Source organism: Camarhynchus parvulus, chromosome 21 (assembly GCF_901933205.1).
Source record: "Camarhynchus parvulus chromosome 21, STF_HiC, whole genome shotgun sequence".
NCBI classification, from domain to species: Eukaryota; Metazoa; Chordata; class Aves; order Passeriformes; family Thraupidae; genus Camarhynchus; species Camarhynchus parvulus.
The window spans coordinates 3152267-3389930 of NC_044591.1; the positions used below are offsets into that span (position 1 = coordinate 3152267).

The window sequence follows — 237664 nt, forward strand, 5'->3', positions numbered from 1 at the left end:
TTGTTTCCAGATTCTCATTCTCCTCTCATTTTGACACATTTTTATTAACCAGCTTCTGAACGCCCTGAGAAGGAGCAGAGCTTGCAGGTTGGGAAGCTTACTAATGGATTTGGGAATAAGGATCAGCTAGAAGCTGACAAATACTCCAGAACATGTATGTGCTGTTTTCTATTTAATCTTTTCAATTTTCCTCTTTTTTTCCCCTGCTCTCTGGTTTCAAGTGCCCATTCCCATTTGTCTTGTCAACAAAGACTTGTTTGGGCCTTTTAGCTTCTCTGTCCTTCATCTCGAGAGGAAAATGCTGTGATGGCTCAGAGGTGTTCCCTTTGTCTTTCCCTGGCTGTGGCTGTGTGTGCCTGCAGTGCCAGCTCTCCAGGGGCCTTTCCTTTTCCCTTTTTTCCCTTTCCCTTTCCCTTTTCCTCTTCCTTTCCCTTTCCCATTCCCATTCCGTTTCCCTTTCCCCTTTCCCCTTTCCCTTATTTCCCTTTCTGCTTCCCTTTCCCTTTCCCTTATTTCCCTTTCCCATTCCCATTCCCTTTTCCTTTCTCCTTCCCTTTCCCCTTCCCTTTCCCTCTCCTTTTCACTCTCCCTTTTCCCCTTTCACTTATTTCCCTTTCCCTTTCTCCTATTTCCCTTTCCCTTATTTCCCTTATTTGCCATTCCCTTTCCCTTTTTCTTACTCTCTTCCTTTCCCTTTCCCTTTCCCATTCCTTTTCCCATTCCGTTTCCCATTCCCTTATTTCCCTTTCCCATTCCATTTCCCTTTCCCTTCCCCTTATTTCCCGTTCCCTTATTTCCCTTTCCCTTTCCCATTCCCTTTCATTTCCCCTTTCCCTTATTTCCCTTTCCCATTCCCTTATTTCCCTTTCCCTTTCCTTTTCATTTCCCTTTCCCTTTCCCATTCCCTTCCCATTCCCTTATTTCCCTTTCCCTTTCCCTTTCCCATTCCCTTTCATTTCCCATTCCCTTATTTCCCTTTCCCTTTCCCTTATTTCCCTTTCCCTTTAGTCCCTTTCTTCCCATTTCCCGTGTCCTTTCCCTTTAGTCCCTTTCCCCGCCGTGTCTGGGCCCGCCGCCACCTGGCGGCCGTTCTGTGAAGCGCCGTTTGCTGCCCCGGGCGGATCCAGCTGTGGCGTTCCCACATCTGGCCAGAGGAGCCGGGCAGTTCCTTTCCCAGGCTCTGCATCTCGTGTGCCTCAGCAGTATGACTAAAATATCCCGTCTGGGCTTTATGGAAATGAAGCTTTTGAGAAGCTGTCTTTGTTTGTCAGACTTTATTCCTGCGGGATTTCTCTGTGCCTTTGGCTAGGCTGAAATCCCCCATAATAAACTTGAGACTCTGAGTTAGCCCGGTGCAGAGCAAGGCTTTCAGTCCAGAATATGTTTCGAGTCACTCTCAGAGTTAAGCCAGACAACCTGGTACAGCCTTAACCTTCACCTTGTTATATGTTAGACATAAACAGCACAAAAATCTTTGGGAGCAAGGCACCACATCAAAGCATCAGCCACATGCACAGCAAGGAGCACATCACTTCCTTCTTGCCTGAGAGAGGCAAAGGGACTGCTCAGAGATGAACAAAAGCATGTTTTGTTAATAAGCACTAATTGCTGTCTATCAAGCACACACATTTTTTCCAGTTTAAAAATCCACACTGAAGCCTCTGAAGAGGTGAAGATCAGAACAGGCTCAATTTTCCATGCAAATAATTTGCTTCTGATCTTGACCCAGGATTTTCATAACAATTGGAGGCAGCATGGGGCTGCTGTGCCTCTGAGTCACGGTGCCCAGCTGTCCCTCTCCCCATGGGGTTCCTTTCATGCCTGCCTCTGAAGGGAGAGCTGCACCTGAGACATTTTCCTTCACTGAGCTGGAAGTCATGTCTCTTCAAACACATTTATTTCTATCTCTCCTTTTCCTGTTTTTTGCGGGATTTTTTTCTCACATTTGATCCCATTTCCTGAGTGGTGACAGGAGCCAGATGAAAAGATTCCAGCCTTTCAGTCAATGCTGGACATCAACCCAGATTTATATATGTTTGAGTACATGGGATTGTGTGTCTAAATCTACGTGAGCACACCTGTGCAGGTTCCATACATCTCCAGTAATATCATCATCAGGCATCTTAAAAACACACCACACCCTCATCTCCCTGCATTCAAGAGATTAACTTTAAAAAGAAGGATTTTGGGGTTTTTTTTGTATTTTTGTTTGTTTTGGAAGTGGATTTCCAGGATGCAGCATGCTCTAATGTGATTTATTACCTTTGTTTTCTTTAGTGTGAAAGTATTGGAGCAACTTCCAAGGTACCTTAATGGAAAAATCTGAACCACATGCTTGCAGATACCTTTTAACAGAAATTAAATTGTATTTGCATGGATGTAAATATTCCATGTAGACAGGTTCTGAGATTTGGGGATGTGGGAAGGAAAGTTGTGCTTGAGATTAGTGAAGTTTTTAATTAGGTTGTTTTATTGAGCTGCAAGCCTGGAGTGACCATTGAGGCCATTGATGCAAAGTCCTGCATGAATTGAAGCACTGAATTTGCCTGAAATATTTTTTTGCTTGAACTGGCAAATATATTTTTAGAACAACACCTGACCTTGATCCATAAAACACCAATGCTGGAGTTCGTTCTGCGTTTCATTCTCTCTCATGTGGAAATATGCACGTTACACTTATCACGAGGACTTCAGCCTCCAGTTTTATTTACTTTTGTACAAAAGCAAACAGTTCTCCAGGTAACCTTCAGAGATCCTGCTTCAGGCTCAGCTTGGAGCCACACACTCATTCCTGCAGTGACTTTCTCTGACCTGACTTAAAGAAACAGCTCTTGGCTCTGACTCTGCAAGGACTCACTTATATGAGCTGTACTCCAACCAACTTCCTTTGAAACTCATAAAGCTGCTTTATTTTAGGAAAAAAAGAAATTATTGAAAACAAAGACCAAGAGATTATTAAAACCAAGATGAATTGCAGCTTTCCAAGCTTGACTTCCTCTTAAATTCACACCTTCATTTGTGTTGCCTTTTGCAACCATTAAGCACGGCCTCGCCTCCTTTAGAAAGAACTTTCATCTGCTAAATCTCTTGTGCTCTACATGAACCAGCTGGGAGACAGGCCAAACCCTATCCCCACACTTGTGCTGCTCTTCCCTCTTCCTGGAATTGCTAAAAGAAGGCAGCAGGCAGGATGGGGTTAATTAGATGTGCAGCTCTCGTGCAAATTAATTGAACTCTGCACAGAGTTACTAATTACCAGCATGGGGAAGTAATTCTGTTTGGTTTCTCTGAGTCATACATAGAAGAGGAATTTACTGCTCTTCACTACAGAGGCTCTTCCTCCAGCAAGGAAAGAATGGCAAATTTCACTTTAATGGGAGAAGTAGCTTCTCTCTCATATCTTCCACTGGACTGCATCTTTGCCTCACCACCAAGCCCCCAGGAGACTGATAATGGAAAAAATACATGTATGGAGAGGAGATTCCTGCAGGGGAGAGAAACTGGAAAGACAAAGTGCTACAGAAACTTACTGGAAGAAATTCAGTGTTGTCCTCACTTCATTGGTACCTCTGAAACATAAATAATAATAAAATATAATTTAATAATAATCAAAAAAAGCTATTACCTTCTCCATCAGGATTTTGCTACTCCCTGTCCTGCTATCTAAAGTTACACATTTTTCAAGCTGTGGTTGTCTGGGGAGTGGTAAAGGCCATTTTGAAACAAGCAGCTTGCTGAGATGTGTCAGGGGCTCAGAGCCTGGACTTTGGTGGCTGCATTCTGTGTTACCCACAGGCATAAACCTGGAATGGCTTTAGTGAAGTGAAAGAGCTTAAAAGGACATGTTTTACCTCCCAGTCATGCTCCTGGTGGAACCCCACCTGCACTTTAGCAGCTTCTCCTTGTTTTGAGACACCTTCCTAAATTTCTACTGGGCCTTTAGGTTCCCACTAGATAAAAATACCAATTGTGGCTAGGAGCAAAAAGAGAATGCTGTTTAAAGGAGCTGTGTGTGCCTGAGACAGTCCAGTCACTTCTCCTGCTGTCACATCTCATCTACAAAACCTGGAAGAAGCTCATTTTCCCGTGGTGCTTTAGTACCATGGGACCTGTGTTCTAAATTGGCACCTTTGCCACCTTCCCACAAGAGCAGGTGAGCCCAGAGAAAGGGGTTTCTGGGGGCTGTGCTGGGAGCTCTGGTGAAAGCCATTCCTCTGCTTTTGGTTCACTCCAAAGGTGGCAATCCCAGGGCTCCGGTCTGGTCTGGAACTGCTTCGGGTGTGGGTGCCTGGGCTCGGCTCATCCCAGGGCAAGGCAGGGCTCTGTGCAGCTGGAACCGCTCCCACAGCAGCCTGCTGGCAGACAGAAACACACATTAGAGCTGTTTTATACACATCACAGCTGTTTTACACACATTACAGCTCTTTTACACACAGCAGAGCAGTTTTGCACACATTGGAGCAGTTTTACACACACTAGAGCTGTTTTACACATATTACAGCTATTTTACACACAGCAGAGCTGTTTTACACACAGCAGAGCAGGTTTACACGCATTAGAGGTGGTTTACACATAATAGAGCAGTTTTGCACACAGCAGAGCTGTTTTACACACACTGGAGCTGTTTTACACACAATAGAGCAGTTTTACCCACAATAGAGCAGTTTTACACACAACAGAGCTGTTTTACACACAGCAGAACAGTTTTACACACATTACAGCTATTTTACACACAATAGAGCTGTTTTACACACATTAGAGCTATTTTACAACCTTACAGATGTTTTACACACATTAGGGCTGTTTTACACACATTGCAGCTGTTTCACACACATTACAGCTGTTTTACACACGTTACAGCTGTTTTACACACGTTACAGATGTTTCACACACATTACAGCTGTTTTACACACATTACAGCTGTTTTACACACGTTACAGATGTTTTACACACCTTACAGCTGTTTTACACACATTACAGCTGTTTTACACACAATACAGATGTTTTACACACATTACAGCTGTTTCACACACATTACAGCTGTTTTACACACATTACAGCTGTTTTACACACGTTACAGATGTTTCACACACATTACAGCTGTTCTATACACAATACACTGTTTTACACACAATACAGCTGTTTTACACACATTACAGATGTTTTACACACGTTACAGCTGTTTTACACACAATACAGATGTTTTACACACATTACAGCTGTTTTACACACAATACAGCTGTTTTACACACATTACAGATGTTTTACACACAGCAGAGCCCCCTCCTTCCAGGCAAACATGCAATTTCCACATGCCCCAGCCTGTAGTGAGTGCTTTGTTATCTAGGAGGGCTCCCCCAGCCAGATGTTCACCTCCTTACCTGTTGGACAGATCCCTGGCTACTTTCCATCTTTTTTTTCTTGGAGGTTGCTGGGTTCCAGTGGCACACCAGGCTGTCATTTTGAACACTGTAGTTCTTGTTTCCAAGAAGCCAGTAGGTTTTCATTTTCCCTTTGCCCTGGACAAGAAAAGGAGAGGGGAGAAAAAGCTGTTTTCATGAGATATGAAGCAGAGCAGGGATCACTATGGCCAGAGCTACTCCCTGTCCTGCATTTGTTATCTGTCCTTCTCTCATAAGTGGCTGCTGATCAGGGAAATAATTATAATTTTAATATATTTTAATATATTTTAAATTTTGTATATTTTTATCATTTTTATTTATTATAATATTATAATTTACGTGCAGTTTGAGTGCTAATAATCTCTTCTGCTCAGAGATCACTGCCTTGCTGGTCACTGGCAGTGTTGCTAAGGGTTTAAAATAAGATTTAACCCACGTGTCTTTAACTGAATCCTTACACTTTGGGCTGTACTCCTGTGGTTCCATGCAGGTGCAGACACAGCAGCCACGTCTCAAAGCACACAGAACACTTTTTCTTCAACTTTGAGGAGTAATGTGTAGCCACTTCCAATTGAATTAGCAAAAGAACCTTGGGGACACAGTTAAAAGTTGATGTGCTCTTCACAGAAGAGCAATGGCCAAACCTATCATGTCCCTATCCCATTAAATGCCTTTATTGTCATAGAATTACAGAAAAAACTGTTACCTTGACCTCAATTTCTCCTCTCAGTTCAATTTCATAGGCATCATCTGTGAGAAGGGCTTTGTATGTAGCAGAACTGATGTGGATCTTCTGTGCTAGGATTCGGAGCAGAGCAGGAATGAATGATTCCCTGGATCCCAGAGAAAACACACCAGCCCTCCTGCATTCATCAGCCCAGAATTTCCACCTCCTTGTGAAAAACGCCAATCACTCGTTTTATAAAATTTTAAAATTTTAATGATAATAAAATGGTTATAAACATAGCAATATAATTAGAGTAATAATAATTTGGAGAATGTGGATGAGGACAATATGAGACAATAAAAACAAAGAATTATGGACAGTCTGGGTACCTCTTTCTGGGCAAAATAAGCCCGAGAAAGGACCCCATTAACAGAGGATTAACCCTTAAAAGCAACAGCCTGTTGTATATTCATACACCTCATACATGATGCATAAATTCCATTCAAACACAGGATTCTGTCTGGGCAGTGCCATCTTCTTCCTCTGAATCCTAATGGGCGTATTCATGACTGAGCAAGGTGGGAAGAAGTTAATTTCTTCTGATAAGGGAGCAATAAATTCTCTTTCTCTGAAAGATTCAGGTGTCCTGTGGCTGCTGTCTCAGCAGTAGTACCTCATTCCTTTCTTAAAAAAAGATCCCACATATAGAGGTCCTATTTTAACTACAAAAGCTACCCTTTAACTACAAAACTACATTTGCCATACTATTAAAATGTGAATACAGCATTACTAACCCATACAACATAATACATATAGGAAATATCAGCGTAGAGCCATAGAACGTGCACTTTTCACATCCTCTTTTGGCATTAAGGGATGGGACTCTACACGGCCATGCCAATCCACAAGAGTTTCCCTGGTCCATTTGGTGACTGGTGCACCTGCAGGAGCAGTGGGGATGGCAGGTCAAGGAAGTGCTTCTCCCTTAGATGGACGATAATTAATTCTGTGAGCTGGGCTGGTCCCAGAGAGTGCTCCTGTGTGGATGCCATGGGACAGAGAGAGAGAAATGACAAACATTCCTCACAGCGGCTTGTGAGAATTTTCAGGGAGTTGTAGGGATGTGATACCTTGTTAACTATAAATCATCTGCAGGTGGTGTAGTTTTTTTACTTTGTCTCTCTGTTCTTCTCAAGGACAGTTGTGAAGAAGGTGTTTTTGTCAGTTAGCCAATCAAATAGAATGTATGGTATCACTCTATAAAAACCGTGTGGTTCTCTTGAACAAAGCCTTCTCTGCTCTTTCTACAATCCTGCCTCTCACCTGTCCCTGTGTCACTATAAAAACCACGTGGTTCTCTTGAATAAAACCTTTTGTGCTCTTTCTACAATCCTGCCTCTCACCCGTTCCTGTGTCACTATAAAAACTGTGTGGTTCTCTTGAACAAAGCCTTCTCTGCTCTTTCTACAATCCTGCCTCCTGCCTGTTCCAGTGCCATTCTCAGCACAAGACTGACACACCTTCTCCTCCACAGACCTTATTTCCCACTTGGCTGTGCCTGATGTGAGGGTGTTTGGGGATTTCCTTGCCCTGCAGTGCCCCAGAGGTGCAGAGTGCAGGTGTGGTCTGGCTGGAGGGGGGATCCTGCCAGGCACTTACGCAGGCTGGTGGATTCCATGCGGGAGGCCGTGTTCACAGTGTCCCCAAAGAGGCAGTAACGAGGCATCTTGTACCCCACCACTCCAGCTACACAGGCTCCTGAGAAAACATAAGGCACAGACACCCCAAAAAGAAGCAAGTGGTAAGAAGCAGCGAGAGGTAAGTGCAGGGCAGTGTCAAATGCCAGGGCCTCTGCCAGTCACTCTGCATCTCAGAGACATGTGGTGTTTGGGAGTGCTCTGTGCACCTGGGGCCTGGCTGCACAGCATTCACTTAGAGAGAAGTCACAGTTTGATTAATGTCCTGGATTGCCAAGCAAATTGTATTCTATTTGCCATCTGTGTGGCAGTTGTTTTCTGTTCATTGGGCAGTTTTCCTTATCTCTTCCACAACCAATCCTTCCTCCAGGGAGACATCTGCTGATAAGAGGCCATTGAATGTCACTGCATGGCTGATAAGAACTACAGCATCCCATTGGGAGATGTGAGCCCAGAGGGAGGAGCCAAGCATTCCTACCTGGATATAATCTGGAGATTCTGGAACACCAGGTCTGGGAAGCAATTTAGTATTGGTGATATCACCACCAATTGTCTTGGTTTGGAAAAACAGGAGTCTGCTAAGGAAGGCAGGAGCCTCCCCTGAAATGGAAAATGGAAACCCCCTCCCTCTGAATTGCTATAAATTTTAAATTAAGGAGCTCTCCGGCAAAAAATATGGGAGCAGGCAATAACAGTTCTTAATAGGGAAGAAAATAAAAAGATAAAATAAACAATGCAGTACACTAGGACAACACTAACAGGGTCAGAACTCAACCTGACACCCTGTGGGTCAGGGTGTTGGCAGCAGTCCCATTGGAATTGTGGCTCAGCCCTCCTGCAGTGTCAGGGGTGGTTCTGCTGGAGCAGGGATCCTGGAGAAGGTGCAGTCTTCCTCTGGAGATCCAGGGGAAGAGGCAGCTGCTGTTCCTCTGGGAAATCCAGTGCAGAAGCCGTGCTGGTGTTCCAGAATCTCCAGATTATATCCAGGTAGGAATGCTTGGCTCCTCCCTCTGGGCTCACATCTCCCAATGGGATGCTGTCATTCTTATCAGCCATGCAGTGACATTCCATAGCTGTTATCAGCAGATGTTTTCTCTGTTGTGGAAGAGATAAAGAAAACTGCCCACTTGACAAAAGACAACTGCCATCCAGATGACAATCAGAATACAATTTACTTGTCAAGCCGGGACATTCTCACATACCTGACTGTGCTCTGTTGTGTTTTCCTGCTGCCCTCAGCCCTGTGTTACCTGTGTGAATCCCAGCCCTGAGCTCCAGCCTGCCCGCTGGCATGTGAGGGATCACCACCTGCCGCACGGCTGCCACCAGGTCCAGGGACATCTTGGCAATCTCGTCGGCGTGTCTGCTGCCATTCCTCTCCGGCAGGCCACTCACCACCATGTAGGCATCCCCAATGGTTTCCACCTGGTAGGAAAGGGCAGTGGCATTAAGTGGCAGGAACTGAACTTGATAGGATAGGGATAAAATGTTTTTAAAATCATGGAATATTCAGAGGAGTTGGAAAGGAAGGATAGGCCTGGTAGGCCCTGGGAAAATGTTAAGGTAGGCCCTAGGAAAATCTTAGGCTGCACCTGTATAATCATTTCATGACTGTGATAAATGATATGATTGTTATATGATAAATTATATGATTGTTAGATGCGACGATTGTTTGGTAATTGGATATAATTATTGTTTAATCATAGCAAGAATCATGTTTGGGGGGGCTTGATGGAAATTACAAAAATCCATGCTTGTATGAAATCAATGTATACAATAGAACAATATAAGTTGAATAATTAATATGTAGTTATACAATGGTATATAAAGTAGTAGTTATATAAAGTTTTATATAAGGGTATAAAAATGTGTTCATCCTAAACCCATGTTGCAGTCAGATTTGGGTCTGTACCCCTGACACCCAGAGCTCTTCAATAAAAGCACCTGCATATAATCATTCCAGATTATGTGTTCCTGAATGCTAACAAGCTTTCCTTTGGAAAGAAAATCAGAGTAAAATCTATTTTAGCTGTCCAGCACTCGCCTGTTGCTATAGGACACGAAATAACTCGATGTGGACACGCTGCTCTTCTCGAGGTAAAAAAGGCACTTTTAATTTCTGACTCCAACATTTATAGATTTCCAAAAGTGACAGTGGATTGGAGGGTGACAGTGCCACCTCTCCAATGACACTGGACAAACCAACAGTTCATCAAATTTCTCCTCCTCCATAAAATAATGCAAAACAATAAGTTATTTACGTAAAGTGCGTGAGAAAATTTGTCACAAAAATATAAACGTAAAAAACTTAGAAAAACTTGAAAAAATCAAAGCAACACTCGCCAAAATGTGGTGTAGAGTCCCTGTAGGATGGTGGGTCTTGCATTTCATGGATTTGAACTCCTGGACAGGGGTATTTGATACTCAACAGAAAACAGAGTAAGAAATATTTCAGCAGCTTGCAGATCCCTTTCCTGTGGGTTTGTACTCACCTTGTACACATCATAAGACTCAATCCTGGTGTCAAAGCAGACGTAGAGATTGTTGAGCATCTCCACCACTTGCAGGGGAGTACAGGAGGCAGCAATGCTTGTGAAGCCCACGATGTCAGAGAAAAAGATGGTCACCTGTCACAGGAGAAGGAGAGCATGAGGCCAAGACCTCCAGGCAACACTGGTGAAGCCTTTGGGGAGTCTGGGGATTTGTGAAATCTTGAGCACAGCAGCCTAAGCCACAGTCTGCACCAGTCTTGCACAGCTCAATAGAAACAACCCTAAATTAACAAGTTCTGACTCTGAATTGTTTTCTACTACTTTGAAAGATAAAATTATTCTTATCTCCAAAGTTTAGCACCTGCGCTTCTGGTAATACCTCATGCTAATGGGAGACTGAAAGTCAAATGCTTTGAATCTTGTGAGCAGTGATCAAGAGACTTCTTATGGAAGTAGGGTCTCATTTTCCTTTAAAAGTGGTTTAAACTGTGATAGCGATAAAACTAGATACCAAAAACCCCTGTGAAATAAAATCTCAGCTGGCTCTGCTCTTGCTGAATTAGAAAATATTAACTGGGTTTTGCTTCATTTTCAAATGATGCTTATCATGATCAAGTAATTTACAGAAAAAATCACTTTAAAAAAATCAAACATAAAAGAAAGAATAGAATTGAGGAAGAGAAATGTGTGCTGCAGCTGTTGACAAAGAATTTTCTTCTCTGTGCTGTCTGAATTGTGTCAGGGTTTAAACTCAAATCATCCTTGCTAATACCAATTAATCTGGAGGGGCCACCTTTTCACTCTGCCTTGGTTCAGCACTTTTGATGTCATGACTATTGTGGATTATGATTAATTGTGCAATTACAGGTTGTTGTTTTGATAATGATGCTTACAGATTAAATGCAGACATTTCATACTGCGTTTCACAGCTGAAAGTAAAGGGGTGTCCAGGGAAAAAGAGAGAATAGAATTGCAATTCTTGTAGCATGAGGATTTGGGCTGAGGGCTTTGCAGCACAGCTGCTGAATTCAACACTGGCAGCAGCAATTCTTTTATTCTTCATATTCTACAAGGAGGAGATTAATTTATTTCTCTTATGAACTGATGATCCAGTGGTGCTGGCTGTTGTGGGAGGCTCCTAAACACCAAGACAATTTGCCAGCATAGGATATTTGATGTCCAAAGCTATGAATTTGGAAATCTCAGCTCTTCTTCCTTCCCCACCAGCCTGGGTGCTCCATGGCATACTGCACAGCTCTTTCCAAAAGCCATTGGGAATATTTGGATTTCCATCAATGCCCGACTCCGGCTGCAAACCCAGGATGCTCAGAACTGTGACAAGCTAGGTGCTGTTTTAGGGGAATAAATACTTTTATACCCTTGGTGGCAACATCCTTTCCATTTGCTCACCTGGTCATAGTTTTCTGCCTCAACTTTTTGGCATTTCCTGAGCTGCTTGGCCACAGACTTTGGCAGCATCTGGTGCAGGAGGTCCTCAGCCAGGCGCCTCTCCCTTTTCAAATCCTCTGTCTTTTCCTTGAGGTTCCTGGCATAATTGTGGATCCAATCAGTCATTTGCTTGAAGGACATCAGTACGACGGGGTAAATGAGACAGGCAACCACCAACAGACTGATCTTGAGGCTTATTGTGGACAGGATTTCCCTGGATTTCCTGCGCAGCTTTTCCTGCCCCTCCTGCAGCAGGCAGCTCTGTGCACGATGCAATCCCCTCACCGCGGCTTCCAGGGACACAAAGTCACCCAGGAATGGGGTAAAGAAAGTGATTCCTTCAAAATGGGTGAAATGCAGGGACAGATTCACATTATCTGTCCAGCACTTATGTGCAGTCTCTGAGGAGAAGAGAGCATAGCTCAGAGTGGCAAAATGCTGATGCAGTGTGGTTTGAAGGCTCACAGGGGCTGGCACTGGCTGAGCTTTGAGCACAGCTTCTCTGATCTGGAGGAAGAGTTTGAAAGCCACCGTGTCTGCCCAGTCAGGATTGTGTCTCATGGCCTGGAGGTCCTCACGGGGACTCCTGAAACGCTCCAGCAGTTCAGAGATGGCTCTGGACAGCACCTGCCTGGCTTCAGCAACCCCTGAGATGTTCAGTTTGTGTCTCAGGTCAGTCGTGTAAAACCTACAAATGGAGATTTTCTCCTGCTTGCACTGGCAATTCTCACAGTACAGCTGTGCTTCGCTTGCGGTACAGAGGGAGTTTAAATTCCCCAAGAGCTGAGAATGGAATGATCTGTTCCTTGTGGCTGGGAGCAGCCAGCTGTGCCTCTCCTCCTGCAGGACAGAGATGAGGTGAGCAGCCCAAAGCTTTTCACAGGAGGCAAGTTCCTGAAGGGCTTTGCCTGTGTTTTTCCACATTTCCAAGCTGTTGCTCAAATCAAAAGAAATGGCCCCGAGGAGGCTGCAGAGGGACACCATGCAGGCTGCCAAAATCCTTTGAACTGTTTTTCTACCACCAGCACTGGAGGAGGGAAAACACCTAAAAAAAAAAAAAAAAAAAAGAATTAAAAAAATAATTTAAAAAACAGTGGCATTGTCTGATCCTGAGTGTTTCTTCCAGCTCCTGAAACCACAGCTGGATCTTGCAGTGATATTTAAAAATTCCCATGCATTCTGAAACAAAGCAATAGGAGCATGCATTATCTGGATGTTTTTTAAAGATATATTTTATTTTGTTCCTCCCGTTATTAATTTTAAAAGAAAAGCTGTATTTAAGAGACTGCTTCCTTAGCACACTCTGGTCTGAAAAGCCAGATGAATGATACAGCTTTTCTGTGAGAAAAAAAAAAAGCTAATAAAACCATTTTCTGTGGTTTTATTCTCCGTGATACTTCTCTCCAAATCTTAAGGAAGGTGATGAAAAGTGCAAATTACCAAACACCCAATGCAAACAACTAAATAACTACTTAGTGCAATACAAATACAACGCCTTGCCCTTGCCAGCTCAGAGATGCCAGGTGTAAAATCTCTCTGCAAAAGCATCACACTCACCTGCAGGGACCTGCGGGCTCCTCTGCTGCCTTCCCTCCGGGCATGCCCAGCTCCCAGGAGTGCCACCCACAGCCTCAGGCTCCTGCTGCTGCCTCCAGCCCTGCAGCTCCTCTCTGCACCTCCTCCCGAGCCCCTGCAGGTGTTTGGCGATGCTCTGACTCTTCCCAGTGCCCACCCTCTGCAGAGGGGTGTCAGAACCCAGGACATCCCTCTGGCTGCCCTGTGTGATCCCAGACCCTGGCAGGGGTCACAAACACCTGTGCCTTTGATTTTAGCCCATGGAAACAATTCCCAGCTTTGTGTAAAGAGTTACAAGCCACAAGAGTTTGAGTAGAGTGATGGTTAATATGTCACAGGGTGAAAAAGCAGAATTTTGGGGATTTAGAATGGGGGTTCAAGAGGCAAGATGGAGGAATCTGGGCATGTCCTGTCCTTCTCCTTCTCCTTCTTGTCCTCCATCTTCTGCTGTGATGGTGACACTTCTGGATTGGTTTAGAGTAGAGACAGACTGTCTAACATAAGTGATAGGTGTCAGGAAAATTAATCCACAAACACCAGAGGTTTATGTCCAAAAAGGAGACAGAGGAGTCCTTTTGGCTTTATTCCAATAAAGGGAGAGGCCATGGGGCATTCCCCTGGGATCTCTCCCATTTTTGGAGGGTGCAAACTCCCTTTTATCCCACCTTCCCCCAGGTGAGGCTGCAAGCTCCAGCACGAGGCTGGGGACAGGGAAAACACCCAGTGTTATCCGCAAATACAGGCTCTGGGCTTGCCAACAGTCAGGAAAAAATGACAGAGACATTTTGTTTTCATCTTGCAAAAAATACAGTTTATTTCACTAGCATTTGGTTTAATAATTGTGTTGTTAAAAGTGTAATTTCACAGATTTTTTTGATCGAAGGTCATTTGGTATCTCTCATCCAGTTCTCAGTGGATTAGTTGCTTGCCATAACCTACAAAAATATAAAACAAGTGAAAAATCAGATCATGAGCTGCAGGAATTTGTGAACAGTATGTGCTGTGTCCAAGTCACAGGATTTAAATAAGTGAAATAAGATTTTTGCTTCTCAGTCAAAGTTTATATTAAATTAAAAGATGTTTGATATTCCAGACTTGTGCTACCTTTTAGGATGCAATTGCAACAATCAGTGCATTGATGAATGCAAATTTGAGTAATCACTTCTGAAATATATGGTAAATCTTTATGACCACCACAAAGCTCTAGGATAAAGGGAGAATGCATTCCTACTATCAAAACTTATTTGAATAAGTGAAAAAAAAATTTGATATCTGTTTCAGAGGAGGATACTTTGAGTTGGTCACGGTTGAATCAGGAGTGACACAGCTCCCTTAGCAGGGGGCAGAAATCCCAGTGAGAGAGCCCCAGCACAGCCAAGTGTCTGGATGTCACCCTGGTTTTTTAGGTTTTCCTGCAGCAGCTGCTCACCTGCTTGATCCAGCTGTTGTAGGCAGAGACCCTGGTGAACACAGAGGGTTTGTGGTAGTAGTTGCAGCTGAGAGAGGAGCCGAAGCTGACGATGCCGTGCACTTCCCACGTGCCATCAGCCGCTTGGCAGTTCAGTGGGCCCCCAGAGTCACCCTGGCAGGAAGGGGAACAGAATCAGAGTGTGAGCAGCTCCTCTGTGGGGTTTTTACACCTTTCCTTCCCTGTTTGTCCTGTGTAGCCACATTTCTCTTCACAGACAAAAGCAAGGCACAGCTCTTCCCAAGGATATTTCTGGGTTTCACATTCTCTGAACCTCAGAGAAAGGAAAAATAATTCTTATCATTTGCTGTGCCTGTGTTTGTGCAAACGTAGAATGCAATATGGAGATTGTTTACCCACAGTGATGGGGTTTTGTTTCCTTGGCCTGTCAGGGCCAGATGTGTGTGTGTGTGTCAGGACTGTCACTGACAGTCATGAGATTCTGTGCAGTGTGTGCAGAGTTAAGAGCTTAGCAAATTCAGTTTAGATGTAATGTAACATAATATAGAATAATATAGTATAATAAAGTAATTAATTAGCCTTCTGATAAGATGGAGTCAGATGCATCATTCTCTCCCCCTGTTAGGGATCCCACATTCAATAATCTAAACCCAAGCCCTGAGAGTGGACTTACATTGCAGCTGGAGATGATTCCATCCCCACCAGCACAAACCATGGTGCGTTTCACAGTCGTTCCCCACCAGGAAGGTTTGGAGCAGGTGGCATAATCCACCACCAGCAGAAGGCCTTGCTGCAGGTCATCAGGAAGGGGTCCATTAGCTGGGAGAGAACAGAAACACAGAGTCATGGTGGCAGCTGGCGCTGAAGGGAGAATAAAACTGCTCTGCTAAATGGTGCCTGGGTACCATCACTGCAGGTAAAGCACTCCATAGGGGCTACATTAAAGGAGAAGCTGTTATAGGTATGAATGTCCCTTGGTTCCATTCTTTCATATACACCCTCACTCACTAAAAATTTGCATTCCATTAAAAAACGTCTCATTGTTAGAGAAACAAAGAGCTACTCTATTTTCAGGAGTTTGCAATTTACTTATCCCTCAAGGAATTGCCTCCTGAGCCAAGATGACACCTCTGCTCAACTCTGGGATTTCCTTCACATCTATTCCCTTGTGTGCCTTCAGATATTCATCAGGTGTGTTGGGATTAGCAAATGCACTATTAACATTTGCATTACAATAGCTCCTAAAAGCTCAATAAAGGCCCCTCAGGTGCATTACCAGCTCTGTTACAAGGAAAATAAATCTCAAAATGAAAAATCATAATGTGTGAGTGAAGTGGGGCCTAATATAATAAACTACCTCACTACACTGAGTTTTGAGGGGATCTTGAGCACCATTAATAATCTTTGCCATCAATCTCAGAGGAGAAGGAACTTCTGAAAGGTGATTTTTTTTTTTTTAATTTCATGGTTTTGCAAATAGCCAAGTACTCACTCTGCAGTCTGCCCCAGCCAGTGACATAGCAGGCAGTGTTGGAGGCCAGGACGCTCTGGGCAGGGGGCAGGCAGGCCAGCTGGATGTGGTCACTCAGGGTGACGTGCTGAGAGAGCTTGATCAGAGCAATGTCGTACCTGTGGTCACGTGCACACGTCGGGGGAGAGAAAGGGAGGGTGAAAAGGTTTGCAAAATGGGTTAAGGAACAACAGCCTGAGTGCTCAGCAGTTACACAGGACCTGGCCTATGTCACCGTGGTATTTTCTGAAAAATCCCTTTGCCAGGATTTCTTCTCCTGGCAAGCTGAGAAACCTCAGAGAAAAATGTAATATTAATTATCTGATTGTTTCTCCTGTGTTTGCTGCTTTGGAATGTGGTCTGGAGATTGTTTGCCAACAGGTGAATGTTTGATTGGTTCCACGTGAATTGTTTTTAATTAATGACCAATCCCCATCAGCTGTGTCAGACTCTGAGGAGTCAGTCACCAGTTTTTATTATCATTCTTGTTAAGCCTTCTGATGTATCCTTCCCTTTCATTAGTATAATTTTAGTATACCATTATAATATAATATAATATAATATAATATAATATAATATAATATAATATAATATAATATAATATAATATAATATAATATAATATAATATAATATAATATAATATAATATAATATAATATAATATAATATAATATAATATAATATAATATAATATAATATAATATAATATAATATAATATAATATAATATATCAGCCTTCTGAGAACACAGAGTCAGATTCTCATCTCGTCCTGGGGACCTCACAAACACCACAGGCCTATTCCAAAGAGAAGCAAGGGAGCAAAGGGAGCAGTGCACAAACAGCAAAGATTCTGCACCCCAAAGCGATTCATGGGAAATTCATGGACTGGGAGGTTGTTCCCTGCAGAACTGCCTGTACTCCTGATGGAAGAGAGCTGTCTTTTATATTTTATTTTTCACCAAGTTAGGACTCAGTCCAAGGACTGGAACTGAGGGGATTTCTTTGTTACTGCCCTTAGCCTGCAGCAGGACACAGGAATCCTTCAGCCACATGGATATTAATCATCCATAATTCTGGGTCTCTGCTGCTGGTAGGAGGGCTTCAAAGACTGCTGTATAAAATGCTTCATTCCCTTTCATTGTACAAGAGATATCATTGCATGTAACGGCCTCTGACCCAAGCACGAACATGGAAATGGCTTCTGGAAACACTATTAATTAGTAAGAAATCAATATTGTTAATTGCTTTGTATTCTCTGAGAGGGAAGGTAGAAACTGGACACTGTAGCAGGAGGCTCTAAACATGAATTTAATTACCAAAACTCCAGATGGGTGGGATTCAGGCAGTTCGATTTTTACCCTCCACCTAAAAACTGAAAAAATACCTTCCACCCGCTTACCCATTGGCAACGTTGTTTGGATTCCAGTAGGGATGAACAATAATCTTTGCTGGAGAAGCTGCAACTGATCCTGCTTCCTGAGCTGCCAGGTTGTATTTTCCAAGAAGCACTTTATAGGTCAGAGTAGAACTGGGCAAGAAAAGGATGAACACTCAGTTATGCAGCTGCACCTTTGACTCCTGAGAGATTCAATAAGAACACCCTTGACTGTAATCTCTCCTCACAGGCAGGGTTTGTCTGGAGCTGAGCCAGTGACTTGCTAAGGGCAAAGATTGTGTTCTAGACTTGATAATCATTTCATCTCCGAGCTGTCCTCTCAACTCCTGCTCAAGGCTTCTTTAGCAAACTCAAGGTGCCTCCAATCTCTGCAGGATTCAGCTCACATTCTTCAATGCAGCAACAATTTGGACTTTTTTTTGATAGCTTCAATAATAAATAACTCTGTGGCAGATATAATATGCAGGATTTATAATAATAACATGCAGCCAATCCTTCATGTTTCATATGATGACATTTGCTACAAATTAATTTACAATAACGATATGCTACCAGAGCAAAATGGGGTTGTATTTGTGGAAGCAGCTTGGATGATGCAATGACATTGTTGTACCTGATTATTTATTTGTTACACTGCCACACATTATGAAGAGTTTATGAAAATGATTGGTATATTCAAAATATTTGTGATTATTTCTTCAGGGAGTGGATTGATTAGTTAGCTTGTGGATCTCACTGACATATATTACAGAAACAGGCAACACAGCTGAATTTTAATAGCAACTTGAAAACAGAAAGATGTTTGTAGTTTGTTTATGGAAATGAAGAATATATAATTCAAGTAACTGGGTTTTTTTCCCCTTTTACATTAAGAAATAAAGAGATATCATTCTCCTGACTTTTAATCAAAAGATATGATGCAAAACTCAGAGCTATCAACTGGGAAAGGGAGAACTGGCATTGATATGGTTTTCACTCATCTCTTCCTGCTCATGTGCTGCTTCCTGGGTCAGATTTACCTTCATTACTCACCTGATGCAGTGGGCAGCTGTCATCACCCAGTTGGTGGCAATCAGGGTTCCCCCACAGGTGTGACTCCACTTGCCATTGGCATTGTATTGAAGGGAGACCTGGGATCAAGGAACCAAGTAAGGCTCAGGCTTTTACTTACTCCTTTTTCATCACTGTGCTTTGTTCCTGCACCCAGAACACAACTTGCTGATGGTGGAAGCCTTTGAAGTTCCCAGCTGCTGGCCACAGAAAGGTTTTCCCTCCTTCCCTATCATCCAAAGCTTGATTTTTAAAATACATCTTGCTTAAATAGCCCGAGTCTACTTGACTTAAAATGAGAGCCTGCATGACTGTCACAGCACATGCTGCAGTCAGTAGGGCCACAACACAGAATTTCAGAAGATTTAAGCTTTCTCCCATGTCAGTAGGGCCACAATACACAATTTCAAAAGATTTAAGCTTTCTCCCACACACAGTAGCATCATTCCACATCAGAGGACTTCAAGCATCTGCCCATACAGAGTAACACCATAGAGAGCTTCAAGCCTCTTGATCTTTAGCCCAACATTTTATCCCCCTCATGTCCATGCATTGCACCCCTCTGTTCCCTTTGGTGGTTTGTCAGTCCCTGGGCACTCCATGGCTCACTGCCTTCACTGCTGTTCACCTGCTTTTCACAGCTGTGCCCAAGGGGGATGAGGCTCTGCAGCAGCCCCACTCCCAATGACCACAAACTGTGCACCTACACATTACCAGCAAAATGCAGCACATTCAGAGCTTTTTTTAAGAAGACTGGAAAGTTTAGGATAGATCAGAGCAGAAGAGTCAAAAGGTGTCAGGCAAGATGCATCAAATGGAATTCAAGAGGTGGTTTTGGTCAGCCTCAGCTGTTCCAGGGAAAGCACAGAATCACCAACCTGCCAGGGCCAGCTGTATGGCCTTGCATTTTCCCCTCCAACAACTCTGGACACAAGAGGTGGGTAGGCAGGAACCCCGCAGCCAAAGGCTAGAAGACATACAAATAGGATGTGTGTTTTGAAAGTAGGTTTAAAAAAATATCCGTAAGGTATAAAATAGCACAGCACTCAGTTACTCTTTCAAGAGACCCTTGCAATGAACATCCTCTGCTGTATTTTTTCCTTTGGTGCAGAATGTTCAGTTTGTCTAAAAAAGGAAAATAGAGTTTACATTTTAATTATCTTGATCATTTAAAATTAAAGCAGAAGTTGGACACGTACCTGCAGAGGCCAGAGCTAACACAGCAAAGAGGACTCCAAGCATGGTGCCAGTTCCTGGGTGCTGTAGGCTGCAGGCTCAACTCCATGCCATTTTATATGGTGTCCTTGATTTCTGGAACACATTACTTTAAATGCAGAGCTGTTCCAATACTAATGGAAAACTTGTATCACTGTGGAATAATTCTTTATGTACACAAAATCCTCATTTAGGTGGACCTTGGATACAGGCTATATAAACAACTTAGTTAAAAATAATTCTCAATTAGACGCTTATTATCTGTAGCAGCTGTGTGCATTTCCATTGCCTTGAAATTTCATCACAAGGTGTTCACAGAAGGACAATGTTAAATTAATTATTCTAACACTTGATGATGTGCCAGCAGTAAGTTCTGATCTATTGGGACAGTGATAGATTTGGATGTGTTGGTGGGGTTGCATTAGCTGATCTCTACAGGCTCTCTTCCTACCTTAGCTATTGTACAATTATACAGCTCCTTGGGATTTTATTTTGGTTTGGGGTCTTGGTTTGCTTTTGTTTTGTTTTGGTTTGTTTTGTGTGTAACTGAATGGTATCTACCACATTGTACTGACTGGAAACCTGTATTTTCTTTCCCAGATCAAGTTGCAATCTGCTTTAGCATGCCAGACTTCTTCAGCAAACCAGACTCCAACCACTTTGAAGTGGAACTTCAAGCTTTGAAGCAATACTTCAAGCCATACAAAGAAACAGCTGTCCATGATGAAGCTGAATTCCTGGTATGCTGTGGTGGGTCAGACTCCATTCCTTTCCTATTTCCCTTTGTTAGATCAGTAGCCCTGAAGAGAACAGGGTTCCCTGCAGCATTGCAAATGAGCCTGTGCACCCCCAGAGCAGAACTATAAAACACTGTGAGCGTGTTAAGGAGAAGAGCAAAGCACTTCTATCCACAGGACAAAGCAGGCAAGAGCAGGAATTTACACCACTCCAGAGATGCTGCCACAAAAAGAACTGTCCTAATTCATTACTGACATTTGAGATCAGTGACTAGATATCAATGCTTTCCCTTGTCCCTTTTTTTTTTTCTTTTTCTTTTTCTATTTCTTTTTATCTTCTACTACAGGAATTTTCCATCCTCTGTCACCTTTCCATCCACCAACCACTGAGAAACTGTTGTTGCTTATTTGAAAAACAAACATCTCCATCCCATAAACCAGGACACTCATAGAGAACAAACTTACTAGAATGGAAACAAATATCATAATGTCAGTTTTACAACCAGAGTTGTGTTGAACACAGACACCAAACCAGGGGTTCAAAAATGCTGAAATAAATCTAATGTTTAATATCAGGATTAATAAGCAGCAAAAAACTTGATTTCCAGAGCTCCCATTCAGCAGTAGCTGGATGAAAGATGCCTGGAGCACACATGTGGAAGGCAGAAATATAGAATGCTTTGCTGTTTTATCTGCTTCTCAAGAATGTATTTTCCTACCCAGACAATAGCACTTGAGGAAGCTGCATTTTGAACTGCAAATTGGATCAACCAAACTCTGTTCTGGCATCTTGTATTTATTATCTGACAAAAGCAGAAACCAGGATTAACAGTGCAGAATTGAGATGCTAAATTTTTTTCCATTAATTTGTTGGTTCATTTCTTAGTGTCTGAATTTATCAGCTAAACAACATTATGCTGCTCAGTTTAACTTCCAAGTCACCATCATTTTCATGAATTCCAACTAAAAGTATAAATTTCAGATGGTCAGTTACTATTTTAACTTGTTTTGTTTGTTGTGTGCTTGTAAATGCGGAATTTTGTTTAGTTCTTTAAGCATTTCTGCATGTCACAAATATAACCTTCTGCTCTTTTACATACTGTAAATAGAGAAATGCTGCTTCTTTTTCCCTTCTTCATGGAGGAAATCTGAAACAGTTCTTTTGTTATGGAGGAAATTCTCACAGGAATCCTAATATATTTAATGTAAACAAATATAACCTGCTCTCTTGCATACTGTAAATAGAGAAACACTTTCCCCTTCTTCATGGAGGAATTCTGAAACAGTTATTTTGTTATGGAGGAAATTCTCATAGGAATCCTAATGTATTTAATATAAAACATTCTCAAAGCTGTTTTGTTTTTTGTTCTGTTCATGCTTTATGCAATGGTAGCTTATCCATCTTTTCCAGGCCTGAACAGTTTTCCTTGGACTCCATGGGTGTCAGGCTGCTGGCAATTGTGCCAGGAAATATCAAATGGCTCAGCCTCCAGCTGATACCATGTTGGCTTGGAAAGAGCCCCCTGCAAGCTCTTATCATCTTCATGCCAGATATTTCACAGAAACTAAGCAGCTCATGGAACTTTGGTGAGAAAGAGAAGGAGTTTCTGGTATGTTCTGTTAAAGCAAATAGTAAATATCTCCCTCAGCACACAATGTACCTGTGTACAACTGAAAATGGACTCTGTTGCTTCCCTGTCTTTATTCCCTTGAAGGGCAGTAACTCTGCTGTACTAATTAGTAAATGGAATTGTCTGCAGAAAAGTTAGACATTGAAATCTGCTCTCCTGAGGGATGCTTTTCATCTGCAACCAGACGGTAACCCCTCTGAAAATTTGAAGTTAAATCCTGACCCAGTTTTATCTTGGGACCACCAACTGTGCCAAATTTATTACTTGCTGGGCGGCTGTTAAATCTGCCGCTTGATGATTCCCTGGGTTCTTCAAAGTAAAGCTTGGCCTTCATTCCTCAGGATAGAACAAGGTTATACTGAGCAAGGAAATGGAGATGAGCTTTACCCTGTGTGTTTTTGTCACTTGTTGTGCCTTCCAAATTGTCTTATATCCATTTATATATTTTCCACACTGAGTTTGCAGTCAATACTGGCCACAGATGTAACATAAAGCCCTGCTTATCTCAACTGGGTGGGGAGCAACAGCAGGAGAGAAGAGACACAAAACCAACAAAAATCCCAACCACACTTCAGCAATCAGATTAGACTGAAAGATCTTTATTTAGAAACAACAGCTTTGGTATTTTAAAACCAAACAACCTGTAAGTCACTAGAAAGTGGGGTGTCTTCCCCCATAGCCAAAACAAATCAATGCACAAAGTCTCAATAGGCTTGGAATAGGAAACGTGTAGATCAGCATTTCCAAGTGCATATCCAGAAAACACTTCCATTAAATTGATTTTGCACTCTACAGTCATAAAGGCTGAAAAACTTGTTACCAGAACTTATTGGCAGTTAAGACTGTTAGATATTGACAGTTCAATTGACTGTTACTGAAGTGGAGGAAAAATTAACATACTCCCCCTCCCCCCAAGCAATAAATTACAAACTGTATACCAGAAAGGAAGTTACACTAAAGTTTTCTAGTTAACTCTCAGAAGGGAATCATTATCCTTTATTTTTCTGTAGAATAAAAAAAACCCAACAGATCAAAATATCCAAGGTCTTAGTTTATCTTCAAGTATTTTCACCAAATAGATTACTCCTAGGGAACTGAACAGCTTACAGGGAAAGGACACATCTGTTACACAAGCTTCTGGGATAAACAATTGAATCACCACACCTTCCAAGTCTCAGATTCCTGTAATAGCAAGGCACAGAAGGATTGTTGCTTTCAAATGCTCCTTGTTCTCAGCTGCAATATTGCCAGGTGTCTTGTGCAAATGGAGGCTGAAAGCAGGACTAAGTTCACTTGGACAAGGGGATGTTCCCATTCAAGGAATGGAACAGGGTGCTATTTCAAGACCATCTATCTTGCTTACTGCTACAGATTCTGAGCTTCAGCTGCCTTCCACTTCTTCCCTGTTTCTGGAAACAAGTTCTGCATCACCTTCATTTGAAGTAGGTCCAGCTGAGAGGAGGCAGCAGAGCTGTGTGCTCTGCAGTGCCCAGGAGGATGAGGAGCCAGGTCAGCCCTCGCTGGGGCTGTGCAGCCTCTGGGCACTTCAGCGGGCAGAGTCAGGGACAGCCACCTGCAGCAAGGGTTAACAAGTCACTGGTAAAGGCAGAAGGCAAGTCTTGGAGATGACAAAGGCAACTGGATAGACAACAGTGAAAGGACACCATTACATAATTCCAAGGACACATTTCAGGGCTGTTACACAATAACTGACATCACCTTCTAACCCTTCCTCCCTTTGCACTGAGGTTCTGATCATGATCAGAGGCTTGTAACTGCAGCTGTCTGATTTACATTTCTATCCTACCTCTTCCTAGGTTAGTCTGTCTGGCTACAAGCAGCTCCCACTCAATCTTTTACTGGATCACAGGTATTCAGATGTGCTTGGGATCAGGCTTGATCTCCAGTGCTCAAAATTACAAAACCAGTGAGCTCACAGGGAAACTTCCAGCTCACTTTAAAGACCCCTTACATACCAGCTGTCAAGTTTAGTTCAATACCTTCTGTTCAGCCTTAGCTATGCAAAATCAAATTTGATTTTGTAATTTGGAATAACAGTACAATCTATAGCTAGAACTTTTCCTCTGACAGCTGTTTAAGTATCATCTCCTTTTTTTCTAAATGAAAGCTACATTTAACTCAGTTCAGCCCTCGGGAGGGAGGCCTCTGAACAGCACAACTAGCTCACACAGCAAATCCAGCTTGGTCTTGCTTTTCCCCTTCATATCAACACACAATCAGAAAGTCCCAGTACTAAGCACCTACTGTCTATTCTCTGCTAAGTTTTTACAGCAAATAAGTTTTCCAAGGCAACTCAGAACAACTTGAAATTCTTTACACCCAGGTAAGATGAGCTTGGAGCTCTGGCTCCAGAGCTTGGTGCCAGAACCTTCAACTCACAGTAAAAAGCACTCAGTACTTTCCTTAACACAGCTTTGTATTTTGTCTGACTGGGAGAAACACCAATTCAGCATCCTCCCAAAATGTTGGTGTAAGTGTGGTTTGATGGAGGGCTGCACAGTGTCTATAATATCAACACCTACATCAAGTCCCACCAAGTCAGCAGCTTCACCTTCAACACCAGCCTGCCTTTGGGTGCTGCTGTGGACACCTGACACATTCAGAGCAGGCAGGCAGGTGTGCAGGTCCCCACACAGCAGTACAGACAAGTACAGCAGCTCTCTCACATGCTTCCTGGTACTGGATAACAAGAATCATCTCATGGCAACTGCAAGTGCTGGCCTAGAAACAAGCAATGTCCTACACTGATGTGTGGGAAAAGGACAGAAAGCTGAGTCTGCCTCCACCTGCAGCCTCACAAATGTCTAAGAACAGATGATGAGTTTATCTTTTCTGACAATTGTGAGCCCCACTGCTCCAATCCCTGCCCTAATCCTGTTGCAAGAAGAGGTCACAGATTGCTTGTTTCAAGGGAGGCTGAAAATCCTCACAGTCCAAGAGAGAGCCTGCCCAGGCACAGCTGACACAACATCAGGCTGACAACACTCAGTGGACAGCAGCCAAAAGCAGCAGTTTTATACCTTACTCCTGAAGAGGGGCTTGGCTCCGGGCCCACAATACTCGTTGTAGATGAGTTTGAACAGAAACAAATGAAACAAAGTAATTAAGGAGGCCACACTGAACCAGAACAGGAAGGGTAAGCCTGGGTATTGCTTGGCCATGTGTTCCTCGTGAGCTAGAATAGCTTTTAGGTGGAGTGTGTGTCTTAGGTCCTGCAAGTGGACCAAATCTGTTGATATATAAAGCAGTGGTGTGATGGGTTGGGTCACCATGACGGGGAAGGTGTGGCCTCGTGCCTCTGAGGTGAGCTCCACGGGCTCGTTCATACAGCCTGCCTCACAGGCATACAGTCTGACAGGCTTCTCCTGGAACTTCACAGACACATGCAAGAAGGGCTTTCCTTCAGCATCCAGCAGAACAGCTAAACTGATCAAGTCCTTGTTGTAATGGATCCCACGTAAGGAGTAGCTGTTATGGAGCACGTCAGGGTCAGCCTGAAACTGAAGGTGGTTTTCTGTGAACTGCAGACCCCCAAAACTAAGCACCATTCCCTGCATCAGCCCGTGCACTCCAGCTGTCACAAGGCCCTTGCAGCCCCGTTTTTGGAGAGTCAGCTTCCACAGGTCTGAGAGCTGCAGGATCTGGCTGACACTGGTCAGCCTGGGTGGCCACAGGTTCTGGGCGTGCATGGTGGCGTGGCCGCTGAAGCAGTGGTCAGCATAGTTCAGGCTGGCCTCAATCTTCTCCCTGTCCTCACCAGCAAGGACAGGGTCCAGCAGGGGGGCTGGCACAGTTGAGAGCACGTAGTAGAGGGTCATGTTGACAGTCTCACTGGATGGGGTATGTGCATCTGTGATCTTCCTCATTTCAATCCCTGCAGCGAAAGAAAACAACCAATAGTCAGGAATTAACTAGGAGGAAATGAAGATCAAACATGCACACTGATGTTCAATATGGTGTTCTTTATCCATAAAACACCAGTGTGTTGCCCTGATTTTTAAAGATTTTCTAAGCTTTCTGATGTTTACATTCTTGTAACAAACTTTCTCACACACTTTCTGTAAATAACTTATTGTTTTGCATTCTTTTCTAGAGGAAGAGAAATTTGATGGACTGTTGGTTTGTCCAGTGTCATTGGAGAGGTGGCACTGTCACCCTCCAATCCACTGTCACTTTTAGAAAACTATAAACGTTGGAGTCAGAAAATAAACTTCCCTTTTTCTTCACCTTGAGAGCAGCAGTGTGAGTGCTCCTGTTGTTTCTGTGTCCTATAGTAACAAAAGTGAAATGTTTCCTTGTGTTTATCTAAGAAGATACTCTCTCTGCTACTTGGCAGTTTGAAAGCCAAGCTCCCACTAAAGACAAAGCTAATTTAATATACAGATACCTTACAGGCCTGTCATCATGACTCTGCAAGAATGATCTGTCAAAAGAACATAATCTTTTTATAGACTAACAAGTTCTACATTATTTGGTCAGCTACTCTTTTATGTAAGACATTAAAATCTTAAGAAAATTTGTAGAATGGCCCTTAATCTCCATGCAGAATCTGTCTTTTATGCTATCACTACAGGTCAACTTTATTTCCAACTGACATGCAGGGCAAATCAGTGAAGTTCCTGAAGCCACAAAAAGCAGCACACACAAAAATGATTATAAATGTTCTTCTATCACTTTCTATACATAGTCAGGTGTACTCTAGTGTAAGATAAGCTGGGTTCCAAACCAGAAACACTGTTTTACTATCCCACAACTCATCAGGAAGACCAGAGCCTCTGGAGACCTTACAGCACCCAGGACACTGAGCTTTCAGACACCCTCTGAAGCAACCCCATGGAAGTCGAGCATCACTTCCCTTACCTGAAATGAACAAGTCAGACCAGGTCTGCTGGTGCTCCTGGAAAAGATCTTCCACCCCCATCTGCATCACCTCCAGCATCTCTTTCTTGGCTGCCTCCCTCAGCTTGCTGAAGGTCTCCTCCAGCCTGGACACCTCGATGGGCTCCGAGGTGTACACCACGGACAGCACAGTCTCGTCAAAGTGCGACTCGGGCGCGACCTGCACCCGGCTCACAAGTTTCTTGGCAGCCACCACCACCAGCACCACCTTGGGGCTGCCGGCCAGCAGCAGGCGGCCCGAGGAGAGCAGGAACTGCCGCTCCTCCACCTTCTCCAGGCTGGTGGTGAAGCGCCCGCCCAGCGCGGACGCGGCGGCGGGAGCCGAGGCCTCGAAGGCGGCCACCCGCCCGGTGGGGTTCGCGATGCGGATGCGCTGCAGGTAGAGGTGCGGCCGGCTCCGGTGGGCCACCACCTCCTCCCGCACCGTCACGCAGTCCCCGGCGCCGGGCCCCGTCTGGACGCAGCGCAACCTCCGCACGGCCCCGTCCCGCAGCGCCGCCAGCGCCGCCCGCGCCTCGCCGCGCCCGCCCAGCGCCCTCAGCCGCACCAGCGCCGGGTACTCGGTGGCGAGCGGCGGGCCCGCAGCGGGCCCCGCGGGCCGCACCCAGAGCCGCCCGGCCGACACGTCCAGCAGCAGGAACCCGTTGCCCGCCACCGCCAACCCCGGGGGCTCTCCGGCCCCGGCCGCCTCCTCAGGCAGCGGCAGCGCATCGCCGCGCTGGGTCTGCTCCCGCCAGGCACCCGAGGCCGCCTGCACGCAGAGCGCGGCGGGGCCCCAGGGCTCGGCCCCGCGCCCCGCGCCCCGCGCCCGCGCCGCGCCCAGGTACCAGTAGGCGACGAGCAACAGCACCAGCAGCAGCAGCAGGCGCCGCGCCCAGCTGCTGGACAGCAGCCCCGGCAGCCCCTTCAGCCGCTGCTGCAGCCACATGGGCGGCGGCGGCGGGGGGAGCCCCGGCCCAGCCCTTCCCGGCCCCGGCCCCGCCGCACCGGCCCTAGGCCGCCATGGCCGCCGCGCCACAGGCAGCTCCGCCGCGATTGGCGGCGCTTGGCGGCGCTTTGCGACAGCCGCGCCCTCCGGCCCTCAGGGGGCGCTTGGCCGGGAGACGCGGCCCGGCCCCGGAACCGCCCCGGAACCGCCGGGAACCCGGCTGAGAACGGCCCCGGAACCGCCGGCAACCTCCGGGAACCCCGGGTGGCACAGCCCCGGAACCGCCGGGATTCCCGGCTTCCAAACCCCCGGGTTCCAACGCCCCGGCTTCCAAGCTCCCGGTTTCCAACCCCTCCCCCGGCTCCAGGTCCCCCCTCTCTTGGGGCCCCGCCGGCTCCCGGCCCCTCCCGTTACCGGGACCCCTCTCGGCTCCGAGCCTCTTCAGCTCCGGAACCCCCGGCACCGGGATCCCCCCGGCTCCAAGCCCGTCCCGCCCTGCCCTGCTCCCTCTGCGGTGTCCGTGGGTGCCCTCGGGCAGCTGCAGCCCAGGGCTGAGGTTCTGTGGCTTCTCCCCGGGTCACTGCACCGATCGAAAAGACTAATTCCCTAATTCCCGTGGCAGTTTAGTGGTTTACCACACAGAGACCATGCAGGAAAGGAAGTTCTTTCTGTCAATCTGTGTCCCACTGTGTCATAAATCGAGGAACAAACTTTCTCAGGTGTCTTAGATGTGCACAGGAAAGCTTTGTATCCAGAGCGGTGCTCCAAAGGCAAAACGCGTTTCAAGCAAGTCGGGCAGAAACACTATGAGTTAAAGTGAAATGTGAAATTCTCGACCCGGCTGAGGCAATGAACCAGCTCAAAAAATGGAAACAGAGGAGACACGTTCTTAATTTCTTCCTGCAAATGGGTTGTTTGACTGGGGGGTGGGTGGGGACAGCACTGGGATCCCAAACAGTGATGGGTGAGACCTCATTCACTGCAGGTTTCAATGGGCTGGTGTCACTTTAGGACACGAAATAAAATGACACAGACACTGGAATCTCCAAAGTAAAAAGAAGGGCGTTTAATTTCTGACTCCAACATTTATAGATTTGCAAAAGTGACAGTGGGTTGGCAGGTGACAGTGCCACCTCTCCACTGACACTGGACAAACCCAACAGTTCATCACATTTCCCCTCTTCCACAAAAGAATGCAAAACAAGAAGTATTTACAGAAATATATAAAATATAAATATTAAATTATATAAATATAATAAAAATAAATATATTATAAAATATAAATATATAATATATAAAATATAAACATCAGAAGGCTTAGAAGAACTTAAAAAAACAAAACAACAGGCTGGTGGTGTGAGCTTTGAGGCTGCTGTAAGAGCAGAGCTCTGGCCCTTCCAGTTTTCAGGAAGCTGCTGCTCCTCCTAGAGCACGTGTTGCACGTACTCACTGCAACATCTGCACTGGCAGCTGGCTCTGCTTAAAAAGACAGGCAGCAGGCTGCAGCCAGCACACAGATGTGGAAAATGCATATTTTATGATTGTCTTTTTGCAAATATTAAAATGAATGTTATAGGTGTTATGTTAGAAAGTAATGCTGTATTAATTCTCTTAAGTAGTGTGTGAAATATAGTTTTAGGTTATAACAAAATGTTAAGATAGAAGCTGTGCTATGTAGGATACTTTTTTTCTAAAGAAAGGACTTGTAGCGAGATAGCAGCCACAGGACACCTGAATCTTTCAGAGAAAGAGAATTGATTGCTCCCTTATCAGAAGAAACAAACTTCTTCCTGCCTCACTCAGCCCTAAAGATGCCATCAGGATTCAGAGGAAGAAGCTGACACTGCCCAGACAGAATCCTGTGTTTGAATGGAATTTATGCATCATGCGTGAGGTGTATGAATATGCAACAGGCTGTTGCTTTTAAGGGTTAATCTTCTGTTAACGGGTGTCCTTTTTTGGGCTTATTTTGCCCAGAAAGAGGTACCCAGACTGTCTGTAACTCTTTGTTTTTATTGTCTCATATTGTTCTAATTCAAATTGTCCAAATTATTATTACTCTAATTGTATTACTATTTTTATAACCTTTTTATTACTATTAAACTTTTAAAATTTTAAAAACAATTGATTGGCGTTTTTCACACAGATCAGCACAAACACACAAAGAGGGGGAAATGTGCTTGCTGGGTTGGCATAGCTGCAGAATACAAAGCTGTCAAACAGAGACAGCCTGGCTACAGCAGCATAAACAATGAGGCATTCATGATTTGGAGTGTGCAAAACTGCTTTCGTTTTAGACTGGAGAGATTTAACTTCATTAAAATGAGAAACTTGCAATTTTAAAAATCCATGTTGAGTTGCAGATCTCAGTCTGAGGTCTGAAGGTGAAGGATGTAACATCTATGCCGTGGCTCCTGCCTTAAACTGTTGAAGCTGCTACAGATTTATCACAGGCTTTGTCTGAGCCTGCAAAGTTCTGAAGAAATCTAAAGTGAAAGTATGTTCTTTTTAGTTTTTTGATTTAGGGAAACTGGCAGCTTTGCAAAAGGAAGTTTTCTGAAATCATCATCTTAGAGAGAACTAGGCTTGTTGCCTGGAATGCTCATGGCTTCAGCATGACAACTGTTCTGTTTGCCTGTTAATTATGAGGGAAGTGCTTTAAACATACTCAAGAATATTCTCAGTGAACAAACAAACAGTAATGGGAATTCTTTGGGATAATGCTGTTATGGATCACGGAGAATATCTGTTAGCTACAGTGTAACCCTTCTAATGTGCTTGATATTATTTTTCTCCTCATGCCTTCTTGTTTTGTATTTTGTGTTTGTTTGTTTTTAACCTGAACCCTGTTATATCTGTGATTTCTGTTAATTTAAAGAGATGATTTACTGACAGGCCTCACTGTGTCAGTGGTAACTCATCTGGTGTCCTGCAGGATCAAAAAGGTTTCCCTACATCTAAACCGTACATTCACTGCAGTGTAGAAGTGACCATAAAGCAAATGTTAATTTTAAGATGTGGAACTTTCTAAGACAGGATTATTTTGCTTATTCTCAAGGGCAGAATGAAATAGAAAAAGATGCCTACATAAGTGATCAGGGCTACAGCAAGAAAAGCCAGCACAAGGCCACAGAGATTCATGTGACTTAAAGATGTGTGTAAGACCAGAGAAAACCAGCTACTACAGGAAACAAAACCACTGCAGACTTTGTGTTCACCAAGGAGATATGGGACGTGACAGGTATGCAGAAGGTATTTAACAAGGCTTCCAGTTTCTAGAGCTGTGCATAGCTGTGCATATTCAGAATTAGAACCAGAAATTCTAATCAATTTATGGTTTGCTTTTTATACATAAATATCCCATAAGTGTCAGGCAGCTGCAGCCCAGCAGTAGCTGAAATTGGCCAGAGGGTGACTCCTCTGCTCCTATACTGGCATTTGCTCAATGTGGTGGTCCCAGGTGTGGGTGTCTCTGGGTCTGGATTGAAGGCACTGAGACAGTAGTTCATGTTCACACTCAGGTGTTTATTATTTCTTATCAGTAAAACAGTCTCACTACTGTGAGTTCTGCAGCTTTTCATTAGAAGGTACAAAATGGCCAACAATCTCTTGGTACAAGGGCTTTTCAGACTAAATTATCCAATTAAGAGCTGACACCTAGATTATTTTCCCTTTTAACCCCATAGCTGATCCCAAAGAGCTGCAATGTGGACTTTTCTGTCCAATTACAAAATGAAGAAGAAACCCAGGACAACACCCTGTGCCCTCCATCTTGCTTCCATCCACAACACACTAAAAATCCCAAAACCTCAATTTCTCAGCAAGTGATGCACCTACATTACTCTCTATAATCTATTTCACACTTTTGTGGATTCTGGTCTATCTCGAAGTCTGGGAAACATTTTCCATGAATGAGGGTCAGAGTCAGTGCTGCCCTGGGAGTCAGGGCACCCCAGAGCAGACACAAAAATATTCCCAGTGCCCTGGGTTTCCACATCTCAATGCCTGTTTGCCCCTCTGCTCATCCACTGCCCGCTGCCTTGCCCCCACAGGATCCTGCACCCCGGGTGTGAAAAACGCCAATCACTCGTTTTTAAAATGTTAAAAGTTTAATAGTAATAAAATGGTTGTAAAAATAGTAATATAATTTGAGTGATAATAACTTGGACAAATTGCATTAGGATAATATGAGACAGTAGAGTCAAAGAGTTACAGACAGTCTGGGTACCTCTTTCTGGGCAAAATAAGCTTGAAAAAGGATCCACGTTAACAGAGGATTAACCCTTAAAAGCAACAGCCTGTTGCATATTCATACACCTCACACATGATGCATAAATTCCATTCAAACACAGGATTCTGTCTGGGCAGTGTCAGCTTCTTCCTCTGAATCCTGATGGCATCTTTAGGGCTGAGTGAGGCAGGAAGAAGTTTGTTTCTTCTGATAAGGGAGCAATCAATTCTCTTTCTCTGAAAGATTCAGGTGTCCTGTGGCTGCTATCTCGCTACAAGTCCTTTCTTTAGGAAAAAAGTATCCTACATAGCACAGCTTCTATCTTAACATTTTGTTATAACCTAAAACTATATTTCACACACTACTTAAGAGAATTAATACAGCATTACTTTCTAACACAACACATATAATATTCACTTTAATACTTGCAAAAAGCCAATCATAAAATACGCATTTTTCACACCGGGATGTGAAAAATGCGTATTTTATGATTAAAAATAATAAAATTATTATTTTTAACCCGCTGCAGCTCCGGGATCGAAACCCACGAGCTCATCCCGCTATTCCCTCGCTTTCCAGGATCTCCCAGCCCTGCCCCGGCTCCCTCCCGCCTCTTGCGGGGGCTGCCCGGGAGGAGGAGCCGGCGCCTCCCCGCTTCCTCCCGGGCGGGTCTGGTGCGTGGCACAGCTCCGGCAGCCCCGCTCCGTGCCGCGGGCACCGCTCCCGGTCTGCGTGCGGAGGAGAAGCCGCCTCGCCTCCATGGTGCCTCCGGCCGTGCTGCTGCTGCTGCTCTGGGCGGTGCTGGCGCTGCTCGGGGCGGGGGGCGGCCGTGCCTCGCTGCAGGAAGGTCAGGGGGGTGCTCGGGGGACCGGCAGCACCGGGGGGCTGCTCGGGGCACGGGGGGGACTGGCAGCACCGGGGAGGAGGAATGGTAGTACGGGGGGGATTGGTAGCACGGAGGGGGTACCGGCCGCACTGGGGGGGCACCGGCAGCACTGGGGGCGATTTCAGCGCTGGAGGGCACCGGCAGCACTGAGGGGTGGCACCGGCAGTACTGGGGGGGATTGGCGGCACTGGGGGCGATTTTAGCACTGAGGGGCACCGGCAGCACTGAGGGGTGGCACCGGCAGCACTGGGGGATTGGGCACCGGCAGCACTGTTGGTACCGGCAGCACGGGCAGCGCGGTGCGGCTGATGGGCGGGCACAGCCGCCCCCGGTGCCGCCGTGGCCTCCGCCTCCTGCTCCGGCTCCCGGCGCTGCCCGAGCCGAGCCTGAGGCACTGTGAGCCCCTGCGAGGCACCTGGAGCCTCGGGCAGCTCGGGGTTTGGTGAGACAGCATCATTCCAGCCCCGTGAAGGATTCTCGGTCCTTCATCCCACCTGGATCAGCCCTCTCTGGTTTTAAGCTTAGGCAGTTCAAGAATTCAAGAATTTTGAACTTACATGGTTCAAGAATTCAAGAATTTTGAACTGAGGCGGTTCAAGAATTGGGTTGCCGTAGAGCGTTTGATTCCAGACTGGCCATACTGTGACTCAAGATCAGGGATGCTCCTAAAATAGCATCAGTTTGTGTCTCCCTCCTGTAAACAGTCGGTGGAAGCTCTAGAGGGGCTGGTAGAACAGCAGAGGATTAGGGCAGTTTCAGAATATCAGCTGCACTGACAAAGTGGCTCATACGCTGTCACTCTGCCAAGAAGTTTGGATAATTATCTCTGTCTTCATTAGAGAAGTGGCAATTAGGAGGAGATTTCATCTTGTTGCGTGTAGTATTTCCCTTCACAGTGAGATTCTGGTATAACTATATTCATTACTTAATACAGTTAGTGCGCATTCATGGGGGTGTTGGGAGTTCCTTGGCTATAGTGACATAAACAAAAAATCTCTGTGCTATCCTGCCTTCCTTGCACATCCCAAATCTTCCATGGTTTTGGTATGCACTAGAGATATAAAACTGAGGGCTGGGAAAGAGAATGAGGTAAATTGGTTAGGAAGAGGAAGTTGGAATTAGCTGTTTTCTGAGCCATCACTTTTGCCATGGCTCAAAGAGAAAATGCTTCATCTTTCCTATGCTTCAGCTTCCCCAGAGTAATGTGAGAGTAATGATACCTGTCTTCTCTCTTGGATGTTCTTTTGTATCTGTGCAAAACCTCTCAACATAGTTATTTGTAGTTGATAGAATTTTTTAAAATTATTCTGTAAATGTAATACAGAGATTATATTATCCACTGTTAAATTGTGCACTGGTATTTTTTTTTTCTATTTGATCCCCATATTAATGGTATTTTTTTAACAGGAAGTGACACAGTAAGATTTCCCAAATCACAGCCTGAGGATAAATTCATTCCTTGTTCCTGAAATGCAGCTGCAGCTGTGCTTTCCCTGTAGACTTAGGCCAGAAGCAAATAACTTTAATTTTTTTTTTGTTTCTGAACTCATCTAGTCTCTGATTTTTATTCTTTATAAAAACTCAGATGTTTACTGAATCATTTCATTGTGATCTTGGTATCAAGGTTCCTGATCCAGTGCTTTGTTCTTACAGAATCCTTTTCATCTGTAGAGCTCTAAAACCTCCACAAAAGAGGTAAATGTCCTCTTCTATCATTCTACAGATGGAAAAACAGGGATAGCTGGATTAGCTCCTTGTTGCATAGCAGAACCAGCAACACAGTCCAGCTCCCCTGGTTCTGAGTCCAGTGCTTGCTTTGTTTTTTGCAGCCATGCCATTATTAAATGTATTTCTACAATTCCTAGTTGTTAGTGTGGCCCAGGGAGCCTCTGGGCCCAGGAGGCCTGGCTCAGCAGAACAAAATGCATTTCTACATGTGGAAATTGACTGTGATACGGGAAACAGGGATGCATCAATCTGTTTAGGGAGTTTTGAAAAGTTTGCGTGTGATACTGAAAGTAAGAGGGGTTACTGCTCTGTCCTTGAAAGTATCCATCAGCTGCATGAGTGTTCAGCAAAATCTTTGGGAAAGAGAGGAAAGAGTTAAAGCAGGAGTGGAGGCAACATAGCTCAGCACAAACTTCAGTGCTGGGCTGAAGGAATGTCTCTTGGGATGGAAAGCTCTCACTACTGCAGAGAGTTCTTAGAACAGAAACTGAGCTTCGTGTCTCTGTGTCCTACCCCACAGGAATCTGTAACTTGGAATTCTGCTGGGGATGAGAGTGCTCTTTGTGCTGGTTTTTCGTGCTCCTCTGAGTTCACAAACTGCATGGGGAGAACTTTTCTGTCATAGAAATGGGACGCCACTTCCTGTTCTGTGTGAGCCTTCAGCACTCATCCTGTCCAGGAAACTTTTGGCAGTCAAGTCATAAACAGCGTGTGGCTTTCTTGGGATGGCAGCACGAAAATGAATTAGTGATTTATTTAATGTGAGATGCCTGAGATTTTGGGCTGAAATAATTGCATAGCAGTCAGGATCCTTTTCCTTTCCTCTCCTTTCTCCTCTCCTTTCTCCTGTCCTTTCTCCTCTCCTTTCTCCTTCCTTTCCTTTCCTCATATGCTTTCTCCCCTCACATACCAGAATTTGAGGGTTGTCTACATTCCTCTCTGACAAACCCACACTTGTCCCCCTCTTCCTTGGCAGTATGATCCTCACCTTCTCAGGATCCATGAGCTCAGAGATCTCTCAGAAAGCTACCCTGGCTTTCTGTGTGCCATCATATGGCTAGAAACTTTAATGGCTTTAATATATTCCCTGAGGATATATGTATTTTACTCATTTGTTTGTTCCCTCTGACTGGGCTGGACACACTGGAGTGTGCTGGAGGTGCTAGATTAGGAATGCACTTCTTATGTCTAAAAATCTGCCCTTAAAAACTGCACCCATGTGGGATTCATATTCTTTTATCTATCACTTTGTGCATATGTCTAATAAATACAATTAGACCTGACTTATTGATTATTCTCAATCTCTCTTCTCTTTTTTATTCTGATGCAGGTAAAGGATTTGAGGAATTTCTTTGGTAATATCTTCTTTCTTCCTGACTTGGAATCTTACACTTATTTTTCACTTTTGCTGCCTTTGTGAGGTCCATCTAAACTTCTAGATCCTTCCTCTCTAAGACTAGACAGAATATCAGTTTGGGTACCTGAGGGAGATACATCTGGTACATCCATTAAAAAAAATCATTGTTCCAAAAAATGCCTGCTGAGGCCAAGAAAATGTGCTTTCAGTTTTTCCTGGTATTTTCTGATGTTTAAAACGGATGGCCAGAATTTGCATTTAAGCACTGTTGCCAGAGCCTATACAAATTCCTACTTCAGCAATACTGTGAAGGTGAAGTATAACATTTCATCATTGCAATGAGGAAAGCAGAACTTCCACGTAAAAATCATATTCTAGGGTACCACAGAGAAAATTCTGAAAGAAAACTTCAGGATTAACTTTTATCCTTTTTAAGGGACTGGAAATGAAAAGCAAGTTTGGGGAGGAGAATGTAAATTAAAATTATTGCACAATTAAATTCACATTGAATATGTATGAAAAACTGGAAAATGCCTCAGGAATGGAGTAGAAAATTGAAGCAGCCATTGAGAGAGAAAATTAACATTTAGTCTAATTTTGGTTTTCCCTACATCCAGTCAATGCTGAATGACAAAAAAGCAGCTCTGTGGGGAGCAGAAAGTCATAACTGCATTAAATTGATGACTTTCAGATGGGCATTTTGTAGTAGTTCTATTTTTTATCTTCAAGTTTAATTTCTTCTGTACTCTGTGTGAGAGAAGAGAATTGCAGCTTTCACTAGCAGCGCAAAAAACCTACTAAATTAATTATATTTTCTTTTTTTAAGCTCAGAGCTCAGGCAATGAAATTGTATCTTTACATAATCTCTCATTTTATACCCACAATCAAGTTAGGTGTGGAACGGCAGGTTGTGGAAACCACACAAGCTGAGTATCTCTTGTGCTTTCCCCTGTGTGCAGAAAACCTGCTGGTTCTGACTGTTGCCACCAAGCAGACTGAGGGATTCCAACGCTTCAGAAGATCAGCCCAATTCTTCAACTACAAAGTCCAGGTGATTTCTAGCACCTTCCATGGGGGCTGGTTATTGAATTTGCAGGGAAATCCCCGACAAAGGAAGGAATGATGCATCTGACTCCATCTTATCAGAAGGCTAATTAATCACTTTATTATACTATATTATTCTATACTATATTACATTATATTACATTAGATCTAAACTGAATCTGCCAAGCACTCAGCTCTGCACAACTGCACAGAATCTTGTGTCTGTCAGCCAACAGTCCCAACACACACACACACACACACCTGGCCCTGAAGGGCCAAGGAAACAAAACACCATCACTGTGGGTAAACAATCTCCATATTGCATTCTACTTTGGCACAAACACAGGCACAGCAAATGGGAAGAATTGTTTTTCCTTTCTCTGAGGTTCAGAGAATGTGAAACCCAGAAATATCCTTGGGAGGAATTGTGCTTTGCTTTTCTCTGTGAAGAGAAATGTGGCGACAGTTGGTCGAAGGGAATTTCAAATTGTAGAATGGATCAGACTTGGCCTGACAGTGATTAAATAAAAGCTCAAGAGGGGACACACATCGTCTCAACTGGCTGAAAAGTGCTGTGGCTGGGTCATTTCTGCAGTGTCCTGCGTTGGCTTGGGGTGAGATCCGTAACTCCTGCTCAAGGGAGCCTCGTGGCACTTTTGCATTGCGCTGCCAGGACACACAGTACAGAGTGTGCTCCTGTCCCTGTGGCCAGGAGTGCTTTGTGTTACCTTGTGACACTGATTGTCCAGCCCAGACACTGGATCAAAGGCTGCCTAGTCCATTTGTCCTGGGGCTGTTATTTTTGCTGTGATTTGCACTGGGGGTTATCAGGACCACTAAGTTTGTGGGTTCTGGTTCTTTCCTGTGAGCCTTGCTGGGAAAGTGCCCTGTTGAGGTGACCCTATGTGGCATTCACATTTTCTGGAAAAATCCCTTCTCCCAGAATTTTTCTCCTGGGAAGCTGAGAAACCTCAGAGAAAAAGAAAACAATTGTCTCATTTGATTCTCCTGTATTTTGCTGCTTTGGAATGTGTTTGGAGATTGTTTACCAACAGGTGATTGTTTCATTGGGTTTCTGGTATGAATTATTTTGACTTAATGGCCAATCAGGGCCAAGCTGTGTCAGGGCTCTGGAAAGAGTCACAAGTTTTCATTATTATCTTTTTAGCCTTCTGTAAGTATCCTTTCTGTATTCTTTAGTATAGTTTAGTTTAGTATTCTTTAATATAATATAGTACCATAAAAATAATAAATTAGCCTTCTGAGAACATGGAGTCAGACTCATCATTCCTCCCTTCATCTGGGGGGAATGCAAATCCCATAACCCTGTGCCTGTTGCTGTGCAGGTGCTGGGGCTGGAGGAGGAGTGGCAGGGTGGAGATGACCAGCAGCCAGCTGGAGGGGGGCAGAAGGTTCGTCTCCTCAAGTCAGCTCTGAAGCAGTATGGGGATAAGGAGGACTTGATCATCCTTTTCGTGGAAAGGTAATGATTTGCAAAGAATTTGCCATGAACTGAATCTTACAGTGGTTTGGACAGGTTCTCACTGAGAAGAAATGAGCTGTGAAATCAATTGCTTTTGAAAGGTGTGTCCAGATATCTGGGTTTTTTTCTTGGGATCATATTCCAATATTTCTTCCCTGAATGCTCTGTGGTTTCCTAGGAATTGCTCAGAGCTGCATCCGTGGCACTTGGGAAGGGCTGATCTGAACAGGCTGATGCCAATTCCTGCATGAAGTTGATGGTGTTGTACCTGATTCTGCCACAGTGGAATTTGGCTGCCTCTATCTGCAAAGAATGAGCAGACAATTCCTTTGGGACTAGACAGGCCTTTCTTACCAGAGTTATTTGTTTTATAAGGTGAAGTAGGCTGCAGCACATCCTGAGAGCCAAGAATTAGCCTTCAGAGAGGTGAAGAGAGAAAAGGAAGGGTTGGAGTCTCAGTGTCTTTTCATATGCCCAGCATACAGATGAGACTACACTTTAATTAGTTGCATTACCAAAAATATAATACTGTTAAACAGAACTAAAAGAAAGATTCCCAAAGAATTAGCTGTTTCTAGAAACTTTTCTCAGTGACATGTTTTTCTGACTCCTTTTCTTTTGTCCTTTTTTTGTCTGTCTCTCTCTCTAGCTATGATGTGCTCTTTGCTTCAGGCCCTGCAGAACTGCTGAAGAAGTTCAAACAAGCCAAAAGCAAGGTGGTTTTCTCAGCAGAGAGCTACATCTATCCTGACAGAAAGCTGGAAGCCAAGTACCCTCAGGTGCGAGACGGAAAGCGCTTCCTGGGTTCTGGAGGTGAGACACAGAGCTTGCTTTCAGCTTTCTCCTCCTATTTAACCTTTGTGGGAGAAGTGGCAAAGCAAACTGAAAGTTGATGAGTCTCTGCAGCAACAGGGTGTAGTGAGATTTCATGTGAGAGAAGTGAAAGTACATGTATACAGGAGTACTTCTATTTTCTGGTCATCTGGGTTGAAACACCTCCTCATCCTTATTCCCACAGGCTTCATAGGTTATGCTCCAAACCTGAAGAAGCTTGTGGAGGAGTGGAAAGGAGAGGATGATGACAGTGACCAGCTCTTCTATACAAGAATCTTCTTGGATCCAGAAAAAAGAGTAGGTGTATCTGGATTCTGGGTTTGTGAAAATTTGCATTCTAGCCAGTGCTCCTATTTTCTGTTATCAGCATTTTTTATATTTAAGCATAAAATGTGAATAGGAAGAGAGATGTCTGAAAACAAGTCTTACTGGAGGTTCATACCACTGTCTGTAGGTGCTGTGCTGGTGTTTAAAGCCATTGAGTGTGGAGGAACTAAGCAGCCTCCTCCCAGGGGATGTGAAACTGCAGAGTGCAGTGCTGACTTAGCCAGCCTAGCACTGAAGTACATTTTAGGAAAATGCCATATAATATTATCCTACAGAAGCCTGGAATGGACCCTGGAAGCAGCACTGTGTAGTGCACTGGCCAGACCATGCAGCCCACAGGTCATTCTGGTCCTGGTGTCCCTGCCCAGCTGTGCATTTCAGAGGCCAGTCTGTCCCTGGAGAACTCAAACTGTACCAGCAATTGAATCAAGAGGGAACATTTGAAATAGGGAACTGCTATCAGACTAGAGACACACTTGAAATTTTTTACCAGCAAGGCTGGTAGAAAATTTAGAACAGCTGGGCTTTTTTAGTTCCCCAAATCTGAGTATGGCCTGTGACACTTGCACATGAGCAGTCCCTTTAATGTTCTCATCTGCTGTTCTGGCCCTATGCCATGCAAGGGCTGAATAATTCCCCTGACTTGGCACTCAGACAGCGGATGTTAGCGCCCTGCTGTCCTTTCCAGTAATCAGTCTTACAGATGCCTGCAGGGACACAGAATTCTGTTAAGTCAGAGCTGCATTTTAGTCCCACTCAGTCATAGTGTGGCTTGCAGCAGGGGATAGAAACAAAGATTGCACAAGCTGATCTTGCACCTTCCTGTCCTCTGGTTTGACACTGGTACCTGGGGCAATGCTCAGGGTCACACTTGCCCTGTGGATGATAGAAGGCAAGAAACTTTTCACAGCAGATGGTTTTTCTCTCTGGCATTCCTGTCTATTTTATGTATTGTGGGGTTTATATGACTGTGTGTAAGTCTGCTTCATTCATATGATGCAGATTTATTGACACATAGCAGCTTTAAAAGAGGGGGAGAGGGGATTTGCATAGTTTTGCCTAATATAATGTATTTAACTTGTTCTTGAAAATAGATTAATTGTCCCAGATTTGAATGAAAATTGTGATTATCTGGGAATGTTTAAGGTTGCAGAGTTTGGAGAGTTTACAAATGACTATAGGAATGGGATATATCTTCACTGAGCATAGGATCAGTTGTATGTAAAGAATGGATGCCTTTTGTGTTCTAATTAAGGTTGTTTATCTAATTCTTTTAAAGGAAAGTATCAACATCAGTCTAGACCACAGAAGCCGGATCTTCCAAAACCTAAATGGAGCATTAGGTGAGATGGAGGAAAGGAACTCATTTCTCCTTGGAATGCAACTTGCATGTTGACACCAGAAATAAAGTTATGGCTGAAGGGATTGTATTTCAGAAATGGCTGTCCCCACAGAAAAAGCTTTAGTAAAAGTCTGTGCCAGAGTTCTGGGATTTGTATGCAATTCCATTGAGACCAACTATGTTCTCATTGCAATTCCTTCTCCGCTTCAGGGAGTGCAGGTCAGGTTTTTCATCTCACACCTCCCTGCCCCTTTGATCTCCAGGGTGTCGGATTGCATTAGCCTTGGGGATTGAAACTGGGAGGGACTTCCAGTGCAAGTAATAACACAGAGCCCTGCCAGGGCTCGCCTGCCTTTCTGCTTCAGAGCCACGCTGGAATGCCATGGGAGGTGAGAAGCAGCCAAATATGCCTGTGAGCCCTCACTGATTGTACCAGGCTTCTGACCTGACCTGCTCATTGATTTTGCTACTCCTGGCAAGAGGGATTCACTTACTTCCCTATCAGTGCTGCCTAATGTTTTCAGTCTTGCACCATTCCATCTTTATTCTGGTCAAGTAAAAAGTGGTAATGGCAGTGCAGTTTTTGGCTCCCATGCTAATTATATCAATGACAGAGTGCAGCTTGTATCTGTGCTAGTCTTTTTTCCAAAGGATTTTGTATGGTTGTGTTGAGGCAACGTCCTCCATCATCTCTGCCGAGAGGATGGACTCTTGTGAGGGGTGACAAAGAGAGACATCAGGTGCATAGAACACTTAGGTGAGAAGGGCCTGAGTCCTCCCATCAATAGTGTCCCTGTCATCAGTAGCTGCTCCTCACTGCCAGTTTTGAAAGAGCCTTTCAGTATGGCTTCTGGCAATTCCCAGTCATTGTCCAGCTTCCCAGGCATCCTCCTGTTACTTCACAGGATCATTCTGAATATTTTTTTCACCTTTAAAGATTTCGTCTGTAGCCCTTAAACTACTTGTACACGGTTATCCCATTGTCCACACTTTAATTTTTCTGTATAAATGAGGCATTGTTCTTCTAATTATCAATAAAAGCCTTAACATGATGGTAATGTCATTTCCAGATGAGATAGTTCTGAAGTTTGAAAATGCACGAGTGAGAGCAAGAAACTTGTTATATGACACTCTGCCTGTGGTGATCCATGGAAATGGACCCACCAAGGTAAGTGGACTGTCCTGAGAGAAAGATTTGGTCGGTGTTTGTTGCAAAGTGACCTTTTAGGCTCTATGGATCAGGTTGCTGCCTCCACATAGACTGACTTTCCCTGTGTACATTTACACTTGAGAAACAATAAGCAGTCCAGGCCCATAGCAGCAAGATGGATCTGGTTCAAAGACCCACATGTAGTTGGATTTTCAGATATCTTAGTTCATGGAGAAGGTAAACAAAGTTCAAATGTGATCCCATGGTGGGGATGCACACAAAAAAACTCCCCTGCCCTGTAATGCATAATCTGGCAAACTTCCTTTTGCAGCTGCAGCTGAACTACCTGGGAAACTACATTCCTCAGATATGGACGTTTGAGACTGGCTGCACGGTGTGTGATGAAGGTCTGCGAAGCCTCTCGGGGTTTAAGGTAAGGCTGCTGTGTTTATTCAGAGCTCTCAAAACAAGTCTTACAGTTATGTGTCTGATGTTAAACATGACTCACCACTGCTCTCCTCTTGTCCCTGAATGCAGGATGAGGCATTGCCAATGATTCTGATTGGCATTTTCATCGAGCAGCCCACCCCATTCCTCTCCCAGTTCTTCTTGCGGCTTCGTAACCTCCATTACCCAAAGCAGCGACTCCAGCTCTTCATTCACAACCATGTAAGTGAAGTGATGGTCTTAGCAAATGTGGGGAAAATGTACGCCTCATCCTGTACTCTAGGCACTTCTGCAGCCTTGGGCTAGACTTCCAGGCTGTGTAATCACAGTACTTCTGTGCAATGGCACCCACAAGATTGCATAATTGTCTGCAGTGACACCCACCCAGCTGTAAACGTGTGGAAGTGGGCTTAAGAGCTACTCATTTTCAACAGCAGGAGGCTGAGTGGCCTGGATGGATCCATCCTAAGTGTTTTTCCTTACTTTTGGAACAGGAGGAGCATCACTTGATGGAGGTGGACTCTTTTGTAGAGGAGCATGGCAAAGAATATCTCTCTGTCAAAGTGATTGGACCGGATGATGAGGTGGAGAATGCTGAGGCACGTAACTTGGGCATGTAAGTGAAGAGCCATACATGATAGGTGGCAGAGACAGCCTGTGTCTAAACTAAAGCATCTGTTTGTTCTGAGGATCATCCCTATCAAGTGATTGCTCTTCTTTTCTCAGTCACCCTTTCAGTTTTTCTAGCATTAACGCTGATGCCCTTATATATTGGGAAAAAATCAGCTTCCATACCAGCTCACTTTGTCCAATTTCAGGAACTAAGTTCTCACTGGTGCTTTGCTCTGACAGAAGGATAGCCCTGTATCTCCTGCCCTCATCTATATACCCAGTCACAGAGCACAAAGATATGTATGCACCCATATCTCTGAAGAGGAGGAGTGCTGTAGCAAAACTAAGAACTAGTGGGAGAGTATCTTCCTGTCTGTGATCAGGAGGTTTGAGCTCAGGTTTTGGGATTTGGGCCAGCTGTAAATAGGAACCTCTTCAGTTTGAGCTGAAGAAACAGTTTGCTAAATGTGATTTTGGCTGTGTCTCAGTATCAGTTATTGGATACTGAATCTGATATGCTTGTACTGTGCTGGCCCTCTGGGTTGTTGCATTAAACCAAACTTCTCTGAGCACCCAGAAGACCTTTAGACTACAAGATGAAGGAATTCTTGGTGCTCTGTCCTTGGTCTTCCTCTGGTTTAGGATGTGACTTTCCTTTTCTCTGCCTGTAGGGATTTGTGCAGGAAGGATCCTGACTGTGACTATTACTTTAGCCTGGATGCTGAGGTAGTTCTGAAGAACAAAGAGACTCTGAGGATCCTGATTGAACAGAACAAGTGAGTTCTTTGGTCTGAGCAATGCTTACTGCTCATCTCACGTGAGGAATTCAGTGCACATCCCTGAGATATTTAGGGAACCTGAAGAGCTGTGCCAGAGATGAGATGTTAGCCAAACACCTCTTATGTGGTTTTTTTTTTCACTGTAATTGTAATCCCTGGAATTTAGGCAGGGGATGTAAATCATCCTTAGCTCTGTTTTTATATAGTCACTAGAAAAAAATGGATTCTAACAGACCTGGTGCAGGGTGTAGTTAGAGAGGAGATTGGGACCATATTTACCCTTTCTTATGTGGCATTTCATTCCAACAGAGTTAACAAAACAGCAACTCTGTAAGTGAGGGAGGAAACAGCTCCTACAGTACTGTGGTTTGTAAATATTTTCCTTTTCTTCCTGTGGTAACATCCTGTCCTGCAATTCCTTTTTCTTTCATGCCTCCAGGCTGGTGATTGCCCCCCTGGTAAGCCGTCATGAGAAGCTGTGGTCCAATTTCTGGGGAGCGCTGAGCCCCGATGGATACTACGCCCGCTCGGAAGATTACGTGGATATTGTTCAAAGGAGGAGGGTGTGAGTGTGCAAAGAGAGCTTTTCCCTGATAAAATCCCTCAAATGTAAAGCTTGCTGCAGCACATTGTCATCAAACTAATGTCCAAGAACCAGAGAGTGCAAATGTCTTTGTGTATAGGAAAGGAAGTCTCTGCTCCCATTTGGAAGTTTTATATTCACCCCTGAGCAGAGACAATGACATATTTGGGGCAGACTTTCTTTTGATCAGAGTAAGGGTTTGAGAGTGCTGACTCCTGAAATCTCATTTTACTCAAGTCATTTTTTCCCACCTAGGGATTATAGTTAGTGTGATCCTTAAAATCCTGGAAAGTGCTGTTTAATCTCTGTCAGATCAATTTTCAGGTGATCTTTGAATGGAAGATTCACAAAATTGAGTTGTTGATTCATTCATATTCTTGAGGGACCCTCTTTTTTATAGGCCAGTAACTGCTGGAAATCAGCTTATGCACTTTTGGCTGGTTCAGTTTCTTTAAATCACTGGAAAAAATATGTTGATCTCTCTGGGAAGAGATTCAAGCCACTAATTACGTCCCTAGCAAAAACACACAGCAACAATTAATTGCTTTCCTGGTGGACTAGCATTTGTGCAGCTTAAAAGCTGCACTATAAGTGATTTTTTTCTGGAATGCCAATCTCTATTGATACGGTTTTCTTCCTACTGTTCTGAGCTGGCTCATTTAGGCAAGCCTGGCTGATGCTGCAGTGCTGCCTGTCATCCTTAGTGGTATCTCACTTTTCTTCTGCTGTGTTTCAGTGGGCTCTGGAACGTTCCCTACATCAGCAGTGTTTACATGGTTAAAGGCAAGGCTCTGCGCTCGGAGCTGGAGCAGGGGGATCTGTTCCACAGTGGCAAGCTGGATGCTGACATGGCTCTGTGCCACAACATTCGCAGCCAGGTCAGTCCAGGAGAGAGCCTGCCAGGGGAGAGCTGCCTGCCAGCCTGAAGGGGACAGGATTAAGCAGTTTCAAGGCATTCAGCTCTGCCAGGGCAGGGGTAGGGTGAACTCGTACCAGTCAGTACAGTGCAGACTTTAGAACAGCTTGGGATTTCTGTGAAATGATGTGTAGCCATGGACCACTAAATGTAAATAACTCTTACCAGTCAGTACAGTGCAGACTTTGGAACAGCTTGGGATTTCTGTCTTGCTGTGAAATGATGTGTAGCCGTGGACCACTAAATGTGGATAACATTTTTGTTCTTAGGCCTTTTCAGGACTGCTCTAAATGGGATTGACAGGGTATGAAGGAAGATTCTAATCTCACAGCTGCTGCTTTCCTCTGCTTCCAGCCCTGGCTGACAGGACACACAATTACTGTCTCTGTCTGTGACCTTTCAGAGTTTCTCAAATCCAGGATAGAAATAAAACTGAAATCCCACAGGAGAAAGAATGAGTAAATGAACAGTGCTTGGTTTCACAGGTGGCTCTCAGAAATATGAGGCTTTTATTATTTCTCTCTGTCCTGCAGGGAGTCTTTATGTACCTGACAAACCAGCATCAGTTTGGACACATACTGTCCCTGGAGAATTACCAGACAAGTCACCTCCACAATGACCTCTGGCAAATATTCAGCAATCCTGAGGTGAGATAACCTGCACACTCAGAAGGCACAGCAATGTGGGAAGATCTGATATTAGCTTCATCACTATGGGAAGCCCAGGCTTTGTAATAATGGTGACTCTCAAGTGGGATGAGGAGCACAGGCACAAAATTTGAAGAGAACATGTTTTGGGATTCATAACACATGGATCTTAAAAACCTGTGAAATACTGCTTGCATGAGTACCTGGCCTTTTATTACCTCTTTAAGCAAGGGCCCCACAAAAATTACTGGTTTGCTTATGTTCTAATTGCAGGATTGGAGAGAAAAGTACATCCATGAAAACTACACAGCAGCTCTGAAAGGGAAATTGGTAGAAATGGTAAGAAAGCATCACTCTTATCCATCAGAATGGGAAATGAGCTTTGGGACAATGCTTTATCATCATTATTGTCATTCTCAGGAATAAGCAGTTGAACATGAGAAACATGACCTTGAAAGTACTTTTAGAGCCAAATCATTCCAGCTCTCCTAAGTGGGAGTGGGGCACATAAATCAGAAGACAAATTTCCGTCCTCTATATTTTAGTTTCCTTCCACTTCCTCAGTCTACATTTATTTTAGCCCTACTTGCTTTGCCTCAAGCACCTGTTCTTGTTTCTGCTGTTCTCACCTGTCTGCTATCTGCAGCCCTGCCCAGATGTTTACTGGTTCCCCATCTTCACTGACACTGCCTGTGATGAGCTGGTGGAAGAAATGGAACATTATGGCCAGTGGTCCACAGGTGACAACACGGTAAGGAAAGGCAGGAGATCCTTTGAGTTCTGGGCTACACCATTTTCTCTGCATTTCTGGTGATAGCAGTGCCTGCTGTGGGAAGGCATTAGATCCTGAATTAAACCAGAAAAGTAGAGACAATACTTTATTTTGCTCCTGATTAACTCTGATTTTTCCCTGAGTCCTCTTTAGTGTCCTCTGAAGTTCCAGTGTTCAGCCTCTCTGATGGTAATATTGCTTCCCTTAGGGTTTAATTATGGTTTGAAATGAGCTTTCCATCCTGCAAATTCTGATAAAACAAACATAATATTTATTTGTAGTTACCAGGAACAAATACTTTTCATTCCTGAATTCCAAGGTTCCCATCTTTACAGGTATTTGTGCTGATTCTATTTCAGGACAGCAGAATACAAGGAGGATATGAGAATGTCCCGACTATTGACATACACATGAACCAAATAGGCTTTGAAAGAGAATGGTATAAGTTTCTTCTGGACTATATTGCACCCATCACAGAGAAGCTGTACCCAGGATACTACACCAAGGTATGTCTGCTGTTTGCAGGGCAACCCCAACATCTGGGAATGATTGGCATCTGACTCCATTGATTCAGAATGCTGAACAATTGCTTTATTAAAACTATATTATATTACATTATACTATATTAAATGTATACATACTAAATATATATATTTATATATACATATACTAAGTATATATAGTGTATATATATACTATATATATTACTTAATATATATAAGTATATACTATACTTATATATATATTAAATATATATACTTAATGGTATATATACATATACTATTAAGTATATATATATATAAAATATATACTATACTATATTAAAGAGATACAATACTAAAGAGAAATTAAAAGGATACTAAAGAAAAATCTATGACTGTCTCCAGACAGTCAGGACACAGCTTGGACCTAATAGGCCAATTAATATAAACAATCATCACCAGAATCCAATTACCAAATTCCTTCAGGTAAACAATCTTCATGACACATTCCCCATGTGCAAAAACAACAGCAGCAGTGAATAGGGTTTTCTCCTCTCTGTGCTTCTCACTGCCTTCCCAGGAAAAATCCTTGGGAGGGCTTGTGCCTGCTGCTCTCTATAAAGAGAGCTGAGGCCACAGTATGTCCACCTTAACAGCAAAACTCAGGGTCAGCTCCTCCAGCTGCAGCTTTGTGAGGAGAATCCTCCAGCACTACACACATTATTTCCCAGCACAGAGGAAGTGACCCTGCAGTGTGACCCAAGTATGTGCATTAGGAGATAGGCAACAATCAGGCAGAAGAATGGCATTGAGAAATTGCCTTTCTCCTTTAGCAGTGGGATGCAATTTCAGTGTCACACCCTGCTCTGCAGCTCAGAAACCCCAAACCACCGTAGCCCTCTAACAGAATGCTCTTTGTGCTTCTCTCTCAGACCCAGTTTGAGCTGGCCTTTGTGGTTCGCTACAAACCTGACGAGCAGCCATCCCTGGTGCCCCACCACGACGCCTCCACCTTTACCATCAACATTGCCTTGAACAGAGTGGGCATAGACTATGAGGTGAGTGCCTGCCAGGGCTTCAGGAGTGCAGCACAGCACCTGGAGCAGCTGAAAACCCTGCCCTGATCCACATCAGGCTTCTTTACACTAAGGATTACAATTAATGGCTGTAAGAATTCATGGGGGGCTATTTGGGTCCAATCCAGCTTGCTATGGACCCCAGCCCACACGATCTTACACAGGACAAAAGGTAAAAGACAAGAAGTGCTCTTCTCCACGTGGGGACAAAGTCCTATTTTATTTCCTTCATAGGAGACACCAGATCATCCAGGTGACCCCCCCAGGTGGAAAAAAGAGGGCGATGCCTCATGGCAGGAGACTTTTAAGCACCTTCCCTGAGGTGCTTTTTCCAAGCTGATGTATCTCTGGTGTCCCACCAGGGAGGAGGCTGATGTGTCAGTTGTGTTCCCCCAGGGAGGAGGCTGATGTGTCAGTTGTTCTCTCACCAGGGAGGAGGCTGATGTGTCAGTTGTTCTCTCACCAGGGAGGAGGCTGATGTGTCAGTTGTTCTCTCACCAGGGAGGAGGCTGATGTGTCTCCTGTGAAGGTTCATGTGTCCCTTGTGTCCCCCCAGGGAGGATGCTGATGTGACAGTTGTGTTCCACCAGAGAGGAGGCTGATGTGTCCCTTGTGGAGGTTCATGTGTCTTTCTTTTTTTCTTTCTCTTTTTTTTTTCTCCAGGCTGATGTGTGTTCCCTCAGGGGGGTTGTGGAGGCTGCCGCCGCTTCCTGCGCTACAACTGCTCCATCCGAGCCCCGAGGAAGGGCTGGACCCTGATGCACCCCGGCCGCCTGACCCACTACCACGAGGGGCTGCCCACCACCAGAGGAACCCGCTACATCGCCGTGTCCTTCATCGACCCCTAGAGCTCTGCTCCCCTTTCCCTGGCCCTGCTCACGGCTGACTTTGAGTAGAAACAGGGAGTGTCGCTGAAAGTTTCTGAGGTGTTGTTCAGAGCTATTTGGATTCGATTTTATATGATTTTTAATGTGATTTTTAATGATATTCTGAGACTCCACTGCTGGAGGACTTCCCTCTCTGATACTGCAGGTAATATCTAGGAATATTGCTGTGGAAGTCCAAAGGAGATTTCGTGCCTTCATTTTTGATTCTGCTCCTCATCCACTGTTTCATGAAAGTGCTGTTTACTTGAACTTTCATCAGTGATTCATTGGCTTTAAAAATGGGTTTTTTTGAACGGAAATCCAGCTTTTTGGAAGCAAGTTACAAGCTGGAAGCCTTTTTTCATCCACAGCATACACGGGACTGGATGTTACACAATAATTCCTGGACATTATTCCAAATATAAACCAATCAGGGAGCTGACTCCAGGAGTCATAACAGTTAAGTGTCACACCAAATGAAGCTGAGTTGGAAGAGCCTGAAGATCATCTGATTCTTTACCTCTTTGCTGTGCTTGCAAGCAAATCACAAGGTTCAAAGCAGCAGCAGTGGCAACATAGGTGCTTCTGGTTAGCTAAGGGTAGGTCCTCTGATGGTGCTTTACCTCTGGGATTGGACTGAAGAGATAAAAAACCTCCCTTACCTTCTGTAAGGGAGGTTTCTGCAGCTAAGAGCAGCAGGCATACCCACACAAATTCGTGCCATGTCAATGTGTAGATTAAATCTAAGAAAGGGAAGGCTGGGAACAGCTCCATCAGTCAGGGGGGCTTCTCTCAGAATTGTCTGTTCTATACCATGTCACAATAGCCAAAAGCTCTGATCAATCTCTGCATAACAGCCCACAGGTCCCAGTGGTCTTTGGTGGCCTCATTCCATTTGTCAGAGATTGTTTTAATAATTTTCTTTGATGGCCCACTCAAATTAGATGGGAAGAGCTGTTCTCTGGTTCTTAGAGGAAATAATTATTCAGTGTTTCTATTATTTGAGATTGAAAACCAAAACACTCCATTGCAGAAACTTCTCCAATGGGGTCAAGGCTGATAGAAAGGAGTGGTTGGGAAGTGCTGAGAGATTGGGGTGAGCCAGTAGCTGCAAAAATAAATCTAGACTAGACCTGTGGTTAGAGAGTGAAGGAGCAGAAACCTTTTCTGCCTGTGCCTGTGGGATACCTGCTCTGCTTATCAGACACCATTCTGCCAGAATAGTTTGTTTCACAAGCAATAAATCCATAGAGTGATTGTCTTTAGGGGAAAAAAAATAATTATGTGCCTTTTAGTTGTGTGTCTCCAGCTTCTGCTGCCTGATTGTCAGAGTAGAACCTTTCTTCTGGGATGGGTCACTCTAATGGGGCAGAGCAGCCTCAGACATGGAAGGGGACAGACAGCTTTCCCAACTGCTTTCCTTGAGCTTTTTAGGTCTGTTTTGAGGCCATACACTCACCCGTGCCCAGGAGAGAAAAATCCAGGCAGGGGCAAGCATTTGAAAAGTAAAATTGTACTTAAAGTCGTGTTACGTGAAATGCAGAACTGCCTGTTACCAAACGATTGATCAGCCAGTCAGAGATGTCCAAAATGTGTATTATGTATTTATTCAGCAGTGGGTTTTTTTGTTTGGTTTGGGTTGGTTTTTTTTTTTTGGTTTTTTTTTTTTTTTTTTTTTTTTTTTTTTTTTTTTTTTATTATTGGTTTTGGTTTTCTGGTTTTTTTGGGGTGGTGGTTTTTTGGGTTTTTTTTTTGTTTGGTTGGTTGGGTTGGTTTTTTTTTGTTGTTTTGGGGTGGGTTTTCTGTTTGGTTGGTTTTTGGGGGTTTTTTGTTTTGGTTTTTGGGGGTTTTGGGTTTTTTTGTTTGTTTGTTTGTTTTTTGGGGGTTTTTTATTTTTTTTGGTTCAGTGTTTTGGGGTTTTTTTGTGTGTGTTTCCTCGGGCCGGTTCGGTGGTGGCGTTAACGAGCTGTACGGTTTGAGCACGGGGAACTCGCATTAAACCTTTCCCGTGACCCTTTCCCGGTCTGTGGGCTCTGTTCCTCAGCTGGGCCCCGGCCGCCGCCCGCCGTCAGGCCCGGGACTACAACTCCCAGCGTGCCCCGCGCGCGGCGCGCGGCGACGACGCACACATCCCGCACCTCCCGGGCGACGGCGCCGCGGGGTGACATGGCGGCCGTGCGGGAGCGGCGGTGAAGGTGAGCCACGGGCGGGGCCGGGCCGAGGGGACCTGGCAGCTGCTCCAGGCCGGCCCAGTCTCTCTGAGGGTCGCCTCCCGAGAAGCAGGGACAGGGACAAGGGCAGGGACGGGTGAGTGTCGGACCCGCTGGGGCAGGGTCCTGAGGGGGCGCGAGGCGGGCGCTTCCCGCCCTTTCCTCCCGCCCCTGAGGGCTGAGGGGAGGCGGCGTCCGGCCGGGGCGTCAACCCAAGGCATTCTGCGGGCACCGGGATGGCGTGGGAGCAGGGCCCAGAGCATCCCTGAGGCACAGCGAGATGGTGAGGGAACAGCCGGGGGCGTTCCTGAGGCACACGGGGATGGTGGGGGAGCAGGGCCCAGAGCATCGCTGAGGCACACAGGGATGGTGAGGGGATGGAGCCGGGGGCATTCTCCGGGCACACAGAGCTGGCGGGGGGGCAGAAGCAGGGACATTGTCCAGGCACACCGGGATGGCGGGGGAGCAGAGCCGGAGACATTGTCCAGGCACACCGGGATGGCGGGGGAGCAGAGCCGGGGACTCTCTCCGGGCACACCGAGGCAGAGCCCGAGACGGCGGAGCTCGGTGGCCTCTGTCCGTCATCCGCGGTCACTCTGCCATAGGAGCGGAGACCGGCTGGACTCGGCGTCGCTGAAGGAGCTGCGGGACCGAGTGCGGCCGGGGCGAGGGAGAAGGCAGGGAGAACCGCTGCCATTTGTCTTCGAGAGGGCCTCAAGCTGGCCATGCGTGACTTGTGAAAACGTAACTCATCCTGAAAGTAAGCAGAGGATGGGGAGGAGTGATCGCTGCGAGCCTGTTTATTGGAAGGGAGAAAAAGACTTTTGGGGTTTTTTTCCTGATAAAGTGGACCAATTCCTTTATGAAAGACAGAAGATAGTCCTTAAAGTGCGTATTTATTTAGTTGTTGTAAAGATGCTCGGTTGGATCACAGAGTCATGGAATGGTTTGGGTTGGAAGGGACCTTAAAGATTATCCAGTTCCACCCCCTGCTATGAGCAAGGGTACGTTCTGCCAGACAGGGTGGATCAAGTCCTGTCCAACCTGGCCTTGAGCACTTCCAGGGATGGGGCAGCCACAGCCTCTCTGTGAAACCTCTGCCAGGGCCTCACCATCCTCACAGGGAAGAATTTTTTCCCAGTATCCCATCTAACCCTGCCCTCTGTACGTGGAAAGCCTTCCCCCCTTGTCCTGTCACTACACCCCTTGGTTGTTGACACTTGGTGACACTGCTCTTTGCTGGATTTTCCCTGTAGCGCAATGTCCCTGCTGTTTACTCGTTCCAACTCAATAGTTGCAGTGAAGAAGGATAAAAGACACATGGCTGAGGTAAATGCTTCTCCACTTAAACATTTTGTCACTGCAAAGAAGAAAATCAATGGTATCTTTGAACAGTTGGCTGCGTACATCAACGAGAGCTCCTCGTTCCTAGAAGGTAATTTGAGTTCTTGGACTATGAGTGAGTAACAGTGCTCTGCCTACATATGATTCCCCCAAAACACACACCAACCCTCTCAATCAGTTAAACAGAACTGCTAAATCTGTGTTTATTTATACATGCATGTCTGTTTATGCATTCATGTTTGTAAGAAAAATGGAAAATTGTTGAATTTGGGTGGAGTTCATGTTCGTATTTGAAGATGTGAAGTTCATGCATGTTAAGAAACTGAGCTAGTTAGGGAGCTATGCTTGGTTTTTTATGTTTGGGAGATTTTTAATTAATTACACAACCCCAGTAGGTATTTTTTGCCTATAATCCTTTCACTGTTCTTGCCTGGACACATCATTGCCACTGACATGTAACATACACCAGTAATTGGCTTTAACAGCTTAAGGCACAGACAGATTTTATCTCTAAGGGTGCTGGCCTGTTTGCAGCTTAAGGCACAGACAGATTTTATCTCTAAGGGTGCTGGCCTGTTTGCAGTGTTGGCTGTTGACTGTTCAAGGCAGTCCCAAGAATGAACAGTTATGAGATACACAAAAGAGTCAATTTGATAAATCCTATTGTAAAATTGTCATTGCCTATGTCAAGAACACCCATGCAAGCTGTGGGACACAGATAAATGTTACGTGGTGCCATCACAGAGAGGGGTTTCACCAGTCTGACCCAGATGGCTTCTGGCATTCAGAGACATGATGTATTTTGATTTTAGAAACACACAAGAATGCAGAGCTTGATCCTGTCACCACAGAAGAGCAGGTACTGGAAGTCAAAGGCTACCTGTCAAAAGTCAGTGGTATTAGTGAAGTGTTGGCAAGACGACACATGAAAGTTGCTTTTTTTGGGAGGTGAGTCACATGCTTGTGTTGCCTATGCTCCTCATTCAGTAAAGCATTTGAGTATTGTAGCCAGTAAAAAATTTTTATATAAACACTAGTGCTTTAGCTTTTGCTTGTAATGTCCCTGATACAGGTGCTCTTGTAAATTGGAAACAAGTATTGTATCACATAATTCTTCAATTTGAAGAATTCTTTAAATAGGGAAGTAGAAAAGTCTTTTTGCAGGTTGCCTCTGGCACCTAAATTGTTAATGGCTCTGATACAGCTTGGCTGTAGAGAACTTGCTTTTGTAACATCAAAATGAGCACACCTGGCTCTTGGAAGCCTGAAACACTGTCCTTAATCTGACTGCAGGACAAGCAATGGGAAGAGCACTGTGATAAATGCCATGCTGTGGGACAAGGTTCTCCCTTCAGGAATTGGACACACCACTAATTGCTTCTTGCGTGTAGAAGGGACAGATGGACATGAGGCTTTCCTGCTGACCGAAGGTTCAGAGGAGAAGAAGAGTGTAAAGGTACAATTTCCTTAAACATTAAGAGCTCTTCAGAAATGTCAGAAAAGGAAAGGGGAAAAAAATTTACAGTTAAGGATTTTAATCATTAAAGGAGTAGAGATGAAGAATGAGTTCTTTATTAGATGTAGGAAGCAAGTTGCAGAATGGAGACTTGCTCATTTTATGGAAGAGATGATATGTTGTATTTGTTAGTGATAGCAGGGAACAATGACTCAGGAAGTTCTGAGCTTTGTATAACTGACAGAATCACAGACTTCCTGGTAATTCCTCAGTATCCTTTCCTGACAGGAAAAATCTCTCATAAACTCTCACTAGCAGTTGGCTTTTTTCTAGGACACTCAGGAAGGTTTTATGTGGAAAACATTCCAGAGAGAAAATAATTTGAACTTGGGCTTTATCTCAAATTGTCTGTGAACAGGTCTGAAGGGAGGATAAATGTGTTAGTGGGTCTTGGAAACAGGAAATGTTATTTCCATCTCTTCCTAGACCGTGAACCAGCTGGCTCATGCCCTTCATCAGGATGAACATCTGAATGCTGGCAGCCTAGTCAGTGTAATGTGGCCCAATTCCAAATGTTCCCTCTTGAAGGACGACCTGGTGCTGATGGACAGGTGAGAAATAGCTTTCTTTCCTTTCCTGCTTATCACAGACTAATTATGGAAATGTTTTCAAATATATATTTAACAAACCTCAAGGGTTCTAATCTAAGACAGTGACCAAAGTCCCTTGCTGTAATTAATAGTGCCATTTTCTTGGTCATTACTTCCTTTTAGCCTGTTCTCTCTCACCTCAGGGCAGTGTAGCTCAGACATGGGAAATTAATGCTCTGAAAAGCCTCCTATTAACTTTTTAAATTCTGTTTTTGCTGTATTCACAGCACAGTAATATCTCATTTCTCTTTATTTCTAGCCCTGGCATTGATGTAACCACAGAGCTGGACAGCTGGATTGACAAATTCTGTCTTGATGCTGATGTATTTGTCCTGGTGGCAAATTCTGAATCAACATTGATGCAAACTGTATGTGCAAGTCCACTTGTTCAATGAATTTGGCTATAGGTTAAAAATATTTGACATGTTAATTTAAAGAGGTTTTGTTTCATTCTCTTTAGGAGAAGCAGTTCTTTCATAAGGTGAATGAACGTCTATCTCGACCCAATATATTTATTTTAAACAACCGTTGGGATGCATCTGCCTCTGAACCAGAATACATGGAAGAGGTTTGTGATGTGTTTAAACTACTTTTCTTTGCATGGATGTTATGGAGTCTGTTTTGACTCTGGTCCTTGGGGATACAGTCATTATCACCTTAGTGTGGAGACTCGAGGGAACATAGACTAGTGATCAGGACATGACCCTAGAAATTTCTGAGCAGGAAATCAAGAGTCTCACAAAAATTAGATCACTTTAGAAAACCTCTGGAAAATTCCATAAAATTGCAAATTTTTTTTTCCTGTTTCTTTGGTAGCTTAGACCAGCAGAGGGCATTGGGGTGCCTGATCTAACCTTTAAGAGGTGGATAATGTGGATTTAACTGCATGTGTGGTTTCTGATGGCCGTCCCTCAGGTGCGCCGGCAGCACATGGAGCGGTGCACCAGTTTCCTGGTGGATGAGCTGGGTGTGGTGGACCGAGCCCAGGCAGGGGATCGAATTTTCTTTGTGTCTGCAAAAGAGGTGCTGAATGCCAGGATTCAGAGGGCTCAAGGGATGCCAGAAGGAGGTGAGGAAAGCTAGCAGAAACTTTCCATTTCATAGAGATGAAAATAGAAAGTATCTTATTTCAAAAAATGTATAAAATTGGGGTAATTAAATTAATTGGTAGTAAATTGGGTAGTAAATTAATCGGTATTAATTGCCAAATTATTAATAAGGCAATCACAACAGAAGAGGTGACTTAGTAGCACTTTTACATTGGCTTCAGTGTAAAGCAAGAGCATTTCTTGATGTCCAACATCTGATTGCTTTCTCAAAATTTGATTGGTTGTTTTGTGCATTCCTTTTCTCAGGTGGAGCATTGGCAGATGGATTTCAAGTAAGAATGCTTGAATTTCAAAGCTTCGAGAGAAGGTTTGAGGTGAGCATTATGTGTGCTGACCTTTTCGTTACATTTTACTCCCAAAAGGCTAGCACTTGTGGGGACTTACTTTGGAAATAGATTGTACAGGAAGCAGAATTGTGTTAGTATGGTTCTGCCTGCTGCTAACTTGGGCTGCCTTTTTTATATAGGAATGTATCTCACAGTCAGCAGTAAAAACAAAATTCGAGCAGCATACGGTGAGAGCGAAGCAGATTGCGGAAGATGTTCGTCTCATCATGGACTCCGTGCACGTTGCTGCCCAGGAACAGCGGTGAGAGCTGTGCTGGTGCTTGCATAACTGCAGTTTGTATTCTGGGAGAAATGTAAGGGAACATGAGTATTGGAAATGCAAACCAGAATCCAGCGTGTTTGAGAGAAGGAAGGACATGTATTGGTGGTCTTGCTTCTAGTGAATGATGGAAGTATTGGGACAATGACCTTATTTTTGTTCTGTGCCATGACTGTGTAATGCATTGCAGATATTGACATGTTTTGTTACTGGGCAGGAAAATCTGTCTTATTTCTGGAATTCAAATATATTTATAGATCAAAAAGGCATTTATTTGGCATTTTGATGGACAGGGGTTTTTTCCACCAGAGTTTACTGTCTGGAAATGCGAGAGGAACGTCAGGATCGTCTAGGTTTCATTGACAAACAGCTGGAGCTCCTTACTCAAGACTACAAGCGGAAAATCAAACAAATCACTGAAGAGGTGGAGAGGCAGGTAAGGAGGAGTGTCTGCAGAAAACTGATTGTCTGAAACAGCTACCAGCGTGGTGAGGAAAATGCACAGTGCTGACAAAGCTTTGAAGTACTAAAAATGGGGGAGTTACATATGGGAAGAGGAGAAAAGCTTTCAGAAGCTCTATTTTCTCTCCTGTGCTGTTTCTCTAGGTGTCAAATGCAATGGCAGAAGAAATCAGACGGCTCTCGGTGTTGGTAGATGAATACCAAGCAGACTTCCACCCATCTCAAGTAGTTCTCAAAGTGTACAAGACTGTAAGTGATGTTTGCTTAAGCAATTTAAGAGACCTTTTTTAGCTCTCAGTAATTATGCCAGCTCATTGTTAGACATTTCAACCTTCCAGCTAGGATATGAGCTAAAGCTTTAGTTTTTTAATAATCTCTGTAATAAATTGATACATGTTATATATGATATTATATAGATTGAACAGAACTTTTCCTGAACTAAAGAGTCTATGTGAGATTTTTTTAAATTTGCCTTTTCATCTCCTTCACTGAAAAATGGGGGAGGTATGATATTAATGTTAGAACACTGGGCAGACAGATTGTGTGCTTTTGTTTTGGGAGGGTCTTTTTAACTAGCAAGCTCTAGCACCTTCAGCTTGCATCTTAGCTACGTTTATTCTAATCTTAATAACCTTTCTTTGTTTGTCAGGAGCTGCATAAACACATCGAGGAAGGCCTGGGCCGTAACATGTCAGATCGTTGCTCCAGTGCTATCACAACTTCCCTGCAGACAGTGCAGCAAGAAATGATAGGTCAGCTCCACAGGCAATACTGCCCTTTCTCTTCCCTTGAATTGCATTTTGAAATAACTAGTAGGTGTTCTGGGTTTCTCATTAATCTAAGGGCTGACGTGCAGCTGACACCATCTTAGTTTCCATTTTGATGAGTAATGCTGTTGTGCAGAGAACTAGTTCTGTGTCTGAGCTTATGCAGTGATTTCCTAATGAATATGTACAGTCACAGTGTAATCCTCATGACAGAGTGGGACTGTGGTGAAATTTGGAAGATTCTCACACCAAATCCTAATGAAATACAAATTACTTGGAACTAGATGCCTGTCTGAATATGGTGCCTAAAGAACTGGGTTTCAGATTTGTTTTCCAAGATCTTGCTAATCTGTAAACTTCAGCAGCTACCTATAAGGATTTTGGAGGGTCTGTGAAAAGATTTCCTTCTGGGTTGGTCTGAAAAACCAAGAATTGAATAATAATTGATAATGCATCTCTTACTTTGCAACATGCTTAGTGTACAAAATTTAACATACTAAGAAAACTGACTGTAGAGGATGAAACAAGCCATAAGCACCTTGATTGTAGAATACATGACCAGTTAATTCTTGTGAACTCACCAGCTGTTTTTGCACGTTTTTGTTTTCTCTCTGTGTAGATGGTTTAAAACCCCTCCTCCCAGTCTCTGTGCGGGGCCAGATAGACATGTTAATTCCCCGGCAGTGCTTCAGGCTCAGCTACGACCTGAACTGTGACAAGCTCTGTGCCGACTTCCAGGAGGACATAGAATTCCATTTCTCTCTTGGATGGACAATGCTGGTGAACAGATTTTTGGGACCAAAGAATGGTCGTCGGGCCTTGATGGGCTATAATGACCAGGTAGAGTGCCTCAGTGAGTGACTGGGGTAGATATTCCTTATTTCAATGGCTGCTGAAGTTCCTTTGGTGGGAAGAACCTCCTTTTATTCTCTTCTTTGATTTTGTTTTTACTCTGCTTTTCTAATTAGGTTCAGCGCCCTTTAACACCAGCAAATCCCAGTCTGCCTCCTTTGCCTCAGGGCTCTATGACCCAGGAAGAACTCATGGTGTCCATGGTGACTGGACTGGCCTCTTTAACTTCTCGAACTTCCATGGGGATCATCGTGGTTGGTGGTGTGGTATGTGTGCATTCTAGGTGATATTTTTATAACTTAAGTTGGAGCACTGATGTAAAAAGCACTTGCCCTGCTGAATCCTGTAGATATTTGCTATTGACAGATAGGGTTCTCTATTTCCTATTACCTATTTTCTCCTTTGATCTTCCACTTGAGTACAGTGAACTGATTTTGCAATGCTCTGTGCACCATTGTTGGGAGTGAATATCAGTAATATTGTGTAATTTGTTTATCCTTGTGCTTCCTTAGGTCTGGAAGGCTGTGGGTTGGAGACTGATTGCTCTCTCTTTTGGCCTTTATGGGTTGCTCTATGTGTACGAGCGCCTCACCTGGACCACCAAAGCCAAGGAGAGAGCTTTCAAGAGGCAGTTTGTGGAGTATGCTGGGGAGAAACTGCAGCTCATTGTCAGCTACACGGGCTCCAACTGCAGCCACCAAGTCCAGCAGTGAGTTCCCTGTATTCAGCTAACCCCTTATGGAAATTCTGCTGTTTGGGGTTTTTTAGTGCTATTCCTTCTATTCATGCTGAATTCCAGATTTTCAAAAATGTAATGACACATGTTTTAAAATAATAGTACTTTTATTTTGAATATGTAGTGTTTGGGCGCTGTTGGGCAATAGTCTTAATATACTTCCATGTCTTAAATTAAAATGCTCTGACATATTCTTGTGCAGAAGTGTGAGTGTCTGAGTCACAATGTCATCATCCCTATACATCAAAGGGATTTATTCCTTGAATGTGCTGCTTGATCTTACTTTCCATTATACTCAACTCTTGTTTCATAGAGAGCTTGCTGGAACGTTTGCTCATTTGTGTCAGCAAGTGGATGTCACACGGGACAATCTTGAGCAAGAAATTTCTGCCATGAATAAAAAAATAGAAGTTTTGGATTCACTGCAGAGCAAAGCAAAACTGCTCAGGTGAGATTTGATTATTCTATATAATTGTTTTTCATGTGATTGCCCCAGGATGTTCTTATGAGCTGTGGCTTAGAGTTCATTCTGTCTTAGTCATAGCACTTGATGTGCAGGTGTCAGCATTTTTCCCTACCAGGTGATGTTCCCTTTCACTAGGTACTTTCCTATGGACTGTCATTTAAAACTTCTGTCTCACAATGCAGCTTTTTCTTCCTGTTTTTTTATTTTTTTTGGAATTACAGTTCCTTCCCATTTATGAAAACATACAGTCTTCCACTCCTACAAAGTCCTTCAGGCCCTTATAAAATTATGCAAAAAGTCTTGCCTTCACCTTTGTACTCAGTTTTCTGCTGCTTTCTTTACCCTGCGGAGGCTGTTGGGAAGACTTTTTCAAACATTCCTTACCTACACAGTAAGACCAATGTGAAGTTGTGTCCAAAATCTCTGTTTAAACCTCAATACTTAGGGACTGACAGCAAGCAAGCATTCTTGACCTGCAAAGGAATGGCAGCAGCCTTTTGGAATGAACCTCTGGCACTTCATGCCTTGCTGTGTACTCATTTTTGTTGCACTTCTTTCTGACTGGCTTAAAAAGTCAGAAAGAATTCCTTCACTGTTTCATTCACCTAACAAAACTTTCTGTCCTTGCAGGAACAAAGCAGGTTGGCTTGACAGCGAGCTCAACATGTTCACACATCAGTATCTGCAGCAAAGCAGATAGTGTGAGAAAAAGAGAAAAACAACAGTTTCCCTTCAGTGCTCTCTTTAATTACTGCAGAGAACATGGTGGGTGATGGAATTCCTTAAAGGGAATGAGCAAGAGCAAATTGCTGTGTTTCCAGTTGCTGTGTGAACAGTAGGATTCTGCTTCCCTGTTCTGTGTCCCACCTCTAAACACTACCTGTTAATAACTCTTCTTTTTCCTTGTGAGACCAGGCTACTTCAGGAGGAGTGTGTGCTTTATACATTTACAGGGGGCTTTTACTGTACTTTACTTTGCTTTAAACAAATTTAAAGCAATCAAGCAAATGTTTATCAGGTTAAAAGTTATTCTGACACATCTTTATGGAGTCATTTGTTTTACTTCATAAAGACAGAACTTTTGACTCCCAAGCCCCAGACTGATGTATGTGTGACAAGCAGCTGTTTGACTAAACACAGATCCCACGCACACAGACATGGTGGTGGTTTCACAAAGCATTTATAGCCCACACAGGCTTGTCTGAGGTTAACATTCCGTTATTCTAGAACATAACAGAAAATCACAATGTCACTGCATAGAAAGGTTTATTGCTCTCAGGATGCTTAAACCTGTGAACAAAACCCAGTTCTCTGGAGCAGGAGGGATTAAGATTTTGCTTTGGTAAGCTTAGTGAATTTGGAGTTAGTTTCTTCCTCTTAAGAGCTCTTTAATAACACAGTCTGGCCCATTTCCCATCACGGACAAATAGTTTGCAAAGACAGAACTAGTTCCTGTGAAGGAGATAGTGCTGATAATTTGGCAGCTTGTTGGAGAAGAAAACTAGGAAAGAGAAGCCAGTTGACACAATGTAAAGCACTGCATTATGAGCTCAGTTGATGAATGTGGGGTTTTTTTTGGAAAAGCACAGCTGTCTTTCTGGAAGCAGGCCTGTGGAATTCCATTACCACTATTTGGCCACAAGAACAGCATGTGGATGACACGCTGTAAGAGATGTTGCTTCATGTAGAGTTCCCACAGGATGTACAGTCTGGGCAGCAATAGGATTTGATAAGTTTCTCTTCTGTTAAAAGTATTAGAACATGCTGGCAAGTACAGCTCCTCTGGGATGGGGGGAGTTATAGCTCTTGTAGTTCATTACAGGGCAAGAATGGCTTAAAGCAACTTAGTTTTTTAAATACATTCTCTATTTGCAAATACATGAAATTAATTGCTGAGGTTTGCTCTGATGCATTTGGACTATAATAATTGGGAATTGTAAGGACTTGAGTCTCTTCCAGTTGGAATTGGCAGAGAAGAAATTCTGGCTGATTTTAGGAGCTTGAGTAGGATTAAGTTCCTCTACTTCAAGCTTCTTTCTCTCCTTGTAGGCCAGTATTTTGCTATGTGTTGGTTATAATCTTTCTGTTGCCTACAAAATATCTGAGGAATCCAGAATCAGATCCTGTAGTTCTGAGGTTAGTGACAACCTATATCTCTTCAGCATCACACACATAGAATATGGGCTGTCCTTGAGCAGGTCCCAGCTGAATTCTGAACTACTGAGCAGTGGGGTGTTTTTCATGTTTGACAAAGAGACTTTTCCCTTGAAAATGGCTTTAGGATTTCTCATTCATGCTCAGGTGTGAATATATGTGCCTGTGGTAAGTCACGTTTTTCTTATCATGGAACTTCCAGAAAGAAGCTGCCTGATACTTGAGGGAGTAAAAATATCAGTAAGTACTTCTTAGGTAAGGCTGTTCTGAGATTTGTAGAAAGACTTGAGGTATCTTGGTTGTGTAGGAGCTGGCGGTGAGACATCCCTAGAATGCAGAAAGGAAACAAACCTTTCCCTTCCAGTAGAAAGCTTTGACTCCAACTCAAACTGAAAAGCTCTTTCTATCAGAAGGTTTTTTTACCTTGACTGAGTTCCTCAGGCATCCACCAGGATGGGAACATAGATTTAATCAAATCTGAGAACGAGCAAGAAAGAAATTCGAGTCCTTGCTTTTGGAAGTGGGTACTCTGAGCTTGTGGTGAAGTATATTGGAGTAAGTGGGATCATCTAGTTTTACTCTGCTGCAGGTCTTGGTTGAATAAATTTGAATCTTCAGTCTCTCAAACTGTCACATACACAGCTATGTTCTGTTCTATTGAGTCCCGAATACACAAGGACATTGTCAATTCCAGGTCAAGGCAGAGGATGATGTTCTGCTGCTTAGCAGCTCATGACTACTTGCTTTTGATGAGGTAGTGTTATCTCTTCAGGCCTTCAGGGGAAATCTGATAAATGAGCTGATCTTTAAGCCAGTGTCTTATCTGTGAAGGGAAAAGAGGCTGATGGGTTCTTAGAACCCAGTGTTTTGCTGCTGTGTGTGTGATGCTGCTCAGGCCCGGGTGCTGTTGCCATTCTCAGTGCAGAGCTGAAGCCTAACCTACAGAATGGGGGAAAGAACCACTTGAACTTTTTCAGAAGCAAAACTGCTAACATGTGTGAGTGTAACCCTTGTCCTGGAAGGAAGCCCAAGTGATCGAGAATCAAACTTTTAACAGACAGGCCTATAAGCTGAATTCCTCTGAAACAAATTACAGCTGTACTTCTTTAATTGAGAGTGGTGGAGGAATGAACACTATCATGAGTTTGTTCTTCTGATTTTCGTAAAGAATGCTAAACTATTCCTTAAAACAGGTAATTCCAGAACAGTCTTCCCCAAACTCCCATTTAAAGAAGGTCAGCTAAATGCACTTTTATCTTATTGCTGCTACTTACTTTTCCTGTTGTATTATGTTGATGGAGCTCTTCGAAATACTCTTAGCAGTGAGTTTTCTCTGCTGTATTTAAGGTGATAAATTTGCATGAGTTAGTCCTGTAACAGTGCTGTAAACAATGGAAACCAAAATAAAAATGAATTGGAAAAAGATTTCTCCTGATGTGTCCTGCATGTTGTGATACAGTCTCCCAGTGTAAGCATATCAGCTTACATCAGTACGTTTAGCTTTGTTGCTTTGTGTTACTGAATTGCATGTTTGACACTAGTGACCTTTTTCTGTGTTCTTACTTTGAAAATTAACAAGGACCAATGATACTGAATTGCCTGATAGAAAGTTTTAGTTGCACTAAAATTGTCATATTGAATCAATGCTTTCTTGAGAATATTGTAGGAAATAATAGTGAGCAAATACTGAGTTGGTGGCCTGAAACTGGTGGATCAGTATCCTCAGCTGGTAAGTTACATCAGGCGAGTTAGAGAAGGCCAGATTTCCTGTGACAAGGTTTCAAAATGTTAGGGAAATTAATCCACCAACACCAGAGGTTTACGTCCAAAAAGGAGACAGAGGAGTCCTTTGACTTTATTCCAATAAAGGGAGAGGCCATGGGGCATTCCCCTGGGATCTCTCCCGTTTTTGGAGGATGCAGCCTCCCTTTTTATCCCAATTTCCCAGCTACATTTCCCTTCTCTCTTTCCCCATTGGCTGAGGTACTTGAGAGGTTCAGACTTCCCAGAATGCCTGATCCCAAAGATTTCCCTCTAATGTACAACCCTCCCTTTTATTTTTTAATTCTTAGGGAATTTAGGGTTTTTCTTCCCCATTGTTTCTTTCATCTCTCAATGTCTAATTTCATTTATCAGCAAATTTAAAGTTTATTTGTAAAAGCAAATCTCTTTTCCCATTCATCAATCAGTGGAATCCTTCCCATTATTTCTTTTATAGAGCTAGTTTTATCTACCAGCAGCCCCACAGCTTGTTTGTAAAGACAAATCCGCTATTCCTCTCAAAAACAACTCCTTTGGCCTGTGGGGGGGTACGAGACCCTTCCGAAATGGAGCGTGGGGAGCAGGATCGTTATCAGGGCTCTGTCCCGAGCCGGGCAGGCCCCGCAGGGTCCACCAGGGCTCTGTCCCGAGCTCTACCCTGCGGCCGGGCCGGGCCAAGCCCCCAGGATCGTGCCAGGGCTCTGTCCCGGGCCAGGCAGGCCCCTCAGGGTCACACCAAGACTCTGTCCCGAGCCCTAACCCGCCTACTGCGGCCGGGCTGGGCCAGGCCCCTCAGGGTCACACCAAGGCTCTGTCCCCGAGCTCTACCCGCGGCCGTGCCGGGCCGGGGATCTGTCCCGAGCCGGGCAGGCCCCTCAGGGTCGCACCAAGGCTCTGTCCATAGCCCTACCCCGCCTCCTGCGGCCCGCGGCCGGGCCGGGCAGGCCCCGCGCATGCCGGGAGCCGTGGGGCGGGCCCGCCCGCTCGAACGGCCGCGCCGGGGCCGCCCGGGGGGAATCCCGGCGGCGGCTGGAGCTGGCCGGGCATCCCCCGGCTCCCCGAGCGGGCGGGCAGCCCCCGGAGCGGCGGGGGCGGCGCAGGTGGGCCGGGGAACGCGGGGCCGGCGCGGGGACTTTGAACGCCTCAGCCCCGGGGCCGCAGGGCCGGGCGGGACTCGCGGGCTCCCCGCACTGCCAGGGAGGGAGGGAGGGAAGAGTTCACCGATCTCTGCCGCTGCCCGACCGGCCTCTCGGATAGAAAAGGGGGATTTTACAATTTTACAATGCTCGGTCTCTCGCTCGTGAGCTGGGAGGTCCGAGCCAGCGCATCTGAGCAGAAGCAGCGCGGAGTTTAAACAACCTCCTCGCAGGGTTCTCAGCTCCCCACACAACCGTTGTTTATTAACTGCGGGAGGCGAAGCTCCTTTTCAGAAAGATTTCAAATTACAGCAGTTTCATAAACCTGAGCCCCCGGAGCTGGACATGAAGGATTTGTAGATTATGTCAAGAGCGGATCTCATCTGGTAAAACCCTTCCAGAAAGTCCCTTGACTGATGTTATTTCCCGAGTATTTGCTTTCTGATAAGCAATGATGAGTGGACGCTCATCAAATCTATTAGCTTTGTCCTGTGAAGGCTGTGAGAACTACTGGTTTTTCCAAATTGTCTCAATTTTAGTGCCTCAACACTGATATTTCTATTTTTATGTTTTGTAGTGCGCCTCTCCCTTATTTTTTGTAACAGAGATGTTGTAGTTTGTTAATAGTTAGCAGTGCTCTTGATTCCTCCCACTGCTGTTGTATCACATGTGCATTTGATTCCTCATGTCCAGTTGCCAAGGTAGCAGATGCAAAAACAAATGAGATGAGCTTTGCAGAAGGTTTTGGGGATCCTTTAGAACAAAAGGTCCCAGAAAAACACAAAGTCTTCTTGAGAACATAATTTATCAGTCTAGCCAAAAGCAGTGTGGGAGTTTGGGTTTAGAGTTTGCAGCTGTTTTATTTGAAAATCCACTTTCTGCAAATTTAGAGGAGCTTGTGATATTGTGAAGATGTTAAACAGTGTGACAGCCTTTCAGTCAAACAAGGTTTTATTTTTTTGTCTGCTTATTAACTCCTTTTCACCTCCCTCTTCTAATAAAAGGGCATCCCTTTGCAGGATTTAATTTAATTAATTTGTGGGATTGGAATTGCCTGAACTGTAGTCCTGAGTCATAGTTGATCCTTTTGGAGCCTTTTTGCCCAGGGAACATGGAAGACAGCTTTGACTCTGTATTTCATTTGCATGTAGCAGATATTCACATTAATTAGTTATATTTTGAACTTATAAGCATCCTGGTGTTATCACAATATAAATTTCAATGCTTCAAAAGAACATTACTGCAGAAATGCATAAGTATATCCTAAATAACAGCCTCTAAACCAAATATCTTTTATTTAGGTTTTTGATGTGAGTTTTTCATGTTTGCTGTTTCCTCTGTCAGAGTTTCTTCGTTTAGTCAGCTCCTAGTTTCTGAGTGCAAAATATTTGGCAGTTTATCCAAGGGGAGAGAAGCATCTCATGGTGCTGGTTCTGAGCATAAGGAATTTTGAGACTGGCTGATTTCTCAGGGGCAAAATCAACATTTCAACAGCTGTAAGTATTTTTTAGGAAAATTCCCCTGGAAGTGTGTCTGCTTCTTCACTTAATGTAGTGAATTTATGTAGTTCACTCTCCTTCTGGCTTTACATTAAAAGGTTTTTGTAGGATGGACGTAGAGCTCCTGAAGAGGCTGCGCCAGGCCAGCCAGGACCTTCTGCAGAGGCTGAGAATGAAGCAGGAGGAGATGAGAAGAGGACTTCCCAGAAAGGAGCTCCTTCCAGCATCTCATCATGGCATTGCATCTGCTGAGAGATTGATCCTCTTGTCCAGGAGAGTGGTATGTGCTAGAAATTCAGGGAGCAAATGGGCCTCTATGACAGACAGCAGCTCTGCCTGTGCTTTGGTGTGCTCAAGGAGACATATGGACATGGAAGAGCTCTTAGAAAGTGGTATGTGGAATATGGAGTCTGTTAGAAAAGTAGCTGTCCTTTGGTTATTGTTTACTCTGTGGTCTCAATCTGTTCTCCTGGGTTTGGAGATCAGTTCCTGCCTAAGGCAAGTTTCTTCTTCTAAGATAGGAATGAGCATTGTGGAAAAAAATCCTTTAGTGTCTTCTGAGCACGAGGGCTGAAAGTTCAATGGTTACTCAAACTGGGAAAAGCTGCATATAGGGAAAAGCAGGGAAAAGCTTCCATTGGAAGTGGATCTCTTTCTTACACTCTCCAGAGCATAAGGATTTTTCTTTTTCCCCTGCAGGAATTTAAAGGAGTGAACAGACTAGAATGAGAGGTTGATTTAGTGAGTGAAATGTTCTTACAAAAGGTATTTGTAGTCTGACTGATAATGTATTAAGAGAGTCTGTCCTTACAGAAGGAAAATCAGGTCGATGTAGTAAAATCTGACCCTGGAATAAAGGTGTCTGTGGAACCCAGAGCTGGCCCAGCCCTCAGTTCATCTCCTAAATACATTAGCAGTGCCAGAGGGGTACAGCAACAACAAGCAAAGACACAGGAAGGAGCAGGTTTTGATTCCAACTTTCCTGGGAAAGAGAAGAATGTTATGCCAGTGTCTGCAGGCATTATGTGTGGCAGAGACATCTCCAGAGTGGATGGGGATGGTGGTGCTCAAGGAAGTCCAGAGAAAGAATCCTTCTTCCTGGGACATGGAGAGAACAGAAAACAGTCTGCTCTGCTGCATGGTTTCCATGAGAAAAGTCATCCAGGGCCATCACTGAGCAGAGTGCAAAATAAAGAGACTGGTGAGCAGCATGTGGTCATCAGAGAGCCCCACAGCCCTAAATCAGTCTTGCTGATGCCTCAGTCCAAAGAGTTGAAGGTAAATATTAAACCAATGCTTTTCTTATTTTCCTAAGTCAACAGAATGATGAGGAGGAAGGGCTGGGTGACTCTTACCTCCCCTGTTCCCACTGTGTGAATTGGAAATTTGGGGCCAGAGCTGTTCCCAGCTGTAGCAGGCAGGGGCTGTTGGCAGTTTGTTCAGGCCCTGCTTTCCTGAGCCAGTGATCTGAAAGACCAGAAATCTGTAACACTTCACTGTGAAGTGTTGTCTGGCTTTTGCACATGTCATCCACGTGCTGAGGGAGAGCAGGCAGCTGCAGTGCTGCTGTTCCACAGTTTGTCTCCTTAGGCATGAAGGGCAGGCCCTGGCTGTGATCATCCTCCATGGCAGCACAGGTTGCCTTATCTTTGGTGATGTGTGATGTAGCTCAGCATTTTGTTTAAAGCTCTGAAAAATCCTGCCTTATTTGGGCAAGTCCCTGTCTCCTCTTTCTGTTTTATTTATTGACGAGGCAGAGAGCTGGTGAGCAAATTACTGGTAGAGGCATAGATGGAATCCAGTCTCAAACTAAGCCACAGCTGTCCCATCTGTTGGTTGTCTGCTCAGCTGTGCCTTTGAATGTCCTGTCAGGTGATTAGGAAGTTGTTATGAATTGTTTTCTTTCAGAAGGAAACTCGCCATGTGACTTTTCAGCCTGACCCTAAAGAAGATGCCATGCCTGTCAGCAGCTGGTCTGCCCGTCCTTTCCTGGGCTATGACTGGATTGCAGGTGAATCCTAACTCTGAAGGAAAGCTCTCAGTGTGATGTGGTGATATTTAGAGTTAAAACACAGTCTGTGACCCCTTTGGAGTGTGATGGAACTGCTGTCCTAGGGCCAATGGAGCAGGTCCCAAGAAGGGAGCTGTAGCTTTGTCTGAGGCCCCTCTCCAGACTAGAGGCGACCTGTGCTTACCTGGAGTGGTGAGGTGGCAGTGATATGGGAATTCAGGCAACAAATGGCAAAGCCTGGTGAGGTCAGAAGGGATAGCAAATACCTGGAATGAATGAGTGCAGCAAGGGACCCAAACCACACAGTAAATCTCTGGCTTGACATCATGTTCTGCCCTTCTCATTATCATTATTTTGTTTGGACTGTATCTTGTGAGGCTTGCTTTGGTACTTTCCCAAATTTTGTAAATCATTGAAAATCATTAATCATTCTCTTTCCTTGGTATTCTCAGGGCTTCTTGATACAAAATCTCCAGTAACAGAAAAATCTGAGCAATACTTTGCTGAGCTGCAGGAGTTCCGACAGTCCAACAGAGAAACCTGCATTCATCAGCAGCACCTGGAGTAAGTTGGAGTGGGGAAGGGCTGAAGCAGCAATGTTCAATCCCTTAGTAATCCCTGTAGTAATGATAAGCATAGTCTGATTGGAGCAGGACATTGTGAGGGTCTTTATTTACCTCTCAGTCATGTGTACAGTGCTGTGCAGAGGGCCAGCCCTTCTGTCACTAACTGATTTTCTTGTGTGTTTCTGTAGGCCCGAGGATTTCACAGGTCCTGAACAAGAACTGGATTTGATAATTGGTTCTCATAAGTGTAAGATCATATTTCTTCCTAATGCAATTTCTGTGAATAAAGAACTAAGCAGTCTTTTCCCGCCTTTACCTCTTTACCTGAGAGAGCACCATGTCATGCAAGACCAGCAAGAATGTGTTATTTTCAGCTCCAGCTTTTCAACCAGTTCAACATCCTACTCCAAAGATACTTGAGTCTTCTAGGGATCCACTTTCAGTGTCGTTTCAATTTGTTAGGGTTTCTTGTAATTGGCTAATATTCTGTTTCTAAATTAAAGAGGCTGAAGTTTTGGTTTTGCTTTTTAGGAACTTACTTGGGGACAGGAAATGTATAAGATATTTCAGGAAAAGCAGCTCTTTTTATAGAATGCAGATGTGGTGCTGTGATAGAACACAGCTTTTTTGGCTGGCTTCAGGGACCTTGTGACAAACAAGAACCCTGATGAAAGTTTGTTGCTCTGTGCAGGTGTTTACTGCTATGGATTGAACGAGCGCCTCTTTACCATCCCTGTGGATTCAGAAGTTGCCTGCCCTGTGTGTAAGATCCCACGTAGCCACCAACGCCCAGGGACACTGGAGGAGCCAACCCATGTCAGGTAAATTAGCATTACTGCTTTGTAGTGTCCACAACAAAAGGAAACAATAGAGAAGAAAATCTGATCAGGTGAAGGAGAAAAGAGCATCCCAACAGTTGTGTAGAAGGCTGCTGTTAAAAAACTCCTTACTGATTTTTTCTATAAGCATGAACAGTTCTGAAATCAATGAGAAATGCATCTTTTGTCTGAATTTGGTCCAGAATCTGAATGTACATGTAAAGTGTCTACTGCCCTAATCCAAAATGGTTCACTTGGTTCACTTTGAGGTTAGACCCTTGGATTCTGAGTGGGAAGGCATGCAGATTCCCTGTGCCTTGGCAGAGGTGTGGGCAGTTATTTCCTACAACTTCCTACTTCCTTGGAACACAAGCCCTATGAGGAACATTTGAAGGAGCTGGGGTTGTTTAGCCTGGAGAAGAGGAGGCTCAGAGGTGACCTTATTGCTCTCTACAATTCCTGAAGGGAGATTGTAGACAGGTGGGGTTGGGCTCTTCCACCAGGCAGCACTGACAGAACCAGAGGACACAGTCTCAAGCTATGTCAGGGAAGGTACAGGTTGGATATGAGGAAAAGATTTTTCACCCAAAGAATAATAAAGTACTGGAATGCTCTTCCCAGGGAGGGATAGCATCACCATCTCTGGGTGTGTTTAAAAAATGACTGGACATGGCACTTGGTGCTATAGTCTAGGTGAGGTGTTAGGGCATAGGTTGGACTCAGTGATCTTTGAGGTCTCTTCCAACCTCATTATTCTGTGATTCTGTGATTCCCTTGTGTGGTTCCAGGGTCAGCATTCCCAAAGGGGCCCTTTTGCCAGCCCACAAGTACAGAGCCCATCGCAGGAGGAGCTTTCAGCCAGCAGATGATCTCGCACTGTCCTCGGTAAGTCGCTGCCTTCCTGCTGAAGGCACAACCCCAGCTGGTCCTTGCTTTATAGCAAAAGGAAAGAGAATCTGGGACTTACTCCCTTGGCAGAGTTTCCACTAAAATTTTTGATATGCATCAGTGAGATAGCCAGAACATCCTTTGGTGTGTTCTGAGTTCATGCCTTGGTGTATGACGTATTTCCAGTGCTTTACACTGCACAAAAGGAAATGCCATGTGGAGATTTGGCTGACTTGTTTCAGGCACTGACCTCTCAACAGGATGAACCATAGCTAAGAGTACCTGTGTTTGTTTCCACAGATGTTAAGCGGTCTGAAAGGCAAGTGTCTATAAAGTATTCACAAAATCAGTAGTGGCAAGGGTGGATTTAAAACTGCTGTTGTATTGCTGGTCCTGTATTCCATTCCAGTCAATGCTGCAGGCAGTATTGTTAATTTAACCTAGCCCAGGCCTGGAGATTTCCAGGGAAGAGGTGGGAGGAAGCTTAGTTTTGTAGTTTAGGGAACTGGATGAGTCAGTTGAGACAGGTTCAGAGGGGTCAGGTGCTTGAGTTCTCAAAGTGAGAGATCAGTTTAGAAAAGTGGAAGAGAACTGTTTAGTTCTCTTTTATTTGAGATTTCATTTATTTCCTGTTAGTCATATAAAAAACTCCTCAGAAAACAATAATTACTCAGTTATGCAGAAGTTACTTCTAAATAATAACAGGCCACAATAGATAAAGGAAAAGCATTCCCATCTTTTTTCACAGCATTGCCTGGCTGGCTGGGAAAACATGGTTCCTTCCAGCAGCACCCTGCTCAGCAGTTTGGATCTGAGAGCCTCACTGGAAGAGAAACCTTCTCCCTACCCTCACCTGGTAAGCACAGAGTCCCAGGAGATGCTGGGTGTCACCATCATATTTTCTGAAAAATCCCCTTGCCCAGGATTCTTCTCCTAGGAAGCTGAGAAGCCTCAGAGAAAAATGAAAACAATAATTATCTGATTGCTTCTCCTTTGTTTTGCTGCTTTGCAATGTGGTTTGGAGATTGTTTATCCAACATGTGAATTGTTTTTACGTAATGACCAATCACAACCCAGCTGTGTTGGGACTCTGGAGAATCACAAGTTTTTAATTAGTATCTTGTTAAGCATTCTGTAAGTATCTTTTCTCTATTCTTTAGTATTGTTTAGTATAGCATTCTTTAATATAATATAATATCATAAATTAATAAATTAGCCTTCTAAGAACATGGAGTCAGATTCATAATTTCATTCCTGCCACGGGGGACCCTGAAAATACCACAAATGGTGATGCCAGATGTTGGCTGTAGCCTGAGCTGAAGAACAGACCCTGAAGATGGGCAGAATTCACAGCCAAGGCTGAACACAGAAGAATCTCCTGAGTTTTTCTAGACAGCCCAACACAGTTTCTTTTTATTTTAATTATACAAAAAGGGATTTTTCAGAAAATAAGATGGTTACAGTTGGGAATTGCACAAATGGAAATAGCACCCCCATCTCTAAAGGGTGTGATTTTTGAGGGCTGGGCAAACAAAAATGCCTGGAAGAGTATCTCCTTATCACTACTGGGAAATGTTTTCCTTCTGCTGACTGGTATGCACAGAGACAAAAAAGCAAATGGAGCTGAGTAACTGGCAAAAGCCTGTTCAGCTCACCAGTCTTCATCAAAATGGGAACAGTCACTTTGGCATTCTTTGATCAATATCCTCTTTATTTGGATTCCAGGACCCAATGTCCAGATTGTCAGGAGAAGCCAGAACTGACAAGTTCCTACACGGCCTCACTTGGCACACGTGAGGTTTAGCAGAGCAAACCAGGACACCAGGCAGCAGCCCTCAGCTCAGACCCCCTCAACACTCTGGATCATGACTACCCTGGGGAAGGGATGGGCACAGCACGTGGAAACAACTCAGAAACAAAGTGGTTTGGATAAAAATAAATCTTTGGACAGATTTTCCCCAGTTTTCATAGTCATGTGCTTATGTGAGCAGCCAATAGACAGATCTGAGTTTGCACAGTCACTGTTCACTTTGCATTTTTTGCCTTTTACAGCTACTGAGAGCTGCATGAAGTGTCCCAGCTGGGGCTGGATAAAGTCATGTGTGCAGGATCTTTGGTGCATCTGCCACGTCAACTGAGTGACCAGCAGTGTAGCACTAACTCTGAATGCCAGGGTGAGGAATTGGCCTGGGGAGGGCCTGGCTCAGGGGAGTGACACAAATATGTTTATTTCCATATATTTGAAACATGACACACAGTTTTTCTAGCATGTTAAACTTGAATTCCTCAATGATTTGTAAAAATTCTAAAAATTCAGTCTATTCTCAGTGCAATGTATGTAGCTACAGAATGTAGTACATCAGAGTAACTTTGTGAAAAAATGTTAAAGTAAAATGAGATTTTATTCATCAGTGAGCTAGATAATGCCTTAAAATGGTTTCATATTTTGCTTACGTCTACTTTTCCAAGTTTTCTGGAGATAAACCAAAAAAGCATTTTAGAATTTTTAAATTGTACCAAACCAAACTACTTCACATAGTGTGACTTGTTTGAACTTCATAGACTGATCTTGCTTTCCATGTCTGAAAACAATAAAACTGATGTTTTATTTTGCTTTGAATTTTCTGAAACAGAAGTTCCTGCCTCAAATGTATTTTAGGGAGCTAACTTGAGAGAATGAATTTGGTTTGTGCAGCTTCTTGGCATTCACTTAGTTTTATATGAAATACATTATTTATTAAATTAAATACATTAATAGACTTTTTTAAACAAGGAGAGGAATATTGCAAGCATGACATAGTATGACTTTAGCTTTGGTGTATGTATCTATAGGGTCAACTGAATGGAATTGGTCACATAATTTCCATTATTAGAAATACTAATTTAAAAATAAATTAATCCAGTGACTATAGAACACTAGGTGCCAAATTTTATACCAAATAGGGCAAATTCAACATTTTTACTACCTTGCCTTCAAACTCAAGACATCATAAACATTCCATTATTTATCCTGAAATAAATTACAGCAAGCCTGTTCCACACTATAAACAGAGAAAAGGTAATGCTGTAGATGGAGTAACCTATGTTAGATCTCTCTGGTGGATGCAGGTTGGTACCAATGTTGAATTCAAAATGTCTCTTGATAGATGGGAATACATTCAGTCTTTCACACTTGTGAAAGTGTTGGAGGTGTGATTTTGACCCTCCATTAGAAACAGATGAAAGAAGTTGGTGATGCTGCCCCTGCTCACTCATGTTTGTCTCTGTGTGTTGGTTCAGGCCTGTGGGACCCTGCCTTCATTTGCAAGCTCAACAGCCTGAAAATGCTCCTGTTTGTGAAGCTTCTCTTAAATTCATGTCCTCTCCCCTCATCTCCACTGCATGGCAGCTGGAGTGGTGTAAGCCAGATGGGCACAGGTGGCCTTGCTGTGAGGAGCAGTTTGAGTGTTGTCTTGGTTTGGAAAAACAGGTGTGTGCTAAGGAAGGCAGGAGCCTCCCCTGAAATGGAAAATGGAAACCCCCTCCCTCTGAATTGCTGTAAATTTTAAATTAAGGGGCTCTCACGCAAAAAATATGGGAGCAGGAATAACAGTTCTTTAATAGGGAAGAAAATAAAAGGTAAAATAAACAATGCAGTAAAACAAAACAACACTGACAGAGTCAGAACCCAACTCCATTGGAATTGTGGCTCAGCCCTCCTGCAGTGTCAGGGGTGGTTCTGCTGGAGCAGGGATCCTGGAGAAGGGTGGAGTCTTCCTCTGGAGATCCAGGGGAAGAGGCAGCTGCTGTTCCTCTGGGAAATCCAGTGCAGAAGCCGTGCTGGTGTTCCAGAATCCCCAGATTATATCCAGGTAGCAATGCTTGGCTCCTCCCTCTGGGCTCACATCTCCCAATGGGATGCTGGAGTTCTTATCAGCCATGCAGGGACATTCAATAGCTGTTATCAGCAGATGTCTCCCCTGAGGGAGGAGTGATTGTGGAAGAGATAAAGAAAACTGCCCACTTGACAGAAGACAACTGCCATCCAGATGGTAATAGAATACATCTTGCCTTGCAATCTGGAACAAGTGTGGGTACAGGAACGTTTTGTTCTGCAATAATGAGGTTTGCACGGTGCCTTTGTCCTGCAGCATGTTACACAATCCTGGAGAACAGAACCTTCCATGCAGGGGAGGGGACTGAGATGTCACCTGGGGGTACATTGTAGAGGAAAACATCTACTTACTGCTTGGAAACTTGCATTTCAGCCAGTGTTGAAGCAGCTTCTGCACTTGGACAGTGACTCTGTGCTGGAGCCAGTGCTGGATCTGCATTTCCAGGGAGAACAGAGAGTGGGGCTGTGTGGGGTGCATTGGGATTGTAGGGTTCAGGAATACTGAAATGTTTTGAGGCCAAGAGTTTTCTAAGCCTCAAAATAACACAAACACTGGACTTGATTGTGTAGGCACAGACATATGGGATAGCTTGTCTGCTCTTCCTGGAGGTAGGCTTGACCTGGATTTATATTTTTTCCCATATTTAGCACTTAGGAACGTGCTGGTTTAGTCTGGGCAGCTGTGTACCCTGTTAATGGCTGGCTCTGTGTGTGCTCATTTGCGTCACTTCTCTTCTGCCTGATGTTTTGGTAGTAAAGCTGGTGGTTTAGTTCCCCTTTCTGACAGTATTGCATGTATATAACACTGATTCATGAGATGGGAAATCCAGCTTTGCATAATTAGACAAATTAGATGCAGTAAATGATGTATTTGTGATTGCTTTGAACAGAGCAATGTAGTTCAGCTGTTAAAATACAGCTCCCACCTCCTTCTCAGTACCAGTGTTAGATGGTCTTTAGTGTTTGTTTTTCTTCACCTATTAAGATAATTTTCGTGGTGTCTCAGGATCAGGTGTTTCTTGCTGCCAGTAAGAATTAATATCAAGAGTTTTCTGATTTATTTGTTCTGTTTTGTTATCAGCACATCAAGCAGTGACTCTCCCCAGAACTCCTAGGTAAAACAGCTGCATGTGGCTTGAACTTGCTTTTTGAATCATTTACAAACTTTAATTTTTGGGGGCTTTCATCTCTTTGGAACTTGTGTTTTCAAAGCCCATAGGATTTGTTTTCAGAGTGTCTCAAATTTGAAAACACAAGAGAAGTTCTGCCTTTTCTCTTTGGAGTCAAACCCCTCAATTTCACCAGCTCCCTGCATAATGGCTGACCAAAACTGAGGACTTGGTTTCCTCCCTTCCAGAGCAAAACTGCCAGGAAGAGGAAAACAACACCTTAAATTTTTAGGGCTGAGATGCTCAATAAGTCAGAGAAAAGAAGTTTTACATTCTTTGGAAAAACTACATCCTGAAAATCTTCCCATTTGATTCTTTCACAAGAATTATTTAATAATTCCCAAATTTCTTTTGCTTGTGTCCACAAAGGAAAGTTCATCTGGTTTCTGTTATTAGTTAAGCTTTAAAACTCAGCTTTTAGATGAGGAGAACCAGAGTACCAAGAAAGGATATGAGCTACCCAAAAATGTCTATGGCACTGTGGGGAACTAATGAGTCCCACTTCTGTGTTTTAACCCCCTGGCCAGTCTTCCCCAAACTTTTTTATTTTCTATTTGGGATTAAAATGCACAGAACTGGAGCTCTTGGTGCTTTTCCAAATTGCTTTTCCAAGAGTTTTTTCTATGGAGAGTGACCATGTGTAACTATAGCACTGTTCCAGCAGCTGTAGTCAGAATTACTGAAAGTACAGACATGGTGTGATCTCTCATCTAAGGTCATTTCTCTCTCCCTCTCTCTCCCTCTCTGTCTCTCTCAGCCTGTGGACAGTAATTCTGTGATATGATTTTGGTTTCTTTCATGGAAGCCCCTGCTTTCTTAAGAGAACCGAATTCTCTGTCAGCTCTTCTCATTTTTCAGTCTGACTCAAAATGTACTTTAGTTTTGAAGCTACTATGGGGCAGTAAAAGATATTTTATACAGATTTTTTGTTGTTACATTAGTTATTTTGTCCCTTTATGTAAGGCAGTAGTATTAGTTAAGATAATGAAAACAAAGGTATAAGATTTTTTTGTCCACATAAAATTTATCTAAATGACATGTAAAGGAGTGTAAGTGGAAATTAAGACCTGTTATCTTTATTATTAATGTGGTAACCTTTTTTTTTTTCCTGATGGTACCCTGTTTTAAGCCATTGCTACATTTTAACAAGTGTACAACAAGAGCTTTAAACCATCTTCATTGTTGATCACAATGGAGAAATACACTAAGGTAAATTGCTGAATCAAGACAGCTCTCAGATCATGTTCTCAACAGTACCTGCAGCGTATTTAATCTATTAAAGTCACATAATTAAATGGATTGACAAATATTTCATACTAAGAATGAGAATTGCATGGGTCACCAAATAAATATCAGTACCAGAGTGACACAGAAGGACAGAATTTTGTCAATCTGTGGCATAAATGAGGTTCTATTTCTTCCATATATGATTTCAAATACTGTGTCAGCTACAGCCAGTTCAAACCCCAGTGAGTGGCTGTGTGATGGATCTCAGTGAGATCCCATTGCACCAGTGCTGCTCTCCCTCCTGTCTGTCCTCCGTGCCTGTGGAAAGATTTGCTGAGAAGTTCAGTGTATATATATATATATATATATATATATATATATATATATATATAAATTATATATATATATATATAAAAATTATATATATATTATAAATTAAAATATTTTTATATTATATAGATGTTATATATATTATAGTATATATTATATATATTTTTATATATTTACTGAGAAGTTCAATATATATAAAAAATATATAAAAATAAATATGTAAAATATATTATATATTTATATATTCTAATATATATTTTTATATATTATATAGATATTTTTAGTTTGGGGTTTTTTTTACTGAGAAGTTCAGTATTTCTAAAATCATTGAGACCCTGTGTGTTGTTACCACAGTGTCACTATCCAGGCACAGAGCTCTCTGATGGCTAAAATGCCTAAATAGATCAAGAAAGGCAGCAAGAAAGTAATCCTTGTCTTTCTTCCCTTCATTTCTTGCTTTGCTTCTTTTAAAGATGAGCTTTTCTGCTCATTGCAGGAAATGCCTTCGTTTCTTCATTTCTCTTCTCTTTTTTAATTTGTGCCCCAAGGTGAGTAGTGTGAAGCTCTGGCATTGTTTCATCTGCTAATGGGCAAGAATTTGGTGATTTTTTTTTGTCAGCACACTGCTGATAAAATGCTCTTGATGCTGTTTCAGTGGTCCTAAAAGTACAAGAGAGACAGAGTTAGGTGATAGGGGTTCCTTATAAGGGATTCTTTATATTACCCTTTATAAGGTTATCCTTATAGATAGATTAGATAGATATATCCTTATAGATAGATAGATAGATAGATAGATAGATAGATCCTTATAGGTAAAGATTATCCTTTATAAGGATCCTTATAGCACACAAAACACTCGATGGAAATTGCCAAAGATGCACATGTAGCATAAAGCAGATACAATTTTTATTTGTTTATCAAATTACCATAACTGACAAGAATCCCCAATTAGAGGCATAGGTGATGAAGTAACTCCTCCCTGCTTCCACCCTTTTCTGAAACCTTCCACCCTCTTACATAGGAGGTAAATTTTCTTTATGAAAATGTGTCTCAGGGAGCTGGTTTCAACCTTGGCTCCCAGAAAGCCAAACCTTGGACCCCCAGGGCTTGGAGCCCCTAGGGAATTTATTTTGTCTTTCTGTCTAATAGAGTGGATAAAATGCTATCTTTGAATACAGTAATAGGCTACAGAGCTACAAATATATATGTAAAGAATATAGAGAATATATAAAGGCAAAAATCAATTTGGCATCACTCTGAAAGCAACACAGACACTGAAATACAGATTTTAGACAAGGTATTTTAATATATATCCTTTTAAATTTCATGGTCTCTTTTATCTGTCAGAATTTTAGAGATAACATTTCTCTTGGTCGTTTTTTCCCCTCTTATGTACACCTAGATATATATTAACTGAACATACATATTCAAAAGCAGAAGAAACCATGGTAAAAGTACAACATGAGCTATTTCAAAATTAGAAAATGTCATGAGTACTTTTGCTTGAGCACATGTGTGTACCAGTGATCCTTCTGGAGTATTCCATTGCTGAAAGGCTCTCACTGTTAGAGCAGAGAACAGACGTTGCTGAAGGGATGTTTTGGGCATGTGGTGGAGATTTTCCCTTGTGACTTAGTTGGGTCTCTGCATTTTCGTGCTCCAGGTACCAAATAGCATTTGAACAACCCCTGACTTCCAGGGTTTTCTGAATTAAAATGGAAAATGCCAAGAAAGATTGTCTGAGGGCATCACTACCTTCAACACCTAAAGCAAAAAGTGATCCAGGCATCAGAGACAGATATGTGTAATAAATAAACATCATAAATAATAACAGCATGCTCACAGGGGCTTCCCCTTTTTTCCTGACAGACATTGTCCTTTGATGGAAGGCCAGAGAATGAGGGGTTGGTTATTTGCTTCTATTTGTTCTGTGGGGTTTTTTCATATTAACAGAGGAGGTTATTTTCTAGGAAATGGAGCCACCATGTAGAGAACAGTAGCGTGGGTTTGTTATAAAATGGAGATGCTTCTTCCAGTTACTGATAGGGCTTCTTTTGGAAAGCCCCTTTTGTTGTATTTGAAATCAAAATACACCAAGTCTGAAAAAATGCATTCACTTGGAAATGCACACAGGCTGTGATGTTCCTGTGGCACAACCTCTTCACCCTCTTTATTTGTGTTGCTTTTATGACACACTTGTAATAACATTTTGTCATGTAACAGCCTTTCTGAAAAGCCAGCAGCAACAATAAGAACTTTTCATTTCCTATCCTTTTAAATATCTAGTTCAATCAAGAAAGAACTGAATGATTAAGAAGTCCAAGGAAGAATGGCAGCTGGGAAGTCCAGTTTCACTTTGGAGGTGTAAGTGGAGTTTTTCTTCCCAGGAGCATTAAAGAGCCTTTCCCTCAATGAGTGCCACAAGCCACTTGTCCCTTTATCTAAGATCATCTTCTTCCATGAACCTTTGTAAAACTTCATGGCAATGCCCTCTCAGACAAATTTGAATGAAGTTATCCAATGGGTTAAAAAATGATTGATGCCATTCATTAAAAAGGAATGAATAGACATATATGTAAAATATCCTTGGTATGCTCGTTTCAGTTTTCCTATGGAAAATAGGCCAGAACACTCTCCCTGGTGCCAGTTCTGGGAAAGTCTTTTACACACAGATTTTTGTACTCACATCAGTAATTGTTGCATCAGATACTTTGACTTCAGCAGCGTAACTTAAACCTTCCAAGCTCTCTGTGATGGTGGTGCCTGTCCTTTAGCTAGAAAAGTTTGGATAGGGCTTGATAAGAGGAAAAAAACCACAGAGGGGAGGGAAAAATACAAACAGATCTCATCAATTGTCCTGACTACTATGTTATTTAAAACTGCATTAATAAATTGGGATAATTGCCTAATGGCACATTACTACAGAAAATTAAGGTCTGTTCTAGCCCATTACTTAATTAGGAAAATCCAGAATGTAATAATTTGGCATTGAAATTCTTAGTTGTCTCTAGACCTATAAGGCGTATCGACCCCAAGAGTTTCTGTAGCTAAGAGAGCTTAGAAACTGAGCAGTGTCCTGGCAGAGCAAAGAGATGCATTTTGTGTCACACACACCAGGCTGAAAATGCCTGGGGTTTGTCTGATGGAATTCTGGAGACAAAAAATCGAGGTAGTTAAAATTGCTGCAGGTGTGAGTTGAAAATATTTACCCAGGGCCCCTGTGGAATGCTCATCTTTGGTGCTCGGTTGTGATGGCAGTGAGGTGGCTGTGGGTCTTTAGTAAAATAATAATTTATCTGACTTTCAGTATTTTCTTATTTCTTTTGTTGTTGTTGATAAGGGTGCGAAGCAAAATAAAAACAACCCAGAGGTGTGAGAATTCAAACTGTCATTATTTTCCTGTGTACCTCAGAGGGTTTTCAAGGCGCTTTGCCTTTTTGAAGTGGCCAACCTTCACTTTTGACTATACTAGGGCAGATAAGGAGGCTTCATGACATCCTCAACCAACTGAAACATTTCCAGGCATCAGAACAAAAACCATCCAGAGTAACAAATGAAAGTGAGTGAAATGATGAGTGCAGTCTTAAGGATGATTGTCATCACCAGGAATTAGTTTCTCCTGGGATTGGAGGAAAGGGAAGATTTCTCAAGGGGAAAGTCTGTAATATTTTGGTATTTCAAGTGGCAATGTATAAAGCCTGAATCTTAGAGGAGTCGCCATGGTTGGTTGTGACTCTGCACCCACTCATCCAAACAGGAGTAGAATGACTGTACTGAAAGAATTAGAGTTTCTAACTGGGAACTTCCTTGAGGCTTGGTTGCAGCTCTTGAAGAAGTGGCTGCTGGCTGGGGCAGGGCTTGGACCTGTGCCTGGCCAAGGCTTTGGGGTGCTGAGGAGCTCTCAGGGCAGCACAGATGACTCAGGAGCCTGTGCACAGCCAGCCCTGTGCCTTGGGTGATAACCTGGACTCACAACCGACTGGCAGAAACTGACAGCACCAGGACTGGGCACTGAGGCAGTTTTGTTTTGTTCTATTTTTACTTTTTCTCTTTTGGGGCAGCCCCCCTCCCCCTTCCTTCTAAATTGTTTCCTCAACTCAATTTGAGTCTCAAAGCCTGCTTGCCTTGAGCAGCTGGGATGCCTCTGGACTGAAGGAACAGGCAAGGAGCATGACTTGGTGGGGCTGTGGAAGGGTCTCAGCCTCCAGAAGGGACAACCCCTCTGTGCCACCTGCAGTGCTGGCAGCCAGGGACATTTAACACCCCCTCAGATGGCTGCCTGCAGCCTGCCTCTGGGACTGTGGCTGCTGCTGCTGCTCCAGGACATCCAGACAACCCCACAGGTAAGGCAGGGGGACACCAGGAGCCTGCCTGGTGAGGGCTGGGGCACCTGGGGCTGCAGAGCCCTTCAGCTGGGTGTGGGGTGGCTACAGAAACAGGGTTTGTGCAACACCGTGGGTTAAAGGTGCTAAGCAGAGCTCTCAGGAGATAAAAGCATAAAGCAGAGCAGCCACCAGGGGAATTTGCCCTCTCTGGGATCTTTGCAGGCAGGAGTGTGGGATATGAGCTGGGATCTGCATCTTGTTGGCTCTCCTGGGTTGGCTAATGCTGTTACATTATCAACAAGTGAACATAAAAAGGAACAAAACAGCTTGGGAGTGAGGAAAGGTTTCATAGGGCTGGGGGGTTTATTTTTGCCTGAGTGCTCGGTGACAGGGACATCCTTGCAGAGCTTGGGTCAGAGGGCTGCTGCCCACTCTGCTGATGCGAGTCAGGAGAGGCCAACTGAAAGGTGTAGAGGCTAAACAATAACAGACCTTTCCCTCTACACCCCCCTCACCCTACTGACACTGACTTCCTCATGAATCCACTACTATTTCTGAATCAAAAATCACTTCAAATAGACACAACCCACTAGCTGTACTCAGCTGATGCTGGAGATGCACAGCAGCTCCCTGCTCTGATGGTATCAGCTCTTGTGGGTTTGCTTCCACCCACACACTGCCACTGAGCCCCTCCTCCCGTGGCTCACATGGCAATGAGCCCTCAGCACCTGGCATAAATCCAGGTGATTTCCCTGACTGACACTGAAAAATTCACATTTAAAAAGCAGAAAGGTCAGGCACAGAGAGGCTGCCCAGGTGAGGTCAAGCAGGTGAGTTTTGCATGGAGTGTTGGATGAGAAATGAGCCATATTCCCTTAGAGTGGAAATACAGGTGTGTATTAGCCTAAAACACCTGTCAGTGCATGGGAACTAAAAAATCCAGCACATCACTTAGGCTGCCAGATTTTTTACAAGGCACCGACTCCAGTGAAATCTCTGAAAATAACCAATTTCTGTACCCTCTTCATAGATATTTGAAAAAGATCCCCCTGGTTCTTTTGGTAGGAGTGGGAGTTTGCTCTTGTGTCTTCTGTTGTAAATTCCCCTCCCACATTGTAAATTTGGTTTACTTTCCCCACATTATCTGTCCTGCCACTGTCTCCTCCCTGAGGTACAGAGGGATAAGTGTTCTGTGGGGTTGGAGTCTGTAATCCTTGCTCACCAGAGGAGCAGAGGAATGCTTGGGAAGGCATTCAGGTCAGCTTGTCCAGTGTGCTGAATGCAGACTGCTTTAGGAGGAAAGGCAATGGAAACAAAAAGATGATAGTTTTTTCTCTTTGACATCACTTTTGGTGGTTTGTTCACAAAATGAATGGGGCAGGGAGAAAATTTGGTTTTCTGATACTCATTGTCAATATTGAGAGTCACTGTAAAATGATCACAGACATTTCTGGGATGAGGAACTGGCTGTGCCCTGTCCTGCACTGCATCTCCTGCAGCAATATTTGCTCTTACTGCTAATGGGGCACAAGTGATACTTTCTAATGCGAGCAAGTCACTCTTTAGTGGTCATATTTCTAAACCATGTTCCATCTTACTTCAGTCCACAGTTTGGGTTTTGTTTCTTTTTATATTCAGAGAACTCTCACTTGTTATAATGTCTTTACTATTAAGCAAATGAAGCTTGACTGCTTGAAGCTGTAGATGATCAGCTTTTTCTGTGCTGTCAGAATTTGGATAGAGGCTTGACAGACAGTTAACTGTTTTGCTGCAGTATTAGTCAGTTCTAGAATAGCCACTGCTGGTGGATTTTTTTCCTTTTTACCGTAATATGCTTTCTTCCTGACTTACAGCTCATTTGTAGCAAGCCCCATTTCTTACTCTGCCTCACAGTCACTTTTTCTCTATGAGTTCAAAAAACCATAAATAAATGAGTCAAACCTTGTCCTGACTGAATTGCAGAGTAGCCACTGAATTCAGCACCACCTTTAGAACTCCATTATTTAAATTGGAATAGCAAACATTTCTGTAGAAAGTCAGAAGTGCTGTAAAAAGCCTATTTTCTAAAACAAATTCTCTCAAGCAAGTGCTGAAAAACCCAAATACTTTTGATCTATATGTTTGCTTTATTTAATTGGTCCTTGATCTGCAATGCATTCAGAAAAGAAAAAAAAAAAATGTTGACTTGCTGAGTGACTGAAAGCTCTAAACCAGTGCATGCTGTCCCAGAGCAGCCCAAGCAGGGTAGGAATTGTCATTTTCCTTTCACATGATGTGTTCCACCTCCTGCTAAATCCAAAGCCTTTATTTAAAGAGAAAGACAGAAGGATAAAGATCTACTGTCCACCACAGCCACATGCCTTACTCCAGTATGTGTGGGATCTTGGAATGTTAAAGGGATTTTTAAAATTCACATTTACAAACAGAAGTCTAAGTTCTAATGACAATTGCAGATGTTATTGCAATAAAACTGGTATTTCTTCATTGGCCCCTTAGGGAGTGCTGGGGACCAACCTTCCTGCTGAGTTAAGAGCAGAACTTTGCATCATTTTGTTGCTGTTACAGGTCACATTAGGAGTCAAACAGCTTTAGAATTTGGAGGGAAAAAGATGACAAGGATGGGGGACATGGTGACTGATGCTGAGCGCTGACATGAATTTTATCACTGAAAGGATCTATACTAATTTTTATACTCATGAAACACCTCTGCTGAACAGGTGCTGATTTACAGGCATTTTGCTTATGGATTAGATGTGATGGGGTCTTCAGAAGTTGGTTTACCAGTCACATCCTGCTCTGATTTGTTAAAATGAATTTCTGCTGGATTAAGTATTTTTTTGATTTAGAGCTGGGGTAATTGTGAAAAATGCCAATCACTTGGTTTTAAAATTTTAAAAGTTTAATAGTAATAAAATAGTTATGAAAATAATAATAAAATTAGAGTAATAATAATTTGGACAATTTGGATTAGGACAATACGAGACAATAAAAACAAAGAATTACAGACAATCTGGGTGCCTCTTTTGGGGCAAAATAAGCCCGAAAAAGGACCCACGTTAACAGAGGATTAACCCTTAAAAGCAACAGCCTGTTGCATATTCATACACCTCATCCATGATGCATAAATTCCATTCAAACACAGGATTTTGTCTGGGCAGTGTCAACTTCTTTGTCTGAATCCTGATGGCAAGGCAGGAAGAAGTTTGTTTCTTATGATAATGGAGCAATAAATTCTCTTTCTCTGAAAGATTTAGGTGTCCTGTGGCCGCTATGTCAGTGGGAGTACCTCATTCCTCTCTTTTAAAAAAAGTATCTTACATAGCATAGTTTCTATTTATAACATTATGTTATAACCTAAAACCATATTTAACACACTACTTAAGAAAATTAATACAGCATAACTTTTTAACATAACACATATAATATTCATTTTAATATTTGCAAAAAGCCAATCCTAGAATACTCATTTTTCACAGTAATTGAGAGGCGTCCTTTCACAGCAGAGCACCTTTGGGTTTGGCTCAGTAGTAGCACAGGTGGCTACAAAGCTGTGCTTGCAGCTGGGCATTTGTCAGCAGCATTTGTGGAGGAGCCAGGGATGAGCTGTGTACTGTGGGTGGCTGTAGAGCAGAGCTGCCCTCCCGTGGAAAGGGGGAAAATAATCTTGGGTACTCTCTCATATGTAAATCTGCAGAATCTGTTTAGTTTGTAGGTCTGTTTGTGCAGTGATTTATCACTGCACTACCACCTGGTCAAATTCATAATCAGAATGTGCACTGTTGGAACCAGGAGCAGAATCTAATACTAAACTCCTGATTTTCATATTCTTGGCAAAGTAACTTTTAAAAAAAGCTCTCACACATTAAAAAAGTTCTCTCAGATTTTTACGCAGACACTATTCTTTTATTTAAACCCCAAACCAGACAATTAAATGAGCTGTAAGCTTATGTGCTGCATTAGTAATTCAATAATTCAAGGGTTTGTACTCTTGTTTAAAATTCAGCTTCATTTGCAGCCAGAGTTGGTTGCCCAGGAGAACCAGGAAGAAAAAATTAGGTATTTCTGGTGACTTCCCACAGCTCTTGCAGAAAAACTAATCCAGGCTGACTTAGCCACAGCCTGGGTGGTATTGTTTCTTGAATTTTCTTTATAGAAACAGTTAATTCACTAAGTAACTCGGGAGTGACTGGTCATTTCTGGGAGTGTCTGTGTGGCAATGGCACTCCTGCACACAGAGGTGAGTATTGTATTTGTAGGGTGCCTTGACAAAGGAGAGAATGATGCATCTGACTCCATGTTCTTAGAAGGCTAATTTATTACTTTATTATACTATATTATATATATTATATTTATATATTTATAAAATTTATATTATATCTATAATGTTTTATATTTTTATGTATATTATTTTATAGTTTATAATTTGTATATTTTGTATATAAATTATATATAGACATGATATATAATACATGTAATATATATTATATATATAGTATATAAAATACATAAATTAGATATATACTATATATATTATATATATATATATAGTATTTATATATATAAAGACAGAACCCTGTATTTATATTATATATAAAGAATACTAAACTATACTAAAGAATACAGAAAAGATGCAGAAGGCTAAATAGAAAATAATGAATATTCGTGACTCTTTCCAGGGTCCTGACACAACAATATCGGTTATGTAGTGATGAAATGTTATTTCTGAAATTGGCCAATGAGTCAAAACAACTCACACTGGAGCCTAATCAGGCAATCACCTGTGAGAAAACCATTTTTCAAACACATTCCACATGAGCACAACACAGGAGAAGCAAATGAGATAAAAATTGTTTTCCTTTTCTCCGAGGCTTCTCAGCTTCCCAGGAGAAAAACCCTGGGCAAAGGAATTTTTCCAGGGAATGTGAATGCCACACATGATGAGGAGACATCACTTCCCTCTCCTCCAGTTTGGGGCTTCCTCCTCAGAGCAGGAAAACACCAGGTGCACCTTTTAAAGGTGGTTTGAGTCAGGCTGAGCAGGCAGAAATTCCTGCTCTGGCCTCTACAAAATGTGCTTGTAGGGCAGCCCAGGGGTCACAGTGCAGGGATGTGTCACAGTTCTTACTTCTGTTACTGGACTTGCATGAAATTTAATGGTTTTAATGTGTTTCTATTTCTTGTTCTTCTGTTAGTTTCCTCCTCGACTGAAAGCTCCTGTTTTCTGACGGAAGTGAAATAATTTTTATATTTTGTGTATATTAAATAGGAGAACAGGCTGTGGAATGAGTCAGGCAGTGAGATTCTGCACAGTGCACAAAGGTGACAGCAAGTATTGTTTCAAAGACCACTGGGAAATTCATTGGCAGAAAGTGAGATGTGGAGTTTCTGAAATATTTAACTGCTCTACCAGTATCGTGTGGGAAAATCTCCAGGGGATTTATCAATTCTCAACAGAAAAACCCCCAACCCCCCCAAAAAAATCACTATTCATACCTTCTAGTAAATACTGAAAATTAATTTCAGATAACAACATTTTTAGGGGATTCTTAAGGGAGATGCCAAGTTCAAAATCAGATTTTCTCATCAGAACACTTGTAGCACTGTAATTTCCAGAGCATGTAGTGGCCCAGCCACACAAAAACTGAATCTTATTATGTGCTTCTTGTTACAAGTTGTAGCTGGGTCTCATTTTGTAAGCTAATATCAAAACTATTTAATAGGGTTTTTTAAAGAACTAAATAAATATTGGTTATGTAGTGATGAAAGGTTATTTCTGAAAACCTTCACTCACAACAGAAGTGAGATTAGATATTTGAATAAGGGCTTCATCATGGGAATATCTGCATTCTTTTCAAGGCAAAATCTTCTTGCAGGATTTGTCCCTAAATGATAAATAAAATATTTTATTGGTTTATAATAGAAACTTAGATTGCTAAATTCAAACAGTGTGACTGCATAAGTAACAGAAAACTTGGATACTGCAAACAGGAATGACCTCTGTGGATTACACCAAATCTTTAGCTCCAATTAACTTGAAATAATTTTAGGACAGTAATTTTTTTTAAAAAATTTTTTTTAAATTTTAGGACTTTTTTTTTTTTTGCTAATTGCAATTAGCATTGCAATTTTGCAATGTTTCTAAAGGAAATGCAGACAATAATTTAATTGCTTTGGGAATACTTGAATTTTCAAAAAACTGTGGGCTTTTCCTTATCATCTGCAACCACCATTGCTTGAGACAGGCATTGGGATCTGCTCTAGTACAGAATTGTTTTCTAATTGTGTCTTTTGTCTCTTTCAATTTCTAGACATCATTAACCCCACCTCATTCCTGTGACACACGAGAGAATTGGTTCTATGATGAAACTTCACAAAACTGCTGTTACCAGTGTCCCTCAGGTATGTTTATAATTCAGTTTATAATTATATAATTTATATGGAGCGCTTCTTGTGGAGACAGTAGGAACCCTGTGTATCTGCAGAGTTGTATTTTGTCCCTGAAGAAAGGGGCAGTTTCATGAATCACTCTCTAATGTGGCTCCAGATGTGAATCTCCTCTCCACTGTCCTGCTCCTGTGCAGTCTGCATGCAAACCAGATAAAGTGACAGAATTTTTATCACTTCACTTGACACTGAAGTAGCCAGGTCAAAGAATTCATTTCAAACTTTGCTGTAAGAGCCTGAATGAGAGATGTGGGACTCCAGGGAGCTCCTCAAAATGCAGTTTATTGTATCCAGAGCCTCTACCTACAGCTCTCAGCCCCAGCTGCAGGCAGGCCTGGAGATCCTTTGGTTTTGGTTACAATGCATGATATACTTCTCTTTGCTGAGCATCTTAATACAGTAGAACCAATCTATACCTTAACTTTTATCTATAGCCTATCATAACTACTGTAATTACCATATTCATGTTGCTATTCTCCAATCACTAAAAGTCAGTACATTACCGTTTAAGCTAGAAGTTGTTTTTCAGTTTTCTTGCAGTGGAAAATTCTGAGACCTTTTTTCTACTTGCCACATCAGCAGGCTTGTTTGCCTGTGCTATCTTTCTGCTTGGTAAAAACATCTTCTTGTTTGGAGTGGGTTTATCCTTTGCTCTAAGCCATAAAAACCCCTTCTAACTAACACACCCTTTGCCTTCTTGGTTATCCAGTGAGACTGGCTCAGCAATTCTTTTCTTCTATATCAAAACTTGCTTCCATCTCTATTCCTTCATCAGACTCTACACTTAAAAATCTTTCTGCTAAGCACATATATCTGTGAGACTTTCTTGTCAAACTTTCATCCTTCCCAACACTTGCCCCTGGGTGTAAATTAGCACAGTGAAATTAGGCTAAATGAGTTCCTTCTCAGAGCTAAAAAAATATAAATTGAAGGTACGGAAAATCTGACATTATTCTCACAATCACAACAGTTTGGAAAGTGTCTCACAGGAGGGAGGAAACAGGCCCTTGTCAGGGGGCACATTCTGCTGGGCTGGCTGTGACTCAGAGGCACATAAGGTCAGCAACAGGAAGCACCTTGGTGAGACAAGAGCTCTGGAAATGTCTGAAACTGCCCCACTGGCCAAAACCCCCTCAGTGGGTGGGTATTTTATTCACCACCATCTGTATCTTCTTGCAGGAGTCTTTTGTTTTTCTTAAAGGAAATTTCTGACCTGCATTTGTGTTCTGATGATACAGAGGGTTTTAGTCTTTGATTGCATCCAGTATTTGTATTTGCATCCAGTTCCATCAGGATTCCCACTGGGACATCCTGTGCTGCTGGGCACACCCCTGGAGTCCTTCAAAAGTTGGATATGTAAATCAGAGCAAGGGATGGAGAAAATGGCCCAATAAAAGAAAAAAAAGGTCCAATAAAAGAAAAAAATGGGTGGGGATGTGACTTAGTCCCAAAAAAAGCTCTTTTCTTCTTCAAAACCAAAGCTCCTGTCATCAGGGATGTCATGGTAAGGTTGGGTGAGAAGCAGAGATCTGATTTACACCAGGCTGTAATGAGTTATTTACACCAGGCTGTAATGAGTTATTTACACCAGGCTGTAATGAGTTCGCCTTTGCTGGTTCTTTATTGCTACATCCCCATGTCAGTCCTGGACTCCACAATAAAAGTCATAAGAATCCTTTTCCACCTTAATTATCCACTACTCCTTCAAGCAATAACCTGCTCATATCTGCTACTAACTCAGCTGCTCACTGCAAAGAAAGAGGAGCTTTTCTGAAAGTCCTTTTAATCAAATGAAGAAAAGAAAGAAACATGAAACTCAGTTCCCTGGGAACTTGGTAGTGGCAGGACAGTGGCCCTCAGGGAGCCTTGGTTGTCTTTCTGTCAGCAAATCACTTGTCACCTGCCCATTCCACAGCAGTCAGTTCTAGCTGGGACTATATCCTGGCCCTGTTCCTTAACACTTGAATGGGAAAGGCAAAAATGTCCCAGAGAAACCAAATAAAAATGTCCTAGAGAAACCAAATAACTAAGAGAAGACAGTGGTAATGTGTCTAACAGGTAAACAAGCAGACAAGAACATTTCAGGATGGTTTTCTGCCCATTTTGGATAGGTATCTTGTATATTTTGCTTTTTTTCCCTCCAGGCTATGTTAAAAAGAAAGCATGTCCTCAGGATCCAGCTGCAGACTGCATGACATGTGGACCTGAACAGTATCTGAGCAATAAATCCAAAAAGCCACAATGTGATGCCTGTGTGTCATGCTCAAAAGGTTTGCTTTTCTCCACACATACCTCACAGTTACATTCTCTCTCTGTATATTTTATTGACACTTAATTTGTATTTTATTCATTTAGGATTTCCACAGCAAAATTATCCATCCTTGGTGACTAAGTTAGACAGAAGAATGTTACCTTGCATGTAACCCATGTTATTGCCTGTGTGACCTGGGACTACTGAAAAATTCTCCCCTCCAATGCTATCCCAGTCTGGTTTCTGCTTTCTGTCTTATTTTAGAAGCTATTATCTACAGCCTTCTCTAATTATTCATTGTGGTCTTTGTGAGGTTTCTAGGATGAGGGAAGAGATGAATCTGACTCCATGTTCTCAGAAGGCTGATATATTATATTATATTATATTACATTACATTACATTATATTCTAAAACTATACTAAAGAAATAGAGAAAGGATACTTACAGAAGGCTTAACAAGAATGAATAATAGAAACTATGTGACTCCTCAGAGCCTCGACACAGCTGGCTGGTGATTGGTTATCAAGTTAAACAATTTACATGAAACTAATCAAACATTCACCTGTTGGTAAACAATCTCCAGATTACATTCCAAAGCAACAAAACACAGGAGAAGCAATCAGATAATTATTGTTTTCATTCTTCTCTGAAGCCTCTCAGCTTCCCAGAAGAAGAAATCCTGGCGAAGGGATTTTTCAGAAAATATGACAGTGATAAGAGAGAGCACCTTCTCCTGCTTCCTGAGCCTTAGAGCTGGTGTTGTTCAGCTTTGGCCTCAGTTTACATTTCCCTTGCAAGGTGCTCTATTGGAATAATTACCAATATTGCAGATGGTACATGCCTGAGCTTGTCTGGCCCTTGGTGCTGAACCAAATAGTGGCAACTGTGGTATTTCACCCCACAGACACTTTGGGCTGGCTGGGTTGGTGAAAAAAAAAAAAAATTTTGGCGGGGGGGGGGAAAAAAGGGTGTGGTGTTTCACCCCACAGACACTTTTGGTGGCTGGTGTGTGGTGTTTCACCCCACAGACACTATGGGTGTGTGGTGTTTCACCCCACAGACACTTTGGGCTGGCTGGGTGTGTGGTGTTTCACCCCACAGACACTTTTGGCTGGCTGGGTGTGTGGTGTACAAAAGCTGATGTAGGTGTTTCACCCCACAGACACTTTGGCTGGCTGGGTGTGTGGTGTTTCACCCCACAGACACTTTTGGCTGGCTGGTGTGTGGTGTTTCACCCCACAGACACTTTTGGCTCGCTGGTGTGTGGTGTTTCACCCCACAGACACTTTTGGCCGGCTGGTGTGTGGTGTTTCATCCCACAGACACTTTTGGCCGGCTGGGTGCTGCAGTTGGCACATGGAGACAAGTCCAGGCCTGCAGGAGCTCTGGTGGTGCTGGGATGGAGCTTTCCCCCATAACAGGGGCTGCTGCTCAGGTTCCCCTCTGTGGAGAAGTTTTGAGGCGATGGTGAAGGAAAGGAGTCGGTTCTGATGGAGGGTTTGGATCCAGAGCTTTATTCTGGCCCACAGGCCTCTGAATGCAGCACCAGCTCCAACAGAACTCCCTGAGCCCGTGGTTGCTGCTCCTTTGAACCCCGGGGAAGAGGGGAGGGAAGGGGTCGGGAGCCACCAACCAGGGACAGGATGGGAGGGACAAAGGACACCTGGATGGCCCAATGCCCCCCAGGGGTAGAGGGCATCCTTTGAATCTGCCAATCCCTTCTGGAATGCCAGGACTGACAGACAGTGCTGGGAGGGGAAAGGAGAGGTGACTGACACACCCGGCAGGGAATTATCAGGGGAGGGACCTGGGGTTCTGAGGTAAACCCTGAAATCTCACCACAGCATGGCTCCTTTGCCCCTGTGTGTGTCTCTTGTCCCCAGACCTGGTGGAGAAGCAGCCGTGCTCCCTCAGCTCCAGCCGTGTGTGCGAGTGCCGGCCCGGCCTGTTCTGCCAGCTGACCGTGGAGAACAGCTGCTCCCGCTGCCAGCAGCACTCTGTCTGCAAGCCCGGCTTTGGGGTCAAAACCAGGGGTAGGAATCCCACCTGTGCACTTTACCTGCCCTGCTCCTGGCCATAGGCCTGGCCTGATGCGTTTTATTTGGTCCTCAGTCGTGGTTTTTATTCAGGCACCTCAACAAATGATGTGACTTGTGAAGAGTGCCCTCCTGGGACCTTCTCTGATCAAAGCTCCAGCACAGACATCTGCAAACCCCACACCAGGTAAGTCTGTGCTTCCTTAATGGGACTGGCTAATTGAGTGAAATTAATAAAGGATGAAACGGGGTATGTCACTTCTGGTGCAAAGAACACAAATTCATCTTAGAAGCAAGGGAATCGCTGTGGGCTCATGTGCAGAGGTTAGAAGGCCTCTCCTAAGGGGGAAATTTCAAGGAAAGGAAATTTCAAGGAAATTTCAAGGAAAGGAAAGGAGAGGAGAAAGGGAAGGAGAAAAGAAAGGAAAGGGGAAAGGAAAAAGGAAAGGAAAAAGAAAAGGAAAGGAAAAAGGAATCCTGCTTGCCTCATTTTTAGTTTACTAAGTAGAGTGGAATTACACGCCTGTGTGAGTAGCAGCTTTGCACAGGCCAAGAATTAATGCCACAGGGATGAGAAGAATGATGACTTTTATACAGAAAACAATAATTGTGGTTGGTACAAAAATGACCAAGGGGAACATGTGCCTTGTACCTGTTCTTTTTCACACCCAGCTGTGCCAAGTTGAACAAGGTCACCCTAAGGAAAGGAAATGCCACCCATGATCAAGTTTGCCTGGAGCAGCTGCCCACTTACCTCACCCCAAGCACTTTGTCCATGAGATTCAGCAATGAAACAAATAACTTTGACCTGAGGATGTTGAAGGAGAACCTGGTGACCTCTGCTAGTGGTGACCTTCTAAGTGTCACAGCAACTGAAAATCCCAGCTCAACTCCTGAGGAGAAAGCTCAGGCTCCCACCTCAGCCAAAGGGGACGTGACAACAGGAGGTAACACAGACACAGCATTTACTCTCTTTTAACTCATTTAACTCTTTTAACTCATCTAACTTTACTCATTTAACATTTACTCTCTCTAGCACTTCTTATTTGGAAGTAGCTTTGGTAAACACAATTTTTATGTGGGAACTGCCTGCAAATCCCCTCTGACTTGTGAAATGATGCCTATGGTCCTATGTTCAAACCCATGGATGTACTCAGGGTTTTCCCTCTGCCTTTTCTCAGCCTGTCCTGTGCTCCCTCTCTGTGCTGCAGGTGTGGTGCTTTGGGCAGTGGTTCTCTCCCTGGCAGTGCTTCTTGGGGCCATGCTGGTGTTTTGGAAATGGAAGATTTGCAAGAAGAGGATCCTCGTCCTCAGGAGAAAGCGTGAGTTTTTCAAGCTGTAACACTGGATCTGCCAAACAGCAGATGGGAAACTCAGATATGGGGATATTTGTGGAGGTCCTTGGGGAAGAGAATGTTCTCTACAGGCCAGATCGGGGTTTAGGGCAAGCTGCTCACACATGATGTTGGAAACATGAAAGATGGAAGCAGCTGTGAATTTAGGGAGGGACCCACAAGAGGGGAAGAGGCAACTAGCTGTTTCTTCTCTCAGACATTAATATTAAATTAGTATTGGTATTGTCAGATGACAATGACTGTATTAGTAGTAGTATAAATTAGTATTATTATCTCAGACATTAGTATTAAATGATACCTGAAGTGTTGTGTGAGTAGTTTTTGGTTGTGGGAACAGAACTGGGCTTTGGGCATGAGAGTAAGGGTGATTTTTACTGACACTGACTCCCCATAGCTTTGCCTGCAGTTACATGTGGGGTGTGTCTGCAGAACCACATTCCCTCTTTTATAGAAAGCAGGGTGTGCACCTTGTAGGTTGGTTGTAGATCTGTGGGTGTGGTGAAGCTGTTGGAGCCTTCAGGCTCCATGGTGAGTTGGACTAAATGAAAGTTTCTTTTATCAGCACACCTGCATTCGGTCATCGCACACAAATACGTGCTCAAGTCTCCAGGTGAGTGACTGAGGGGCCAGAGAGAAAAGCACAGGCACAATTTCTTTTCTTCACAGAGAAAAGCAAGGCACAATTCTTCCCAAGAATATTTCTGGGTTTCACATTCTCTGAACCTCAGAGAAAGAAAAAACCAATTCTTATCATTTGCTGTGTCTGTGTTTGTTCACAAGTGGAATGCATTGTGGAAGATTGTTTACCTGAAGGGAATTGATCAATTACCTGAAGGGATTTGATAATTGGATTCTGTGTGAGTGTTTTGATTCACTGACCAATTGGATCCAAGTGTGTGTGTGTGTCAGGACTGTCACTGACAGTCACAAGATTCTGTGCAGTGTGTGCAGAGTTGAGTGCTTGGCAGATTCAGTTTAGATATAATATAATATAATATAATATAATATAATATAATATAATATAATATAATATAATATAATATAATATAATATAATATAATATAATATAATATAATATAATATAATATAATATAATATAATATAATATAAGCCTTCTGATAAGATGGAGTCCTCCTCATCATCGCTCTCCTTCGCTGGGGGCAAAAATATCTACTATAAATAGCTTAACGTGGGATTTTATTTTATACAATTTTTATAAAAGTGGAAGCTTCTCATGTGACATGTCTGTCCCTGCTGCTGTCCCATGCAGGAGGCCAGCGCTGTTCCTCCTGAGCTGGGTGTGAGCAGGTGCCAGCAGATGGCACTTTGTCCCCACTGCTGCTGAGGGGTGGGTGATGTGTCAGTGCTGGAAAATGCCAGATTGATTTCAATCAGTCAAATATGGGAGATTGTTCAGAAAAAAACCCTGCCCAGATCCCATAAAGTGCAAACATTTTACCCATTTAGCTGATCCCCTCTCAGCAATTCCACTGCCACTGCCAGAGCTATTCTCTGTTGTGTCAGATTCTAATCACCACACAGCAGAGCTTTTTATATTCATTCTTTCAGGAATACAATTTAAATGTGTGAAGCTTAATTTTCTTAAAATGGAATTTTTTCTCCCTCACTTGCCTTGCACAATAGAAACTGTTACTGTGCAGCATTACAGAGCTGATGCTCTGAAAATAAAGGTGATTGCACATCAGGGTGTAATTAGTAAGTCTGAGCCCTTCATGGTGCTGCAGAGTGTTTTACACTCCCTCCTTCTCACCTCTCTTCTTTGCCCAGTGTTCCCTTTTAATGGAACTGTGCATAAAATCCCACCCCCTTAATAATCCTCTGACAATATGATGAACTGACCTAACTTGTTAATCCAGTAGAAAGTTATTAATTTTTTTTTCCTTTTTAATAAGCTTGTGTCGTTCTTATCTAGACCGTTTCATCAGTTCATTTTTTCATAAGATGGGTACCAGTTGTGTGGGGACAGTGATGCAAGAGGCTTTGGGGACAGCAGGATATCACAGTCTTGGCAGGAACCTGCTGCTGGCTCACCTCAGGAGTGTGAGGTGAACCTGAGTTTTCATTTCAGCGTGCCCTGAGTTTTAAGAAAACCATCATGCACATGGGGTGGTTCAGGAAGTACATTGCTAGGTGATCTTTCAGAGCATATATTAACATTCTTAATAATAATAATAATTCTTAATAACCTCAGAAAATATTTGTGAGGTTTCTTCTGATAATGTTCTTCCTTTCCATTGCAGGTTCAGATCTCGTGAACAAATGTGCAGTAAGTGTGAACAATATTCCACAACAGATCACTTTCCATGCCAAAGAAAATCATGTTATTTTCAAATGTCCTGTCTAAAAAGTGCCAGCCTTTTAGTTTGGACTTCCCTCTACAATATATAATAATTTAGGTGGGATGAGATGTATCAGGACTTGATATTTTCATGTCTTGAGCTGAGGTTAATGTGGTGTTAAATAATGCCATAGTTGAGATGGTCACAGTACAAAGCAACTCTCCATTTTCAGAAGGCTTCAAACTCTTTTTATTATAGCATGCATGCTTTTTATACATTCTTACAAAACTCCTAAGTTTACACTTTACTCATTGGTCAGGAAAGACAAGCAAAGTGCTCATTGGAATAGGTAGTTGCAGGTTTCTCATATTTATCCTTTCTTTCTAGAACCTAGAATAGACATTTGCAGGTTTCTCTAATTTATTCTTCTTTCTTTCTTGGTTTCTATGTCAACAACCTCGGTAGAAAATTATTTCAGGGGTGAACATGGATCCTCTTCTCAAACTTCTCTCTGGCTGACAGAAGCTGCTGTAAAACCTCTTCCACAGCTGCCAGTCTTGCTTGTGAGGGGATTTCTTTTGGTGTTCAGCCATTCGTGGTGCATTCCATAGGACAAGATCTGAAATCACAGCATGAAGATGCCTTTTCTTCCTTCTGGGAGGTGTCAGTCCCATTTTATCTTCCTGCTCCAGTCCCACACATGGGATTTGTGCTTTTCTTCTCTGTCCCTCCGCATCCCCTTCCCTCTTTAGGGTTTGGCATGGTGCACAGTGGCTTTGGTTTGTCATTCCTTCAGGACAAGGGTGTTCCAGTTCAGTTTGCAGATGAACAGGACAAACATCAGTCAATATGGCAACAGAAAGCAGCTGAAATCATCACTGCTTAGTTTGATTTCCCCTCTGTCAGTGAAATTAGAGCCACTTTATTTCTCTGTGTCTTCTCAGTTTATTAGGCTTTTTATCTTTACATGTCCAGATCTGCTAAATCACTCCTTAGACTGTTAATTTTTTTTTTTTGTTTTTAAATGAGCTTGCTTTTAAATGCTGTGTGTCTGCACACACACAAAATACTGTCTGTGACTTTTTCCAGTCACTCTGGTTGCAATCAGCTGCCATAATTTCAGTATGTAATTGTTAATTCCTGAATAGTGAGGAGCTTCAATTCTTGCCTCTATAGAGAGTCAGACGTGAACAAGGCTTATAAAGTGCACATTTCAAAATTTTTTTTCCCTTTCCCTACCTTGTGGAAACAGAAGAACATCAGAACCAGCAGAAAATTGTGATGCAGGACCTTTACCATCTCACAGATTTTGGTTCCTCTTTTAAAGAACTGCTTGTAATTAATTCTTGTATGTAATTAATTCTTGCTTGTAATTAATCCTTCATGTGTTAGGTAGTCTGAGCTTGTTTCTTCTATCTGACATTACATTTTGAAGTTAAATCAGTTTGGCCTCTGGCTTGTTCTGTTCTTCCATAGGAACGTGATAGGTCTTTGCAAAGTCCAAGAGGTAGCTAAAACATATTTTCTTCAGTGGAAATGAGGTACATTCCTGAAAATGCCATGAGAAATCTGAATTCAGCTTAGAAACACTATTTTGAAATATGGTCTTGAGTGATGCAGGGAGTTTGAAGTTCCCACACCTGTTGGGTGCTTTGGAACATTTCACTCCCTGTGACAGTGCTGGGAAGGACATTCTGTTATCCTGACTGCCACAGGAGGATTCTGTGGACCTGTTGCAATGTCCAAGGTGTTTTTACACTCACCCCACTTCTGCTCTCCTGTTTCTATTGGCAGAAGATCATACTGACCACTGAGAGTGGGCTGGAAGAGGAGGAGTTAATTGACAGAACCCTTCCTTTGGAAACCAACAATAACTTGGTGTCCAGCCCAGAAAAAGCCCAGAGTCCTCCCTGGAGTGTGACTGAGGTGACACCAAGCAGTGGCAATGCCCCAGAGTGCCCTGTGGATTCTCGAGTCAGAGACCACACAAATAACAGAATTGGTGAGTCTTGCTTTTTTATTTTCCTTTTGTCATCTTCTTTTTTCAAATTTTCAAACATGGCACTTACTGTCACTCCAAGATTATTAGTAAACTTCAGTGTCCAGATCTTTGACACAAAAATGCTTATTCATATGAATATAATGCTTTCTTTTTTTCATCTTTGTCTTACGAATTTGACAGAAAATTCCCTTCTTCCTCCTTTTCATTCTGGAATATGTAGATTTTACAGAAGAAATTTGAATATGTCAGCTGGAAGATGAAGCTGTCATACTGAATGAGAATTGTACTCAGCTATAATTTTCTTCTCTGGTTTCATAATAATGGCTGGAAATGCATCTCCCATGTGTTCCCATAAAGTCTTTGACCATGGCACAGCGTGGGAGATAAATTCAGGCAAGGAGCTCATTCACAGGGGGTGAATTCTTACCTGAGACACCACCTGCATGAGACACTGTGGCAGTGCTTCCAAACCCAATTTGAAGTTGTTTGAAGGTGTTATTTTTCATATTACAAAAACTGACCTTTCCTTACTGAACACCCTTCCTGTTTTTTACTGTGAGTGATGGATTGGGATGAATGTGATGTTTTGATTGACCATATCCAAATATCTCCAAGCAATTAACCTGCAGTGTCTGATGTGCAGCATCCTTCTGAATTAAGCCATTGAAAAGGCTTTATTTGCCTTTCTGTGAAGGAGTACAACAACAAGCTGGACCCAAGATTCAGAAAATTTTGTAGTTTACTCTCATTTAGAAAGAAACTAATTTCTTTGCAGGTCCTAAGAACCCAGAACTTCTGTGCAGTGCTGATCTTTACCCAAAGGTTTCTTTTACATGGTGCTGTTTATTGAAACAGCAGGAGCATAAACCTTGGATTCTTTAGATCCCAATTAGTTGCTTCTTCTAACAGATCCTTGTGAATATCTTCTGCCTTTTCCACTTTGTTTTTCTTGTGTAGCTCTACCCCTAGCTCAGTGGCTTAAGCACAATCTAATTGATGTGAAATGTCCAGAGTGCTAATAAAAATATTGCACGAAAAAGCAGCCATTTCTGGGGCAGCAGTGACTGTTCATCATGCTCAGCACTACTTTTTTCCTTCCTCAGAAAAACTCTACATCATGAAGGCCGACACTGTCATCGTGGGGTCTGTCTCAGAAGTGCCCAGTGGCAAGAACTGTGCTGTTAAAGGATGTGAAAGTACCCTTGATGCCCAGGAAAGCACAGAAGAGGAACTGGAAATGCACTACCCAGAGCAGGAAACAGAGTCTTTTCCAGGGAATGATGTAATGGTGCCTGTGGAAGAGGAGGGAAAGGAGTTTCACCACCCTACCACTGCCACTGAGAAGTGACAACCCACAGAGAGGGTATGGGAAGACACAGAATCACCCAGTGTGACACTAAGGCTGAATTTATGATGAGGGAGGTACACACACTGTGCCTTAGATTGTTGGGAAACTCCTGGAAAACACTGAAACACATTCAAACAAGGAGTTAGAACCTATTTCATCTAACAAAGGAGAGGATCATCCAAACTGCTGGCCTTCATAGCTGACATCAAATACTTCCATTTCCCCATCTCCCAGTATCATACTGACAACAAATTTGAATCAAAGCTGCCTAATTTAGAGGACATCTGGATGTCAGCTGAAGTTTCACAGCTTGCTTTCCCAGTGTGAAGGAATGGATTGGAATCTATGTCTGGTTACTTCAATTAGCTGTGAAAATTCTGGCCAGGATTCTGAGTCAAGCTTGAGACTCAGCCCTGTTGTTTCTACTCCAATACATTCAATTTTGTAATATATTTTGCAATATCTGGCATTTACTCAAGGCTTCAGCTTTTGATTGCAAATGATAATGATCTCAGTTTTCCTTAGCATAAACATAACTTTCAAATTTGTGGATTTCATGTTTCCTGAGGAATTAGGATCAAAAGGTGCCACACAGGCTCTGAAAATAGGAGGCAAATAAAAAAAACAAATTGATATCCACTGTACTTTAGGCCATTCTTTCTAGGTTTTGAAGTCCAATTCATATTTTTTTGACAACCTCAAATCATTAGTAAGTGTACAAAACAGCCTCTTCTGATGGAAGCCAAACTGGCTGAGCATCTGGCTGTTGGATGAACTAAGGGTTAAGCCCAATGTGGAGCCTGTAAAAAGAGAAATGAAGAAAAGAAACTATTTCTCTACTGAAAAAGAGGCACAGCAGTTATTTCCTATAACATTATTAAAATCTACTTGTTTTAGAATTGTTCATAATCATCAGGGTGACACTGATTTGCATATCCTTTAAAAACAAACCTCTTTGGTGGCCAGCTGGCCTGTGTTATGCTATTTTTAAACCTTTTGTGCTGCTTGTTCGGTAACTGTAAATGTAATAGTGCTGACTATACTTTTGCACAGGACAATGGAAAATGAGCAATATGACAAAGTGTGTCTTAATAATCAAAAAAGGGAACCACAAAACCCATTACTTGCTTTGTAGTTTTGTCCTGATCAGAGCAGCTGCAGTGACTTCTGTCTCAGAGTGAACACAAGGGCACAAAAACACCTTCTTGGGCCAGACTGGAGCTTGAGCCCAACACTTCAGCTCTGACAGTTGCAGGAAGGGATTGGGTTGGTTAGGAACACCATAACTGCTGTTTGCATTCATCATGGTTCTGCAGGTGCAGCTGGCATTGGATTAAGGATGTCAAAGAGTTTGATTCAGCCTTTATTATTCTCTTGTATCACCATTAGTTTTTCTTCTCTCTTTTGAATTTCCAACAACCTGCCTCCATAAGCACCTGTGGCAAAAGCTTACAGCTATCCTGCACTGTGTAAAGGACTTCTAGCACTTTGGAACTGGCCTCTTTATTTCAGTGAATGTCACTAGCTGTTGCCTTACAGAAGTCAGTGAGTTGCTTTTTAGTTTTTCTTTTTCAACCAAGTTGCTTTTGTGACTGATTGTATCTTAGCTTTGATTGAACTAAGCCTCCAGTTTGAGTTCCCATCTTTTCATATTACTCATGCAAGTTTAATGCTCCACTGCCTTGGTCACTTTAGTTGACCTTTTCCACATCTACTTTAACTTCACTACATACTTCATTTTAGAGAACACCAATTTGTGAATCCACAAACTGAACAACCACATTTACCTGGCTGTGGTTGTTTGGGGCTGTTCTGCAATGACTGTAATTGTGATTTCCACTCTGTATATTAATTAATCTTTTTCACTAGAACAGCTTTCAAAAAGAACCATATGCCTTGCAACCTGCTGGATGTGTTTAATAATGCTGGTAATCTCTGAATTAAAAATTACATAGATTTTAAGCCATGGCCACGCTTTTCCAGTTTGATATGTAAATGTTAAATTGTTGATAATTTCAGTCTCAGAAGAAATATTTTTGCAAGAAAGCCATTTGAAGCTCATGGAGCTCTTAGTGGATTACAGTTTTTCTCAGGAGCAGGGCTGAATTTATTGTAAAGTCTGTCTGTACCATCCTGGCTGCATGTGACACACAAGTGACTGGTATTAATGAGTATTAATGAATATTGGAACGCTGCAAAGGTAACTTTGTACTGTGGGGTGAAGGAGTTGGATCAGCACTTTGCTGATCCAATTCAATATTCTATGAATGAGGCTGAAGAGACCCTCCACACACACCGTGAGACAGAGTGGAAATTTTCCAGAGTAGAAATCCATTTTGATTTAGGTGAAATGTACATCTTTGAATTAAGTCTGTAGCTTGCAAACATAGCTGTTTGGTCTGACTGTCTGTTCTCCCAAAAAACCTATGCTTGAAGAAACTGCTTCAGCCAAAGGACAGAGATAAAGGAGAAGCCCCTTGAACTCTGACACACAGAGGCTGCTGCAGAAAGCAAGGTCAAAATGACCCAGGAACTCCTTCTGATAAAGAAAAAATTAGCAGCAAAATCAGTAAAATGAATATGTGTGAACCTATTGTGAAATTGCATGCATATGTATTTGAGAGGGAGATAAAAAAGCATCTGGAGTTCCCAGAGATACGCATGTCATTTTAGAGGCATGATTCCCACACGCGTCCAGCGCTGTAATAAACACACCGGCTTTACAACTTTCACAGAAGTTGTGGGGTTTGTTTGTTCCGCAATCAGCCGCGAGCCCGGCGGGAGCAGCGCCGCTGTCGGGGCGGGGGAGCCGCATCCTGGGGCGGTGCCGGCCCCCTCTCGGCGGCGATGGGGCCGCGACGGCCGCTGCTCCCGGGGCTAATCCCGGCACTGATCCCGGCACTGATCCCGGCACTGATCCCGGCACTGATCGGCGCCGCGGCCGGGCGGGTGAGCGGGGCCGGGCGGGGCAGGGGCGCTGCTCCCGGGATGCTGCTCCGGGGATGCGGGAGCGCCGCAGGGCGGGAGCGCCGCGGGGGAAACGCCCGCGGGCATCGCCTGGTGATGCCGCCCTGGAGGCAGCGGCTCACTGCTGTGTGTGCGCTCCATTTGTCACCTGTCTGCCCCTTGTCGCCTGTCTGTTCCTTGTCACCTGTCCCTTGTCTCCTATCCCTTGCCTCTTGTCTGTCCCTTGTCACCTGTCCCATGTCTCCTGCCCCTTGTCCCTTGTCTCCTGCCCCTTGTCACCTGTCTCTCCCTTGTCACTTGTCTGTCCCTTGTCACCTGTCGCTTGTCACCTGTCCCTTCTCTCCTGCCCCTTGTCACCTGTCTCTCCCTTGTCACTTGTCTGTCCCTTGTCACCTGTCCCTTGTCACCTGTCCCTTCTCTCCTGCCCCTTGTCACCTGTCTGTTCCTTGTCCCCTCTGTGCCCCTGGGCTTGGGCTGCATTCACTGTGATCTCTAGAGCAATCTCAAGTCCTGCTCTTAAAACTTCAAAGCTCAGCCTTTGTCTGTGTTGTTGTTACTTCTTGGCTTCCCCAAGGAATGACTAATAATTTTTCCTGGATTTTCAGCGGAAATAGGTTGATTTTGCAGGCTTATTTGAATGTTTGTAAAAACCGTGGCAAGCATCCTGGCAAGTGCAGAGTGTAGACCCATATCTATATGACATTGTTTACACAGGAAGAATTGTTCTGCTCTGTTGGTTCCCTAGAACTCTTCTCTATTTAAATATAAAAGTCTTTTAATTTGCATGAAGATCTGATGAACTGCAGCTGTTACTGTTCTATTCCATATCCAGCTGCTGCATATTGTGTTTGGCAGTGAGGGTTTGTAACTGTGCCATCCAAAGAGCTCCATGGGATCTGTTTGCCTTCTGATAGCACTTTTCTGTCTGGTTTTAAAATGTTCAGGGTTATGAAGATAGTTATAAAAATGTTGCTGAGACGTCCAGGTCTCTGTGTTCTTATGGGATATTTCTGTTATTTACATGGTTATTTAATCATAGGAATTGAGGCTGGATAAGCAAAGGTTCAGTGAAATCAGGTGAGGATGTCAGAATGTGCATTGAACCTGGAATTACACAGTGGTCTTTTAAGGAGTATGGGGTGCTACAGTAAGCTGATAATATATTAAAATAATTATTTTAACTGTTTCTCACTATTTTTTAATTCAGATCTGGTTTTAATGTGAGAGTGTTTTGAACCTGATTTACTGGACACCTTGCAGTGGATAGGATAAAGCAGACAGAGAAGGGACAGTCTCAGAATTGTAGCAGAACTTACCACCAGAATTTAAGTTTATCATGTTTCATGCTGAGCAAGGGGCTTTGGTTCAAAAGGAATTAGCTCTCCTCTCACTCTAAATATGACTGAAACATAATGATGGAAATAATGACAGAAACATTCTGCATCACTTTTTGCACTGTGACAAAATAAGGAAAAGCTTATATGTAAAGTTAGAAAAACAAACACAGTAGTTTCAGTAATACCACACCTGCCACAGAGCTGGAAAAAAACCCATGCCTGTTATATAAATTTTTAACAGTGATTTGTTACACAAAACTTTATTTTTGAGGGAGACAAACTGGCACAGCAATAGTTCTTGAGTGACACTACTTCTCGGGTTTTTTCTCATTTATCTGGAAGTCTCTGAAAGTTCCCAGCCTCAGTCCCTGTGTTAGGCACGGGAACTGAACATTATTTTTGCCATTTTGAACAATTGAATCACCAAGGTTATCAGTAACAGCCTGAAGTTTTCAAAGAGAAGAACTGGTGAAATACGTATGTTTTCCCAAATACATATATAATAAATTATACCTTGTCTTCCTACAAAGTTGGACTTCTATAATTTTTGTCTGTTGTGAACAGCTTCCATATTCTGTGCATCCCCCAGCTTTGTCATTCTGGGAAGATGTTTTGATATTCTGATAGTGAGTGGCAATGAAGCAGAGTTCCTGGCAGAAAGCAGACACTGTTTCCTCATGGAGGGGGGATGCTGAACTGTAAATCTGTTGGTGTGTGGCTGTGCAAGGACTCCTGCTTCACAGAAGTAAAGTGTGATTATAGGATGGGAAAATAATTCACATAATGGACCATAATCTTTGAGAGATGTGCAGCACAGCAGCTTTGAAAGAAACTTTATAGTTTGAGTAAAGTTGGTACAGCCTGATACAACTGCAGCTGATTTGGGCAATGCTGTTATCTGGTAACTGAACGTCAACAGAATTTTTTTTTAAATGAGAAGTTTAAATATTTTAGACAGAATTCTGTTTTTTTCCTGTCTCCAGTAGGTCTGCTAGCTCAGCAAATAGTGCCTCTGTGTCTCAAGTCCTTTCCATAGAAACAGATTTTACACCAGAGACCTCAGTGACTTCATTGTGGTTTCACGTGCGTGAAGAACATTGCACACAAATGTAGTTCCTCTTCACACTCCTCTGACTGACAGCTTAAGTTTGAAGGCAAATGTTTGAAAAGGAGATCAATAGAAATGTAGATATGTGAATTAGGATTAAAATACATGCTTACATATCTTTGTTTAGATGGCTTTGAGTGAAAATGAAATGAAAATGAAAATGAGTGTTATATGAATGGATTTTTATAGATTCATCCATTATATTAACATGTTTTATTTTTATTATTTAAGATACTTAAATTCAATTACACATAAAGCACTTTCAGTTGGTGTGGAGATTACTGTTAGCCCACTGCTCTCCAGGGACAAATTAGGTCACCTGTATGGTAATATCTGCAGTGCAAACAGGAAAATGATCCAAACAATGCAGGAACTCCAGAGAGTCTGGAGTCACTGACTTTGTGTATGTAATTTCTTAGTTATTGCTTAATGCAGAGGCATTGCAAGAATCTCCCTAGTGAGTTATGAAGTCAAAGGCAAACATAGCTTACCCATTTCTATGCCAAAATGTATTGCTTAATTTGATGTGCATAGAGCTAGACTAAATTTCATATTTAAGAATGTTTGTGCCTCTACTGATACACAGATGAGGCATTTTATTTCTTCTTGTACCTGTTAAATTAAATGAAGTCTTCCAAAGTCTTAATTTTGTCCTTACAAATTTCTTTTAAATCAGCTGCCATTAGGCACTGCTATTTAGACTGAGAAGTTCTGAGCCTGTAATGCAAAATGTGCAGCATCAGGATAGTTTCCCTTCACACAATCTGCTTGTAAGACACTGAATCACAGTAAAAACAGGATAAAATAAAGTCTTGTGAGAGCTACAAGCACTAAAAAAATGCAAAGATTGTGACATAGAATCAGGCCTCTACTCATCAGTCTTTCAGTCCAAAGTAGCCAATGCATCTGGAGGCCAGACAGAAATCTTGTATGGCCCAACTCAGACTTTAGGATTGGTGAAATTGCTAGAAAACTGGGGTCTACTAAATGAATCCTTTCAGGGCAAACCAAGCTGAGCACGTGTGTGTAAATTGTGCCTAAGCCAGTCACAACCCCCTTTTAGTTTCCCATAATGTTCTTTGAGGACATTTGGGAAGAAATTGTCAATTATAAGTCACTGAGAGCCACAGCTCATCAGATAAAATTTCAGGGAGATTGTATCAGACAGCAGAGAGATCCTTCCAAGCACAACTTCAGAGAAACAGGTGTGAACCCAGCAACTGACAGGTTTTCCTGTGTCTGCAGCTCACAGGGCAGGATTTACAACAGACAGGGAAGAGCAAGAGATAAGAACTTTTTATTTTTTTTGGCCAGGAAACCTCACCAGCAGGGTCATTTGTGATGTGGTTTATTGTATTTCTCCTTTTTTTTTCCCCATGTCTGCTCTTGCAGTGAAGCCTTATGTTTTGAAAAGGCTCTCAACTGCTATTTTTAATGAAGTTGATCATAGTGACTACAAAAATGGGATGACAACACTTGATCTTTCCTCTTCTAATAAAAAAGTAACTTAATGAAAAATATTTTTGGTATGAGCAGAGCCCTTTTCTCCTTCATCAAATTTTAGTGGTAGCTCAAGTTTGGAAACAGGATGATTTATCATTGTCCATCCTATGATATATAGACTTTTCTCTGCCTTCACATTCTCAGACAAGGGTTTTTTTGAGTAGGTTGACAAAATCCTGTTTCTGATCACAGCTAAATAAGAGGTAGAATATTTCAATGAGCTGCATAAGAAAATGCTGAATTCCCTTTAAGCAATTGCTGAGGGTGGGAATCATTAATTTCCTTTGTCAGTAATGTGAAGCCACAATAGGTGTTCAACATGTTTTTCAGTAAGGCGGAAGGATATTTTCATTACCGGCCTCCCAAGATCTTGTTCCTGTTTTGATTTCTCATTTCAGTAATGATTCCTCTAAATGTGTGTAGATTATTCATGGAGCAATCTCTTCAGACTGCAATGATGCCTTAAAGCTGAGCAGTGTCACATCCTTTTTTAACAGTGCCTTTTTGGTCTAGCAGGAAACTCCTACACTTGTCCTACCTAACAGGAGCCTTTTTAAAGTGAGTGTATTTTTCCCTTTGAAAATAGTCTGTAAGTCATCAAATAATCTGACACTTGTTCATTGAGCTGTGCTGATCAGTGTGAGCTGAAATTAGGCACCCTGTATTTATTTCATGATTGTCTCTAATGCATTTAACCTGCATATTTGTCTGCACCTTCTGAAAAGGTGCTGCTTCTCAGAAGCAGCCGTGCAGTTTTTGGAGCCATCATTTTCAAAACATCAAGGCCTTTCTTGCTCAGGAAGGAATCACAGAGTATCTGGAAAGATAAAAGCCTTTTTCCCTTTTCTTTGGAAAGACTGACTGAAGTTTTTAAGCCACTTTACAGTAAATGTTTCTCCCACAAACCCACAGGTAGGAATTTTGGTTTTCTCTGATGTTTTGTCAGATGTTGTTTGAGCCATGGCAGCTGAGGAGAAGGCACTCAGCTCTTTATTTTGGGGGATTCAGTAGTGACTGGGTGTGATGCTAATCCCAAAGTTCCACTGCACTCTTTTGAACCTAAAACCTGGAGAAATCACTTTGTGGTGGTGTGGAAAACAAAGGAACCTCAGAAGAGTCACATGCAGCTCGTTAGCTGCTCATGGCCCTGCAGCCTCCTGGCATCTGCTCTGTGCTGTTTCATGGAGCTTCACTGGTGCCTTGGAAAGGAACGTGCTTGTAACTGCACTGCTCTTTAGGTATTTGTCTCTTTTGAGTCTCTAATTCAGGATCAGAATGGACTTGTTACTCATGACTTCCCCTTGATTTCTCCTAGGAATATTCATTGCCTTACACACCACAGCTTGCACAATGCAACGATCCCAGCACTGAATTCTATGATGAAGAACTTAATAAATGCTGCAGCCAGTGCCCTCCAGGTAGGTTATCATTCAAACTATTACTTTACAGAGCCAAATTCACTCAGTTTTCAGATGATCATAGTGTATTTTGATTACTTATACATCCAAAGTGTATCAGATTTTTGTTGTTGTAATGCATTCTTCCTCAACAAAGACAACAAAACACTATGATTGCAAAACACCTGCCAAAGAGACACATTGTCCATCAGAACTGGAATTCTCCTTCAAGGTTAACTGGGCTGGGACTTACCAGGAGGTAGTTTCTGAGCTTGTGTAAGCACAGCTCTGCATGAGGTTTTCACTAAATTAATTCAGGTAATTTTAGTCAACATTGGAGGGGAAGCAACACTCACAAAGGGAATTAGAAAAAGTAGGCAACACAGACCCTAGCCCACCAATAAAAATATATATTATAAAACAGGGCATGAAATAAAGCTTTGTTTCTGTGCTATGATAATATCACTTATCTAAGGGGCTTTCCATTGGACAGGTCAATCTGTCATTGCTCATTAAGGGAGTTGCTGTCTTTTACTGTAAATCAGACACTGCAGAGCACTGTCACACTGGGGACAGGACTGCAGACACTGTCTGCTCTGAGCTGTCACATCTTACACTCCAGGGGTGATTATAAGTGACATGCAGTTAGCCAAAGTCATTGTCTGTGGGTTTTGGGATTGGTTTTTTGGCGGGGATAGTAATGTTCTTTGGATATTTTGGTCATAGATTTTATGCAATAAGTTGCAACTATATTATTATATTAGATACAGAAAAAAAACTGCCTTTTTTTTTTCTCATTACATGCTGAGCAAAGAAAATTTGTCTCCATAAATGCTGAGTGTCTGTCGGATCCGGAAGTTTAAACAGGAAATCAGTATTTGCTGAAACAGCTGCAGTTTCTTGAATTAACTGAAATTATCTAGATAGATCTGTCAAACTTCCTTTGTTCATGACAGATGAAAGATGAGAATTCATAAGTAAAACTTTTCAGTTGTGTTATGTAGTGTTCAGTGAATCAGCCTAGATCATTAGCAAGATGTAGGATGCAGAATGCAAAACTTTAATTAAGTACAGGGAGAAACAAAGTCTTTGAAATAATTAATTTGGTTCACCTCCAGGGCCTCTTCTTTGAAAAACAGATTCTCCAAGATATTTTCTCTGATTTGGTTTGAGTTATTTTTCTTTTAATAGGTCAGTATAGGACAGGGAGCTGCAGTCACACTGTGGACACCAAGTGCAGCCCCTGCAGACCTAAAACGTACACAGCCATCTGGAATCATTCTCCACAGTGCTTTGCCTGCTCAGCACCCTGCAGGAAAGGTAGGCTTGGATTAGTAAAGGGGCTTGCTCCAAGACTGGGCTTGGTAGAAACTTGTCTTTTCTCCTAAGAAACCCAGGAGATTTGGTCAATCACTTGTATAGTCCTCATGCTTTTGGAATGTGCAAGATTTAGGGATAGGAATCAAGGAAAAATCTTGCAGGGAGCCCTGGCCCTTTTTCTTTTCAAGTCCTAAAAATGAGCCACCAATCTTATATTATTAAAAGCTAAGGCACTACATCACTAAAATATTCCAAATGCCATCAGTAGAATAAGCTCCTGCTTGTAACATCCCATTGAGAGACCTTAATACCTGAGTTGGACATGGGTAAATGGATAATTACATTTCCAGCAACCTGTCATTTCTCATTTTGTCTGCTGAAGTGACAACAGTAAACATGGCTTTATTTTGCAAAATAAACGTTGGGTTATTTTATTATTTTAAGCAGTCAGTGAGAGCGCACTGGTTCTGTCACTGAAGCAGCTGAACAGTACCTAAGGTAGAACATTGTACCAACACCTGTACTTTGGGCTGCATGAATGAACTCAGTCATGCTGTTCTCCATCATTTCTAATGGAAATTGGTGTAGAACATTATATACTTGATTCACTGAGAAATAAGTTTTAAGGATACAGTCTAAGTTGAAAGGACCTTTGGTCTTGCCTAAATAGATAATATTACAAAGCTGCTTAATTCCAATATGAAAGTATCTGTAGTAAAATCTCCAAACACATTAAATACAGTGACATGATCTGCACAGACTGAAAATCTCAGTGTGGCCACCAGGTATGGCAGTGGTGAACACAAATGGCCATGTTTGGGGTTATGACAACTGCAGGCACAGAGTTCTAAGTGTGCACTCTGCAGGTGCAAATTTCTCCTTGCCTAGAGAGAGAAAACTCTTCTGAAAATGTAGACATTGGGGCATATAACACATTTGGTTTATGGTGCTACACAAGCCCAAAACTTGTATGTGAACATCACCTCATGTTCACTCGAAACACCGCGGGCTGTGATTTTAAATGCTGTCAATGACATCTTGCTTTATTTTTGTTTGAAAACCAGGGCTTGTACAGAATCAAACGTGCACAAGGTCCCAGGACAGGATCTGTAGCTGCCCACCCCACAAGTACTGTGTTTTCAAGCTGGATGAGTACTGTGAAGTGTGTAGAACACACAAAAAATGCGGCAAAGGTTACCGGGTTTCCAGAAGAGGTAATTTGATTTTGAACACTCTGCTTACTGCACATTTATTCTGGCCAATTCCCTATGGTTGTGCATTCCTTTTAGGGTTTATTTTTACATTCTAAGCAAGCGGGCACTAACCAGAGTAACAGTGTTCTCCAGAGATGTATCCAAAGTGACAACACGTTGCAATTTCTTACTGTCATATATCATAAAGTTCCCAATCCAACTTAATCTTCATTTTGCTCTACTGTGTGATTTATTCTGTAAAAGTGACTGAAATCCAAGACCACTTAATCACTCCTAAAATCCTTGAAAAAGGGCTTCAGGTGGAATTTTGGGTACAGTAAATAATGATGACTCTATGCTGTCCTACAGAATTGATCTGGTTTTATTAGTTGATGGAATCTACCACCCTGATAATACATTTGTCTCAAAATGAGAAATAACTTTAAAATATTTGAAACACTAAACATTAAAAAAAATTAGGAATCATTTTGAGAAGATGCAGAATTCAACAGTATGGTAGTCAGTCCAGTGAAAAGCTCAGCTTTGTCTGCAGCACCACATTTGAACCTTTAATGGCACCAAACTCACTGCTGGTTAATCTTCTCTTTGCTTTGGGTGCATCAAGTGAATGTCTCCTGTGACAGTTATAAACTGCATTTTTGCACTGCTTCAGTATCACTGCTAGGATCTCTTGCAGACCCTGATTATTCATTCTTGTTTCTCACCAGATAAGTAATTGGAGTTTTCCTCTTTGTTTAAAGGGACAGACAGCACAGACACACAATGTGAACCTTGTCCTCCTGGCACGTTTTCCCCTGAGGAATCCTACAACACCAGCTGCATGCCCCATACCGTGTGAGCCAGTGTTCTGTCCAACAGCAGCCTTAGCTGTGCAGGGCTTTCTGGTGTTCCTAACGCCTCTTTTTGTCTCTTGCAGTTGTAAATCAGTGGCTGTCCCTGGGAACAGCAGGAATGACACTGTTTGCAGTGACTCAGGAACAGCCACAGTTCTGCCTCACACCATTTTGAACCTGCTTGTCACCCAAAGCCCAGCTTCCCACAAAGCTGAAATAATAACTCAACCTGTCATGTTAAACTCTGTACCTGACCTGTCCCACATCACTGGTGAGCTTTAACTCATTTAAAGTCACTTTTGTCTGCTCAGGAACCAAGCTTCTATTCAGGTCTCAGTGTCTTTCCAAAACCAGCCACCTGTACCCAAACACAACCTCAGAAGGGTTCAATTAATTCAATGTGACACTGCTTCTAGTGAACTGCATTTTTATCTGTGCATCTGCATTCTATGGTGCTTGTAAACCTGGAATTATTTCTAAAAAAACCTCAAACTAGATTATACAAGGCATTTCCTGATAATTGCTGCTATAGCTGGTAGAAAGGTTGCATCTTGTATTTTGGACTGAGGCAAACCTGACCTGGTGAGAGGTCTGTGAGTCTTCTGTCAGACAGAAGGTCCTGGCAGCATTCCTAGGTGTGGATGTGCTCTCTCCTGTTCACAGCCCATGCAGAAGGCAGAGATGTTTAGGAGCATTTTGAGCTACTCGGCCTTGTATGTGACAAACTCTTGCTTGCCCAGAGAAATACCGTTTGTGACCAAGGCCAAAAGTCTGTCCTCACTTTTCAGGAGAGGAGAATTCAGTTTTATGAAGTGGTGGTGACTGAAATGAGACCTTTGTGTCTGACAATTAAGGCATCAAATGTGAATGTCAGACATACACATTTAGCTTTTGTAGTGATGCACAGAAACTACAAAACTACCTTTTCCTAATTTGATCCTTTGTTAGATCAAGTTGCTAAATAATTTCTTCTTTTTATTTATTTTCAGGAGCAGTAGCAGGGCCATTGTTATTGATCCTGATAATTGCTATTTTGGGGTATTGCTTAGTCTCAAAAAAAAAAGGTAAGATTCTTGAAGTGAAAACAAGCAAACCTGTAAAAACTGTGAAGTGTTGCCTTATTTCCCATTAACCTGAGCCTGGTGGTTGACTGAAATTAGTGTCTTAGAAGATGCCAGTTTTCTTCAAATCTGTCTTATTCCTCAGATTTTAGGTAATTGTCTAAATACACAACAGCCTTGGAACTGTGCAACAGTTGTGCTTCTGCTGAAGCTTTTTAAATATTTGGTACCTCATCATTTAAATATCAGACAATTTCAAGGTTATAATTAAACAGACATGAATCTGGTTTATTGTCATCAATACCTTTTCTCACTGACGCTATACAAGAAAAATTATGAATTAATGCCGAGGCTTCTCTTTGCTTCCTGGCTAAATTTAAGTGACAAAATTAATGCAATACAGGTTTCAAATGTTTCCAAACTGTGTGTAATAAATGTGTATTTGAAGTTTATTCCAGGAGCAGGGGATCACTCAGCCTAGTTTAGGGTGCAGCTGTTGCAAATGGGACAGGTTTGGGTGCTAATAAACTGTCTTTGCTCACTGGCAGCCCCTGTGCACTCTGCAGCAGCTACAGAAGCAGATTTGGTGAGTGTCCTCTCTTTCTATCTCTTCCATTTCTTTAAAAGTTACACAGAAATCATAAACTCTCACCTAATTACCAGTAGAAAAAACTGCACAGCAGCAAGAAAACTGCAGTGAGAACACAGTGGTTTGGTCCCCAAGCTAGGGTGTAAGATGTACATTATATATCCCACATAATGTCCCACCCTCCCTTTATGTGAGGCTGAAAACAGCACTAAAACCCAGGTGGGGTTTTGAAAAGTAAATCTGACAGCCTTTGGTCCCTAAGTAATCAGAGCAGTGCTGTGGGTGCCTTCAGGAGATGGGTTATTTTGTTGAACCCCTAATGAGCTGTTATGGACTTTACTTGCACCCATCACTATGCAAATGAAAATAATTACAGAATGGCTTGGATTGGAAGGGACATTAAAGCTCCTCTAGTTCCAATCATCACTGGTTTCTTTAGCTGCCAAAATACTGACCAGTTCTTTGCTAGTGGGTTGCTTGGTTTTTGTTTTTTAATATTAACATTTTGCATTTCTCTGCAAATGTTCCAGCCTTTTTCTCCTCCAGAAAAACAGTGTGACAAAAAAGTCAGAGATCCAGAATTGCAGAACTCCAGGAGTTCTGAACAGGAACAACAGCATCTCTTGGAAACTTCTGGGTCCAGCAGTAGTATCCCGAATCCAACTGGATCTGCAACCATCAGTGTAATAAGTAAAGAGAATTATGAAAATAAAAACTCAGGAGGATTTCAGCAGCAACATTCACCTCCTGAAGGTTCTAAATTCCTGAGTGAAGACAGACACAGCTCTGAGAGTTCAGGTAGTAATGATTCTGAATGATCCAGAACCTCCTGATATTTATCAGTTATGAGTCTTTTTAGCAGAAGTTTAAATGGCAGGATAAAACATCTGAGTCCTGTTCAGCAGAGAGAAAATTTAGTAACTTTTGAAAAGAAAAAAATGGTTGTTTTAAGTTGCCATCCTGAGACAGTAAAGAGAATTTTCTCAGTGGACAAACAGGGATTTAGGGGCTGGGGGATCAGGTGGTTGGCACTTACCTGTGAGTGGGAGTAGAAGCCAAAGAGAGCAGTTACAAAAGAACATTGTCAAAAGCATTTGAAATGACAACAGATGGGCAGGGAATTGTTTGCAATCCAGGTCTCTGCATTAATTTTGGCAGCCTTTTTATTTCTGGAGAGATACGTGGATTTTATGGTACCAAAATGTTACAGAACCAACTCAACCAGCTTGACTAAATTAAGTGAAGCAAAAAGATATTTAGTGTCTATTTTAACTGTAAGTCAAAGAGCTGGATAAAGAATCCAGCTGCCATGTTCTGGTTTCATTCTTCTGTGTTTTGTGTTGTTTGACAGAACATTCTGGTAACGGAGGAACGCAGGTGAATGTGACGTGCATTGTTAAATTTTGTAGACCAGACTGCAGCTCCCAGTGCCCTGAGCAGATTAGTTCAATTGGCAGGGATAATGGGCACACTCCCTGGTGTTCCCCAACAGGGGAAGAAACCCTCCTTTCAAAAGAAGAAAATGCCTTGAACAAAGAAACTGAAATTCACGTCACTGTGGACAAGGAGGACAATTTACTTCAAGACTTACTTCCAGAAAAAAAGAAGATTCCTCTGGGGATTCAAGATGCTGGGATGAAAACCAGTTAAAGGAAATTACAGATCATATGCTGATTGACTGAAAAAATTAATCAATCAATCTTGTCTTATGAAACAAACATTATGGTAAATGTAGCTTTCTTACAGAGTTTTGAAATTGCAGATGAATATAGACACTGATGCTTTCGAGATTTTTAGTGTCTTCTGTCGCTTTGCAGTTTAAAAGAAAAAGCATTGAAACTTTTTAAAATTGAATGGCTAACGCCCCCCTTTCTTCTGTGATACCCTAAGAGGACCTTTATCAGACTTGAAAAGGAATATTTTTCAAACTTTATGCCGTTAAGTTTTTTCCTGAGACTTCTTGCGATGATGATTTTTATTTAAGGTCTGCCACGTGTGAAGAACATGGATGTGACCAGCACTTCTAAGGGACTGGAGTTAAATTAACTTTCTTTCAATGCTCAGGAATCTTCCATTTGATTTAAATTTTAAAGCTATCAGCTCCTATCCCATACTTTAGTTGTCATACTTTCCCTCACCCTCCTCGATATTTCTTTTATTATTACAGTTTGTTTTTTCTCATTATCAGACCAAATTTCTTAAGTACATATAGGATATCAGGAAGTGAAATCTTTTACACAAGCTTTTTTTACAACTAAAATTACAACTGTTATGTCTAACAACAGCATTTCATTGCCTGTACATAGTTCATTTTGTTTTAGAAGGGAAAAGCTAGACTGAACTGTTGTTATCTTGGAGTAGGAAGTAAGTTCCTCTTGTTGACAACCCTAGAGTTCATCACCTTTGTGTCCTGGCTGAGGTAACATGTTTCCCCAATTGATCCTGACCTCATTTTTGAGGTAAACCATAAATCCAAAATATTTTCCCGGTGTTCAGTGACTATTAGAGCAAATCCCTGTGATTATCTTTGCCAGAGATCTCATTGCCCTCAGGTAGCAGAGCATCATCTGTAATAAATGCGATTTACTCAAACCTCAGAACCTGAAAATCCTGTTCTCCCTCACTGCTTGATGATGCTGGAGCTCCAACCACCTCTTACAGAACATTAGTGGAGGTTCTACTTGAATGAAGTGGTTTGGAAGCCAGTATTTAGGAACCCACTTCCCATAATTATATTTTACATCTGTGACTTAACTGTCAATTGTGGTGGCTGTGTTCAACCAGAATCTGCAATCCAGAGTCTGAATCCCATGGGACTGAAGTCATACAGTGACACATAACCCTTGTGTTATGCCATAAAAACACTGCTGGACTACGTGATCCCTCCACTCCCACTGAACTGTCCTAATCTATCTCAAGACAGACACAGTGGTTATTTCTGAGGCCTGAGATGTAAAAGGATCTTTTGGAATAACATTGCTACAAAGGAGTATTCAGATTCTAAAAATACAAATTTTAAACATCCACAAAAGCTATGGTATCACATAAGCTGTATTATTTCTGGGACTGACAAACAGGTCTCTAGTTCTACTATGAAGAAGCCTTTTACAAATTTGCGTTAAACTTGCATTTGAAGGTATTTTTCAGGAAAGACTTGGAAAATGGACACATTGAAACTACTCCAGAACTGAAGGATTTAGGCAAGAACCTAATTTTTCACAGCTCTTTGAACCTCTTTGAGCCCATTTTAGTGAGGGCGGCGCGGAGGCCACGGGCACGTTCGGACTCCAAACCCGCCCTGTTCGAGCCCATTTCCGTGAGGGCGGCGCAGAAACCCCGCGCCGTTCCGACCCCAAAACCGCCCTGTTTGAGTTCATTTCCATGAGGGCGTGTTCGACCCCAAACCCGCCCCGTTTGAGCCCATTTCCGACCCCAAACCCGCCCTGTATTTGAGCCCATTTCCGTGAGGCCATTTCCGACCCCAAACCCGCCCTGTTTGAGCCCATTTCCGTGAGGGCGGCACAGAGACCTCGGGCGTGTTCCGACCCCAAAGCTGCCCCGTTTGAGCCCATTTGTGCGAGGGCGGCGCGGAGGCCTCGGGCGTCTTCGGACTCCAAACCCGCCCTGTTTGATCCCATTCCATGTGGGCGTGTTCCGACCCCAAACCCGCCCTGTTCGAGCCCATTTGTGTGAGGGCGGCGCGGAGGCCACGGGCACGCTCGGACTCCACACCCGCCCTGTTTGAGCCCATTTCCGTGAGGGCGTGTTCCGACCCCAAACCCGCCCCGTTTGAGCCCATTTCCGACCCCAAACCCGCCCCGTTTGAGCCCATTTCCGTGAGGGCGGTGCGGCGGCCCCGGCTCTGGCCCAGCCCAGGGGCGTTACCCGGCCCCGCCTGCAGGGGGCGGTGCCGCCGCCCCATCGATCGCTCGGCGCTCCCGCACTCGGGCGCACCCCCGCGACCGCCCGGCGCGCGCCCGCCGCCCCCGCCCGCCCTCAGCGCAGCGCAGGTGAGCCCGGGGCTCCGGGGGGCTCCTCAGGTGGTCCCGAGGGGGTACGGGGGGGCACACTTGGGGCACCCCCGGCCCCGCTGCCTTTTCCCTTCTGCGTCAGCCGCCGCTCCCGCTCCTCGGGTCCGGCCTGAGGGGCCCTCCCCCTGCCGCACGCCCCTCGCGGCGCCCCGCCCCGGGGCGGGTGGGCGAGGGGCGTCCGCGGTGCGTCCCGGTGTGTCCCGGTTCGTCCCGGTGCCCGCGCCCGCCGCGGGGCGCAGGGGGCTCAGCCCGGCGGCGGGGCCTGGGGGTCCCTCAGGGCCTCCCCGCCCGGCGCGGGCCGTTCGCCGCCTCACGCTCCCCGGGGCTCCCCGGGGTCCCTCCCGCTCCGCCGGGCAAGGTGACCTTTCGCTTCCTCCCCGGCACGCGGGGCGAGCCCGCAGATCTCTGCTGCCCATACCCCGTGTTCCCGGCTGGCCCGGAGGCTCCTTCCCTCCTGGTTTTGGGTAGAGGGGCGCTGGAAGAGCCCCCCGCCCCTCCGAGCGCTGCCCGGGCACCTGCCCTGGCCCCGGCGCTCCTGGGCCTGCTCTGTCTCCCCCTGCGGAAAATTGCATCCTAATTTCGCTTTGAGCCAGGGCCTGGTTTGGGCTTTGGTTCTCACCCTGACAGTTCTTGTCCTGTGTGCATTAAGGAAAGTAAAACATTGTCATAGAAAAGAAATGCCGTGTTTCTCTTTCCAGGGCACAGCAGTGCAGTGGAGAGTTAAAAATATAAAAGCCTTAAAGGATTTGAAAGGTTTGTATGTGGTTAGTTATGTCCCATGAGTTGGGGTTAAGGTTGTGATGTACTTCATTTACAGTTCTTAGGGTGAGTTCAGGCATGGTTCATGCACCAGAGGGTTTCAGTCATTAGGATGCTGAACTCTGCTGTGCTCAAATGTTTCTTCAAGGTCTTCTCTTTGCTTTGGTTCCAAACACCTGTAGATTCCTTCTTTTATTTACCTTTTTTTTAATGCCCGTGTAACAAAGATGAGTGTATATACTTTTCTTTGATCTTGAGTTTCTTGTCACTTTAATTAGAATAAAAACCTATAATGTAAGCTGGTGGCCCAAGAGCACAAATGCTTAGTCTTTATTATGTGGAACAACAGTATTGTTTTTGAAAATTGTTGAGAAATTTTACAAAAGCAAAACTGTTAAAACACATTTTATAAGAAGTCATGTGACTGAGTTGAATCGAATTTGCCTGTGCTCTTTTCTGTTTCATTCTTCAGGACAGCACAGTTTCACTTTCAGCCTTTAGAAAAAGCCTTTCGTTGCTTGCTTAATTCTGGTTATTTAATTTAACTATTAGTTAAATATTTTCACTGTCTATTTAAGAAAAATAAAAGTTTAAATGGGGCTGCCTAAAATCAAGCAAATGTCATAATGAGAAAACTCTAAATCTTAATGTAAAGTTTAAAATGTGACTTTTGAAGCTGTTGTTTCCTTCTATTGTTAGCTCTGAATAAAGGATGTATCTTGCTTTTTCTGCTGTGTAGAATTCAATGGTTTACGCAGGTATGTGGCATTGGGAGAGTTTTTCAAACATAAAATCAAGATATTTATTCCATTCTAATCTCAAGGAATGGCCTGCATGCTTTTTTCCTTACTGTACCAGGCTTCACCCTGCCCTTGCAAGAGCTATGAGTGGTTTTGTAATTCAGTGGTTAAAAACTTGAACAGGGACTTTGGGATTTTAATACCCTGATTGCCACAGAGGTGAAACAGAAGTGACTGGAGAAGAGTGAAGGGAAATGTTGTGGACTGTGACCAGTGGTGCTTCTCTGATGTAGCTTTTTCCCTCATCAGTGCAGGAATCTCTGCTGCCACTTTGAAAACCTGTTGCAGTAACTGTTGATGAGCTATTTTTGGGGCTTGGATCTGATTACTTCCCACACACACACTCTCCCAAAAAGGGGTTTGAGTAGGGTGAGTTGCTTCATAGGTGTCGTGTAAGAATTCTACAAAAATACAGAAGGCTTCAGGCTGTTACTTCAGAGCAGCTGCCAAAGCCAGCATGGTGAGAATGTTGGCAGCAGAGGTCAAGGAGGCCGGTGCAAACTTCAGATCAATGTGGAGTTTTGTCCTTTCCTTTTCTGGAGGAGGATTGTAGATTCCCTGTGTTGATTATTGCACCAAAAATTTATGTTTTGGTTAGAAAATGATGGAAAGATGAACTTGAAGTGCAAATCTACCTGTGAAGCTGATTTGACACTTAAAGGGCATGGGATAAAGTTTTTTAAGGTAGAAATCAACCTTGGTGCTTTTACTTCTCTTTAGATAGATCACAGTAAGAATTGAAGTGACAGCAATGTCAGCTCTGCTGAGTGGGTATTTTTCAGACAATAATTTTTTTTTTTTTTCTTTCAGACTGAGACTAATTATGGAAGAGAAATCCAAAAAATGACAGAAAAGCATTAGTTTTCTTCTTCTAGGACAGTCATGTTGGAAGGATTGGTAGCCTGGGTCCTCAACACCTACCTGGGCAAATATGTCAATAACCTGAACACAGACCAACTTTCAGTGGCACTTCTAAAGGGTGAGGGACCCTTTGTGCTATCTTCTGTACTGTTTTCATATTGTGATTTAGAAAAGTGTTGGTTTTTTGTGATAACTGGGAGGTGGAATAGAAATAATCACTTAATATTGTGTTTGATATCTATATAAACCCTTTTAATAGAGTTTGGTACTAGAACTTTATAATGAACAGTAAATGATCTTATGCTCTTTGCTCTTTATCGACACTCTTGAATTTATATAAAATTTATGTACAAGCAATTTACATAAAATTTTCAAAAGTATGCTTAGCTACCTTAGCATGTTGAATTTATGTCATTTTTTCTTGATACTGTTCAGTACCTTTCCTGTCTAGGGACCATGGCAGGAAGTGTCCTGCAGCCTCTTACCTTTTAGTGCTCACAGGTGCTCCCCTGTACTCTGGTTTGTGTCATGCTGCATCCACGAGTTTTGTACTTTGTACAGAGTCCTCAAATCAATGCTTTCTGTTCACCCTTTGCTGCTGTTATCTGCTGCTGCTGCTGAGAATGTTTTGTAATACTCCAAGGCTTTTCTGGATGTGCTTTCACAATACTAAGAAAATAAGTACCTCTTTTGAAAAGTCTATGGGGAGAGGTTTTGTCTGTGGCTACAACCAAGTTCAGTTCTAAAACCCCACAGATGATTGCTTCTGGATGACATCATGAAATGGTTTGAGCATCTGACATTGGAAAATTAACAAGTGTATTAAGTAACCATTGTGATGTTAACACAACCTGAAGTGATAGGTTGGTTGTTCTTATTAAATCCCATTTAATTTTTTAAAAAAACAGTTCCAGTTGGTTTAGGCTTACAGTGTTCAAATTGGCTTTCTTTAACATAGTTTTGTTTAGCAGACTTGTCTTTTTCTTCTGCTTTGTATAGGGGCTGTTGAATTGGAAAACTTGCCACTAAAAAAAGATGCCTTAAAGGAGCTGGAATTACCATTTGAAGTAAAGGCAGGTTTGTATTTTGCTTGTGTGTGCAGGACTGATATTTTCTAAACAGGAAGTACTGCATGTTTTAGAGGACCTGTGAGTCAGACGCTTGAACAAATGAGGTAGATTGATTTTTAGGTTATTTCTGTTTTAGCTTGTTTGTTTCTTATACCACTTTTTCTTTGGGGATTTTCAAGGTTGATAAAGTAATCTTTCACAGGAATCTGACAGTGTTTCTGTTTTGTTTATCCAGGTTTCATTGGCAAAATAACACTACAGATCCCTTTTTATCGTCCACATGTGGATCCATGGGTGATATCTGTATCAAAACTGCACTTAATTGGTGCACCAGAAAAAAGAGAAGAGTTCGATGAGGAAAGGGAAAAGTTGCAAGAAAGAGAACACAAGAAAGCCCTTCTGCTGGCACTTGAAGAAAAATGGAAGGTGAGTCACACCTGTGTTTCATATTGAAGAAACCTCTGTGGTGGATGGGTTGTGTTTAAGTCTCCTAACAAGAGACAGAACAAATGTATGGGAAATGGAGGTAGAATTTGATTTCCACATGCTGACATAGTGCAGTTTCTGTCCTACCACCCCTCACCATTATGTCCTATGTCCCACATATGTCAGAGATATGTAAATATCTTAAGTTAACTTGTTTAGTTTTTCTTTCTCCCTGTTAACAGTGATTTCAGTGTAACAAAGTATATTGTCTCCTTACCAGGTGTTATAGTGGTTAGTAATGCTTATCCCTGTTTTCTCTTTCAGAAAGAACAGCAAGCAGAAAGGGGAGTCTTACTGGTATTCAGTTACTGCATCTGTAGTCACGAGAATTGTAGAAAACATTGAAGTAAGTCTTTGCTTTTGAGTGCTTGGCACTTACACATTTGCCTTTAAAATGCAGAATAATTGTAGGACAGCAAAAAAAAGTACAGTGTGTTGTGAAAGTGACTCATTTGTGGGGAAAAGGGCAGGGACTGCTGGTATCTGAGGAGAAGGTAGAACCAGGGAGTACAAGTCAGAAATGAGCAATAGGGTTTCTGTTAGGGTAAATATCTTGTAGAAATTTATTGGAAAATTGCAGAAATTAAATATTAAATTGTTCCAGCATTAGTGAAAACACTACTGTTTGCTGTAATGATGTAAGTAGTGTATATCTAGTAATGTTTTTTTTCTGTCCAGTTAAAAATCCAGGATGTGCATTTGAGGTTTGAGGATGGTGTCACAAATCCCTCGCAGCCGTTTGCATTTGGCGTCTGCATCAAAAATGTCTCAATGCAAAATGCAGTGTTTGAACCAGTAAGTGCAACTTGTGTGTACAAGAACAGCTCAGATGGGATGCTGCATTTTATGGGTGCTAGCAGATATTCAAAAAAACATACAGCATTTAAAAAAATCTTTTGGTTGATGAAAATAACTTGACTCTGTGCATTTCATGTTTTTTATTGGGTATGTAGAACTAAAAACTAAATGGCACGTGGTGTGTGATCTTGACTTTACTCCACTTCTTCTACATCAGGTGGAGAAGCTGATGAGGAAAAAGCAGATGGATGTTGCTGATTTCAGTGTTTATTGGGATACCAGCTGCACTTTACTGGGTGACTTGCCTCCTGGTCAGCTACAGGTACATGAAAGAGGTTTTGCATATGAAAGAGAGGTTGTTGTTAGTCTCCTTTCTGCACTACAGAACTGATTGATGTGGAATTTATTGGATTTGTCTTTTAAGAGCTAAAGAAGTCTATGGTTGCATGCTTTACTGATAGGATACATTTGCAACCCACAAAGGCTGTGTGTGCTGTGAAATAGCTTGTTTTACTTTTGGAGGGAGAACATGTTCAGGAAGTTTTTTCCAATGGACTGGCCTGCTAATAAAGTACATTCTAGTACATGAAACCAGTGCATCCTAATGACTATTGTACACTCACTTCTTAGAGAGTAATTTGCTTGTAACCCCCAGGAAGCAATGGATAGGAGTATGGAAAGTCGTGATCACAATTACATCATGGAGCCTGTCTGCACTTCTGCTCTTCTCAAGAGAAATTGTTCTAAGGAGCCTTTAAGATCCCGCCATACTCCACGGCTAGAATGTGACATTAAGCTGGAGACAATACCCCTGAAGCTTTCCCAGGTAAATACCAACCTTTTGCCTGCCAGTAACTGGAACAGGTATCGTAAAATTGTGGCAGTGTTTGTGACAATTTAAATGCTGTTATTGTAGCATAAAATTAATATTCTCGGAAAGATTTTGAGAGGCAGCTCAAAGAGATACATTGAATAAGTTGTTCTAAAGTCAAGCATTCAAAATTACATATTTATTTTACTGAAACTGATTACTGCAAAAAAATTAAATTGTTGTTTGTTTATTGTAGTAATAGGAAGGGGGCATGTTGGGGAGGTTTGGTTTGTACAATGTACAAAAGCAGCTGGTGTTGATAACCTGACATGGAAGATTTCATTTTGTGTATTTGTAAATAAAGCCATAAATGGAATGTCATGCATGAACTACCAGTGGCTGGGAGTAGATATGTCACACTGGGGAACAAAATTGTGAGTTAACAATAATCTTAATTCTGCACTGTGTACAGGCCATTGCCTCCAGTAAACCAAACCGAACTGTGGTTGGGTTTTTGGCTGGGCTTTTTCCTCTCCTCTTTTCTTGGGAAAGCACTCCAGTACCACCTCACTGATCTGTGTGTTGTTTCATTAAAAGATGCAGTATCAGCAGATCATAGGATTTTTAAAGGAGCTGGATAGAAAGGAACGACAGCTTAAATACAGGAAGTGGAAACCAAAGGTCTCAGTAACAGAAAAGTAAGTACATCTCCATATGTGGTGTTGTCAACTATATTAGAAAAACTAGAATGAGAGAAATACAAAAACATACGTAATAATCATGTTAGAGTTTTGGTTTTCATGTTTTGTTCCCTACCACACAAATCAGTTAGAAATACTCGGATGTAATTCAAATGTAAAATTATCCTTACCCGAGCCTTTCAACCCAGTCTGTGTAACTCTGAATTTTGTTGTCTGTGCTTGCTGTGTGGCAGCTGGAGTCAATCCCAGTGGAGTGGCAGGGCCTTGGGAAGCCCTGTCCTGTACATCTGTAGGGCCAGCCCTGTGCTGGCTGCAGGGCTGCTGCTTTTCCTGGCTGCTGGCCCACTGCTTTTCACTGAGTCTCCTGGACCTTTCACCACTTGGACGTGCACTTGCCTTAGGCTTTTTTAATGAAATACTGGTACTACAGTAATTAAAAATTGTTTCAGCTGCCGGGAATGGTGGATCTTTGCCCTGAATGCAAATCTTTGGGAGATCAGGGAGCAGAGGCAGCGTTCCACCTGGGCATTTGCACTGCATCGGGCCCGGGATGCTGTGTCCTACACAGACATGTACTACAGCAAGCTGAAGGGGGAACCACTGTCTGCTGCAGACCAGGTATTTACACTTGGGTTTCTTCTACAGTGATGGTTAATGATATTACACTTGGTTTGTTTCATCTTTCCACGTTTAAAACCTGGATGAGTAAGAAACATCTTCATTTGTACTGCAGGCCGTTTTCACTGAACTGACTGTCTGCTGACTGCAGCTGAGATTTTAATGATGAGATGTGTGAGCTGCAGGGTTCATGTGTTTTTGTTTTGCACTGCAAAAAGCTGTCTGGTTTTTGATCTGTAACCAGTGTTCACCAAAAATAGCATTAACTGCTGTAGAATGCCTGTGACAGTTGGTAAAATGTTTTCTTAACTCATGTTCTCTGTAGATCCGAAAGGTGTTTAAGTACCAGAAATGTGTCTGCCCATATGCTTGGGTAGATGATTGGGGAAAATTGTGGCTATTTGACAGTTGGGGTTGTTTATTGGTTTTGTTTTTCCAAGTTTATTTGAGGATAAAAAATTTAGTGCCCCTAATAATGAATCTGTGACCTACTTCAGAAAGAAAAAACCCATGAACTATAATTAGCTGCTTTTTATCTTTAGGCATATTGGCACTTTTTCTTCAAATCAGTTCAGGGCACCATGTACCACACCTGTATTAAAGGATTAAAGGAATTCTATTGATACTTTTAAGTTATATGTAATCCTTACTTTTGTTATTTGAGTATGAACTGTAGGAGTATCTTAATGTACAGAAAATTTTTATGGTACTTGGCAAAGCCAGGTCTTCTAGAGCACATATTGTGTTCAGCAGAGCTGTGAAATGTAACAAGGGTAATGGCAGTGGACTAGAAAAATGTCTTTTGCTTTGTTGTTTCATGATAGATTTTTTAGACTTGGGTGAATCATGAGTTTCCTCACACAACTTGTTAATCAGTACAAAGAAGACAACATGTCTGAGTAACTGACTATGAATACTACATTGTCCTAATTTACCCAGTTCATTTCCTCCACCTTCTTTACTCAAGACAGAAGCTTTTTTTGCTCCTGGCTAAGCAAGGCATTCTCTTAAATCAGTTTATTTTCCCTGGTTTAATTTTTGTGCTGCAAATCTTGCTTCTTATTTGTAATAGGAGGATACAGTTGTGAATTTTTTTACAGTGCTAAAATAGTGTATTTTGCAATGTAAATAAGCTTTATTTATAATTTAGGAGAATGTCAATGTTTCAATTACCTACATGACTTTAATTAATTTTCATGTGCTGAGGCACTTGGATATGATCATTAATGCCATCTTAGTTTTTTCTGCAAGTTCCTAGATCAGTGCAGAGATACTTGGCATGTTTGTGAACAAGATTCTGTACTCCTTTAATGCAGGTACTTTACCTTTTTTGTCTTTCCAGGCAGAAATGCATCGTATTGAGGATGAGCTGACTTATGAGGAGTTGAAGGTTCTGTATGAGATAGTTCATAATAAATTTCATGACTTAGCTGAGGTGAGAACATTCTCTGTACAGAGTAATATTTGGAATCTTTAAGTGATTATCTGAGGTATTGTTCTGCTGGAGAGCCTGAGCATATATTTCTGTTGATTTAAAAGTGTGGCATTAATGCTTAAATTGCAGAAATGCTCAGTTCCTGCAGTTTTTGCTGTTGTGTCACTTGCACAGTGCAATCTTGTCTTGCCATATGATGATGTTCCCCAGCAGGATCCTTGCCAGAATTCCTAGGTCAGGAAAACCCAAATTGGTTTTCCTCTATGCTGCCAATTAGCCTCTTTCCACCTCTCCAGCCATCCCCACAGAGCACTGGCTGCCATCCATGAATCAGTGTAGAGGTAGAGCTTTGGCCACTTCTCTTTCAGGTATTTCCCCACCTCAGCTGGGTCTGAATTTGTTCATGTGGAAAATCACAGTCTACAGGCTCAGAAAATCAATTCCACTCTCCATCTTAAAAACAGAGAGTGGAAATGAAGGCCTGTAATGAATATTTTCCCAAAATAAACATGTGACAGAAGTGAGCCTCATGGAAATAGCTTGGGGAACGCACCTCATTAAATATGGACTAATTTCCCTAACAACACAACATAATCTCTTGCAAATACAAATGCTAAAATATAGAGCTGTGCTTTATGGTGTCAAATGACTTCTTTGTTTAGTGTTTCTAGACTAAGATTTAAATGGTGACATCCTGATTCATATGTGCATAATCACACGCATATTTTTATATGAATATGAGTATGCAGTTAAGTGATGATATGTTTGTTACCTCTTTGCTGCTGCTCTCCTCTAGTCTGAGTACTGATTGAGAATATCACTGAGTAAACAGGAGATGAAATTGTGTTTTTATTGTGGTGGTTTTGTACACTGGTGACACTGTTTCAGCAGCAGTAACATGTATGTCCTGAATTTTCAAACAGAGTGTTAAAGAGCCCTTGCCTGATTCCATTGGAGCTTCCCCTCCAGCAGAACCCACCCGTGACAGCAGCTCTGGGATGCTGCAGTACCTGCAGTCCTGGTTTCCTGGCTGGGGAGGCTGGTATGGATATGCTCAGCAGACATATGAAGGGGAACCTTTTGAAGGGCTGCTGCCAGACCCCAAAGAACAGTGGAATCCAGAAGACATACTGGGTATGGAAACATGGGGTTTGCTCCCATGGTTTGGTACCTGGTCCAGGTGGGCAGAAAGAGCTCTGGCCTTGTTCTGTTAAAGGATTCTGTGCCAGCTGATGTACCCAGGCAGCAGAGCCTGCCTGAAGCTGAACAACCTGGGCACTGTGTCACTGCCTGGGTACCTGCTTATTGCCAGAGCAATACAGGGAATGGATTTGCTTTCGCTGTTACTTAATTCTGCAAATTCATTTATGGCAAAAGGCTTTGGGACTTCTGTTCAAGTGTATATGTGAGTCATGTGCTGGGTGTAATGGGAATAGTACTGTGGTTTTGGGTCTTTGTACATTCAGGCTTTCATTACCTTGATTGAAATAGAAGAATTTCATGGGATATTCTTTTTTTTTAAAGGAAAAAGGTCTATATGCTCTAAATTTTGTTTCTATTTTCCCCCCCAAGCACTAGAGAAATCTTTATTATCATATTCATAGGAACTTTCTTGTTCTTCAGTAGCCCTCCAGAAAGTTAAAGTATTTAACGTGTTGGTTTTGTTTTTTATTAGGCACGGATGAATTTTTTGATCCTGCTGCAGATGCTTCCAGCATGAATACCTTTACCAAGAGAGATCATGTTTTTGCTAAATTAAATCTACAGCTGCAGGGTGGCTCTTTCACTCTGTTGCATAGGAAGAAAAAGGTACTGCATGCTGAAGAGACTGCTTTTATGCAGCTGGAGTTTTCAGGTATTAAGCCTATTTCTGTTCTTTCTTAAAAAAGATGAGAGCTGTCTCACAATCATTGTACTATATAACGAATTTCCATGTTAAATTTTTTTAGTGGAAATAAATATATATAAAGACTTAAAAAATGCTTGTTTGTTGGACAGTATTTTTTATTTGTAAAATTTAAATAAAATGTATGCTGTACTAAAGGAAACAAAATAATATTATGTATTTATATTCCAGGTGTAAAGGTCTTGGCAGAATCCCTTCCTCGCAGAAAGTCTTCCCTTCTCAAAGTTCAGCTTGGTGGTCTTTTCCTGAGGGATTTGGCAACAGAAGGGACCATATTTCCTGTTCTTGTTTTTCCAAATCCTGTAGGTGACAAAACCCCTATAAGTTACTATGTGGGATGCATAATTGTGTATGAAAATAGTCATACTCCAAACTCAAAACATTTCTTATCCCAGAAAGGGAAAACAAAAGTCTTGAGGAAAAGTTTCCACCTGTTGAATTTACTTTTCCCTCTCTTTCCAAATATCATTTGTAGAACTCTTCATTTTTTATTCTGCTTTACTGTATGTTTGTGTCTTCAGTTTTATATGTTGCCTTTCAGTTTTATATGTTGAGAATTTGATTTTTGGAACAATCAGCATTGCTGCTTAATCAGTGATTGTTCTTTTCCATAAAGCTCTGTGGCCCAAGTAATGGTTCTGTACCTGTATGCTGGTAAACTAAATCCACAGATAAATTCTAGAAAAGATTTCAAAGTTCTCTTCTGAGTGAACAAAATTTGAATCTAAAGCCATGAAGATTTCCCATGTATTTTATACTTTGTACTGACTTCAATTTGCACTTCAGAGTTCATCCTTTCTGCTGCAGGAGTGGGGAGTGTTTGCTACTTAGTCATATTGCCTTCTTTTGCTTGACCATGTCAGGGGAAAAAATGCATATAATAATCTCAGGCTGTACATACAGTTGAACAGAAAAGACTTTTATGTTTATCAGGTGGCTTGGTTGATTTTATCTAAACAGTCTTTTTCTTTTAAATTCTTCTTAGCAAAAAGAGGTTGGCTGCATGTCTTCCTTTGGACTCCAGAGTTTGTCCTCAGAAATGAATAATCACAACACTGGTAAAGATTTCATTTTATGGTTGATGAGATAATTCCCACAAATCAGAAATTTTGAAAATAAGTATCTAGAGTTTGAATTAATGCAAATGCTTTTTGCACATGGTAAAGATAAAATCATAGAAGCTTTGTTCAAGATGTAAGGTGCATGCAGGTTGTCTTTAAAGAAAGGAAGAAATGATGTATTTCAAGACAGTAGGAGTTGCACTTACTGTTTGTTTTGGTTTAAAAAGAAGTAGGAATTCAACATTAGAACCCCAATTATACAAAGGTTTTTGTATATATAAACTTCTTGAATTCTGCTGATTGTAGAAGTTGATCATATTATTTCCCTTTCTATTACTGAAGAATCCTTAGACACTTGTACTTTCCCAGTAGTGCCAGTAAAAATCAGATATTAAATTCTTTGGAAGTTGTTTTTTGCTTTTGTCTTATTTGTTTGTTTTGGGGTTTTTTACAGCTGCTTTTTGTAAGTAATTTTTTATTCTGTTGCAGATCCTGATGCCCCAGTATTTGAGATGCTTTATGAAAGAAATCCAATTCACAGCACTTTTGAGAGGCGCCTGGAAGTCAGTACCAGACCACTAAATATTATTTACAATCCACAAGCCATTAAGAAAGTAGCAGACTTCTTCTACAAGGGAAGGGTTCATACCTCAGGTTAACCTTTAATGTGTTTTTTTGGTGGGGTTGGGGTTTTGTTGGTAGAATTACATCTTTTCTTGTCTTTGATTTTTATTTATTTCCATTCTTAGACATACAAAGCAAAGAATCTTCACTTTAAGTTCAGATTTAACAATACTCCAAGTCTTGTCTGGAGGCTTTTGTTCCTTTGTTTTATTCTTTAATTGAATCAGGGATTTTACTTTGGTAGACTCATGCAACTTCTGCTTTAAAATTGCAAGTTGGTGTTATGCCCATGGTGGATGTTCATGTCCCCTAAATTAAAATGCATAAATAAGGAGAGAGAACTTGTTCCTGTAATCTGTTCTGGCAATTGATGGAGTTTTTTTTGAGAGGGCAGTCAAATGAGTATTTCTACAGTAATGATACAGAGGAAATAGTATTCTGATTCCTGTTGTATTTTTTTTAATTGATGAGATTAAGGCTGCCCTTTGTTACAGCAATCTTGATTTTTAGATTTGAACATACTTGTTCCTTAAATTTCTAAGCAGAAGATTTAGGGTTCTAGTACCTAAGCCTGTAACACTATAAAGTGGCCACCTTTGCAGTTTCTGAGGAGATGAGAAGTGACAGTAAGTAACATTAGGAACATGAAAATGTTCTTGAAATACCAGTTGTTTTTCTGCTGTTTATGGTAAATACCAAAAGATTCAAGTTACCTGGTATAAAGGTATGTGTGGCATCTTTTCTCACAAGGTGAGACTATTCCATAAATATTCAAGTTTAAAACAAACAAACCAACAAAGCAAACCAAAAAACACAGCCTACACGTACACATCTTAATGTTTAGTCAGAATTTCCTCTGTGGCTGTGCTTATCACCCTTTCTGCATTATTCAAATTTAATTATTTGGGCCGGAGGTCTGTGAGAGAATAGACCTCCAGAGAAAGACCAGAAGATGGATTGGGAAGTATTTTTTTAAGGTGATTATTTGTTTTGTGGTTAAATACTTCCTTTTTTCTGTGCAACAGCCTGGTGATTAGGCACAGACAGTGACTTTCACCTGCTTTGTTTTCCTGTTCTGTATTTTACTGCTAAAATTTAAAATAAATATTTTCTCTTTTTTTTCTGTTTTTTGTTCTGATTCAATGAAGGGTGAACAAAGTTATACCTAGTGAGTTTTCCCTCTCTTGTGCAGGTTTTGGTTATCAGTCTGAGTTAGAGGCAAGAGTGGCTGAAGCTGCCAGAAGACAGTACAACAAGCTGAAAATGCAGACAAAGGCTGAAATCAGACAAACCATCGATCGTTTATTAGTTGGAGACTTCATTGTAAGTTTTTACCCCCAGAATGTTTATGTAGATTTTGACCCTTTTGTTTTAGGACTTGGAGCTCTAAAGAGTGAGGTTTGTTGTTTGTGTGATGTTCTTTGTGAGCAGGAGGGGAGTTTTCCAGGATTGAGGTGCAGGGCATGTTTTCACCTGCTGAAAATGGTTTTTTTTTTAATTGACTACAGTGGGAGTCTGTGGTTTAACAAGGTACCAAACCTGACTGTGGCTGGAGTTCATGACAGTCAGCTCAATAGGAGAAAAAGTGACAGATTAGATGTTTCACCTGGCTTTTTTTGGTTTGTTTTCTTGTGGGTTATTATGTCTTTCTTCTTAACTTTCAGGAAAACAGCAAAAGCTGGTCCGTGTGCCTTGATATCTCTGCCCCTCAGGTGATCTTTCCTGATGATTTCAAGTTTGTGGATCCTGTGTTAGTTGTTGTAGATCTGGGAAGAATATTACTCACAAATTCTCAAGGTATGATCTAGAAATATTGCAGCTTTCCTTTTCTATCTTCTTTCAGAAAGTCAGAGTTTAAAAAAAAGGTAAAAAAAGTACAGGAAAGTTTTGGAGGATGTTCCTGCTTTGTAAAGTAGAAAAAATTCCTTTTCTTAAGATAATAAAATGAAAGTTAATATTAGGCAATAAAGTCAGTTGGACAAAACCTGATGAAGATAAAAATACTGTAGTTAAATAGCTCTTAACCTTTCATTTGGTTTTGAGGATCAGAAGAATTGTGTGGGCAGAGTAATGGGTTCTTTTTTTGACAGCTTGGTCAAAAGTAAATCTTGCAGTAAGTGGGTTAAAAATGAGACAACAGTGTATTTTAGTAGCTTCTGTACTATGTTGTGACTGACACCTTTATGAATGTAGAAGTATAGTAGGTTTCTTGTTGAGGAAAAAGGAAGTGACAGTGGAAGGAGGCAAGGGCAGTACCAGATATGCTTTGTGTTAAAAAAAAATAAAACTTCAGAGAGGATGATCAGATAATGATAGGAAACATCTGAGAAGGGAGAAGAATACATTCATTTATTTGTTTGTTTACTGTTTTTTTTAATCCACAGAAGATTCTAAGAGGAGTGCAGGTGCCATTTCTTCAGAAGTCAATGAATTGAGTGATGAAGAATATAAAACACCTCTTGCAACTCCTCCCAATACTCCACCTCCAGAGTCCAACACCAATAGTGGCATCAAAATGTCTGAATTTACTGGAGTAGAAATAAGTGAAGAGCAGCTACAGGCACACTTAATGAGTAAAAAAATGTATGAGAGATACACACTTTCTTTTATGGACCTTCAGATCATGGTGGGCCGAGTGAAAGACAACTGGAAACACGTTCAGGATAGTGATGTGGGTCCAACTCATGTGGTAGAAAAATTCAATGTTCACCTGCAGCTGGAGCACAGACTGATATACACATCTGACCCAAAATACCCGGGAGCTGTCTTGTCTGGCAACCTGCCAGACTTGAAAATTCACATCAATGAAGACAAAGTGCTGGCTTTGAGGAACTGTCTAACACAGCTGAGTACATCTGAAACTAAGTCTTCAGACGCCCTACATTTAGGGAAAGACAAGATTTTTGCAGAGGTTGACCAGTTTGGCAGTTTGCACGATTCTGTAATGAATCTAACACAGAGTGTTGTCATGCTGGAGCAGCACACCCGGGAAGTTCTTGTTGAATCCCAGCTGCTTTTGGCTGAGTTCAAAGTCAACTGTATGCAGCTGGGTGTTGAGAGTAATGGGAGATACATCTCTGTGCTCAAGGTTTTTGGCACCAATGCCCATTTTGTGAAAAGGCCTTATGATGCAGAGGTGTCCCTGACTGTCCATGGCCTGTTACTGGTTGATACTATGCAAACATATGGAACAGATTTTGATCTTTTGATGGCTTCTCATAAGAACTTGAGCTTTTGTGTACCGACAGGAAGCCTTCGAGACAGCAGGGCTCAGTCCCCAGTCTCTGGACCACAAGATACACATCCCATTGATGTTGCTGGTTTGGCAGAGAGATGCAGTACATCCTCCAACACCTCACCCAGTAACGATGGAAAAGATCAAGAGTCCTTGATAAAATTGGAATATCAGTTTGTGAGTGCAGAATGCCCATCGATGAACTTGGATAGCAGTCTGCAGGTGATCTCTTTACAGGTGAACAACCTGGATATCATCCTGAACCCAGAGACTATTGTTGAACTGATTGGGTTTCTCCAGAAATCTTTCCCCAAGGAGAAAGAAGATTCTAGTCCTCAGCCTTTAATAGCTGACTTGGAGAGAGATTGGAGGGAACAGGAAACATTCCAGTCTACTTATGCACAGAACACAGAGGTAGCAGTCGATATCCACTGGTTAAATGTTCTCCTCCTCAGGACAGTTGCCATGACAAATGGAGAAAAATATGGCAGAAAAATTGCAACAGCCAGTATTGGTGGCACCAAAGTCAATGTCTCCATGTGCAGTAAACTGGATGTGAATGGCTCTCTTGGATGCCTTCACCTTATGGATCTGATTGAGGACAATGGGAAGAACCAGTATGTGGTGAGCATAGGGAACACAGGGAGGTGTGAAAGTCTCATTGGCGATGTGAATTTCTTTGAATCTTTGCTCTTTAGGCTTGATGATGGAAATAGCCTTCCAGATGCTTTAAGTTTCACTTTCACAGAAAAGTCAAAAGAGGAGTGTTCTCTCAACCTCAAAATGGCCTCCTTACACTACAACCACTCAGCCAAATTTTTGAAAGAGCTGACTTTGACCATGGATGAGCTGGAAGAGAATTTCCGCAGCATGTTGAAAAGTGCAGCTTCAAAAGTTACAACAGTCTTGGCTACTAAAACTGCTGAATACAGTGAAATGGTTTCTTTGTTTGATACCACACCACGATCAAGAGATGTTGGCAGTGCAGAAGACAATGAAGGTGGCACATTTGGGTCACAGTCCCTCAAAGCCGATACTATCAAACTTATATTAAATGTAAACATTGAATCCCCAATTGTCTCCATACCTCGAAAGCCTGGTAGCTCTGAACTGCTTGTAGGTCATCTAGGACAAATATCTATTCAGAATTTTGTACCAGGAGAAGATGAGTCTACAAGTGATAGGCTGCAAGTTGAAATTAAAGATATTAAGATGTATTCATTAAATAGTAGTCAATCTACAAACAAGAAGGAGCCTGGAGGTGGGATACCCCGTGGGCCACATTCTTCATCAGGTCCTGCCAGCATTAACAGCCAGGAAGAATCTCATTTTACTCGTCATGACTTCTTTGAATCATTGCATAAAGGTCATGGTATGTTAATCAGAGGAGTCTTAATTATTATAATATGAGTAGTATATGTGTTAAAAATGTGTATTGACTGTATATTCTGCTTCATCAATCCTACTAAAACACATTGGTCAGTTTTAATGACAATGGGCTAGTTATTGGATTTATATCCATTTTTAATCTCCTAAGCAAAAAGGGAATGGTGCCTTTTAAGCAGAAATTGAGCAAAACATAATCATAGAACCTTAGTCCAGCATTGCTCAGATTCTGAGCAAGTTGAATAGCTCCTAAGTTATCCCTTCCACACAGTATATATGGGCTAATCAGTTCACTTACTCTAATGTTGTTTTAATTTCACTTTCTCTTACAGCTTTCCACATTTTGAATAACACCACGATCCAGTTTAAATTGGAAAAGATACCACTAGAGAAAGATTTGGATTTAACTTTTCCTCTGTGTAATGAAGACTTTGGAATATCAAGCATTATGAAAATTGAAGGGAAATTTGTGAACCCTCTTCAGGTACAAAAATGTAGCATTTCCACTATCAATATAAAAATATTTCCCTGCATAGAAGAGAAGTATTTTTCAGGCCAGTGTCTTCAGGTTTAACATGTTGGTAGTTTAGAAATCAGATCCTTATAGACATGGTTAGAAGAGACAGTCTGAAGTTATAATAATAATAATGAGCAATATTTAACCTTGTTTGGGGACATTTTAGACATCTTTATGAATTAGTATAACTTTTGCTTATCTTGAACACAGAAGGAAAAGTAAATGTGTCGCTATCCAAATGACACTGTCCAAACAAGTTTATTTGCTGTTGTAGTTGAAACTAAGAATTAATATGCCATTACCTTGAAAAAAATCTGTGCAAGAGCAGAGGTTTTAAATAGAGAAAACTGGAACTTCTCACACTTAGGAGACAAACCATGATGGCTATGCAGAATGTTTGTTTCATTAATTACTGTGTAAGCTCAGGTGGTGAATTATTTTTTGTTAACTCTGGATGCTTTTTGCCCAGGAATACAAGGTATCCCATTCTAGGATCCCATCCCATGTGTTTCTGGGTGGTGTCATCTTGCAGAGCTCATACAGAAGAACTGTTCTGCTTCAGTTTTGCATTGTACATTGTTTTGAGTTGTTGTTACTATTTTTGTTATTATTATTATTATTGGTTTTGTTATTATTATCATCATCATCATCATGGATGAACTTAAAATTTGTGTAGTTTGGAATTCCACTTAAAAGTTTTAGAATATATGTATTGATTCCATTAATACAGAAAGCTCCAATGTGATGATTGTTTCTTTTCTCTGCATTGTAGGTGGTGTTAGCAAAACATGTATATGAACAAGTCCTTCAGACTCTGGATAATTTAATTTACAGTGAAGACTTGAACAAATTTTCAACCACTTCTGTATCTCCAACTAGTCTTAGTTCTCCTTCAGCATCACTTCATAGTACAGGCACAGAATTCTTGAGTGAACGGAAGGAAAATGGCTTATTCAGCCACTCTAGTTTTAATTCTGTTCCAAACAAGCCCTTAGCTGTCAGGGAAACAAAATCCTTTACTCAAATTCAAGCAAACTTTCACATCTCAGAGCTCCAGGTTCAGTTAAGTGGTGATCTCACACTTGGGGCACAAGGTCTTGTCAGCCTTAAGTTTCAGGATTTTGATGTTGAGTTTGCCAAAGATCACCCTCAAACCCTGTCCATTCAGATTGCCTTGCGCTCCCTGCTGATGGAAGATCTCTTGGAAAAGAAACCAGACTCTAAGTATAAGAACCTCATGGTGTCCCATGGAGCACCCAAACCATCCAGTTTAGCACATAAGGAATATCTTTCACAGTCCTGTCCCTCAGTGTCCAATGCAGAATATCCAGACATGCCACGTTCCCTCCCTTCCCATATGGAAGAAGCACCTAATGTCTTTCAGCTGTACCAAAGACCAGTTTGTGCCTCCCGTAAGAAGCAAAAAGAAGATGCTGATTCTGAGTATCCTCTGACTCCACCTCCTTCTCCATCAGCAGACAGATCCAAGTTGCCCTGTGGAAAAAGTAACTTTGATGATTCATTAGTTCATATCAATATATTTCTAGTGGATAGGAAACATCCCGAATTTTCTTCTCGCTATAACAAAATTAACCGTAGTGTAGATGTTGATTTTAATTGTCTAGATGTGTTAATTACTTTGCAAACTTGGGTAGTAATATTGGATTTCTTTGGGATTGGATCCACTGCTGATAACCATGCTATGAAGCCGCAGCCTGAAGATACTCAGCAGACAATCAAAGCAGAAATAAATTCCTTGTCAGCTTCTCAAGTCCAAGAGCCTGTAAACACTAAGCTGGATCTAAAGGTATACTTGACATGGAAAACAGTAATTGGATTGTCTGTCATAAAGCATCTGGTTTATAGGAACTTAAGGTGACATTTACATAATGTGTTTTATTTTCTGGTGGGGAGTGTACAAAAATGCAGAAACAGAATTAAAATGTATGTAGAAGTAGTTCAAAAAAAGAGTTATAGAAAAGCAGAACATTTTCAAAATGCTTGGCTCCCTTGCTCTCTGACCCTCTCTTGAATGAAAAGGTTACTTCAGTATTAGAGAGCTAACATGCTGCAATTGGCACTGTGCTGTTCTAGATACTGTGGAGTTTATTTATGCAGAAAAAGTCTATATTTTGTAAATATAAATCCGTATATATTTATACATCTATATGTATAAACATTTTTTAAAAAACACATGTTGTACATGTATATAATATAGTCTTTGCCCAGAGGCCCTGCAGTGTAACTTACATGTGACAAAAGAGAAGATGAAGGTAACAGTGCTGGGATTTGTTCTTGGTCTGATCATTCTGAATTGCTTGGGAGACCCATTAATGTGCAAACAAGGCAGTAAAAATGTTGCTCTCATTCAGTGTCTCCCAATCAGATAATTATTGTTTGGCATTCATGTATTACAGTGCAGTTGTCTTGGAAAAAAGCTAAACAAGATGTTCAAGCTCTGAAATAATGTTTTCCATACCAATTTGTTCCTGTTTTATTTGACCAGGTCCATTCTTTATCCTTAGTCCTGAATAAGACAACCAGTGAGCTTGCTAAAGCCAGTGTGGCAAAGCTTGCAGCTCACTTGGAAGTGATTGGTGAGTAGATTGAAGGGCTCAGGTTGTTCACAGCTTAAAATAAAATGAGTGCACATGAGTAAAATGTGCACTGGAATTATGATTTTAAGTGTTTTTCTTTTGGTGCTCATTGGGATTTGTGTGTTTTTTCTGGGCAAAATGTACATTCTCCTCCCACTGCTTCTTCCTTTGCTTTTTTGGGGTTTATTTTAAATCATGGCATCCCTTCCAGTTGCCAAACCTTTCATCATTTTAGCTGTGATTTGCTGTAATTTTAATACTTCACTTTCACAGAGTAGAACAGTAGTTTTTATTACTGTTATAGAGGATAAAAAGTAATTGTATCTAAGTTTCACAAATCAAAGTGATGTGATCACATAGTGTTGTAAAGCCTAGAGTAATGTGTGGGTTAATGGAATCTTTGTAGCAGAAACACATTATTTTCTTTGAACGTGAGGTTCAATGTTTAATTGAACTGTGTTATTTAATTATTTGTAGTGAGGCTATCCCACTAATAGAAACTTTTGGGGATCTGTGTTTGAGGATCCTGATTGATATTCCTTTGTTTTCCAGAGGGAGATTTAACCTTGCAGGGAAGTATTGGAAGTCTGTCCTTAAGTGATCTTACATCTCATGGAGAATTTTACAGAGAACGTTTCACTACAAGTGGTGAAGAGGCACTCATTTTTCAAATCTTTAAGTATGAATTTAAAATTTCTCTTACTCAGTATTAGCTTGTTACTCCATTAACCTCCAAACCCCCCCCAAAAAAAAACCCCAAAAGTTGAACAAACCCAGAAAACCCAAGCCCACAACTGTCAGAGCTCTATGATTCTGCTTTGACCTCTTGGGACTTAAGTGGGACTTAGAATATTTTCAGTTATAAACTTAAGATTTTTAACTTATCTTTGTCTTGCAATGTATGAAGAAATGGAAAAGGAAAGGTAGTTTTTTATTTGCCTCTAAAGATGTTTTTGAAAGTATTTACATGATAGTTTGTTCCTAGCTAAAATGGTTCTTTTTTTAAAGCTGGAAGAGGTTTTCAGCTGATGAAATAGATTTTGCATTGCTTCTTGATTTTGGAATAAGGGGTTTGCTTTTATCATTATGTAAGTTTGAATTTCTTGGTTATGTTTTAAGGAATAGGTCTTATCTTGTGATGTTTCCTGTTTTTCCAATTAATCAGATTAGAAATTATCCAAGTAATGTTACGGAATTAATTTCAAGTATGACAGCGCACTGATTCGGGATTGAATGTACACATTATCCTGCAGTGGAGTAGTTACCTTAAAAGCCACTTTTCTGATATAAAATCGCCAAAGGTCTAACTGCTATGCAGAGATTCCAAATGTAGAATATTTCTATTTGCTTAATTAAAACTCGGCATCACTTAAATGTACAAAATTTAGAAGTAATTAATACTAAACAAATTGTTCATGTCTGCAACTGAAATAGTGTTAATTACATGCTGTGAGTGTTCGTTAAATCTGTCCTGGGGCCAGATCAGTATCATAATCTGAAGGTTGTGAGTTTGATCCTCTCAATGGGCACTTGCTGTGGGGGTCCCAGCTGTGGGTTTCTCTGGGTCTGGATTGAAGGCACTGAGACAGTAGTTCATGTTCACACTCAGGTGTTTATTATTTCTTATCAGTGAAACAGTCTCACTACTGTGAGTTCTGCAGCTTTTCATTAGAAGGCACAAAATGGCCAACAATCTCTTGGTACAAGGGCTTTTCAGACTAAACTGTCCAATTAAGAGCTGACACCTGGATTATTTCCCTTTTAACCCAATAACTGATCCCAAAAAGACCCCAATGCGGACTTTTCTGCCCAATTACAAAATGCCACCCAAACCCATGGAGAAGGAGGAAGAAGCAGCATGGAGAAGAAACCCAGGACAACACCCTGTGCCCTCCATCTTGCTGCCATCCACAACATACTAAAAACCCCAAAACCTCAATTTCTCACCAAGTCTGGGAAACTTTCTCCATGGATGAGGGTCAGAGTCAGTGCTCCCCTGGGGGTCAGGGCATCCCAGAGCAGACACAGAAATATTCCCGGTGCCCTGGGTTTCCACAAAATCCTCTATATTACTATTTTGAATGCAGCAGAATATCTAGTGCTGCTTCTAAAATGTAGCTAAGACTGGTAAATTTTACTTTCACCTCTTCTCACAGGTATGGGAGGCCAGACCCACTTCTGCAGAGGGAGTGTGACATCCGTGTCACCCTGAGGATGGCCTCTGTCCAGTACGTGCACACCCAGCGCTTCCAGGCCGAGGTGGTTTCTTTCATCCAGCATTTTACTCAGCTTCAAGATGTCTTGGGCAGGCAGAGAGCAGCAATTGAAGGACAAACAGTATGTCTGGGCATTTTTTCTATCCTTTCCCAGCAAGAGTTTGAGGGGTTTTTGTTGGCTGTTTTTGTTTGGTATAAACTCTTACTATACCTTAATTTTATAAATCAATGGGTGATGATCCTGAGTTCAGTACTAATCAGTGGAAAATAATCACCCGCTTCCTGCAATTTCTGTAATTATTTTTGAAATGTATTTTTGCTCTTTCCAGGTGAGAGATAAAGCCCAGAGAGCTTCCAGAGTTCTTCTTGATATTGAGGCTGGGGCTCCTGTTCTGCTTATACCTGAGAGCTCCAAGTCCAACAGCCTTATTGTAGCTAATCTGGGGAAGCTAAAAGTGAAGAACAGATTCCTGTTTGCAGGAATGCCTGGGACCTTTTCATTAAAAAACAAGGTAGGAGCATTGCTTCTTCATTTAGCAGCTTGCAGTTTTGCTAATTCTTGTGTGTTTTATTTCTAAATCAAAATTTTAAATTATTCTTAAATTTTATTTTATATATTGACTTTATAGTTCTACTAATGAGAGTCTGTGCTAGTGTGCTAGCAAATCTTATAGATTTTCATGCTGTGCTGCCCTTCTTGAGCTCACTGTCTGAGGCACTGGGGCAGAGGGGAGACTGAACTGAGTGTTTGGAGAGAACAGAGGGAATAAAAGAGGCTGAACTCACTCCAGCTACTCTGGTGAAAAATCAGGACCCAACCAGGTGCACACCTGAATGTGGGACCAGGATGGGCTTTCAGCTCACCCTTTTTGGTTACTCAGCTGTTCACCACTCAAAATTTCCACAGTGTGAACAGCAGAAAACAGGAGTGTGCGTTGGCTGAGACTTGCTCTCACACACTGGAGAACAAAATTGGAGTTTTTTCCTGCTCTCAGTGAAAACTGAATGTGTGTATTTGCTTTGGTGAGGTGAAACCATGGGAAAGGTTTCCAGTGGCTGTACAGGTGGCAAAGAACAGGACAGGAGCAGCTGGTGCTGCTCTTGAGAGATGCAGCCACAAAATTTGGGAGAAGGAAGATCCATCTTGGATGACTTTCTGTATCTAACCCATTCAACAAAACAGGGGGGTGTCTGGGAACCCTCTTAATTCCATTTTGAAGGGATTAGAAGTTAGATGGACTAAAGTGCTGCAGTGGGTTTGTGGTGTGTCTGTTGCCTTCATCTGGTTGGTATCTCCCTGTGTCTGCTGTAAGGAAATAGTGCACTCTGATGTTGAGTTGTTTTCTGTACTGTAGGGTGTTGATACAAGTACAGGTTTGTAAGCAGTAGACCCCTAAATTAACATTTTAAGTTAAAGTAAGTGTGCACAATAATTTTATTTCAGCCTAAAAATACTGTGTTATGTTGCACTGTAGAAATGTAGGTGTTTGAAATGGAATTAGGTGGGGTTTGGCTTTTTTTTGTTGGTTTTGTTTCATTTTTCCTCTGTCCTATGTTTGTTTTTGAGGATCGGATTTTACAAGGCAATGCATACAAGGATCCTGTTTTATTTGAGGTATTTCCCATCCTTATGGCAGTGTTCAGGTGCTCCTCATTCATTCTATAAAAAAGAAAGTATTCTTCTGGAATTTAGCACTTAAAAAAGCTACTTCATTTATTAAAAATGATGTTTCTGTTCTAAAGGTTTTGCTGAATTCTATAAGAATTGGATGTAAACTTTTTGTGGTGTGCTCTTTATGCATGTCTGAGGAGCTGGTAATTTGGATTTAATTGCATAAATTCATAGATTTATAGATGATGTGATGATTTTCCTTTGCATGTACTTTTCAGTCTTTTCTTTACAGTATGAAGTTGAATGTTAATATCCTCAAATTTTTTTTCTTAAAATCCTTGGTTGTGTTTATAATTAATTTTTCAATTTTTTCTGAATATTTAAAAACCATGTAAGGCAATAAAATATTAATAATTAAAACCAGAAAAGGAAGTTTATGGTAGGGGTTGATGTGACATCAGAAACTGGATCCAGAAGGAAGATGGGAAATTATAGTAACAATACAGGAGTCGGGGCAAAGTGAGCAATCTTAGAGTAAAAGCTGAGTAAACACTAAAGATAATTACTACCTGTATGTAAAACATGATGTTAATTAATTGAACTGATTGACAGATGAATCCCAAAACTGGCTTTGGGCTATAAAGGTGGTGTGCAAACCTCTTCCACCAGACAAATCCCAGAGTGGTTGGGGCTGTTCCATCACAGAAGGCTGTCAGGTTGATCAAGCAGGATTTTTGGGAAAAGAAATTTCTAATGTTGATGTGACTCTTTTTTCTAGTGAAATTTGCAGGTTTTTGATGCAAGACAGCTCATGAATTTCCAGTGGATATGTGGTGGTGGGGAGATGTCTAAAATGGTTTACATCAATATAAATGATTTTTTCTTTTTTCACCTGTGAGGAATTTAACACTAAATGTAGGGATTTATCCAACCTTAAACTGCAGGAGAATTTTGGGGCACATTTTGAGGTGACAACTGAAGTATTTAAAGTGCATAAAATGTTTATTTGCAGAAGTGTTAGTTCACATATTGTAATAAAATATGAAGTTGCTGACATGATCTTGCAGAAATAATGGTATATGTTTTTTTCATAACCTAAAAAACAGCTTTAAATATTTAACAGTCTTTATTCTGCAGAAATGTTTAATACTGTCACAATCTTTCTGCTCCACTTTGGTATTGATTTCATTTACGTGAGAGTTTTTTGGTTTTATGCAAAACCCTCTGCTTTTGAATTAGTTTCTCATTGAAAAGATTCTACAGCTTTTTGAGGAAGGTTGCTGAAATAAACTTTTTTTACAAAGAAAATGTTCTCATCTGCTGTTAAGGCTATAAGAGAAAAGTTTGGCCATTTTTCTACAGCAGAGGATACTGGCATTCTAGTAATTTGTTGCACCTTGAACATTGATGCATTGGTTCCTTAGAATTTAAGTCAAAAATCGAATGTTAATTACAAAATTTCTTTCATTAGCAGGATTCAGTTCAATTTTCCTCTCCTATGGGAACCCCAAAACATAGTGTGAAGAAAACAAGTGCTGATGAGTCCAAATCAGCAATAGAAGGATTGGTCATGAAAAAATCATCAGGAGCAAACATTTCTAGGCTGAAGAATGAGCCTGCAGTGAGCACATCGAGTAAGCAGCAGGGGCAGCCATCAAAGCTGCCTGTTGTCCCAAACCCTGAGAGCCCAGGTATGTGAGAGCTCTAGGAACCCCATGGAGCTTCTTTTGCCTTGTGAAATAGTGCAGTGACATATTGCTTTCATCTTATGTGACACTGAAAATGTGTGAGGCTCTGGGTCTGAAGATTGTAGATTGGAGAAAAAATGACTTCTGAGCTTTCAGGCTGATTTTTTGCAGCTTAAAGGATTAGGGAGTTGTAGTTCAGTTCCTGGAAGAACAGTCCTGCAAATTGGGTGTGTTTTGAGATACATACTGCACACATACAAGGAGTGTACTTGGACTCCTACTTAGGAATTTAGATTGACCTGTGAATGAGCTTGGTATTGGCTAGTTACAGATATTGAACATGAATTTAAAAAGAAAGTGGAATAAAATCAAAGTTAAATTAAATTTCTTTCTAAAAGTAGGTTGCATTAGTTTTGCACAATCTGTTTTTCTTCCTTAATGTGTTATCTCCTGTGTACTTGCAGAGGATCACATCTGCCTCTTAGACTGCATTGTAGTTGATCTGCAGGACATGGACATCTTTGCTGCTGAAAGATACCAGAGAGAGTATTCCAAGGCTGTGGAAGATACCAGTGCAGATTTGAGCTTTCCATCCTACTTGGTGAGGCAGACAGGAGGGAGCCTGCTGACAGAACCCTTCCGACTGAAGTTAAAAGTAGAGAGAAATTTGGACAAGTGAGTTTAAACAGAGTCACTTTATGCTGTCACCTAGAGCAGTGTTTTTGTATCCTAAAGGTCTTGCCTGCTGTTGGAGCTCCTGGAAGCCCTGAAGTTTTCTCTTTTTGTTGCAGAGAGCTGAGTCATGCTGTTGCAGACATTTCAATCCATGGCAACCTGTCCTCAGTGCACTGCTCTCTGGATCTGAACAAGTACAAACTGATCCGTGGGCTGCTGGAGAACAACCTCGGCGAGCCCATCGAGGAGTTCATGCGCCCCTATGACTTGCAGGATCCAAGAATTCTTGTAAGGATCTGTGTGCACCTGAAGTTCTCCTGAAATGTCTGGGGGTGTGTCTTGGTTTGGAAAGACAGGAGTCTTCTAAGGAAGGCAGGAACCTCCCCTGAAATGGAGAATTTAAACCCTCCCCACCCTTCTGAATTACTATATATTTTAAATTAAGGGGCTCTCAGGCAAAAAATATGGGAGCAGGAATGACAGTTATTTAATAGGGAAGAAAATAAAAGGATAAAATAAACAATGCAGTACACTAGAACAACACTGACAGAGTCAGAACTCAACCTGACACCCTGTGGGTCAGGGTGCTGGCAGCAGTCCCATTGGAATTGTGGCTGCAGTCCTCCTGCAGTGTCAGGGGTGGTTCTGCTGGAGCAGGGATCCTGGAGAAAGGTGCAGTCTTCCTCTGAAGATCCAGTGACAGAGGCAGCTGCTGTTCCTCTGGGAAATCCAGTGGAGAAGCCGTGCTGGTGTTCCAGAATCCCCAGATTATATCCAGGTAGCAATGCTTGGCTCCTCCCTCTGGGCTCGCATCTCCCGATGGGCTGCTGTAGTTCTTATCAGCCATGCAGTGACATTCAATAGCCTGTTATCAGCAGATGTCTTATCAGTCATGCAGTGGCATTCAAGAGCTTGTTACCAACAGGTGGTCCCCTATGGAGGGAGGAGTGATTGTGATCACTCAGAGAGATATAAGGCAAACTGCCCACTTGACAAAAGACAACAGCCATACAGATCGCAATAGAATACATCTTGCCTTGCAATCTGCAACAGGGTGGTTGCTGATTTTGCTGATAGCAGCAATATTTTAAGGACAAAGAAGCTCTAGACCAGTACTGTGAAAATGGATTAATGGTCATTTTCAAGTTAAAGGCCACAGTGTTGTGAAATGTAACATTTTCCCAGTAATGGTTAATGAAACCACTGATGAAGAAGAAATGGTTAATGAAACCATTTGGAGAAGAAGGACACCACACAAAAGCTGTTTACATTTTTCTGAAATACAGGTTAATTCAGAGATCAAAGTTAAGCAGGTGCTCTGAAAAAGAATGTTGGTGTTTTCCACTTTCAGACAGTTTTGAGTGGAGAAGTGTATACTTCCATGTCATTCCTCATTGACATGGTTAATGTGAGCCTGGAACTGATGGATCCAAAGGGAAAAGACGGAAGCAGCTCTTTAGCCAGGTATGAATGTTCTTCTCTTACTGAATACCTTGTCCTAAATACTATGCTCATGTGAAGGATACAGGAGAATTAAAATAATATGTGGAATTACAATTTGGTAATGCAGTGAAATGGAATTTCTTAATTAGAGTCCAAACTGAGAGTTTGAGCTGCTCTGAGAGATGAAAGGGAATGACACTGTTCAAAAGCTACAGTTTGTCTTTCCACTTGTCCTTGAAATGACACTCCAGCAATCAGTACTTGCCCAAAAGAAATCGCATTTTAATTAAGAAAGCAAAACAAGGGAAGGTTAAAAAAGCAGATTTCTGCTATGTTGGCTTGTTGGGTTTTTTAAAATCCAGAAGGCTTTTTATCAGTGGAAAATTACATTTAGTACAGATCCGTTTTCTATTTCCATGACATGGGACATGTTTGTAGTTGTTTTAGAAAATACCTAAATGAAAGATTTCAGCAGTGGGCCATACTTGTAAAATAAGTGACTCCAAGAAATAAACAAACTGTAAGTCTCTTTGGTGTGATGTTTTGCTCTTTATTCTCCCAGATTTGATTTTAAGAAATCCAAGTTGCTTTTTGAAAGCTCTTCAGATGGAACAAAGTCTGTAAATCTGGTCTCTCATTCCATGATGGCCTTTGACACTCGTTATGCTGGACAGAAATATGCTACAGGCCCCCCAAATGTCTTCAATTGCATCTTCCAGTCATCCAAGAACACCAGTAGCCCAGGAGCAATCCAGATTGAATTGCATTTCAGGTTGGTAATTCTGGGATTAGTTTGTTTTTAATAATGACATAATCAGTATTGTCCTCATTTTAATACATCTGTTATTATTGTAGATAAACTTGGGGACATTGTATTTCAATCTGATGAGATTTTTGGGGTGATCAGTGGTACTTGATAGATTGAAATCTTCAGTTGTTAATTCTCTGGAAGTTGTTGGATTTTTTTTCCTTTTTCACTTACTGCAATAAAATTCAGGTTTGAATGTGTAATGGATCAGATGAAGGTTTGACCTATTAAAATCAATAGTGCTTAAAGTTTGATAAGTCTGGCCTGTCACTTGTATGTGTGCATAAAACCAGTTTGTAGAATTTTTAATATGAGATGCACAAAAGCTGTTTCCCAGCAGGTGTCACACGTGGTTTTCTGAGAGCATCAAATACAAACAGAAATGGCCCCTCTTTCAAAAACGATCTCTGTGTTCTCTTCTATGTCCTATCCTGTTTGTTTTTTCTTACCTGTTTTGATCTAATTTAGTATTGAAATTGGCATTATAAAGTATAATGTCAGTATGTGCCTCTCTCAGCATGGTGGTTTTTTGAGGAATGTTAACTGTCAAAAAAGAGGGTGAAGTGAGATGTCTGGAGATGTTGCTTTCACTTCTGATCCAATTTGCTGACCAAGCTCAGCTTTCTCACTCTCATATAAGTATGATGCCTTCTGGAACAGTTGCAGGAGTAATGTAGAAAAAAAAAATTGAGGATTTTATTAGTCCAGTAGAAAATTTTAGAGACAATTTTTCATAAAAAACAGCTAAAAAATCTTGGCAATGGAGAGAATTTTTTTTTTAAGATTTTGATGCTGCGTTACGGTTTTAGGTACCTAAAAAATGTGTTCAGAAAGCAGCCAACATTTCAATTTGATTAAAACTAAAATGCGATTTACTAAAAAATACACCCTAAAAAAACCCCAGATGGTTTTCACAGAACTGTTGAGTCAGTAGGCAGCTAGATTAGACACAGTTAGTGAGTTTGCACAGTACAGCCTAATCTGCTTTATGAGTGAGAGTTTCAGGAATCTTCTTCCCAACTGTTGTGATTTTAAATTTCAGCTGCAGCAGCATGTGGTCTGTTTTTAGTGGTGAGAGCATCCTTGGCAGAAGATGCAAGGGCTGGCAGAACTCAGTGATAGTGTTGTACTGGCTGGTGCCTCTTGAAATATCCTGGAGAGCCAGGCAGGGTTATAGGCTTTGCTGTTGGAAGCTCCCCACTAAGGCATCACAGTTCTTTGGAGATTTTATAGTTCACAGTGTGCTGGATTGAAAATTGTTTCATGCTATTTAAGCACTTAGATGACTTTCCAGTTAGCATGATCAAATGTAAGTGGTATTCCAGATCACAAAGCCAAACACTTTATCCTTCCTAGCCAGACCTTCAGAATGGGATGCTGGAAGCTCAGGCACACTGACATTTTTTCTGAATGACAAAGCAGCTTCCTGTGGTGCAAAATGGTGTCAGGGTAGGAGAGGAAATTCATGTTGTACCTCTTATCTCAGAGCCAGGTCCGAATTTCACACACAGAATGTTAGACATAAAATGATAATAAAAACATAAGACATAAAATGATAATAAAACAAAGATATAAAATGATAATTAAAAAAGGTTTTAAAATTTGAGATTTTGAAAATTAATCTTGATAATATAAGTGTGTTAAAGGAGCTTTTATAAATTTCCTGTCATGTAGTTTTTCAATTCATCTCTTTGTATCATTATAGCTTAGGATTTGTGCAGTTAGAGGTTTATTGGGGTTCTGTGGGTATAGCAAATTGTTGAATTTCAGTCTGTTTAAATATATATATATATATAAAAATGTGTATATATATATAAATGTTTATATATATATAAATAAATGTGTATATATATGTATATAGGAGATCAAAATCCTATATATGAGTTTATATATATATAAATATATATATTAAAGATTATATAAATGTATATATAAAAATGTGTATATATATATTAAAATAGAAATATTTGAATGTATGTATGTATTTTAAAGGCCAGACACTGTAAACCAAGTGTATGCCTATAAATGCAGTATGAGTTCTACTAGATACTGATAGTTGTCAGCATGATTTTAAATATTTACAGGTTGTAAAGTTCACCTGTGTGATTGTCTCTTCTTAAAAGGTCTACTAAGGATTCCTCCAGTTTCACAGTTGTTCTGAACAATCTTCGTGTGTTCCTGATATTTGACTGGCTGTTACTGGTTCATGACTTTTTATGCACTCCTGGAGACACCAAAAAGAGGGAAAATCCCCATTCCCGGCAGCGATCCTGCATCAGTGACACCAGTGTGGTTCCCAAAACTGTGAAAAGAGGAGTGGTTACCAAACGGTCCTCGCTCCCTGTGACAGCAGAAAAGCAGCTGGAAGTCAAGGTTAATGTGACAGGTAAATGTGCTCTTCTCTGATGGTTTTGTTTTTCTCATTAAGGAAGTTTGTTTTTCTCATTGAGGAGTTTTTCTCATTTAAAGCTGTGTGCTGGTGTAAAGCCAGCTCCATTAAAGGAAATCAAAAACCTGTTACAAATGCCTGAAGTACCTTAATGATATTGCCAACTACCCTGTTAGTTATTTGTCTTTTTTTTTGGTTAAGGAACTGAATTTGTGGTTGTTGAAGACATGTCCTGCTTTGATACCAATGCAATTATTCTGAAGGGAACAACTGTTCTCACTTACAAGCCCAAGTTGATAGATCGTCCTTTCTCTGGCAGTTTGTTTGGCATTGAGGTAAGGAAAATAAATTTTCTTCTGTATAACATCCAAAATTAGAGGAGTTTGTGAAGATACTTTACTATAAATATATATACAAAAGGTATAGTCCACAGATGCTTTCTGAAGTTTGTTGATTTCTCATCAAATGCTCTCATTTTACAGCAGTTTTGAGAATAGTTTTGTATTGTTTCTGTTAAAACATTGTAAGACTTGAATGTAGCCTCAAAATATTACTAGTTCTTTCCAGACCTGTCATCTCAGTTCATAATTTTTTAAAAATAATTTGGAATTTTTAGGTGTTTTCATGCCGGTTAGGAAATGAGCAAGAGACTGCACTGTCAATTATTGATCCAGTACAGATTCATATGGAACTTATTGGGAATTCTTCCTATCCAATTGGTTCAGGACTGCTGGATGCTTTCAATAGTGAAGATTTTCCTCCTATTCTAGAGGTAATATTAAGGCCTGAATAAAACTGTGCAGTAGAGAATACTAGCAGAGATATTTTTGTGCCCAAGGATTCAATAGAAGACTTTCAAATGCATAAGAAGAGAGTTAGGTAACTTTTTCCTGAAATGGAAAAGGAAAAGAAAGAAGCATGTAGAAAATGCTCTTGGTGGTAATGAAAAAGTGATTTGTGGGATATGTTACAGAGATTAATAGTGAGGGAAAGAAATGGGCTGATTATGTAGGCTGATGGTGTTAGATAGTTACTAATAGCTGAAAGGAAATTATATTTTTCTATATTTTCTCTTTCTAATTGTTAGGACATATTAGAAGGGAATTATATTTAAAGACTTTTTTACCATTGTAGCAAAGTAAAACTTCTTTTCCCTGAGTTGTAATGCTTTTGGTTGTTGGTAAATAATAACAAGTTTGATAAATCTATTATTGGATCTTTAAAACAGCATGATGATCAGATTTTAACAGTAAATTTTGTCTTCTTTTGGGAAAAGCTTTATTAATAGCTGAAATATTTAAGAAAAACGTGTAGAAAAAAGCAAGTGAATCTTATATTCTAATTTTTCATTTAGATTCAGTTGCAAGCACTGGATATCAGGCTGTCCTACAATGATGTTCAACTCTTCTTGGCAATTGCAAAGTCAATTCCCCAGCAGACAAGTGCAGCTCTGCCTGACTCAGCTGCCTCAGCTGCTGGGAGTGCTGCTGATCCCTCCAGTTCAGCACTGGGGCATGAGAACTCCTTGGCTCATGAAACCAGAGATGGCTCCAAACGTGTGCTGGATCCTGTTCTTGGTATGTTTTTCACTGCTGGAGTGAAGCCATTCCTCGTATCTAAGGGAGGTTGCTACAAAGTGAAGCTAATCTATGTGCTTAACACAAAAGATGTTGGTGTCTTCATGGGGTAAGACCCTTTGTTGGTTGGAACTGCCTAATAATGGCATTGTCCTGATGATGTAAAAACTGTAAAAAACAACTGTAAACTGCAACTGTAAAAAACATAAAAGCAGAGCTGAATCATGTGCTCTTGCTGTAGTTGCAGTCTTAAATAAACAACCCCCCATTTTCATAGAGATGTAACTTGATTTTAGAAATGAAATAAGTAGATAACTGTCAAGGATTTATGCCTGTAACTGTTCATTCCAGAAGCCCAGCTGGCTCGCCTCCAGGAGCTGGGGTTCAGCATGGAAGATTGTCGTAAAGCTCTTCTCATCTGCCAAGGTAACATCAGATATTCTTAGCAGGGGTTTGCACCTTGTTCATATTACCTTAATTGCAATTAAGTAAAGCCTTTAGACTGTCAGGTGGCTATGCACAGGCACTGTTTCCTTCTTTAGAGCATCTTTGGCTCTGTGCTGGCCTGTAGTCTTAAACATTCTTCTTCCTGTTCTGCTCCTGTGTAAAATCCACCCCCCAAGGATTCTTTCTGCCCTTTGGGATGTCCTGTGTGGGGTGCTTGAGTGTATTATTGTTTGGGAGTTTCAGTTGTGTTCAGGTTGGTAATTTTTATGGTGCACCAATTTCTTGCTATTCCACATCTCTTCCTCTTGAGAGCATGTGTTTTCATCTCTCCCTTTTAAAATCATATTTCTCTAGTTCTGCATGCAGGGCCTGAAAAGAAAACAAAGCTTTACCACAAGTGATTCTTTTTTCCTTTAGCACCATCATACTTCCCACATTATATATAGGCATGCATAATGTTACAGATTTTTATTACATTTGTGAACTTCAAAACACATTTCTTACTCTTAGGATATACCAATGTCTTTATAGTCTTCTCATATTTACAAAATAAGCATATTCAAATACTGCTGAGAATATTTTCTTAAGAGAGAGGGAGTTAGTTTTCTTCTGTATGATTTTTACTAAGTACATGTCTTTGAAAAAATAGGTGATGATTGATTGGTTGTTTGCTTCTATCTAAGGTGACTTGAAAAAAGCAGCAAGTTGGTTGTTTAAGAATGCTGAACCTCTGAAATCAGTTTCCCAGACTTCTGGTCGAGATAGCCAGGGGATTTTGCCTTTCCAGTTCATCTCTGGTGTGGAAATAAAGGCAGAAAGTGTTTGCATCTGCTTTATAGATGACTGCATGGACTGTGATGTTCCCCTGGCTGAATTAACCTTTTCATGTGAGTATCTGGTTCTGCCTTGGCATAAAATGATTGTCAGTTCTGGCTGTGTTCAGCATCCTGCTCTTGTTTGTCAGGACCTGTCAAATTTCAACTGGCAGTGTCTTGGTGGTGGTTGTGTGGGATATTGGGGGTTCCTTCTTTATTTCTGTTTGGTTTAAGTTTTGGTTTTAAAAAGATTACAGGCTTTGTACGGTTAAGATTCTGTTTTCCCCTTTTTACATCACTTAAGAAATGAAATCTGTCCTGAGCAGAATTCTAGCTCTGTATTGTAAGGTGTGGCTGTCTGCAAGTGTTATTGGAAGAGTATTATGAAAAGCTTTTTGTACCATTTCAGTTTAAGAGACAAGACAAAACCTTCCATTGCTTATTTGACAGTTCACAAAATCAGGATGCTTGATTGTTTTGTATTAGTTTAAATGTCACTTTTTTTTTTTTTTCCTCTCAGGTTTGAATTTTCTCCAGCATTTGAGGACCAGCCCTGAAGGCTACGCTCATTTTACCCTCTCTGGAGATTATTACAACCGTGAGCTTTCAGGTGAAATACCTGGGGGTTGTTTTCTTATTTTAGTTTAGGAAACAGCCTCTCCTACCACAGGGGCCTGAAGTTTACACACTATGAAATGCCTCTAAGGGAGTAGAGAAAGATTGACTTTTGGGACTGTGTGTGAGAGAGACAATGTGATCCTAGACAAGATATCCTGATTTGAGATCATTGGAGGGATGTGGAAAGTGGAGATTTGTCTGATCTGAAAGTGGCGCTCAGGTTTTCAAATGGAATTGCATAAAACAGTTATCCAGCAAAATGAGTTTTATAACAAGCTGTCTTTTCATTCTCTTCTCTCTTCTCTTTGTTTGGTGGATTCAATTTACTGTGTATTTCAGGAAGGAAAATCGTGTGCAGGCAGGTGATTAGGCTGAAGGCAAAGGATTGGCATAAGAAGACCGTCACAATTTATGTTTTGGATACAAAAAAGCAAGTTAGGCCTCAATACAGGCCAGATACTAACAAAAGAAGTAATTTAGTTGTGTGGTTTTTTTAACTTAGAAACTAAAGTTTCTGTTACATCACTGGTGACAAGCACTCAGGAATTATCTGTCAATAACAGGGTTTTTTTTTTGCTGCTTAAAAAATACTTTGTTTTTAAATGTATGTAGGGTTGTCACTATAGGCACGAAACAACACGAGCACACACACTGCTGCTCTCAAGGTGAAGAAAAAGGAAGTTTAATTTCTAACTCCAACACTTACACTTTTCCAAAAGAAAGAGTGGATTGGAGGGTGAAAGTGCCACCTCTCCAATGACACTGGACAAACCAACAAAGTCCTTCAAATTTCTCCTCCTCCATAAAAGAATGCAAAACAATAAATTATTTACAGAAAGTATGTGAGAAAGTTTGCTACAAGAATGTAAACATCAGAAGGCTTAGAAAATCTTAAAACATCAGGACGCCATAGGGTGTTTATTTTAATAGCTTCTAGACTTTTGTCTTTTGAGATGCATTAAATTGGTGATTATTCAGTATAATTGTGTGAAAATAATTTTCAAAGCTATTTGAGTGCTTAATTCCAGCTAGCTTAAATACAGAGCAGTAATTGCCTTCTAGCGCGTTAATTGGAACTAAGATATTTCTGCAAGACCCTACATACAGAATACATGGACTAAATGGAGGAGCTGGACCAGATTTATATTAGGTAATAAATTAAATCCATAGGCTTGTGACATCATTGTGAAGATTAAAAGTAAGGGACAGATTAAAAGTAAAGGACCGAATGATGAAAATTTCTTTATTAAATATGTAAAGAGCATTCCAGAGTGGCCTCCAAAGATGTTGGTTTGTGTTTCTCTCAGGGTGGGAGCCATTTATTGAGCCGTGGCCATGTTCAGTGTCTTGGCAACAAGAAGCTTCCAGCCGCCTCCAGCCTTCCCGCCTGAAGCTGGAGGTGAAGGCCAAGCCACGCCTGGATATCAACATCACCTCTGTGCTCATAGGTATGTGGGAATATTCCCTGAGAGCAGCACTCTGGTTTTCACTGCTGAAAAGGACAGACATCTCTAATTAAAGCGCTGCTGGCATCCCGTGGAGGAAGTGGGATTGGCCCAAGTCCCTCCATGCTTTGCAGGATTCTGTACCAGGTGTGTGTTTAGGCAGCCTATGTTCTATCAGATGATGTGAAAATGTAAAGACATGAGCTGCATATGTTAGAGGTTAGTAGGAATTCTTTCTCTAGTCATATGAATTCTATCAAGTTCGTATGGTATTTGAAATTTATTTTTAATCAGTAACAGGCTTTCATCTAAAGCTTTCATAGGACTTAAAAATATTTTGATAAGCTCATCATTTTTCAGTACATTGACAGATGTAGTGGGAAGCTACTCATTTCAGTTCTTCAGTCTCTGAGCACCTGAGCTGTCAGTGATCCACCTTTGGAAATCAAAATATTTTGTTCGTCAGTAACTCCAATTTCATGTGAGCTTCTGCATTGTGGAGCTCCAGTTGTGTGCCTTTCCCAGGAATATTGTTGCTCATTCAGAATTGTTTGGTGGGCACAACAAAAAAAAATGCCAGCAGCACAGCATGTAGATGTAACAGAAAAGCCTTTGTTGGTCTTTCTCTCCCAAAGAGAACCTGGGGAGTTGGCAGAAAAAGGGGGAGCCAAGGTGGCAGGAGGAGCAGCAAATCAATAATTCCTAAGATAGTGCTTTTTAAAAGCAGTGATAATAATTTGTGAGACTGGTTTGTGATTAATACTGTGCCAGAGCACTCAATTGGTGTCTTGATGTTTATGCAGGAATGTGTATGTGCTCTTAAAATGAAGCAAACCCCAAAACCCCTAGGAAGTTAACAGTTTCTAACATGAAAATATTTAAGGTTAATTGCCTCAGCAGGGAGGGCTCTTAGATTCACATAGGAGTATCTTAAGAACATGAAATTCCACTGACAGTTTTTTTTAAAAATAAAATCTGAGGGATATATATTTTTTTAAGACACTGCTGTGATTTTATGAGCTGTTGTTTGTCTTTAACTTATGTGACTCAGAGAAAAAGCAGCGAAATGAAACTTCTGCTGTTAAAGTGGAGTAACTTGAGTGTGATGAATTTAACACACTTTTCAATGACTTTGTTTACTGCCACCTTGAAGACATTGGCTGTCTGTGCTTACATTCCTCTAGAGCAATACACATGTACCAAGCAGTCCTGGATGGAAGATTACTGTAAACAGGACAAAGAAGTGAATGTAATCAGCTCAGAAGACTGGATGGGTTCTTCAGTGGATCCCCCATGTTTTGGGCAGAGTATGTTGGTCATTAATCACACTTTATTTGAAACAGACCTGACACACAGGGTCATCTGTCTAATGTATTACAAACATAAGTATTTTGACTTCACAGAATACAATGATTTGTCAGATATGTTTGGCAAAAAAAAGACAAAAAAGCTGCTTTCTGTTCAGTTATGTTCAATTATTTTAAAACAAAAAGCTTTCTGAGTGCTTAGCTTTGAGTAATAGCTTTGTACTGCTAGTTCTGCTTCCTTTCTGTCTACCACTCTCAGTTCATGAGTGACTCTCATGTCAAGAATTAAGTCAGTGTTGATTTTTGGCTGTGTGCAGTTCAGAGAGAACCTTTTCTTTCTGTACCCCAAAGACCTAAATAAATGAATTTCTGGAAGAAATTACTGTATTCTTTGTGAAATAATCACCCAAGCTATAGCTCTTTCCAGTGTATTTTCTCCCAGAGTTCCTTCTGGAAGGAACTTTGTCAATTCAAATGCCAGCTTAGTGTAAGCAAACAAGTAGAGACTCATAACTGCATGATGTCTTATCTTCCCTTTTTGCATGCAGGGGAAGATTTACCTGTGTTTGTGTGGATTTTCTTACCTGCTGACTTTGTCTTTCCTGTCTGCCAGGCCTTCCTCTTGTCTACCTTAGAACTAGGAGTACAGCCAGTTTGACTAACCTAGAGCATCAGATCTATGCTAGAGGTACTGTACAGCACACAGACAACAAAAAGTGGTTTTCTTCTTTGGAAGGCTCTTGCACAATAAATACTGTGCTGTAGGTAGGACTTGCTAGTAGATTGGCCTCTATATTTAAAAATAATCAAAACCAAAAAAACCTCAAGCCAAATAATACAACAGCTATTTTTGTTTTAGTCTGCTAAATTTAGTATTTTATCCTGTCGTTCTCTGGGTTCTTCAGGAAAGAATGGAGAAATAAACCCAATGAAGGAAAACTGTCTTTGCGAAGAAGGTTATTTGAATTGTTGACCATTCAATGTCCCTCTTCAAAAGGGACAGTACAGTGGGATTAAAAATAGTGTAATAATATCACAATATTTAATTTATATTCTAAAAATATCCCCCATTATGTTCAATATACATATTTATGCTTAATTTAGCATGTTTAGGTACTTAAAACTTACTTAAAGCTGTAACTTTCAGATGCTCCAGAAGCACAGGCTGTTTTCAGTAAGCCTTAGGAAGTAAAGCATTGTCCTAATAAATAATTTGTGAATTTGTTTGGGTTCTATTTGACAGGACAGGTTTTTGGGCAAAACCATGCAGGATAAAGTAAGATTTTTCATTTTTGACATTATCAAAGACAAAGAGCATACTTCATAAATACATAGCCCTATAGAAAAGTTAATGGATGGGAGGACAGAAAATTTTCTAGAAATCTACATCTGTTTCCTGTTCGAGTGCCATTAGAAATATTTTCTCTGAGCTTAAAGAAAAAACAAAATGGAAAATTTTGGATTGATTTTTATGAAATATTTTCTGGGATTTTTTTCCCCAAAAATCAACCAAGCAGCAAAACATCTAATATTCGTTGTTTGGCTTTTAGTAGGGGTTGCAGCTAAATTACTAAACTAATTATTAAAAAATCCTCCTGGTAATGATAGTCTTCTTTTTTTTTAGGCAGTAGTCTCAAAATGCAGCTTTTACATTTCTTTTGAAAATCAGGCCATAGTCCCAAAAATCCTTTTTTTGAAGTCTGCAAAGATAAGCTGGCAATAGATTAAACAGCAGAGTAAAAGTTCATTTGGCTTCTGGTCTGATTTTGTAGAACTTGGGGTAGCCAAAACATTATATAAACTGAAACTCAATACTAATAACATGTATTTGCTTTTGGCAAAAATCAGAGTTTTGATTTTCAAGGATTTCATCTTCTTGCTATTTAATTGGAGATAACTTTCTCTGTAAGCTTTAGATCAGATTTAAGTCTCCATGGACAATGTGAGGGTACATAGGGATTTGTTGATCTGACAGAAAGTCATCTGTCATGATCCATAACTCCTTCAAAAACTTTCCTGCCCTCCCCACATCACCCCTACTTGCCTCTGGAAACCTTTTGGAGTGACTTCAAATCAGGCCTGGGGAAGAGATTTCTGTCTTGCCTTTTGTTTAAGCAGCTGATTTATTGTGTGTGCCTTCTTTCCACTTCCCTCATGCTGTAGATGTTGTGTATTGAGGTAACAGCCATTTATCTTCCTTTTTAAGTAAATTACTGGACTTTGACAGGGGTTTTTCTCTGTCCAAACTCAGTAAGTATTTTCACAGATTTCATGCACTGCAGTGTGGAAAATGAGAGTAGCACTTGTGTGCCTGTTAGAAATTTGTGCTTAAAAAAAGTTGAACATGGGAGAAGTATCTTCTTCTGGTGTTCTGCTGTCCCAGCAGTTTAACAAAACCAGATTTCCTTTGTTTGCTTTCAGATTATTTTCCATATTTCAGTAGGCTTTATCCTGTATAGGAAATTTTTTTTTTGTTCAGGCTTTGAGAATAAGAGACCCTTTAAAGGGGATACTGGCTAACCCTGTATTTGTCACATTAAATACAGCATAAATCCTAATTAGAAGTGAATGTGTGTTTAGTATTGCATGAGCATTTGGATGTACATAAAAGGTTTCTGATTATGCTTGGGTTTTTAGTTGGATTAGTTTTTAGTTAGATTTTCTACACGTTAGGTGTAACTGAAGGCATAGTAGTTTATAAAACTTGATGTAAAGAAACAGAAGAATGTGTAGATTAAGCTTAGTTCCAAGGGGGATTGATGTAGGGGAAGAATGTCTGTTAGCTTTGTACTGTTTCTGTAGTAGTTACTAATTGTAAAAGCTTTGCAGATAATCTGATGTCCTGTTTGTTTGTTTGTAGTTAGTGCAGGTTGTGGTTCTCCAGCCACTGTATCTCATCCCACATAAACATCTGATGAATGTTTCTCATGGGCATTCAGACAGCCTGTGTTGTGTTTTGTAGCCGAAATGAAGACCCCAAAGCGCAGGCAGCCGTTTGTCCCCTTTGCTCTGAGGAATCACACTGGGTGCACTCTCTGGTTTGCCACCCTGACCACAACCCCAACCCGGTAAGGAGCTCTTTGGGGATCACTTCAAACAGATTTCTCTGGCTCCTCTTCCATGGCAGCCAATCTCTGTTGTTTTCAGTGCTTTTGTTTTGCAGACACATGTAGGCAACTCCCAGTTTTACTCAGTTAAGAGCCTCTTCTTTGACACTGAGATAGTTTTCTTATTAAACCAAAAAGATTATTTTTTTCAAGAGACCTAGCAGAATGTGGAAACCAGTCAAGTACATTCATGGTGTGAATGTGTTCACATGTGTTCATGATGTGAATGAGGACTGAGGCAGACTTAAAAAGCACTTGCAGCTTTAAGTACTTATTGTATTTGTGGGGAGTGCCTCGTCAAAGGCAGGAATGATGAATCTGACTCCATGTTCTCAGAAGGTTAATTTATTACTTTATAATACTACATTATATTAAAGAATACAGAATAGATACTTGCTGAATGCTAAAAAGACAATAATGAAAACTCGTGACTCTTTCCAGAGTCCTGACACAGCTTGGCCCCAGTTGGCCAAAGAGCCAAAACAACTCACAGCAGAATCCATTGAAACAATCACCTGTGGGTAAACAATCTCCAAACACATTCCACGTGAGCACAACACAGGGGAAGCAAATGAGTTAAGAGTTGTTTTCCTTTTCTCTGAGGCTTCTCAGCTTCCCAGGAGAAAAATCCTGGGCGAAAGGGATTTTTTCAGAGAATGTGAATGCTACAGGAGATCATTTTGTAAAATGCTGTGATTCTCTTCCCAGGGCTGCGCTGTCTCATAGTGGGAGTCCAGGTGTTGTTCCTGAGGAAAACGGGACGTTGCTGGGTGATGCCCATAATGTCAGTGAATGGCAAGAGGTTATCACTGGGGAAGAGGTTCCGTTTGAGTTTGAAACCAGAGGGAAACTCAGACACAGGTGAAGGGACCAGGCCATGAGATGTTCTGACACTCTCGTATATGGAACACACAGGTTCACAGTTGTGAGGGCACTGGCAGGTGTCACATTGAAAGTGGATTTCTGTAAAATTTCCTGTCAATGTTTAGTTTCTGTTTTTAATACTCTTGTATGGAGTGAATTTATAATTTCTCTGGTAAAGCAGCAACTATTGCTGTTGTGGCAGCTATTCCTATATGTGAATTGGATCATTATAAGCTCTTAGAAGGACTTGGGGGCCTCTGTTACAAATCAATGTCCTTTATTTTAAAGGACTACTGGGGCACTATTGGTTGTTATCAGAGGTAAGAACTAGAACTTGTTAACAAATATGTAGCATGCTTTTATTTTTTTAATGTGTCTGTATGTTCCTTAGGAAAGGTAGAGTAATTAAACATGAAATCAGGTCCATCTATCCATGAAATGGGAAAACTCTTGGGATTTTTTTAATGCTTCAGTAAGATTCTTTAAATAGAATCCAGAGGATGTTTGTGGTTTTAACTGTTTGCTATTTAGTCTGTATAATAATGCTTCATAGTAATTTAACTTGATCTAACCTGGCAGGCACACACATGACCTAAGGATTCATCAGCTGCAAGTGAGAGTAAATGGCTGGGAAGAAGTGAGTCCAGTGTCTGTGGACAAAGTTGGAACATTTTTCCGATATGCTGCACCAGATAAGAATTCCTCTTCTTCTACTGTAAGTTCTGATTTTGAGTGTTTTAAAAGAATATGTAAATTAGGAGTAATGATGTCTGCAACATTTTGATCTAAAAGCATCTGCTGGATAAGATTTTCCTCTTTCCAGTTAGCCTGGACTGGGAGAGCTTGGAGAAGCTGGGTTTTTAACTGTGTACCCAGAGCACAGCCAGAGCAGTCAGCAGTTAATCTGAGCTTGGCAGGCAGAGCTTCCAGGGACAGGATGAATGTATTAGTGACAGGCCATGCACTCATGGAGACTGAGCTTTAAATCAGCCCAGCATTTCAGCAGCTACTTTCATTTCTTTTATTGCAGGAATGCTTTTTATGTATTTAATTTGCTTAAAATAAACAACACTGGCAATTTCCTGTAAGCCTAGAGATTGGTTTTTAAGTATGTGGCTCTGTAGACAAAATATACTTGTCATGAAGGGAAAATGCAGTTGTAATAATGAGCAGGCTGGCATTTGGGGGAGGCTCAGTGATAAAAATGGTTTTGTGGATTTCAAGACTATGTTTTGAGCCTAGCTACTGGAAGTTGTTGAGCACTGGGCAAATAGGAGATTGAGATCTTTTTGATATAAATCAGAATTAAATTTGATTTAAAACTGCTGACAAGAGCCAGTGATCTCTTACTTGAATTTTCTGATGTTTTTATATTGAAGCATAAAAAGGATCATCTCTCTGTAATTTGAATATTGAAGGAAAAGGATGCAAATGATGAGATTATGATAAATTAATGAGAATTCCTGTTCAGCAACATCTCCTGTAGACTTTTTCTTTACAACAAACCCTCCTTAAGCTTCATTTTTTTGAAAAGCAGTATTACAAACGGGCTTTGCTAATCTAGTTCTGACACGATTCCAAGTTTTACTGAAGATCAGAAACACAAAGTGATGAAAGTTTATTCTCCTGTAGTAAAGTTCTATGTTAAAGCTGAAAGCAGTATCTTAAAAGTTGAACTACTTTAACCTTCTTGTTTACTTTTCTCTCAGCTTGGAAGCCCAATAAGTAGAACAAATATAATACATCCACAAGTCTACGTGAGTATATATTTTCATTTTTTTGAGAGCTACTTAAATAAGAGTAGGGAAACTCTACAAGTGAACTGGCTTTCCCACCCTTCTAGAACCTTTTCAATAGAAAGGAAAGAAAATTTAAGCAAACAAAATGAGAACAAATATTTATGATTTACCATTCTTCACCAGTATAAATGTTTGAAGAATGGGCTTTGATTCCAGTATATGAATTCTAGCACATAAACACATAGTAAATGTTGTTTTCAGGATCAAAGTGGCAATGACTTTGTGTGATGTAGAAGGTAAAACACCACAGCAGAAGGGCACCTATGAGTGAACAAAGTATGAATATGTTAAGAAAGCTCCAATTTATTTTTCAGTTTTGACAGATAGGAATGATGAGTGACTGGTAATTTTATGAGGCTTAGACTTCATGGATTTATTAAATAACGTAATAGTGAGAAGATGTATAAAGTTCTTCTCTTAGGATCTATATTGCTCTTATTTGAACTTGGATTATTTTGAGAAAGATAATGGAGTTAGTGGTAGGTGGAATTGCTTTTTCATAATTTTACTGTGCTTTGAGGAGGAGGTACAGGATCATAAACCACCATTATGAGACTATACACCTGATAGTCACACATGGTTGCACTCAGTTGGCAAGTTTTTCTCAGCCGTTAGTGCTTCATAATGGAGGTGTCCCTCTTCTAGATATATTCATTACCTGAGCTTTTTAATGCTTTTAAATATCTTCCAGTTTTCTTCATTGCCTCCAGTTCGTGTGGTGTTTGAAGTGACCATGGAGGGGAGCGCCCGGAAGGTGATAACAGTGCGCTCAGCCTTGATGCTGAAGAACAAGCTGGAAATTCCAATGGAGCTGAGACTGGACAGTCCCTCTGCCCCTGACAGTAAGTGCTGGACACTCCTGGGATGTTTTCTGAAAAATCCCTTCACCAGGATTTCCTCTCCTGGGAAGCTGGGAAGCTTCAGCTTCTCCATGTTTTGCTCGTTCGGAATGTGATTTGGAGAATTGTTTATTCAGCGTGTGAATTGTTTTTAGTTAATGTCCAATCACAGCCAGCTGTGTCAGACTCTCTGAGTCTGTCACGAGTTTTTATTTTTCATTCTTTGCTAGCCTTCTGATGTCTCCTTTCTCTTTCTTTAGTATAGTTTTAGTATAGCATTTTCATATAATATAATACAATATTAATACAGCAATACAATACAATATAATATTGATACAATTCAATATAATATTGGTATAATACAATATAATATTGATATAATATAATATAATAATCAGCCTTCTGAGAACTTGGAGTCAATTCTCATCTCTCACCTCATCCTGGGACCCACAACACCACAACAAATTAATAACCACACTGTGACTCATATTGCTATAGCATTCCTTATGTACTGTGAGGAGTCCAGCTTTCTTCCCAAGAAGATTCACCACTGTCTGTGATGCTTCACACCAGCATAGACCTCCCTGGACAGGATATGGGTCATGTTAAGAAGAAGGCAGTCAGCAAGAGGCTAGAGAATCCAGTAGGATTTTCAGTTGTTGTTCAGATAAACAGGGAAAGCTGAGACTCTGTAAAGACTTAATCTTATTTATGTATGTAACAAAGTTATCTCTTTAGCAGCACTTGGTTCAGGAAAATATTTCCTTGCAGAAAAGTAGGAAAAAAGTGTTTATTTAAGTGGTAAAGCATTTACCTTTGGTGTTACCATGCAAAGGTTTAGTGTAGAAATCTAATGATGCATTGGTAATGTACCCAAAAGGTTTGAAGAATGAGGTTTTTTAAACAAGCATTTTCACTGAAGAATTTGAGTACTAGCAAGTTTTTACAGGCTGTTTCAGATTTACACACTGAAATTAGTCTGCTGCCAGATTGTTAATAGAGCTGACAATAACAGGTTGGTTTTTGAAACATGCATAAAGCAGGAAGTGATTAAAATTAAATGTATTGCCTTAAAAATTTTGAGACTTACTACTTCAAAATTTTATGGTTTTCAGTAAAGGAGCCTCTTTTGATATGTGTGTTTTCTTCTCTGGTTGCAGAGCCTGTAGTCCTTCCAGCAGTGATGCCAGGAGATTCCTTTGCTATTCCATTACATCTCACATCCTGGCGTTTGCAAGCCAGGCCCAAAGGAATGGGATTCTTCTTCTCCAAGGCTCCTATTCACTGGACTAATGTCCAGAAGGCAGCAGAGGTGTGCAGCAGCAAGAGGGAGTGTCATTCCATGGAGTCTGAAAACAGCAGATTTTTCCGGTATTTAAAGCTGTGTTCTTCTTCTGTAAGCTCTGATAAATCCTGTGAAAGTAAATAACAGGAAAGGAAATGCTTAGAGAGGAAAGCTGCTGCAGTTTAGTGGGATGTTTTATTGGGTCTGTTGAGTAGTGAGAAGGCAGTGAAGTGTAGCTGCTCTGTTTCTGCAGGGCTCCTTGAAGCTCCTCTGGCAGTGCCTGTTAAACTCTGACAATACAAAGCACACTATGAATATTTACTGTAAAAAAGAAAATTCAGAAAATACAATGTGAACTTGCATTAAACTGACTGCTCAGTCTCACTTAGGATAATGAGTGGTTTTCCAAAAGAGTGTTCACAAATATTCATTCTTTGTCCTCAATGTCCCCTGCTCAGTTCTGAGGCCAAAAATGTCTCTGCATAGTGAGGACTTAATGGAATTTTGTGGTTTTCTGATACCATTGATTTAGGTCTGCTCTGAATTTAGGAAATACTAGGATAGGGATTATGGAAATTGTGTCAGGAAATGACCTTTACCCACTATATAGTTATTGCCGTGTGTCAGTTTCATAGTTCATTTCCTAATATGCTGGTATCACAGGGAGCAAAATAAATTATTTAAAATCAAGGTTTACCAACTAAATTTTTCACCTTAACTAATGAAAAACTGAGATGTCAAGTGGTTAGAGCAAAGATATATCTACTGGGAAGAAGGAGACATTTAGCATTTATGTTTAAGAATATGATTGTAATTTACTTTAATGGTTAAAAATCTCTTTTTAGTAGCAGTTAAGAGCATGCTTCTGCAGTTTATGAAAGTTGGTTTTAAAGGTGGTAATCTCTAATAGCCATTTTCTGTTAGGTCTCTGAACAGATCAGTTTTTGGGGAACTAACTTTAGTCTTTGATTAAAATCAGAAAACTCATGTTGTCTTAATGTCAGACATAAATCCAAAATACCTTATAATAATCTACAAAGTGATTATGTGGAGAACAACTCTAAATGCTGTTTTTCTTATTCATCCTGAAATTAGAGCATCTTTGAGGACTTAGTGCAATACAGAAAGATGGAGTTTAATTGTTCTGTCAAATTCATTGACTTCTCACACCTGTCTGCATTCCCAGGTTTTGTGTGGCTATAAAGAAAGAAAATTACCCAGACTACATGCCTTCCAGCATATTCTCTGACAGTGCTAAGCAGATTTTCAGGCAGCCTGGGCATACCATTTATCTCCTGCCAACGGTGGTGATCTGCAATCTGCTGCCTTGTGAGCTGGAGTTCTACGTGAAGGGTTTGCCCATCAGTGGGACACTGAAGCCTGGCAAAGAGGCTGCCTTGCACACAGCTGACACAGCCCAGAACATCGAGCTGGGTAAGGCTCCTGCTCAGGGACCATTGCTGCTCCTCTCTGTACCACCAGGAGACTTGTTCTGCAAGGAAATATGGCACAGAATGGAAAAATAGAAAGCATTTAAATGATGATTTTATTGGGTTGCATTACACAGCCCAGAACATCGAGCTGGGTAAGGCTCCTGCTCAGGGACCATTGCTGCTCCTCTCTGTACCACCAGGAGACTTGTTCTGCAAGGAACTGTGGCACAGAATGGAAAAATAGAAAGCATTTAAATGATTATTTCACTGGGTTGCAGAGCATCTTATTTTTAATGAAGTGAACACATTGGAAAAAAAACCAACCCAGTATTGCCGTCATTCCACCTGGTTGGTCACTCCTGGTTTGTCACTCCTGGTTTGTCCTCCTCTAAGCTGTCACTTCAAATGTTCCTTGTTCAGTTCTTGTTTTCCTGAGAGTGGAAACTGGAGAAAACAGTGGTAAAGAGGGGAATAAATCAAATAAGCTCCTAATATTGTGGGTGGTTTTCTTTTTTCTTTTTAACAGAAATAATTGTTGAGAGTGTATGTGGGGTTACTCAACACAGGCTAGACCTGTAATGCCTAAAGCAATAATTAGCCCTAAGCAGGGTCCCTTACAGAACTAGTTTTACTGTTTGTGACTTAAATTGAGGAATATCTTAATAGGATCAGAGTTTACTATACTGGGCAGATATAAAAATTGATCAGGGTGAGCTCTCTTTAATATTTAGGGAGATCAAGTTATGTGAAACACCAACTTAAGTTCTTATCAAAACTCCTGTTTGTGTGGGTGATGTTTTATTTTGCTGTGCTTTGTTTTGTTTCACAGGGGTATTGCTGGAGAATTTCCCAATTTGCAAAGAGCTGCTGATTCCTCCAGGGACCCAGAACTACATGGTGAGGATGCGGCTGTACGATGCCAACAAGCGCCTGCTCAACCTGACCATCCGCATCGTGTGCCGTGCCGAGGGCTCCCTGAAAATCCTCATTTCAGCTCCTTACTGGCTAATCAACAAAACAGGCACGTTCTCTTGGAATCATCACGTGGGAAATAAGGATTTCCTGCAGGATTTTGATTTGCTTTCTAGCCAGATAAAGTGTTTTAAATGTTACTTAAGAGGAATAAAGCTCGTAAGAATTTATATTTTCAATATAAATATAAATAGAGATTTCTCATGTATTTATCATTATACTATCATTATCATTATTTCTATGTTATATATTATTTATTAATTTATATCTATTTATTTATTATTTATATCACTATCATTATTTATCATTATATTCTCATATAATTTATCAGTAAGAGATTTATCATGGCTTCAAATACTAATTTCAGCTCCATATTGGTTAATCAACAAAACAGGCAAGTTCCTTTGTAATCATCAAGTGGGAAATAAGGGTGGATATATATATATATATATATAGTTACAAATTCTATATATTCCATATTTCTATTATATATATAGAATATATATTCTATTTTATATATTGTATATTTTCTGTAGTACTTTGATTTGCTTTCGAGCCAAATAAAACTTTTAAATGCTACTTAAGAGAAATAAAGATTGTAAGAATTTATATTTTCAATATAAATATAAATAGAGATTTATAATGTATTTATCAGTATATTATCATTATTTATTTATATATTATTTATTTCTATTTATTTCTTATTTATATTTATATATAATTTATATCACTATCATTATTTATCATTATATTATCATTATATCATTTATCAGAAAGAGATTTATCATGGCTTCAAATACTAATTTCAGCTCCTTATTGGTTAATCAACAAAACAGGAATGTTCTCTTGTAATCATCAAGTGGGAAATAACTATTTCCTGAAGTATTTTGATTTGCTTTCTGGTCAAATAAATGCTACCTAAGAGGAATAAAGGTTGCAAGAATTTATATTTTTATTAGTGCCAGCAGCTACTGTTTGATGCATGTTACAGCAGATAACTTAGACATTTAGTTGCTGTATTACAGATTTTCAAACATGAGCTGTTGTGCCTCTCAATAAATCAATATAGATAGATCCCTGTTAAAATTTGTGATTTTCAAAGACTGAAATGCCTTGAGAAGGCCAAGGTGTGAATTGCAGTGAGTCTGTTTGAACTTCCACTGGCACTTTCAGGTCTGCACAGACCAATCTCATGACCTGCAGCTGTGAACAGCTGTTTTAAGAAGATTTAGAAGAACTTGAAGGAGAATTCATGGACAGTAATGGCCAAAATACTACAACAAAAATATCTTAATTTGAAATTTTTGCAGTTCTCATTTTAATTTGTGCAAAGGTGATGTGTAGTTTAACACTCTTTTCTTCTGTGTTCACTTAAAGGATTGCCACTTATCTTCAGACAAGATAATGCAAAAACAGATGCAGCTGGTCAGTTTGAGGAGCATGAGCTTGCTAGAAGCCTCAGCCCACTGCTGTTCTGTTATGCTGATAAAGAACAGCCAAACTTGTAAGTAAGAAGGGCAATCAGGAGGAAGTTTACAATGATGAAAGTATTAAGATGACCTGTGAAATGATTACGTTTTTTAATACTGTGTTGAGCATACTGAGCATACTTAGACATTTCCTACTGAAAGTTCTTTCATTGTCCGATTCTGTTGTGTCTCAATTCATTCCAAATTTTAATATTTTTTTTTTATTTCAAAGATAAAAGACACACAGATGCTATTGTGATTATTCAGTCTGGAAATTGCCAAGCTTTTTACGGGACATGGCCATTGACTCCTTACCAATGTGTTGAAAGGGCTAATGGCAGAAATGCAGAATGAGTCACTCAGTAAGAGATTTATCATGGCTTCAAATGCTTCTACATCCAGACACAGATGTTCTTTTTCCATCTGGGCATGTGTTTGATCACCAACATTGTGTTGCTTACCTGATCCTTCATTTAAATGGCTAAACCTTTGTGTTTTCTTCTTACCCTCAGTTGTACAATGCGGGTTGGAAAAGGAATCCATCCTGATGGCATGCCTGGCTGGTGCCAGGGTTTCTCCCTGGATGGTGGCAGTGGTGTCAGAGCCCTCAAGGTGATCCAGCATGGAAACAGGCCAGGCCTCATCTATAACATTGGTAGGTGGTGATGGGAACACTGGAAAACCCTGTGGAGCTCTTGGTGAGATACAATGGCAGTGACACAAGAAACAGAACAATTGCAGCAGGGAAATGTATCTTCTTAAAGGCTTTTGAGGGTCCAGAGAAAACCATTAAACAAAAGATAGTGTTCTAAGTATTTTTATATCTTATCAGCTTTCAGTTATTTTTAATTTTACATTTCATCACTGAGTGTTAATAACTACATTGGCAAACTGTTCTGTCTGCTTCTGTGTTTTTATTCCCTTTGCATGTTAATTCTAAATCCCATGACATTACTTTGATTATTTTGTGTGTCTGTGCATTGTAACTGTTCATCCATGTGCTGCTTCTCTGAGTTTTGCTTGGTGGTGCCTGCATAGGCTGATGTGCAGGAGTGCAGCTTCTGGATTCCTTGTGCTCCTGGTGTACATAAAGTACAAGCAGGTTTTAGTTTTGAATTAAATGAGAGTCTGGAAGTTACTCCACAGTGATTTTCAAGGAATTTTTCATATGTTTAAAAGTGAAATAATTACTTGCATTGGTAAATTTGTGATTGGGAATTGTTTTTGGGTTTTTTATCTTCAGTTGTCTTCAGTATCTAAGTTGTACTTGAGAAATAGAGGGTAACAGATGGCATAAGGTTCCATTAACTGTTTAAAATAAAATAATGTTCCAGTGAAGGCAGTTGTATGGCACAAAGGCTTCATCTCAGGAACACAAGAAAGAACTTACGTTCTCTGAAATATACTGTGGGACTGTCTTTTCCTTTGGTAAATAAGAGCTATATTTCCACCTTGTTTTTATGACTAGGTATTGATGTTAAAAAAGGCAGAGGCCGTTACATTGACACCTGCATGGTCACCTTTGCTCCCCGGTACCTGTTGGACAATAAATCAAGTTACAAACTGGCCTTTGTTCAGCGGGAATTTGCCAGAGGTCAGGTAAGGAGCTTCCTGGTTGTGACTTTTTAGTACAGTACTCTCCTGGTTCAGGGCAGATTTGGGTGAGAACCTCCAAAGGGGTTCCTCTAGAAAGCAGATTCGGGTGGCTCATCCCTCACCTGGTTTGGGGAAAATACTTCCTTGGAGAAAAGTGGAAAAAAACCATTTTATTTAATAGGCAAAGCATTCACCAGCACAAAAAATTAACAATACTAAGCAATTAAACCTCTTGCTGCTCCAAAAGAGATGATAAACTCAGAAAGCCCCTCCATGGGCTGTGGCTTGGCTCACTCAGTCTCTTATCAGTCTCCTATCAGTCCCTCTGGCACTGGAAAAAATGTCTCAGCCCAGGCCCAGCCTGGTGGGCTGTAGGTGAGAGCTGCCAGTGCTCTTCTGCGTGTTCAGTCCAGAGCAGGTTTAAACAGCTCCAAAGAAAAAGAAAAACCACAATCCAGGGAACTTCTCTGCCTCAGCTAGCTAAAAGCAAAGGAGTGCTCTGTCCCACTGTCTGTCCATGCTGCAGACAACACGGTCCAGGAGAAGGAATGTGGAAGAGTGAGTGCAGTGTCTGAAAACAAACTGCCTGCTTCTTCTTCCCCCCACTTTGGTCTCAGAACCAGTCTTTAAGGGTGCAAAACTTATTTCTGGGCTAAGCAGACAAATGGGGATATGAACATCATAAAGTCACCCCAAGACTGCACTTAGTCACAGCATCTGCCCACCAAGAAGAGCAGACATTGTTCTGAAAGTATTGTTGGCTGGTTATGAGGATCTTTCTCATTATCCCAATAGCAATGGAATAATGAGAAGACAGACCTGACAGAAGAATGGCTGTGTTTGTATTTTAGAGGTGTTTGTATTTTAGAGGAAATATTGAGTAGCTGTAGTTATTACCAGAGCACAGGAGTACTATGAAATTTCTTGCTTTATTTTATGAAGCATTGAACGGTTCAAAACAACTATTGCTTTGAGATGTCATCTATAAATCAACACAGGCCAATGGCAGCAAAGTGATGGATATCCACCCATTTAAGACATTTGATCATAAAACACAAGCTAAAACAGTGACAAGGCAGAGATGAATGTTTGTGTTCAGATTAACATCTCAAGGTCAGAGTGCCTAGGCATATCAATGAGAAATTTCAGCTAACACTCTAAGAATATTAATCTAGAAATGTGTAATAGTAAACTAATGAAGATATTGAATTTTAATGACATCTTTTTTGATTGTCTAAGAAAATATTTATAGTATACTAATCACAGAGTGATTGGAATTTGTTCTGGATTTTTCAGTGCTGGGATTATTTACCAATTTTTTCCCAATTTCTGGTCCTAGGGAGCATCCAATCCTGATGGCTACATCTCCACCCTCCCTGGTTCCAGTGTTGTGTTCCACTGGCCACGGAATGATTATGATCAGCTGTTGTGTGTGAGGCTGATGGAAGTCCCAAACTGCATCTGGTCTGGGGGCTTTGAGGTCAACAAGAACAATTCGTTCCACATTAATATGAGGTAGCTGTGACCTGTAAATCCTCTGCAGCTGCTGTGTTTTGATAGAAGCAGCTGTTTAACACTGCAGATAATGCAGATCAGAAGTTGACATGTCTTGTACTGTGATCTTCTTCAGGGATACCCTGGGAAAATGTTACTTTTTAAGGGTAGAAATCACCCTCCAAGGAGCCACGTATCGCGTTGCATTCAGTGACACCGACCAGTTACCGCCGCCTTTCCGCATCGACAATTTCTCCAAGGTAAAACAACCAAACCCCATATTTTTCCTTTTTTTAGTAAAAAAGTAATTCTTCTGTATTTGTTAGAAGTGGGAGATGACTAACTTGTGTAATGAAATAAAATGAAAGTCTGTCTATTTGTCTGTAGTAATTGCAGTTTTCTGAAGTTCTAGTAAATGTTGGTAGTACACAGCTACATCATCTTTTTCAAATAATGGTGGTAACGTTGTGGCTTTCATGAGTGCTTTAAAAGTCTTACAAGGAAGAGAAATATTACCAATGAGAGGCATGGAATTTAATCTGTTCTAATCTTGTAATTTAGATTAGCAGGGTTTGAGATGCTCCTGCATCACATTTCACACAGATGACAGATAAAAGCAAAGATGATGTTTATCATCTCTTTAAGACTCTATTCACTTGAGACCTGAATGGAAGAATATGCATATGGAAATGATAGGGGGTAGGGAGAAAGAAGTGATCTGAGCATGTTTTAGTCATCAACTCCTGGTATGTGAGTAAATGATAGCAAAAAGTCTGTCTGATGAGCAATTCCTGTATGAACAAACTCCTCTTTGCTGACTGTTACAGGTCCCAGTTGTGTTTAAGCAGCACGGGGTGGTGGAGCCCAGGCTGTCCACTGATGTGAAGCCCATGACCTCTCTGGATTATGCATGGGATGAGCCAATCCTGCCTCCCTTCATCACCCTGACAGTGAAAGGAGCAGGCTCCTCAGAAGTTATGTGCTGTATGAATGACTTCCAAGACAGCAAACTGCTCTACTATGAAAACTTCATCTATATTGCTGCTACATATACTTTCTCAGGGTAATTCTTGATATCTTTGATGGAAATACTTCTAACGTTCACATTAAGCTTTAATTAATTAATATCAAATTATTATTCTCTTTATGGTTACCATTAAAAAGTTTTTCCCATGGAGTTAAACTTCTGTCTACCTTGTAGCTAGCAGAAGAAATGCCAAATTCAGAAGCTGTCTGGTTGTTAGTAATTTGTGTGTTTTACCTCATTTGGACATAGTACCTTTGCTTTAGAGGTGCAGCTTGACAGTTATTCTGTCACACAGTGAGAAGGATTTAGCTTCTGGCATCTGCTGTGACCCCACTATGTGGTCTTGGAAGAGTTGGGATGTTTGGGATCCCCCTCTGAGGACTTAATGTTTTTTGGTGTATAAAGGACACTTTACCACAAGTCACACCTATTTACAACATGCCTGTGAGGTTTAGGCTTGCACTAGTTTATATGCTACTGAAAACAGCTCTGGGAGATTGATACAGAGCTTTGTTGCTTTCCTCAAAATGAGGTAGGAAACTGTCTTTTAATTCATCTGTTTTGCCTGTGAAATTCTAGTTCCAGTGAGAAATCAAAGCCCCTTTTAAGAATTTACTCAAGTTACCAGCCTGCCCTGGTAGTTCCTAACAAGAGGGGAAAACCTCCCAATATAAATGTTAGTCTGATGGGCTGTATTGGAAGTGTAAACTTCCAGCTAAAATTTGATGCAGATCTAACTTGTGCTACAGAAGAAGCTGCTGAACAAACATGATGCTGTTTTCTTGGTTCCAGGTTACAGGAGCCAAGTGTAAGACCAGTTACTTCAAATAAGGATGCTGCAAATGCAGAGCTTGTCCTCGATGTTTCTCCAAAGACTCAACGAGTTTTGCTGAAAAAGAAGGTACCAGGACACATTTGACTTTTTTTTTAAACAATACTGTTGCTATGTGCTGAAGTAAAATCAAATGCTAAGAGTAGGACAACATTAAAAAAAAAAGTTCTAGTTTCTAAAGGGTAGAGAAAGACTCCAAACTGATAGGTTATTTTATTTTGAGTTGTGGTGATGCTTCTGTATAAGACTTTTATAGGGGTAAAGGTGACAGAAATGGGAACTGGACTAAAGTGGCAAGGAAGGTTGTAAATGCCTCCTAGACAGCAGAATATGGTACTTGTGCATTGGATAGTCTCCTGAAGTTACAAGGTAGGACATGCTTCCTTTTTGGGAGCATTGTAAGCCAAGTCATCTATTTCTGGAGCTCTTAAGAAATAGAAACTGTGTTTAAATATTGCTGAGATGAACAAACAGCTTTTAAATGCAGCTCTTCATCTAGCTGCTGTTGTGTATTCATTGAACATCAGAGTTCAATCAGAAGCCTTTATCCAGTCTAGTTCCTAATTCTAATTCAGGGCTCTGAAGTTAAATATAAACAATTCATTCCAAGAATTATAGTTCAAAGCCTCTGATAGCAAAACAGAACGAAAATATTTGCTCTGTATTGTATTTAAATGTTGAATTTTTCTGTAACAGGAGCCAGGAAAGCGATCCCAGCTCTGGAGGATGACAGACTCAGGAATGCTTTGCCATGAAGGTTCTTCAGTTCCTCACAACCCCCACAAACCTTCCCCTCGCTCTGAGGACTCCAGTATGATTTTGGATATTGCAGGCCTAGCAGCTGTGACAAATAACAGGTATTGAAATACATACATACATTGAATACAGTTCAAACATTGAAATGCATACATTGAATACAGTTCAAACATTGAAATGCATACATTGAATACAGTTCCTCAGGAAACTGATGGGGGTTTCTAACAATGTCTTTGAAAACATACTTAATCTGATAGTCTCTGAATATGGAAAGACATTGTTCTGAAGGAATATGAAAGAGCTGGATTGTGTCTGGTTTTATTAGAAGATCTTATGATCATCTGTGTGACTTGGAAATACTTGTAAAAGCGTGGCTCATGCCTTTTTAGCAGGTGACTCTTGACAGAGCACTTCAGAAGAGAGATTAGGAAAATGAACTGGGGCAAAATAAATGCTCAGCATTAACACAAGTGCAGGGTAAAAGTTGTGAGGAGCATCCTGTGAGCACTGAGGCTTCCCCTGCAGGTACGAGCCCCTGATGCTGAGACGGCCGGACCGGCGGCGCAGCACCACCCAGACGTGGAGCTTCCAGGATGGGAAGCTGACCTGTGGCATCCCTGGCCTTGTCGTCCAAGTCAGTACTGATCATGTCTCAAACCTGTTTTGTTTGCTGCTGATGTAGATGACAGAATCGTTTGGGATTAGTATTGAAGTGAACTAAAAGCTATGAGACAAGTTCAGGATACAGAGCAAAACAAACTTGTGCAAGCACCTTATGTTTTAAGTTTATATTTGAATGTTCTTATTAATTTCAAATAGTTAAAGATCTTGTACACTATTAATTAGAAATTAGAAAAGTATTTTAGTTAGTACCATGATATTGCATCGATCATTTACTGCAGTGTAGTAAGTTACTTCTTGAAGCAACCAAAAATCTCTGTATTGCTGTCTTTAGACAGCAATAAATAAGGATTGACTCAGTAAGGATTTACATTCTCATGCACAGGTCCAGAGTTCATCTTTTAAAAAGCTTCCTATCATTTTGGAAGGCTTTTCAGGAAGAACTTTCCAATGTCCCTTGATGATGTGATAGCTTCAGTTTTAAAGGTGCAGTGGGAATACTTAATTCCCACTTAATTATCAATTACTTAATTATTGATCTTGGCTGCTCCTTTTATCTGCCAACTAATTAAACATGAGTTAGTAGAAACTTTAGTAATAGCAAGTAAAATACTGCTGGACTGATCTTCTTTTAGTTCTGAAGAATAAGGAGAGGAAAGTAAAATACCATTTTAAATTAATATATGTAAATAGTTATCTGAAATGTTTACCTATTGCTTAATTGCTTAATTTTCTTTCCTTCCTTTTTTTTCTTTCTCCAGGCAAAGGGAGGAATAAAGGGTCTTCACGATGGAGCTGAAGTTGTTCTAGGTCCTGATAACTCACTTGAGCTTTTGGGGCCAGTTCCACCTGAACAGCAGTTCACAAACCAAAAGATGAGACCTGGCTCAGGAGTGCTGGCTGTGAGAGTCATCCCAGATGGGCCAACTAGAGTTCTGCAGGTGACAGTCCTTCATTAACTAGAATCTAGTTACATTCTTTTGCTTATACTGGAAATACTCTTTTTCTGTATTAAATCTTTAAATCCTTATGAAAAGCTGCCTTTATAATGACATGAAGGGGATGGGAATATCATAAACCAGAAGTAGTTAGTACAAAAGTTTCCTTGTCCTTAATTTTTTAAAAAGATAATTTACTAAGGTAGGGCAACGTAGTTATTATTATATAGGGGAAGCCTCACTTATTTATATATATGAAAGGGATCATTGTAGTAATTTATTTATCATTATATTTATATATATGAAAGGGATCATTGTGGTAATTTATTTATTTTCAGATCACTGATTGTAACCAACGTAGAAGTGATCGTTCATTCAGTGAAGGAGAACAACTGCCAGTTTCAGAACAAGATCTGCGCAAGTTCAAAAATCCAGATACAGAGCAGGAATTGGAAGTAAGATATGACAACTAGTACTTGTCTTTTTTATTTTAATTTTCCTTTCTAGATTTCAGGAGGGGGATGATGGTCAGTTACCTCTCCTAATGATGACCTCGTGTTATGAACTTTAGATTTTCCTGCTACAGCTTCTTGTTCTTGGGTTAATATGTCTTAACCTTCTTGAGTCTAAGACTAATTGTTAAAGAGCTAGTAATTGTTAAAGAGCTCCAGGATCATCTGGAGATGATACTAAAAAAATAATTTCTTTGCAGAAATGTGTATTTGTTATCACAGGTTTATTCAGTGCTGGTTTGTTAGTGGTGGGTTTTTTCCCCTTCTTTTCTCAGGTGCTTGTGAAACTGGAAGGTGGAATAGGATTGTCTTTGGTCAACAAAGTCCCTGAAGAGCTTGTGTTTGCAAGCCTCACCAACATTAATGTCCACTACACTCAGCTCTCAACTGGTCAGGTGCTAGAGCTCAGTGTGCAAGATATACAGGTATTTGCCATTTTGAAATAAATTAATTTATTCATGGGTCTTCTTCAGGTTTTTTTTGAGTCATAATAGGTTTGAAAAATGTTTAGAGCAATGACTGAGATTTTAATTCCTAAAGTATCACTGCAGTTTCAATGCCATTTTCTGTCCATTGTGTAGGTGGACAACCAACTTCTTGGCACCACACAGCCTTTTATGCTCTTTCTGACACCCAAGAGGATTGAGAATGGGCCCCTGGACCCTGCTCCTGCTGTGCAAGTCAATGCCATGAAATTTCCCAGTAAAAATGCACTGACTGATATATACAAGGTAAACCACAATGTTCTGTTTGTGTAACATAGATATTACTTAAATGACCTTTCCTGTTCTTAATTTTTACTTGTAATCTGAATTCAGTGGTTTGCGAAATACACTTTGTTGAATCAGTTCTGAAGCTTAAAGGACACAGTGCCCATCTTTTCATGTTCACAGTGTTTGAAGCTATAGAACTGTGATGAACAGGGTAATAATTACATTTAAAAATGTGACAATTCACTCCAGACCCCAGTCTGTCCATGTCTCTGACCTTACTTTTCAAGGCAGTTATTCTCTCCTGAAAACTGTAGCACAGTGAACCAGAATATCTGTGTTTTATTCTTCAGGAGTTGAATACAAGGTTATAAATTCTCTGTGGTAAGCTGTTATCTTGCTTCATAAATCTGGTTCTGTGCACTGCAGTCATTTGGGAACGTTGGTTGTAAATTTATCCACCAACTGTGGATAAATGTACTGTGATGGCAAAACTGAGTTGGTTGTCAAGACTTACTTTCTCACTTGGAATCTTCACCCCTGTATTTTGACTCTGTTCTGAAAAGCAGCTGATTTTAGTGCTGGAAATGCAGCTAAGATTTTGAAGTGTTAGGATTAGGTAATTAAATACAAGGCCTTCCAGAAAATTGAAATAATCATCACTATTTGAAATAATCATCACTAGTTGAAATAATTATCACTAGTTGTAGATAACTTGAAGCGAAGAAAGCTACCAAAGACATTTTGAAGATGGGAGTCTTGCTATAAATCCATGAAAGTGAAAATATTCCATTGAAATAGAGTCCTTTTTAATAGCTTACATGGGTTATATATCTGGTGTTAATGCTGTAAACTGAGACTTGTTTATCTCTGTAGCATCTGATGATCACTGCCCGAAAGTTCACAGTTCAAATTGAGGAGAAACTTCTTCTGAAGCTGTTGAGTTTCTTTGGCTACGGCCAGTCGGAATCAGGTGTGGTATAACATTGCACAGCCCAGTTTTACAATGTACAGAAGTATTATGATCTTTGTGTATAAAGTAAGTAGAAAACACCAGCACACTGTTGGCTGTGTGGAACCTCCCACTCTTGAGCAGAGCTGGAAATGCCTCAGTGGACCCTGTGAAGCTCTTGATGGTGTTGTGCCTGTGGCAGAGCTCAGGTGATGGCCCAAGTCCAGCCTGTCTCTGTATCTGCATTCATCTGAACTGGGATAAAAGAAATTGTGTTATTACTTTAGCAAGCCACTTTGTTTAGTGACTTGTTTAATTTGTTTATTTAACCCAGGGCTAGAAGTGGGATCTGTGTTAATTTGTTCCTTGGGCAGTTCCTCTTGCTTCACTGCAAGAAAATTTTGTCTGACCTTTGTTGTGGCATCCATACCCCTGGTTTAAATTGTAATGTAAGTTTTCTTTCATTCACTGAGGCAAGACAGACCTTTTCAATCTTCTGATCTCATAGGTGCTATTCTAATTCTCCTATTTTAGTGTTTATCTGTGCTTTGGAAACTTTCTGAAATGTTTGTTTTGGAGTGGCAATTGAAAAAGTCACTTCTATTATGCCTGTGTACTGTTACATAATAACTGTCACAGGAAAAGAACTGTTTTTGGCATGATTCCAAATGGGGCCAAGCCTACAAATGATGCTCCAGAGTTCTGTCTTGCTAATCCACAGTATCCCCTGAATTGTCTCTGGAAAAATAACAGTGTTGCATTTCTCAGAGGACTTTCAAACTTAAATCTCTTGTGATGAGGAAGAAGTACAAATTTTGAGTTTTGCTCTTAGCCTTTTAACTAATCTCCCCTTTGTTCTGGTTTACCCTGTTCCTTTTGCTCTTTTTTTTTCCCTTACTTACTGTACATTATTTGTAGTTTATCTGCTGATGTTATCCTAGATTCAGACAAAAATAACTTTCTCATTTTTAGTTAGCATGTTTTATTGCTCATAAGTCAGAGTTCATAAGGTTTGGTCATCTTTCATCTTTGCCCTGCTTCCTCACACCACCCAGGTGCTCTTACAAATAGCATAAGCCTATTAATGTCAACCAAATTTGAGTCACTCTCCATGTAAATTGATTTATTGGATGTTTTCCATGTAGGCATGTTGGCCATTGTGTAGGGAATATTTGAAAGCTTGCTTTGTGCATTATATTCCTGGTTAAGTGTGTAAGGAATTACAGAGAGGGTAGAGAGAGGAAAACAGACTGTAAGAGCACGACTGCACAGTAGGAGCTTTGCATAATCATGTGTTATCCCCTTGTTTCTGTGTGCTGATAAAGAGAAATTAGAAGTGAGATTAAAAGCTCAAATAACAGGTTTTAGAGATGCAGAGAGATCTGACAAAAATTCTCGAGCCTCGGAGGTCAACTTGGTGTCACAAGGCATGAGTAATTTTGCTGGCTCCACCAGCAGTCACACATAGTTTTTATTTGTGCAGAGGATTGTTAACTCTTAACACAGTGTGCATTCCTAACCCCATATTTATTTATCTTTAATTGGTTCTGATTCCTGTGTTTTGTCTGGATGCAGAGGTTGAAAATTATGATGAAAACCTCCATGAGAAGGTTGTTGAACAAGGCGGAGCACAGAAACGATACTACTTTGAAAATCTGAAAATCAGTGTGCCTCAAATCAAGTTGAGTGTCTTCACTTCCAACAAGCTCCCTTTGGATCTCAAGGTACACCAGTGCATTCCCAGAGTGGGCTTCCAGTAAAGAGGAAGAAAAGAGAACAGATGCTTTCACTTAACACTCTCAGTTTCCATTTACTCTTGCATTATCCAAGTTAAAAATAATAGAAGTTCCAGCAACTTCTGACATTTAATTTGCATAATTTCCAGTCTCTTCTGTAATAGTCCTTCATTTTTGTAATTTCAGTTGAAGCACAGCCAACTGGACCTAATGACTCACTGCTTTGCAAAGGACCTTAGTTACAATGATGGAAGTGTAAAGAACTTAAAGGGATTTACTGTTTTAAGATAAGAAGTTATTCAACTTCTTATACAAATACAGGACAAATCTGACTGTTTTCATCCAAAAAAAAGTTGTTTCATTGGAATTGAAGAATTTGCATGCGGACTGTGCAAAATGATTGAAAATTAAAGTGAACTGAGATTGAGTATGAACTTAAAGTCAGTTAAGTCTGATTTTAAGTTCATACTCAATCTCAGTTCACTGGGAAGTCTGGTCTTTTTCAGTAATCTCATCCAGTGTTCCCAAATCATGTGTTAGGACCTTCCTGGCCACAATCAAGTGGCAGCAGTCAGTTGCCACTTCAAAAATGATTGATTTAACATTTCAGTCAGAAATACTTGAGTTCTCTCTGAGCTGATACAACTACTTCCCTCCAAGGTGGGAGAGATAAAACCAACCACCCAAACCATAAAACACCCTCCCCATTGTGGAGGAACTGAGCTGCTGCCTTTTCAAAAAACCAAAACTGAGACACCAACTGGGCTTTTTTGTTCTTGATATTAAGGACATCACGATGAGTAAGCTTCTAAAGAAATTTAGTGTTGGGTAATGAATGTCTGTCATGGATTCCTACCAAGATGATCCAGAAAATCACCAGTCCTACGTTCTTGTGTTCTTTTTACTGAATCCTTGTGCCAAGGACAGTTCAACAGCTAGTTGGGGTATTCCTTAGCTGTGATATTCCTAGCTAGAATATTCCTTGGCTGTGATATTCCTTACTGCTCAATAATAGCAGCCCTGTCCTGAATATGTAGTTGCACTTCAGCCTCAACATGAATACCCTTGTAACTGCGTTAGTTGAAATGCAGGCTGAGGAGGCAGAACTAGTGGTGAGTGCCTTTAAGAACCCAGCACTGTGCACTGTTCTGTTTGGATTTCCTACCACCCTTGGTATAGGATTGCACATGGATCCATCTTGGCAGCATTCCCTAGAGAAAACCTGGCATATACATTTTTCTCCATAATGCTAACAGTCCCTGCATATTCTGTATATTGACTTTCACAGAAAGAGTTCAATTCAGTTCTGTAGCCCAGGAGAGTTCAGGGTAGGAGGGAGAGAATAATCACAGTAGAGCCTTTGTGGAAGTTTTTCTAACTACCTCTAATGTTTCTGGCTTGGACATGGCTGTCTGGTAATTTGGTGTAGACAGATTATTTTTATTAGGTACCAGTATTAACAAAGTTGTCTTATATAATATCTGATAGTTAAACAGGAAATTACTTCCTACCCAAGTGAATAATGAGGACTACTCTGGTTGGTCATCCATTTACTGAAAAAATAAATAGCTCTTTTCTTACACACAAACTTAGCTCAGACCTGTAACTTGCCTTAATTGCCTGCAGATGGCACAAAAACTCGTGTTCCTTCTAGCAGGCAGCTTGGTGGTTAATGTGTAAAGATAAAACATCAACCTGAAGCTTCTTGCCTTCTTCAGAGTGTCTGATGTTGGTGAGTGTGCAGATGCCACTATCAAGACCTGAAGAAGGGTCCTCTTTCAGTCTTAAAAAATTAGTTTTCTTATAATTTTTTCCAAATTATTTTATTTATGTGTGTCTCTATTTGGATGTATAGCTTGTCCACCTTAACTGTGGTTTTTTATTTATAAATTGCACAAAGTACAGATGGCCTATGAACTAATTACAGTCTTAGTTTTCTTCCTTGAAAAATAATGGGCAATGCTAGTTTGAAGAATTTCTTTAGACCACATAATGTTAAGAAATGAGCCTCAGGCTTACAGGAAATTATGTATGTTATTCTAGCTCATCTTGACACTTAATCCCTTCACAGAAGTTCAGCAGGGTGGAAAATATCCAGTTTTGTCAAGAAAATTCATTTAGGGTTGAAGAAATGCAGTGCTCAGAAGCTATCAATGCTTAGAATTGAAAGGTTTGTGGGTGACTGCTCTCTATATCAGTGTCCACAGTGCAGTGGTAGAGAACTCCAGCAGCTTCAGAGAATTTTGGTTTGTTACCCATTTAAAGGATGCTGTGAATGAGAAGCAGAGAGAAGAATTACAATGGCAATGTCTTTTATTTACTCAGGCATTGAAAAGCACCCTGGGCTTCCCTCTGATCCGATTTGAGGATGCTGTGATTAATCTGGATCCTTTCACTCGGGTCCATCCATATGAAACTCAGGAGTTCATCATTAATGACATTCTGAAACACTTCCAGGAGGTCAGTGTGGTTGAGATGATGTTGTGGCAAAGGTTGAACTTCTCTTGGTTGAGGAGTTCTCCACTGGGGATGTGGGAACTCTTTCCTGACTATCAAGTGTCACTGCTGTGTGGCTTCTTTGGTCTATGGAGAAGTAGTATCCCAGAAGAAATCTAAAATACACTGCATTTTAAGATTAAGCTATTGTTAATTTTACTGGTATTTGTGTGTTGATTTCTCTCATAAACCTACCTGGACTGGCATAAGCTTCTGTTGTGGGTGGGATGGTTTTTTTCCCTCAACCTTGCTGGTGTAAATGTGATCCATAAGAAATACTTCATTCTTCCTCTTGATTTTCCAGGAGCTGCTGAGTCAGGCAGCAAGCATTCTAGGGTCTGTGGATTTCCTTGGCAACCCTATGGGCCTACTGAATGATGTTTCAGAAGGTGTTACTGGACTTATAAAGTATGGCAATGTGGGTGGTCTCATCAGAAATGTCACTCATGGAGTATCAAACTCTGCTGCAAAGGTAAAAACTGTGATATTAAAGTTTGCTATAACAATAAGCAAAAAAGAGGCAAAAAGTCAAATAGAACTATTGACCATGCTTGAATTGCTTGATCTTTGTTTTGTAAAAATGACATTTGAAGTGTAGATTTTCTTAAATGCTTTCTATACATCCCAGAGATGCCAGAAACAGGAGTCAGTGAAGCACTCAAAGCCCTATTATTGCTGTACAGATACTTGCAAGTTCAATCAACAGCTAACCAAAAGGAGAAATAATTTGCTCCTACATGCAAATGAACAAAGCTGTGTTAAATTATGTATATAATCAACACAGAGAGAGAGAGCACTAGAGAAAGGTGGAGTATTAGGGGTTATTTAGTATAACAGGAATTGTTAGTTTTTATTTTTAAGAAGTGATTAAGCTGATGTGAATAGCAATTATTATGCTGACACTTGAGGTTTGGGGGGTTTTGTGCCACATAACAACAAACTAAAGAATTTCCAGATTGCTTTGTATTTATCTGTAGTTTATTTCCAAAGTCTCTGCATGGTGAACATTCTTTTGTCCTTCCTGATAACAGCTGAAAGAATTCAATTATATCAGTGAAAATAACTGTATTTAGTGCCCAAGAGAGGCAGGAGTCAGAAACACGAAGTAGTTTGGATCATGGTTGATGCTGTACTTGATAGTTAGCAAAAATGTTCTTGAAAAGTTTTGTTACATACATGGTGTGCTGGCATGAGTCCCTTCATGGGTACAGCTGCAGTAATTTTTGACACAAGGACATATTGGTAAGTTTGATTTTGTAAAAATTCTTTACTTTCTATTTTTATCATTTTCCTAACAGGTAACTTTGTGTGTATTGTCATGCTTCATCTTTTAATAACCTTTCCCACTTATTTGTGTACAAGGAAATCTGCTTTTCCCCTTCCTTAGTGAAAAAAGGTAATTCAGAAGATGTGAAATGCAGAGTCTGTGTAATTACAGAGAGGTCAAGACTACCATTGTCTAACCTAGTCCATCACCAAGTGCAGAGCTGGATCTGACCCAGAGAGCTGAGCCATGAGCAAAGATGACATGCACATTCTCTGTCATAATTATCTTGTTTGCAGCATTAGCCTATTTTGCACAATTTCAAGAAATTCAAACAAAATTCTATGTTGATATTCATGCCTTCATCTCCTAGTAGGTGCTGCTGTAATTCTCAGCACTGCAAATCCAAGCAGTCTGGTAGAAGACTTGCTGAGCTTCTGGAAGGCAGCTGGATCTGTCTGCAGACGAGTCCTTCTGTCCATGCTTTGTCCTCATGGCTGTGGTCTCTGGTGACCCATCCACTCCACCCAATGGAGTATGTTTCTTTAGAGTTTCCTTTCTATAAAGTGGTGTTTCCTCATTGCAGTCACATCTGCAGCAACAGTCTCATAAATCTTCCTTTAAAAGGCACGAGCCTTCCTCTGTTTCCCACAAGGGCAAGGTCATTCTTTGAACTTTGGAGTCATTTGTAACCAAGGGGTTTGTGAAGGAAGATTTTCAAAGGCAGAAGGGCAGTTGGATGCTGAACTCTTTTCAAAATTCAACAGGAGCTGAGTGCCTGCTTCCCATTTATACCTTTGAAAATCACCCCATGTACTATTTATTAGTCTTCCCAGGTATTTTTTCTTTCTCCTTGATATATCAGAAATGGCTCTGTGATGCAAGTCTCACACAGTTCCCTTTTCAAAGCTTTTTATATGGTTTATATATTTGTCCTTTTGGAACAAGGAGAGAAAGCCATAATTTAAGAAAGCTTAGTAGTACATTGTGGAGCTCCTTGATTAATCCTCTTTCCAAAGGTTGAATCTTAATTCTGCTGCATAGAAGACAATGGTACAAAAGGCTCAAATAGTCAGGTTGAATTCTTCCTTATGTGTTGCACTGCTTTCAGGCATTTAAATCTGCTTGAAAACTAAGCAAGGAATGTCCATAAGATAAAAAAATTGGCATTTCAAGTTCATTTTGGGATATATTATGTTCATGGGACAACACAGTAATTTGTCTTTTACTTTCTGCTCTACCTTCTTTGTGCCTTATGAGTGTTTCTAGGGTATGTAAAGTATTGGTAAAGAAAATTATGCGGAGAGAAAAAACAATTTGAGTTAGTCAAGAGAAACAAAACTGAAACAATAGGTCGTTTTCATCTTGCTGTTGGTGCTCCAGGAAGGTATTTTTAAGTATATTTTCACTGCATAAATTTTCACCTGATTTGGCTGTGCCACAGAGGGCTCTTGTCTTTGCAGCTAATTCTGTGGCTCTGGTAACTAAAGCAGCCAAAACTTAGAGGAGCCTGTGTCCTGCACAGGCACTGAGGGCTGGGAAAAATCTCCATTTTGGTTGTCTCACTACCTGACTTATGAAGTGTCTAAAATAAAAATCTATCCTAGATTTTAAGATGAGTTAGCTATTGAGGTGTGAGTAGATAGATAAACAAAGAGTAATACTATAATCATGGCTTTTAAAGCAACACTGCTCAACTGAATCGAGAAGTAAGCTATTGGAGTTGTATCTGGTTTTGTCATTTTATTGCTTTTCTATTTTATAGTTGTGCTGATTATCCCTGTAATGGCTTTTCCATGCATTTCAGAGCATGCAGTGGGTAATGCCTTCTTTCAAGTGGAGAGCTGCAGTGTATTTAAATTGGCACAAAACCTTAGGTTAAATAAAGTTCACTCCAGACAGTTTTGTAGTTTTTATCCCTTGGAGATTCCAAGTTCTGTATTTTAAAAAGTTCTTTGATCCTAAATATAGACACCAGAGGGAATTACATTCCCTCTGAATGGAGCCTTCTATAGTTGCCATATGCGTGGAAATGTCTCACATTCTTGGCATCCACACTTTTTTTATTTCCCCCGTTAGGCATGATAGAACTAAATCCTAAATTTCCCCTGTTTCAGATGTGTTTCAATTAGAAATGAATATTGAACACTGAATGAGGAACTGAACAGAACTGTTCTGTAGCTTGTGTTTTCCAAATGAGAAATAAGTGTGGTTGTATCTATTACTGGCAAATAGGTGTTCTGCTGACAAATGGTGGTAAAGGATTGAAAAGATTCATAGCTTGTCAATACTGTGTTTAATGTCTCTGATTTCTCTCTACCTCTACCATAAATTCTCTTATCTTTTAGGAATTGTGAGCAAATAGTAGTGTAGCTGTTATGACTCTGTTAGGTCAAGGGATATAGAATGGAGATAATTGTTTTGTACCTCCCTTCCTCTTGAGAAAAAGAATTTAATGAACTTCATGAAAGAGCTTAATTTTCATGTTGAACTCTGATGTTGCCATTTTAATTAGGCTTCTGAAGGAAAGGTAAGCCATCAGTCAGAGCTGCATTTTTCTGTTAGGTTTTTGGGAAGCAGGCAGAGTTGTGAGAGCCAGGCTTCCTTCCAGAAGGAGGCACCTGAGATGCCAGAACTTCCCTAGAGCAGAGTTGCAGCAAATTGCATTTGAGTGTCTGTTTTCTTTTATGGCTGATGAGCCTTTCTGCCCTGGACTTTCATTCCATCTGTTTATTTCAGCTGAGTTCAGACTGATGGCAGAGGTGCTTAGGTGCTTAACAGAGATAGGAAAAGAGGTGAGGTGTTAGAACCAGATAAGAAAACTTTAAGAGTAGTAAGGATGCTCCAGGTGAGTGTTTGGCCTGGAGGCAACTGTAGAACAGGAGCATGAAAGCAGCACAAAGGGAGATGTGAGTTTTAACCCTCCTTGTAGGATAAATCAAAGCAGAATCTCAAGTGGTTGGCAGTGACAGGAGGATAAAGATAACTGAATGGAAAATAAAGAGAAAGTAATAAAGGGATTATTTAAAAACAAATCTTGAACAAGCGTTTGACTTGCATGAATGTCAACTGTAACAAAGTTGGCAGCAAATACAATGAGAAGTGGCTGTACCAGAGCACAGAAGGAAGGTCTAGTTTGAGCAGGCTCTACCCAAAAACAGACAGAAAGGTTTCTAAAACAATCAAAGCTGATGATTGCCTTTTGTTTAAAGTGTTTTTGGTTATTTTTGCTCACTTAATCAATCACTCCTCTTTCATTCCGAAGCAAGAACCACTACCATTCTCCCATCTTGGGACTAACTGCAGTTAAGCTCTAGCAACATCAAAATGCCAAGGAAGTAGCTGAAAATAAAATCATATCTTGGTGTCAGGGAACTTCTAACAAAAGCCTTTCTATATGAAACCTGAGAAAGAAATACATGGTGGTGTTTTCCTCAGAAGAGTCTTAAACAGCATTATCAAGTGATGGTCATGGTGGTGTTTGGGTTCTGAGTTTGCTGAATGTCCTACCACTCTATATTTCCATGGTGTTTGTTTGATTCCTTGCTCTTTTCCTTAACTCCTGAGAGCAGAATGTGTGTGGTTAGTGTCAGTCTCACTGGATAAAGGTGAGGAAGGCCAGAATACATGTCATCTTCTGGGCGACCTTACAGATTAGAATTTGTCTTTTCCTTCAGGAAAGCTGGCAGTCATCCCTTACAAAGGGTAGTTGAGGCATTGAAATATTGGGATTTACTGTAATTTTTTCTATTCCAGCTATGATTTATACAATTTGGGTCAAATGTAGCTTTTTTGCATTTTCTTCTGTGTAATCTTTCTTTCCCAGTGTAGCATAGAGGCTCCTGCAGCCTGTCCAGGTGGCACTGCAGATCATCCTCAGTTTAACTTGCATTTCATCCACAGATTTGCAGGTTCACATAAGCAATGAGAATCTGTATCAAAATGTGTAGATTATGAGGTGGACAGCAATTGAAATCCCCAGGCAGAAATGCTGAGTACATGAGGGATATTACAGATGAGGCCATTTCCCCATTTCCTGCCAGTTTGGAAAGACAGCAAGTTTTATGACCAATTAGTGGCAATCAAAAGCCATGGAAAGTGTCAGTTTTAATGTGCAGAACATCTGGCATCTGTAACTAGTATCTTTGAAAGAGGTTTTGGGATAAAGGATCATCTTTGGGAAGTTTGAAGAATTTCTTCCTGGTTTTCATTTGTACCATGGGATAAAACGTGTGTGGCCAGCATCTAGGTTAAAAGTTTTCCTCTCTATTTGGTTTAAATTCAGCCTTTCTTTTACAGAGCTTCTTGCACAACGTGAACACACTTTACTCCAGTGTATTTTTATGTGGAGAAATGGGTATAGGTAGATTGAACAGAAATAATGGTATATTCTGTGGGAAGAACTGGTTTAAAGTGGGCTTAATGTCCTAAATGTACCTCATTCAAAAGCAAACTACACATTGGATGAGCCTTACCCAGGAGAAATTGCTCAATTGACCATGAGAGTCCTGTAACAATGCAGCAACTGCACACATGGAGATGCACAGCTGGGTAGAGGAATGTACAGGTGACCATTGGACAATTGAAAAAAAGAGAGATTAAAGAGTTTTAGGTTTCACACCAGCTCTACAGCTTCATTTCAAAGGGGTTTACCAACTGATTTTCCTGTAAAATAAAATGTACTGTTTCTGTTTTGCTGACTCATTGGAGAATTCAGTGAGCAAAGGAGAATTTAAAATGAGGTATGCAAAGAGTTGCCAAGTCATAAACTGTGACACTTGAAATAAGCATTTATCATAGATGAAATGAAATTTAGTTTTAACCTGCAGTTTTTGAGTGGTTACATGTCATGCAGACAGGCACATCTATCCCATATATCACCATTAGCATCTGAAGGAGAAAAAATGGGGTGTGGGTTTGAAATTCATCATTTCAGTCTTGACAAATGGCTGACTGCACCTCCCTACTGTGTATTTAAAGTTGTAGTGTTGAGTAGAATATTAAATAGTACAGACTTAAACTTGAAGCTCCTTAGCTGTGTATCCATGAGGAGTGAAAATTGTGTTTCTTTGTGCAGGGGAGAAGGCCAAGCTGTACCAGGAGATCCAAACAGCTCAGAGTTGTTCACTATTTATGCACATACACATGATGGCAGGTCCAATTAATGTGCTTGCATGGGCTTTCCTTCCAAATATCTAGAAACATGGACAGCCTGTTAGTTTTTAAACAGGAGGTTCTTTCAGATCCCAAGTGTAGTCTCAGGTGGTCATGGCAGAAAAAGAAATTGTCTGGAAAGAGCCTAAGTGCTGCAGTTAGTGCAGATGGAAATGCTTTTGGAAATCAAAATCAAGAGAGCTGGTAAAGATGATGTTAAAACCAAACCTAATGTACTCTCTCTTTGTTGTTACCTATTAACTCAAGGTACTGGATCTCTTGAGGCTTTTTCTCTGATTTTCAGTATATTGGGGTGTTTAAGGAAGGGGGGGAAAGAGGGCAAATAATTCCATTCCCAAAAAATAAACAAACATGAAGACCTTCAGGTTTGTTAAGAGTTAAGGCCGGGGGGAGGGGAATTATCTGTTAAGAGTATTAGTTGTTTAATAAAGCACAGTTGTCCTCCAGATGAACCCGCCAGTGACTCCGCAATTGGGGTCATTCCAAGTTCACGCTGTGGACTTTTGACTGCCTTTCTGTGTCTGTGAAAACAGCCGGCGGTTCCTGCAGGGATCACTCATTCAGCCCTGTAACACAAAACTATTGCCAGCGGGCACCTGCTGCTGCTGCTGCCGCGGCTTCCCGGGAGGTGCCGGGGGAAGCGCCCCCGCTGCCGGGGCACGGCGGGCTCGCAGCTCCCCGGGGACTCCCGGCTAATCAGCCTCCTCCAGCCGGCCCATCAGGGGTTCCCGGGCCGCCAGCAGCCCGTGTCAGCATGCATTAGGAAGCTCAGTTAACGATGGGATGTGAGCTAATTAAAGCTCCTTTACTTTGGGCGTGTGACATAAATAGAGGTGGGGAATGCTGCAGGGAATCTCAAGGAACATGTTTGTTCGGTAGGAAAAGCCGGCGGCTCCTCGTGGTTGTCAGTAATTTGGAGAGGGTCAAAGTTTATGTTGCTCTGAAAATGAGAAGCTGATTATCGCTTTTTGCTGATTTAGTATTTTCTAAATTAAGAGTGTGTTGGTGCTGTTCAGAGTGCCAGGACTTGTTTCTCTCTGCACAGCTTGGCTGGGTTATAAAAGCCTTGGAGGCTCGGCCTGAACTGTCCTTTCTGGTTAGGACTGGATTGAAGAGTTCACTTGGTCTGTCTTGATGTGTAAAGGAAAATGTGCAACTCTAGACCATATAAATATAACTGAATTCACAATCTTCCCTGCTAAAATGCCCCAAGTAATTCTTAAGAGACTGACCAAAGCCATGACAAAAGTACTTTGGGGAACAGCTTCATTTGAAACCTGACAAACAAACAGCTGTTATGTTTTCAAATAAAGGCATTTTACATTTTAGTCCCAGTATAACACACCATTGACCACAGTGATAGGAAGGGAGGAAGCTGTGTTGGTTGTCTGTGCCTACTGATGGCCAATTTGTAAAATTGAATATATACTGCTTCCACTCTATACCAGTGTGTGTACTGATGAGCCAAGAAGCTGCTCTAAAAGTTATTTTTATGGTAAGTCACAGAAATATATTACATATCAATCCTGAGACATTGCAGTAAAAGCAGGGGAATTTAGGCTGCAGATTTTACTGGACAAGTTGATCTGTCCTGTTGCACCCAGTCCTTGTGTATATCCAAGAATCTGGCAGGGCTTTTTGATTTTTGCACTTTCCAAAGAATAGCAGCAAGATTTGAGGATGACCTTTTTTAACCACAAATCCTAACAGCATATACATATGTCTCCTTAGCCTGGAACATGTACATTGTAAGGATTTTTTGCCTCCATAGGCAAATGCTTGATTTGTAACTGTTGTAATTTATCAGCTATCAGCATAAAAACAGACATCAGCATAAAAATTAGCTTCTTCTAAAATACCTTTAACAGGTTGTAGAGTTGTAGGAATAAAGGTGATTTTTAATGATGTTGCTACAATGCAAGTGACCACGAAGGACTGGATTCCTTTCTAAATGAGTTCTGCAAAGCAAGGATGAGAACCTAATAAACCCTTTGGTTTCTGATTTAAACACAGTTCATTGTGAGGTTTGCACAGAAATTTTAAGTTCTCTACATTTAATTTCATCACTTTCTCCCTTAACATTCCATCTTGGAATGTTCTGCTTTGCTCAGTCAATAATATTTGTAGATGTACCGTTCTCTGATGCTAGAATTACAATGGAATGTTTGGACTCAGGTCATAATTGTGTATTTATCCTTTTGGGATGTCCTTAGAGAACCAGGCAGTGCCAAGAGCTTAAAAAGACTTTAAAAGATTACTTAAAACTTATTTCCATGCTGTGTGCTTCATGCATCTGGCTTAGAGGGAGCAAGCAGTCCAAAGTTGAGTTTTCATTTGCTTTGAATTCTTTTTGTGCCCTATAAGCCTTAATTGTTTGGCACCAGCTTTGGTTCACAAACACTGTATATGGGTGGTTTTGTTTTCCTTCTATTGCTTGAAACAGCAAGGGATATGTAGTCAGTGGTAAAAGGTTTTTGTGGTAAAACTTCCTTAATTTTTGTGCCTTTAAAAAGAAAAACAAAAGACCAAGTAACCCCAAACATGAATAAATCAGCTTTTTGTACAGATAGTATTTCATCTGCTTTTGCAGATCTTGGTGAATAGTTGGTATTGATTGTTGACAATGTGTAAATGTAAAACAAGAAATGATGAATCATTGATTTACTTGAGTCTGCAGAGGAGGAGGCTGAGCCCAGCATGGCCCAGGCTTGCAGAAGTGCAATAACATCTTCAATGATTGTATGGAGGGCTGAGAGTGGTTAGCTTGCTCGTCCAGAGATAGTGTGTACAGTAGCATCATATCCTGGGATTTGGGGAAAATGTCAGATTTCACCCTCCTTGGGAAGATGAGTTTATGTTGCAGCAGGTAGGCTGAAGTGCAGTGGGGGCTGTTCTCTGCTTGCTGTATGTCAGTCAGTAGCTTCATATCATACATGAACTGGTATGGGATGAAAACCAGGGATCCAAGTGTCTTTGGAGTGTAGGTCTGGAAGAAAAGATCAGTGTCCCTCTGGAGAAGGAAAGTGCAGGAAGAACCATCTGCTCTGGGGACAAGAAGGGTGAGAGGAGGCAGAGGGTATCTGTGAATGGAGGTGGACAAATGCTCAGCTGCCTGGGGCTTTTAGGAGGGGTTCTCCTGTCAAAGCTTTAAACAATACATACTGATGATAAGTTGAAATATTTGAAGTACATGGAATGACAGAGGTTTTAATGAGTAGTCTGGAAGGCTCCTATTCCCCTCTGTTTGGAGAGGCCAAGGTGACAAGTAAAATACCCACTTCTGCATGTGCCTTGTGCAGACTGGCTTCATCCAGAAACATCAGGATGTTTGGTCTGGAAGCAGGTAACTTCCCTTAGCTGAAACTAATGCGTTATGTTGCAGTTCTGTTTCAGGGCAAAGGATGTGTGAAATCAGAAGAATGCAGAGATAAATTACCAAGTAACTGATTTTTATTTTTCTTTTTCATCAGCAAGCAGACAAAGATCTCATGAAAATTAGGGTAGAGAAGAGGGAGCTGGTTTTTACAAGTCCCTTGATTAGTTTCATGTTTGTTCCACAGACTGTTGTGTTTAGTTGTGTTGGCATTTACATGGTCTTGAGTAGGCTTTGAAGTTCCCAGGTCACACCTTATTAACAAAAGCTGAGGAAGACAAGGGTGGGTCGCACTTTTGGTGTCACCTTCATTTATCTGGAGCCTATTTGCTGTGTCATTGGGTTAACAGCTCAATAAGGCACCATCTCTGCTCTTTCATAAGTTTTAAAACCTCAACCTCAGCAGCTGATATTGCACTCCCCAAAGGAGGCATCTAAAAGCAGGATACATAAGGGGCAAAAGTAAGTCTGCCTTTGTGCTTCAGCTTGTTCAAATCTCCCTTCAGAGGTTAAGCTGGACTTAAACTCCTTAAATTTCTAATGTTTGCTTAGGTTTCTGATCATGAGGTAACAGCTGAGGAACTTGTTCTCAATACAGTGGTTATAACCTAGATAGACTGGGCAGGAGGTGTTGTGCAGGTGTTTTGTTAGTTGTGGGTTTTTAATGTTAGAAATCTTTAATTTCCTTATTATATAGGCAGATACAATCCTATTAACAGCAACAGACTTCAAAAACCATTTCAGGGTAAGTATTTCTGAGGTGCACAGAAAAGTTAAAAAGCAGTGTCACAAATAGTGATGCCCAGCAGGTATTTCACTCAGGTGGTATTACCTGTGGTGGGTGATGAGGATGGATGTAGGTGTGGTTGAGATCAGGAATCAGGGTAACTCTGACACCACAGTCTGAACCTTTATTCAAATACCAGTCTCAACCTCACACAGTTGCCCCATTTCCTAGCAGCCCTTCCTGATACCTGTGGAACATCCCCTTGTTTTATCTTCCTTGGCATTTCACCTCTAACTGGCAAACTCTGCACCACAGAGCAGGACAGGGCTGGTCCCAGCTGGAAATGGCTCAGGAGGGACCCACTCACTGCTCACTGAGAAAACCCCTTGGTTTGCACATAGAGCAGATGCTGACAAAGTTTTGGCTGCAGTCTGTATTAGATGAGGCCAGGAAACAAACAGTCCCAGGGGAGGGGGAGAAGGAGCTGCTTCAAAAAGTAATTCAACAATTCACCATGAAGTTCATGTTTGGTAACTAATGTGTGCTGAGTTCAGATTTTGCCACCTGAATCAGGGCAGAATGGAAACACTTCATGGTACGTTTGGTAGGTTAAAATCCTTAAAGTGTTTTGCTTACATCTATAATTTAATGCTATTTTCTAAATAACACAAACAAAAATGTCCCTGTTTAACTTTGGGTTTACAGCTAATGGAGTTTGACTTTTAAAATATGTGCATGGGATTTTTTTTCTTTTTCCTTCTGACTAAGAAAAATACACCATTGCATTAAAACTCTGTGTATATATAAACAGGATTACTATTGACAATTAGGTGTCAGATTCTGTGTAATGGAGGAAGGGATATTTGAGGAAAGACTGGATTGTATTCACAGGAAGAGCTGGGGTATTGGAGCTGGAAAATGTGGGTGCAGTTGGGGGGAAAGCTGTAAAGAGAGATTACCAGTTCTCATCAATAAGTGGGTTTATTCCTTCTGGCTGATTCCCCCAGTCATGCACTACTGTAACTTCCAAAACATGTTCTTGAAAAAGCATTTTCAGGTCTTGAGAGATTCTGTAATGAGGTTTGAGTTTTGAAGAACTGTTGAGCCTTTCAGTCTTTATAGCAGCTACTCTAATCCACATAAGCAAAGTATTTTTCCAGAAAAAACCCTAACCTTAAACACGGTTCATAGATAGCTTCAGGTCAGTTTGTATTTCTAGGCTATTTTTTTTTTAATAACATCTGCATTAAGTTCATACCAAGGTCAGAAGTAACTCAGTCCATGATCACTGTTTAGTCTCCATATGATCAAGTCACAAGAAAGGTCATGGGATTTCATTTTCATCCCTATTGTTAAAATCTATTTGTTTAGATAATTGGAACCACTGGACTGGTTTGTCTTTAAGCTGAAAAGGAGTGTTTCAAACTGGGACATTGTGTCATTAGTGAAAAAGAAACACAGCCTTAGAAGAAATAGCAGTGAAAGGAGGGGAACTTCATTGTGGCACTGGGCCCGTAAATGAACTGTTTGTCTGTTCTTTTTTAATATTCAGTGTATCAGGGCTTCTCAGCAGGTCTCAGTTGTCCTCTGGTGCACACCTGAGCCATGGAGGGGTTTTGCTGTGGGTACAGAGGAGTTGGTCCATGAGACACAGGCTGGGCCTTTACACAGTGAGGTCCTTGTCCTGGAGGACTGGGGACATCAGCACCCTGAGTGTCTTTGACATTCCTGTGGCACCTGCTCCATTCCCCAGCCCCAGCCAAACACACAACAAAGCTTTAAATGATCTTTCCTTCCACAGGGGCAGAGAGGATGAAGTCTGTTAATTTCTTGAAAGGATATACAAATGCTGATAGTTGATAGTGGTACAAGAGGTGTCCAATTACACATAATCAAAAACCAGGTCGTTTTTGGAGAGTATTCCAGGAAAATTCCTTCTAGGAGCCCTTTTCTCTAATAATATCTTAAATACAAGGCAAGGTTTCAGGTTTTTTGTCCCCTTTTCTTGCCTTCCTCCTTCCACCAAGCTTCTGGTTTCTATCTGATTACATTAGACTAAAGGTCAGCAGATCACAATAGATCATTTTTATTTGGTGCTTTTTCATTGACTTGCACACAGCAATGGTCAGAGTTCTCAGAACAAATCCTGTTTGGGCATTATGTTCCCTTTTATCCATGAGCGTGTCTCCAGTCCTCCCCCACACTTTTCAAGGTAAGTGTAAGGACTCAAAATGCTGCACACACACACTCAGGGTTCCCCCTGAACTTTTGGTTTGGTACCTGTGGGCACTTGCTGGAGGTTAGGATTTTTTCTTCTTTTTTTTTTTTCTTTCGCTCAGGGAATTTTCTCCCATTTGTTGCCTAAGAAATGATACTAAGAGGCAAAAGATAGGCTAGTATACTATATCTTTTCCTGAAAGTCCAGTCATTTCAAAGTTATAATAATTTGGAGGGAAGAAGGTGTTGCATTCTCCAATTCCTGCCTTCCTTGGCAGATATCTGTCCTTTAAACCAGGACAACACTTCCAGCACAACTGGGAATCCTGTCAGGGATCTCCCCACATTGTGCCATGAGTGTGGCCTGGCTCCCATTCTTTCTACAACACAGCCACTTCTACCCTGAGTTACTGAAAATAATTTAATTAGCTCTTAAAAATGTTGTAGTTTCATGACAGGCATATTCACCTTGAAGCTTTGCACATATCTTTGCAGAGGAAAAGCTTTATATCTAAATAACATTCCTTTTAGGTTTTGAGGGCTTGCAGTTGGGTCATGGGCATTGCTTTTGGTACATCTTTCAGAGACTTGGTTTGTTTTGGCTTGGCCACAGTAGCTGGGGCACCTCCTTGTCACCTCAGGATTCCAGTTGCACCTGCTGATACAATTCTGAGCTGGCAAAAGGATGGGACAGATTCTGTTATGTATCAAAATGAGTTGTGCATTTCACAAGTAGGATCCAAGAATTTTCTGCAGTGAATCTACTTAGGAGAAACAGCTTCTGTTCTTCCAGTAACAGAAATGGTCTTCTCTTGCAGTTTGCTGGGACTTTGTCAGATGGTTTGGGAAAGATGATGGATAACAGACACCAGACCGAGCGGGAATACATCCGGTATCATGCTGCAACCAGTGGAGAGCACCTTGTAGCTGGAATCCATGGACTTGCACATGGTAACCCTTAGCTGTAATTTTAACTTCTTTCTCTCTTAAAAGGCATGATCAGATTGCAGAGAACAGTGGGTGTTACTGCTAGAAGCCTGGGCAGTGGAACTGTCAGAGGCTTCATGCTTGAATTTCAGTGCTGGCAGGTCAGGCTGGGGGCATTGTTTGGTCTTCAAGTCAACAGAAACTACATTTAGCAATCAGGGTTTTTCACATGTAACTGCGAGTAAAAGCTTTTTTTGCAAATTAAAGTGAAAATGAAAGTTCATCCAAAACATTCATTTATTTGTAGAGGCATGAAATATCCACAGAAACAGGTTTTTTTGAGGGCCAAACATTAAAAAGAAAATTAGTATAGCTGGGTTATAGCTTTCTTACATTTGCTTTTAGTTCCAGGAACCTGAGTTTCCTTGGAATCAGTACATCAGTTTAAAGTTACATTTCACCAGTTGGGTTATTTTGTGGGTTCTTTCAGTGTACTGGGAACTGGAGATATTTATTTGTGTGTAAAGGGTAGTGGACTAGTTCTAATTTGGCCAGAACTTCACATCGATTTAGTCCATGATTTATCTGTTGAAGAAGGTTAAATCAATACAAGCCAAGTTTAAATCAAATATTTATATTTTGCATCATCTTGGCTCAGTTATTTAAATGTTAAATGTAACTGTTGCAGCCTGTGCAAAGCTGATTTGGCTTTGACTAAAAGAGGATCTTTTCTCAACATAGAAAAGTCCTTTTGCTTTGGTCACACAGACACACTGTGTAGGTGTGAAATGAATCATGAAAGGTTCCTCTCACACTAATGTGCTGAACAATCTGCCATAAATTGGTAGGAACACAGGAAATCCAAATTATCTGAATCTCTGCTGAAAAGTCCATTATAAAAGCACTTCACTGTGTTGTATTATCCAGTAATTAGCGTGACTCTTCTAGTCCTAAGTCTGTGGCATTTTTAAATGCTTCCCATTCATTTCTTTTTTAAAATAAAGGAACTGCTAATTACTACATTTCAACAGACAGGATTTAATCATAAACTATAGTTACTCAAGAGGAGAGATTTAAATACTTTGTGCTTCCTGAGTTTGGCAGTTTAGATCTGCCTGGTCTGTTCTTGACTTAGAGACCTCAGAGGAGCCCTGGCTGCTGGAAGCTGAGCAGGTGAGTGCTTCAGCCAGGGCACTAGAAACTGATATTTTAATCATGGAGATGTGAAATCTCCAAAGTGTGTTCTCAGATAATGTGAACTGTTCCAAGTCTTTTGAAACCTCAGTAGGTGCTTGATTTCTCAGAGCATTGAAGTTCTCAGGAAGGGAAATGTGCACAAAAATGTCTGTCAGCAGCATTACAGTTAAAGTCACTTAAAATTACTTTAAAGACATTTCAAGTGCGAGTTTAAAATAATTAACTTCATCCAGTGGAGAAATGCACTCTGTTGTTTTCTGTCTCAAATTGTACCAGCTTGTGGTGATGGAATTTTATCACATCCTAAGTAACCACTTAACCTGTGCAATAGATGAGGACTCTTGGTGTAAGTGCAGCTGAAAATGAACCAGTATAGAAATACTTCTAAATACAGATATTTAATGATTAATTAAATATTTTTCTGTGGGATAATATGGTCTGTACATATGCATATGTATACTACATATACAAAGTATAAAGTTATTGGTTAATGTAATTGAGTTTGAAAGTTTGTGTATTAAATTAAATGCACAATAAACCGTGTAGGCGGAGTGTGGCATTCACATTTTCTGAAAAAATCCCTTTGCCCAGGGTTTTTCTCCTGGGAAACTGAGAATCCTCAGGAAAAAAGGAAAACAGTATTATCTCATTTGCTTCTCCTGTGCTTTGCTCCTGTGGAATGTGTTTGGAGATTGTTTACCCACAGGTGATTGTTGCATTGGATTCTGGCGTGAGTTGTTTTCACTCTTTGGCCAATCAGGGACTCTGGAAAGAGTCAGGAGTTTTCATTATTATCTTTCTAGCATTCTGTAAGTATCCTTTCTGTCTTCTTTAGTATAGTTAGTGTAGTATTCTTGAATATAATATAGTATCATAAAATAATAAATTAACCTTCTGAGAACATGGAGTCAGATTTGTCATTCCTTCCTTTGTTGGGGCATCCCCCCAAATACAATACCAGGGAGCATCAGGTGGATGAGGTTCTGTAAGTCCTAGAGCCAGTAATTTTGGACTTCTCTGCTGCTCTTATCTTTGCCAGGTATCGTTGGAGGATTGACAAGCGTGATAACATCGACAGTGGAAGGTGTGAAAACAGAAGGAGGGGTCAGTGGTTTCATATCTGGCCTGGGCAAGGGGCTGGTGGGCACTGTCACCAAACCCGTGGCGGGAGCGCTGGACTTCGCCTCGGAAACCGCGCAGGCGCTGAGGGACACCACGACCCTGAGCGGCCCCAGGTCAGCCCCCAGCTGGGATTTCTGATCAATAATACTCTAAAACTGTGTGTTAATGCCTGCTGCGACTTCTGAACTGATTCTCTTTCCTCAGGCAAAGCAACAGTAAGCAGAGTTAACATGAGCTGTTGTCAGCCCATTGCATTCCATTTGCTTTTTGTGTAATAGGTGGCATTTGTTGAAATTTTAACAAGAGTGAAATTTGCTGGGAAAGCTGCATTAATTATTAACCTACGCCATTAGATGAAACAAAATTTTTAGAAAGGCTAAAAATTAAACTTCTACCACTGAATCCTCACAGAGTTGAAATGAAGTTCTCCCTGCTCTACCTCCAGCTTCCATTTTACTGTAGAAAAACAGTTATTGAAAGGTTTGAAGAGTTCTGTCATACATACAGTGCCACTCTGTTTTAATTTTTATTCAGTGCAAAGTTCTCAGTTATGAAAGGGAGTGGCTGTGTGCCCTTATGTGCATATGCCCATGCTCCTGTGGCTCTGAGGTGTCAGCACATCAGGACAGATGCTTTGGCTTCTTCCTGTGGTCAGTTACTGTTGTCATGTGGGCTCAGCAAAGTAATGATGGTTTTGCTTAAATAAATGTTTATTAGCACTGACTGTGAGTGTGGCAGAGGGAAAGGATCAATTTCTGAAAGGGCTGCTCTGAGAGAAGAGTCTTTGTGCTCTTTGTGGCCAAGAGTTTGCTTTGTATTACTGTGCCAAGAAGTCCTCTTGCATGTACATGAGACCTGTGTGCTGAAGTGAAAGAAAGCCCTAAGTAGGTTTTGTTGTCAGAAGGCTTGGAGAAAAATGTTTGAAAAATGTTGGGTTTTTTGCTTGTTTTGTCTTCCCATTTGGCTTTTCCATTTCCTGTATTTTATTATGCTACTCTTGGAATTCTGAAGGGTCTACATCAGGGTTTCAGTAAACAATAAGTCTGATGAAGTGTGAGTGAGGTGCAGGAAGCCTGAAGAATTATCCTAGGTGGGCTTTGTTCTGAAAATGGAAGTTTGTACATTTGTGTCTTACATATTTGGGACTTACCCTGATTTGTAAAACCAAGAGGTCAAGGATTGAAATTTACTAAGTGTGTTTGCATGCACAAAATTAACTGAGAAATCAAATTGCATCCCTGAGAAAATTCAGTGTTTCACTTGTGCATGTCTTAATTTTGTGACTGTGCAGGTTGACTGATTTTTGTAAAGATGGGGAGAAACACACCTGTCTATGCTGTTAGCTGGATTTCTGCTTGAGCTGTGTGTCTATTGTAATTTGAAGAAACCTATTCTTAAAATTCATGTTTTGACATGCTTCTGTGAGGTACAGCCTGTACACAGTAGATGTTATCAACAGTTGCAAACTGGACAGCAGCTGGGGGAGAGAGGGCAAGAAGATCTCCAGACAGCCTGGTCTTGGGCTTGTGTTTCCTTTGAGAAATATTTCTCTTTGCCTTGTTAACTGTCAGTTAAGAGGTTAAGACAGATGAGCTGAACCATGTTTTTGCTTCCCCTAGATTTTGAAATCCTGTTGTCACAGATGAGTATTGTGAAATGATTTTAGTGTCTGTGCACAGTCTGTTGAGTTTCTGACCCAACAACCTTTTACAAGATGGAAGAAAAGAAAAATGGGTAAAAAGCCCCAACCTTTCTCAGGTTACTCAGTTACTACAGTTCTCCAGTCTACAAAAGTCTGATCAAAACTTTTTTTAGCTAAAAAAATGTACTTGAGAATATGTAGATAGTGTTAAGGGTGTGGGGGGAGGTGGGACCAAAATGCCACCTCCATCTATAAGCAACCTTGCATTCTCATTTTGTTTGGTGTTTGGGTTTTATGTGCTTGCATAATGAAGGAGCCAAATTGTTCTTTTGGGGGTTTAAAAAGCCCCACAGGACACAGGGTTTGTCTGTTTTCTGGGCTGCCGTGTCCCACTATCCCCCCGCCGCGTTTGTCACTGCTCAAGTATGCGTGGTTTGGAATGGCAGGAGAAAAACGTTCCAAGCCTGAGCTGCTGGCTCTGCTTGGAGCCTGCTGGGCCATGTAGGCTCTTCCCAGCTCAGCACACAAGAGCAGCCTTCCCTGATGGAAGGGACTGGAAGTGCATGGCAGGAGCTGAGCTCCAGTGGAGTTTTGAACACCTGAGTGTCGGTGATGGAGAGAGATGGGGAGACTGACTCAGTGATCAGAATCTGATTTTATTGTGGGATACAAACACTTACATACTGTTTCAGGAAGACCAGTAATGTGTACTACAATGATTAGGTTAAAATCACACACACAAACTTATGCACATAACAGCATCTCTTGCTTGCAGAGTTTAATGGGATTTCCTTTTTCTGGCAAACCTGTTTGATTGAATCTTCTTGCAATCCAGGTCTAATTTTCAAAGTTCCGTTTGCTTTTACCAAGGCATCCTGCTATCAAATCTCTTATGTTAACCAGGTCCAAAACCCATCATCTGTCTGGTGTCCCCCAACATTCCAACACCTGAGGACGGAGTTCATGAGTGTGACAAGAGCTGTTTGACCCTGTGCACGTTCTGGTGCTGCTGCAAAGCTGACTCAGCCATTTAATTGCAAGTTGCATTTAAATAGCAGGATACATAACTGTAAATTATAGGCCCCTTGCAATTCTCTAATTACATGGTTGAATTTTAAAAAAAGCTCTGAATTTCAGCTGTTTGACTTTAACCATTGGATCAGGTTTGAGTGGGATGAAGAATTTTAATTGAGGCTGTTGGCTTTCCTAAAAGACATAGTCTAATTCCAGCAAATCCACTTCATCAAATTCGTAAATGGAATGGAACAGTCTGCAGCATGTGTTCCTGTGATCAGGCTACATGGACATGAGCATTTTTTGTCTTCAAATGTGTTGATTTGTGTTGGAACTCCTGCAGCTGGCACATGCCATATGTTGGGAACATGGAGCCAGACCAGTGTGGCTGAGGCACAGATGAAGACTTCAGACCTTAGGGGTACTTTCAAAGATGACTGGTTTAAAGGGCAAGAAAATATTTTTTTAAACCTGACTTTAGGCTGGACTTTTTCAAGGCTAATCTTGTAAGTTTATTATTTAATCATAAAGATGCCCTACTACTTCTAAATTTAATGCAGAAGAGAGCATAAAGCAGTTGGTGGAAGTACAGCATAGATCTAATTTATAAACAGTTACTGCCTATGATTCGATACCTTTATTGAGAGGGTTTTATGTGTTCCAAGTACTCCAGTGTCACATACAACAGTTCTGATTATTTCCATATTTTTCATATACTGCCAAAAGTTTTAAAGCCCAGTTCAAAACAGGAAAGCTGTTATGTCTCTGGATATGCTTGGAGAGCTCTTGCCTAGAAACGTGTTTTACGTCCTGGTGCAGCACAAGTAAAGAACATTTATATTTAGATGTGTGTCTAACCTAACAAGTAGTGCAGGAAAGTGCCTTTATGGCTTTCTCTCAGGCTTCTGCCAGATCAGTGCAAGTTTAAGATTATTCTTGGACTGTTGCTGCAAGAGTTTGTGTTCTTTTCTTAGTCACAATGTGAAAATTAGAAGTAGATAACTCTGTGGCCTCAATTCTGATGAATTCTGTCCATGAACTAGACTGTTATTAGTAAAGAATGGTTTGAGATTGGAAAGCCTTAATGGTCAGAGAAAATTGTTATGTAAATATTTGATTCTTTTAAATGTACTTCATGTGGAAAGCAGCAACCTGTGCTGGTTGTTCTTTGCTCATCACTTGGAGTTGTGCAGTGAGGTTGCAAAGTTTGATGCAATGTCAAAAGCAGATGATTACAACTCAGGGTTTTGGGTTTTTTTGCCTTTTTGCATCCATCTCTCTGTTAGCTGTGATTTGCATTGTGAGATCAAAAGCAGTGTGGGTGAAAGCAGGAATATCAGTGACACTGAGCAGAAGTAGGAAATGAGTACATAATTGTATGGAGACCAACTCAGCCAACATACTGCCATGAGGTTCTCAGCTTTAACAGATCAATATTGTTTGAACCTTTACACTTCTGTATGTGCTCCACTTGGTCCTGACCTTGGACTTGATCTAAATCTGACTTTACAAGTCTTTACAATAATGTCAGTCATGTAAGGGCCCTTCTGGTCAAGGGGATGGTAAACCCTTCCTAAGATTTTCCTAGCAGCCAGAGAGAAAATGTATTTATCAGTCTAATCAATAAGTTACTTGAGCAGTGTGATTTCCTTCATATCCCTTCTTCTTTTTCCCAGTGGGATAGCAGGTCTTCATGATAATCTGTTCTTTGAGCACATTTGTCCATTCCTCTCCCTGTTGCACAGCTGTAGCCATGGGCTTTTCCTCGTTGTCAGCCCAACCTCCTGTGCTCAGTCCCTGTCCAACTGGATGTTGTGGTTTACATTCTTCTTCCATTAGTGCCACGTTGTTACATGTGCCATGTTAGCAGTGCCATGATGTTCCAAGTAAGGGCAGCTGCATTTCCATCCCTGGTGAAAGGTGCTGCATGCAGTGAGCCATGCCCAGCTCCTGTTGAGCTGCTGCCTGGGCTGGGTTCAGTGCAGAAATCTGGGTTCAGATTCAGCTTGATGTTACTGTGTGCAGTAAGTGGTCTGGAAAAGGTGCAAGTTAATGAGGGAAATGCATTGTGTGGCCTGAGTCTGGTCAGGTATGAAAGGAGAGCTGGCTGAAAACAGCCACTGTGGGTTCAGAACTTGCTCCCTTTCCAGTGCAACACTTCTGGAGGCCATGGGAAAGTTTCTTGGGGCACACAGACATTTGTAGTAGGTGACTAATGTTTTCCAATTCACTTAAATCCAGGACGCTGTAACATTGGCCTGGCATAGTCCATCAGAAATAAAAACAATTATGAACTTCTTTCTGAAAAGAGCAGATGAATCCTTTGTTGGATTTACTACAGATTTATTCTACTACTTAAATTTTGTGTGAGATGAAATATTTGCTTCACAAAGTGGAATTCTTATTCTTTGTGCCCACTTCACAATATTTTAACTGTTAACTCGAATGCAGCTAGACAGGGAGAAAGTTTTATGTCTTCTGGAAATATTTGTGTTTCTAGAGCCTGCATGTTCTGTCTAACTATCTTCTATTTCATCCAAAGCTCTAGGGCACAAAGTAAAAGGAACACTTCTTAGTGTTTTGTGTGTTTCCTGTTTTCTGTCATTACTGTGATTTTTAGATCACAGCATCTCTGCTAAAGGATACTGCTGTCTTGGTGTATTCTGTGTAACACTTGCCTTGTGGGAAACAGTTCCAGAGAGCTGCACATTTAATTAGTCTGCATTGGTGCCTCCTAGAATTGGAGAGTCTTTGGAAAAGAAAAAATATATATTCATGCCTGACCATCAGCAGAACCAACTGAAAGTCATTGAAGATTGGGCCATAAAGTATTTGCAGTTCCAGTTCACAGATCTGCCTGCTCAGAATGAGGTGGAATAAGTTGGGAGCATCTGCCCAGCTGGAAGGAACAAAGGCTTTATTCAGGCCAGCCATGTCTGCTGGATGTACCAGGACAGCCCTGCAGGCTGTGGCCAGTGTCAGGCTCAGGCCTCAGCACTGACAAACATCTCATGCACATTCTGTGAGTTTTCATCATCTCTTCTGGCCCTTTTTCTAGGATTTTCCCTTCATAAAAATAGCAGGAAAGTGTGGGGGTCCGAGTATGGGTTTCTCTGGGTCTGGATGGAAGGCACCGAGACAGTAGTTCATGCTGGGATAAGATGTTTATTATTTCTTATCAGTAAAACAGTCTCACAACCATAAGTTTGGCAGCTTTTCATTAGAAGGCACAAAATGGCCAACAATCTCTTGGTACAAGGGCTTTTAAGACCATCCAATTAAGAGCTGATACATCTTCTCTCCATGCTGTATGTCTAGTAATTTGGTGTCCTATTAGAATTTCTTGTTACATCATAAATATCAGGTTTTCTGAGGCTACTCCATGTGTTTGAAGTGGTGGAAATGCTAAACTGTGTGGCTGTTTGCACTGATGGGTTATATTTTCAAACAAAGAGATACAGCACTGCTTTAAAACTAATGTCGCTTTTAAGCAGTGTTTTAGGACAGCTTAGTCAAGGTTCAAGTTGATGTAGCTGTGGAAACTCAGGGCACCCAGGGAATATTTCTCTGTCTGCTTTGGGGTGCCCTGACCCCCAGGGCAGCACTGACTCTGACCCTCATTCATGCAGAAAGTTTCCTAAAATTCAAGATAAACTGGAATCCACGAAAGTGGGAAATAGATTATAGAGAGTAGTGCAGGTGCATCACATAGTAAGAAATTTAAGTTTTAGAATTTTTAGTATCTTGTGGATGGCAGCAAGATGGAGGGCACAGGGTGTTGTCCTGGGTTTCTTCTTCATGCTTCTTCTTCCTCCTTCTTCATGGGTTTGGGTGGCATTTTGTAATTAGGCTAAAAAGTCTTCATTGCACAAGCTCTTTGGGATCAGTTATTGGGTTAAAAGGGGAAATAATCTAGGTGTCAGTTCTAGTTTAGTGTTAAAAAACCTTGTAACAAGAAGTTAGTAGGCATTTTGTGCCTTCTAATGAAAAGCTGCCAAACTCACAATGATGAGAGTGTTTTTCTAATAAAAAATAATAAAAATGAAAAAAATAATAAAAATAAAAAACACTTGAGTTTGAACACAAATTACTGTCTCAAGTGCCTTCAATCCAAACCCAAAAAAACCAAGTGGGACCCCCACATGCAGCAATTACAGGTTTGCCTGCAAGCAGCAGAGCTGGAGGTGCTGCTCAGGTGCAGAAGGACTGCTTACCTGTTAGCAGACAGACTCTGCCCTTTGTCATGAACATCAGGTTTTGTGTTCAGTCCCAGGCCGGAGCGGTAGATGGGAGCCCAGGGCCTGCTGGGATGGGGTTTTACACTTGTGCTGTCCTTTTGCCCTTCCCCTGAACTCTTTTCATTTCAGTCATGAGCAAACAGTCAGTGCCTGAACTAACAACCCCGCAATCCTCCAAAGCACGCTCCTTACAGTACCAAACAAAGGGAGGCCCGCGTGGGCCGGCCCAGGCCAAGGAATGCAGCTTCGGGGTTCTGCTCCATAAATTTAACCAGCACGACAAAAAGGAGATAATGTGAGCCTTCGTGATGATCTGAAAGGGGGAGGTTTGTGTCCCATTGATTGCGGTCTGGCCCAGCGCCAGCCCCGAGCCTGACCGACAGTTGAACCATATCGTTAAGGCGTGTAATACAGCTCGAGTCTTGTACAGCAGCCAATGAGTACATATCCAGAGGGCAAAAGTTTATAAAGAGTCGAGGCTGTCCTGTTTAACCCTCTCACACTGCCTGTAATATACACTGCTGCCATTCACAAATAGGCACTTTGCTATTAAAATGTAAACCTTCAACTTTCCGTACTTGTGTGGAAAATGTACATGTGTGTCTGATTTCTAATGTGCAGCAGATTTATAAAGTGATCGTGGAAAAATATGTAAAACTGATCTTTTTTTTTTTTAGCTGGGAAAAAAAAAATCCAGCTCGCTTTTATTTCAGCACTACTTCATCCATAGTTACTTTTTTGTTCAGAGATGTCTTCTGGGTTGTTCTGCAAACTCTTTCATACAGATGGAGCTATTTATTGCCTTGATGTCACCTCATTTAGCATGTGGCTGGTATTTTTATAGATAATTTTTTCACCTAATGTTGCTGTTAACATGTGGAATGCTCTTTATCAGTTTTGTAAGTACAGCCAGTTGATCTGAATTGTTCTTGCAACTGCAAACTTTAAAAATCAAAACAAACCTCGTGAGTAGCTTTTTGTTGGATAAAGTTTGTGCTAGAGCAATGTGCTGTGCCTGTTGTAGTAACTGAGAAATGTAAAAGGAAGGTTGGAAAGAGAAGAAACATCCAGTAATTAGAGTTGATTGACATAGTCCTTCATGCACAGCCAGAGTCACTGTCCTGTTGCTGGGCAGGGCCCCTGGTTTGGTTTTTTTTCCCAAGTAGATTTCCTTTCCCAGAAAGGCAGGAATACAATGTGGAAGCATTTCTGTTAGACTGAAGTATTTTACGCTTGAAATGCCCATGTTTGTATTTGCTGCAACTGGATATTTCTTGACCAGCATTTGATGGGACCATTGTAAATGTGACTCCCCATCCCTGGCAGTGTCCAAGGCCAGCTTGGACTGGACTTGGAGCAGCCTGGGACAGTGGAACGTGTCCCTGCCTGTGGCAGGGGATGGAACAGGATGAGCTTTAAGGGCCCTTTTAGTCTAAATCAGTCTGAGATTCCATGGGCACAGACATAAGAGCAATGCTCTTATGTCCTGCCTGGCAGCAGACAGTGTTTAATATTTTAAACCCTCACACAGTGCCCTGAGGCTGAGCAGTGTTCTGGTCCTGGGCACTTTGGTTTCACTAAGGCATGCTCAGCTCCTGTTCTCAGACAGGTGTTTGCAGGAAATCCCTGCTGAGAACCATATTTTACATCGAGTCAGGAGGTGAATGGGAGCATTTTTCAACACATTGGTTTGACAAGAAACCTTTAAGGTGACAGCTGCTTTCATCCCTGTAATCAGTACAGGAGGAGTCTGGGGGAAATTGGAAGCTGGGATGGCAGTGTTATGTTTTGTCAACTCCTTAAGCTTGATGTTCCCAAAGTGCTTGAGAAAGTGTGAGTTTTGCTGCACAGCTGTTACAGGCACAGGTGGGGCAAGGGCCAGAAGTTAATGCCCAGAGTGCAGCTGGTGTCAGTGCTTTGTCTATACTGCAAGCTCATACACCTTGTCCAGATGCTGGATTTGTAATATGGATGTCACAATTAAGTTGTGTCTTTAAATTAATCTCTTCTCAATTCCTTTTGAACTTGGAGCCTGATGAGGTTATGTACAATTGCAAACCCAGGGAATAATTCTTAATTTTGTTTTTATCTGGTATACAAAAGAAAAGGCAAGGGGGAGAAAAGCTCTATCTCCAAGAAACTGGCAGGAACAAGTTCCATGATAAACAGTTGCTCCTTGAGCATGCTGTACTCTCCTAAAGGCATGTCGGGTCAGTTAAAGGTCTGCAGCATCTGAGCTGGGAGATCCCTCCAAAGAGGAGGGATTTAACTGTAAGTGGGAGGTTTTAACCCTAGGCACCATTTATTTGCATGTTTCTGCCTGAAACTAGCATTTTGGGAACACGTTTAACAAGCACAATATATTCCATGCGTTTGCTGGAATAAACGGCGCATATGAGCTTCCTCAGATGTGCAGTCAGCAGGGAGCTGTCTGGCCCGTGATTTTACACATTCTTGCATCTAACTGAGATGTTCTGATGCCAAATCCAGCACTCAACTGACTGCACCATGTGTGCATTTTAACACACCTTAAGAGTGTCTGTGCTGGGACCAACCAGTGAATCCTGCTGGGTACCTGTTGTTGATTCCCCGACTTCTGGGCCTCAGGCTGGGCCCTCCCAGAGGGCTCCCCTGTTTGGGGAGACCCTCCTGGGGCAGTCTTGTGTCAGGAAACAGAGACCCACTGGATTCTTTGGGTTTTCAGGTTCTTGTTTATTATTATCTAATGTTTTGCATGCTGTCCACACCAGGCTCAGCGTACTGGAAAAGCACCACAAAAATGGCCAACACTCTCTTGGTATAAGGTCTTTTAAAGCTAAACTATCCAATTAAGAGCTGACACCTTGATTATTTTCCCTTTTAACCCAATAACTGATCCCATAGAGCTGCAATGCAGACTTTACTGCCCAATTATAAAATGCCACCCAAACCCATGAAGAAGGAAGAAGAAGAAGCACGAAGAAGAAACCCAGGACAACACCCTGTGCCCTACATCTTGCTGCCATCCACAACATACTAAAAATCTACTTCCCACTTTTGTGGATTCCAGTCTATCTTGATGTTTAGGAAACCTTCTCCATGGATGAGGGTCAAAGTCAGTGCTCTCCTGGGGGTCAGGGCACCCCAGAGCAGACACAGAAATATTCCCAGTGCCCTGGGTTTCCACAAAATCCCGTGGCAGAGCTTTGCTGGATCTCTGGGATCAGTAACTGCAGCCCAAAGTCCAGCCCAGGATGGGAGGCAACTGCACTGACCCCTTGAAACAGAGCAGCAGTAGAATCACCAGGGAGCAGGGAATCTGGATTGCCACATGTTTTCCTGAAATTAGGCCCAAGGCATTGAATGTTCTCAGGCGCCGAGAACTGGCACATCAAAAACTTGCTGTCTCTCCCCTTCTGTTCAGTAAATTCAGGGAATATTCCTGCTCATCACATGGCTTCAGCACATGAAACAAAGTTAAGTGGAAAGAATTGTGGGAATAGTGGATTTTTAGTGCTGTGCAGAGGTGCAGTGTGCACTACAGACCCCATTACAAGCAGCACACATTTGTTTTCATTTGTTATCCATGTGTTCTCAAGCTATGGCTGCAACATTGAGTTTGTCTCTGTGATGGCTGAGTTTTCTGCTCCATTTTTAAGGCATACATTGTTCAGTATTTAATTGGTTCTGGCACTCCCAAGTGTGCTTTGCACAGTGTCCTCCCATCATGTCTGTGGCACAAGCACTGTCCTCATTCTGCATTTCATGGAAATCATGTGCATGGTCTGGAACTCAAACAAGTGGACTAGGTATTTTAGTTGTGGATTTTATGGTAGAAAATAAAGGTTATTCCTGCCTTAATTTACCAGATCATGTCACTTTTAATGTCTGAAATGCACTGAAGCCTCCTCAGACAAAGCACTCCCTGTATTTAGGAGGCAGACTTTTTTCAGAGCCAGTAATAGTTTGATTTTATTATTTTTTGAAAATACCAGCAGCTTTTGAATTGTGTCTTACATTACCTGCCATTTTCCTTTGTTTGAATTAAGATTGTTTTATAATTATTTCAAGGGGATAAAAATCATTGCCAGGCTGAAACTCCTTATGCCAAGCTACAGCCCAGAGCAGGCACTAAATTTTCTGCAAACCTGAAAAAAAAAAAAGAGTTTACAATGAAAACCCTGAATTTTATCTGTACCAGAACCAGCAAGTTACTGCTTAACTGGGCTGGGATAACGAGCTGGTGAGACTGGACTTTTGCTGGTGACAGCTGCTGAAGTTTTGGCAGCAAGAACTGGGTCTGGCTAAAGGAAATGATTCCTAGAGAGTTTTGGGGGGAGCCCTGGGGAAGGGAGCCTGTGGCCAGGAGCAGCCCAGTGGGGGCTTGGCTGCAGCAGGTCAAGTCTGTGAGGAGCCTGGTCCATTCAATGGTTCCAGAATTCCATCTCCTTGCACTTAGAGCTGTTTGTGCAGTGTCACTATAGGACACGAAATAAAACAACAAGGACATGCAGCTCTCTAAGGTAAAAAAGAGGAAAGTTTAATTTCTGACTCTAACATTTATAGATTTCCAAAACTGGCAGTGGATAGGAGGATGACAGTGCTACTTTCCCAATGACACTGAACAAACCAGCAGTCCATCAAATTTCTCTTCTTCCATAAAAAAAATACAAAACAATAAGTAATTTACATAAAGTGCATTAAAAAGTTCGTTACAAAAATGTAAACATCAAAAAGCTTAACTTAAAAAACAAAATAACAGTGAAGGATTTGGGATGTGCATGCTCAGGCTGGGTTTTTGAACACATCTGTGGTTGCCACTGCTGTTGCCTTACCCAGATGAGAAATCCCCCAGATACACATTTTAAATGAAATCCAATGATTACTGTGTTGGTCATGGGGTTTTGTCCATGTTGGTTTTTCTCAGAAGTTGCTACATTTCCTAAAGTTGTATCATGATGAATAATTATTCTGGGTGTGATACTGAGGAAACTGAAAGATGTAAATTTGTAAATAATTTCTAAATCATTTTAGAATAGGGATGGATTGTCTCAGCAGAACATCATCTTTTGACATACAAAGTTTGAGGCCTTCTAAATTTTATTTTTTAACATTTTTAAGGTACTCAGGGTACACTTCAGGGAAACTTTTTAGGTTCAAGAGACCATCAGAGATAAGAAACAGTTGTTCTCAAAACCACAGTGTATTTATGCACCTCTGCAGGGATCACAGATCCTGATCTGTGGTCTACAGACCTGATGGTGGGAACCTGGTGGGGTGGGTACCTGATAGGGGTGAAAATGGAGTGAAGGAACAAGGACAGGTAATTCTGGAAAGCATGTGATGTCTCTTGGAGAGTTTTCTCAACTTAAGTTGGTCAATAATTATCCCCGCTAATATCTGACCACTTCCTTCATCACGTTGGTGATGTGTTTGATTACAAAACTTCTGGTTAAAACTGGGCAGCTGAATTCCAAGGATTCTGTGAACTGCTCAGCAGATGTCAAGCAGTTGATGCCATGCACTGGTTCCAGTGAGCAGAGGCAGCTGGAGTGGGAGCTCCAGTGCTCAGCTGGGAGCAGGGCAGGGCTGCAGTGTTCATCCCAACCTCCCAACACCCTCTCCCAGCCCTTTGTGCCTCCATCCAGAAGCACCATTCCCTGCTGTGCCATTCCTGCCTTGGATTGCTTTTGTGTGCTTATTAAAAAGGAATCAGCAGATCTGCTGAGTGCCTGGCTAATGGGAGCCAGATGTGGGCACTGCTGCCCGCTCTGCTTGACAAATCTGCAGCTTTTGGGATTTCACCAGGTTGCTTATTATTTACAGAACGTAACTTGAGACAGTAGAACAAATTTTTAGATTAAAAAAATCCAGTGGTGTGGAATGTTTTTAGCTGTGCAGACCAAACAAAGCAGTTTGCCAAGGGGGTGATGGATTAAATCCATGCAGTTTAGGCCCAGCACCAGTGGCACGGGGTTGGAGAACTGCTGGCCTTATCACCAAGAGGGGAATGATCTCTTATCACCAGGATCAGTGTCTGAGCATGCAGGGCACAGTGAACACTGAACTTGTACTCTGAACTGCTTCTTCCATTTAAAAACAAAACCAAAACATAAAACCTTGGCTCAGAAATGCCAAACCTTCAGAAATCCATTGTGGTGCCCTTTGTAGCACTGGTACTTTTTCTCTGACCTGCTTTGAGCCAAACATTAGAAACCAGTGTTCCCTGAAGTTACAGTGTCTGTGGGATTAAAAAGCCCTGTTCTATCCCACTGCCATTGGAGTAGTCTTGCTTGCAGTGCTTCAGATCCCTCTTCTCAAGGAACTAAAATTATTAGAGAGGCTGGTGTGTTGAATATTACAGAACTACAGAATATTAGAGAGGTTGGCACAGGGGAGTGTTTGTCTAAAGGATGGTTCCTGTAAAACCCACTGCACAGTGCAGCTGCTCTGTCCCTTTTATCCAGCCTTCCAAGATGGAAAGTCCCAGCAAAACATTATTGATTGGCCACTGTTAATTAAAACCCACCTAAAGCTGCAGGCAGTCACTCTTTGAACTTGTCAGTAGGTGCCATAGAAAGGTTTAAGACCCAACAGAGGCTTCTTTGATTGGTGATCTTTTGCCATTTTCCTGCTTTTGGAAGTTAGAAAGGACAAGCAGCAAGGTGTGAATTATACTGGTTGGAATTCTTTAATTTCTCTGGAACTTTTGTCTCAACATATTGCATTCATGGAGGCAAACACTTTTGTTTGTTGCTTTGTAAGACTCTAGTAGGTAAAAGCAGGCATGTGTTGTTCACCCTTGTGTAGGTTTATAAAGACAAGAATGGTGCAGGTGAATCCTGTGTGTACCTAAGGAATTTGAGGGGCAGGAGAGGTGACTTGCTCCAGAGCCTTAGAACATTAATAGCACAGCTCTAACCACTGCATTCAGAGTTTTCCTTCAAGTCAAAAACTTGAAGGAAAACAAATTTTAAAAGGGTGCCCAGGCTTCAGGTGTGGGTCAGGGCTGCTGAGGGGGAAAGGTGACAAGGAAATGAGGCTCCAGAGAAAACATCTGCAGAGCATGGACCCCAGCAGGTGAGTGCTCTCTCCTGGTGATGGGCAGCTTGAAAAGCAAAGGTAATTCTCCATGGGACCTTCCTCCTGTCCCTGGATCAGACAGGCTGGAGTTCCTTGTGCAGGGTTTTACAGAGACTCAGGATGGGAAGGGAGAGCACTGATCCAAAATGGTGCATTTGGCTGGGAAATTTGTAACAGCAGTAGCCTGGAAGAGCTGTGAAATACCATGGAGCAGCCCCAGAGTGATGCTGCTGGGAAGGGACAGGGAATGAAGCAGGGCTCAGCAGCCTGTAACACAATTCTTCAGGGGCAGGGCGTTCCAGGAGCTTGAAGGAATTCAGAGTATTATTTTTTAACAAAATTCTGCTAAGGGAGGAACCGAGCCTGCAGTTCTGCAGTTCTGTGGCCAATATCAACCTCTGATGGCTGTCAGCCCACAATGTGTGTCCTTCTTATTGTCATTTTTAATAAACACACAGAAGGGTAAAGTATGTTAAACCCTGCTATGGGGACCCTAATTAATGAGGATTTTTCTTCTGTCTTAATTTAACTGCATATTCCTATTTCCATAACCATGGAGTTTGCAGTCTCCTGGCACTGTCCACTGGTGAGAGCTCTGTCTAGATTTTTGCACTCTTGCTTTCTTTAGAGCAGTGAGAAGAAATGATCAAATCAGTAAAACTGCTGATCAATACATCTCAAAACCTTTAGAGGGTATACACTGCTTAGGTCACTTCTTCCTACTAATTTAGCTACTTCATTGTGGATAAAGTTCTTCTGTTTTTATTATTGTGTGGTTCTGTGTCTCATAGAAATGTGTGAAGCTGTCAGCCCACAAGTGTGTGTCCTTCTTATTGCCATTTTTAATAGACACACAGAAGGGTGAAGTATGTTAAACTCTGCTATGGGGACCCTAATTAATGAGGATTTTACTTCTGTCATGTTCCTATTTCTATAACCATGGAGTTTGCAGTCTCCTGGCACTGTCCATTGATGAGAGCTGTCTCTAGGTTTTTGCACTCTTTCTCTAGAGCAGTGAGAGAAAATGGTCAAATCAGTAAAACTGCTGATAAACACATCCCAAAACCTTTAGAGAGTATACACTGCTTAGGTCACTTCTTCCTACTAATTTAGCTACTTCATTGTGGATAAAGTTCTTCTGTTTTTATTATTGTGTGGTTCTGCATCTCATAGAAATGCGTGAGTAGACACCACATCTTCCAGATCCAACTGTTTGTGAAGACCTGGGATTTTTGAAGGCTTTGTATTTCAAGAAGCTTAGAAGTCAGTGTGCAGGCAGGTGTCAGTGGAAGGAAGGGCTGCAGCAGGTGATCTCTGTGTGTCTCTTGCTGCAGGGCCAAGGCAGAGCGAGTGCGGAAGCCGCGGTGCTGCAGGGGACCCCAGGGGCTCCTGCCCCGCTACCTCGAGAGCCAAGCAGAGGGACAGGAGCAGCTCTTCAAACTGACAGACAACATCCAGGATGAGTTGTGAGTACACAGCCACTTCCACAGCTGCTCTGAGCACTTCTGTTCTGTTTGCTGCCTTCATATCTAAAACTGCTTTACACACAGACACGTGTTCAGTTCTGGGCCCTCACCACTGCAAGGACATTGAGGGGCTGGAGTGTGTCCAGGGAGGGGTCTGGAGCACTGGGTGGGGGAGCTCAGCCTGGAGGAAAGGAGGCTCATGGGGACCTTCTGGATCTCCACAGCTCCCTGACAGAATGGTGCAGCCTGAGCAGGGAACAGGAACAAGGGATAGTATGGGAGGAAATGGCCTGAAGTTGCAGCAGGGGAGGTTCAGGTTGGATATTGGGGTGTATTTATCCATGGAAAGTCATAAAGCCCTGGCACAGCTTCCAATGGTGCAGTCACCATCCCAGGAGGGATTTAAAAGCCATGTGGATGTGGCACTTGGGGACATGGGTCGGTGTTGGCCTGGGCAGTGGTGGGGGAACAGTTGGATTTGGTAGTCTCAGAAGGCTTTTCCCACCCAAATTATTCTGTGATTCTTCAGGGGGAATATCAGTGTGTTGGATTGGGGTCTAAATGCAGAATTCATCACTTGCCTGATCTCCACCTTGGTTACTGATCAGCTCTGTCAGGGCAGGGTATGAGATGCTGTGTCTGTCACTCATCAGAGCATCTGCCAAGGCAGAGGGTCAGAATTGCTGATGGTGGAGTTGGCAGAGGGAGGTACAGGTTCAGCAGGGTCACTTGGTGTCACCAGTGTCACTGGGCAGGTTCCATGTGCCTCTCCAGGTTCTGCCTCAGGAAGAGATTGCAATCTGCCACTTGCTTGTCACCCTGTGAGTTCACATTTGGGGTATCCTGTTTCCATCTCCTTTCAGGATCTTTGTGCCTATTCAGCATGGCTCCAGGCAGGGAGACTGGAAAGAGCAATTTGTGACCAAAACCAATCACTGGTGTAGCCCATAGCAGTGCAGTGGCCTTTGTCACCAAGTCACACTGTTCATTCACTGTGACTCTGGCTATTAGAAACATCATTCAGCAGGAACACAGTGTTTCTTGTCATGGAAAAGAAATACAAAATTATGCCTCTGACTTTTATCCTAGTATCATAATCAGAAACACATTTGAAGACCTGATTATTTGCATATTTTCCTTCAGAGTTAAATCCATAAAAGGGGGTTTAATACCTTGCTCTACTGTTCTAACTAAATGTTTCCACATTTTTTTCCAGTTAGGCTCGCTGTTTCACTTCTGGAAAATATTGTGTAATTACTTCCTGATGTTGTTAAGAACCCCACAAATTCTCCAGAGATCTGGTTGCTTCTACTTTGTTCTACTGGATCATGTTTCATTTAATTTTTCATTTTATTAATTTGAGATATTTTTAATAGTGTAGATGTATGGGTTTAAAAAAAAAAACGTCGTATCTTGCAGTAATATCTGAAAAGGTTAAAAATACCAGTTTTAAGAACTTAACACTGAGAAAAAAGAAACAGCTGGCAAGAGCAAAGGTAGTGGTGCATGACTCAAACTTAGAACAAAATGTAGAGCCTGAACTACAAATTAGCTAATGTTTCTGGGCTTCTTCATTAACTCACTGACCTCTGTTTCCATTCCTCAGAATATATACATGCCACCAGTAAAAGTCTTTTAAGGAGAAGTACACGCATCACGTGCTGCTCTTACAGAGCAAATGCAACCCCTGGTCAGTGCCCAGGTGCATCCCCTGGACTTGGGAGCAGCTGTCAGTGCCCCATCTGTCCCCATGGGTGTCCTGGTGGCCCTGGTGGCATCCTGACCCAGCTGGATCTGGTGCCTCCCTCAAGCACTGTGTTTGATGTGCCTGTCCAGGGCATCAGGCTGTTCCGCAGCTGGACTGCTGCTCTGGGTTTAAATTTAAACTTAAATTAAGTTTTCTGTGACACTTCATAAAAAATGTCACTCTCCATCCTATTTAACTAATTTCAAAGGCAGAACCTTACCCTGAAGTGTTTGAACTTCAATGGAAAACTGCAGGGCAGGTGCTGATTTGTGGAGCTCTGTTCATGTTGTCTTTCATCTGGGTTCCTCTAAGCCAAACTCCACTTTTCTCCCAGTTTGTTTTACTTAAAGGAACACGTTTTTTTTTATCTTCCTGGAGCTTCATCCAAGGTTAGAGCTGGGCAAAGCACGTTCCAGGCCCTTTTTAATGGGGCTGTGTCCTTCCCAGCACATGACAGTGTGGGGACAGTGTGGGCTGGAGTTGGTGTGTGCACCTTGCCCAGTGTGAGGGGAGTGAGGGCAGGGACTCAGCACAGAGGGAAAGGCAAGTTCAGTGCAGAGCAGTGTCTTTGAGAGGACTAGGAATCCAGAATTACTGGAGTTATCCTTTTATACCACAAAAAGAAACTATGGCCTGACCTCTTGCCATGTTTTTGGCTATTAACATATATTTTATAGCTCTGGGTTTATTTAACTACAGATCAGAGCAGCTTGTGTGTGCAGTGATATTTAACTGGGAGAGCCAAGGGTGCATTTGGAGATTTGGGAACTTTTCTGTTTACCAGAAACACTGAGTTAGTGACAGAGGTCACAGATTTCTAAGCCAGCGGAGGATTCTGCAGGGTGTGAGGACAGCAGGCAGGTTTGTATGAGCAGTGGCTCAGGGGGCAGCAGTTGGGAACCTGCCTGACAGCAGCAGCAGAATCCTCATTTACAGATGTTTGTCAACCCTGGGGGCTGTTGGCAGAGCTTTTTTACTCTGTTTAGCACTACTCTATTACTCTGCTCAGCTATGATTCCACATTCAAGTTGCTGAATTTTTCAGCTTTTTAAAAGCCCCACTAATGAGGTTCATTTCAGTAGTAAACCAGAAGTGGGGTAGAACCATTTGTGTGTTCAACTTCCATTTCACTTTTGCACCTTACATTTATTCTTTTACACACCAGCCTTTTCAGCCATCATAACTCTCAATATTCCTAACTCACCCTTCTCTCCCTCTTCCTATTCATCACTCAGCCTAATCTCCCTGGGGAAACCTGCTTGCTGCTTAACCTCTCACCCCTTGTTAAACAGCTAATTTCTCTTTTCTGCTACTGATCCTGGCAGCAGGTTCAACTTGATTTTGGTTTTGAAGGCAGGGAGGTGTGGGGAGCAGAGAAGCACAGGAGAATTACAGGATAGCTCTTGTCATAAATGTCTGCAAACCTTTCACATACCAGCTCTGGAACTGAATTAGTTACAATTAGCTTCAGCATTAGGATTTGCAGCGCTCCAGAGCAAGGAAATTACTGTTCCTAAGTCCTTGTCAAAGGACATTTTTATGTGTACTTGTAATGCCCAAAGCTGGTGGCCAGGCAGGCAGCACCAATATTTGATTTACAGCATTTACAGCAATTTGATTTACTGAAGTTAGTTGCAATTAAGCTTCAGCATTAGGATTTGCAGTGCTCTGTGACTGTGCTCACAGGGGTCCCAGGATGAGGGAAGAGACGAGGATCTGACTCCACGTTTCAGAAGGTTGATTTATTATTTTATCATATATATTATATTAAAACTATACTAAAAGAATAGAAGAAAGGATTTCATCAGAAGGCTAGCTAAGAATAGAAAAGGAAAGAATGAATAACAAAGGCTTGTGGCTTGGACAGAGAGTCCGAGCCAGCTGCGCTGTGATTGGCCATCCATTAGAAACAGCCACATGAGACCAATCACAGATCCACCTGTTGCATTCCACAGCAGCAGACAACCATTGTTTACATTTTGTTCTTGAAGTCTCTCAGCTTCTCAAGAGAAAAAATCTTAGAGAAAAAAAATTTCAGAAAATATCATAACTACAGTGCTCCAGAGCAAGGAAAATCCTGTTCCTAAGTCCTTGTCCAAGGACATTTTTATGTGTACCTGTAATGCCCAAAGCTGGTGGCCAGGCAGGCAGCACCAATATTTGATTTACAGCATGATCTTTCTATAAATAGGTGAGAGTGTCCTTCATGAGCTCCATTTCTAAACACTTTAAATTAAATACAGAGGAATTGTACATATTGCACCACTAAATTTTCTGATGGACTTCTGAAGTTCACAGAACAGTGAGGCCACTTGTTAATTTGCTATTTTTAGCTCTAAGCTCACAATGCTTCCTCCTTTGTTGCAGCTTCATCGCCGTGGAGAACATCGACAGCTACTGCGTGCTCATCTCCTCCAAGGCCGTGTATTTCCTGAAGAGTGGAGACTTCACAGACAGGGATTGCATCTTCCTGGAGGTCAGGTACGATGACCTGTACCACTGCCTGGTGTCCAAGGACCACGGCAACGTCTACATCCAGCTCACCAAGAAGGCTGTGAACACGAGCAGCGGGCTGGCCATGCCAGGCCCCTCCCAGCAGCGGCCCATGGTGAGCACTGGCACCCTTCCCCTTGGCACCAGAGGGATTTAGGCACCTTCCCCTTGGCACCAGAGGGATTTAGGCACCCTTCCCCTTGGGACCAGAGGGATTTAGGCACCTTCCCCTTGGCACCAGAGGGATTTAGGCACAAGTTTTGTTCTGTCAGCACTGGAAACAGCTGCTGCCAAGGTTTCAGTGGCTCCCTAAACTCCTGAGAAAGCTGAAGAAAGGAGAACACTAAAATAGTCCTACAGGCTGAAAAGTAACAGGAAGAAACATGTATTTACCTGTGAAAGGCTTTTAACTTTTAACCACATGGGCATTTTGCTGTTTAATCTTCTCCTACATGCAGCAGTTTTTACTGTGAGGTCTCTGATGCTGGAAGCAGTGTTTGTGTTTTGTGCCATTGCAGCAGTTGCTCAGGGGCTGTTTTACAGGCACAGTTACAAGCTCACCCCTGACCCAAGGCAGTTCACATTCCAAACAGAACAGCCAGATAAAAGGTGGGAGGGGAGGCAAAGGAAATAACCTCAGATATGGCACCGTGTTCCTGCTCTCACCCTTGAGTATCTGTGTGTGTACCTGGTGCTCCCTCACGCTTCTTCCTTCCTCCAGCCTAAGTGCTGAGAAGGAAACTCCACTGAAACCTTTTTGTCCCTTACCTCAAATCTAAAATCTCTTCTGTTCTAGCTGACAGCAGGAGCACATTAAGAAAAATCCCCTTTATTTCTGCAGGTGAAAGTGAAATCAGAAGCTCTGGCAGTAAAGGTGTCCCAAGAAATCAACTATGCAAAGAGCCTTTATTATGAGCAGCAGCTGATGCTGAGACTTAGTGAAAATCAAGAGCAACTTGAGCTGGACTCTTGAAAATCCATTTCCTCACTGCCAGAAAGAGCTGCAAGTACCAGGCTGGAGCCAGGACTGTGTGACTAGAGAAGGAAAAAATATAATTTTAGTATTTAGAGAAAACAAAAGAGGTGACTTTTCTTTTTTTAAGCACTAGTTGTATACCAGAGGTGTAGCTGACACAGCTTTGGGTCTGGGAGAAGCCCTGTATTTTGCTAACATGTATATATGTACAAGTGTCCATGTAAATACAACTGCAGAGGGTGTTGGTATAAATATGAGTCTGTTTACTGTGTAAAGAAATTAAAGGAGCTCTACTGAGTCACACTGCACTACCTGACAGAAGCCCTTCTCTCTGTCTTTTTTTTTTCCTTGAGAAAACTGATTTTCACAGTACAGGAATGTAGATAAACCTTTAAAAAATAAAATCAAGAATTAATTTCAGCTTTTGGAGCACAGGTGTCCTGTGGTTTAGAGCTTTAACACCATGAGTAGGGTGCATTAACACTGTGATTAGGGGGCACTGGCTGGGTTGTTTGGTGGGCTTTTTGTTGGTTTTTTTTCTCTTAACTCACTAATACAGGTAAATACAGGAGACCTGGTCTTGCACTGAAATGTCAGCCTCTTTTTTAAAAAAAAATTGTATTTTGGTAAATAATACAGGGAGGATTCAGTTTTACATTCACAGTCTGCATCTCAAAGCCTCTTTCCTGACTTGTTTTTGAAGTAGTTGAAGTGAGCAGCCTTGGAAATTGAACATTTAACTTCAGATTTTTCCTTCCCTCAGATGGAGGAAGGGTGGGGGGAGAGGAGACTTCCAGCTTGTTGGACTTCACAATATCTTGAGAACTAAACTTCTAAATAAAACAAACAAGAATTTTTTTCCCTGATGTTGTACAGCACATTGGTATTTGTCTCATTAACTGTGACCACACTGAAGAGGGAGCAGTGAGTGCTTTAAACACCTTGACCCACAGAACTGGAGCCCTCAGTGTCTCATTTACTCCCTGGAGGTGCCAGGTTTGGATTGGAAGACACAACTCTCCAATAACTGCTGAGTATTTAAAACCTGCATTTTAAAGTGTGACTTCATAAACATTTTGATTCAATGTAAGTAGACCTTTTAAAAGGTAAAATAACTTGAAGGTAAAGTCCTTTCATGAAGACACATGGGAATATTTTGATGCTGAAGGTTAGAATGAAACCACTTCTGAGCTCTTGTAAAATCCTGAGCTGCTAAAGGTGGGGAGGGAGAACAAGGAGCAGTTCTCACTGCTGTGTTGAGCACTGCAGGGGATGGATGGAGTGCTTGGGGTCAGTAACCATCCACGAGGAGATGATGTGCAAGCACCAGAGCAGCCACTGAACACCCTTGGGGTGCCCTGAACTCAGTTGTTTGTGTGAAAAAACCTGTCCAGTTTCAAGGTGTAGTAAAGAGTAGATGAAATAACACCTCAGCAGGGCAGGAAGGAAGTCACTCTGACTGGTAGAGAGACCCACACAGCATGGAAATGACACCTTTCCATGTCTTCCTTCTCTTCTCCCCTTTCCTTGCCTGTTTTCCCAGTCCTCTCATCCCCTTTACTCATCACATCCTTTCATTTTCCTTCCTTTTCTCATCCTTTCCACCTTTCCTCCTCTTTACTGTCCTCCCCCTTTCCCTGCCCTCCCCTTTATTCTCCTTTTCTCCCATTTACTGTCCTGCACTCCCCTGTCCTCTCCTCCCTTGCCCTTTTCCCTGGCCCAGTTTCACTCCAGTGCTCCTGCAGAGGTGAAAAACTCCAGGGGCTGTGTCCCCACTGTCCCTGCTGGAAACAGCCCCAGGACAGACAGACAGACAGACAGACAGGCATCACTTGGCTGCCCTCTCCTGAGACAGAAAATGTCTTCACTTTCTCAAGGCATGGAAGTAACTGGAAAAAAGAAATTAAATGTTAGGCTCCAAAACCAGGGCTGAAGTTCCGTGTGTCCTGTGGCCTGGTCACAGTGAAAACTCCTCTTCCTTGCCATCCCTGCTGGATCAGGAATGATCCTGTTCCCAACAGCTCCTGCAGCCTGAGGGGTTCCTGCAGGGATGGGAGCATGGGGCAGACATTACCAGCACCCTTCCCTGCCCTCTGCTCCTGCCACAGTCCCACAGCTCAGTGTGATCCCAGCAGCTCCGTGTGATCCCAGCAGCTCAGTGTGATGATCCCTCTGAGCAGCTCCAGCCCCAGGGCTGCTTTCCAGAGCAGAGCAGTGTTTACATTTTTGTGGGGAGCAGCTAAGTGGCTAAATGGGCCCCATCTCCAACCAGAGCAGTAACCAGACATTTCCCAGTGACAGGGACCTTTTGATCTCTCCACTATCTCATTTCCTAAACTGCATGATGCTTTTCAACATTTATCTATTTTCTCTTCAATAAAATACTTTGTAGCCTCTTAGCCCAACTGTACAGATTTTTTACACTTCTTTTTCTCTCTAAAGCACTGTTCACTACAAACCTGCTCCCTCCAGTGCACAACCCACTGGGCTGACAGATCCTCTCACACTTGCTCCGTTTTCCTTCTCAGAGGAATCCACCTTGATTTGCTGCTCACAATGACTTCACCTCGGGTACCTCATGCTGAAAAAGCAGGTTTCAGTGAATATACTCTCTTTACATTGTTGCACAGATATTAAAAATAGAAAAAAAACCAACAAAGCAAAATCAAAGCACATTTGAATTAAGTCAAGAGTTGCTCAAAATCCATTTATACAAATTTTCACCTGACAATAACACTGTGCATGTGTATGCATCTGTATTTTTTAAATATGTACACCCACCTCCAAAAGTACATATACTTCAAAATTCTCTTGAAAAGCAAAGGCTGTGCTCCAAACTCTCTATTCCTCCCTCCTAAACCTCCTAAGGTTGTTGCAAAGAAAGAACAACCTTCATTTTCTGAAAATACATGCAATAAAGTAAAATAATACAAAAAATAATAAAAAAATAATATAATAAAATTTGCCCAGAGCTTCAGACCCCAGTTTGGATTACTGCAGCATTCCAGCTTGACAGCACACTCTTACTCCACATTATGTTGCTTAATTTTATCAAATGCAGGACTGGGACAAAGCACTTCCAACTCCCTTTGTGTTACAGGTTTGACTTTCTTGCAGCCCATTTCTTGCAGCTGCTGGTCTGGGAGCTCTGACAGAGGGCTCAGGGCAGCTCAAACCCATCTGCTTTCCCTGCCACAGCCATCCCTGGCTGAGGAAATTTTGTTAAAAGGACTCAGAGCAGTTTGATCGAACTGTGGAGGTTTTGTGGCTCTCCAGAGCAGATTTTCTGGAGTGGGAGATTGGGAATTGAGAACTGGAATGGAGAGCTCAGCCCCAGCTGGGTCTGTGAGCAGCCCTGCTCGTGCCTCGGGTGCAGGAGAGGGCAGAATCTGACAAGGATTCCTGCCAGAAAGAAAAGGTTACTCATTAACCACTGACAAACACTGGGGGAAAATAATCATCTTGTTTTGCTTAGCAGAACCACGGCACATTTTTGGCCAGAAATACAAATGCTGTGGGTGCAAACAGCAGTTCCCTTAGAGGGGTCAGCTCTGCTCAGGGCCTGGGATGCTCATGATGAACAGAGAGCACCAGAATCCCAGAATCCAGACTGGTTTGGGTGGGAAGGGACCTTAAAGAGCAACCCATCCTCCCTGTGCCATGGCAGGGACACCTTGCACTGTCCCAGGCTGCTCCAAGCCCCATCCAGCCTGCTCTTGGGCATTTCCAAGGATGGAAATGTCCTTGGAAATTTCTGAGGCAGCCACAGCTTCTCTGGGCACCCTGTGCCAGGGCCTGCCCACCCCATGAAGGGTACTATTATGTATTATAGGGTGTATTATCTATCATAATATATATAATATAATATAATACATATTATATTGTATATTATAATATATAATTTTGTTATAATATATAATAAAATTGTATATAACATATAATATATTATAATATAGATAATTTATATATATATATATATATATATAAAATATATAGGGTGCAGGGTGCATTATGTATTATAATACATAATTTATCCATAGCACAGTGTCACACAGGGGGCTGGCTGGTGTGTTTGGATTTTTGGGTTTTCCTCCCTGACTGTGCAGTGCCCAGCCCTGTGCTCAGCACAAAGTGTGGGTAAAAGCAGCCCTGCTCCTCAGGCTGCTCTGGGCTGACTCAAAAGCACTGAAAGGCCATGGGCCAAGTAAACAGCTTCCATGTGCATTTCCAGTTTGGATAAATGGCTGGGTCACCCAGAGGACAAGGGCTGTGGATGGGAGCTGCAGAACAATGGGTTCTGATAATGCCAGCAAAAAAAAAAAAAAAAAAAAAAGAAAAAGTCCCCTGCATGCTGCAGCTGCAGAGGAATTCTAATAAATAAAGGAGAAATCCATCATACCAGCTATCCCTCAGCCCTGCAGACACCACAAAAGCAAACATTTGCTCTGCCCCAGGAGGCTGACTCACCATTCCTGAGGACTGCTGCTCCCAGGGCCTTTGGCAAACAACTGACATCCAGCCCTACAAACCACTGGGTATCAAAATAATGATGTAGCAAAAAACCTGTGCCTGCATGCAGGTTTAACGGGAGGGAAAAAATAAAATCATTTTTACAAGTAACTCAACATTTGCATGGCCAGAGTCCCCCAGCCCCTACAGCAGGTCCAGCAGCAGCATCAACACTGATCTATCTCCTCTGCCAATGGGCAATTCCAGGCCCTTCCATTCATCCTTTTCTGGATTTCTTTGAATCTCAAAGTATGAGGGGAGCAGTATTTGAGGTAAACATCCCAGAAATGTGAAGATTCTATTCAGCACACCTTCTATGCCAGAACAGATCTTTGTTTGTGGTACAACAGCACTTTCATGATCCCTCAAAGGATTATCCACAGAGAGCATCCTTACATCCTTATCCCCCAGTTCAGACCAGCAAATGTTCCAGAATTTTGTGTAGAAATGGGTACAATCATTATTTCTGACCTGGCTCAGTACAAAGCCGACACCAATCATGCTGTTTATAGCCACAGAATTGTTTGGCTTGGATGTTTCCATGGATCTACCACTGCTCCGGGCAACCTGGGACTGTGCCTCATCCTCACTGCAAAATTTCCTTCCTTACATCTGCTCTGAGTCTGCTCTCTTTGAGATCACTTTCCCTTCTCCTACAGCTGCAGGCCCTGCTGAAAGGTTTATCCCCATCTTTCCAGTGGCCTCTTGAAATAATGGAAGGGCTCTAAGGTGTCCCTGGATCCCTCTCTGCTCCAGGCTGGTCTCCAGAGGAGCTCCAGCCTTTGGGGCATCTCTGTGGCCTCCTCTGGATCAGTTCCATGATTTTCCTGAGCTGAGGGCTCCAGACCTGGATTTCCTTCCTCTCTGTATTGGGTGCCTCTAACCTGTGCCTCAGTGGACAATGTCACCTTCACATGGGAACTCCTTCTTTTGTGGCAGTTGTCATTCCTTGATATTACTACTCATACATTTTGCTTCACTAACTCTAATCCCAACTGCTGATCCTGTCCATAAAAAAAATATATTTTAAATCAGACCAGTATCTACCTGGAGAAATTCTGTGCTGCTGCTGAAACCTTGTGAGCAAAAATAAACAGCTGCCAAGGTCATAGTCACAGTGAGGTCACACCAGAGCTGACATTTATAAGCAGGTTTAAGAGCCAGCTCCCCCACTTTCAGCTTCCTGAGTTCTAACAATAAAAATCCACATCACACCGTACAGCTTCACTCACCTTTCTCTCCACAGACACCTTTCCCCTCTCCTTTGAGCACACACCAGAGGGAAATCAACGTGCAGAAGAACAGGAATTTATACATCTGTGACCCTGTTCTCGGGTGTCTTAGGATGAGGGAAGAGATGAGGATCTGACTCCATGTTTCAGAAGGCTGATTTATTATTTTATGATACATATTATATTAAAACTATACTAAAAGAATAGAAGAAAGGATTTCATCAGAAGGCTGGCTAAGAATAGAAAAAGAAAGAATGATAACAAAAGCTTGTGGCTTGGACTCTCTGTCCGAGCCAGCTGACTGTGATTGGCCATTAATTAGAAACAAGCAACATGGGCCAATCACAAATGCACCTCTTGCATTCCACAGCAGCAGACAATCATTGTTTACATTTTGTTCCTGAGGCCTCTCAGCTTCTCAGGAGGAAAAATCCTAAGGAAAGGATTTTTCATAGGAGATGTCTGCGACATGCATCACCCAGAGCACATCTCAGGCCATGCAGGAATTCCCCAGCAGTGCTGGGAGCTCTCCCAGTCCCAAAGAGCAGCAGCCGCTGCCACAGCAGAGCTCAGGGCGCCAGTGACAGCTCAGCCCTGCTCCTGTGCCTCAGCTCACGCCTGTACTCACCCCAAGGTTATCCAGTGATGATCTGCTGTGGGTTCCAGTGGAAATAACCCCACAGAGCACAGGGATCCACATCCACACCTCAGCACATGGAGCAGGGCAGCGCTGGGAGAGGTTTCACTGCAGATTTCCACACAAATCCTGAACTGGGCACCACTTCTGACAGAAACCCATCACTGAGTGACCATGGGCACCATCCCAGGGGCTGGGCATCCACAGCAGCCACATCCACAGCAGCCACATCCACTCCTTTTCCAGGGTGCACCCAGTGAGGACTCTCCCAGCTGCCCTGAGCACATCCAGAGGGGGCAACGAGGCTGGAGAGGGGCCGGGAACACAAACCCTGTGAGGAACCACTGAGGGAGCTGGGGGTGTTCAGCCTGGAGAAAAGGAGACTCAGGGATGACCTTGTCACTCTACAGCTCCTGAAAGGTGCCTGTGCTCAGCTGGGGCTGGGCTCTTTCTCCAGGAACTGACACAACCAGAGGACACAGTCTCAAGCTGCACCAAGGGAAATACAGGTTGGATATTAGGAAATTTTACAGAAAGAGTGAAAAAGTTCTGGAATGGCTGCCCAGGGAGGTGGTGGAGTCACCATCCCTGGGTGTGTTTAACAAAGCCTGGATGTGGCACTGGCTGCCAGGGTTGAGTTGAGGTGTTGGGGCTGGGTTGGACTCGATGGTCTTGAAGGTCTCTTCCAACCTGGTGATTCTGTAATTTGGTGTTTCTGTGGGTTGCTGACTCTGATTCTGTGATTTGGTGATTCTGTGACTCTGTGATTTGGTGTTTCTGTGTTTCTGTGCTCACAGCCAGCCACAGGGCCAGGTTTCCACCCCACAACCCCGGAGGAGCCCCGGAGCTCCAGGACGCGCCGGGAGCATTTCTGTGGGCCTGGCTCCTGCTCAGAACAGAAATATTTCCCTTGGCTTGTGCGAGTTGCCGGGACAGAGCGAGGCTGGAGGAGGCTGCAGGAGCCAGTTTCCCATTCCCCCTCCCATTACTCTTTTTGATTGGCACTTTAATGAGGGCGCCGGGGGTCGCCCCCCTGCCAGGGGGCCGGTTCATGCCCCGTTTATCTCACAGCCCATGTAAGACTAAAATAACACGCCAGGCTGAGTTTCACTGCCTTGTGATCCCCCAGCCCACCGTGATGGATTGAGTGACTGCAGCAAGCTGGCAGCTGAAGTGTGTTGTAACAGGATCTTTCTGTCAGCGCAGCACAATGGATTTGCTGATTCCCGGCCTTCTCCCGGCGTTTCCAAAGTTCATTTTCCAGAGGACTGCAAAGTGTTAATAAATAACACAGCAAAGGTTATGCCAAGCTTCTCTTCCCCTCAGCTGCCCTGCTGCTGACGCAGGAGGGGCTGCAGTGCCAGCTCCAGCACTTGCACAAGAGCAGCCATAAATCCACGCCAGAAAGGTTCTCAAGGTTCTCTGCTGCTCTTTTGGGGAGCCCATTCTGCTGAGCCAACACAGTTGTCTTGATTTTTTAAGATTTTCCAAGCCTTCTGATGTTTACATTCTTGTAACAAACTTTCTCACACGCTTTATGTAAATAACTCATTGTTTTGCATTCTTTTGTAGAAGAAAAGAAATTTGGTGGACTGTTGGTTTGCCCAGTGTCATTGGAGATGTGGCACTGTCACCCTCCAATCCACTGTCACTTAAAAAAAAATCTATAAAAAATAAAAATATATTTTTATATATATATATATATATATAAATCTTTTAAAAATCTCTAAATATTGAAGAAAAATCTATAAATATTAAAAAACTCTTTTACCTTGAAAGAGCAGTGTCCACATCATGTTATTTCATGTCCTATAGTGACACAGGGCTTCTCCTCCAAAGAGAACAGGGCACAGCCCCAAATCCTCTCCAGAAGAAAATTCCCTGGGGCTGAACGTCACAGGCTGCAGAATCAGGGTCAACAAGCCACAGGCCTTGTACTCTTACTTTTTTGCACCAATATAACCCATAAATTCACTAGAATACCTGGGAATCCTGTGTAAGGCCTGGATGATAGGATAGATACTTTAATATTCTAAACATTCAATATCTTCATATCTCCTCTACAGGAAAACCTCACACAAAGGGTTGTTTTTTTCTTTAAAAAACTGGAGTCTAAGAAATGAACCAAATTTTTTTAATCATCCAAAGTGGTCCTCTACTAACCAAGACCTTGTCTCTGTGTTCTGTTTCTTCAATATCCCTTCGCTCTCCTTGTCAGTGTCTGCAAAGTAAAGAATTCCCCTCAAACACTGGGGAGAACACGCTAATTTTTGGTTCTTGCCCTCCCAGCAAGTGAGAAAATGAGCTTCACAACAGAAGGGGCTCTTCCTGTATGAGAATTTTTGACACCACAAATTTCAAACTAATGACTCTCCCACTCCCCAGTAACCTGCAGCCAGACCAAAACCCACCCCAGCTGGATCTGCCCCTGCAGCCAAGCCCTGAATGCTCCTCTGGAGAGAGCCAGACACTCACACCTCACCACAGGAGAGGGCACACTGAGCCCACAGGCAGAGAGCCTGGGAAATATCGGGAAAAACGAGTGGGTGGGGGAGGCAGCTCCAGGGACCAGTGGGAGGATGCTGGAAATCAGTAACAGTGATCTGAAGAACTGGTAACAATTATTAGATCTTTTTTTGGTATGAATCATCTCAGAGACTCATCATTTCAATGATGTCACTCAAGGAGCAGTCAAAAATACAGTAGAAGCCTTGACAGGGGTTTGGAGCCACAGTGTGATTGGCCAAACTGGTCTGGGAAACTTCACCAACACATCCGAAAGGGAGCAGGTTTTGTGGAGAATACACACTCTGACAGATCAGACAGGCAAATTTGTCTTTGGCAAGATTGTGATGTTACTGAGAGCTCTGATGAATCTGCCTGAACTGCTGGAGAAGGAGTGGCCTCACTTATCTGGTGACCTTGTCCCTGCCCTGTCCCCTCCCCAAGGGTGGGATTGTATTTGAAGCTACAGGTTGTAAAATCAGCCAGGCAGAACCATCCCGAGGGAACAAACCCAAACCAGAACAACAACACAACAGCCCAAAGCCAGCAAACAGAGAGGGTTTGAACAGAATCTGCTCTCTGGGTTCATCAGACCCACCCAAGAGCTCCCATCCTTGCAGGGGAAGGGGCAGCAGAGGTGGTGCTGCCTTGTGCACATCTCAACTCCTCTTACCTCCTTAAAAGGAGTAGTAAAAACTCCTCAATCAACAACCAGTAGCATCAGCAGGCTCAGGAATTCAACAGTAACCACATCCCAACCTCATCCCTTTCCCCACACCTTCCTCACAACACACCCCTGTTCCCAGCCTGCAGAGCCACGGCCATTTCTGCCAACACAAATCACCTCCATCGCCCTGTCCGTGGCTGCTTCTCACCTCTGGGCACTTTACTGGATGCTGCTTTGCAGCCGGGCACCCAAAGCTGGCAGTGGCTGAGGAGCTGGCTGTGAACAGACATTTACAGGGAGTTCAAAGAGCTTCCCAGATCCAAAATGGGGATGGAAACCACCCCTGTGTGAGGAACAGGGCAGGAGGCAAAGGATTCACTGCTCCAGGAAGGCTCTGAGCTTCCTGAAGTCAGGGATGATCTCCAGGCTGCTCCTCCCTTTTCAGACACAGCTCCCACCATCCAGAAGTGCGCTGCCAGAAAGAGTTTCTTAAGAGGGATCTACAACAATTTTTTTTTAAATTTTTTGACTTTTATGGAATTTAGGCACACACAGAGAAAAATACAGGACCTGGCTCCTGGAAATACTGTGCATTAGAGAGCTGCTGTTGGTTTCAGACCTTCCTTACCTATGAAGAGAGAAAAGGGAAAAGGAAGATTAGAGAACCCTGGAGTTCTAATTTCAACACAGTGGTTTTCAGCCCAAGATTGAAGCAATGCAAGGTCCTGCTCTCCAACACACCTGACAAACCAGAGGTAGGGTTTCAGAAAAGATAAAAACCTTCAGGCCTCACCACTGCACACTGATTGTGATGGAGCAACTACTTAAACCCCAGGAACTTTAATTTGCTTGGAGCTTCCTGGGGAGGAGGGAATGGAGACCGTGGGGATTTAGGGAAGGGTCAAGAGAAGAAGTCCAGCACTGGGTCCCACACATGCACCTGGAGCAGAGCCCATTTCAACAAGGTAATGGGAGTTTGAGCCAAGTACACCATGTTGAGTTATCAGCATCTATTATTAACCTAAAAAATTAACCTTAATGGTTAGCACAATGCTATGTTTTTAAAACATCTGTCAGCAATTATTTGTGTTTACTCACACTGCAAATGCAGAAGAAAAGTCAGAGAAATAAACACCAGAATTCCCACCAGTCTTGTGTTTTCCCGCAAAGATTCCCTGATCATGGCTGTTTGGACTCACATTTGTTCCTTGCCCTCTCCAGCATGTGTGGAAACCCAGGGCACAGGAATATTTCTGTGTCTGCTCTGGGGTGCCCTGACCCCCAGGGCAGCACTGACTCTGACCCTCATCCATGGAGAAAGTTTCCCAGACTTCAAGATAGACTGGAACCCACAAAAGTGTGAAACAGATTACAGAGAGCAGTGTAGGTGCATCACTTAGTGAGAAATTGAGGTTTTGGGGTTTTTAGTATTTTCTGGATGGGAGCAAGATGGATGGCACAGGGTGTTGTCCTGGGTTTCTTCTTCTTCCTCCTTCTCCATGGGTTTGGGTGGCATTTTGTAATTGGGCAGAAATCCTCACTGGGGGCTCTTTGGGATCAGTTATTGGGTTAAAAGGGGAAATAATCCAGGTGTCAGCTCTTAATTGGACAGTTTAGTCTTAAAAGCCCTTGTACCAAGAGACTGTTGGCCATTTTGTGCCTTCTAATGAAAAGCTGCCCAACTCACAGCAGTGAGACTGTTTCACTGATAAGAAATAATAAACACCTGAGTGTGAACATGAACTACTGTCTCAGTGCCTTCAATCCCAGAGAAACCCACAGCTGGGACCCCACAAGTACGGAATTTCTTCCCTCTATGACCAGTAACCATCAGTCCTCATTCACCCTGCAGCAAACAGGGACAAACCCCTCTGCAATTAGTGGTGTTCACTACAGGGTTCTTATAACAGGAATCAGAGCTATGATATCCCCTGGATTCAGAGCAGCTCCTGCTCTCCGGTCCCCATTAGGTGGGATATGACACACACACATATGATCAGGGACCAAGAAGAAAAAAGGTTTTTATTCTGAGTGTTCTCCAGCTTATATACCCTTAACAAAGCATGATCTTAAGTCATTAACTACATCACAATAACTTGTTATATTCATTGGTGCAGAGCAATTAACATCGATATAATTGGCAAAAGTTTTACAGAAATTTAATAAGGCACATATACACATCTACTTATGCACGTAGTCTGCCTTACAGAAATTTTAATGGATTTTTTCTAATCTGTTTCCATGCTGACAGCCTTGTCATCTTCCTTGCTATGGATAGACTCGAAAATCATCAATTGTTATTTCTTCTATTGACTCAGCTTTGCTCGCAGGCCCCTCCACGCTGTCACTTGGCCAGGAGGGAGCAGGGGGAGCAGGGGCTGTGCTCCAGTGGCACTCCACCTGTGCAAGGCGGGGTGAGGAACAGGTTAGCCGGGTGAAAAGTTCACTGCAAGCTGAGCTGTCTGTTTCTCTTGCCTAATTTATCCGATATTTGGCTAACCTTGCTCTGAACCCAGCCCCCAGACCCCCTTCCTCCCATCCCTCCCCACGGCTCGGTGTCAGCCAAAGGCACCGCCTGCAATTCCCTTCCCCTGACCCTGCGAGGGGAGAGGGGGCTGGGACACAGGGCCAGGCACAGAGCAGAGCTCAGCGCTGCTCACATCATCATTATTTATGCTCTAAGCTTCCATGAGAGGAAACACAAAAGCCCCACAGTCAGCAGCAGTGCGTGACACGGTGTTCCAGCTCATCAGCCTGCCCAAGGCTGGGTGGCAGCCCCTGAACCCCCACGCTGCTCCCTCTGCTCGCCTGAGGATGCTCAGGATGGATCCCCGACCCCCTGGCACACTGCTCCCACATCCACAGCCTCCTCCATGCCAGTCACCCCACTCTGCCCATCCCCTCATTGCTGCAGCTCGACATCCTCAAAAGGAACCTGGCAGACAAATCTAAACTTTGCAAAGCAGAGACAGCGACACAGAACATGAGCAGGGAGACCCTGAAGGGCTTTTCTCACCCCAAAATCCCATAAAGTCCGTGGAGGAAAGGCTGGAGGGTATCAAGAGCTGCTGCTGCTGCTCTTTGGAGAACAGGATTCCCTGATCCTCTTTGCATCCATCACTGAGCTCTGTGATTGACTTTCTCTCTCACCTGTTGGAACAATCCTGTTCCTTTTCACCCACCCATGGCTAATTCCAGCAGTTTTTAACCAGGGGTTAAAATCCATAACAAAGTTTGCACAAAGGATTCCTTGGATGGAAATTATATGTTTGTTTTTTTATTATATTTGCATCCCTGACCTTTATGCATCCATAAGCTGCTCACTCTGCAGAACACAGCCTGAATCCAGCCAGAACACAGCCAAGGTTTGTCCAGGAGCTGCTGTGCAGTTTCCCTTTCCCTGGGAATCCACAGCTTCCCACCCATCCTGCCCCTGTGGCCAAGAAATGGGTGACAGAACCCCTGGAGTGCAGGGCAGTGCTCTGTGACCCCCCCCAGCTCCTCCTGGCTCCCCACGTCAGAGCCCAGAGCTGGTGATGCAAACTGCTGGGGAAGCTGATGGAACACGAGCTTCTGGCAGCCTCTCCTTGTTTTCCTGCTGTGCTCAGGACTGTTCCCAACACTCCTCAGGGCAGCACAAAGTGCATTTGACAGGCTTCTCCATGACCTGGGCACAGCTTCAGAGCAAGGCACAAACCAAACCTGCTGAGCTGTCCCTGCTGCACTGAGCAGCTGCTGCTCCCTTTGGTGTTTAACCTCAGGCTCCCCAAAATCCACACTCCCATTCCCACCTGCTCCCTTTGGTGTTTAACCTCAGGCTCCCCAAAATCCACACTTCCATTCCCACCTGCTCCCACATCCCTGCCTCTGTCAGAGGTGACTTTTAGGATCTGCCTCAGATTCTGTGAATGGAGCAGAACAAATGTTCCCTGTAAATCTTATCATTTTTGACCTGACAAAAGAACCTCAGAGCTGTGCTGTGGCTTTGATACACCTGAGCTGCCTCAGGTCCAGGAGAGAGTCTCACAGACAACTTCTTCTTCTTCGTCTTCTAATTCTTCTTCTTCATCTTCTAATTCTTCTTCTTCTCCTTCTTTTGATTCTTCTCCTTCTTCTAATTCTCCTTCTTCTAATTCTCCTTCTTCTTCTTCTTTATTCTTCTTTTCTTCTTCTTCTCCTCCTTATTATTTTTATTTTTTATTATTTCTATTAATTTTTATTATTATTCTATTTTTCTATGTATTATTATTTATTGTTCTTCTTATTATTTTATTATTACTGTCGATTTATTAGTTTTATTATTTTATTATTTCTATCATTATCTTATTATTAATTTTATTAATTATTTTTGTTGTTAATTTTAATAGTCTTTTTATTATTTTTATTATTTTGACAGTCTGTATCATCAGAGTGCCCAAATCTCCGTTACAGTGTGTCTGAGCACCCAAAGTTCCTGTCCCACTGACAGGGAGGGCAGGAACAGCCTGACAGCTTTTACAATAAGTGGAAATTCCTTGTGGCCTAAGAACAATATTAAACTTGTTTCTCTAGGTCAGCAGATGACCTTGCCTTGACACATGGCTTCGTTTCTGTGCAAGCTGTGAAGTCTGGCCTGGTTCTGATGTGGGCACTAATTCAGTGACACCATCCATTCCAAACTCCACCCCTCCCACACCAAAGCAGCAAAACACCAGTTTACAAAGAGTAATCTGAAATAAAAAAGCCCCAGGCTGTTACAAAGCATGTGATCCACCCTCCCCATCTAATGCCCCATGATTTCAAGGCATGAAAGCTGCTGAGAAGAGCCAATAAGGCTGTCAGGAAGACATGAAACTTCAAACTGCTGCATAAATAAACTGAGGACACACAAAAACTCCTCAGCCCACATGGCAGCACTCCCCTGGTCCTGTATCCCTCAGCAGCAGGGCCAGCACAGCTACTCACCGCTGCCTCAATAGAATTATCTATAAAATAATTAACAATGTATAATTGCCATACAAGGAATCCTTTGTGCAAGGTTTGTTACGGATTTTAATTCTTCAAAACTGCTGGAATCAGTCATGGGTGGGAAAAAAGGAACAGGATTGTTCCACCAGGTGAGAGAGAAAGTCAGTCACAGAGCTCAGTGCCACAGATCCCTGTTTGCTCCTTCCAGCCACAGCACAGAAAAGCAAAAACACTTCAAAAGATGCCATACCAGCATAATTAAAGACAAGCTGAATGCAATGAAGCTCAAATTGTTTACAGGTGCAGCTTAAGAATCACCTGATTTTAAAGAAGGACTGCCCATTGTGGACGCAACCATTTTAATAATTCAGCCCAAAACCCCAGAGTTTGGTCATTACAGAAAAGAGCTTGTGAAAACCTGGAGAGCACAACCTTCACTTTAAAAATACAGGAGGGCAATTAACAGGTCAAACTTCAAAGCTATGTCCTCTTCTCCATGCATCCAACTTAAAAGCTTCTGTTTGTGAGGAAAAATCCCAAACAAAACCAAGAAAAAAAAAAAGCCACAATAAACATGCAAACCCCAAAACCTCCATCCTCTGCTCCCAAAAAACCATCCCACATCACAAAAATATAAGAGGGCAGTGAAGGGTGAATTGGAAATTGACCCTTCCAGCCTCTCAGGCAGATTCCTGAGCTCTGAACCTCTCAGACTCCTGAGGCTCCTGAGGCAGAGTTTTGCCCCCATGACTGCAGCCAGACCCCCCCAGACCCAGTGCTCCCCTCCAGGGCATCTGAGCAGGCTCAGACACAGCCCCAGCACTCCAGGGACTCTGTGCCACCAGGAGATGCTTAAAGCAAAGGAATTGAGTGGGATCAGCCCAGCATGGTGCTGATAATGCCAAAGTTGTGGCTTCAATCCCTGTACAGGCCATTCAAGAGTTGGACTCAATGGAGGACCCCCTTTGGGAGGTCTGCTCCAATCCAGAAGTGTCTGGGATTCTAAATTAAAGCCAAGGACAGGGAAACCCATGGCCCTGCCAGCCTTTGGTCAGCTGGTAAGGATCCCTTGGGGTTCTGGGGTTTTTCCATGACCCTCCCCTTCCCACAGCTCTGAGAGGTTCCACTGGAGCCCCAGCCCAGCCCTGGGATGCAGAACCGCAGGAGATAAATGTCTGTGTGTCCAACACAGATAAATGTCTGTGTGTCCAACACTGAGAGCAGGGTGGCTGTGGAGCCAGCCAGGGGCTGCTGCTGCAAGGCAGGGGCTGTGAGGGGGCAACAGTTGTTGTTGATAACAACAATTGTGATCAAACAATTGTTGGATGTAAACAAGATTGAAAAAAAAAATTGTTGTTGATAACACACAAGGATTGTTGTGGATGACAAACAAGGATTGTTGTTGATAACACACAAGGATTGTTGTTGATGACACACAAGGATTGTTGTGGGTGACAAACAAGGATTGTTGTTGATAACAAACAAGGATTGTTGTGGATAACACACAAGGATTGTTGTTGATGACACACCCTGAGAAAGAACAAGATGTGCCCGTGGGGAGGTAGGGCAGCACCTTCCTGGGACAAACATCCTTGTCCCAGCTCCTGGATCTAAGCACAGCACAAGCACAGGGGTGAGGCTGGGACTGTGAGGGGGGGTCAAGATCACCAGAGACCCACGAGGCCTCTGCCCATTTCCAGAAAGGTCTGAAAGAACATTTGTGACACCTGATCTGATGGAAGGTGAGAAAACAATCCTGACAATGAGAAGCCCTGCCCATAGAAGGGCAGCCCCCATGGCTGGGTGGTGTCCCCAGGATCCTGAGCATCCCATCAGCTGGGCTGAAGCAGCTGGATCCAGGCTGAAACCAAGGATGACATCCCAGTAGCTGGATCAATCCTGGATCCAGGACTGGTGATCCTTTCCCTTCCTCTCCTTCCTTTCTTTCCCTTTTCCTTTTCCTTTTCCCTTTTCCCTTTTCCATTTCCCTTCCTTTCCCTTAATTTCCTTTCTTTCCATTTCCCTTTCCCTTCATTCTAGTTCCCTTTTCCCTTTTCTCTTTCGCTTTCCCTTTTCCCTTATTTCCCTTTCCCTTTCCATTTCCCTTTTCCCTTCATTCCATTTCCCTTTTCCCTTTCCCTATCTCCCTTTCCTTTTCCCTTTTCCTTTTCCCTTTCCCTTCCTTTCCCTTCATTCCCTTTCCTTCCCTTTCCATTTCCCTTAATTCCTTTTCCATTTCCTTTTCCCCTTTTCCCTTTCCCTTTTCCCTCACCCTTTCCCTTTTTCCCTTTTCCCTTTTCCCTTTCCCTTTCCTTTTCCCTTTCCCTCACCCTTTCCCTTTTCCCTTTCCCCTTTTCCCTTTCCCTTATTTCCCTTTCCCTTTTTCCCCTTTTCCCTTTCCCTCACCCTTTCCCTTTTCCCTTTTCCCTTTCCCTTTTTCCCCGTTCCCTTTTCCCTTTCCCTTATTTCCCTTTCCCTTTCCCTTTCTCTTTCCCTTTTTCCCCTTTCCCTGCTGTTCCCATTCATGACCCGGAGCTGTTTCCTTGCCCTGCAGAGATGTCCTGCAGGCCCTGAGCAGCCCCAGGGGCTCAGACAGACAGACAGACAGTGGGATGGCAGGACAGACCCCTCAGCACTGCAGGGAGGACAGCACCCACCAGGAGTGGGTCCCTTGGCCACCACCGACCATCCACAGGCAGGTCCAGCACCCTCAGAACAACCAAACCACGAGCAATCCAAAACATGTGGGATCCATTAGGGCATTTCAGAGGAATTCACCTTCATTGTTCCCCTTGAAATATAAAGGTTATAAAACTTAATGGCCACATGACAAGGAAACTATATGAAACACTCAGAGATTTACAGAGTGACTGCTCAGCTCTCGGGGCATGTGGCTGGAAATTGCTGGGCAAAAGCCAATGAGCCCCATGGTCTGAGCTTTTGGGCAGTTTTCTTATTTCTTCCTTTCTTTTCCTGACCTTGCAGACTGGTATTTGGTTACCACAGCAGCTCCAAAGTCAAACAGAAACACAGCTTGGATCTTCTTTCAAGTATTTATTTCTTTTGTGCTGTTAACACCAAGTAATGAAAGGAATTGTAAGGATTTTTAAGGGGGGGTGTGAAGGAATGAAAGCAGGAGAAAGGGAAAAAAAATATGGACATAGTGGCTTAATTTCTCACAGCATGTGCAGCACAAATGAACAGTAAACAAATCCCAGGGAAAAATGCAAACAAAGGCTACGTTTGCTCAAAGTTCCAAGAAAAAAGCCAAGAGTGAGTGCCACTGAGCAAACATTCCTGGGATGATGAAACCCTCAGAGCCTCTGTGCTCAGCACAGCAGGTACCTGCCCCCTTCTCCAGAACATCCCTGGGCAGCAGCACCCGCAGGGCCAGGCTTCCAAGCCCTGGTTTGGTTTAAGGCATGGAAATGGAAATGTTGTCATTGTGGCATTAAGAGGAAGCAGCAATCTAATCCAATGAGTCAAGGGCAAGTGTGAAAATCCAATTAGAGATTTGCCACCAGGGTTTGGCTATACAGAGGGAAATAATCAAGCAACAGACCATGAAGAAATACTGTATTTTGTTGGGATTTCTGACCCAGATTTTGCCAGTCCCAGCCAAACTCATGATGTTGGCTGCCACCAAAGGGTCTTTGGGTGACCCTCAGGGTTGTGCCAGCAGCACAATAATAAATTATCTCATTGTGTGACACCAGGTGAGACTGTACCATTTTCTGTGTCACCTTTCTGTGCCTGTGACAAATGGAAGTGCTCTGGCAGGGCCAGGCTGGCACAGGTCAGAGTCAAACAGTGTGCAGTGCTGTTCCTGCATTTCCTTACTTCCCAAACCTCAGCTGCAGTGAACTCTAGTCCACTTCATTTTCTTAAATGAACCAAGGGTGGATATGCAGCAACACAAATCCCAAACCACCATCATGCCATCCCCCTCATGTGGAAATATGCCATGCCCTGATGTTGGGAGGTCACTCTTATTTCAATGAACTCTTTGCAGGATTTCCAGTGTGATTATTTTCCCCTTGATGATCTGAGGCTGAGAGGCAAATCTAGTGAAAGAAACAAAACCAAACTGTGAAAATTTTCTGCTGCAAGTAAAGGCAAATGCACTTTTGACAGCATCCCAAGTTAGGGGTTTTTCCCTTGAAAACATCCATAGGCACGTTTTTGATCACAGGATTGGAAATATGTCATGAGAACACACTCAAATATGCATTTGCATTAACACTGCTGCCAGAAGCCATCTCACAGTCATCACCAGACATCCTGGAGCCCCTAGAAAGCTTTCTGTGGGATTGGAAGGCATCCAGCCAGGAGAAAGCAAAGCCACCATGTGATTGGGATGGCCAGTTCCACAGGAAAACTGCACATTAATCACTGGCAAGCACTCAGAGAGGGAGTTATGGTGAAGAGCTTGCAAGGAAATCACTGGCTGAGAACCACCATGTGCATAAAATACCTGGTAAATGAAAATCTGAAAGAAATCTATGTAAAAATGATCCATTGAAAGGAAACAGGCTGATTTTACAGCAAGAATTGCCCATGTAAAGCAGTGCTGCTGGCTGTAATAAAGATCACTGGAACACAAGTTGCTCCCCCAGCCTTAAAGGATGTGTACCTCAAACTGCAAAAGGACACTCTGAAGTATCATGAAAATAATCTATTTTACTATTTGTGTATGAAATTGTCAGAATAATCTATTTTACTATTTGTGTATGAAATTGTCAGAAGAAATCAAACGGCAGTGCTGGGTATTGGGGCTTGCACTGTGTTTCTATTTTCCAACAGATGATTTTTACCTTATGATTCCCCCTCTAACCATAAAGTGAGGCTCTGGCCACCCACTCCCTCCCAGTCCTTCCCAGTTCAAATTCAGATCATGTAGGTGTCAAACAGAATGTGCAGTTATGAGCACAGCTAACAGCTCTCTGGGGTTCAGCTGCACTTCATCTTCAAAGGAACAAACCTGAAGATATTTAGGGCAGTTTGCAGTGTCCTGGTTTGAAAAGGGAGTGAGAGTTTTGGGAGGCTGTGGTCAAACCAATGGGGGCTCAGATTTGAATATTGGCACCTGAGGACATGGATACACCTCTGAGAACACAGGGGGTTAAAAGCAGAGAACTCCCAGGGGAAATCTCTCTTGGTTCTGGTCCCTGAAAGAGGTCAGAGCTCCTTTCACGTGGCGGTGGAAATTTTGGGGGGGAGGAGGAGGAGGAAGAATGTTTCTGGAAGGTTTTCATTCTGAGTTCTGTGTGTTTCCTTTTTTCATATTGTAAGTTAATAAAGTTCTTTCCTTTATTCCTAAGCTGGAGCCTGCTTTGCTCTATTTCTGCTCACATCTCACACAGGCATTAAGGAGAATGTATTGTCATGGGGGCACTGGGATTGTGCCAGCCCCAAGCCATGGCACAGAGCTGATGTCTAAGGTGTGCACAGGGCAGAGATGGGTGCAGAGATGAATCTGCAGGCACAGCATTCTGGCTCAGGAGCTCTCCAAACACAGCCCTCTCCAACGGGAACAATTGCAAGAGACAGATGAAATGAAGAAAAATGAAGGGATCAGCAGAAATCAGACCTAATATAAACCCAGCTAAAATAAACTCAGCATGGCTCCTGTGGCTCATTCAAAAGCAGCTCTTCTGCACTGAACTCAGGTCAGGGGAAGGATGGACAAGAACTTCCTCTGCTCTGTGCCTCTGGCAATTCTGACTGGCAATGGGAAGAGGTTTTTAAAGGGAAATACTGAAGATTGCAACTCTGCCTCCTACGTTGCATCACAGGAAATGTGACATCTCCAGCCAGAAAGTGTAACTGCTCCTAAATCCTGAGCTTCAGAATTTGAAAGAATTAACATTATTTTCATAATTGATGTGAGGTCAGAGCTGCGTGTGCTCGCCTGAATTCAAAGCCAAGCAGTAGTTTTTACATAAGAAAACTTACAAGTCTGTCATTTATTTTTAAAACTGGAATGAAAATGCTTTGACTCTGCATGTGTAAAACAGAATGAGACCAGGAGGCTCAATGCTGAGTCCCTGGGATGATGGAAGCAGAGCATTCTACTGCACAATTAAACAGAGTTGTTTGTAAATTATTGATGTGCCTTTTAACATATGTAGAAACTTTTGCTACAGGACATCAACATTGGGGTTTTTATTTTTCCACATCAGCATCAGATCACTTCTAGAGAAGTTCAAGGCTATATTTGATAATTTGATTAACATGCTTGTTAAACCTCAGCTAAACCAACAGGACAACAGAGAAACTGAATGTGGTTTAGGATTCAAAAATATTATAATAGTTGATCTGGGTGAAGAAGGTTTTTTGGCTATAGCAGACAATTGAGAAATATGTCAGATTGCTTCTATTGAATAGTCAAAAACATCAGAATATTGAAAGTAACAGACTATTCAGCCACCAAAGCACATGTGATAGTGCTTGCTTGTGTTTCTCTCCACTGTCTTTTGCACAGTCCTTAGAACAGCAGTAAAATATTGCCTGGCTCCACAAGTGCTGTCCATGAATTTGCAGCTCTGATGGGAGTTCAGAAAAGAACATAAGGCATTTCACTGCTGGAAAGAAGAGAGCCAAGCTGATCTGGGATTCTGTTTAATCCCATGGCTGAGTTGAGTCAAACATATTCCTCCACATTTATTACTATTCAAAGGGGAGATGTGGCCCAAGACCTCCAGGAATCAGGCAGGAGCTGCTGTGGCTCCTTTTTTCTGGTACCTGGGAGACTCCTCCATTCTCTAAGGCTGACCCTGACCCAAAGAATTGCTTTGCTCTCTGATGGATGGATGGATTTATTTTTTTTTACCACCCATTTTGCTCCATTTAACAGTTGAGGGAGCAGAGATCATGAGCTTGTCACCTCTGCTGCTACTTGTAGTAGGCAGAGTTGAGGGAGGTGTAAGACTGTGCAGTGAACTGACTTCTGTGTGCCCTGTCTGCAGGGAATCAGTGTTCCCAGCAGGCTCTGGGAACAGGAATTATGTGCTTGGATATCACTTGTTTTCCATTATAGTTATTTCTATCTTCTGCTAACATTCCTCTGACATGAGCCCGCTTTTCTTATCCCACATGACAGCAGAATTCCTGTCACCAAAACACCCCAGAAAAGCTGATCCCCCTGCACTTACCTCAGTCCTCTCTGCAAAAAAGAAGGCACTAAGAGTTGGCTTTCCTGGAAAAGATAG

General features: G+C 41.9%; 8 protein-coding genes across 16 annotated transcripts; 6 read left to right on the plus strand and 2 right to left on the minus strand.

Moving 5' to 3' along the window:
- Nucleotides 1-14122: 14122 nt before the first annotated feature.
- On the minus strand, nt 14123-19910 carry LOC115912368 (chymotrypsin-like elastase family member 2A). Its single transcript, XM_030963889.1, has 8 exons — nt 19868-19910; nt 19547-19635; nt 18651-18748; nt 17622-17750; nt 16204-16340; nt 15385-15530; nt 14712-14864; nt 14123-14217 (listed from the first exon to the last, which is right to left on the minus strand). Exons 1-8 carry the CDS (start codon nt 19908-19910, stop codon nt 14200-14202), a joined length of 813 nt encoding a protein of 270 aa, XP_030819749.1. The 3' UTR covers nt 14123-14199.
- A 2919-nt stretch (nt 19911-22829) lies between these two features.
- Nucleotides 22830-28193, minus strand: KIAA2013 (KIAA2013 ortholog). The gene is made up of 2 exons (XM_030963888.1): nt 27133-28193; nt 22830-26146 (listed from the first exon to the last, which is right to left on the minus strand). Exons 1-2 carry the CDS (start codon nt 28097-28099, stop codon nt 25287-25289), a joined length of 1827 nt encoding a protein of 608 aa, XP_030819748.1. The 5' UTR covers nt 28100-28193; the 3' UTR covers nt 22830-25286.
- A 4785-nt stretch (nt 28194-32978) lies between these two features.
- Nucleotides 32979-51313, plus strand: PLOD1 (procollagen-lysine,2-oxoglutarate 5-dioxygenase 1). Its single transcript, XM_030963969.1, has 19 exons — nt 32979-33177; nt 37261-37352; nt 38692-38828; nt 39478-39641; nt 39847-39959; nt 41269-41332; nt 42402-42499; nt 42813-42914; nt 43019-43150; nt 43423-43544; nt 44212-44316; nt 44759-44884; nt 45639-45780; nt 46352-46465; nt 46739-46804; nt 47112-47216; nt 47597-47743; nt 48652-48777; nt 49479-51313. The coding sequence occupies exons 1-19, from the start codon at nt 33090-33092 to the stop codon at nt 49641-49643; spliced, it is 2208 nt and encodes a 735-aa protein (XP_030819829.1). The 5' UTR covers nt 32979-33089; the 3' UTR covers nt 49644-51313.
- A 386-nt stretch (nt 51314-51699) lies between these two features.
- MFN2 (mitofusin 2) lies at nt 51700-63896 on the plus strand. Of its 3 annotated transcripts, none has more exons than XM_030963855.1 (19): nt 51700-51968; nt 52477-52631; nt 53128-53306; nt 54028-54163; nt 54509-54671; nt 55158-55282; nt 55581-55689; nt 55782-55889; nt 56237-56390; nt 56677-56744; nt 56897-57018; nt 57346-57472; nt 57643-57747; nt 58148-58250; nt 58885-59105; nt 59234-59383; nt 59630-59826; nt 60167-60301; nt 60950-63896. In XM_030963855.1, the coding sequence occupies exons 3-19, from the start codon at nt 53132-53134 to the stop codon at nt 61017-61019; spliced, it is 2268 nt and encodes a 755-aa protein (XP_030819715.1). In that variant the 5' UTR covers nt 51700-51968; nt 52477-52631; nt 53128-53131; the 3' UTR covers nt 61020-63896. The 3 variants fall into 3 exon arrangements, with proteins under 3 accessions (XP_030819715.1, XP_030819714.1, XP_030819716.1); XM_030963854.1 differs by having other exon boundaries at nt 51700-51856; XM_030963856.1 differs by lacking the exon at nt 51700-51968 and adding an exon at nt 52014-52154.
- Nucleotides 63897-65233: 1337 nt separating this feature from the next.
- Nucleotides 65234-73772, plus strand: MIIP (migration and invasion inhibitory protein). Of its 3 annotated transcripts, none has more exons than XM_030963816.1 (11): nt 65234-65334; nt 66715-66866; nt 66938-67149; nt 67683-68147; nt 68778-68880; nt 69333-69444; nt 69635-69693; nt 70138-70267; nt 71053-71149; nt 71901-72008; nt 72878-73772. In XM_030963816.1, exons 3-11 carry the CDS (start codon nt 66979-66981, stop codon nt 72947-72949), a joined length of 1317 nt encoding a protein of 438 aa, XP_030819676.1. In that variant the 5' UTR covers nt 65234-65334; nt 66715-66866; nt 66938-66978; the 3' UTR covers nt 72950-73772. The 3 variants fall into 3 exon arrangements, with proteins under 3 accessions (XP_030819676.1, XP_030819675.1, XP_030819677.1); XM_030963815.1 differs by having other exon boundaries at nt 66968-67149; XM_030963817.1 differs by having other exon boundaries at nt 66978-67149.
- An 8251-nt stretch (nt 73773-82023) lies between these two features.
- Nucleotides 82024-100076, plus strand: LOC115912402 (tumor necrosis factor receptor superfamily member 8-like). The gene is made up of 11 exons (XM_030963941.1): nt 82024-82095; nt 88386-88476; nt 90666-90791; nt 92656-92805; nt 92902-92995; nt 93481-93755; nt 94020-94130; nt 94726-94773; nt 96425-96450; nt 98258-98465; nt 99569-100076. Exons 1-11 carry the CDS (start codon nt 82024-82026, stop codon nt 99811-99813), a joined length of 1446 nt encoding a protein of 481 aa, XP_030819801.1. The 3' UTR covers nt 99814-100076.
- A 2584-nt stretch (nt 100077-102660) lies between these two features.
- On the plus strand, nt 102661-115234 carry LOC115912466 (tumor necrosis factor receptor superfamily member 1B-like). Its single transcript, XM_030964042.1, has 10 exons — nt 102661-102762; nt 108044-108146; nt 109317-109445; nt 110510-110659; nt 111400-111493; nt 111576-111763; nt 112482-112556; nt 113102-113139; nt 113673-113940; nt 114494-115234. Exons 1-10 carry the CDS (start codon nt 102661-102663, stop codon nt 114790-114792), a joined length of 1446 nt encoding a protein of 481 aa, XP_030819902.1. The 3' UTR covers nt 114793-115234.
- A 1858-nt stretch (nt 115235-117092) lies between these two features.
- Nucleotides 117093-216819, plus strand: VPS13D (vacuolar protein sorting 13 homolog D). Of its 5 annotated transcripts, XM_030963637.1 has the most exons (69): nt 117093-117152; nt 119543-119711; nt 120593-120670; nt 120899-121089; nt 121418-121495; nt 121828-121944; nt 122165-122269; nt 122603-122773; nt 123356-123456; nt 123909-124077; nt 125420-125512; nt 126436-126646; nt 127188-127367; nt 127590-127720; nt 128404-128476; nt 128969-129133; nt 130296-130426; nt 130768-130900; nt 131488-133710; nt 134057-134208; nt 135014-136048; nt 136748-136838; nt 137391-137517; nt 138995-139175; nt 139384-139566; nt 142141-142357; nt 142819-143029; nt 143146-143317; nt 144381-144493; nt 145035-145244; nt 147404-147666; nt 147871-148004; nt 148286-148441; nt 149024-149246; nt 149598-149672; nt 150377-150580; nt 151029-151118; nt 152434-152574; nt 153756-153878; nt 156841-156946; nt 157694-157846; nt 158429-158564; nt 159559-159606; nt 160340-160490; nt 161648-161858; nt 162959-163206; nt 164035-164226; nt 165555-165681; nt 166159-166301; nt 167115-167245; nt 168582-168757; nt 168873-168996; nt 169564-169799; nt 170556-170664; nt 171292-171452; nt 171877-171985; nt 172734-172913; nt 173249-173365; nt 173698-173847; nt 174004-174153; nt 175009-175105; nt 176660-176808; nt 179146-179280; nt 179621-179788; nt 192891-193023; nt 195236-195431; nt 210609-210740; nt 214855-215095; nt 215822-216819. In XM_030963637.1, the coding sequence occupies exons 2-69, from the start codon at nt 119615-119617 to the stop codon at nt 215951-215953; spliced, it is 13089 nt and encodes a 4362-aa protein (XP_030819497.1). In that variant the 5' UTR covers nt 117093-117152; nt 119543-119614; the 3' UTR covers nt 215954-216819. The 5 variants fall into 5 exon arrangements, with proteins under 5 accessions (XP_030819497.1, XP_030819493.1, XP_030819494.1 ...); XM_030963633.1 differs by lacking the exons at nt 117093-117152; nt 119543-119711 and adding an exon at nt 154492-154566 and having other exon boundaries at nt 120594-120670; nt 121414-121495; nt 142138-142357; XM_030963634.1 differs by lacking the exons at nt 117093-117152; nt 119543-119711 and adding an exon at nt 154492-154566 and having other exon boundaries at nt 120594-120670; nt 121414-121495.
- The last annotated feature ends 20845 nt before the right edge of the window (nt 216820-237664 follow it).

Coding starts and splice junctions, on each gene's coding strand:
- LOC115912368 (XM_030963889.1), bottom strand. CDS start 19,910: ATGCTTGGAGTCCTCTTTGCTGTGTTAGCTCTGGCCTCTGCAG. Junction 16,341..17,621: donor CCAAACAACGTTGCCAATGG/GTAAGCGGGTGG, acceptor ACGTGACCACAG/GTACGACATTGCTCTGATCA. Junction 15,531..16,203: donor TGGCTGGGGCAGACTGCAGA/GTGAGTACTTGG, acceptor GTTCTCTCCCAG/CTAATGGACCCCTTCCTGAT.
- KIAA2013 (XM_030963888.1), bottom strand. CDS start 28,099: ATGTGGCTGCAGCAGCGGCTGAAGGGGCTGCCGGGGCTGCTGTCCAGC. Junction 26,147..27,132: donor GTCTGACTTGTTCATTTCAG/GTAAGGGAAGTG, acceptor CTTTCGCTGCAG/GGATTGAAATGAGGAAGATC.
- PLOD1 (XM_030963969.1), top strand. CDS start 33,090: ATGGTGCCTCCGGCCGTGCTGCTGCTGCTGCTCTGGGCGGTGCTGGCG. Junction 39,642..39,846: donor GCGCTTCCTGGGTTCTGGAG/GTGAGACACAGA, acceptor TTATTCCCACAG/GCTTCATAGGTTATGCTCCA. Junction 46,805..47,111: donor AAGGGAAATTGGTAGAAATG/GTAAGAAAGCAT, acceptor TGCTATCTGCAG/CCCTGCCCAGATGTTTACTG.
- MFN2 (XM_030963855.1), top strand. CDS start 53,132: ATGTCCCTGCTGTTTACTCGTTCCAACTCAATAGTTGCAGTGAAGAAG. Junction 56,391..56,676: donor TCAAGGGATGCCAGAAGGAG/GTGAGGAAAGCT, acceptor TCCTTTTCTCAG/GTGGAGCATTGGCAGATGGA. Junction 59,827..60,166: donor TGCAGCCACCAAGTCCAGCA/GTGAGTTCCCTG, acceptor CTTGTTTCATAG/AGAGCTTGCTGGAACGTTTG.
- MIIP (XM_030963816.1), top strand. CDS start 66,979: ATGGACGTAGAGCTCCTGAAGAGGCTGCGCCAGGCCAGCCAGGACCTT. Junction 68,148..68,777: donor CTCAGTCCAAAGAGTTGAAG/GTAAATATTAAA, acceptor GTTTTCTTTCAG/AAGGAAACTCGCCATGTGAC. Junction 72,009..72,877: donor CTTCTCCCTACCCTCACCTG/GTAAGCACAGAG, acceptor TTTGGATTCCAG/GACCCAATGTCCAGATTGTC.
- LOC115912402 (XM_030963941.1), top strand. CDS start 82,024: ATGGCTGCCTGCAGCCTGCCTCTGGGACTGTGGCTGCTGCTGCTGCTC. Junction 82,096..88,385: donor ACATCCAGACAACCCCACAG/GTAAGGCAGGGG, acceptor TTCAATTTCTAG/ACATCATTAACCCCACCTCA. Junction 88,477..90,665: donor CTGTTACCAGTGTCCCTCAG/GTATGTTTATAA, acceptor TTTTCCCTCCAG/GCTATGTTAAAAAGAAAGCA.
- LOC115912466 (XM_030964042.1), top strand. CDS start 102,661: ATGGGGCCGCGACGGCCGCTGCTCCCGGGGCTAATCCCGGCACTGATC. Junction 113,140..113,672: donor CAGCTACAGAAGCAGATTTG/GTGAGTGTCCTC, acceptor CAAATGTTCCAG/CCTTTTTCTCCTCCAGAAAA. Junction 113,941..114,493: donor ACACAGCTCTGAGAGTTCAG/GTAGTAATGATT, acceptor GTTGTTTGACAG/AACATTCTGGTAACGGAGGA.
- VPS13D (XM_030963637.1), top strand. CDS start 119,615: ATGTTGGAAGGATTGGTAGCCTGGGTCCTCAACACCTACCTGGGCAAA. Junction 121,090..121,417: donor CACTTGAAGAAAAATGGAAG/GTGAGTCACACC, acceptor TCTTTCAGAAAG/AACAGCAAGCAGAAAGGGGA. Junction 179,789..192,890: donor TATCAAACTCTGCTGCAAAG/GTAAAAACTGTG, acceptor CTTCTCTTGCAG/TTTGCTGGGACTTTGTCAGA.